This window comes from Panthera pardus, unplaced genomic scaffold, assembly GCF_024362965.1.
Source record: "Panthera pardus isolate Hobbes unplaced genomic scaffold, ASM2436296v1 HiC_scaffold_8, whole genome shotgun sequence".
Taxonomy (NCBI): domain Eukaryota; kingdom Metazoa; phylum Chordata; class Mammalia; order Carnivora; family Felidae; genus Panthera; species Panthera pardus.
In genome coordinates, this window is record NW_026527013.1 from 153,306,279 (window position 1) to 153,547,518 (window position 241,240).

Below are 241,240 nucleotides of genomic sequence, written 5' to 3' on the forward strand. Positions count from 1 at the left end.
CAACAGTTTAGACTTTGTGGACGAGCCCAGAACTGTTCATTTACCCAACTGCAAAACGTTACTGCTCATTTTACGACCGTGCCACACACAACCCCCACCGTGGCCGGGCGACAGCAGTCGGTCGAGGAGAGGTAGGCCTGTGGGAGTCAGTGTTGCGCTCTGCGGAGGGAAGCCGCAGGGCGAGTCCGGCTGGAGTTAGCCATTTCCTTTCTTCCCTCGGTATTTCGGGCAGCGGGGCGCCGGGCAGGCAGGCACCGCAGCTGGTCCTCGCGTCCCTCAACCCTTTCTCCGTCTCCGCCTCGAGTAAGCAGCTTGACAACCCCAGCTCATTAGAGCCGAGTGCCGGAGGAATGGGCCGGACGGGACCCAGCGCCATGATTAGGTCAGTCCCAAGCGCATCCCGACGCTGGCTCTTTGCTGAGCCCCACGCGCGCCTCCGGTTTCCGGGTGCAAACGGGAAGCTGGGGAAACCCCAGACCCCTCCCTTTTAGGAAGGGCGCAGACGGCGTCTCCGTTTCCAAGGAAACCGGCCCTGCCACTACGTCACTTCCGCTGACCTGTCTGGACTCCAGACTGTTGGGAGGAAAAGAGGAAAACTGAGCCGCAGCCACGACGGTGGACGCGAGCGTCTCCTATCTGCGCATGCGCCCGCTCAGCGGCCTGCTTCTATTTATGTGGGGTATCCAACATGGCGGCTGCGGCGACCCTGGCGATGGCGGTGGAGCCCATCAGAACATAGTGGCTGGGAAGGGGGCACGGTCCGCACTCACGGTGGCGTCGGCAGAGACGACTGAGGGTGGTGGAGGGAAGAAAAGCGACGGAAAGCAAAAGGAAGGGCGGGCAGGCAAACAACTCGGCGTAGAACCGAGCGCCGGCTCGAGCGAAGGCACAGGGCCAGAACAGTGGGGATGGCGGAGCCACGCAGAGTAGCGTTTATTAGCCTGTCACCGGTGAGGCGGCGCGAGGCCGACTACCCGGGGGCCGAACGCGAGCCCGAGTACCCTCGCGAGCCCCCCCGGCTGGAGCCGCAGCCATACCGCGAGCCGGCCCGGGCGGAGCAGCCGACCCCGCGGGAGGCTGCCCCCCGGTCGGACGTGCAGCCCCCGCCGCGGGAGAAGCCGCTCCCCCAGCGCGAGGTCAGCCGCGCCGAGCCGCCCATGTCGCTGCAGCGCGAGCCCCCGCGGCCCGAGCCGCCGCCGCCGCCGCTCCCTCAGCTGCACTTGCAGCCGCCCCCGCCGCGGGAGACGGCTTCCCGGGCCGAGCCGCAGCAGAGGCCGCCGAGGGAGACGGTGCGCCTGGAGCTGGTGCTCAAGGATCCCACCGACGAGAGCTGCGTGGAGTTCAGTTACCCGGAGCTGCTGCTGTGCGGAGAACAACGGGTACAGAAGATTCCTCTCTCACCCCCCAGACCCTGGGAGTCTCAGGACGCGTCCGCCTCTCCCAGTGGTTGGCACCTTCCGACGCCCACTTTGCGCGTCTCGGGTCGCCTGGGAGGGTGGGCTGGCGGGGGCAGGGGCCGAGAGGGTGGACGAGTGGTCGGTGCTGCTTTCCCCTGCTCCCCAGGGTTGGCCAAGGCTCCCACCCGGCTCCGCCGACCCCCCCCTCGCTCGCCTGCTCCGAATGCCGCTCGGAGCCGGTTTTCCTCTGCAGCTTTCGGGACCTCAGAATTTATGTTCCTTTCTGCTCCCCATACAAAATCTGGGAGCTCTGCAAGTTACGTGGTTGGGTTTTCCTTGTGGAGCTCCAGCAGTCATTCCGGTAGAAAGGAAGAGAAAACCTTGGGGGACACGCCCCCCGGTCGGAAGCCCAGAGATAGTGTAACCCCTCGACATCGTCCTCTTCACTCTTATGTTTGGCTCTGAGGTGTGCTTGCGAACGTTGGGTATTTCTCTTAATTGAAGGGGATTTGAAAGTAATCTGAAAAATTTCAGACTAAGGATTCCGCTCTAGGAATGAAGAAGTGGGTTATTTGGTTACTTATTTTCCTCTCTCATGTTGCTATTGGTAAACCTATTTAGCTTTGTTTTCTGTATAGTTTGTTCTTAGTGTAATTGAATGGGAAGGTGTCTTTGGCGCCTACCATCATACTTTTATTTCAGTGTTTATCGTTAGTTTATAGGTCCGCGTTGGAGGATGGTGTATTGGCCGTGGTGATTTTTGGAGAACAATGAAAAACATCTTAGCTTTGAATTTTTAGAAACTGTTGAAAATCCATAGGTATGCCTTTGATGGAACTGGTGAACAACGAAGATAGGAGAGAGGTTTGTTGCTAATTGTAATCTTTATTGTAGGTTTTGGTGGTCTTTAGAAGTAAACTAGAAAGGGAAATGATAGAGTAAAAGCAGTAAGAACAATTTCCTCTGTCATTTAGAGGTTATGCTCTTTATTAGGTTTGTTTCAGTACAGATCTAATGGACTCAAGAAGTCATTTGTTTTGTTTTTGTTCTCAACTATCTTTATAGTTGAGATGAATGACTCTTTAAAAATATATTAATGTCACTTGATTTTGTTTATTTTAAGGCCAATGAATCTTTTGATCATTATTTGTAAATATTGTTGTGTGGTCAAATCACTTTATTATTATTATTTTCATGTTTATTTTTGAGAGAGAAAGAGAAACAGAGCATGAGCAGGGGGAGAAGGGGCAGAGAGAGGGAGACACAGAATCTGAAGCAGGCTCCAGGCTCTGAGCTGTCAGCACAGAGCCCAACACGGGGCTTGAACTCATGAGCCACGAGATCATGACCTGAGCTGAAGTCAGACGCTTAACTGACTGAGCCACACAGGTGCCCCTAGGTCAAATCATTTTAAATGTTTGCAACCTAAATGAATTGGCAAGGGTAGAGATTATATTGGCCATGTCCACATAACATTTTATCCTTCAGACTCACTTTAGTACCCCTCCTTTTTATAAATTTGGTGTTTCTTTTTTCCAAAATAATTTTGAAAATACTGGATTGGAGCATTTTTCAAGTAAATTGTATTTGATCTTCTCATCTAAGTAAGTTTGCTGTTTGACTCCCTAATCTACTTCATACATTACAGATGAAAAGCATCATATTTGGGTAAAAATACATTATGGTAGCTAATATTTACTGAATTCTTCCTATGTGCGTGCTAGACACAGGTCTGAGTAAGGTGTATGGCTTATGGAATCAGTCCAGCAGAGCTCCTTGAGGTAGGAACCATTGTCCCCACTTTGCAAATGAGGACGCAAATGCAAAGTGCTTGTATGTAATTTTATTAGTATTTCTTTCCATACTAGTACCACTTGTTAATAAAACAAAACTTCTTAAAATTGTATAGTTTAAAAAAATTTAGAGGATCCTGCCAAAATGAACTAAAACGAGAGTTATAGTAGAAATAGGGATTTGTTCTGATCCTCTTAATGCTATGATATTCATTCCATGACAAAGTAATAGTAGATATTTATCTTTTAATTACGACCAAAAAAAGTTAATTTTGACCCCCTACCTTGTTTGTTAACCTGATAATATCAGAACTACTAGTTTCATGTAATAGGAGAAAGATGAATAATTCAGATTAGTTTTTCTGTTTATGCTCTCAATTTTGGGATACATTGGTCACTTTTTCTTGTATATTCAGCCAAGTATCATTTGTTGTATTCTGAACAAAAAAACCCCCATGGTTTATACAATGCACCTTTGCAACCAAGATTTGCCAGATTTACCTATGATAACTCCCAATGAACATATTTTTAAAGGAATTGTAGGAAACATTTCTTTAAATGAGGTTGTCATATTTCCATGAAAGGAAATCCTAGCAATAGAAACCAACAAAAAAAGCAAAATGAAACCAACAGAATTGATCTGCAAAGCAGTGATTCCCAAACTTGGTTTTTCTTCCCTCAGGGAGAGTCCAGTTATTTTTAAGGATGTTATAATCTTTTCAAAATAGTTTTAATGTTGAGTTTTTGTAATTGAAAAACTTACTGTGTAGCAGAGTTTGAGTAGAAAGGCAAGGAAAAGACATTGTGTAAAATTAAAAGAAAAAAGATTCTAAATTTTGAAATAGCCATCTATCACTGAATAAGATTTTAGTTAATAGGTGTAGGTATAAATCTGTGTCGCATGTGAATACCATCTTTATCGGGATACATTTAAATCATTCCCCTTCTGGGGCGCCTGGGTGGCTCAGTCGGTTAAGCGTCCGACTTCAACTCAGGTCACGATCTTGCGGTCCGTGAGTTCGAGCCCCGCCTCGGGCTCTGGGCTGATGGCTCAGAGCCCGGAGCCTGCTTCCGATTCTGTGTCTCCCTCTCTCTCTGCCCCTCCCCCGTTCATGCTCTGTCTCTCTCTGCCTCAAAAATAAATAAACGTTAAAAAATAAATAAATAAATAAATCATTCCCCTTCATAGATACAAAATGAATAGTAAAACCCTGATTAACCGAATGCAAACAGAATTTTTGCATATTATTTTTTATTAATGAGGCAAAGCGCAGTTAAATGAGTGTATGTTGGCAAAATATGAAAAACAAAATCCCTTCTTGTTAGGTTATAAGGACGCAGGTTAGCTAAACCCTTACCTTGTTATCTCTGTGGACTGCTAAGCCCTGATTGAGGTGGTTCGGGATGATGACTGAGGCATGGCAATTGTCTCTATCCTCAGAGATGAATGTGTTCACCATTTCTGGCTAAAGGGAAATAGTACAGTTTAGATATAAGTTCTGGCAGTAATTGCTATGCAAGTAATTTTTGTTTAACTTTTAGTAAACGAGGGAATCAGTTAACTAGAGCATCCATTTGTGAATGTGATTAATTGAACACATAGTATAAAAAGAAAAAGGGGTGCCTGGGTGGCTAGTTGGTCAAGCGTCCGACTCTTGATTTCTGGTTGGGTCATGATCTCACGGTTGGTGGGGTTTGAGCCCCCACATTGGGTCAGTTCTGACAGGTGGAGCCTGCTTAGGTGTCTCTCTCTCTCTCCCTCTCCCTCCTTCCCCCTCTGGCTCCCTCCCTCCCCCTCCCTCCCTCCCTCTCTCCCCCCCCTTCTGCCCCACCCCCCACCCCATGCTCTCTCTCTCTCTCTCTCTCTCCCTCCCTCCCTCCCTCCCTCTCTCCCTCTCTCCCTCTCTCCCTCTCTCCCTCTCTCCCTCTCTCCCTCTCTCCCCCTCCCTCTCTCTCTCCCTCTCTCAAAATGATAAACTTAAAAAAGGAAAAAAATGATTATGGTGTTAATATGGTTATACTTTTACAGAATTCTATGGTATCCCATTGTCATAGTGCATATTTTCGGTAACGTGAAAGATCCGAAAATGGTGTTAATGAGTTAACGTCAAAGGACAAAATTATTATAATGTTCATGCCTGTGGGTAGCTCATAATTTTGATATTTACTGATTTTCAAATCTTTTTTTCCATCGGAAAACCATAAAGCTTACTTAGAGCCTTGATTGTGGGTAGGGGTTGATTTCTTAACTGTGAAAGGAGAGTGAGTCAGTTTTCTTAAATTTATTTTTACAGACTGTCAAGAGTAAGAGATTTATTTTTGATGTCTCTATGAAGTCTACACAAAATCTTATAAAATGGCACATAAGGTGATTCTTATTAAAAATATATGTCCGTGTGTTTATATTTCACATATAAAATGGGTCAGACCAACACGAAGACCTAGTGTTTAGACTTCACAGTGACTTGAAGCATAAGTTCATAATGGCAGTCATGGTGGTTGCTCTCTGTCCTTAGGCTCAGGTTAGGGCTATATCCTGGACATGCTTCGTATTTCTTATTTCATTATCAGTCTCTTCCTGCTGGTTTAATTATTCCTTTCAGCTCATATGTATTTTTTGCACAGGTAGCTCCTACTGGGATAAAGGATTCTGTAAATATATTACTTCATTACAGTAGATAATTTTACAAGTTGATTCTAAGATTACTTCTTTAAGCTTTAAGAGCATCCTTTTGTTCTTATACCCTAGGTCTGATGAATTGTTTTGTATGAATTCTGTTCATATTTTTCGGTCATGTTTTTAGACTGACCAAACCTCAGCCTTTATACCCAGGATGAAATATCTCTGTTCCAAAGTGTGCAAACCTTTGTCCCTTCTGAATTTTTTTCTTCAGATTCAGCTGAATCTGTATCCAATATTTCACTTGTAATATACTTTATCTTTAATTCCTGAAAATACTACCTCAGTAAAAATACCTAGCCTTCCTTTTTTAAAAAATTAACTTTCTAGTCAGTTGTTCATAATTGGGTACAAGTAGAATTTTGATGCATATGCAGCTCCTTGTTTCCCCTTTTTTGTGCTGAAAAACTATATATATGAAATGTGCCTGCTAAAATAGTAAACCTGAGTAAAGGATGTGATTTATGTTTTTGTTTGTTTCGGTAAATGGATGGCAAATGTGGGATCCGAGCTGTTTGTGTGGTTTTTTAAAAACCATGTATTATAATAAACTTTGATTCTCCCCTGCTAGAAGGAAGCCATGGTAATGTAATCTATTCGCAGCTACTTCACTTTTCTAGCTTTGTTTGAAGGTAGTATGTATTCCCTGAATGACTACCCATTGATAACAAGTAGGTGATGTTGGGGCACCTGGGTGGCTCAGTTGGTGGAGCGTCGGACTTCGGCTCAGGTCATGATCTCGCGGTTCGTGGGTTCGAGCCCCACGTCGGGCTCTGTGCTGACAGCTCAGAGCCTGGAGCCTGCTTTGGATTCTGTGTCTCCCCCTCTCTCTGCCCCTCCCCATGCTCCCGCTCTGTCTGTCTCTCTCAAAAATAAATAAACGTTAAAAAAAATTAAACCAACAAAAGTAGGTGATGTAGGTAGAGTGTTGATGCCCGGCCTCAGCAGAAGGCTGTAGCAGCTACAGATACTCTAGTGACAGCTCAGGGCAGATAAATCAGCGGGGACACTGATGAATAACCAGGTGATCCTTTGAGAAGCATTTCCTGACCAAAGCAGTTATCTTTGTCGGGAAGATCTCAAACTAGAGTTATAAGTGGGATTTTTGTTTTTATCTAATTTTCTTGGGGGATTTTTGGCCTTTTTATTTTGGACATGGTGGCCATAGATCATTCTGTAGGAGGAGACAAGTTGAATTGTTGAGCTGTTCACCGAAAAACTTGAGAATGTGTAAGAATCCATTAAAACTGAAGTGTTATTTTGCTACAGATGAACATTTCTTTCTGGTTACTTTTTTAGCATTTTTTTTTTTAAACATTTATTTATTTTTGAGACAGAGAGAGACAGAGCATGAACAGGGGAGGGGCAGAGAGAGAGGGAGACACAGAATCTGAAACAGGCTCTAGGCTCTGAGCGGTCAGCACAGAGCCGGTCTCGGGGCTCGAACTCACGGACGGTGAGATCATGACCTGAGCCGAAGTCGGACGCTTAACCGACCGAGCCACCCAGGCGCCCCTCTTTCTGGTTACTTTTAATGCTTCTAACTCATTTGTTAATATTTGGAAATTTTGACTCTCATTATTAAATTTAAGGATGTATTTGCCTCTGGTTGAAGCAGTACTAATACTTTTATTTCTTTTCCCATTTTCTTTGAATCAGAAGAAGCCCATTCACACAGAAGACCCATTTAATGACGAGCAGCAAGAGAGGCAAGAAGTGGAAATGTTGGCTAAGAAGTTTGAAATGAAATATGTGAGTACAATATACTCTTCACTAGGTCATTTTACCCTGTTGGCCTTTTTTCCACCTGTGACTGGTTGGGAGGGCTTATAATACCCACTGCAAACCTTATTTTGCTCTTATAAATTGCACTCCTTATAGAGTCCAGGTACCTTGCTTAACTTATATTTTCTCCCATCCTTATAATAACACCACATACTAAGTAATACTGAGTGCGTTTTACACATGAAGAAACTGAGGCTCTGAGCTCAAGATCACACAGTGGCAGGAACTAAGCTACATATCCATGTGTGTCCAGCTCTGATCCTTTGTCTTTCCACTGCCATTGAAAAGACCACTTTAATTCCCTTGGTGTAGTATGTCTCCAGTTTTCATGCCTCTTTAGACTTTAAGAGAATGAATGTGTGTACTTCTAGGCCCTGGGGATCAGAATCAATCAGAAGCAGCATGAAATTTCTTTGAAAGTCTCTTGTTTACCTTAAACATTCATGTACATTTTAAATTCTGTGCCATGAATAGATTGGTATTGGTTTTAATGTAAAAATAAATTCTAATGACCTGATTGTGAAGTTGCTTAACATTTTCCTCAAGTTTTCTAGTAACTGGGTTTGTAGGAAAGCCCTCTCCCCTCCTCACTCCTGATGTTTATCCTATGACTTGACTTCATGGCACTTTGCTAAAACATAACCCATGAAAAGCAAGACCCCTTTCGGGTTCCCCTGTAAGCACTGAAAACTGTCTCACAGAGATAGGAGGTCAGGTGGTGCTAGCCCTGTCATTCATGTTATCCAGATTCAATTAGGATCTTGGTTGACACTAGTTGGCTCCTTGTGCTAATGAAGAATATATTTGGGGTGAGGGAAATGTATGAGAATGCTTTGGGATGTGGATCAGGTTGTAGGCCCTACTTTGCCACCTACAAATTGTCCTTTGGTGAGATTATTTAACCTTTGTGGGCCACAGTTTTCTTTTTTTGAAGACTCTTTGAAACTCCTTCTGGCTTTATATTCTGTAATTATATAATAATTTGGGGATGGACTGGCGGGCGTTTTGATGGAAAGAATAGCAAAAGTCGTTATGTAAACTGTAGTGTTTAATTAAAATATGGTGTTCTCGTTATATATTCTGACGTACTATGGCTTGATTTTTTAAGTAATCTCTGTACCCAAAGTGGGACTTGAATTCATGACCCTGAGATCAAGAGTCCCATGGTTTACTGACTGAGCCAGCCGGGTGCCCCAACGATTTTTTTTTTTTTTTTTGTGAGAGAGCGTGCTAGCACAGGAGAGGGGCATAGGGGGAGAGAGAGACAGAGAGAGAGAATGGGAGAATGAATGAATCCTAAGCAGGCTCCCTGCTGGGCTTGATCCCACCTTCCTGGGATCATGACCTGAACCAAAATCAGGAGTCAGATGCTCTACTGATGAGCCACCCAGGCGCCCCCTATGGCTTTTTTATGCAAGTTGATACATTGGTTAAATTTAATGTTTTAACCAGACAATATATTTACATGGTTCAGAACTCAAAAAGTGTAGAGTGAAAAATCTTTCATTCTTTTGTTCACCCACATAATCTCACCTCCCAGAGGCGCATAATGCTTTTGGGGGTCCTTCTGTTCTTTGTTTTTTTCATTTACTCTAACTTGGAGATTTATTCATATCAATACAAAGAGAACTTTCTTCTCTCTCTCTCTCTCTCCCTCCCCCTCCCTCCCTCTCTCTCTCTCTCTCCCCCTCCCTCCCCCTCCCTCTCTCTCTCTCCCCCCCTCCCTCCCCCTCCCCCCCCCCCTCTCTCTCTCTCTCTCTCCCCCCCTCTCTCCCTCCCCCTCCCTCTCTCTCCCTCTCTCTCCCTCCCTCCCTCCCTCCCTCTCTCTCTTTCAGGGTTGCATGGTATTCCATTGTATGGACATATCACAGTTTATTTAACCAGTCCCCAAATGATTTAAATTGTTTCCAAAAGTTTGCTGTTGTAAATAGTGCTACAGTAAATTACTTAGTCGCGTGGTATTTCACAGAGTTGCAAGTTTATCTGTTGGGCAGATTCCTAGAAGTGGAATTTTTAGGTCAAAAGATATATGCATTTATTTATTTAGTTTGGGTATATATTAACCAAATTACCAGTTTCTAAGTTGCCAGTTTCCATTCCTCTAATACTACATTGGAGTGCCTATTTTTTCCATAGGTTATAGAACTAAGAATTAGAATTGCCCTTTGCAAATGGAAGAATTCCTAGCATATGATCCTATAAGTATTGTGACTCAGTGTATGATGTACTGCCTCAGAGTTAGCATTAAATCTTATTGGGGAGCTCTTGGATAGTACTTGCCATGGAAAAACCAATATTCTGAAGAAGGTGGTTGATGTGTAAAATCGAGTTCCAAATAACTGGGTTGTATCCAGGTGCTGTAATTATGCAGGGATAAAATATTACTCTTGTTATAATTCAAATTAATGGGCTATATTTCTTCTCTAGATTTTTATTGTGGCTACTTACTCTCTTATTTCCTTTCTTTAAAATTTTTTTTTCTTTTTTAGTTTATTTATTTATTTTGAGAGAGAGAGAGCACAAGCAGGGGAGGGGCAGAGAGAGGGAGAGACAGAATCGCAAGCAGGATCTACACCATTAGCGCAGAGCCCAGTGCGGGGCTTGAACCCACGAACTGCGAGATCACGACCTGGGCTGAGATCAAGAGTTGGATGCTTAACCAACTGCACCACCTAGGCACCCCTCGTATTTCCTTTCTAAGTAGAGATTTAAAATGTCCTACCCTATGAGGCCTTTATGTGCCATGAGTATTACGGGTATTCAGTATGTATGTTTTAACAAATTATTTGGACCCTTTTAATTAAGAAAATCGTCAGGTTGAAAGTGATGGGAGAAGATACTTTATCCACCTCTAGGCCCCGGGCTGTCACAAAAGATCACTTCTAAACAGCAAAGATTTGGGGCACCTGGGAGGTTCAGTCAGTTAAGCGTCTGATTTTGGCTCAGGTCATTATCTCACGGCTGTGGGTTTGAGCCCTGAGTTGGACTCTGTGCTGACAGCTCAGAGCCTGGAGCCTGCTTTGGATTCCATGTCTCCCTCTTTCTCTGCTCCTGCCTTGCTCATGTTCTGTCTCTCTCAAAAATAAGATAAACATTAACAAAAAATTAAAAAAAATAAACAGCAAAGATTTTTTTGGTGTTGAGAGGTAGCAAATTGGGATGTCTGTATGTATATTTATATTTATGTATATGTTATATGTATATTTATATTTCAAGTAAAAAGCCTTAAATAGTATATGTAAAATATTGCAAAATGTTAACCCACCAAGGTTACATTTCCTTTTTTTTTTTTTTTTTAATGTCCTTAAAAAAACTTTTTTTGGTGATAAAACGAGGACTTAATTTGGAGGTTTATAAAACATGAAACTAGCTACCTTCTAACTTTTGTTTCCTTCATATAATTTAGTTGTCCTTGTCATTATTTCTGAAAATCACTTAAGGTTACTTCTAGCTCTCTGCTTTTTAGAACGAGAGATGCACTTTTTTTGTTAAATTTTGTGTATAAATGATAAAGTACTTGAGGATTTACGTTGGGCATACAAAGGGGCATGATAGTTGCTTTCTCTTGGAGAAACTTTCAGAATAATTGGGAAGACAAGACATAGACACACACATCGAGTAGCAAGCAGTGCCTGTGGAAGTGATTGACTCTGGGGATCTGAAAGTGAGTAGAAAGGCCAGTTCCGCTCTTGCAACTGGAAGGAATTTTGGAGACCTTGGTGCAGAGTCATTGAATGGATTCTTCCAGTCTCCTGTCAAACCACATTTGTCTGTAATCCCTGGAATAACTTTTCTGCCCAGCATAGGATATCGAGTGGGTAAGAAGCGGAAGGAGCACAGGATTGTGAGTTAACACAGCTGGATTCTCATCCTATCTTTACCATGTTAACTAGCCGACCTTAGTGAAGCCTCTTGGCTTTTTTATGCTTTGGTATCTGTCAGGGGAAAACAAGATCTGTGTAGCCAACTTTATATTTATAGCACAGGGGTTTTGTCAGCGTCAGATGAAAAAATAGATTTTTAATGTTGAAAATATTTAAGGTGCTATCTAAATAGGAAATACTACTTAAACATGTCAGTCTCGTGGAGAACTGCTCCGTCTCATTGTACATGTCATAAATTCTTTTTGATATAAACATGCATGGGATTTTTAACCTCTATTATTTGACTGCCCCACTGATTTTGATCTTTTAGCTCAGGCATTCTGTTCCAAATGGCCTTTATCTTTGGTCATTCTCCAAACGGTCAATCACCATTTACAGACAGTTAGTTATTACAGTCTTCGTAAAGACCGCAACAAAGTATTTGGAACCCTTTAAGAAAATCATTGGGCCAAAGCGACCTGGGAGGAGATATGTTGTACGGTGCTAGGCTCTCGCAAAAGGTCACTCTTAATCACTGAAGATCTTTATTGACTGTAGTTTACTGTCCAATAGTTCCTTTAGTATCCTGTAGCAAATTCAGATGCCCACTGATCCACCAGCGAAGCAGGCCACGTGAACAGTAAAGGTGGGGGGTTGTCTGAAATAGGGGACAGCTCCTGTCAGCTGTAGCGCTTCTTACTTTGCGGGGACTTGGGCTTAGGGTTGTCACATCTTTACATTTCTCAAAAGAAGGCTGAAGTCTGGATTTTCCTCTAATATTTCTTAAATATTGGCTTCTAGTTAAAACACCTACTAGACTAAACAATACATCTGTGGGCCGTATCCAGCTCTCAGGCCCTAGTTGGAGACTTGGTATACTTGCTTCACTCTTTCTTTTTTTCTGATTTATTTAACTTATCAGTCCATGTACTTTCACATCTGCCCCTTGTCTTCTGTGAGCTGGGTGGTTGGTGGTACAGGTGGGAGGGCCTGCCATTTCCGTTGTGGAGGAGAATGCATTTGTAGGAAGTTTCAGAGAACGGAGCAAGTTAAACTCAGTTGGGGGTTTCCATGATACGGGGGAATAATAAGATGCATTGAGTGGTGGCTGGGTCTATAAGCAACGTTAGTGACAAATTGAGTGGTGTGGTGGAGGGCTGAGGCAAGTTTATGGGCTTCTTGTGGTCTGGAGTGCGTGTGTGTGGCGGTTCCTTGTGCTGGAAAGGAGCTGTGTGAAGTGGAGCTGGCTGCCACTTGAGGGAAAAGGAGGGACAATGTGGAGTTCAGGATGTGTCCTTTGTCTTGCAGCAGTTGCTTGGGGGAAGGGATGGAGACAATTTTAGTAGTTGAAAAGCAGTAATGGAAATTATAGGACTTATGAAATTGTAAACATAGTACCCTGTATCAAATGGTTTGTTTTTTCCCTCTATTCTGTCCTCTTTTTATTGCCTGTGTCCTGTTACCTTTTAGGTAATGTAACAATGAATGTTCAGCATTAATTGCTACATGTTATCTTGGGAAAAGAGGAATGTAACTGTTCAGTGCTTAATTTTACTTAGAGCATACTAAATTGGTTGTTGTATATAAATCTTATTAAATAGCTAAGTCCAACCTTTGATACTTCTCCATAGGTTCCAAATTTTTCTTGTTGGTTACTATAGGAAGAAAGCAGGATACAATTTAAAGAGGTTTGTGTTCCTTTCCTCATTCTCAATTTTAAGGCTCCAAATGTTTAGGCTAGATGTCCTAGTTTCCTGAATATCCTGAATTTCCAACTCAGTTTTTAGATGGTTTCTAGATTGTGTATGCTTTTTCTGAGGCTGTATACACTCTACATCAGTGAATGAAGTTCGCTTTGATGGGTATAGACTTGTTCTCTGAACCTTCGAGGGCATAGGAAAACCTGTGGTGGTTGGAAGATTTCTTTTAGTGGTTTTTCTCACTCTGTTACCCTAGCCATCTTGAAAGATCATGGTATCCTAGAATCGGATATAAATTCAATAATCTAAATGGAAGTGCTTAGCATAATATCTGGTGCCTTGCAGGGGCTCAGCTGCTCAGCTCTTTGAATCTGAATGACTCTCTGAATAGGAAGACATGTATTCAGCCAAACATTTATTAGCATTTCTGAAGTCACATTATGACTTTAAAATTCACTTACTTTACCATATAGATTTTGAATGCCACATTTGATATTTAACTCTATGTGATTTTGGACTCTCGGAGCCCTGATAGCTTCATATTTATTTTAAAAGAGAGGATAAGGGTAGATTTGATGGTAGGAAAGTAGTTTTCAGCAATCTTATAAATAAAGCAATTGAAAAATAAAATCAGTTGATCAAATGGAGTTAATACTGTTTTTAATAAAAAAGTATATTTATAAAGTCTTGATTTTCTTTTTGTATACAAGCTTTTTAAAATTGATTTTGCCCTGATATGTTTTAAAGAATGGCAACATCTTTTTTTCTAAATTTTATTTTAATTCCAGTATAGTTAACTTACAGTATTATATTAGTTTTAGGTGTACAATATAGTGATTCAACAGTTACATATATTCCTCAGTGCTCATCGTGGTAAGTGTACTCTTTTTTTTTTTTTTTAAAGTTTATTTATTTTGAGAGAGAACGTGAGCAGGTGAGGGGCCGAGAGGGAGAATCCCAAGCAGGCTCTGCATGTGGTCTGTGGGCAGAGCCCGATGTGGGGCTTGATCCCATGACCCTGGGATCATGACTTGAGCCAAAATCAAGAGTCAAACGCTCAACTGACTGAGCCACCCAGGCACCCCATGATAAGTGTACTCTTAATCCCCTTCATCTATTTCACACATCCCCCTACCTATCTCCCCTTTGGTAACCATCTATTTGTTCTCTGTTGTTAAGAGGCTTGTTTGTTGGTTTGCCTCTTTTTTCCTTTGTTCATTTGTTTTGTTTCTTAAATTCGACATCTGAGTGAAATCATGTCTTTCTCTGTCTTACTTCCCTTAGCGTTATACTCTCTAGCTCCATCCATGTTGTCCCAGCTGGCAAGATTTCATTTTTTATGGCTGAGTAATATTCCATTGTGTGTGTGCGTGTGTGTGTGTGTGTGTATATATATACATATATATATATACACACACACACACACACGCACACACACACACACACACACACACACACCATATCTTCTTTATCCATGTATGTATCAGTGGACACTTAGGTTACTTCCATAACTTGGTTATTATAAATAATGCTGCAAGAAGAGAATGGCAATATTTGGAATAACTGTATAATTTCCAATGAGTGACTTCTTAGTAAATACTACTCAATTGAGTGAAAAGGAAATATGCTTTTTTTAAGCATAATTATTTAAAATAATTATGGATTGCTTAAAAAGTGGCCTCAAATATGAGACGGACACAAGTGGATGTTAGAAAACATTTATGCACTCTTTCTGGGAGGTTTAAGAATTTTATCAGTGACTCATATTATTTGATAATCATCGACACTTTATGAGGGGTTACAGCTTCCTTGGGAACTTCCTTGGCTGTTTTTCCTCTGTTTTGGCCTTCTGTTAGGTCTGGTCCCTAAAGATCAACATGGTAGGGTTGGGTAAAGCAATTTGGATAAATCTGCTGTACTACCACAAAATAAATTCTTTTTGTGAAGCACAAGTACCAGAAATTTAGGTTCTATAGACCAACAATATATGGTACTACATATGTAATAAAAACATAAAATAACAACCTTTTAAAACAGACTGAGGTTGGGAGATTCTTAAATATAGGGCAAGAAAGAATTCTTTAAAAAAATTTTTTTTATTTTTCATTTTTTAAAATTTACATCCAAATTAGTTGGCATCTGGTGCAACAATGATTCCAGGAGTAGATTCCTTAATGCCTCTTAACCCATTTAGCCCATCCCCCCTCCCACAACCCCTCCAGTAACTCTCAGTTTGTTCTCCATATCTGAGTCTCTTCTGTTTTGTCCCCTTCCCTGTTTTTATACTATTTTTGTTTCCCTTCCCTTACGTTCATCTGTTTTGTCTCTTAAAGTCCTCATATGAGTGAAATCATATGATTTTTGTCTTTCTCTGACTAATTTCACTTAGCATAATACCCTCCAGTTCCATCCACGTAGTTGCAAATGGCATAATTTCATTCTTTTGATTGCCTAGTAATACTCCATTGTATATATAAACCACATCTTCTTTATCCATTCATCCATCGATGGACATTTGGGCTCTTTCCATACTTTGGCTATTGTTGATAGTGCTGCTATAAACATGGGGGTGCACGTGTCCCTTCGAAACAGCACGCTTGTATCCCGTGGATAAATGCCTAGTAGTGCAATTGCTGGGTCGGAGGGTAGTTCTATTTTTAGTTTTTTGAGGAACTTCCATACTGTTTTCCAGAGTGGCTGCACCATCTTGCATTCCCACCAACAATGCAAAAGAGATCCTCTTTCTCTGCATCCTCGCCAACATCTGTCGTTGCCTTAGTTGTTAATGTTAGCCATTCTGACAGGTGTGAGGTAGTGTCTCATTGGGGTTCTGATTTGTATTTCCCTGATGATGAGTGATGTTGAGCATTTTTTCATGTGTCGGTTGGCCACCTGGATGTCTTCCTTGGAGAAGTGTCTATTCATGTCTTTTGCCCATTTCTTCCCTGGATTATTTGTTTTTTGGATGTTGAGTTTGATAAGTTCTTTATAGATGTTGGATACTAACGCTTTATCTGATATGTCATTTGCAAATATCTTCTGCCATTCTGTCGGTTGCCTTTTAGTTTTGCTGATTGTTTCCTTCGCTGTGCAGAAGCTTTGTATTTTGATGAGATCCCAGTAGTTCATTTTTGCTTTTGTTTCCCTTGCCTCCGGAGACGTGTTGAGGGGCAAGGAAGAATTCTTAAATAATAGTTTTCTTTATTGGAGTTACCAATTGGAATCACTTGTCATGACATGCCTTTTCAGTTCCTTGACCTCTTTGAGCTAAACAAATTCTCTTCAGCTTCCTGAAACCATTAGGAACAATTGAGAATGAGCAGTTTTAGGGTATTTGGAAGGAAGGCCCAATATCCTAAGTGCCGATTCAAGAAATCTGTGTACGTTATATCTGTGCTGTTAAGTCAGCTCTTGGGTGTCTTTCCACTGACTTACATTTCTACTCTTTTCTATGGGCGGGTTAAGGAAATCAGTGGAAGTGGAGAATGATAAGGTTGTGACCAGGCTGGGGCAAATAGAGAAGCTTGGTGATCAGGAGTTACATTCTTCTCAGTTATAAGATTGCACCTGGGTGGCTCAGTTGGTTAAGTGTCTGGCTCTTGATTTCAGCTCAGTTTCTCACAGCTCAGTGATCTCAGTTTGTAAGTTTGAGCCCCACGTCAGATTCTGCTGGCGGTACAAACTTGCTTGGGATTCTCTCTTTCTGTCTCTCTCGCTCTCTCTTTCTCTCTCTTTCCCTCTCCCCCACCCCATTTTCCTCCCCCTCCCTCCCTCTCTGCCCCTCACTCAGTGGTATATTCTCTCTCCCCTTCTCTCTCAAAATAAATAAATAAATAAACATTAAAAAAAGACTGCAGTCTTAGCATTCACTGTCATGCTTCCTCTGTCTTCCATAGGTGATCAATGAATGTTGCTTATTAGTTAGGTTTCTTATTACCTGGAGTTAATTGGCAGGGAGGTGACCGGGGTGGGATCCTGTACTAAGAACATTTTGTTTGTTTGTTTTCCAGCTTAGTGTTATAGTGTAATCAGACAGCATTGGCTTGAAATACTGATTATCAGGTTAAACAGGTACTAATGATTCAGTAAGTCATTTTCTTCTGAGTCATAGTAAACTAGTGATCTAGGGGAATAGATTCAAAGGGGATTCTTCATTTTAGATGTAGCAAAACTCAAGATTATTTTTTTTAATTTGGAAAATAAGTTTTGTGTTTTTATAGGATGCATTTATTGTGTAAACTGTGTAACATTAACAACGGCTAAGGTCTGGAAAATTTATCAAATAAGACTTTGATTCTACTGCAGGGAGGATCCTTTCTAAGGCTGCTGGAAAAGAGACCAGTTCAAAACAGGCCTATTCAGGAAGATCCTATAATATAATCCTTTGCCAATGTATCTTGATTTCCTTAGAATTAGGTGAAATTCTAATATTTGTGAATTGTCTAGTATTTGGTTCCAGTTTATACCATTTGCATATCACTGGACTTGAGCGTAACTGGGGAGCCAGAGAACTAGAGGGTGGAGAATGGAAAAGAGGAGGTGAGGCGGAGGGCAAACCAAGAGAGAATTGTTTCCAGGAAGACCAGGAGATGAGGAAAAGGGAATTGAGGCCAGAAAACTGTACTCTGGTGGCCTCTGTGATGATGGAAGGAGCTGGGATGTGCCTGACTGTAAATGCTTTGGCAGAAGGCCATTGATAGGTAGAGGAGAGACTATTAAAATCCTGGCTATCGGGGAGGGGTTTGAGAAAGAGCTACTTGGGCACCGCGGTGTCTAATACAGGTTTGTCCAAAGCTCTTTCCCTGAAGTGGGACTAGGAAGCAGAACCATGTAAGGAGTGAAAACCCAAATGGTATTGAACATTTGGTGGGCCAGATGAAGAAATTTTGAATAGGTAGTACATGTACTTGACAAAAACTCAAAAGATATGAAGGGAATATGATGTAAAGTAAATCTCCCTCCTACTCCTAACTCCTAGCTAACCAGTCCCTCCCCCCCCCCCGAGATAATCACTGTTTGAGTTTCTTGTTCTAGAGATGTGTTTATGTAAGCATTTACATATTTCAAAAGATTTTGTTCAGTGTAAAAGAATACATAAATACAGATAAAAAAGGGAAGAAAGTAAAAACCACTTAATCATCTATAATCCCACTACCAAGCATAACCACTGTTAGTAGTTGGATGTGTAGCCCTTTCAGGGCTTTTAAAAATGCTTGTCTGCTTACAGATGTACTCTCTTGCACTTAAGAAAATTATTTTTAATCGTCTAAGTAGCATATGAATACATTCCTGTTATTACGAACAAATTCACAGTGTTACAGCTCTTTGAGAATTCATCCAGCAGGTTTTCTAGTTCCTACCAAAGGGGGAAAAATTCAAACAATACATATTAAGTCAAAATCTTCCTTCACGACTGCCTCCAATTGTATCCCCTCTCCATTGTAGCAAACATGGTTATCTGCTTGTTGTGATTCTTTGAGCTTTTTACATATATTTATGGACATATATTGTTGTGTTTTTCATAAATGAGATCCTACTGTTTGTATGAGAATTAAAAAAGATCTTATTTTTAAAAAAAGCAAGAAAACAAGATCTTGTTATTTTAATGTCATCTCCACAATTACTAGTTTAGGCTGAACACTTCCTTTTTTAATTTTTTTTTTTTTTAACGTTTATTTATTTTTGAGACAGAGAGAGACAGAGCATGAACAGGGGAGGGTCAGAGAGAGGGAGACACAGAATCTGAAACAGGCTCCAGGCTCTGAGCGGTCAGCACAGAGCCCGACGCGGGGCGTGAGCTCACGGACCTCGAGATCATGACCTGAGCCGAAGTCGGCCGCTTAACCGACTGAGCCACCCAGGCACCCCTAAGCTGAACACTTTCAAATGCTTAGTGAATACTGTCTTTTCTATGACTAGCCTGAACTATACATAGCATTTGGTAAACTACTTTTATTGCCTTCCGTACTATTAAATATTCCTCTACCACATGGTTTTAAAATGGCTGTTAGTGGGGCATCTGGATGGCTCAGTCAGTTAAGTGTCCAACTTCGGCTCAGGTCACTATCTTATAGTTTGTGGGTTTGAGCCCCGCGTCGGGCTCTGTGCTGACAGCTCAGAGCCTGGAACCTGCTTCAGATTCTGTTTCTCCCTGTCTCTCTGCCCCTCCCCTGCTCCTGCTCTCTCTCTCTCAAAAATAAATAAACATTAAAAAAATTTTTTAAATGACCATTAACATTGAATGGATGTGTCACAGTATATGTAATTTATACCTTTATTATTGTTATGATGCTATGATTGATAGGATGCTTGGTGAAGAACTTATACCTGTACATCCTTTGTACAAGTTATAGCAGTTATGTCTTCCTGTGGTAACTCCTGATCAGCTTGATTAGACTAAAATGTTCCTAGATCTTTCTAGTTATGCAGAAGTTATTTGTGCTAGTTATGCAGAAGTTATGTGTAATCATGCCCATTCCAACAGAACCTATTTGTTTTTTTAGTTTTTCCCTAGGTAAATCTTAGAGGCAGTTAGCTGTCCTTAGATAAAAAATGTTAGGAGAGTAGAAAAAGATCACTTTGATTTTAATTAGAAAGCATGAAGGAGGAAGGGTTTAAAACTTATTAGCTGGGAAGGGTGGGGAAATTCAGAGAGGAGTAAGAGATTATTCCCAATAAGGGGAAGGCAGAAGAAAGATAAACTTCAGTGTGTTTAGGAGGAGAGTGGATAGATCGGTTGAATGAATCAGAGTGTTCAAGTTGGGAAATTGTAAGAAAAAGTTGGAAAGGTAGTTTAAATGCCTTTAATGCCTTATTAAGGGTTTTGGATTTATTTTATAATAGGATGCTTATGAAGCATTTTGAACAGAGGAGTGATATGAAATGGTATTTTAGAAGTATTAATTGGATGGTATAATGCAGGATAAACTAAGATGAATGAGGGAAGAGAGGCTAATTAAGGCATTCACTACATTTAGGTGAAAAATAGTGGCCGAGATTATAGCAATGGCAGGTGGAATAGAAAGGAGATTGCAGATGTGAAAAACCACATGAACAAAGGTTTGTGGGGAGAGAGTTGAAGTAGAAAGAATAATGAGGAGTTCTAAAAATCAGCACTTCTGAAAGGTAAGTACCTACAATTCATTCATTTAAATTGTTCTCCCCAGAACCCAGAAAGTTCCCTCTTACCTCTCCATAGATAATCCTCTCCCTTCGTTCCTGGTCCCTGGTATTCTCAGACCTACTTCATGTCAGTATAAGTTTTTTATTTGTTTTTATTTTGTGGTTTCTAGCGTTTCTGTGGTTTCTGGGAATCTTAAAGTCTTTTGTGTCTGGCCCCTCTGACTTAGCATGATGCTTTTGAAATTCATCCATGGGTTGCATGTTGTTAGCGGTTCCTTCCCTTGTGTTGCTGCATAGTAAGCCATAGTTCTTGGCTGCTATGAATAAAGATGTTCTGAACGTTGGCATATAGCTTTTTGGGTGGACATACGTTTCCATTTTTCTTGAGTAAATACGAAGAGTGGGATTGTTAGGTCATATGTGAAGTGTACGTTTAAGCTTATAAGAAACTGTCAACTGTTTTGCAGAATGGGTCTTCATTTCGCACCAGCCGTGTAGGAGAGTTTTAGTAGCCCCACATCCTTGTTAACATTTGGTATCATGAGTCTTTTTAATTTTAGCTCACTGAAGTTTTAAGGCAGAAAAACAGGATGAATAAAATGGGAATGTTCAAGTGGAAGGAGCTAATTTGGAGGTGGCTGACAGTGGGGACACTGGTTTCAGTTTCTGGTATTGAGTTTTAAGGGGTCTCCAAGTAGGAAAATGACCCCAGAGATTCTATAACTTCTCTTATAGAACTTTTAATGGAATGGCACTTTGGAGCCAGATAGTCATGAGTTTGAAGATTAGCTCAATTACTTTCTGTGTGGTCTTAGCCAAGTTATTTGCCCTTTACAAGCTTTAGCTTTTCCCATTTGTCAAATGTGAAATAATAGATGGTTACACTTAGAAGAGGCGCTGGTGCAAAGTTAGCACTCAGCGGGTGGTAGCCATCATCATCTTGGTCGTCGTCATCATCATGTTTGCTGCTTAAATATATATTTTATGCCCCCAGTAACTTAGGAGTTTCTTGCACATCTCTGCATTTCTTCCCTTCCTAACCCATCTCCCTATCTTTGCTCATCCCCCACCACAACAGGAGTGATTTTGTTCAGCACTAATCTTGTCTAGTCACTTCCTGTTCTGATCCTTCCACTCATGTTGTCCGGGCATAAATATCTACGGAAAGCCTTAAGACCGCGGTTAGAAAAGTCTGGTACCACCTATATTTTCTTTTCTACTGTGTATCATTACTGTAATTTGTGTAATCTTTCTCCTGTCTACAATACTATAAAATCCATGAAGGCTGGCACTTGGAAGGTACTCAGTTAATTTTTGAGTAGATTGTCTTGTTTTAAGATTGTTCAGGACAGGATTTTTACTACTTAATTTAAATTCTTTCTGAGGGTACCTGGGTGGTTCAGTTGGTTAAGCATCTGACTGTGGATTTTGGCTCAGGTAACGATCTCCTGGTTAATGAATTTGAGCCCTGGTTCTTGGATTTGAGCCCTGCATCGGGCTCTGCACCGCTGGTAACAGTATACTATGTAATTTTTTACAATTAAAAAATTTTTTTTAATTCTTTCTGACATTTACCATATTACTTTCTTTTTCAAAAAAAATATTTATTTGTTTTAAGTAGTCTGTACAACTTAAAGCATGAGGCTCGAACTCATGACCTCAAGATCAAGAGCCGTATACCCTTCCTATGGAGCAGCCAGGCACTCCAGCGTGTTACTTTCTATGGCATAAGTTCTTAACAGATATTCTTGAATCTAAGTAGTGGTTTGAAATAAGCTTACATAGAATTATCAGGTCAAATAAGGTAAAGAGTTTTAAAAATTATTTTACTGTATTTCCATTATGACATTAATACTTTATAGAAAGTTTGGAAAATAAAGAAACAAAAAGAAGAAACACAAGAGGATGGCCGAATTCTTGGCAGATGCTTTTAGATTGCTTTCCAGAAGAGTTTCATGGTATACTGTTACCAGCAGTGCTTGAGTGGTCCTGTTTCTTCTCCATTTTGCCAGTTTATAATTTGATAGATGAAATTAGTATCTTTAATTCCATTTATTTGATTTATTAATTACTCTCTGTTGAGTTGTAATGCCGCCTTTCTCATGTTAAATTCCTACCTACTAGGATAGGTTTCTGAACATTGTTGTTGATTTATGTTTATTCTTACATTCCTGGTATGTCGATTTTAACTCCCATAACTTTATTTTTAACTTAATTGTTAAATTTTAATTCCAGTATAGTTAACATATGGTGTTATATCAGTTTCTGGAGTACAATATAGTGATTCAACAATTCTGTATATTACTCAGTGCTCATCAAGATAAGTGGACTCTTAATCCCCTTCACCTATTTCACCCGTCCCCCCCACCCTCCTTCCCTCTGGTAACCATCAGTTTGTTCTGTAAAGTTAAGAGTCTGTTTTTTGGTTTGTCTCTTTTTTTCCCTTTGTTCATTTGTTTTGTTTCTTAAATTCCACATATGAGTGAAATCATATGGTATTTGTTTTTCTCTGACTTATTTTACTTAGCATTGTACTCTCTAGATTCATCCACGTGGTTGAAACTGGCAAGATTTCATTCTTTTTTACGGGTGAATAATATCCCAGCATATGTATGTATGTACACACACACACACACAAACACACACTCTACATCTTCTTTATCCATTCATCTGTCAATGGACACTTGGACTGCTTCCATAATTTCGCTATTGTAAATAGCGAAAAAAAATTTTTTTTTTAACTTCTGCTGCAGTAGGCATAGGGGTGCATAAATCTTTTTGAATTAATGTTTTCATGTTCTTCAGGTAAATACCCAGTAGTGGAATTGCTGGGTCATATGGTAATTCTACTTTTAATTTTTTGAGTAGCCCCCATACTCTTTTCCACAGTGGCTGTACCAGTTTGCATTCCCACCAATAGTGCACAAGGGTTCTTTTCTCTCCACACCCTCGCCAACACTTGTTGTTTCTTGTGTTTTTGATTTTAGCCATCCTGACAGGTGTGAGGTGATATCTCATTGTGGTTTTGATATGCATTTCCCTGATGATGAGTGATGTTGAGCATCTTTTCACGTGTCTGTTGGCCATCTTGATGTTTTCTTTGGAGAAATGTCTGTGTCATCTGCCTATTTTTTAATTGGATTATTTGTTTTATTTATTTATTGTTTTATTTATTTATTTATTTATTTATGGTGTCGAGTTGTATAATTTCATTTACCAATATCTTCTCCCATTCAGTAGGTTGTTTTTTGTTTTGTTTTGTTGATTGTTTCCTTGGCTGTGCAGAAGCTTTTAATTTTGATGTAGTCCCAGTATTTTATCTTTGCTTTTGTTGCCCTTGTCTCAGAAGACATACCTAGAAAAATGCTACTATGGAAAATGTCTGAGACCTACTGCCTGTGCTGTCTTCTAGGATTTTGAGATTTCAGCTCTCACATTTAGGTCTGTGATCCATTTAGAGTTTATTTTTGTGTATGGTGTAAGAAAGTGGTCTGGCTTTATTCTTTTCATATTGCTGTCCAGTTTTCCCAGTATCATTTGTTGAAGAGACTTTTTCCCACTGCATATTCTTGCCTCCTTTGTTGAAGATTATTGGTCACATAATTGTGAGATTTTTTCCTGGGCTTTGTATCCTGTTCCAGTGATCTATGTGTCTGTTTTTGTGCCAGTACCATACTGTTTTGATCAGTACAGCTTTGTAGTATAACTTGAAATCTGGGATTGTGATACCTCCAGCTTTTTCTTTCTCAAGATTGCTTTGGCCATTCAGAGTCTTTTGTGGTTCCATGCAAATTTTAGGATTGTTTACTGTAGTTCTGTGAAACATATTTTTGGTATTTGGAAAGGAATTGTATTAAATCTGTAGATTGCTTTGGGTAGTATGGACATTTTAACAATATTTGTTCTTCTAGTCCATGAGCAAGGCGTATCTTTTCATTTGTGTCATCTTCAGTGTCTTTCATCACTCAGTGTTTTATAGTTTCCAGAGTATGGGTCTTTTACCTCCTTGGTTAAGTTTATTCTTTGGTATTTTATTATTTTTGATGCAATTGTAAATGAGATTGTTTTCTTAATTTCTCTTTATGCTGCTTCATTATTAGTGTATAGAAATGCAGTGTATTTCTATAAGTTGATTTTGTATCCTGAGACCTTACTGAATTCGTTTATCAGGTCTAGTTGTTTTTTGGTGGAGTCTTTGGGGTTTTCTATATGTGGTGTCATACCATCTACAGATAGTGAAAGTTTTACTTCTTACTGATTTGGATGCTTTTTATTCCTTTTTCTTCTCTGATTGCTGTGGCTAGGACTTCCAGTACTATGTTGAGTAAAAGCGGTGAGCGTGAACTTCCTTGTCTTGTTCCTGACCTTAGGGTAAAGGTCTCCATATTTTCCCCCTGAATATGATGTTAACTGTAGGTTTATCATATATGGCCTTTATTATGTTGTTAACTCTCATAACTTTAAATATATTTAATATGTAACAGGGTTAATATTCATTTGTTTTTATATTTTTTATATAGTATAAAAATATACTATATTTTTATATTAGTTTTCATGTATCTGTGCGTTTTTATATTCTCTTTCGAGTTCTGTCTGGTTTTTGGGTGAAATAGTCTCTCATGCTTAATTGCATGTATGTAACTATCCTAGAAATACCTCCTTCTGTTTGTCTTTTTTTTTTTTTTTTTAACTTCTGCTTCTAACTGTAGTTCTATAAACTAGTTGTAAGGGTCCCAGTTTGCAGACCTGACAAATGGAAAAAAATAAGAACAATTTATTACATGTGTTGTATATAAGCACACACATGCTGTGTATATGTGTGTATGTGTATATGTGTGTGTGTGTGTGTGTGTGTGTGTGTGTGTGTGTGTGTTATGTATGTATATGTTTAATGTTGCCAACTAGTATTTCCTTTTTTTTTCTTTTTTTAAAAAAAATTTAAATGGTTTTATTTATTTTTGAGAGAGAGAGAGCCAGCAAGGAAGGGGCAGAGTGAGAGGGATACACAGAATCTGAAGCAGGCTCCAGGCTCTGAGGTGTCAGCACAAAACCTGATGCGGGGCTTGAACCCACAAACTGTGAGATCATGACCTGAGCCGCAGTTGGACGCTGAACTGACTGAGCCACCCAGGCGCCCCTGCGAACTAGTATTTCTTGAGAAGGATTTTTGTTGTTCTGAGATTATGCCCTTTAATGGCTCTATTTGGGGGTGGGGAGGGGGGAGAAGGGTTGCCACCTTGTGTTGGTCTCCAAAATTGTTTTTAAAATTTACCTAATTGTAAAAATCTAAAAATACGGGAACTGCTACTTTATCTCACACTATAATGACTTTCTTGGCGGTAGTGGTATAGTAACAGGGCTGTCTTGGTCACCGAAAAGCATACAATGAAGTTATGGGGGGTTAGGTTTTTTATGGGGGTTAGGTTTTTTAACATCTGGATGTAATAAAAATATAACATTGAATCAGGATTACTTTTACAAATTACTTAGAAAAGGATGTCACCACGTTGGTGACTTCTCAGCAAGTCCAGCATAACCATTTTTTCCCTGAATCACTGGAATGGATTATTTCTTTGCATGGAAATAAGATAGAGCAGTTTGCTTTTGTTTAAGGGCAGTGTTTCACAAAACTTATCCATCTTTCACTGTTAGAATCACACTTTCCATTGAGAGCTATTCACTGAGAATTGAAACCGAGTAAGAGATTTACGTCTTGCATCCCGTGCTTTCTGCTGGACTTACTCTGGCTCAGTGGTAGCATGTTAGGCAGAATCCTTACCACTTAGTGTTTTCTCTCCTCTTTCTGAGCATCTTCTCACTCACGACCCACTTCAGTAAAAAAATCAGGGGTCATGGAGGTGTTAGGATGATACTTAGAGTAGTTAAATTTGAGTGAGTATGGTTGAATATCTAAAATGAGTTTTGGAGACTAAACTAAACACTTGTTTCAGCAGTGCCACAATAGTATTAGGTTTCCTGTCCACTTAAACTCCTTAAAACGAGCTTATCTATACCATTTACCGTACATGTACCATTTATACCTGACGTAGAATGTTTTCTTTATAACTGTAATCAACCATTTAAAACCTCCTGAAAGTATGACATGAATAATGGAATGTATACTAACTGGTTCTTTTTATTTTGTTGTTGTTTTACTTTAAAAAAACATTTTTTTTCTTTTAAGAAAATTTTTTTTTGTTTTGTTTTCTTTTTTTGTTTGTTTGTTTATTTAAGTAATCTCTATACCTAACGTAGGGCTCGAACTCACAATCCAGAGATCAAGAGTCGTACGCTCTGGGCTCCTGGGTGCCTCAGCTGGTTGAGCAACCGACTTGGGCTCAGGTCATGATCTCGTGGTTCTTGAGTTAAAGCCCACATCAGGCTCACTGTTGTCAGGACAGAGCTAGCTTCAGATCTTCTGTCCCTTACTCTCTCAAATAAAACAACAACAAAAAACCCCAAACAAACAAGAGTCATTCACTCTGCTGACTGAGCCAGCCAGGTGTCCCTAAAATACTTTTTATTTGAAGAGATTGTAGACTCACATGAAGTTGCACACACAATACAGAGAGGTCCCTTGTACCAATCACCCAGTTTCTCCCAGTGGTAATATCTTACATAACTGGAGTTATCAAGACTAGAAGATTGACATTGGCACACTACAATTAACTAGCCTTCAGTCCTTATTCACACTCACCGGTTTTTGCATGCACTCGTGTTTCATTTTCTTGTATGTCTGATGTGTATAATCCTGTGGTGTTTACAAAAATAATTTTAAGAATAGTTTGGATTTACAGAAAAGTTGCAGAGATAATAGAGGCTTCCCATATACTTCTCACCCACTCTCTCCTATGACATATTATGAATGATGATATCTATACAGTAGATTTGTTACAGCTAACAAACCTACTTTGGTATATTACTATTAATTAAACTCCACATTTTATTCAGATTTTACTAGTTTTCCCCTAGTGCCCTTTTTTAGTTCCTGGATCCCATACAGGATACTACATCACATTTAGTCATTACATCTCTTTAGACTCATCTAAACTCTGACAGTTTTTCAGATTTTCCCTTGTTTTTAATTATCTTCATAGTTTGAGGAATCCTGGTTAGTTATTTGTAGAATATCCCTTAATGGGACATGGTTTAGTTTGTTTGTTGTTTTTCTCATGATGAACCTATAGCTCGGATTATAGGCTTTTGAGAGAAGACCACAAAGGTGCCATTTTTTATCATATCGTATCAAGAGTACATGCTATCAACATGACTTACCGTGTTGATGTTGAACTTGATCACCTGGCCGAGGTCATGTTGGCCAGGTTTTCACTATAATTAGTCTCCTCACTTTCATACTCTATTCTTTGGGAGCAAGTCCCTCAGCACAACTTATATTCAAAGGTGGGGGGGATTTCAATTCAACTTCTTGGAGGGGGGATTATCTACAGAAATTATTTAGAGTTCTTCTGATAGGTACTTTTAAAGTTTATGGAAACCGCATGAGTACTGATATCAGTCTAACGTATCTGTTCTTTGCAGGGTGGGAAACCCCGTAAACACCGGAAGGATCGGCTACAAGATTTAATTGATATAGGCTTTGGCTATGATGAGACAGACCCATTTATTGATAACTCAGAGGCTGTGAGTAATGTATCTTTAATATAGCAGCAATTCTTTGTTTGGGATAGAAGTCAAGGATAAAGTTACTAAAATAGTTCAGTATTTGTTTTTACTAACTAATCCCCTATTGACGTCCATCTAAATTGTTTCTACTTTTTTATGTGCTTATGAGCAGCTGAGCATCTGTGTACGTTTATCTTTGTGTACTTGAATAACTATGTAAGATAATTAGAGAGTGCAAATGTATGTACAGGATAAATTTCTAGCAGTGGGGTTTATTCATTAAGGGTATTTACATCTTGAATTTGTATTGATATTCCCAGACTTGGGCAGGTGTAATTTCAAATGGCTTCCAGATAAGACCCATATGAACTTGAAGATTGGAGCTACTGGGTTGAAGTTAATCTGGCAGACAACTTTAAAATGTGCTTCATTTTTTATTACTGCCAAGCCTTAGTACAGTGGTGGTGATTGAATGCCAGCCTTTATCAAACCCTATCTGTTTTGTTCCAAGCCCTACAGCTTTTTCCCTGGAATCTTCTTTCTTTTATAAAATGAAGAGGAATTTAGGAGAGCATTTAAGGACTATAACAATCCATTGATCACATAGCAAACAAATGCAGGCATATTGTGTTTGGGGGTAGGTAAGGTGTATGTTCTTACATTCTTCTCAGTGCACTGGAGAAATCTAAACAAACCCTGGACTTATGGCATCCTCTGCATTGTTCAGTGATTACTTACAATACACAGAAAGGGACACCAAGGTAAACATTGTAGTACTACCCACAAATTAGTATTTCTTTTTCCTGTGACTACAGTGCTTGGTTGTCTAGATGATGATAAGGCATATAGTGGTAGGAGAATCATAGAACTTCCAGCAGGAGGCATACTGGATACCCTGAGTTGTTTCAGTGTTCTGACATAAACTGGTTTACCATACCAGGCAGCCTGTTCTATAGGAGTAAAATATTGACAATGCCCTTTGGAGTAGAGAAGCCTTCTTGTTACCAGAAAGGTTGACAAACCTTTTTGTAGATTAGGGCATGGGATGTTTTTAAAAGTCTTGACCTTGATTTGAAATACAAGTCAAAATTCCTAGATTCTAGCCTCAACTCGGTTTCTAAAGATTTCTAGACAAATCTTTTAGCATTGCTCAGTTTTCTCTGCTACAGTCAGAATATTTGGATATGGTGTTTTTCATACTGACTTTTGCAACCCATAATTGAATTACATATCACTTTAGAGAGTGTGGCCAGCATTTTTAACAAAAGTGAAGTAGAATAGAATAGGAGCTATCATAGTAAATCATAGTAGATTATGTGAGTTTTTTTTATGTGTGTGTGTACACACTGGGATTTGATGTGTAACATATTTCCCACTTGGGTTGTGGTGAAAAAAATTTGAAAAGTACTGCCTTAATAAATAAGGGTAAGTTTTGTATGTAAAAGTTGTTGAACAAAAATTATTTTATTAGTTGCTGACATTTAGAGGACAAGGTAGGTTCCTGTTTAGTAAGAGGAAATTGAACTAGATTACAGGTTGTTTATTGACTCGCAAAATAATTTTGTATTGTTATTCTTACAGCTTATTGGGTTCTTATGAGATAATTCAGACATAAGACAATTATTATCCAACCAAATGATTTTCTGTTCTTTTCATTGATTGTAAGCTTTCACTGTTTGTAATTATTTGATAGTGAAAATAATCTGGTTCTAATTAATTTTCAGAATCATGTACCACTTATAAATACCTGAAAATAAATGCTTTTAAAGATTATTTTTAGTCTCACTTATGCTGCCACGTTTTGTGAAGACTGAAAGAAAATGTTTTTCTTTATTTATTAATAAATAATAATACCAGGCATGAATAACACTTTTATTTAGTTTGTCTCTTGTAAATTTCACTAGAACGTTGTGAAGTAAGTGATGTTGTCACTGTTCGACAACCCCAAGATATCCATGTTAAGTGATTTCCTCTGGCTCACAATTGCTAATCATTGGCAAAGGATCTAAATCCAGGCCTTCTGATTCTCAAGTTCAGCGTTCCATTGCCTCTTAACACATTCTACTTGGACGGCTAAATTAAATATGCATAAAGAGCTTGTTCTCCTGGAGAGTGTTCCGATAGGGAGAGCTTAGGAAACACTGCAGCAGACCGATGTTGAACACACCCATGTTGCTATGTAACGTGGTGATGAATGTGTTTCCCACTGCATGATGTAGTGGATGGTTTGGGATACAGCCAGAGCCTCTACCATAAGCTTATAAAATTACTCTGGGGGTTCTTATCCTCTCTAAATTTGGTTTTCACTTATAAAATGCCTTTTTTGCCTCACAAAGGTATCAGGAGGGCCAAGTGAAATAATTTATATGAAGAAGCATTGTAAATTATAAAGCAGTGTAAGCAAAAAGTAATGTTTGTCACAGTTACACATTTCCAAAATAATTACTACAAAGTCTTTTCACTTCTAATTCTTTCTCTTCACTCCTTTGCTTACAGATAGTACCGGACCCTTTCCGAAGGTCTTACCCATAGATCTTTATAGTAGCCCGTCAACTGCAGCAACAGGAAAGGGATTCATTCCTTTTTTTGACTCAGTATGATTAAACTGGAAATTCTTTTTCTATTTACCATTTAATTTAAAAGGATACAGGTTAAAAGCAAAAACTTTTGCATGTAGCCTCAATGTTCTTACAGTAACTAGTATATTCCCTATATTCCTTGTCCAGTGCAAAGGATCTGCTTAAAATCTGCCTTTCTTAAAAATATAAAATATGAAGAACCTATAAAGTAGAGTTCTGGGGACCTCAGGTAGCAGGTATCTTGCTTCTATTAGATAAGTAACTCGCTCCTTTTTTCTCAGCCACTATGGACTCCCAACATTTGGTTAAGATTGACCCTCATTTAATGTTTGCTTTTGTCCATTTTCATCAGGTGAGAAATGATAAACTTTAAAAATCCAAGCTTAGAGGACATCAGCTTAAGTGTTATTTTAGGTCAGACCTTCTATCTAACTTAGACAATTTGCTCTTGATCCAGGCAAAGTACCTGGCTCATTATAGTGTATGCTTACTGAACTGGGCAGTTATTTTTCTGTTGCGTTTTTAAACACGTATGTTATTTTATGTTTTAAACTTTTAAACAATTTTCTTCATTTAAAAGCTTAGAGCTAAGACATAAGAAATAACTTTGTTATTTATAATCTTATGAATAAAATTATATACTGATATGGTAGGAAATGAAATTTATTCCTTTTCTGTATGTTTAGTCATCTGTTTTAACTTGTTTCAATTTCTCATCAGAATCATTTGTCTTTGGGGCACCTGCCTGGCTCAGTCAGTAGAGCATATGACTCTTGATCTCTGGGGGCGAGTTCGAGCCCCACGATGGGCATAGAGATCACCTAAAAAATAAATAAAGGTTTGAAAAAAAAATTTGTCATTAAGAATAGTAGCAGTGATCCTTAAATTTTTCTCAGCAGATGATGGATATACTGAGGATTTGCTTCATTATTCCAGAATTTCCTTTCTTTATATATACTGAGTACTCTGGGCTCATTTTTATCCTAGATACTAACTTTTTCTAAATTTATTCCACAAACATCCTCATTGCAGTCAGTTTTATAGTTAGGATGTAAGGAAGGATGCTGACATAGTGATTGGATTTCTTTGATGTATTTGTAGAATTAATAATGGGATATATCTGAAACATTTTATTTTAAATATAGTATGACGAATTAGTTCCTGCTTCTCTAACAACAAAATATGGAGGCTTTTACATCAACACTGGCACTCTGCAGTTTCGCCAAGCTTCAGATACTGAAGAAGAAGATATTACAGACAACCAAAAGCACAAGCCCCCCAAAGTGAGTTTATCCAACACTGCAATGGTAATGAGAGTGTTCAATAAATACGGTATACTTTTTGAATTTACTTGTGGATATGAGGAAAAGTAAAATGCTAACCATTGTTTAATAAATCTGTAGTTATTTACCTGCTTTGAAGTAAAACTATGTAGATATAGGGAAAATTGATATTTACATCATAGTATAATTGTATTTTCTTTTAAGACTTCTCTCTCCATATGTGGTCAAATAATCTACTGTTTGGGGGATAAGGGTAAGTTTCTAGGGTAGGTTAAGACTTGGTGTAGACATTAGCTTTCCCGAGACAGCTTATTCTATTTAAGATATATATAGTTTGAGGAAGTGAATAGTGTGTCCTTAGGTGTTTCTTGAAGCGTGATCCAAAGACTGACTTGTGCCAGAATCACCAAAATGTTTGTTAAAAACTAGGCAGTACTCAAAAACAAAAACAGGTAGTGCTCATAGACCCCAAGAGTCTGCATTTTTAACAAGCACTTCTAATGCACACTGAACTTTGAGAAAAAACACTGCCCTAGATGCTAGATCGCTAATCTAGCGAGTAAAGCATTGATCCTCCGTTAAGCGATACTTTGTTTATCATTTGCAGATTCCCAAAATAAAAGAAGATGATATTGAGATGAAGAAGCGGAAGAGGAAAGAGGAAGGGGAAAAGGAGAAGAAACCAAGGAAAAAAGTCCCCAAACAACTGGGGTATGTAAAATTAAACATCCCAAGGGAACTAGGGTCAGAGCATGACTAGCTGCCCTTTTGGAAAGATCTATTTAGCATTCATTAACCCAGCTTAGCTGGGACTAATTTAATACTATATTTAAAAGTGTCAATGACCATTAACTTACATTTTAATAATATTAATATGTATTAAGTATAAGTTTTTATTAAAAAATAGAAGGCTTTGTCATGTTAGAGACTCATGGTGTTTTAGATCAGATTTACAAATTAGTTCATTAAGTATTTTGGTCGTTAAAATTTTTTACCGACAAGAACCAGTTTGAAAAGATGGTACAGACGTTGAGCAAGTTGTTTTCATCTTTTTGTGCTAAAACTAAACTTATTAGATGCCTGGGGATTGAGGACTGGCAGTAGTCTATGTGTGAATGATTTATAGTTGTTTTAGTATTTAAAAAGTCATTTATTTAGCTCTTCTTTAACACCTGTGACTTTAGGTAATGATATCACCTCTAAATACCAAGTAGAATTTCTCGAAAGACTGAAGTCATAAGAATGAAATGTTTGTACCATGCGTCCATAAAATTACCAGTTGGTCTTACTTTTCCATGGCCTTTTTTTGGAGAACCAAGGGACAGAAACTGTGACAGGCTGGATTTTCTTCCCTTCCTCACCAGGGGAGGTGCATCTGAACTTTGGGCTATCAGTATTCAAAAGCTTGATGTAGGGAGGTATTTATTCTCTCCTAAGCATGAGATTTTAGTGAACCTTGAATCATTAATTAAGAAAAAACATATATATATTACTAATGCATGTTTTAAATTCTCATTATTTACAAGTAAATTTCTTTAATGCCTTTTAATGGATATGTTATTTTCTGAAATCTGTAGCTTATTCATGCAACACACACTTATTAAATACCTTTTATATACTAAGCATTGTTCTGGTTTCGGAGTATATAACAGTAGATAAAACACGGGCCTGCCCTCAAGGCACAAGTGATAGTTTCGATTCTGTAGTGCACCTAGAAGCGTGTATGCCATAGAATGTAGAAAAGATTTCTAGAGAAAAGTGTTAACTACACTGAGACACTTTTCCCCCATGGTTCCTGTAGGGAGAAAGTTGTCATAGAAAATCACACATATGTGATTGCCTCACATGGCTGTTCCTAGAATGGAAGGTGAAAATGATCAGAAGGTAGTGGCAGAATAGGGTCTAGAAAGATTTTATATTTCTTTGGCAGTTTGTAGCACAAACCACCTGGGGTACCAGTTTGAAGGTGTACTGTGTGAGCTTCTCTGGTTGCTTATAAGGCAATTCTGTTTTCTCAAGTACATTTCTTTCTCTCTTTCTTTTTTCTTTCTTTCTTTCTTCTTCCTTCCTTCCTTCCTTCTTTCTTTCTTCTTTCTCTCTCTCTCTCTCTCTCTCTCTCTCTCTCTCTCTCTCTCTCGTGCATGTGCACATACACACTTGCACACAAGCAGGGAAGGAGCATAGGGAGAGGGAGAGAGAGAATCTTAAGCTTGCTCCATGCCCAGCGCAGAGCCTCACTCGGGGCTCGATCTCACGACTCTGAGATCACGACCTGAGGTGAAATCAAGAGTCAGATGCTCAACCGACTGAGCCACCCACACACCTCATAAGTGCATTTCTTTACTTGGTTAATTCTTTAGGTGACTACTTTATAGATGTGCTAAAGAATGTGAACATTCCAAAAAGAGTAGTTAGTTTGACTTCATAGACTTTAATAATCCTGAGTTACCTTCAGTTTTGTTTCTTTCTGTTGACTTTTGTCCTTTTGTTTTCTTCACTCTGGTGGCCATTTGCCTTTTGACCTTTCCCAAGTGAGTCCAGATGATGATGAAGGTGCTGTTGTAAAAGGATGATGTAAGAAGAAATTTGCTTTCCCACCCATCAAATGACCATTTTGATTATCTGTGCCTCCTTATTTACACGGGCTTTAAAGTAAAATCCTACACAGCCTAACTGATCCCTTTTTTCTTCACAGAGTTGTGGCTCTAAATTCACACAAGTCTGAAAAAAAGAAGAAACGTTATAAAGATTCTCTTTCTCTAGCTGCCATGATACGAAAATTTCAGAAAGAGAAGGATGCATTGAAGAAGGAGCCTAACCCCAAAGTCCCAATGAACTTAACGACGTCCTCTCTGAATAAGACCCCCTCCACTGCCGTAGCATTGGGAAGTGATGTCTCGGACTTAAATCTGAACACTGCTGATCCGGACCTCCCCATTTTTGTTGGCACAAATGAACACGAACTGTTTCGGGAAGCTGAAAATGCCCTAGAGATGCTAGATGATTTCGACTTTGACAGATTACTGGATGCTGCTTCTGATGGTAGCCCCCTCTCTGAGTCAGGGGGAGAGAATGGAAACACCACCCAGCCAACCTATGCCTCTCAGGTTATGCCCAAGGTGGTGCCTACACTCCCAGAGGGTCTGCCTGTCCTTCTTGAAAAACGCATCGAAGACCTCCGTGTAGTAAGTGTAATGATTCCCTTGTTTCTTATTTGCCACACAAACATAACAATAAATGCTTTTTATAAGGCAAAAATACGAACCCACAATCCCAACACCCATATAAACAATTTTTAATTTTCTGTATTTCCTTTCAGGCATTGGCTATATTTATAGGCCTTTGATTTTAAGTAGAAGTAGGTGTAGCTATAGTTCTAGCATGATATGGGTGATTGTTTTATTATTTCATTTCACCTTACAGTTTTCATAAATATAATTTTTATTGTAAAAGAAAATCATGTAAACACAACAGAGGGAAGGTAGGGGAAATAGTAACACTGCAGGAGTGTACCTGAACGTGGTCCAGACTGTATTGACATCTGGTTTTTTTATAGTTGATTTTCCAACTAGTCCTTTGTAGCTACTCAGCACCCTTAGTAAGCATGCATTGTTCCCACTAGTACTTGAGAGCTGAGGTTTTAGCATGTCCCATCAGGTACGTCTCTAGATTGGCTTGGATTCATAATCTTTAACTAGCTGCAAATCCAGATAAATGTCATCACACTTACCCAGTTAATCTCAAGCAGATAGTATTTTGACTAAAAATAACACGCCAAATCTAGCTTAAAATGCCCTTCTTGATTACTGGAGGATTTGAACCCGTGCCATATTTGAGCCCATGCCATATTTTAGTCCCCTTTTTTCCCTGACTACAAAGGTAAAACACACAATACAAAACATATTTCAGGAACACCTGACTGGCTCAGTCGGAAAAGCATGCAACTCCTGATCTCGGAGTCATGAGTTTGAGCCCCGTGTTGGGTGTAGAGATTACTAAAAAAATAAATTAAAACCCCAAAACACCAAATATGTATTTCATACATATGGAAAGATTCCCCATAATCTGACATTCATTCCCCACCCCCCAACAGAGGTAACCACTATTAACTATGTATTTTTTTGGATTTTAATCCATGCATTTGCAAACGTTATATTATTATAAAAAATAATTAATGGGATTGTAATGTATGGACTGTTCAAAACTTGCTTCTTTCTCCTAGGATTAGTGTAATCCAATTTAAGTCATGTTTTAAAATTTAAACTCTCTCTCTCTGCCCCTCCCCCATAATAATCTTTTTATTGTATTTATTTCTCTTAACTTTTCCTAAAATTTAAATATCTGATTAGGGGAATATTAGATTTATCCAATTTTTTCAGTAACTGGCCCACAGATTTTATTTAGTAATTCTGTTATTTTTTCTGTTTTATTCTTTAGCATTTCTTCTAAACTTGTGACTTAATTGTAATTCCCTGTTAATTTAGTTACCCTTATTTTATTTTAATGAACTTCATTAGTCCAAGACTTAGAGAAGTGTGTTACTTTTTTTTAACTTTTTTTTTAATGTTTTTATTTACTTTTGAGACTGAGAGAGACAGAGCATGAGCAGGGGAGGGGCAGAGAGAGAGGGAGACACAGAATTCAAAGCAGGCTCCAGGCTCTGAGCTGTCAGCACAGAGCCTGACGCGGGGTTTGAACTCATGGACTGCTAGATCATGACCTGAGCTGAAGTCAGACGCTTAACCCACTGAGCCACCCAGGCGCCCCTAGAGAAGTGTGTTAAAGTATCTCATTGCCAATATTTCTTTCTAAAAATTTTTTAAAAATGTTTATTTATTTATTTTGAGAGAGAGAGCGTGACCAGGCGAGAGAGGGAGAAAATTTCACACTTAACCAACTAAGCCACCCAGGCGCCCTTATTGCTAGTGTTTCTTAGGTTATAGCTTGTGTGTACCATAGTTTTTGCTTTGTTTATTTCTATGCTGTGTGGTTTGACCCATAAAATTCTTGATGACTAGATCTTTTTTGTGATAATTATCATTTGGAGGTGACTTTTTGTGCTATTAATGCCTTTCATCTTGAATTTAGTTTTGTCTGATTTACTGTGGACTTTTTATTTTTACATAGTATAGCTTTTCTTATCATTTACCTTCAACCTCTTTGATTTTCTTTATTTTAGCTCTTTCTCTTATAAGGCAGCGTAAAAATGGAAATCTGTTTATGGACCTCATTTGAGTCTTTTTCCTGTAACAAATGATTTTAACTTCTTCTAGTTGTTATAATTATGTAATTGATCTTTGTCATTTTCTTTTTTATTCTGTTTTATTACTTCCTCCTTTGTTTTCATTCTTTTGCTATTTTCTGTGCTTATTTTTTGAAAAGTATACAGTTTCTATAGTTTTGGTAATAAATGGGTTTTTTATTTAACCTTTTTAGCTACTCTGTGTAGGAAGTATGGGTCTTATTTCTTTTTTATGGTTCAGAAGCTTGAGGTAGGTTATAGCTTGGTCAGGTCCACACAAGTAGTAAGTGGTAGAAATTTAACTACAATCCAAAGTATGGGCTTTTTGCTCTGCCATTTTGCCCATTCCTAAAATCTTTAGTTTCTTCTAAATTTGAAAAAGTGCTTAGTGATGCGATCCACATTTTTCAAGATGTAATTAATAATAATAGCTGCTGTTCATTTAGCAAAACTTGTACTCTGTCCTGAGCACGGACGGTACTGCCGGGTGTCCCAGAGCAGTTACCAGTCAGGAGGCAGCCCTGTGAGTGCGCTCAGTGTGCTTCACCTACTGTGCAGTCTAGTCCTCCCACAGTCCAGTGACGTACGTAGTGTTCTTCCGTTTAATGGACGAGGAAACCAAGGTTCAAAAGGTTTAAATGCTTTGCTCAAGGCCACATAATTTTTAAGTGTCTGAGTCATGATTTGAAGGCAGAACCATGGAGCTCCGTAGCAGGCACTGTGCCTCTGTGTTATATGCCGTTCATTCTCACTTAAGAAACAAAACTGATTAGTAATTAAGTGTGTTACGATCTTGTAAAAGCATTGTCTTCCATACCAAAAATTATTCTCTGTCTCTGTGGTAGCCCTGCCAGGGTTAATGTATCTGTTCCATTGGTAGGAAATTATCAATAAGAAGTTTGATTTCACTTACTGGTATCTGTGACTTCTATTTTTTCTTTGAAATAGGAGATGGAGGGGTGCTTGGGTGGCTCAGTTGGTTAAAGAGCCGACTCTCGAGTTTGGCTCAGGTCATGATCTCACGGTTCGTGAGTTCAAGCCGCGTGTCTGGGCTCTGTACTGAGAGCACGGAGCCCACTTGGGATTCTCTCTCTCTCTCTCTCTCTCTCTCTCTCTCTCTATCTGCCCCTCCCCCGCTCGTGCATGCTTTCTCTCTCTAAAAGTAAATAAATAAACTTAAAAAAAAAGAAATATGAGATGGTATTTTTTCTTTAGGAGGTGAGATTTCATCCTTGGCTTATATGCTTATGTCTGTATGATAAGGAGTTGCTTCTCATGACTCTTTTCTTACTTTGTAATATTCTTCCACTGTTCACCTTCTTGACTTTTTTTGATTCTCTTTCTTGACATTTAGTTTTCCTTATAGCTTTCGTGTATTTCTGCCCGCTGCATATACGCAGTTTTCATTCTTTCTAATAAGTACTAAGGCACGTCTTAGAAATTTTCTTCTATTTATTACATGTAAAACTGTCAAATAACTTGATGGGTTGACGTGGTCAGCATATGGCTTGCTCAGATTATTAGATCAGATTTCTCGATGTTTTCCATCTCATGGATCTCAACTACATCCTTTGTGATTTTCCCAGTAAATTTTGCTTATGGTAGAGTGTCTTGGTTTGTACCCTTGGTTTCTGGGCACCTGGTTAAGGTGACAATAATGATGAAAATATTATTCTTAAGCTCATGGCATTAATATTTGCTTCTCCCTTGATAATAATCTTGGCTAAATTTTTTTGTTATTAGTAATTAGGTAGAACCTAGACTGACTGCAGTTAGCTGAGTATCTTTGTACAGCATGGTCATGTTGCACAATTGAAATCAGAGGGCTTGTGGTCTGAGTCCTGGGTCCACCACTTATTAAGCAGTGTGATTTGGGAGGGAGAAGGAGGCAGGATTAAAAAAAAAAAAAGTAGTGTGATTGGGGGCATGCCATGTAACCCTCTGACAGATTTAGGTTCCTTGTTTGTATAATGGGGGCTGTCATACCAATGTCATTGGCTGTTATGAGGATTAAACATGATAATGTGTGTAAAATAGAGGATATCAGACAGATCTTCTGTAGACAGTGTCTGTAGAAAGTGAGCCATCTGCTTTCTGTTATGTTGGAGATCATAGCAGTGATTAATAAAGCAATGGATCGTCAAAATGCACAAGATACTCAAAGCACAAAAAAATCTTGTGTTTGGGATGCCTGGGTGGCTCAGTCAGTTGAGCATCTGACTTCAGCTCAGGTCATGATCTCACGGTTCATGGGTTCGAGCCCTGCATAGGGCTCCATGCTGACAGCTCAGAGCCTGGAGCCTCCTTCGGATTCTGTGTCTGCCCCTCTTCTGCTCATGCTCTGTCTCCCTGTCTCTCTCTCTCTCAAAATTGAAACAAAAAAAAATTTTTTTTAAGTCTTGTATGTATAATTTTGTTAATTTATAAAGATTGAGAAAAATTAAGTACAGATATAATAGAAAACAGTGGTATATATGCTAAATTTGTTTCAACACTCTGTAATTGCCTACTCATGTCAGGTACTAAACTGAGTATGGATGATCCAAAGGGAAGTAAATCACAGTAGCCTCACCCTTTAGAAGCTTATTCTTTCCTAAATAGATATGGAAACAAATAATGTGTTGAAAGCGGTATTGACAATCCTATGTTTCTCTAGGCTGCCAAACTTTTTGATGAAGAAGGAAGGAAAAAATTCTTTACACAGGATATGAATAATATTCTTCTGGAGTAAGTAATTCTCTTCTTTGATTAAAAAACCTAAAAAATTATTTAAACTTTAAGAACTCATTTAAAACTATAGTTGATTACAACTTTACAGGTTGAATACTATTTTAGATTTAAATGTATTTTTTTGTCACTTTCTATGAAAGTGTCTTTCTGGAACAGCTCTGAGTGGTCATATTAATTTTGGTGTATTTTCCTTCTATTTTCATTCAGACTTGGGAAAAATAATTCCATTGGTATCTAGCAAGGTTGTAGACAAACATTTGGAGACAAATGGAAAGTATGGTTTAAAAAAGAAATTCTGGTTGTGAGGTAGGGGAGAGGCAGTGTGGAGAAGAGAAAAGAAAGAGAGGGAGGGGGAGGCTGAAGGCCGACATATGATACAGATTGTATTTAAATTAGTGACAGTTTTTACTCTCAGCTGGAGTTTGATATTAACAAAGCTGCACGTTCTAAGTTTGTGGCCAACTAAGCTGTCCTTATAAACCTAACGGCTTGTGAATTCTGACCATCGGTTATAGCATTTGAGTGTGTAATTGATTGCTGCAAGCAGAACTGGGCAAAAAAACAATCCTGGAGAAAACAGCACACGTTACTCCTCTTTCACGAAAATGATGTATGCCTGCTCTTAGTGGTTCAGTAGTGTTATATACAAAGAAACAAGGAGTGTTTCCACTACTTTGTGTGAGGCTTGTCTTTTAAATATACAATGAAGGTAGTTTCTCATATAAAAGATGATGGATTGGTTTGTTTTGATAACTGTTTTTAATTAAGTACAATCTCTCTTTTCTCTGGAATACTTAAAAGATCTTTCTGGTCCCCCATGGACCCATGAAACACCTAAACCTAGTATGCCACCAGTATGGTGACAGGAATTTCTTGTTCCTGTTCTTCATTTTAGCCAGGGATTTTCAGACTGATTCTGTCTGCCTGGAAGCAAGGCAAATGTTTCCTGTCTGTGCCAGATCCTTTTACCTGGCTCCCTTTTCACCCCAGATTCAATGAAGAGTGTAACCATTACTCATCAGAGCTGTCCCAGATTCCACAGTCAGGAATCTGACTAGCTCTTCTTTTTCTTGCCACTTGAGAGCCCTAAGTTTACTAGAGCAGGTCCTTTTCCTGTGACTGAGACCATTGTTTTTTATTTTACTCTTCTGTAAGAGGGACCCTCTTTTTCTCTCCTGAGAGAAACAAAGGACCATCCTTGGGACCTGACATCTCAAATAAGCAGAGTATCAACATTCCATTAACAGGCTTCTCTCTTTCTTGCTCTTTCTTTCTTTTTTTAAGTAATCTCTGCACCCAATGTGGGGGTCAAACTCACGACCCCAAGATCAAGAGTCGCATGCTCTACCCACTGAGCCAGCCAGATGCCCCCACCACCCCCAGCAGACTCCTTAATCTCTCCATGTCTGTCTTAAATCCTCTAATTTTTTTGGAGCCCTATTTTTATTTCACAGAGTGTGCCTCCAGTTCTACAAGCCCTAGTGCTCAGAGTTTATTTTTTTTTCCCTTTTAGTCACTTATTTATGCCCCCTGGCCTCTGTTCCCACTTTTCTAAATATCCCTGATTTCTTTGGACAGAGTTGATCTTCTAAGGGCATATGGCATGTGATTATTTTGAGTAGTAAATTCCCATGAAATGATTCACATGTATTGGCTCTGCCTCACCATTGCTTCTTTATGATGGGGAGAAAGGGAGGTAAGTTTATTGGAATAGGGAACGCTTTTTCTTTTTGCCTAATTGAGTTTGACTTGGATCAGTAAATATACAGCATGCCGACTTGATCCTCCCCATTTCCTCCTTTACCTCAAGCAGACATTGCTAACAAAATCTTAATGCTCTTTGCCTGTGATCTCAATCCAACCTGAGTTCTGTTCAACAGATGCTCTGGGAAGGCACTACCAATCCCAGTGGACACTTGCAGTGAGCCCTGTTGTCTGCCACCTCATTGTTAGACGCTCCTTTAAGGAGCTCATGAATGAGTATTGACTTTTGAATCTCAGTATGAAGAGACTTATCAGTCGGCCTGTCTGTCTCACCCTCTCTGACATAAAGGAAGGTTACCAAAGTGAGGGGGTTGATCCTCTGCCACAGCTTTCCTTAACTCTCTTGAGGGATTACTTTGCGTTTGGAAAAACGAACTTGGAACCACATCTTTAACCTATGCCACACCAGGCGTTCTTGAGGTAACACTAGAACCAGCCCATCTGAATAAAGTCATTCAGGGAAGGAGGGATCTTTTGAATTCTTGCTATAAAATAAATTTTCGATTTTGAGTTTGGGTTACTGCTCCCTAAGTCTTTCTTCAGTTACTAGTTTCAGTGGTTCTGTTATATGGATAGTATCGGTAGGGTATCTGAAATATTTGAGAAAAAATTCAAGAAATTTACTAGATTCCGGGGGCTCCTGGGTAGCTCAGTCGGTTAAGCGTCTGACTTTGGCCCAGGTCACACGATCTCATGGTTCGTGAGTTCGAGCCCCGCATTGGGCTCTGTGCTGACAGCTCAGAGCCTAGAGCCTGCTTCAGATTGTGTGTCTCCCGCTCTCTCTGTCCCTCCCCTGCTCGTGTGCTCTTTCTCTCTCTCTCAAAAATAAATGAACAGTAAAAAATTAAAAGAAAAAAAGAAATTTACTAGATTCCGAATTTATTTGGACTTAGGTTTTCTTTTACTAGTGTTTTTAAACTGATTGACTAAGATATGTATTCTGTTTTGTTGGGTTTTTTTTAATGTTTATTTTTGAGAGAGAGCATGAGCCGGGGAGGTGCAGAGACGGGGAGGAAAACAGAGGATCCAAAGCAGGCTCCATGCTGTTGCAGAGACGTCGTCATGGAGCTTGAACTCAGGAACCGCGAGATCATGACCTGAGCCAAAGTTGGACGCTTAACTGACCGAGCCACCCAGGAGCCCCTGTATTCTGTTTTTTAAAAAGAGGGAGAAGGGTGCCTGGCTGGCTCAGTTGATAGAGCATGTGACTTGGTCTTGGGGTCAAGATTCCAAGCCCCACATTGGGTGTAAAGCTTACTTAAAAAACAGTTATTAAAAAGAGGGAGTTGATGGGATGGGAAGATTTATTTATGTATCAATTATGGTGAAATGATTGTATTTCTAGAATTTTGTGTGAAAATATAGGTAAGACTAAGCATTCCTGAGCCAGAAGAATCTTTTTTATAAAGTTGGCCATTGCTTCAGCTGTGGATTCCTATGTTGTGTTTCTTTGAGCCTTCTTCAGAGGCAAATGAGAGCCTTGTACATACAGATGGGGATATAAAAGTGGGTTTCAAACTTATATACTCAGGAAATCCAGTGTTTGTCCTCCAGTGCATTATCAGCAGGTGGTCCCAGTATATTTTTATCCATTTAGAGCCTGTAGTAATCTTGTGCTTATAATTTATTATCAGAGGTTTGAGACCCAGTCATTGTAACATTCTTGCATGGATATCTGTTTTGGGGACAGACTTTACTTAAAGAAGGAAAGAAAAGACAAGAAACCTGGTAGAGAGAAGGGGTCAGACTCAGGAAAGTTCATTGCTTTGGGAGAACCTTTATTTTTCTGAAATGTGAAAATACCTGAAATTCAAACTTTGATTGGCATGTGTTTTTAGTCATCTACAGATACTTCTTAGACCTTAGAAGATTGTAATTCTTAGGAAAATAAATAAATAACTGTATGAGGGATGTGTGTTTAAAATATACTGCTGTCAGGTAGGATTTTGTATATATTTGTGATAGACCAGTATAGTCTGTAACCTTAAGGGTTAATATGCTTCTCTGATTTTTCCCTAGTATTGGCTTAGCAGCAGGGAGTCAGTTCTTCTGTTTTCGAGTTTCGCCCTCTTTGGAAACCACTTATTTTTTTAAGTATGTCACTGAGTCAATCTATTCTTAATTGAAATCTCTTACTACTTGGAGTTTCTATTTTATTTTCAGCCTCAACTATCGTTTAATAACAGGGCAGGCATAGAAAGCCTCCTACCCAGAGTCTAGACTTCTAATAAAGCTTCACGCATAATTTATTTAACCAAATGTTTATACACAGAACCATGACAGTAATGGTTGTTTCCCATATGATCCTGTGCATTTGACCTTCTGGTTCTTATAGATCCTAAACATTTTTCTATTTGTATATTGTATTTGACTTCTTTAATACCAAGCATTTTCTCTTGCCAATGCTAAGGGCATAGTTTTCCACATTTCATTGTTTCTGAACTTGCAGTGTATCTTCTAAGTGATGGATATATTTGACAGGCAGGGTTTCTTCCCCAAAAGCTGTTAACTGAATCTGTTTATGAGAATTATTTATTAAATCTATCTATACGTTGTCCTATCATAGAATGTGATGATTTGGATGTAGTTTGTTGCCAAGAGCTCCAGTTAAGTCTTGGCCTTCAAATTAGTATCTGTTCCTATCTTCCTACAATAGCAGCTGCCAGATTTAGTGTCTTCCATCTTGGGAGAAACCTCCGTTATTTCTTGGTAGACTTGTCCAGCTGGGAATATGGTGGCTGTTAAAACTCTTTTCCTTTTTTTTTTTTTTTCCCCCTTCTTTAAATAACTATTAGGCTAAATACCCATTTAACAATTTATTTTTGATCTAAAAAACTAATTTATAAATGGAAACAGGAACTGAAGAATTGGAATAAATTGAGCCAACTATTAAGTATCTAATTTGTGCAAGGCAGGCATAATAAGGGAGACAAATGGATAAAACAGTCTGTATGTGTAGCCAGAAGAGCTTTACCTCTTCTGGATCTGCAATTTTTTCAGACACCTCTAAGGAAAAAATATTCTAAGAACTCATTGAAACTATGTGACTCTCTAGCTTAGCAGTTGTGGTTGGGGGAGAGGGGATGTGAATATCTATCTCTTTGAGGAAATGGGGTTTTGGTTAATAATGGAGTTCCTATGCTTTACCCCAAAATGTAGGTTTTGTCCCTGTTCATCAAAAAATTAGTCACCAGACTACTTATGTTTATATAAATTCTCTGTATATTTTTTTCCTTGAAAAATACTGTCTAGGAAATCGTGGAAAGATAAAACGAGAGAAGAGTCATTGCTTTTACCTCCTTGCTTATGTATTAGTACCTAAAAGAAATTCTGTACTATTTATTTGTTGTTGTTTTTGTTCAGCATTGAGTTACAGCTACAGGAACTAGGCCCTGTCATTCGTAGTGGTGTCTACTCCCATCTTGAAGCTTTTGTGCCATGCAATAAAGAAACACTGGTGAAACGTCTAAAGAAGTTACATCTCAACGTCCAGGTAAGAAGAGGATCAATAATATCCGTATCTGGAGTTTTATAACCTATAAAGAGACTAGTTTCTATTTGGGACTTTTGCATATTAGTTTCTTTATACTCTTAATTGTATGTATTGAATAACCATAGGAGGTTATTAAAGGCATAGAGAATCTCTTGAAAAAAATTACTTTTCAACAGTTGAAAAGGCTAGACGAGAATGTTTCCTAAGGCGTAGATTCCTGGACTGGTAAATTAATGTCAGTTCCACAGGTGATACAACTTTGCCCTCAACAAATATCTGACAGATTTATAACTCGGTTTTCTTATTACTGAAGTGGATCTGTACAGATTTGTTCATGCCTACGTTACAAAAACTGAGAAAGAATCACAGGGTTACGTGTAAACTTGGAGATTTTTTTGTGTGTAATCATCCATATTTTGCTAGATTCTTCTCCCCTAACACACCACCAAGTAATTATCTAAGTTTGAATGCTTCCAGGGTCAGAAACTTATTTCATTATATCAGAAAGTTCTTCTGTGCACTGAGACATATCCAGGTGCTTTCCACCCTGTTGGTCCTGATTCTGCCTTTGAGTCCATTCATAAACCTAATTATTTGTCACCTTCATGGCTTTCATGTTTTTGAAAGCTTGTATTATGTCCCCTCCTTCACTTCCATATAAGGTGGTTTTCAGTACCTTCACTGCCTGATGATTTTTCCCTTATGATTTATTTGATTATTTATTTTTTAAATATTTATAACTTGCAAGTAATAGGAAATAATGCAGTTTAAGACAAGAAAGGACATTTTTTTTTTCTATTAATAAAGGTATTTGATGGAATTAAAAGTACATACAAGGGGCACGTGGGTCGCTCAGTCAGTTGAACATCTGACTTCGGCTCAGGCCACGATCTCACAGTTCGTGAGTTTGAACCCCACATCGGGCTCTCTGCTGTCAGCGCGGAGCCTGCTTTGGATCCTATGTCCTCCTCTCTCTTTCCCCCTCCTCTGCTCATGTGCACACGCACTCTCTCTTTCTCTCTCTCTCAAAAACAAAACAAAAGAAAACAAAAAAACAACCAGAAAGGGATGGGAACTGATAATTTGGATTAGCTCTTGTTTTTCTCTCCCTGTGTCTTATTTTTATCCTTTTATGTGCATCTGAAAATAAGATTACTTCATTCTCAAGGTTTTATATTATAGAAAGGCCACACACAGAGACTGACTCAACCCTCTCATCCCAATCCAAGTTTTTGGATCAGGAAATCTGATTATACTATGTTGGGTCAACCTAAACTTTTCTGGCCAGAGGTTGGGAGTCACACAGCACAACATGGCTAGCCAAGGGCCTCCATAGCTGATGGGGGAATGAACATGGTGCCCAGGACCACTAGTATTAAGAGCTGATTGGCATAGAATTCTTTATTGTAGGTATTATACTTCTGTTAATAAAATAACTCTTTTGAATTCAGAAACTGTAAGTTCTTCCTCAACGTAAAGCAGAGTAATCAACAAATGAAATTTACTCGAGGTCACAGATTTTGTGTGACCTGGCTCCTTTTTTTTTTTTGCCTGGCTCCTTCAGACATTGACTGCTAGAGCTCACTGCCATACATTCAGGTGACAGACATGGGTACCAGTAAAAAAAGGAATTAGAGGCAGGAGAACAACTTTTCATACATTATAAAATATTTTCTAAGGGGCATTTCAGATTTGATGTTTGAAGTTATTTAATATTCCTGTTCTTCCTGTGGAAGAAGACATCTATCTTAACCTTTGATTTTCTTCATGTGGTTTTATCATGTATACTTTATTTATTTATTTATTTTAATGTTAATTTTTTGAGAGAGAGAGACAGAGCATGAGTGGGGAAGGGGCAGAGAGAGAGGGAGACACAGAATCGGAAGCAGGCTCAAGGCTCCGAGCTGTCAGCGCAGAGCCCGATGCGGAGCTTGAACCCACTGTCTGTGAGATCATGACCTGAGCTGAAGTTGGACACTCACCTGACTGAGTCACCCAGGCTCCCCGTCATATATACTTTTAATCCCTAAATACTATATTATTTGATTTTGCATGTTTTTGAGCTCCGTATGAATGGAGTCATCCTGTCTCCATACTTTTCCTCTGCAGCTTGCTTTTTTACACTGAACAATTATGTACCTCAGATTTAGCTATGTCTTTACCTGTGGAGGACTCCAGTTGTACTGCTCTACAGTGTGTACACCGCTCCATTCTGTTAATACATCCCAGTTATTGTGTCTGTTTTACTGCTGATGGATAGGTGGGTTGTTCCCAGGCAGATAGTCGCAGCTACAGAATTAGGAAGTGATCACCTAGGAACCCTGATGCCGGACGTTCACATTTCTTTTAATAGGATTTTGTAGCAGGCACTGTAATGTGTGCAGTAATGTTTGTTAACTGGTATGCATGAAAACAGTAAGAGTCTTCCAGTTCCCTCTTTCTCTTTGACCTTGATCGTGTAACTTTGCTTGCAGCGTAAGTCACAATTGGTAACAATAAACGAAAGAACAGGATGCCAACATCCAGTCGGTTGTCACCCAAACCAAATTATGTGTTCTAGTGTTGCAAAGCAGTATCTCCTCTCATGGTACCCCATCAAAATGGGGATCAACCGGTAGTAGTCTGCATAGTGTAGATTTTGTTCTTTACTTAATTTTTTATGACATTTGAAGTGTCCGTATAATTTCTTGGCCAAACGTGGGGCATTTTTAAGAATGTAAAGGAATACATTATGTGTCAACTCTACTCGAATAAAACATTTTTTTAAAAGAAACAAGTGTAAGGAACACTATTAATTATGCTGGGGTAATTACCAGGCACAAACTAGGATTCTCGTTGGCTGCCTGGGAAGTATGGTCATTCTAATTTTATATCCAGTGTGCCTCCTGAAGACTGAGTGTTGTAGAAGAAATGTCCATATTTAAATATGCTTACATTTTAAATCTATAATTAGTGTCTTTTGAGAATCTGCTTGCAAAATAATTTTTTGTAAATGTATTTAAAAAAACTTGTAGTATTTTTTTTTCCCCTCAGGATGATCGTTTAAGAGAACCTCTGCAAAAACTGAAACTGGCTGTTAGCAATGTCATGCCTGAACAGCTATTTAAATACCAGGAGGACTGCCAAGCTCGCAGTCAAGCTAAGTGTGCCAAGTATGTACCTCTTCTGTTTGGACTGGCTTTTGCATTTGAGAAATATTTTTAGCTCTTAGGGATTGGTCTTATGTGGACTTTATCACCAAATAGAAATCCACATATGCCACTGAAACAGTATAATTGAATATTTTCTAAATGACACAACACTTCCCATTCAGTTGCTTTGATGTCAAAAGCAAAAGTTCTGTTGATTTAGTGGATGGGTGTGATGAAAGCAAGAGCTGGCACTGGTCAGGTATTTCCCATGTCACCCAATTTAACTGGCTGAAGTCAGTATTTTCTGAACTCAAAGATAAGTAATCATGCCCTTAAATGACACAGCTTGAAGACCTAATTTACCAAACTACTTTATGATGCTCTTCAAAATATTATGTATAAAGGTAGATTATTTACTCTGCCTTTTGAGTTAACATTCAGTTAAGCAATTTAACAGGTGTCTCTGGAGCATATCATAGGCACTGTTGGGTTAGAACTTGGCTTCATAAAATCTTTTTCATTTTTAGGTTGCAGACAGACGAAGAACGAGAGAAAAATGGATCCGAGGAAGATGATGATGAGAAACCGGGGAAGCGTGTCATAGGACCAAGAAAGAAATTCCACTGGAATGACACCATCAGGTAAAATTTAACCAAAGCCTTCACTTTTAACCAAATGGACAATGCGGAACTAAGGTTTCTAATAAAAAGAATATATAGTAAATGGAAGAGTAGATTGGCAGCAACCAAAAATTGGTGTGTAGGAAAAATTTATTCAAGAGAAGTTTGATTTGGTCCTGGTATCTTTAGAGTGCTCTCACTTTTATTTTCATATGCTACTTTCTATAAACTAATCTTCTAATTATTAAGTCAGTCATATTGGCTTCAGAAGGTGAAGTACTCTGTGTACATCTGTAATCAGTCATCTTTTTTGACCAATATTTCTGTACCCCAAATAGAGGGTTTGGTTGCAGGACTATCCCTTTCAGTCTTTGGTGCCTAGATGAAAGGTATCAAAGGAAATTGTTTCATATTGGGGATTTGGCTGTAGTGCAATGAGTGATGTGTGTTAGAAATTATTTATCTTCATGTCATCTGAATTCTTGAGATAATATTCTTTATTATTGCTGTCAGATTTATGTGCTTAAAAAAAATCTGTTTCAAACTTACTTTTCCACAATTTTGCAGTCAGATTTATATATAAATATATATTTTTAATCTGTTTAGAACTTTGTTATGTAACCTTGTTGAGATCAAATTGGGATGCTATGAGTTAGAGCCAAATAAAAGCCAGTCCGCTGAGGATTATCTTAAATCCTTTATGGAGACAGAGGTGAAACCATTGTGGCCTAAGGGCTGGATGCAGGCAAGGTAAGAAATATGACATCCTAGATTTCATTTTACTTTCTTATTGTTGCTGTGTTTAAAGATACATGTATAGAGACAGATATGTGACATTCATTTTGCTAAGAACCTAGTGTGTTTAGCGTTCTCTATAGTCCTCTCAGATGATCTCTGCTTTGAAAACTTCAGGCACTGAAAAGACAAAATGGTTAGTCACAGGGACGTAGAGATACAGAGATACACATAAAGGTGACTTTTTTGCCAACCACTTTCTCTTTTTTTGCACCTGACTTTGCTAATAGAGAAAATGGGTGGAGAGGTAGATGGCTATAAACTTTGGGAGGGGACTTCACATAGGTATCATGAAGATAAGCCTAGAGCTGAATACAAAATTGAGAGTGTAGAAATAGAGACACACAACCTTGGGTTCTGTTGTCAATAGTCAATGTAGAGTGGTGTCTCAAAAATGCATAGTCGTCCAATTTAAACCATAAAGCGTTAAGAATGTTAAGATAGGCAGCTGTCGCAACCAGTTAAATCAACAGAAAACATCTTTTGATCTGTTAAAAGATTTAAGTAAATAAATCTTCTGTAAAACTCCCTGTAAGACAGATTACTGAATTTACTCTGTGCCATTATAACTTCCATTTGATAAATAAGCAAGTAATAGACTGTTGAAAACCATGTGAGTAAAATGAGAAAGTGGTTATCATTATCTGTTACACAAAAATAATTGTGTCCTTTTAACTTTTGCAGAATGCTTTTTAAGGAAAGTCGGAGTGTACATAATCATCTTACTTCTGCTCCGTGAGTAAAACAGACTCCATAGTTCTTCATTTGTTTTTACTCACATTATGTGCTTTAGTAAACAAAAGTACTATTTATTAAATGCTAGGCAACATAGTACTTAAATGTACATTTAGACGATCTCCATTTTACTACTGCCTTTTTTTCAAAAAGAATCATTTTTCTGTTGACCTGAGACCACATTTATCTGTTTAATAGTTCTCAGGCTAGTCTCTAAACACCTGAATCTGTGCTGGCCTGAGATCTGGCGGCTAGGAGCCGTGTAGACAGGAAGCCTCTGATGGTTTCCTTTGTTCCTGGGCCTTCTTCCCTCCAGTTATTTTGTGTCTTTTTTCTTTCCCTCTTAATGATGATCAGCATAGCTAACCTGTAGCTTTGTGCCTTCGAAGACAGTTTCTTACACATACCTACCCTGCCTTGCCTTGCAGAGTGCTTCATTCTACAAAATTAATCTATTTTTCATGCCCTTCCCTTCTGTTCAAAACTGGGTATTTCCCTAGTGGTATGATTACTAAAGAAAAGTCTCTGATCCTAGTAGGCAGTAGTAAAAAGCTGGGTTTTTTGTGGTTATATTTTTGGGTGAATACTGGTTGACTCAACAAGAATTTTATATTTACCTACAACTTAGGGCTATTTCTCTGCACCATAGAAGTGTAATAGTAAGAGGTAATAAAATATACAATTAGCAAGTCACTGAGAATTTACAGACCACTGTAATTCAATATTCTAAGAGGTCTGGTTAACAACCGGGTAACATTACAAAACTCCCCATTTCCTTGTGTACAATTATAATGGAATTTTTTACAACTCTTAGGAAGGACACTTTGTTAGTATACTATCAGAGTTATGTTGGGTTGATTGTGGTTTTTGGTTCTTGCTATTCTTGTTTATGGAGTATAAATTTGGGATAAGTTTGGTTTCATACACATAGGTTTACTTTGTTACTGGTGGTTTAATTATCCTGGGGTGGGGGGTATATATATATGTGTGTGTATGTATTGGTGTCGATAATATTTCTGGCCTTTAATTTCCCTATAGTTCTAAAATCACAAATGTGTTACAATTCAGGTATAAATAATTCATCCCTTTAAATCTAAAGCATATATTTACATAGACCCTCTCTTCAGTTTTTTAGGTGGCTTTATTATTATGACTAACTTGTGTTTTGTTTTGTCTTGTTTTGCTTTGTATCAGAAAGTACAAATCTATAGGATGCGTGGGCCTGATATCTTTTGCCCCAATGGTCTTTATCAAAAAAACTTGGAAAATTACTGTCGCCTTAATGAAGTTGTAGATTGGCAGTTTTAATCAAGATATTGGTTAATTTAATGGATGACATTTCAATTTAGTGAAGTAGAAATACTCAGTGTGAGGTATTTTAGCTTGTTAACCCTTTAGTTATTCAACAGACATTTGGGTACTTTCTCCTCTTATGGAACACATGAGATTTTTGTCTTCAAACTTTTTCACACTGGTTCCCAAAGTTTCCAGGGTTGCATGGTATTTTACTTGCCTTTTGTCCTCATGTCATTTTGACATTTTTTATTTGAATTCTCATATTAAAATAATTTTCTTTAAAAGAATTTTATTTTTTTTAATAATACCTTATTTACAAGTTCTTGGCATTGGTTCTTCTCAAATTATGGTTTAATTTGAGCTTGAGGTTTCTTGAAGATCTGTTTTCTTATAAATAATTATTAATTCTTACCAGTTCTTTGAAGTGGGTCTTCTCAGGCAGCTTTGTTACCCTATCTTCAGTTATTTTTTTAATTTTATTTTGATTATTTACATTTAATTTTTAAAACCTTTTATCATCTACCGTTCATATTTTGCTAATGGTTCAGCCTTTCTTCCAGTTAATTGAAATTGGAGGAAATGTTACTGTATATTCATATATAAACTGAGTGTGTGTGTGTGTGTGTGTGTGTGTGTGTGTGTATACACATATATAAATACACACAGGGGCGCCTGGGTGGCGCAGTTGGTTAAGCGTCCGACTTCACCCAGGTTACGATCTCGCGGTCCGTGAGTTCGAGCCCCGCGTCAGGCTCTGGGCTGATGGCTCGGAGCCTGGAGCCTGTTTCCGATTCTGTGTCTCCCTCTCTCTCTGACCCTCCCCCGTTCATGCTCTGTCTCTCTCTGTCCCAAAAATAAATAAAAAACGTTGAAAAAAAAAAAAAAAACATAAATACACACATATGTATAGTTCCTTCATAGAATTTTCCAAATAGCATAAGAAATTATTTACCCATGTAATGGCAAGATTAGAATTTCATAATGAGTGACCTAATTGCTACTGAAATGACCTCCTTTTTAATCTGTTGTCTTAGGGCAAAGAAAAAGGTGATTCCTGCACCTAAACCCAAAGTGAAGGTAAGTATTGAACCAAATCTTTAATTGGTCATAATTGAGGAATGTTGAAATACATTCATAAGATGAAAAGGATATATGGTATTTATCATAGATCAATAGGTAGTGTACTCTTAAGAAGAGTGTTTTTAAACTTTGTAAAAATCCTAGAACCCCTGTATTTCCAAGAAGAGATGACTGTGTGGTAGTGGGAAATTTGCACACATTAATTAAATTGTAAGATTTAACCTCATACAAGTTAGAAACACTATCAAATATAACAAATATCCTTTAAAAGCACAGCTGAGATTGCAGATGTATAAGAGAAATCCCAAGGGCCCAACGCAAAGAAGCTACCAGCGTGTTAATATGACTTTGAAACTTTGGTTGCCTGTAGGGGTACTTGCTGATTTTCATCTAACACCTTATGATTTATTTTCAAATTTCTTCTCAGAGCACAGGAGATAGGGTTTTCTTGGGCTTATATAGATTGAGAATTAGACTCAAACTCTGCATGAACCCGGACCTTCAAAGGGTAACACCTTTGGTAAAAGCAAGAACTAGAAAAATTCACTCGCCAGCAGAAAGTAAGAAACTTGTGTGTCTTGGCCTGAGTCCTAGATTAGGGGAAGGAAGTCCTCCCTGAGAATTTAAGGAGTTCAGGAGTTTAATTTATACTACCTGCAAGATCTGGGAAATCCTCAAACTTTGAAAATAACTTAAAGGAATTAGTATTAACCCAAGGCAATTGGCAAATCAAATTTTCCTTGAAATAATGCAGTCTCATAGCAGGCTTCAAAGGCTTGCCACATATATACTGTGTCAAACATGAGCTTACAGTCTGAAAATACAGATTACACAAGGAAATGAATTACTATGAGTGAGAGTCAGCAGAAACATCTGACAGAATTAGATCCCTGAGAGGGCCAAGTGACGGACTTACTGGGTTTCGAACATAAAGGAATTTAACTTGTTTAATATTCAAAGAAGGAGAAGACAGGATAAAAAATATCACAACAGACAAAGCAGTTGAAAAAGAACCAGGTATAATCTCTAGAAGTGAAAACTGTAATCATTTGAAAAGTAAAATTATAGAGAAATCCCACACGCTTTATTTAGCTTTTGGACTTTCCCTATAGACTTCATCTCTTTGAATAGATGAGTTTCTTTGCTTATGAGGTATGGCCAGAAGGCCATCCTTCTCTGTGGCCTTCTTAACTTTTAATATTAGAGGCTTTGTAAGTACGAATAGTCTTCTTTTTCTTACATACCTCATTTGTCTTCTAATCTAAATAATGGTGAGCCAGTATTCCATCACATCTGTTGAGTTCATGCTTTGTTTTGACACATTATTTTTAAACTCCTAATGCCCTTCATAAAGTGTTTGTTAAATTTTACATCTATTCAAACATATGACTAATTTATCAGAATTCTGATGTTGACAAGGATGGTATAGGGAATTCCCTGTTTTTGCTTGTTTGTGTCTTTGTGATTAAATTATTTTTTCCTTTTCCCCAAATGGAAAAACTATATTGCCGATTTGTGTTTCTCCTACCCTTCCACCCCTCAAATACCTGTTTTAATTACAAAGGTAATACAAGGAAATGCATTAGAAAATGCAGGGGTGCCTGGCTGGCTTAGTTGGTGAAGCATGTGACTCTTGATCTCAAGGTTGTGAGTTCAAGCCCCACATTGGGCATGAAGCCTAGTTTAAAAAAAAAAAAAAGAAAGAAAGAAAATGCTAACAATACAGAAAAATAAGAAGGCAAAAAGTATAAGTATCCAGGAAAAAAAAAGCTCCTACTTTCTGGTACAAACCCACCCTCCCTTCCCTCCGTCCAAACACCTGTTCATTTATTCATATGACTTAACATTTTATAAATGGGATAGTTTGCTTTTTTGACTCAAGTGTATACCCTGAACAATTATCTCTGCCACTATAAATTTACACAGTACTCTGCTGGGTGGATTTAATGTTATTTTTATAAAGAAAAAATTAATTTGGGGGCACCTGGCTGGCTCAGAAGAGCATGCAACTCTTGATCTCAGGGCTACGTGTTCAAGCTCCACATTGGCCCTAGAGCTTACTTTCAAAATAAATAAATAGGGGCACCTGGGTGGCTCAGTCAATTAAGCCTCTGACTCTTTAATTCTGGCTCAGGTCATGATCTCATGGCTCATGAGATCAAGCCCCACTTGGGATTCTCTCTTCCTCTTCTCCTCTCTCAGCGGTGTGTGCACTCTCTCTCTCTCTCACATGTGCATGGTCTCAAAATAAATAAAAACTTAAAAGATAAATCAGTAAAAATAAAGCCAGTTTATTCATTAAAAAATAAAAAGTTACTTCAAAAAGCAGTTTTATATTGGTAACACTACCAGTATTATTCTGATACATTCTCCCGTCATCAGTTTCTATACTTTTTTATAAAATGAAATTTTCACTAACCACAATTAGAGGGATGGCATGTCACAGCAGACATGTTTTATGTGCATTACCCCTTCATATCTTAACAATTTTGACCTTAATGCAGTTATACTACAGAATTCTGAGAGGCAGTGGGGTTTTCAATCAGGGCTTTGGAGTAGCCGCTTAGAAAAATTGCTGAAGAAGTTAGAGTTTAAAGCATTTTTAACAGCTGATTTACTGTAATACAGTAGAAGGTGATAGTAGAGACACTTCCTCTCCATTCTTTCCCCATTGTGGTTAAGGTAAGTGTTGTGGTGATATAAATTGATACACAATTTAAGACTTTGGGTTTAGGTTTATTTGGGTTTGTTTTTAAGAAACCAATCAAAGAAACTTTGAAATGATTTTTATGTAATAGTTTTATTTCTTCTTAATTTTAAAAATGACATGAGTCAGATACTTTATATTTCTCTTTTAAGGGAAACAGTTACTTTTTCATTCTTTTGCTTTTTGAATATTTTAAGCTGTGCTTTATGGGGTGCTTGGGTGGCTCAGACGGTTAAGCGATGAAGTGTCTGACTCTTGATTTCGGCTCAGGTCATGATCTCACGGTTCGTGAGGTCGAGCCCCAAGTCGAACTCCGTGCTATTAGCATGGAGCCTGCTTTGGATTCTCTCTCTCCCTCTCTCTCTGCCCTTCCCCTGTATGCGCGTGCTCTCTCTCTCTCTCTCTCTCTCAAAATAAATATATAAACTTAAAAAAGAATAAACTGTGCTCTAATTCTCTTTTCTCTTACTTGAATTTTAAGAAGGTTAATTTTTTGAAGAAACAGACAATATTCTCTTAGGTATTCAGAATTTTAATTCCTAATAACCCTGTTTTCTTAGTATATGGCCTTGCTCATAGTACACATTTAGTAAATATATGTTGAATACATTACAAACGATTTCTACCATGATAAATAGAAGACATAATTTCATATGCTTGGACGAATCCCAGTTTGATGGACTATTTTCTCTACGTATGGCTCTGGGTGGCTCTAGCACAGGGTGTACAGAGGGCAGAAATACAAGGAAGCAGAAAGCAAGGGTCAGTATCCTAGCAAACCATTCTATAGAAGAAGGGTGGAGTCTTAGGATAAATGCAGAATTTCTTCTAGGTGCAAGGAGAATAAAAAGAGAATAGCCTCTGAACAGACGGATTTGGAATAGCACGTGAAGATCTGATGTAGGTGGGCAGGGTGAACGGGGTTTCACCAATATTGTAACTAGTATGTGAACGTTCCTTTGGCTTGGTTTTAATTTTAAGTCTTCTCAGAAGAGCTTACTGAGGTATGGCAGCTGTTTGCAATGTATCAGATGCTTTGGCTTATGAGCACAGTTCAGTTAGGAGCTCTGTCCTCAGAAACGTTTTGGTTTTTACAGTCTATAAAGATTTCCAGTGGAATTTGAATCATCGTGAGAATTTCTTAGTCCTTTAAAAACTGATACTTAATAATTCATTTAATTTTTTCCACTATAATGCTGTTTATGGTAGGAGTGTAGTCCAAAAAAGGACCAGAAAACTCCTGCATCCTTGGTGGCTTCAGTTGGTGGTCCTTCAACGAGCTCTAGCACATCTGCCGTGGCCTCTACCAGTTCTAGCTCTACACCAGCCCAGGAGACCATCTGCCTTGATGACTCACTAGACGAAGACCTTTCTTTCCATCCACCTGCACTGGATCTTGTTTCTGAAGCTTTAGCTGTTATCAACAATGGGAACAAGGGCCCTCCGGCTGGCTCAAGGATAAGCGTGCCAACTGCAAAGCCTCGTCCAGGACTGAGAGAAGAAAAGTTAGCAAGTATCATGAGTAAGCTGCCATTGGCTGCTCCTAAAAAACTAGATTCTTCTCAGACTGCACATTCATCAAGTCTTATTGCTGGTCACACAGGGCCGGTACCAAAGAAACCCCAGGATTTAGCTCATACTGGCATCTCTTCAGGCCTTATTGCTGGTTCTTCAATTCAGAACCCTAAAGTTTCCTTGGAACCTTTGCCAGCCAGGCTGCTTCAACAAGGACTACAGAGGTCGAGTCAGATTCATGCTTCTTCCTCTTCACAGACCCATGTTTCCTCTTCTTCCCAAGCCCAAGTTGCTGCCTCCTCTCACGCTCTGGGAACATCAGAGGCCCAAGACGCTTCTTCGTTAACACAAGTAACAAAGGTGCACCAGCATTCAGCTGTCCAACAAAACTATGTGTCTCCATTACAAGCAACCATTAGTAAATCACAGACCAACCCAGTGGTGAAATTAAGTAATAATCCCCAACTTTCCTGTTCATCCCCGCTTATTAAGACTTCGGATAAGCCACTTATGTACCGCCTTCCCTTATCTACTCCCTCACCCGGAAATGGTTCTCAAGGGTCCCACCCCCTGGTTTCTAGGACAGTACCTAGCACCACTACCTCCAGTAACTATTTAGCCAAGGCTATGGTGTCACAGATGTCCACGCAGGGTTTCAAATCTCCCTTCTCAATGGCTGCATCCCCCAAACTTGCCGCATCTCCAAAACCTGCCACATCTCCTAAACCCTTGCCCTCACCTAAGCCTTCTGCCTCACCCAAGCCCTCTGTGTCCACTAAGCCTTCAGTATCAACTAAACTTATTTCTAAATCCAACCCAACTCCCAAGCCTCCTGTACCCCCAAGCTCTTCCAGTCCAAATGCACTAGTAGCCCAGAGCAGCCACTCCAGCAGTAACAACCCAGTCCATAAACAGCCCAGTGGGATAAACCTCAGCAGACAGTCTCCCACCTTGAATTTGCTGCCCTCCAGTCGTACTTCGGGCCTTCCATCCACAAAAAATCTTCAGGCCCCTTCAAAGCTAACAAATTCCTCACCCACTGGAACTGTTGGGAAGAATAGCTTGAGTGGAATTGCAGTGAATGTACCTGCCAGCAGAGGTAGCAACCTTAACTCAAGCGGAGCCAATAGGACTAGTCTCTCTGGGGGAACAGGAAGTGGAACACAGGGTGCTACTAAACCGTTGTCTACTCCACATAGACCATCCTCTGCCTCAGGGTCTTCAGTGGTAACCGCCAGTGTGCAGGTATGTATGTTCTGTGTGTTCGCGTGATAAAACGTAAGCTCGTTTGATTGTTCTCTTCAGTCAGTTTAATAACCATATACATACAGAAGTTGTTTGTAATAGTTTCTTACAGCTTATGGCCAAGGCATGTTCCTGATGTTGACATCACAGTAATGGGGATACTTGGTGGATGAGGTTTCTGTTGGGATGTGGATTCCCCCCTCCCCCCCCGCCCCCCCCTCCTCCCGCAAAGTAGCACATACATACTTTCACAGTTGTTGAAAAACACATAGAATGAATATTTAAAACTGTATGTTGTCAAAGTCCAGAACAAAGCCGTAACTTAGGAGTTTAATATACTCTCACTTGTCTCCTTTCTCCCCTGTTCTAGTTCCTCCTCTCCTGCTAACTTTGATTTTTTTATTTAGACAGATTTATACATTTGTCAGGGTCTTTTCCTTTAACCATTTGTCTTTTCAAGTAAAATTTTTATTTTGCTTTAAACTTACAGTTATTCATACATAATTCTCTCTGTCAAATTACTGTCAATAACCCTTTTATATACCAGTTTCCCCTTTTGTGAGTTTTTACTTTACATTTATCTTGCAGTTAGCAGAGTGCCTCACTCAAGAAAGGAGTCTTTTCAAGAAGGCTAACATAAAACCTAGTTTCCCTTAGCTCTGGCGTACCTGATAATTTCTGTGCCATCACGCTTGAGTATGTATAGACTTCTTGGGTCACTGTCTCCCTCTTAGTGTTATAAATACTGTTCCACTGACCTTTGCTTAGTATTTAGGATTATGGAGAAGTCAGAGGCCATTCTGATTTTTTGTTCCCTTATGTGTGTTTTCTCTGCCTAAATGCTAGTAAGATTTTGTCTTTTTACTTGAAATTCAGGTATTCTCGGATTATGACTAGATTTATGTATAAGGTTTTGTTAACTGTACCTAAAACATGGTGACCTCTTTCAGTCTTATACCTGGTGGCTTTTTCAGCTCAGGAATATTTTGTTCTATGCGTTTCATTGTCTTTTCTGATCCATTTGGCCTAGGTTTTGTGAGAACTCTTTATCACTCATATATTTCATCTCTCTCCTTTCCATGTCATCTTCTCTGTCATTGTTTTCGTCTTGCTGCCACTCCTTGTATTCTGAGACTTTGTCAGATTTGTCCTTCATGTGACCAGTTTGATTTCTTTAATATTCTTTCTCCCTGTTCCCTGTCCCCAGAAGTAATACATATTCACTGTAGGCAAATTCAGAAAAAAGAAAAATCACCATCCTCCCACCGCTGTTTATATTTTCTGGGTACTGTTTGAGATTCTTGTCAAGAAAATGGGTTTTACATAATCTGTTTCATAACAAGCTTTTAAAAAATACATAACATTTTATGATGTGTTCTTCAGTTCTTAAATGTTTTTTGAAAACAAGACTTTTATTGATTTGTAGAATTCTGTTGTCTAAAAAAGTACTGCTTCCTGTTTATGTGGAATAGGAACATCTAATGAAAGAATGTTTACCTTAGTGTTTGTAAATATTTCTGCTATTCAGTACAAGTTAGCATCGGTATGCATAAACAAATGAAACCCAGATCATCACTCTGCCATCCCTGTAGGCCTAGGAATGAATTCATTGTAGAATTCTAATGAAAATAAAATTCAGTTAACTGATACTTCATTAGTTGAAATCTTGAACTCTCTGATGTTTTATCTATTAATTTTATTTTTATCAGAAATAAACTAGCAAACACTGATTAGGGATGGCATGTTAAAATTCAAGTTATAAACTAAGGTCTGAAGAGTTAGTTCACATTCTTATTACTTTTTGATGTTAATCTTTAATTTGAGTAAAGGAGAGATTTATAACAGAAATACCAGTTCCCTGCCAAATGGGTCCTCCTTCCTAGTGTCAGTTACTTTTAATTCCCCTAGGTTTTTGTGTGTTTTTAAGTATGAAAAATGGATGAAGACAATTTATTCATTTTAGTATTAACTTTTAACTTCTTGTCATGATAAGGCTTTTAGCTCGCTTTATACCTTTGCCATTCTCCTGAAAGTAAAATTACAGCCTTTGACCATGTAAACTATTGTCTCTGTTGAGCCTACTCATAAACTATGGTTTCATTTGCTTTCTTATTACAAGTTTTTGGCTTTTTTTCTGAAGTTAAAAATTCGCTTTTTCCCCCCTTCACTTAGGAATTTAAAGCTAAATCTTTCTCCATTCTTTGTCATCTCCAGTGTCTATCAGTTCTCTTTCCCACCCCCACCCCCATCCTTCTTGTATTTGATCATTTATCCCGAGAGAAGCTAGATACTTGGCATACTGGTTTGTCATCAGGGAACCTATATGGCAGAATTTGTGTTTCCAAAAAAGAACTGCTTCCTTCTGGTTTTCTTCCTTTCTGAAATGACTTTATGATGTGAAGGCCTTAGCGTTCCTGCCTTCAGACTGACCCTTTTTGTTCTGTCTTACTGGTTTGACTGAAGAAAAGGTCAATAATTGAACAAGGTTGTTGGTAAGTTGGGGAGAACCGATGGCTTTTTGTTTTTAATGTAGCCTCTCATTGAAACCTGGCGGCCTCTAGATAACCTGTTTCTCTAGCGCTCTGATACTAAAAAGAGACTCCCTATCCGTGCTTGCAAAACATTCAGTTCCTGTCTGAAAGACATCTCCAGCTATCTGTTCGTTTGCAGAGTGAAAAGGGCAGGTCCTGAGTTTAACAGAAGTTAAAATCTTTCTGGGTTCAGATTATCACCGCTACCTTCTTTCTATTTAATAACTTTCTGCTCAAGTCTTTCCTCTTCTTTCTTACCTTTCAGCCTGTCGATTTTCTATGAATTCTGTCTTTGCCACTTTATAATTCCCAAAATAATTCACTCCTTAAGCAAATGTTTATGAGATGTTTAATATGTGCCAGGCACTCTTCTAGGTGCTGGGGAAATAGAGTGAACATCATACTCAAGATTTCTCTTCTCATGGAACATATATTCCAGGTAGAGAGAGAAACAAAACACAAATTTTTAAAAAATATTTTAAGTGTTCTGAAAAATTAAAACAGTAATATGATAAAGTGTGATTGCTGCTAACATAGATAAGGGAGTTGGGAAAAGCCTCTTTCAGGAGGCAACATTTGAGTGGGGAATTGAATAAGCAGGCCAGTCATTTGGAGATAGGGGGGAATGAACAGTCCAAACTAGAGTGAAGACACTGAGATAGGAAAGAGCCTGACATGTAGGCGTGCACATCTAGACTAGGGAGAGATGGAGAGGTGATGAGATCTGAGATCAAGCAGAACCATGTGATGGAGGACCTTGTAGGCCATGATGAGAACTTGGGGTGTTAATGTGTTCAGTGGGAAGCTTTTAGAGGGTCTTCAACAGGGGAGTGGTATGGTTTGATTTATATTCCAAAAGATTACACTGGGTGTCGTGGAGAATGGGGGTGGGGGGGGGGCACTGGTGCACTCACCAAAATAAAACATACGGTTAAAAAATTATATATATATATATATATATATATATATTTTCCCACCACGGGAAGAGCAAGGTTTTCTTTTATATTTTCTCCTGGAAATAAAATGTGGAGGTCATGGAAGTATTTTTGATTATGGAGCATCATCCTGAACTTTGCCTATTTACATTTGCCTATTTTATGTTGACAACTTCTCCTATATCCTTCCGAATCATAACGATAGGATACCCAACTTTTGAAAGGTCTCCATCTCATAAGAGAGAGAAATTTATAAATGCCATGTAACATTCAGATAATCTGATGTTTCATTTTAATTTTAGAAACAAAAGTGGATATCAAAGTTTTTTGAAAGCACAAAATGTTAGTTATGGCATGGTATCATTTTCAATTGCTCACTTAATTTTGGAAGTTGCTCTAATTTACACTTTCCAGCTATTTTAATACTTCAGTTAGCCTCCTCTAGAAAAGCTTGAGTTCTCCTTATTAGCAGTATCTAATGTTCCTTAGTACGGGGTTTACTTGGGGCAAACGGTATTGGAGTGTGTGCACCATATTATCCTGGGATTACAATAGAATTATGATTAAAAAAGAACTCTTATTCTTAAATTGATGCAGGATCCCTTCAATCCAAATTGCTTCCAAGCGTTATTTCTAACTTAGTAATTCTTTCAAATTGTATCTGTTTTGTATATCATGGTTGGCTCAGTAAGGGAAAGACCTGAAAATAAGAAAAATAGCCAAGTCCAAGCAAACGTGATGGAGATTTGTACTTAAGTGTTGGAGGAACTGGTGGTTTAAAAAAAAAGTTTTTTTAAGAAAAAGAATGAGTATGTTGACAATGAATTCATCTTGTCTTGTTATTTTATGATGCCTAAAAACTAAGGTTTCAAGCCTGAGTGTTGAGAAAGAATGAGACTATTAATGATAGCCGTTGACAAATAGGGCGGGGTTGCATGATTGCAGGAGCTGATGAGTTCAGTTGTGGTTGATGAGTGTTCCATATCCAAGTGACATTCCTCACTGAGCTTTTAGACTTACAAGATTGAAACTGTGACGAAGTCAGAACTATGGATGTAAATTTGAGAGCTAACAAAGAAGAGAAGGGAAGGCTGTTGGAGAAAGAGTTGTAGAACTAGAATTGAAGCCTTCTTGAGGATATCCTTCATTTTTTGTTTAGCACTGGCATGGAACATTTGGTGTATCAATATATGTTATTGGCATATAAGTATGGGGAGATCATTTACATGGATTTTTCATGGATTAACTAAAAAATAGATCAGCCCCTTTATTAATTAGTAATGTTTACTGCAAGAGTAGTTAACACAGAGATAGACCTGATAATAGTTGACATTGATTACTGACTAAAAAATATTCAAAGAATTCAGTTTTGTTGACTAAATTTAGAACCGTAAAATTTTTGGCCAGGGAAACTTAGAATCGGTAAAGATAAGACTACAAAAGAAAATTCACAGTTGCAGAAACTATAATAATATCTGATACTGAAAAAATTTTACTGTAATTTTTGTTAATAAGTACATATAGAAAAGAAAGTCAAAATGGGGACAGATTATTGCTGAATAGAAAATTGTTCAAAGAATTAAATTAGCTTAATGAAGTATATTTAAGTAATTTCTCAGTGAAAGCTAATTACTGCTTGCATATTTCAGATTTAAATGTGTTTTTCATAAACATGGCATCAAAGCCCAGGCAGAGGAGTATTAAAACACCTTTTTACCTTAAGGAGTCTTAAGTTGAGAAAAGTAGTGAAAATGGAAACCAGCTTTCAGGGGTTAAGGAGAAACTAAATAATATGGAAATGGAGGGTATCATTTAGTAAATTTGATAACAAAAGGAGTACAAATAAGTCAGGTTGTTTCTAGGGGTTGAGGAAGAGCCAGGGATAGCTGTTGTTATAAACAAAACAGAACAAAAACAAAAAAACAAAAACATGAGGACTCTGTATGTGACAAAGCAGAGGAAACATGGGGAAAGGCGTAATACTAGATATTTGTACCAGAAAGTTCTGCATAGGTGGGATTCATGGCATGGTCAGATGGTTAGTCTTGGAGAAGAGACAGGTAAGGCTAATGATGAGGAAGAACATCTGGGATGGCCTCATTTCTTTAAGGCTTTATGATGAAAGCAGAGGGTATTGCATTAGGGGCTCTGAGAGAATGCTAGTCTGGAACAATAACCATGGGGATTGTGTCAGGAAGGTGGTAAAACAATGAAATTACATTTTGAAATTACATTATGATCATTTTCAAAGATCATATTGAAATTAAATGAAATTAATGGCTAGTGAGTGGCTCAGATCTAGGGTTTAGAAGCAAAAGTAGAAGTCTGAGGTGAGAAAGACGTGTTAATATAGACATTAAAATAAGTCAAGGAGTCTAAACTGGTGATGAAGAGCTGAGTAGAGAATTAGTTCCAAAACCAATATGGTAGCTCTTAGAAATACACTTTTCGCCTCGGTCTTTATTTTCTGTCTCATGAAGTTTCTGTTAGAGTAGAGTTAGGACACAGTCTTGCGCCCATGAGGATATTAAATACAATAAATCAATTCAGGTTAAAGATTTGATTTCTTATGTATTTTGACCCCTGGTTTCTGCAGTCCACAGCAGGAGCATCATTATTGGCTAATGCCTCACCTCTGACTCTCATGACATCACCTTTGTCTGTAACAAATCAAAATGTGACTCCTTTTGGGATGCTGGGTGGCCTTGTTCCAGTGACCATGCCCTTCCAGTTTCCCTTGGAGCTACTTGGCTTTGGAACGGACACAGCTGGAGTGACAACCACCTCGGGATCTACCTCAGCCGCTTTCCACCATAGCCTAACTCAGAGTAAGTGGGGCTCTTTTAGTTACTTGCCTACCTAGTTTGACAGAACGGGAAAACTCATGAATTTATACTGATTGAGAGTAGTCCATTTGGAGTTAGTGAAGATTACAGAATTTTCTTTAAGAAATGCAGTTTAATTTCATTTATATAGAATAAATCAAATTGGTGGATTCAGAATTTATTTACAGTCCTTAAATGAACCATCTATACCACATTGCTATCTTAATGAAATTTATAATAAGAGGCAGTCAAATTTGCTGGGTTATTTGCATATATGTATTTATATATGTACATTTTTTCAATGTATGTACTCTAAGGAGGACTTTGAAATCAGGGGCTGTGCTTAACATTATATAAATTAAACTATTTCCATTTTTTATCTAAGAGCAATTAAGTGTTAGATTGAAGAAGATCACTGACAATTCTGTTTTTCTCTCAGATTTACTAAAGGGTTTACAGCCAGGAGCTCAGCATGCAGCAACACTTTCCCACTCACCTCTGCCTACACATTTACAGCAAACATTCAATGGTAAGAAAGCCACCTATTTTTTTCATCTCATAATATTTATATAGATTTATAGATTGGATTAAACATCTCTGGAAACTAAATGGGATGACAAAAGTTGGAAAAAACAGATTTTCACATGACTGAATCCTCATTAGCAACAAACTCCTTGTAAGGAGAGGAAATAGGTAAAGAGACCTTTTGTTACATGTGGAGAAAAAAAAATTTTTTTTGAGAGCAGAATAGCACGAGTGGAAGAGGGGCAGAGAGAGGGGAACAGAGAGAATCTTAAGCAAGGTCCACACCCAGCACGGTGCCCAGCATGGGGCTTGATCTCAGGAACGTGAGATCATGACCTGAGCCTAAACCAAGAGTAGGACATTGAACCCACCGAGCCACCCATACGCCCCTGAAGAAAACATTTTGAAGGTATTTGTTATATTGAAACGATAACGAAGAAGAGGACTCGTAAAACAGTGTACAAAAGTCATGTCCAGTAGTTGCAATGGTTCACATTTTGAAGGTTTACTAAGTGCCAGTTAGTCTTGTGACTACTGACGTGTATTAGCTAATTGAATCCTTACAACACCTGTGAGTGTGCTGATAACAATCCCCATTGTTATAGATCAGGAAACTGAATTAGAGATAAGCAACTTGCCCAAGATGATACAGTAGTAAGTGATCTGAGATACAAATCTGGGAAGTCTGACTTGGTACCTTTTCTGCCTTTTAGCAGTAATTCAGTTAATACCCTCCAAACTGTATGGGTTACACACTTGCAGCCCAGCTAGATCACTCTGAAATTAGATAGTGGACATTGGACATAACATATTGACCTCTAGGTTATTGCTTTCAACAGCAGTCGACCTCAGTAGACTGCTGATACTATTCTTGAAGGCCATTTTCAGGATCTTTTGAACAGAAATAAGTGTTCAACTGGCCTCTTAACTTTGCAGGTTGACTGGGATCTCACTATTCTTTTTGGCCACTGCATTTAAAATGATCTTTGAAGGGGCACCTGGGTGGTTCAGTCAGTTAAGCATCCGACTTCAGCTCAGGTCGTGATCTCACAGTTTGTGAGTTTGAGCCCTGTGTTGGGGTGTCTGCTGTCAGCACAGAGCCTGCTTCAGATCCTCTCTCCCCATCTCTTTCTGCCCCTTCCCTGCTCATTTTTTCTGTCCCTCTCTTTCTTCCTCTCTCTCTCTCTCTCTCTCAATAAATAAATAAATAAATAAACTTAAAAAAATAAATAAAATGATCTTTGAGGGACACCTGCGTGGCTCAGTTGGTTAAGTGTCTAGCTCTTGGTTTCAGCTCAGGTCATGATCTCATGCTTCATAAGATCAAGCTCCTTGAGAGAATGAATATAACTTCTCTATATTCATTTTATATATAATACAAACTTTTTCTGTAAAGGCCTCAACAGTAAATATCTTCAGCTTTGCAGGCCATATAGTATCTATCACAACTACTCAACTCTGCCATTCTATTGCGAAAACAGCCATAGATAAATATGTAGCATGAGTGTGGCTGGGTTCCTATACAACTTTTTAAAGTAGTGGTGGGCCACATTTGGCCCTTGGGCCAAACCTTGGTCTAGACAATCTCACAGTCCAGTTAATATGAGTATTTTATTTTGTAGTTTCCCAAACCTGCTTTGAGCACAATCCTTCCTTGCCATTTTATGAATTTAATCATACCTTAGGTCACATCATTCTCCCTGCAAACACAAGTACATAAGATCTCATTATGAATGGAAAAACCAATTCCTTAGATGTTGTCGCCAAAGTTATTTTAATAGTGTCCTATTTATACAGCTTTTGAAACAATCATCCTCTCTCATTGATACAACAGAGGCAGTTTCTTCAATAGAGGCAGTTTTTTGTTTTATGTTTTACCAGAGTAATTTAGATACCACATGAATGAACCTAGCAGTGTGACACGTGGTCTCCTCCAGCCTTGAGGTTGATCTTGTAATACGGCAGTTTGTTCCTTTTCACCTGTGTGTCTCTACCATTCATGCCTCCCCCTGCCTTTTTCTCTCAGGCTTAGGAGTGGGAGGCTTCATTGTCCTTGCTAAGGCAGTACCTTGTTAAACTTTCTCTATATTTTGTTGGCTCTTAAGGTCACTGGGTTCTAGTCTTGCCCATTTTAAATAGAGTAATCAACTAACTAAAATTTAAGAAATAAGTCAGCATATAAATAAATACATACAATAATCAACATTTTCCCAATTAAAAGCTAAAAACCATATGTAAGGAGCACCTGGGTGGCTCAGTCGGTTGAGCGTCCGACTTTGACTCAGGTCATGATCTCATGGTCTTGAGTTCGAGCCCCGCCTCAGGTTCTGTGCTGACAGCTCAGAGCCTACAGCCTGCTTCGGATTCTGTATCTCCCTCTCTCTCTGCCCTTCCCCTGCTCACACGCTCTCTCTCTCCCTCTCTCTCTGAAAAATAAATGAACATTAAAAAAAAAACAACACACATGTAAAACTAGAAACCGTTGTTCCCAGTTAGCAGACTTTCCTATCACTTACAACTTTTGCCAGGTTAGGACCAAAACAAAGACTCAGCTGGAATTTTCACTACCAGTGTATCCCATTTATTTACATAAATAATCGAGAATTAATTATCAAATGCTATGTCATGGCAAGGAATTTAATTTCACTTGCAAGAAAATGAAATTGACTTTGTCTTCTAAAGGGATCAAAAGATGTGGTAGGTTCCTTGAAGGTGGGGATTATGTCTTTTTTATGTTCCTTTGTGATCCTCATAGCATTTGACACACTGGGTTCTGAGATGGATAATAATAGTATTTCAACTGAAAACCAATTGAACCACAGCCATTTGACTTAAGAGGATCTTTTTTGTTGAGTTCTCTTATGTTTCTCAACCTCTGTAATGCCATACATAGCATGTAAATTATTAAAGGTTATCTTTTTTAGCAGTGTCATTTCACGTGGAAATTAAACGTTAATTGTTCTCATTGCTCTGTTTGCTTTTAATATGTATTTTTATAACACACCGACACAGCCCAATTAAACATCTCTTTTCTCAGATGGAGGCCAAAGTAAAGGGGACACTAAATTACCACGGAAATCTCAGTGACTTCCCAGCGAGCAATGGAGATGAGACACTCAGCTGGCTGATGGAATCTACCTGATGGGAAAGTACTCATGTGGTCATAGGGCTGCTGTTCTGTCGATGTTTACATTCTCTCGTCCCAAGCACTGTGGTGAGGAGGAAAAAAGAAAAGAGAACATTACTTGAGTCAAGCCAGGTGCAGGAGGAAGAAATGCTTTCGTGCAAAGTTAGTGACCTGTGGTCTCCTCTAAAGAAAGACAAAGTGACCATATTAACTGACTTGAAAGAGACTCAGTTGTCAAACCCACAGAAGTACAAATTTGATTTTTTTCCCCGGGGGAGAAAGAAGGAATCTGAGGATTTGGGTAAACTCCATCCATCCTGGGGGTTGGATCTGAACACTTGTAGACATAATCGCATAATAAAAGGCAGTCTATCTGGAATTAGGCCAGTTTGTCAGGAGTAACAATCATGTTTATCTGAGTGGACTATGCAGCAGATTTGCCACACAACAAAATTAACGACCCTGTGTTTGATCCAGACAGTAGCTGAGGAAATCCTGTACTCTCACAAGTCCTGAACAAACTTGAATCTTCTCCAGTGTGTAGCAACCCCCCATGTAAATCAGTGGACTAAAGATGTTTCAGGAAAGTTATTTTAGCACAGTGATACATATTATTAAATCATCAAGATTTTTAAAAGTGAAGAAATTGAGCCTGTTGCTCTTAACAGACAAACTTAGATGTCCCCTTTTTGTAAAAGGGTCAATTTCATCTTCCATTCAGAAGCAGGTACTTAACTCTCCTTCAGGTGATTTGTGCATCTGGTATTGACTGGTTAATTCTTACTTCCATTCTTGATGTTAAAATGTGACTCTTCAGAAATGGGGATCTTTGACGTAGGGCTGCGACTTCGGTGCTCCTAGCCCCTGCAGGCCCAACACCCTGAACTGTAAACTTCCCCAGCCGCACCTCGGTTCACAACTTCTCCTGGTCTTGTAGCTAGTGGTACTTCAGGTGATTCTTAATTGTTGATAGAGACAGGCGTGAGTGTGTACTACACATGCCTCTTCGTTGGTCATTCAAATGGCATATATCTATTTTTGGAATTTTTAAGATAGTATTTTAAAGGGAGGAATTACATTAGGATCATTATGTGTATAAGGGATTATTTTTTATAACAATCACAGTGTATTTTTACTCCCTGTATCCAGTGTAGTGAAATTGATTTGGAGCATTTGGGATCTTCAAGCTTTATTAATATTTACTGAGAATATTGATATGTGAGTAAAGCTGCAGATAACGGGATAACAAAACTGCTCAGTTCTTATAGCTTCCTTATGCAAATACATACTCAACAAAGGATGTTAAGGGAGAAATTTATGGTTCTTTTTGAATATATTGGATTTGATTTTTTTTTTTACCCTCACCTTTGGTCTTGTCTCCTTTTCTCCCTATTTAGGCTTCTGAATGTTTTCAAACTATACCCATGATTGGTGTAAGCTTGATCCATTTATAACAATAGACTAACCTAAAAAACAGCATGAAATTGATAGTAGCAAGATTTGCATCTTTTTTCATTACAAGTCACCCTATACCCTTACATTTCTTCAAATAAGTGTATTAACCTGGCCCTTTTTTCCTTTTACAAGCACAAGTCCCAAATAGCCTATAGGACTGTGAATAAATTACCACAGATCTGTTCAGATCTGTATACCTATATTTTGACTTCAAAGTCACATTGGCTTGCTTCATAGCAACAAGTTAATAAGTAACTGAAAGCTTTAGTTCCAAGAACTTTTTACAGTAAGGGGAAAGGATTATTTCAAAGGAATCACTGATATAATTACTTGCCCCTAAGAATTTAGTTTACCAGTAAAACATAAGAATGTTGTATCAACCCCAGTTGGAAGGATATTGGGATGTTGCAGCGAGGCTTGACTTGAATCGAATATGTTTAATTAAAGGTTGTTTGGTTTTTTAAATTAGGGAAGCTTACCCAATTCTTGAGTTATTCGAGTGTAGTATACTTGTTGCTTTTATCTAATTTGGAAAAAGAAGTCTTTGCTAATACTCTATGGGAGTTTTCCTTTGGGAAGCAATAGCCTTTGTTTTACTTCCCACACCAGGAGAGAAGTCACAGTGCATACTAATCTGTCTTCCTGCTGATAATTGTGTATGTGTTCATCTGTGTGCATATGAAGATTTATTTATATATAAATTCATTACTAATGTAAGTCAGGGAATAATTTCGGTTTCTTAAATCCATCAGTTCTGAATCATGCTACGTGAAGATCCCTGACAATTCTTGGTTGTCATTAGAGAAGAACAGGATTATCAATTCTTCCCCCAAGTATTATTTTATAACTAACCATTAAAATTATCTGAAGGCTCTTGGCTCTGAAAAGTCCATATATATGGAGATGATATTCTATTCTCTTCACTCTTGATTCCTTGAGGACTGCTACCTGGTCCCCCCCCTCAGCCCCCCACCACATTTTCACTAACTTTCGTCCATTTCAATCAAGACGACCCTTTTATGTTGTACAAATGAAACAAACATCTTTATATTTCTTAATAGATAAGTATGACCAGAGAGCTCCTAGATGTAAATACAGAACTGTTTCTTTTCTAGATCATAACATTGAAAATGGTGTCCATACTTTATGGGTGCCTGTCTTTACAGTTTTTCTTACTAAATACAACCATATAAATTGGTTATTTTTTAGCACAGAGACTTGTGACTCATACTGTATTTTTGCACTTAAAAGTCAAATCGTGTTATTTTTTAAAACGGTGAGTAATTGGAAAGGATATAGAGCAATGTGTATTTCTGAAGAGCATTAGCAACATCCCAATGCAAAAATAATCAGCACACTTAATTATGTCCCAGTCAGCGGGATTCTTGATTCAGGAAAATTAAGCTGTTTTGTTTTCAACTGTCGTGTATTTTAAATTGCCTTCACTGATGTATAAGCTGTTACTGTACATACAAGTTAATCCTCAGTATTCACAAGCAATAACGGTCAGCAGAGTTGTCTTCAGAGATAGCAGTGCTGAGCCTCAGTTGGAGACTGTTTGGGAGCAAAGTGTCAAGCTCATTCAGAGCCTCCAAAGTCAATGCAAGCAATAATTCCACTATAACTCAATTCTAATTCTTTCTCACATGCTTCTCAAATCCAAGTGTAAAAGAAATCATGGTTTTAAAACAGCCTGAAGAAAAACGTTTTGGAAAAAGAAGTGAAGTTAATCTGAAGTCACAAAATCCCGATATTCTGAGGAAATCAGAGGATTGTGTTAGTACATTCTGTCATGCCTGCCACCCCTTTGATGGATGTTGTTACCCCAAATTACATTTTTTTTATATCCTAGAAGTTGAATAGGGTGTATTGATTGCATCACCGAGGTAGGAGGAAGAACCGGGCACATACATGTTTGGATACTGTGGGTTTGACACCTGTTTGAAAACAACGTATTGGGAAAGATTTTTAACCCAGGATCCCCAACCACCCACCCCACCCCACCCCACCTCACCCCACCCCCTCCAAAGCAGATCTAAATTGTTTACTACCCAGGGTTGGAAAGGGCAGACACGTCTAGTCTGTTCCGGTTGCCCTTACCACTCCCCTTTCCACCTCTACTTGGTTCAAGACGTTTTCTGAAATGGAAATTCTGCTGTTAATCAAACTGCCATTGATTGTGAGAACTCTATGTCCCTTGGGATCATCTCTTAGAACTCCAGTTATCTATCATATTTGCTGCTACATTTGTAACATGAACTTTGCCTGTATTGGTCGATTTTAATCTAATTTACAGTTCTTCATTTCTAGGAGGTTTTGTCATATAACTTGACCCATGTATAGAGTTAGGATACTTTATTTTAGGAGTGTACCGTAAAAGCACACTGGTTGGTCCCTGTATTCTTTTTATTATCACTTAGGTTTTGAATTTATGTTTGCCTTTTTGGTTCGTTGATGTTTTGTTTTGCTTTGTTTTAAATTAGAAATAGAAGAGTGAGAAAAATCTATAATCAGGCCAAACTTGAGAACTTTCCCTTGTGCTTCAGCACTATAGTTTCTGCTGACCATATGTTCTCAAAAGGGGCACTTTTACTTTCTCTTGTGCATGTATGATTGTTTTGTTATGTTTTTTGCTTTTGTAATAAGCAGAAGAAAAATGCAGTAGTAGGTAAATGATTACAAACATGTTCTGCAATTTTATTTTATAAAATTTAAGGGGAAAAGTTTAACTCTCTGTAAATCACTTCTTAGCTCTGGTAAAATGCTTATTCCTCTAAAACATGCTCAATTCAGGCCTTTGTCTTCGTTAAGTGCCTTTTTTTTCTTTCTTTTTCCCCCTCTTGAAAGTGTTCTCAGATATCCTAAAGTACAGGCTAATAAGTCAGGGGATTCAGGAGGAAGAATCTCATACTTGCCAACATCATGTCATGCTGTAATATTATTCTTCCTTTTTTTGTTTTATAAGTATAAGGATATATGTATAAGATACATACATACATATATATGTATACATATGTAATATACATATCCATATATATACATATATATACATATACATATATATACATATACATATGTGTGTGTGTGTGTGTGTGTGTGTGTGTGTGTGTATAACTAGTAGCTGCTGTACCATCGCATCCTTTCCAAACACACTCCTTTCAGTGTTTGCAAAACTTCTGGCTTGTTTATTCCATTGTTTTAGTCAATTCAAATGGGTAGATTGGGAAACTGTCTTTATACAAGATGCTATCTTCCCCCTTTGAGTATCTGTTTGTAGAAGTTAACAAAAATACCTAAATATAATAAGTCATTTATTTCAAGTAAAATAAATTTAGTGGACTCATTGACCATCCTGGATGTAACCCACTGCTCTGTGCCCTTCAAACTTGGCATGAGTACTATTGGAGAAAGCATTGGAATAACAGTCTTTTGTGGGTCAAGTTGATAAGGAGCACTTATCAAGTTATGGCAGGCAAGACTAAAGACATGGGCAGCTAGAGTCAGAAGCTCGGTGTTGTATCTGAATAAGTTTTGAACAAAGATGGCAACTTTGTCAACATTAAACGTTCATCAGATTTTTCTCTGGGAAATTATTTTTGAAGAATTCATATAGCTGCATATCTGTGAAAAGGTTGATAAACTCAGAAAGACTTCAGATACTCATGTAAACACTCATATAACCTATAGCATTCTTGAGAGATCTTCAGTTTTCTTTTTATTTGCCAGATAATTACATCTGGCTTACTCTGATTTTATGGTTATTTAGATTTCTCCCTTGAACAAACTGGCCTAATTTTCGGTATCTAAGATTCATCTGTTTCTTGTTAAAAACAGGTATGATACATTAAGGGAGACTAAGTTGAACCAATCCTCAAAGCCCAGTACAAATATATCTAATAAGTGCCCCCTTTTAAAGACATTTTAATTGGGAAGAGGAGACGGGTGGCGAACAAGAAAGCAGCGGCTCCTGGTAGCGCTACCTGAGAGCACAGCGCTTATCTGGCAGCCTCAGTTCGGGCGAGTCATTCTTGAATTACTATATTTAACAGGGGGAATATCGTTTAACCTTCGTGCCTCAGACTACCCATTCGAAAATTGGGTATAATAATATTCACCTACCTCCCAGGGATATCAGAGACTTTACTATTTCAAAAATACTTTGAGTTTTTCTAAATGTCCTATAGATTTAAAAAGTATCACCATCTTCCCGCAGAGGCTAAAAAAATGTGTCCCCATGATGGGTATAAAAAGCACCATATGATTTTTAAGTTTAAAGAAGAATCACTGGAATTCTAATTCAGATGCATATTATTTAAACATATTTGTGGTGGGATGAAAATGGTTAGTTTCAGGTTAACAAGTGGGGAGGGGGAATAACACTAAGTTGCTTAATTGTAAGTAGATTTTCTTTTTTAGCCTTTTATGGTGTTAATACATGTGTGATTTTTGCCAAGGCCGTGGAGCTGCAGCTAGGTAAAGGTTGGGTGATTGGCTACTGAAGTTGATAAATGATCCTGAAAGTTTTTTCCGTCTCACTTTTCCATCTTCTCAGTCTGCTTTCCTTAGAGCACTTGTTTGGTGATGGAAAGCTAAGCTTTTAGCTTCTAAGCAGGAATGGACAACTCCTCATTCTTGTAAATCAGAGACTGTGTACTATTCATGTCACTACTGGCTTCTCTGGCTTTGCCCTGAAGGAGCAGGCGCTACACGCCGTCAGCCGGGTGTACCGTTAGCCCGGCGACCTCTGTGTAATTCAGGCTCCTTCCACCCACAACGGAGGCGGAGTCATCTGCCACTCAGGTTACAGAAGAATGGGGAGAGGGGAGGCAGGATTCACTTCTTAGCTGGGACACGGGTGGGAAGGGTGGGGGTAGAAGGAAACCGGTTTTTGCTCATCTCTAAGGAAGAAACGAAGATCATTTTATCCCACTTTCCATCCTGGCATATTAAGTAGTGATGCTTACAATTTTCCTTTATCGTTTCAAACAACAGCAACAGTGGGAAAAAATGGATGCTGCATTTTTAGTTAGGGCTAAATGCTAAGCAACAATTATTAGAGAGTGTGTGCAGAATTAAATTACAGCACAGATTCAGGGTCAGGAAAGAGAATGTAGACCGTAAGGAAGAAATTATCCAGCTCAAGTGAGTCAAGAGAAAGCACCATGCCCAAGCAGACCGAGCATCTGGGTTAATTCCCACAACTGGCCAAGGCCCATTTAATATCTAGTGATAGGATGTTTTTCCTTAAAAATCACTTTTTGGTTGTTTACTGCTTTTTCCAGATAAGGCCTTAGTTAGTAACCTCTAAATATCAGCTATGCAGATAAACGTACTCTTTATTTTCCACATTTCCCTCTTTTTCCATGCTTCAGATAATAGATGTTAAATGACTTCTACCCAAAGAAATAAGGCATAAGGGTTTTGTTGAATGTGTGTTTGTTCCTCTAGGGAAAATTAACAGAAGCATAACACAGAGATATTTTGTGTGTTCCTCTATCCTAAAATGTGAACTTTATATTCAAAAACTTAAGTACAGATCCTTTTACTGGTGCAAAACTGTAGTTAGAATCATGGAGTGTCTTTGGGTTGTTAAGATAAAATAGTCCCAGTGTTCAGTTCTGAGAACGTTTTAGATTCTGTGGCACAGTGTTCAGGTTTATAGAGCTGAACAGTTGGTCAGACTCTAATTAAAAATAGCTTTGAATGTTTAATGTTGAATTCCTTCTTTCCTCATTCTTCTTACCTCTAGTTTGAGCTCTTAAGTTAACCATTTCATCAGCTAGTTGCTACACTAGAATATCACTTGCATGTTGTCAAGAGTCTGGGGCAAAAAGGTTAGACTTTCACCTCCTTTTCTCACTCACCTGGCCCATCTTTCCTGTGTCTCCACTGAATTCAGAAGGGAAGACTACGGTACAGGCATCGTCCAGGAGACTGTTTATATCCTAGCACAGACTCAGACAGGAACTCAGAGGAGTTTAATGAGACTGTCTTTGAACAACTTGACAGTAAATGACATTTTTCTCAGATACTCCCAAAGTACTGTTTGCTTGAAAGTAGCTATTTGTGACCTTTATTTAATTTCCTCATACTGTAATTCTTGAACTTCTCAGTCTTTCTTACCTATTTCTATTTAGAATAGGTTAGCAGTTTTCTGAACTGTTTCCCAAACAGGTCAAGAATACTTCCAGAAATCTCAGTAGTATAGTTAAGGGGGTCTGTATTTCCAGGATTTGGAATCATCACTGGTGACTGGAATTTTTTTTTCTCTTCTCCCTTGTATTAAAAACTAGATTACTCTCCTGCTACACAGTGTGGTAGCTGTAATTCATGGCCTCCTCTTGATACTTTTCAAGGCTATTCAAAAAAGATGCAGACTTTTATCAAGGGCTCTTATTTCTCCTAATACTCTTCCTTGCTTATTTTCATACCGCCCCTGGAATAAACCTACTTTTGCAAAGGCCTGAGTCACACAGGCCATATAAATTCTTGCCAGTTTTAATGTTCCTCAGAAGACTCTGCCCATTATTTTCTCCCATTTTGCTAAGAATAATATAATTCTATTTTACCTTAAATCTAGTTTTAAGATATTTTGTAATAGAGCACTAATGGAAACCTAATTGAAATACAAAAAAGATAACTATTCCTCAAGATAACTTGGAAATACTTTTGTTTTTGAAGTTAACAGCTCCACCTACCCCCAAGCACATTTCAGAGTCAGCAGTAACGAAGACCAGCCACTTGGCATCTTTTTCTGTGTGACAACCTGCCTTTAATTTGTCAGATCTTACCTATCTTGTATTTTCTGTCCTCGCAACCATAAACTTTTCTCATTTTTGGCTGTCGTGTGCTGTTTGCAGGGTTGACGTGCCCTGTGGCAGCACATAGGATTTTTCTTTCCCAAACCTGCAAATTTACCAAGGATGACCCCGGTTTGGGCAAGGGGCATTAAAAGACAAAGAAGTTATTCTCAGCTGATAAAAGTATTGCTGTTTTTATATAGTGAGTTTAGAAAATTGGCCAAAGATGGCCAACTTTTTAAATCCTGGCTATGCCTACATAATTAATTACATATCCCGTCTGAGACCTTCTGATAAGTAAGGGGCCCTTCCACCAGTAGAGGCAGGTTTGCAACCTACAGATAATTTCCTCTGGCCAGCCATAGAAAAGATTCAAACTTTGTACTGTCCTTTTGTTGGCTGTCGTTGAAAAATTATATTATAGAAAGTATCAAAAATATCAAACTGTTCTTAAGAAGAGTATATAATGTGGGGCTTGCCTTTGTGTTTTGCTCACTAAACGTTGTCAAGCTTAAAAGAAAAGGAAATGAAATCTCTGGCTGGTGAAAATTTTGTGCCCCAAACAATACGTTAATCAAAGTCTACCAAGGTAACTAAGTGATGGGTGTTTTCTCTCTTTCATTACAAGCAAGAAAGTTTATTCGCAGTTGTAAAATTATAGTGGAACTGCAGACCTATTTGCTATAACTGATTGGAAATAAAGATTCTGATTTTTAGTCTGGGTAAGCACATATTTCCAACACTTGTGGTATGCATTTTGATAAGGGAGAGACTTTTGTTTGGTAACAGAAGGAAAAAACAGGACTTATTTATACAGTGAACGTTCACTCTGTAGAGGAACTTCCCTCCAGGTACACATCTTCCTCTTACCTTAGCCGCCTCCGCACTTGGTAGAGATGCCAACATGTTTCACAACCGATCTTGAAGGAAGGAGCCTAAAGAATTGCTGCTCCTCTGGGTGAAAGGCACTGATTACTGTATCGCGTTTGTAGGGAGGTGCGTTTTTGCTCACTTGAAGGGATATACTGTATTTTAAATAAGTGTGTGACTTAATATTTGGGGATTTTTTTTTTCCTCCTTTAAAACTGGACCTGAACACAGCTTTGAGTTGATATTTGTAATAATCTCAGGACCTGAAAGATTGTAGCATTTAGTGTGTCTTAAAAATTATGTACTGTACCAGCCATGGATTTTTGTAAATATACCTGTCTCCCTTTTTTGTATTATTTTAGTAAAAAAAATAATAAATTTAAATAAAAGGGGGTGGTGATGACATGTGAATGGGTGTGGGTATGTATGTGTGTGTGTTTGTATAAGGCTCTTTTGAGACGAACTGGTGCTTGTTTAATTTCCGGCTCTGAGGAGAGCAGGAATATGGCCAAACTGCTGCTACCGACCCTGCACTGAGCCCAGGTGTTTCCATTTTGTCTTTCCCAGTGCTTGATTGGACGCGGGCCACCAGGAAATGACTCAGAAGCTAAACTCTTCTTCCCACTGCCACCTTGCCTTTGCATTCTCGGTTCTGCACACCCTTTGAACTTCCGTGGCAAAGCTTTCCAAACTCTGGGTGGCTTGTCGGTCTGTAGTTTTCAGAGAGCTCTTGTCACTATTTTCTAAGAAGAAAGAAGGACAGGTAAATTTCGTAACCAAAAAATGATCACACATTTCAGAAAACCCTGATGAATTCTGGACATGTGAGAGGGCTTAAACATTCCTAAATGTGGATCTGTGAATTGAGAAAATCAGCCCCGTGGATATACGCCTTCAGTGCAGGGAAAAAAAAATTTTTTTTTTTTTTTTTTTTTTTTTTTTTTTTTTGTTGCAACAGCCTTGCTCATATTCCAGGTATAGTTAGCAAATCCCTGTTTTAAAGCAGGAGCCTTATTTGATTCCGTGTAGATGTTTCCTGTCTATCCTTTGTGACAGGACCTTTTACATGAGTGTTTTTTCTTTTTGTATGTGTTATGTGTTGTATTAAATAAAGAGGAATGTACATATTACTCTTGTGTCTGTTGTATTATTGGGCTAACTTGGATTTTAATACCTCATTCTTTTAGTAGTGGTTGAGTATATGTTGTCTGTATTGTACTGTGCTGAGCGCTATCGGATACAGAAGTAAAGGGCGGGGGCCCCACCTTCAGGGTATTGACAAACACTTTGCAGTCTCATGACAAGTTAAAAGGTAACAATTCGAAATTTGTCACAAGGGTGTGGTCCATTGCTGCCTGACATGTGAGTTCAGAACAGGGAAGAAATTGGACTGGAGCGATCTGGGAAGATTTTGTCAATTGGATGGCACTGAGCTGGGTCTCAGGAAACTGGGATTTGGCTAGGAAGAAGGAAAGGGGAATGTCCCGAGCAGAGTCAGGAAATAGACGAGGCTGGTGTGAGGTGTATACTGGGATTGGTAGAAGCCAGACTGTGGAAGTCCTGGAATGTAGGCTTGCTAGGTTCTTCCTCCGGGTTATAGGGGGTGTGTGTGTGTGTGTGTGTGTGTGTGTGTGTGTGTGTGTGTGAGACAGAAAGCAAGGAATACTACTACTAGGGTCAAAGTTTGAAATGTAGATATGGGAATTCGGCAGAACTGATCATCTTTGGGGTGTCTGGCTGGCTCAGTTGCTGGTAGAATGTGCAACTTGATCTCAGGGTCATGGGCTCAAGGCTCATGTTGGGGATAGAGATTACTTAAAAAAAAGAAAAAAAAAGACCCCCAAACAAGAAGTGATCACCTTTTCAATCCTTACTTGTAGAAGACCTCTGGAGAAAATATTATTAAGATAAAGAGTAGAAAAAGAATTCAATCTTAGAACTCTGGTGAAAGAGTGGGGAAAAGATGACATAGAAAGCAACATGTGAGAGAAATTGAACAGTTTGTCATTTATAAACGAATATGTATATATGCATAGAAAATACAGAAAAGACATATACCCCAAAGTATAGAGTGATTATATGAGTGTTTTTTTCCTTTTACTTATGCATATTTTTGGCGCGTTATCATTAAGAGGAAGAATTTTTAAAAGGGATGGTCCTCATGCATGGGGGAGAGCGTAGGCTGCAAATGCCCTCACTAAAAAACAATATTTAAAGACAGATACGCCAAAGCAGATTCTTGGTAGTAATAGCCCCTAAAGGTATCTATCGTTATTCAACTACATTCACCTATGTTGTCACCATCTTGTATATTAACATATTTAAAGGTGTTATCGTAAGCAAGATGTTTTTAAATCTGTAATTTCCCCGAGTTTCTTTGACCATGGAATTTTTTCCGTGTAACTCCAATTAACATTAGGCATGTAAAGCACTTATTATCACGGTGACGCGTAGTAAGTACTAGGTAAATGTTAGCTTTTATCATCATTCAACCTAGTTCTGTTTTATTATTATTTCTGTAGTTTGGAAAAGTTTCTAAGAAGATACTTGGCCCAAGGAGTTAAGGATTTCAGAATAACCTTTAGAGAGCCAACAAGTAATCCAGAAATGCTCCCAGCCTTCCAGAGTTGAACGAGGGCCAGGTGTCCAGAAGGGGTTCTTCAAAGGAGTATAGTGGAATATATGCAGCAGGAAGTACTTCTGACACTGTCCATGGAGGCAAGAAATTGTCTCAGGCCTGAGCTTTGCCACAGGAGAGTGGTTGGTTAGGAAACGGGTGCATGGAACAGTTCCTAGTGATGGAGTTCAAAGGCAAAGTGAACCAATTGGTGCTGGAGTTAGTTACTTTGCTTTTATAAGTTTATTCAAAGGGAGAAATGGATGGTACAAGGATTTCTGTACAGTGGTAAACGATTGAAACAGCCTAATGCCATGTTAGGATTTGGTTAAGTAAACAAAAATAATACTAAGTAAAAAAAAATTTTTAATAAGAAATGACCAAGATATCCAGGCATTAAGAAAGAGCAGACATAAATATAAATGCACACTGGCGTAGAAAAATAGAAAAACCAACACTCCCAAGTCCAGAGGCGTGGTGTGAGTGCTTGTTCTGTATCCTTTTACTTAAATGTATTTTCAACAAACGTGGATGATGTGAGAAAGGGCTTTTGTTGGTTTGTTTTTAAGAAACAGGTGGGCTTGGTGGAAGAAAGAAAAATGGGAAAGAGGCTCTTCCCTGTCTCATCACTGGGAAAAGGGAAAAGACCTTATTTCTTCTACTCAGATCCTGCTAGAGCCCCAAATTGGCTCTGTTTTGGAGGGAAGGCACAATGAACTGCTTGATTTAAAATAAAAATTTTCTTTGGAAAAGATTATCCTTGTACTTGGTTAAAAAAAAAAAAAAAGTACCAAGTACATGGGCATACAGAGTGCAAAGCGTGTCTTTCCTGGCTATAGTCCCTGTTTTCTTTGCTCAGAGCAACCACTGCTACGAATTTCTCCAGCTATAAGTATAAATATGTACCTGACTCTTTAACATAAATTCAGCATACGCACTTTGCTGCACAGTACCTAGCATTTTTTCCAGTTGTCTCGGAGATCATTCCACATCAGTACATAGGGGTCTGTTCTGTTCTTTTTGACAGCTCACAGTCTTCCATACTTACGGTATCATCACGGTTTATTGTATTTATTTTTATTGATGAGCACTTAGATTACTATCACAAGGCAAACTGTAACATCCCGTGTATGTACATCACACGGAAGTTCGTTTTGGCGTGGGTAGTAATGACCTAACACCCTAGATTTCAAAGTCAGGGTCTGGAATCTCTGACGTTGCTTCTCATCCAAGTAAAGTTTTGAGAAATGCCTGGGAAAATCAATCTCTTGTTTAAAGGAATTTGGAAAATTGGAAATAAAAGCAGAAGAGGTGACTCTGGGTACACCAAGGGTGGAGTCACACGCGAGGGAGACCATGAGTTTCTTCAAAGGAATGCCCCCTCTGATGTGTCGTGCGTGTCCTTGCCTCAAAAACGATGGCCCTTCCTCGTCAGTGTGTGCCTTGACATGGCTTGTTTTTTTCTGTCTGTATATTTACCTCTTCTGTGCCCTGTGTCTGTCCCTTTACCATTTCCCCACTATCTTTTTTCTAGTAGGTGGCATAGCATGAAGGAAAACAGGCTGACATTAGATGGGTTCACGAGTCCCTGCTCTGAAGCTGTGACACTAATTTAGACAAGATGCTTACCTTTTAGCCTGTTAACTTATTTCTACAGTGATGATAGCAACGAGGGGTGTGTGGTTGAATTAAGAGACTGGATATGGAAAGCACCTAGCATCGTGCCTAGCACATAAGAGCTAATTAATGGTGGCTACATTATTCTCTCTCTCTCTTCTGCCTTTTTTCTTCTTAAATTCATACTTCCTCTTGCTCTCCTAACTTCCCAAACTATAGAGGTGAAACCATAGTGGTTTTTTTTTTTTTTTTAATCTTTCTTAAAAAAAAAAAAAAAGCTTACAGTACAGGAGTGGATAAATATCAGAATTCTTTCATTGCAGATGTCAAACCCCTGGCTTAAAAAGTAACCAGAACCTTGTCTAAAAAGTAAAGTCTGTTAAACACAACAGTAAAGAGAATCTTTTGGTTCGTAGAACTGAGTAGTGTAGAGTGAGCCTCGAGTAGGGGAAGCTTTATCCAGTGACTCGGTGTCCTCACCGTCTAGCCGTGTCTCTGCCCTGGCATTCGAAGTGCCAAGATTTCACAGATAGCCCTCTGACAGCCTCAGGCTCTCCCTTCGTGGCCAAGTGGCCGCTGCACTTCCAAACTCCATGTGTGTGTCGTGTGTCAGTTTCTTTTTGCCTTATTGTACCTCACGTGCAAAGCAGTGCGTTAATCACGTGCCTCCATTCATAGTACGTGGTTCACCATCACTCAGTACAGCAACTCATTCCCTCATTTTATTATACATTCAGCTCCTCCTTCCTTCCTTAGTCCCCAGCGCCCTGTCTCATAGGTGCCCTCTTGATATGTGCCCCTTGTTATGCATGTTCACGTCTAAAATAGTGCTATTTAGTGCGTGTACAAATTTCATTTGTACGAACGGTCTGGGCCTATAAATTTTGCTCTTTCCTACTTCTCTCACTTTTCTTAAATTTGTCCATGTTGCTATGTGTACATCCTGTGTGTTGCTGCTTATCACCGTGTAGTATTCCATACTATGTATCCACCACGTTCTAGATACCCGTTTCTCTGGAGGTGGATACCTAGGTTGCCTCTAATTCCCTGTTATTGCAAGAAAGGCTATAGGCCGTCTTCTGCCGATTGCCTGTTCATCTCCGCTTATTATTCGATCGCGTTGTATCCTTTTGTTATAGATAATACTCTCTTACCAGTTGTAGGTGTGCTTGATATTTTAGTCTGTAACCCCCCTTTCAACTTTGTGGAGGACATCCTGAATTGAACAGAAAATGTTAACTTTTAATAGTCAAATTGATCTATTTGTCTACACGTATGTTGAGGCGCTTGTTAGGAGATATGTCCCTATCCCTGTGCCACAAATATATCTTCCTGCTCTTTCTTCTATTAACTTTATAGTTTTAAATTTTCTCCGTAAAGGTATTGTTCGTGTATTGATTTCTAGGTACTTTATAGTTGTCGCTTTTATGGGTGGTATATTCTTCTCCATTCGATACTCTCATGGTTTTTGTGGGTAACGAGGAACGCTGTTGATTTCTGAAAGTTGAGTTTGTGTCCAGCAACTTTGCTGAACTCTCCTATTCCAGTAACTCATCTGATTATTTTATTAGCTTTTCAATGAAGATGATCATATCATCTACAAAAAAATGACAGGGCGCCTGGCTGGTTCACTTGAAGAGCATGCGACTCTTGATCTTGGGGTTGTGAATTCAAGCCCATGTCGGGTGTCAAAATTACTGAAATCAATACATAACCTTTTCAAAATGACAGTTTAATCTCCCTTCCCAATTCTTTCACTTTCGTCTTATCTTAGAGCATTAGACTGGTCCTTTAATACTATTTAAACAGTAGTGGTGAAAGTGACATCTTTGTTCCTTTGTTCCTTGTCTCAATTTTCTCAAGTGTGCTGTTTATTCTAGGTTGTTGGTATATAGATTTTTTTTTTTTTTTTAGATTTTAAGAAGTTAAGAAAGTTCTATTCCTAATTTTCTGGGAATGCTGATCAGAAGTGTGAACTGGATTATAGCAAGTACATTCCCCCTAACCCTGACACATGGTCAGCACTTCCAGAAAATTTCTGAGAAATGTATTCATAATTTTTTCATTCTTATAATCTTCATTTTCTTTGTTTTCCTCTTGCATTCTGTTTCATTTATACGCATCTTCTCCCTTGTCCTCCTTCAGTCTTGCCAGTTTTCTTCAGTCTTACTAATTTTTCAAGGAATCATGAATTTTATTGGGTGCACATATGTTCGTTATGGTGATATCTCTTTAATCTATTTTTTCCACCAATATAGAATGTCCCTCATTTTTCTTTATGATGTGTTTTGCCCTGATATTGCAGTTATCTATATTCTGAATAATATCCCATTGTATGAATATATCACATTTTTAATTTATCCATTTATCAGTTGATAGACACGTAGGCTGTTTGTACATTTTGGATATTGCGGATAATGCTGCTATGAACATTTAGGTACCATGTTCGGTGCTGATCCCCATCCCTGATCCAAGTGGCCCCCCACCCCAGCCCTGATCCAAGTGGCACACATTCCGAGACCCCCAGGGGATGCCTGAAACCGTGGATACTACTGAACCCTCTAGATCCTATGTGTTTTCCTATGCATACGTACCGATGATAACGTTTAATTTGTAAATTAGGCACAGTAAGAGATTGTCAATAATAACTAAAAACAGAACAATTATAACAATATACTGTAATGAAAGTTATGTGAAGATGCTCTCTCTCAAAATATCTTATTGCCCAGCCCTCACCCTTCTTGTGGTGACGGGAGATGACCAAATGCCTGCATGATGAGATGAAGTGAGGTGAATGACGTAGGCAGTGTAGCATAGCATTCGACTACCCCTCACCTTCTGACTCTGTGTCCGAAGGCAGATCATCTGCTTCCAGCCCATGGTTGACCGTGGGTGACTGAAATTGCGGATAAGGGGGACCACTGGACAGGTTTTTGTGTGGATGGATGTTTTCACTTCTCTCAGGTGTGTACCTAAGAGGCCATATGGTAACTCTGCGTAACTTCTTGAGGAACCACAAAACTGTTTCCCACAGTAGCTGAAACATTTTGCACCCTACTAGCAATATGTGAGAGCTTAAATTTCTCTGCATCCTTGCCAGCACTTGATATTTTCCGTTTGTTTGATGATAGCCATCCTGGTAGGTATGAAGTGGTACCTCATTCTTTTGATTTGCATCTCCCTAATGACTCACGGTGTTGAGTATCTTTTCATGTGCTTATTAAGTGGTTAGTATATTAGTATAATTAATAGTATGTAGCTTAGTACATTAAGTATAAAAGTACTTTTTCGAGGCGAGTTCCCAAAGAGACCGTGTGCTGTAAACTCTCTGAGGCCTTGCGTGTCTGAACATATTATCTTTGCATTCTCACATTTCAATAAGAGTTTAGCTGGATATAATATTCCAGGTTATTTTCCTTCATCACTTAGACAACATAACTTGATTGCGTTTTGTCTCCAGTGTTTGTTAGAAACATCGATGTCAATCTAATTCTTACCTTTTTGTGGACTAGCTGCTCCTTCTCTCTAGCTTTTAGAATTTCATTTTTGTCTTTAATGGTCTTAAATTTCACTAGAACGTGTCAAAGTTTTAGTTTTTCCATATTTACCCTGTGTGGTGCACCATGAGATCTTTGTATTGGAATCTTTTTTATCTTTAATTTTTGAAAGTTCTGGGGCGCCTGGGTGGCTCAGTCGGTTGAGTGACCAACTCTTGATTTCAGCTCAGGTCGTGATCTCATGGTTTGTGAGTTTGAGCCCTACATCGGGCTCTGTGCTGACAGTGTGGAGCCTGCTTGGGATTCTCTCTCTCCCCCCCCTCCCCGTCTCTGTTCCTCCCCCACTTGTGATCTGTGCTCTCTCTCTCTCTCAAAATAAATAGACTTTAAAATTTTTTTAAAGAAGTTCTTAGGATTTCTGTAAATATTCCCTTTCCTAAATCTATTTCCTCTCTTCCTGGGACACATATCATACATATATTTACATCATATCACCATCATCATCATCATCATCATCATCATCTCTTTAATGTTCTCTCATATTTTCCATCTCCTTCCAGTACCTTCTGAGAAAATTCCTTGAGCTGATCTGGATCATTATTCATTTTCCAGCTATGTAGTCATTCTTGTTTTTATCCAATCTTTTGGCTTTATTCACCTATCACGTATTTCATACCCACTATTTCCATTTGGTTCTTATAGCTGCTTGTTTGTTATTATTGTTCTCCTATCTTAGTAAGGATCTTTCCCGTGCTTCTTTTAAGTTCTTGTTTTGTCTTGTTCCATTCTGGCTTGTCTAGCACGATTCGTCCCAGTTATCGTCTCTTTTGTTGTGACTCTACTCCTCAAATATCTGATGATTTTCACTTGGGAGCTTGTTTTGTCCTGGGCTTATAAACAGCTTTTTTAGCTGGTGATGTATATACCAAGGGGAGAGGCCAAGCACCCTAGCATGTGCTTTTAAGAAGTGGGTTGGGAGCCTCAGGAGCATTTCCCAGAGCAAAGTCCCAGGTACCAGAGTCAGATTTTGACCCACTGTGGGTCCAGTCACATGGGTCATTATTTTCTGCAAACTTGCTCACAGTGGCTTATTTCTGTATATTTGGTGATTTTTTAGTATATATCCCTGCACTTTATAACTTCAGCTATGGGCATTCTTCAAGGCCTAGATTTTTATAAAGTATGTTCCTCTAAAGGGCATTTGAGTTTGCTTCTTCCCAGCTCCTAGGAACATTACCAACCCAGGACCACTTCAAACTAAATGTTAGCTTAGGGATTTCAGGGCCTCAGAGATAGGATGAATTTCAGCCACAAATGCATGTGAATGGTTATTGCTAGTAGTTAGGAACTTTAGAAGAAGGCTCTCCACCCTGCTACCCTACCCTGAGCTGAGATTAAAACCAAAGGGTCTCAGGGCTCCTGGCTGGCTCAGTCAGTAGAGCATGCTACTCTCTGACTTAGGGTTGTGAGTTTGAGTCCCACATTGGATGTAGAGATTATTTAAACAATAAAATCTTAAACACACACACACACACACACACGCAGAAAAGTCTCTTCTTGGTGAAGTCAGGGATATTTTTTTCATTCCCACCAACGAGGCCAATGTTAGGGGTTCCATCATTTTGTAAGACTTTTTGATCTGACTCCCACCATGCTAGTCTGAGGCTTTTTTTCCCTTCTGACTGTCTACAGTAAATTGAAATCCCGACTGTAGGCCACCAGGGATCAACAGATAGATATCTTCAGGGCAAATCAGTGCTCATTTTCCTATTCCTCCTCCTTCCTCACCTCTGGCTACTCTGGCTCCCTTGGCTGTCAGCTCTGTCATGCTCTGAAAAAGTGTTTTTATGTGTTTGTTAAAATTTCACTCAGTGCTTAAGGCGTTTTATATTGAGAGATTTCTCTGCACGTCTAATCTTTCATAATGTCAAAAACAAAAGTCCTGTATGTATTTTGTGTAAGCTCATTATCTCTCTATGTAAATATATAATATGCAAACATTAGTATTGAATATGAAATTATAATATATATGCTACTTAGTATTTAATTCTATATGAACTGTACATTCACATAAGCTAATTATCTCTCTATGTAAATATATAGTATGCAAACATTAATATTGAATATGAAATTATAATATATATGCTACTTAGTACTTAATTCTATATGAACTGTACATTCACAGTCCATTTCATAAGTCAGACTCTTGCAGATCACCTACAGCGCATCAGGTGTCCTGATGTAAGAACAGGAGTTCCATAAGGAGGAGGGGTTGACAGTGGTGACTTCATTTACTAAAACGGGACTCTTTCTGTGTCAGTTTCACCAGAAACCCCAAAGGCTGAGAACAAAACCATAGGCGCCAATCTGTCCACATTCTAAAGGGAGGAGGAGCCAGATCACCTATGCACCCACCCTAAGAGGTTGTGAAATGGACCCCGGGAAGCACTAGCTCAATACTGGGAAGGATTAGCTCGGCACCCACCTCAGGCTATGGAAGAGAATGTGAGAGGATTTCTTTGGAAGTAGCTGTCTGTATGCTGGACGTTTCCCCTTCTCCCCAAGCAGGGGAGGGTGGGGGGTGCTCCCTCTTTGCTTCATGCCAAATGAGGGGGCGCTTCAAGAGGACCACCTGGGGAGTTTGGTACAGCTTGCGGAGTTTCAGGGACAAAGGGACTGGTGTCTGACTTCTTCCTAAAGTCTGAAGACAAACTGTCGGTGGCTAGGTCCTTGAGAAGACAGAAGAGGAGAGAAGACTGCGCTCCAAATGGCTTGCACGCCCCAAGTTCCTGGGTTCCCGAAGGCTTGCTGTGCTTCTTGAGAGAGGGAGGCAGGTTTGGCCATTTCAAGAAGGAGTCCAGCCAAAGGGAACACCTGGAGGGAGGAGATGACATCAGTGGCAGGGAGGCTGCTGGAGACCGAGGGGCCGGGGCAGGCACCCTAAGGAACTAGAGACGGCATGGCCCACAGGGGGACGACAGGTGCGAGATCCCCAGTGATGGACGGAGACTCGAGAACCCGTGACGAAGCGCCTGTGGGACAAGCAGCCATGGCTTCTCCTACTCCCAGGGGACACCGGCGCCAGCTTACAACTCAGCCACTCACGTGAGACTTACCCCTTCTCCTTCCCTTGCGGCCACACGAGAGCAGGCCCGGAACAGCCACGAGTGGGAAGAGGTCCTGTGTGAGAAATCAAAATGACGCTGACCGTGACCCCCGTTCTCCCTCAGATTTCCGGGCCGGGGAAGGGAAGAAGTTTTAAAATTAACTGACATTTGAAGTTTTGATCGATCACTCGATGAGACCTGTTGATAGCCAGAACAAGAGACTATTTCTGAAATGATGATGACAACTCTTCAGCCTGTTTGTTACTTTGCAGAGACTGGAAAAGCTGTAAATTTCATCCAGGCTCACGGGAGACCAAACCATGACCTCAGGTTTGTCCGGGCATTCACGAGAAAGCAAAGTTACTTTCTTTTTCTACAAGTCTGGCTTGTTCCAGGAACAGGTTGCCTTTGAAGAGGTGACCAGCCGATCGGGGGATGGAGAGGTTGGCCAGGTCCTCCAGCCCTCGCGGCTCATTTTCCAGCCGACGGCAGTCTCACCTTGTCAGTGAGGAGTCTTATTGGGTAAAGTCTGGGGTTTTAATGTTTTACAGACTGGACTTTTTTTTTTTTTTTTTTTCCAAACCAAAGAAAAACCGCCAATTGTCCTGTTTTTCTCTTGGAAGAGCTGCGTGAACTGCCGCCGATCTCATGCTGGAAAGGAAGCCTTCGGCCAGGAGGTCCGCAAGCAGCAGGGGTTGAGAGGGATACATCGAGGTTCTCTCTGCCTGCATCTACGGGTCAGCTCACCTGTTAACAGCCACATTTGCTCCTGAGTATTATAACGTACTGAGCTGATATGCTACAGGATGTCATCAGTTAGGTTAATTTGATGAAAAGTGATACCTTTACATGGAAGAAACTACTACATAATGCAAAGTAGTCATGAAAATCCCATACACCACAAAGAGACCGAGTGATTCGCTTGCTGCAAAGTATCTACCAGAGTGGCCAAACTTAAAAATGGCTATTTTTCGTTTACAGAAGTGTTTCTCAATTGCTCTCCTTTTCTGTGACGATAGAAGGCTATCAGGAGTGTGCTGCCCGTGAGGTCTGCAGTCTGTTTTTTTTTTTTTTTTTTCAACGTTTTTTAATTTATTTTTGGGACAGAGAGAGACATAGCATGAACGGGGGAGGGGCAGAGAGAGAGGGAGACACGGAATCGGAAACAGGCTCCAGGCTCCGAGCCATCAGCCCAGAGCCTGACGCGGGGCTCGAACTCACAGACCGCGAGATCGTGACCTGGCTGAAGTCGGACGCTTAACCGACTGCGCCACCCAGGCGCCCCTGCAGTCTGTTTTTTGACAGCCCGCACTCATTCCCATATCCCTCTGTGTCATGCTCTCTCTGTGTCACAGGGACTGGACTTACGGGAACTACATCTCCCAAACTCCTTTGCCTTCCAGGTTCTGGATGTCATTTCTTTCTGCCAGGGTATTCATGTGAGATTTTTGTAGGTGGGAGGAGAAAGTGGTGTTATTTTTTTTCTCTGGCAGCACCTTGCAAAGTGGGTAGGTCCCGGGAGACCCGAAGCTCCGCCCCAGCCTCTAGGTGACCTGTCAGCCGGCGCGTCAGTACTCGGCTCGGCTCTGATGAGCAAAGGGGGCGCCCTGCATTCTTCTGACCTGGGTGACGGCAGCGACCTTCTAGTGACTGCTTAGAACTGCTGAACATTAGTGGCAACTTCCCCAAACTCCGGCAGTCCTTCCCATAGTGCCGCAAGCATCCCAGTGCCCTGCACTCAGTTCCTGTTTGCTTGAACAGCCTGCAGTGGGTTCTCTCTTGGTGACTGACCCCTGATGGTCACAGCGCCTACCTAGCTGATATTGTGAAAGAAACGAACATGCCTAATGGGTCTCGTTGAGTTAAAAGTAAGTTTTTAAAGTGATGAACGAGGCCCTGGCTGCCTCTTTAAAAGAAATTCATGCTATGAAGAGAGAAATTTAAGAATCGATCTTGAGAAATATTTATCACTATGTGATTCTGTGGCCCCAAATAATGTGTTAAACCAACATTTTCAAAATATTGAAACGTATTGAATTGCATTGTTTTCAATAAAGGAAACAATAATCTTTCTTTACTGAGAGAAGTTAGGACTTTTTTTACTGTTAATAAATAAAATAAAAATATTTTCCAAATATTGTATATTTCATTTTTTAAAAACATCCTTTTAATTCTGTTTTGTGCATAGTTTTAATGTACGTGCTACATTCATGCAGTAGTGCATGTGTATGGTTTAAAAGTAAATACAAAGACTTACGGGGGAGGCACAAGATTTTTACCACTATGGATACACCATCAAAAAAGTTTAGAGGGGTTGCCTGGCTGGCTCAGTCAGTAGAGCATGCGACTCTTGATCTCACAGTCGTGAGTTCAAGCCCCATGTTGGGTATAGGGTTTACTTACTTACATAAATGAATGAATGAATGAATAAATAATAAAGTACTATCATTAAAAAATTAGAAATCAGTGCTTGGGACACACATCTAAAGTATCACAACTGATGGAAGCCAGCAGCTACACATATATATTCTCTCAGATATACCCTCTTTCATTGGTCCTGGCTCTTTCCCACCAATAATTTCCCCGGATTCCCGTGTGGCTGACTGGCTTGGCTACCCAGCTACAGTTGCAAAGTTAAGACTGAACGCTCTGGGTCTGTTCCCACAGTTTCACTGGCCACAGAAAACATCCTAGAATCCCTTCCTCCTTCACAGAGCTTGAAGGACCAGAATGGTATCCTCACAATGGTTGGGGAATGGAGGTTGGGTCTCTACTTAAAAGCATGGGCACTAGGGTGCCTGCGCGGCCCAGTTGGTTAAGTGGCTGACTCTTGATTTCACCTCAGGTCCCCATCTTGGGGTCATGAGTTCAAGCCCCATGTTGGGCTCCATGCTTAGCATGGAGCCGACTTTAAAAAAAGTATGGGCACTGTCCCACCCCAACACATGCACACACACAAGCTGACTATGCTTACACCATTTGTGTTTCTGCTCAAATGTCACCAAGTCAGTCAAGACATCCCTGAACACATTATAAAGCAGCAGGTCCCAATCCTCTGCCCCAGTTTTACTTTTCTCCATAGCACTCATCACCATTTGGTAAGTTTTGCTTTACCGGATTATTGTCTGTCTTCCCCTTTCTAGAACAGAAACTTCACTGAGTATCAAAGCTTTACCTACTCCGCTTGCTTTTGCTTCCTCAGCATTTGGAAGAGTGACTGACTCATGGCAGATGCTCACTAAAAATTCAAAGAATGATAAAATACTCGCTTTTCCCAGCCACCCTTGACCAAAACAGGGGGACATGACCCAGGCCATGCTCATCAGAAGTACTCACCCCAGAATGGGACTCTTAGGAAAATACTTCATCCATTCCGGCACAAGTGAGAGCAGAGAAACCAGCCAAAACCAGTGTCCCGGAGCAGCGGCTTTGGTGCTGGCGCCCAGTCCCTGTCCATGGTCATTGTGTCTGCATTGTGAAGCTGTGGCAATTATGCCTGCTGGTGTTTTCACTGGATCAGATCTGGGGCAGGATAGTGGGTGAGGTTTCTGAGCCTGGTCTCTGGCCTTACTAGGAAATTCTGAAAATTATCCAGCATCTTTTTTTTTTGTTTGTTTATTTATTGCTGAGACAGAGAGAGACAGAGCATGAGAGGGGGAGCGGCAGAGAGAGAGAGAGGGAAACACAAAATCAGAAGCAGGTTCCGGGCTCTGAGCTCTCAGCACAGAGCCCGACGCAGGGCTCAAACTCGCAAACCGTGAGATCATGACCTGAGCCGAAGTCGGTCACTCAACCGACTGAGCCACCCAGGCGCCCCACCCAGCATCTTTTTAATAAAAATCCTTTTTCTGCTGTAACTTTAAAAATGATTTAATATGCTTTGGAGTCAGATTGCCCGAGGCCGAATACTGGTTTTCCACAGACCAGTTAATAATGTTGACTAACCCATGGAGCTATTCTGAGATTATTCCCACATTTCTAAGTGGGAAAAATCAGTACTACCTCATAGGATTGTGGCGAAGGTCAAATGGGACATTGCCCGCGAAGTCCTCCGGGAGGCAGTTCATACATTCGCAACCCTAAGCTGTGTAAGGCCAACGGAAGTGTTCTGTTTGGTAATTTATTGTTTTTAACTTGATTGCTAACGTTGAAGAGTCAGGGCACTGCATAAAAATGCTGGATTTACAACTATTGAAAAATCAGAAGCTCTGGCAACACTGGGTCCACGTGCCGACTTCACACCAATGAGACCGAGCTGAAAGCGTCCAGCCCCTTTGCGGGAAGTAGCCGCCCACCTGGCCTGATTTATTCTTGTGTTACCTGCCTGGTCTCTGCTGTAGGGTTTCGGGGTTGTAGCCCTGTAACTAGGAATAGAAAGATTTTCTAAAGCTGCAAAACTGAGAAATTTGGCTAAATCGGCTCTACAAACTTTTCCAGAGTGATTCGGTGTTTTGTTGCTGCACAGTAATCCCAAAACTTGGTGGAATTATTCCCACACAACAGCCATCTTATCATCTTCAATGATTCTTCGGGTTGACTGGGTTTAGCAGGGCAAATCTCTGCTTCAGCTGACACTGGCAGAAACTGTGGACATCTGGACATTCGAGATGGTTTATTCACATAGTCGGCAATCGGTGCCGTCAGATGAGAGCTCACCTGGGTCTATCCCAGTACCCCTCCTTGTGCCATGGGGTTTTCATAGCACGGTAGCTAGACAAGAAGCAGGAAGTGAAAGTTGCCGGTTTTAAGACCTGGTGTTCTACAGAAGTTCCAGAATGTCACTTCTGCTACATTCTATTGGTCCAAGGTAGTCACAAAGCCAGCTCAGATTCAAGAGAGCGAAGGGTACATGGGACAGGAAATAAGCTTCACCTCTTGATGTAGGGAGCAACATATGTATAAAAAGAGAAGAGAAGACTGCTGGAGGGCCATCTTTGGAGACTAATGGCTACATATACATATACATAAACATTTCATGAGTATTCACCCTTTCCTAGTGTAAGAATGGCCTGGAGAAGAAGAGTCTCCTGGCCATGCAGTAAAAAGGAATTCACAATTAGTTATTGCCCGTATCACAACATATCAAGTTATTGAAGACCTACTTCCAAAACATTCTCCCAATTCCTCAGAGCTGGTTTAAATTCGCTACATTTTAGAAAGCTGGTTAAACAAATTTATATTGGTAAATAACAAAAATTCAGCCGAGTAAATTTGAAAGATCTAATCAACTTAGGAATCAGGCAGCATCCCCTCTAGCAAGTATAGGGGAGTTCCAAAGGGCTACAGAAAAGGAAAGGTTTTTAAAGGTAGAGTTGAAAAAAGGAAATTATTAGCTAAGAATCCATTGTTTTAGGCAAGGTTGCCCTCCTAAGGGGAACGGATGGGGTCTATCAGTAAATGTCTCAATGCTGACCAGGAAATTTCTGCATTGACTGGCTATAGGTTCCATTTGGGGGGGGGGGGGAGGGGCTAGGTGTTAATTCTTGGTTTACTGACTTGCGGGCTTAACTAAACGACACCATTTTTGGCCTGTGGTTTTTCTCTTTAACAATGTTCAGAGAAGAATAACTGATAGCATTCTCCCCAGCCCCTACTGCAGATGAGATGTGCCTTTTTTATTTATTTATTTATTTATTTATTTATTTATTTATTTAAATGAAATTTATTGTCAAATTGGTTTCCATACAACACCCAGTGCTCATCCCAAAAAATGCCCTCTTCAATACCCATAACCCACCCTACCCTTTCTCCCATCCCCCATCAGATGTGCCTTTTAAAATCAGATACTTGTGAATTATAGGTTGATAAATATTTTATGAATGCCACAGGGAGAAATTAATTCACTCATATGAAGTCATTCTAGTCTGGTTTCCTCTAAGGTCGATTCTGGAGGTGTCAGGATTCCAGCCAGAGTATGAACCTTAAAGTTACCTTAAAGTTGGCCACTGTTCTCCAGACAGGGACCTAGGAGGAGGGACCTATTAAGAGTGGGAAGTTGGAGTCTGCGCGGTTGCATACTGATTCACGGGAAAGATAATGAAACGGAGACACAGGTAATCCACACGTAAAAGGAAAGATTAACATGTCATCTAGAGAATCTAGAGGAATGCAGAGGTGAAATAAATCATTTTCGCTTTACCATACTGACCACAAAGGCCACAGTGTCTGACCTAGACTTCTCAAGGAAACTGGAAGCCCGAAAGGTAAATATTAATACAAATGGCTAAACTTCAGGCGGAGAAAATAAGACAAAGGGAGGCGAGGAAGACAGAGAAGTTGAGATACCTGGCGCAGAAAGAGTGTGAGGAAACGACTAGTGAGAGATGACAGTTACGATACAGGCAAGTCTCCGGGGTAATGGAGAGCCACTGCGACATTTTAAGGAATTAAAATCTTAATTTTAAGGAATTAAGAGGAATTTAAGAGGAATTAAGGTCGCTGATAACTCAAGAAACCCAAGTTATACAATTAGAAACAGAATCAGAAAAAGAACTACTAATTAATTCTAATTAACTAATTCCTAGCGAATTAAATAATAAATTCCCGCTGTCCTACATTTATCTCTGACGGGGCAATTCAGAAGGTAAGCTACACATTCACAACTCGCCAATGCCTCTGCGGAAACGGCCTCACCCCTACAACCGGAAACAGAAAGTGACCGCTGCGGACGCCACCTAACGGCGTGTTGGAGCCAAGCTAAGTGGGAAAGACGCACCACCGGAAGGGGCCGGCTGTTTCCGGTAAAAATCCGACCCAGCCGCAACTCAGAGGGCGAGTCTCCGAGATTCGGCCAACGTGCCCCGAGCGCTCGGCTCCGCGACATCGTATGCCCGCTTTTGCGCAGGCGCGGGGTTACCGGGCAGGCAAACGCGTACGCAAAACCGTGCGCGCGCCCGTCCTCCGTCCGGCGCATCGGTGCTGATTCGAGGGTAAAGCCTTTGGAGCTGGAACGCGGACTCTTGTTCTCTGAACTACAACTCCCAGCATGCCTCACAACTCATAGTGGTACTAGGTGTGGTTTCTCAGGATAGGTTAAAAGGAGACCTAAGTGACGATGACGTACCAAAGAGGAAAAAAAATTGAATACGTTGCTGCAGCGCCTCGCTCACAGAAGCCCCAGTGGCCTAATGGATAAGGCATTGGCCTCCTAAGCCAGGGATTGTGGGTTCGAGTCCCATCTGGGGTGGTGAGACTTTTGTCTTGAAAAGGATTTTTGCTATTCTTAAAGAACTATACCGAAATATGCTAACTTAATTTTACCTTTTAAAAATGGGAAGTATACGTGTCGTTTTCCTAAGTGTTGGGCTACTGCGTGAGAGAATAAGCATATTCCATTTCCTTCTTCTGAGCCACCACAGTGCCGTAAGATTTCTGGAAAGTCAGTGCTCTGAATTCTGATATCCCCTCTGGGTATCTTTCGTGTTGTATTTCAAATCAACATCCATTCCCACCAGGCCCACTTATTCTCGAGACTCCGCGGTCAGTTAATGACGTCTTAAATGACGCAGTCACCAAAGACCCTCCTTTCCCCTAGCCCGGCCTTTCTCGGTGTTTCTTAAGGACCTGCGAGTCAGTTACACTCGGCTTTCGTTTGCTTCTGTCTTAACTCCTGAGGGCGCCTCTCGGCGTTTGATTAGTAAAGCTGTGCGGAGAAGGGAAGTGAGACATTCCACTACTCGGCGATCGAAGGGGGGACCCGGCAGTGTGGGTCCGACCGTACCATTAAGCAGCTGGGCGGGGTGAGGGAGTTAGAGGGGCGTAGGGCGCCATTGGGCACCACGCTCCGAGGACATGAAAATGGCGGCCTTAGGGTCGCCGGCACGCACTTTACGAGGCCTTCTACGGGAGTTGCGCTACATGAACGCGGCCACTGGCCGACCCTATCGCGACACTGCAGCCTATAGGTACCTCGTGAAGGCTTTCCGTGCGCATCGGGTACGGAAGCCCGTGTCCGGGTGCTCCAGCGGCCGTTCCCTGAGGAAGGAAGGGGGAAGGGGGGGAGATCTAGCTGGGGGGTAGGGAGCGTCTGGCCTCAGCCCCTGCGTTTCTGAAACCGGCCCTCCCATCCAGCCCTGTTTCTGGCCAAGCTTACCCAGGCCCTAGTCCTTGGTCTATGGCCTAAGCCCGGGGACTAACCAAGGAGCGGGGATTTCATTGGCTGGTCTTTTGCAGGTGCAGAGGGCAAAGTCAGAGCCGTGGGAAGTGGAGGGGATGGGGCGGGGGTTGGTAAAGGAGAGATGCACTTGATGGAGAGTGTAGGGTCACTAGCTGCAGCATCTATCAACCACTCTCCTCATCCTTCCCATGGTAGTTATTCTAAAAACCATTTTTTGAGGCGGAAAATAACTGTAATAAGATGAGGAATATTAAGAATTTGGCGGGAACCGTGTTTCACTTATGTTGTATTTCATTCCCCATTTAAAGGAAATGGTGCCTGTGGAGCTGAACTAGAGATCTGTAATGACATTGCGCTATCACAACATTAATGTGATATCTGACCAGATATATTTTTTCCTTCTGTAGCAGATAAATATGAACATATGGGAAGCCATCCTTGGGAAATTCCTTTGTGAACTCCACACTCCATATTCCCGTTAGGCAAGATCGGGTGGAAGATGTTTTATTTTTCAAATGGGGCAACTGAGGCTCAGGGACCCGGTGCAAGGACTTGTATAGAACTAGAAGCTAGGTTCCCAAATAATCGGTCTTCCATTTAATAGCTGTCTTTAGAGTTACGGATTGGGCTTTGAAGGAAGTTGCAAGCTATCTCCAAAATGGTACGTTGGAGAGTCATCTTGGGCTTTAGGGCAGGAAACTGTCTTTTGAGCAATGTGGGAAAAAGGAGAACCAGGATCCTGTTGAATCTTTAAGCTATGGAAGTTAGAATGCATTATGTTAGAACTAAAATTCAAACATTTTTATCTTTTTATCGATATATATATATATATATATCAAGAGATATATATATATATATCAAGAGATATATATCGAGATATATATATATATCAAGAGATATATATATATATATCAAGAGATATATATATCAAGAGATATATATATACCAAGAGATATATATTAAGAGATATATATATCAAGATATATATATAATTTTATCAAGTAAGCTCTATACCCAACGTGGGGCTAAAATTCAAAAACTTTTTAAAGGCCACAGTGTTAGGGACTTCTGGGAACTTGGCTAAAATGATGAATCAGATGCACACGGGTCCTGCCTTTTAAGAAGTTTACGAAGAACCCTACAACAAAGCACTTGGAATAAGAAAGTGCTAAGAGCATAAACAGGAGGTCCTTGTATAAAGAAGGATTTCAGGAGGAAATTAAGCAGGATTTCAGGAGGAAACTAAGCAGGGACCTGATGTGTGTAAATTGGAGTTTGCAAGCAAATGGGGGTTGGGGAAGATGAGGTCCAGGTCGAGAAGCTGCACAACTGAAAAGCCCAGAGGTGAGAACAGACATTTGACACTGGTTGAAGCTTAAGGTGTGGTAGGTGAAGTAGAAGTTGTGGTAGGCAGGAACTTATTAAACTTCATTGTAAATGTAATGGAAGGTCATTCTAAGATTTTTAAGATGACATGATTATAGCTGTACCACCTTATGGGGGCATTATTGCTCTTAAGAGAGGCTCTCAAATTTTGTGTAAATTCATGTTACAAGTTTCAGAAACACAGCAAGGATATGAGGAATGGTTTGTTTCCTGCTGGCTCAGAGCTAGCTCAATAACCATCTATGCCCATTTTCTTAACTGAAGGGGTTCAGTTAGGGAGGAACCTCTGCCTTCCCCTTAGAGAAAAAAAAAATTTTTTTTTCATTTGATTTCATTCGGTCTCTTGTGATTCATATACTGTTTATATATTGCTGACCCTTCTGTCCTGACTCATGATTCAGGCTTAGCTGAATCATGGCCTACACTAACAGAATTCTTGTTTCCAATCTTTATCAGTTTTGGTGTTTATTATAGAAATGGATGTTAACCTTTTTTAAAAGTTTGACATTGGTGTTGGTCATTCACAAATTTTTACTTATAAAAAGTTAACTGATTAAAGCAGATAGTTCTTTTTTTGAGCAGCTTATGAGTGTTATTTTCACATATGTGATCTGCAGATCTTTTTTTGTATGTGTGATGTGCAGATCTTAAACCACACTTTCTAGGTTTCAGATTCCAACTCTACATATTCAAGTAAAGAAAGGTCAAAGGGGTTGACATAGGCAGTGGTACACAGAGGTTAATCTACATTTAGAGAAACACGGGGCTCCTTAAGTATTTTAAGCTATGTACACATCTCTGTCTCACCTTTTCTTCCTTTTCTCACAACTTCAGAACGCAAAGTTAGTCAAATAAAGGACAGTGTACTAAATCTGGGAATTAATTGTGATGAAGAAAAAACAAGTTTGGAATTATTGGCGACTTGTGAATGGATATCATTTCTAGCTACTTAACAGTTATCAGAATATGGGTTTTTCAGATGGATAAGTAAATTATAATGAATAGATGCATATTAATTTTATATATAAAGGCTTCATTTTGTTACGTTGAGGACAAAGCTATTATTTTTCAGACAAAATGGTTTTACTTTTCACTGAAATGATAATCATATACCACCTTGACCAAAGTCAGAAATATAAAAATCAGACTCATTTGTTTGAAGGGGAGAAAGTTCTATACACCTTAGGCGACATTAATGATTATAGTTTCCTATCTCTGCCAGTAACCAACTATTGAGCCTCTCTGGGCTTTAGTTTCCTCATTTGTAAAACAAGAGTGTTGAAATGACTTTTTCAGTTATTAAAATATGAGGACACTCAATGAAACTCCTCTGTGAAACTCCTTGTAAACTTCCTCTTCAGTTAATTAGAGGTCAGGTTCCCTAATCAACAATTAGAGTGTCTCTACATATGTAATTAGTATACACATACGCATGTTTATATTTCCTCTGTGCAGTTTACTTCCATTCTAGAGAATGCTTATTAGATCTCTCTGGCTCTGTATCTGTAGCTGGGCTGTTAATAAAGTATGTGACCTTGCTGCTTCTCCAGGTTACCAGTGAGAAGTTGTGCAGAGCCCAACATGAGCTTCATTTCCAAGCTGCCACCTATCTCTGCCTCCTACGCAGCATTCGAGAACATGTGACCCTTCATCAGGAATTTCATGGCAAGGGTGAGCGCTCAGTGGAGGAGTCTGCTGGCTTGGTGGGTCTCAAGTTGCCCCAGCAACCTGGAGGGAAGGGCTGGGAGCCATGAGAATGGAGAGATTCCTTGGATGCTGCCTTCATACAAGAACTTAATCATTTCTATGTATTTATCATTAAATTTGTTTCTAAGTGTAGGGTTTTTCTCTGTAATTTTGTCAACTGAGTGTTTCTTAGGTTTTATTCTTACTCAGTGAATTTACTGAACTTCTTACATTAGGCTGATTGATGCTCTTCATTTTTTTAAAACTTTATTATTTTTATTTTTAAAGTATACAAACCTATTGTGTTAAGTAATTCAAATGGTATAGAATATAAAATAAAAGCCTCCTTTTCTTTTCCCTTGTCCCTCCCCTCTCCCATCCCTGTTAACTGGTGAGAAATGTTGCTAACAGTTTGGTGTGTGTCTTTCCAGCTATTTCCTGTCCTTATACAAGCATACAGTTATATTTATGCATGCCCGCACACGCGCACACACACGCATACTTTAGTACAAAACACAAAAATATGATGTGTTTTAAGTTCCTGACAGGAAACAGGTGGCATACTCAATTAAATAGGGTTGCTGAGGAGAGTTAATGAAGGGGTAGATAAAGATGCGCTGCTCCTAGAGGCTAGCAACATAGGCTGAGTTGACCCTTAGGTGTAGGAATATGACCACCACTCAACTGCAGGCTGCAGAGAGGAAGTCCAGGGAGAGGGAGATGGAATGAGCATAGTGACTTATGCCTTCTAATCTGTCAAATTGTTACTCATCTTGAATTCTCTATCAGGGTAAAGGGCTCCCAACCACACACTTGGCTGACCGAGTAAACTACTTGGGCTTCATTCAGTATTCCCGACTCTTCTTAAGTCTCCATATCTAGTCAATCAGCAGTTTTTGCTTCTGCAATGGCTCTGACATCCCACCACCACCCCCCCCCCCGGCCGCCCCCGTCTCTTCATTGCCTCTCTTCTTGTTCAAGCACTAACAGTCTTTTGCCTGAACTACTAAACTAGTCTCCTAAATGGTCTTTTTGCTTCTAACATTCTTGAATAGAAATTACTCTTTCTGTGAACTACCAGTGGTTATCTGTGACCACTTTGTGGCCTAGGTTGGTTTCTTGTAGGCACGTCTTACAGCTTCTTTTTCCCTGGACTCAAGCTCCTGAAGAGTAAGGGCCAGTCTCATGCATCTTTGTAGGCTCCAAAGCACCATCCATGGTGACTTACACGTAGCATTATTCCATATTCTGAATACATAGCTCAGGACTACTCGCTAGGAGTACAATCTGAACAGAACTATTCATAAAGCATTCCAAACACCATCTCTTCTAAGAGATCAACATAAAAACAATAGTATTAAGAGGTCAAACAAGCATTTATTCAATTAACAGATCAAAAAACTGGAAAAATTTAACACACTTTGTTTCCCATTTTATTTCATGAGCATGAGTGTATTATTATTTTAATGTTCATTTTTGAGATAGAAAGTATGAGTGGGGGAGGGGCAGAGAGAGAGAGAGGGAGGGAGAGAATCTGCAGCAGGCTCCATGCTGTTAGCCCAGTGTCCGGTGCGGGGCTTAAACCCACAAACCGCAAGATCATGACCAGAGCTGAAGTCAGAGTCTCAACTACTGAACCGCCCAGGCACACCAGGTATGAGTACATTATCTGAAGATGTCTTACTTTTATAAAATAAAGAAAGCAAAAGGACTAGGGTATGTTGATGTTTTGATTTCCTTTGTTGTTACGGTATCCTATATACAATAAAGTTTGGGGTGCCTGGGTGGCTCAGTGGAGCATCCGACTTCGGCCCAGGTCATGATATCACAGCTATTGAGTTCGAGCCCCACGTCAGGCTCTCTGCTGACAGCTCAGAGCCTGGAGTCTGCTTTGGATTCTGTGTCTCCCTCTTTCTCTGCCCCTCTCCTGCTTGTGTTCTCTCTAAATAAATAAACATTAAAGTTATAAAAAAAATAAAGTTTGAGGCAGAATTGCCTAACCAGGGTAAGATATTTATTATGGGTTTGAAGTGATAGAGACCTAGGTTTTAACCCACTTTTGTAATTCACCAGCTGTGTTATCTTGGGCAGATTAGTTGACCTGAGTTTGTTCCCTCTTTTGTAAAATGGGAATGCCAACAAGGTGGTTGTATGTAATAAATACATAAAATACTTGCACAGTAAATAAGGAGTACTTGACAAAAAGAAAATCTTACTATTTTAATCATTTTACTATACTTTCCTTCTTTTGTCATGAACCCTTCTCTAAACCCCATTGCCACCTATCTTCTGGATTATAGACAGGGTTTTTTTTACTTTGATTCACTCGGGCAAATCTTTTTTAAATAGATTTTTAAGATTTTATTTTTAAGTATTCTCCATGTCCAACATGGGACTCAAACTCACAACCCTGAGATCAAGAGCCGCACGTTCTTCCGACTGAGCCAGCCAGGTGCCCCTGCTCAGGCCATTTCTATCCATGTATGTTCAAACCTGTACCTTTTACTAATGGTCTTACCAAAAAGAATTAGTTGAACTCAGTTTTAGAAATAGAAGGAAATGATTTTGGACCACAAGCTATTCAACTTTCTATCTTGGGAGTTCCAAGAACTGAGGTTTTTGCACTGTGTTAATTTGCTGCTCTAGTGTATGATGTGCTACATGCTTTGTCACATTCCTTTACTTTGCTGTCTCTTTTACCCTCGCTCCTTTATTTTCAACTGCTCCCTCTCACTGAATTATATAGTAGCATTTAAATATGCTCCAGGCTCTTTCATCTAAAAACATACTCAACCTCTTACACAAATGCCTTTTCAGTTACTACCTCTTCATTTAAAATATGAAATAAGCTGTATTGAAGTATAATATAATAAATATACCCATTTTAAGTGTGCAGGCCAATGAATAATGACAAGTGAATACATCTGTGTAAGAACCACCCCATGAAATTTAAAGAACCTTTCTGTAACCCCCAAAAGTTGCCCTGTGCCCCTCTGAAGTCAATCCAGTTCCCTTTCCCCACACCTCCCAGGCAACCACTGACTTGCTTGCTGTCAGCAGAAATTAGTTTGGCCTGCTCAGGGATTTAATCCAAATGCAGTCATATAGTATACACTCTTTTGAGTAGCATACTGATTTTGAGGTTAATAATCCATGTTGCATGTGTCCATTTTCTGCATTTTTCACTGCCCAATTATCCTCAATCCACTGTAGTCTGGTTTCTGCCCCTCTACCAGAACTGCCTTGCAAGCTTCCAAATGACCTTCAGGTCACTAAACTCAGTGGATCATTCCTTATCTTGTTTGATCTCTAGGGAGCATATTTTTTCTTAAGTAAACTCTCAACATGGGTCATGAATTCATGACCCTGAGAAGAAGATTCCCATGTTCTACTGAGCCAGCCATGTGCCCCTCTAGGAAGCACTTGACACTATTCACCATTATTTTCTCATGGCTTCGAGGACCTCACATTCTTGTTTTCTTCTCTTGCTCTAGCCATTTGTCTTCAGTTTCGTCTTCTGCATATCCCTTATATATGTTGATGTTCCTCAGGTTCAAATCTAGGTTGTTACCTCAAACTTGGTATGTTTTCCCTGGCTTCAATTATCATCAACAGGCTAACTCCAGCCAAGCCCTGCTGTAAACCTGTATGTCCAGCTGCTTCACAGACAACACTACTTAGATGATTCAAAGGCATCTCAAATTCAATGCATTCAAAATAGAACTTCATCATCTTCCCCTATAAATCTCTCTGCCACTGCCACTTGTGCCAGTTGCTCAAGCCAGAAAATGGGAGTCATTCTTGATTGCTTCTGCTCCTTCATACCCTCAGTTAAATCACCACTGAGTTAGATTCTACCTCCTAAGAATCTCTTGAATCTCTAATACTCTAGGTCCAGGCTTCGTACCTCTTGCATCTCTTTCCAGAACCACTTTTGTCCCTTATAAATGTAGCACATAAAGACACATATTTGGCTTCAGGGCATTTGCCAGTTTTGTAGTAACAGCTTCAGTATTAAAACTGAGCTGTAGTTTTGGTGGGTTTGTAGGGTTAGGGATGCAAAAGGCAAAGTCTAGGGCCCTTCAAGGTAGGCACTCTAAAAATCCACATCCACTTGCATCTAGAATCCTCAAGTTCACCCTAAAGGATGAACTGTAAGCAAAAAGTCCTTGCCAGGTTTTCAGCCCAGATTTTTGTCATTTTGGTGGTCAAGAGGAATTGAGACCTTGAGCTTGTATTATGGTGGTCCTTGACCGGTAAGGTCTTCAGTGACCGACAGAGAAAAATAAAAATCTTCTCTGGAGGAAGATATTAGATCTTAGGCAAGGGGCCCCTGGGTGGCTCAGTCGGTTAAGTGTCCGACTTCGGCTCGGGTCATGATCTCACAGTCTGTGAGTTCGAGCCCTGCGTCAGGCTCTGTGCTGACAGCTCAGAGCCTGGAGCCTGCTTAGGATTCTATGTCTCCCTGTCTCAAGAAAATAAACATTAAAATTTTTTTTTTTTTAGATCTTACTTAGGCTTATACTATTCCCATACATATTTTTTCAGATACGTGTTCAGCACATAAAGATAACCAGACACACAAGAAAACAAGACTCCAAAAGTGAAAAACAGCAGAAATAATAGACAACAGAAACAAAACTACAAAAAACTTCAGATAATTAGATTTAGTAAACTCAGATTACAAAACAATTATGTTCACTAAGTTCAAAGAATAGCCAGGCTTGAAAATTTTATCAAACAACCAGAAACTATTTAAAAAAAAAAAAAGACACAGAAGACTTGAGAAAGAACTCAATAAAAACTATAGAACTGAAAAAAATAATTCAATTTATGGATTTAGCAGCAGGCTAGATTCAGCTGAAAGGAGACTAGTGAACTATAAAATTTGTCAGAAAACAAAAGTACCAGAAGGCAGCTTGTCAAGACAAGGTAGAAAATGCAGAGTAAAGAAATCTAGACGATACAGTGAAAATTGTCTAATAAACACTTATTTGGAGGTCTACAAATTGATGAGTGAGAAACAGTATTTAAGAACAGCTAAACACTTCTTGGAATTGACAAAAGACAAGTTTACAGATTCTAAAAGCTCAATGAATCCTAAAAGCAGAAAAAAAAAAAAATACATATATATATATATATATATATATATATATAAATCTCCACACCCAGAGACATTATAGTAAAATTGCAGAAAACCAAGAGCAAAAAGAACAAAATTTTAAAGCAGCCAACTATCTGCAAAGGAGTAAGAGGCTGAAAACTGACTTCACAGGAGCAAAGTTAAGCAGGAAGATGGTGTGCACATGTTGAAGAAACTTCAAACCTAGAATTCTATACCCAATAAAAATACCCATCTAGAATTAAGAAAAGCAAAAGAGCAAGCTTTTAAGGTAAAAAATGGGACAGTTCCCCACTAGCAGACCAACACAAAAGCAAACTCTGAAGAGGTTAGGCAAACTCCAGTAAAATGCTAGATAGTAAATATTTCAGTCTTGCTGGCCATACAGTATGTTCTCTGTCACAACTACTCAAACAATGCTGTCGTAGTGCAACAGCAACCATAGACAATAGTAAATGAATGAGCCTGGCAGCATTCCAATGAACTATTCAGAAAAATGGGCAGTGGGCTGGATTTGGCCTGTGGGCTGTAGATTGCTGACTCCTGTCCTAAAGTTTAAACTTCAGACAAAAGGGAAATGATTCCAGACGGAAAGGCAGAGATTCCAGAAGGAATGAAGAAAAAAGAAAGTGCTAAATAGATGAGCATTACGTGAAGTTTAGCTTCAAAAAACACAGAACTAAAACACATATGATAACGGGCATAAGACTTCAGGAGAGGTTAAAAGGAGTCTTCTTTGTGTTATCTGGAGGAAGTGAAAAGGTATTAAGAATGCCTATTTTAACTTTTAGGGTAACTACTAAAAGAATAAAAATAAAATGAAACTTCCAAATTACTAGAATGGATGATTAGAAAGCAGGCAAGAAAGGAGAGAAAATTAAATAGATGAGACAAATAGGCAAAATAGAAGAGCTTTAAGACCAAACGAGTAATTACACAAATATAAATGAATAATTGCTTCAATGAAAAGAAATAAATATGATTATTAAATTAAAAAAAGCCAACTATATGATGTTTATGATACATTTAAAATGTAAACAACCACTGAATGCTGGGACACTGGATAGTTCCTCCAGTTGTGTCTCAGGTCCTCATCTTGTAATATAAAGAAGTTGAACTGTAAAAAAATAAATAAATAAATAAATAAAATGTAAGCAACCAGAAAAGTAGAAGGTAAAAACTAAATTCTCATTAACACATAGATATTTCAACATGTTAGTTTACTTCCCTCCTAAGTTTTTCAGATTATAGATATATATATATAGATATATCTATCTATCTATCTATCTATCTATATATATATGCCTCCCACTAAGACATGATAATTTGTACACTTTTATTGCGAATTGTGTTCAGTGATATTCTTAGTATTTGGAGTTGCTGGAATTTTGAATTCTTTGAATAATTGGAGGGAAACTATTTTGTCAGTTACAAAAGACAGCATAATTTAAAATTTTTTATTGGCCCAATATAGATTCAAAGTGATATTGGGCCTAGGGCTACTATTTTATGTTTTTTACTAATCTTGCGAATAAATTATAAGTTCCAGGCTGATGCATATAAATTTTTAATGAAAAAATTTTAGTTATTTCTTTCCCAAGTATCTAGGAAGTACCTAGGTCTCGTTTTAAAGAATTAGATTTTACAAAAAAAGTTAAAATGCCAGGCTAAGTATTTTCTGCTAGCTCATTTAACCCTCACAACAATGCTGTATGTATTTATATCCACAAACATGAGATTACGAAATAAACTGCTGAAGTTAGCAATTAGTCGACTAAGATTTTGAATCCAAGGTGATGGCAAGCTATGAACGCACAGGCTTTCTTTCCCGTTGGCAATGCTGCTGATACACTGAAAAGGCCTAATTCTTCAAATTTACCTCTTAAGCAGGAAAAAAAAGAAATTCTCTTAAAAAAAAAAAAAGATCACCTCCTTTCCTTTCTGAAGATACTGCTCAATTTTTATAGTTCCAAATTTAGACTAACAGCTTCCTGTTATAACTGATGATAATCTGAATGGGTTAGATCATCTGTTTCCTAGTGTATTAAGTTCAGGTGTTATTTCATGAAGGGAAACTACCCAGACGTCAGTTCTCCAGGGCTCCTTTTATAGAAGGTCAAGGCAGCAGTGGGGAAAAGGTTGAGTGTACGAGATTCTGGGCGGGCCCCTGAAAGCGAGTTAATCGGTCAGTGAATAGTCGTTAGAAACACGCCTGCATTAACTATTAAGATTGCTAACCTCAGTAGAACCGATCCGCATGGTCTCCACTTACTTTCGACTCGGGGTAACCCTCTGGCACATTTGCTAATTTGAGTCCGGTTCGCCAGCACAGCGTGCCGCGCGGCCCTAGCCCACTTGCAGAAGGGTGCGTGCAGTTTGGCGCCTCGGGCGGATCTAGCTCGAGGGTCGTTTGATAAGCACTCTCGCGAGATCTGGGGGAAAGGGGCGGGCAGAGCCCGCGTGCACGCGCCCGAAAGCCGTTAGGGCGGAACCTCTCCCGGGCGGGGCGGGTGGAGCAAATACAGTTGGACGCCAGTTGGTGGAGCCCCCGCGGGAAACAACTAAGCGCGAGGAGCGTGCGCGCTCACGTCCCGGCGACGGTGGCGGCGAGCGGCGTCAGAGCTTGAAGGGGGGGCTGACGGCTTCTGGCGGGTGGCGGTGTTGGAGGCGAGAGCTTGCTTAGCCCGTAACGCTTCTGTCCCAGGACCAGACGGAGAGTGAGGGAACGAGGGTTGCTTTCGGGGGCTGCTGCTTTCCACTTACGCATCGTCGTGAGGAGCGCAGCCCGGACTCTCCTGCTACAAGCCCTCCAGCTCCCTTTCCACACGCCTCGAGGCGGCGGCGGCGGCAACTGAGACAGCGTCTCACCTTCCCCCACCCCTTCCCCTGTCCCCCCCGCCCGAAAGGGCCCGGTCTGCGCCCCACCCCCGCCCGCCCGCCCGCTTGCTACGCCGCCGCCATGTCGGCGCAGGCCCAGATGCGCGCGATGCTGGACCAGTTGATGGGCACCTCCCGGGACGGTAAGTGTCTGCCAGTGCCCTGGGGGTGGGGGAGGGGAAGGGAAAGCGAGGGGAAGGGGCTCCGCGGGCGTACCTGGGCTTGCGTGTGTGGCTGAGTAAGGGGCTCCCAGATTGGTAACACGAGGTCCCGGCTCCCGTCCCATCCAATCAGGGTTGGGCAGGCGGGCTTGGGGGGCGGTGACCGAGCGGATTGGCGGGAACTGCTGCCAATGGGGTCAGACGGGGCCTGGAGGCAGAAAGGAGAGTTTGAGATTCAATGTTGACTTGTCTGGGATGGGGGAGCCCACGTCTCTGTTGGCGTAGTGGGGCATCCCGTCTTGTGGCTGATGAGGTACCGGTGGACCGCTAAAGCCTCCGCCCCTGAGCTAATTCCTTCACCCAGAGCTTTGGGATCATCCCTCGCCGCCGCCCTCCCGAGCATCCAGAGACAACTGGCCGCCCCCTCCCCCAACCCCCCCCCCCCCCCCGCCCCTTACCTGGGTCCGGAGAAAACCTTCACAGTGATTCCAGCCCCAGAAGTGCACTCTCGATCCCCACAGAAACAACCATTCTTATGGAAAAAATCTGACCCAAACCATGGTTTCTTGAAGTGGGTGTGTTTGGCCCCATTTTGTGAAAAGAAAAAATGTTATGGCCTGTTTTTTCCGAGAGACCTCCATCTTGTTAGAGAATTTAATAGAAGCTTTGTTCAGTAAATATTGACAAATCTTGCATGTGCCCCAAATAGAGCCATTTTGAAAATGTGGTGCCCAGTGAAATAGAATTGAGGGAAACAATCCTTTTAAGCACTTAGGTTAGAGTTTGTGTAGAAAATCACTAATTGCTGGATATCTTGTCATAAAGAATTTCTAATAAAGATGAAATGCTGTTGCTTTTTTGGTGATGATAATAACAGTGTATTCTCAAATTGAGCTCAAATCCATGCTATTTAGGAGGAAAGATCTAGTTTAGTACTTTCTCTTATAACAGCAAAACACTTGCTCATTTTTATATGTTGCTTGTTTAGGTAGATTGTTTCTTAGCATTAAAGAAATGCTTTTTTCTTGAAAAGTTATTTAAATTGCTTGACGTAAGAGAAAAGGCACACTTATATTTTTAACAGTTGCTCTTCTGATTTTCTTGAGTACTTTGCAGCAAAATATGTGAGTAGATTAAAAAATATGTTCTGAATTCATATACTTTTCGCAATGCATATTAAGAGTGGCTTTTCAGTGTTCACATTTGAATTTTAATAGAAACCCACATTGGGAACTTGTCTTCATAGGACATATAAACAAATAGGTGGAGGTGGCAGACCTATTTGTGGTTGTGTAGAGAGGAGGGGAAGATTGGGAAGGAAATGAATTTTGTGTAGTAAACCCTTGAAAGTTAACATTAATTCAAAATGCCCCTGGAGAGACTGTTAACCTGTTCATTTTCCACTTTAGATAAGAATGGCTATTTTATAACTGCAGCATGTCTTGACATTGCTCCTTTTCCATAATGAAGACGGTATTGGGAAGAGACCTAATTCAGGATTTTAGTTGATAGAATAACTGATTTTTGTAATAGCAATTCGGAAATCATTTAAGATTTTACATGAAACTTTTAATCCTAGATGGATACCATTTTTGGTACCTTCTGCATGGATTGAATTTTCTAATTTTACTGGGAGGGTAGTTGGAGCAAAGTAACTGTTAATCAGTTGCCTGATAAATTTCCAAACTAGGTAGCCAATCTAGCATTGCAAAGCTACGTAAAAAATACCTTTCTTTCTATTCCTGTGTGTGTAGACAGCAGAAACATGGGTTTCTTAAAATCCATTCTGCTTTGTATACAAATTTACATTTTTATGTGTCTGTTACTGGATTTTTTTTGCCTCCAGACTAAGAGGATTTACCAATGAACTCATGTAAACAAGTCCACGATATTATTTAGCTGAAATGACTGGATTTTCACTGCTGTGTTGGGCCAGAAGTAAGAAACCTACGACTTTCAAGGAAAAGAATTGAATGTTTTTTTAGATATCCAGATTAATTCTTTTATGTATACAAGATAAGAATCAGAACATTCTTTTCCTTCTTACTAGATAATGAGTTTACATATTTCATCTTATGATTCAGGACCTTTAAATAATTAGGATTGTTCTTTTTTAGCATACAGTCAACTTCAAGTTATCCAGGGGTAGGGGGACATGGATACGTTTCTGAATAACACCATATAATTTGAAACCACATAATGGAAAGCTTTGTATTGGACAAAGGAACAGCTTACAGGGAATGCTGTTGGGTGTCTTTGGCACTAAGAGGTGGAAATGGGGATCCAAGAGGTGGGAGAGAGATGGAAAAGGTAGGTAGGGGAAGGTATTTAAGGCAGCTTTGTCTCTCTCTCTCTCTTTCTCTCTCTCTCTCTTTTTTTAAATCACCCCAGAGACTATAAGACAACTACAGTCTTCTGGGATAGTGGGACTCAAAGTTGCAATAATGCCCCTCAACCCCTAGTGTCCTGTCTCAGGGAATCTGAAGTGGCACAAGAGGCCTAGGGCGCTGGGAAAACCTTTCCCTCTCACCTCCCCATCTCCTCCACCAATAAAAATATTTCTTCCTTCTTCCCCTGCCCCCAAATCAGTGTTTAATTCTTTTTAAAACTCATTGGAGATGTAAATGTATTAAAAGTAGACCTTACTCTGAGTTACTTAAATCAGTTAATCATTTAGATTACCTAAACTTCATTGAAATTCTTAGAAATAGGAATTTTAGTGTCAGGGAAATGGAGAGGTAATTTTGGAACACTGGGCACTCCCAGGAAGGTCAGTCCTGGGTGAGTGGTGGAAGTGGGGGGCTTTGGACAACCAGAGGGCAGCATGATGGTGCTGGGAGGCTGGGCAGGGGGATGACCAGGAGGTGGGAGAGGAATGCATAAGGGTGGTGGGAGGGCCAAAGACAAACTTTGCCTTCTTTGCAATTTTGCCTAGGGCCCTGGTGGTGGCAACCGCCTGTGTGCCACTGAAAATCGTGCCGATGCCTGGCATACTGCATAAATGGAAGCAGGGTACCGCGTGAGTTGAAACATTGGTCACACTATATAAAGTTTGTATATGTGAATCAGTGTAACTCATACCCATGTAACTGGGGGTCTGACTGTATTTGGATTTTTCTGATAAGGCATCATGGGCTAAGGAAAAGAGCCCTGGGCTGAGACTCAGGAGACCTGGTTTCTAGCCCCAGCTGTACCTCTAATTATAACCTTGGGTAAGTCGCTTAACCTTTTTTGCCTCAAGTTAAATCAATAATTTGTTAAATGGGAAACCAAACAATTTCCTATGTTACACTCAGAAAGTATTGAAAAATAAGTATATTGTAAGCTTTTTAGAAGAGAGGAACCATAAGTAGATATAAATTAGTATATTATTTTATCTGAAGTTTGAGATACATTAAACTTTATAAATACTTTTCTGTTTCAGTTGTTAGCGTTAATAGAAGGGAGAGGGATAATTTATTTTCCCTGAACGTAGTCCATTTGAAAGTAGGGAGGAGTAGCAAAGGAAAATTCGAGCAGCAGTTTGAGAACTCTTTGTGACAGTTGGAGGAACTCTTGTGTCCTTTCACAGACTGTAGTCATTTCTTCGGAGTTAGGTTAATTGCAGGGATGTCCCTTAGCTAAAGCCCTATTGCCAACACATACAATTTGGTTATAAGTCTCTGCTCCCGACCCCAAAAAGGCCTGGCAAGGTGCAAGGGATAGGAATTAAACAAAATTGAGGATATGAATTTAGATTACATCCTAAGTTTGGAAACTAGGGAATTTACAGTAAGCAGTTTTGAGGACTCTGTACATTTTAATTACTTAACAACCTTTAAATAGAGATCATCTCTGAAAGGTTAAAACAGGCCAGGAATGGCATCACCCCTCTCCCCACCCCCACATCCCCTACCCCAAACAACCAGTAGACTAATAGAATATAGAATACGGAATAGAATTTTATAGCATCGTTAGTTGCCCATTATGGCTGGGAAATGTTGAGGGCAAGTTAAAGCTCTCAGATAATTTTACCTGTTTTTCAGGGTAATCTTTCTAACCATACAATGATGTACTTTCTCAGTTAATAGAGTACATTTCATCATAATTTAATATTTCTGCTCATCAGTTATATTATTCAATAGTTTTCTGGAATCTAAAATTAAAAGGATACTACTCATCCTAGGAGATAGCCAGGAAAATGGAGTTCAGAAAATAATTTACTTGTTCCTAATGTAAGTTTAATGGTACGTAAGTGTTGAACCTGTGGGACAGTATGACATTGCTGCCTTTCTGCGAAATGAATAATTGAATCCAAGATTGAAGTAGTGTTTTCTTCAGTGGATTTTCTTCATAAAATCATCTTTACTGTAATCTGTGTTCCTTGACTTGTCATCAACATTGAGAGCATTTTTTTTAATTTTTCTCATTAGCATAATGAACCATATTTATTTCTTGGTCAGTTGTAAGCCATTCTTCTATTCTACTTGGATTGTTCATTTTAAGTGAAGGAGGCATAGCCTTTGATGTACAAGCACACATTTTAAAAAATAATGGGGTGTATCTTACTCCAGAGCTTGTAAGTTCTTTTAACGTAAGAAATTTTAGCAAAAAACAAAGGCTAAACAGTAGTTAAACATAAGCCTAGTAAGATTTTAGTAAATATTTGACTTCCATCAGAGGTCCAGGCATATCAAAACATTGAAAGCTCTGCTAACATCCATATAGTAAATCTGTTGTAAACAAACTTTAACTCATTTTGAACTCTGAATATTTCTGTCTGCAAGACGGTCCAGAAAATAAGAATAGTATCATTTCATATAATCTTGTATTGTCCTTGGGTTGTCTGTAGCTGTTTAGCTGTCTTCAGGGAAGCCTATGCAAGAGAGCCTATGCTCTCTTTTACTTAGGTAAATAAGTTGGAACCAAAGAAAAATCATTTTGTCTATCACTGCATAAGCTCTGTAAGCAGTAAGTAAATGATTTGGTTTGGATAAGATGTCCTACAAGGAGAAATGGTGAGCTGCATGTTCAAGATAGGTAGCAGGAACTCAAGGGCAAATTGAAGTCCTGGATCATGGTCATTCAGTGAGTCAGATAGTGTTCATTACCAGGTGATTTCATACCTTAAAGCTTGAAGTTGCTGAGTTCAGGCAAGTGGTGGGGTTACAAAGATAGATGGCTTTGAACTGAAGGTCACTAAGTGTAGGCAAAACTGTGATAAATGAGGCAGATGCTCCTCAAGAATGAAATTCTAGAAATGAAATAGGTTGAATCCTAAGAGCCTAGGGCTGTTATGTTAGTATAATCTATCAGAAAGTATAAGTGATTGTACTTGTCCACCTTAATCATCCTTAATAAGAAGTCGACTAAGAAGGTGAAGAAAGTTGGAACATTTTGCTGGAGAAAGAATGAGGGAGTGAGAGAGGGTACATTTCTGATGGGACTCTTACAAATTCAGCACCTACAGAAAAGTCATTCTGTTGCTTTTGATTTAAATTCTCATACACTAGTAGCTGCGAGGGTAGAAATTGGAAGGCAAGGCCAAAATACATCAGTTAATCAATTTTTGTAAGGTTATTGAGGTAATAGAGAAAAGTAGTTTGTAAACACTGAATAAATGTCATATTTTGCTGTTTAACATGGACTAGAGAAAGGAGTCTTCAGAATTTTTTTCTAAAAAAAACTCTCACTAGATATTGATCCATATGTTCTAATTTAGTTGTGAACCATGTGCAGTGATGTTTGACCTGTGTGATTCAACATGAAAAGAATTTAACAAGCTGCCTTTGCTGAGTGTTTTGTCATGTCTCCTGAATGCATGGTAAATTGTTTTGTTTTATCTTCTTGAGACCTCAGTTTTCTCTTTCAGAGTTAAACTTTCCAAAGTTTTGCCCTTCAGTTAGATAGGTTGGATACTTATTGGATAGTATCTTCATTATACTTAATTGCTCACTGCTTCTTTATTCTGTCCTATTAGATTACACAGTAGACCATTTTCAGTTATGTTTTAGGTCAGGATTGGCACTGTGGCCCACTTGGCTTTTTGTAAATAAAGTTTTATAGGAGCACAGCCATGCCTATTTGTGTACATACTGTCTATGGCCGTTTTGCCTTAAAACAGAGTTGAGTAGCAAGAGACATATGGCTGCAAGCTTAAAATGTTTGCTATCTGGCCCTGTAAGAAAAAGCTTATTGGTCACTATTCTAGATGAGTGATTCTCCAAGTGTGATCCCTAGACCAGCAACTTTAGTAATACCTGGGAACTTGTTAGAAATGCAGATTCTTGGGTCCACCCCAGGTCAACTGACTCCAGAAAGTCTGGGGATTGGGAGCAGTAATGTGTGATTTAAGAAGCCTTCTACATGACCCTGATGCACATTAAAGTTTGGGAAACCCTGTTCTCTAGGTAAATGTTTCCTGAATATTAGTCACACTACCACGTCGACTATTTTTTACTCTGTTTTCTGTTTTTTAATATTTTATTTCAACTCACTTTCTAAAATTTAATTTTAAAATGAAAATTTATGTCAGCAGAAAAATACAGTGAGAACAACATGGTATTTTAAGAGGTAACTTAGACTCACAAAAAAAAAAAGAGAGATAACCTAGACTGTGTTGTCACTTTGTGCTAAACATTAGAACTTGTTAGGTGTTAAGCACTAGATGGACTTCGTGTACTTTTAAACTTAATCATGATAAAGAATCACCACTAAATGAGTAGTGCTTAAAATGTTGGTGAAATCCTGTTGGTAAAATCATACAACACCTAAAATCATCTTTTGTACAAATCTCATACTCTGGAATGAAAGTTGTAGTTCATATGAACGAAAAAGCTGCTTGAACTGTACGTACCCAAGACCGGAAGTAGAAATAACTGACCAGAAGAAATATATACCTGTGAGATGGAGCGTTCTAGGAGTCCCTAGAGAGGTTCATCTAGACTTCTAGGGTGACATTACCTCATTTAGCTTTAATTCTCACCTCTCCAATAGTGTTTTGGTCTACAGTGACCAGTGGTTTTGCAGGATTTCACCAACCTGTGGGAATGTGAAAAGGTGCCTGGATGTGGGAAAAGTTGCTTATCAAAGATAACCCCTGGACTAGAAACTGGGGCGGGGTGGGGGGGAATGGCTGTGGTTTTACATTGTGGACAGGAGAGCAGCGGGACATGCTTGTTAAGAAAATAGTGGATTCATCTCAGGTTCTAGAAACCATGCGTTCGTAATTTGAGAAATTCCCATGTTATTTAATTTGCCTCTTAGTATTTAGAGGGATACTTCCCCTAGGCATGGTGTTCTGTATACTTATTGGCTGATGTGCTTTAGGGTATAGTAATTGTTGATAAGAATAGAATCTTTCTTTCCTGAATATCTCCAAGTTGCTGAGTTGATTTAGCTTTTCCTTTCCTTAGAGATTATGGACATATTTGTTTTCTTATCTTTTGTCTCTGCAGTAAAGAGTGATACAAGACTAACCTTAGAGGGACTGAAAGTCTAGTAGGGAATGAAGATTTACTCATGAGCAGTTACGTTTAATTTTAAGTGATGAGTTCTGTGATGCTGATTATAGGGGCCTAATTTTGCAAATACTGTTTAAAAATACAAAAGACTTTCAAACACCTATAGGAGTAAACAGATGTTATTTTGTATGTTTTCTTCAAATTAAAAAAAAAACAACAACAAAGCATTACAAATGAAGTTCCTTCTCTTCGCTTCAGAGTCACAGTCCTTTCCCCAGAGGCAATCCTTGTGAATTTAGCATGTATCCAATGTGACACAGTATTTCTCCTGTGTCGTTTCAGTAGTTAGAAGGCTCAGTCTCCTTCATGGTAATCTCTGTTTTTCATTTTAACTTCCTTTATCATTGAGATGTTTGTCACTTCTGTCCTTTGATATTCTCATTTCTTTTCCTTTTTTATTTCTTCATTATTTTTTGATTTGGGGAGGCTCCTACTTAGCTTTCATAGCTATAGCCAACCAGTGAGAACTTGTCTTTTTGGTAAATTAGCCAATCACTTTTTCTTTGGTTCTTTTCAGCTATTTCTTCATAGCCAGAGATAGCTTTCGTTACTTCTAATTTTGTGTATAGAAAGTTGTGGATGATAGAAGGCACCAGATACCCAGAGTACAAGTGTTACTGTATCAGAATTGCAGCTCTGCAAGTAATTATCAAAATACAAAATTTAGCAGGCTGCAACCTTTTAATGACTAATTTTCCTTTATGACATGTATCACAATAACAAATTCTGTATAATCTAGAACTTAATTTTTAGGTAACAATTTATTAATAAGGCTTTTCTGATGTGTTTCTTAAGTCTAAAAGGAGAAATCTATTGACAGATTTCGTGAAGTATGTATTCCACCACTACCCCTGCCAGTGGCCAAGACTCTGCTTGTGTAATGAGAGAAGATATAGTTGTGGCAAGGGGTGGAATAGAGCCTTTGGAATGTAGCTACTTTAGTATTTCTGTTCTCACATTTCCATCACCATTCTGTTAGCTCTTAAATATCATGCAAGCTTTTTCACCTAATACAAAGGTTATTTCCCTGTCTCATTCTTTATAATTTGTTACAGGGATTTTTATAGACAAGTAGGCTGGTAGATTTAAAAAGTTATTTTAGCATTATTGATCTTTGATCATACTTGGTAAGAACAAACTTGTTCTAGAAATTTATTCTACAATGGGCATTGCATTTTTTAAATGTTGGGGTTGTCTTGGGGCTTCTGGTGGGGGTAACAGTAGTACCTATTTGTAATTATAAACCTATAGGATCATATGCAAAGATTCGGAGGGATAGCCTTTCTTTACCATATAGTACCCTTACTTTTGCATTTTCTGGGGTAAAGGAAATTTTCTCCTATTCACTCAGTATGATTTTATAAGTTCTGTTACATAGAAGTGACTTGATATTACATTTGGGAGGGAGAATACCATAATTGGTTTTTCCCACTGCCACCTTCGGCTGAGTACATTTTCTTTCCTTATGTAGTAAATATATTCTTGAAAAGTTTGACGTCTATCAAGTCACATTAACTGTTTTCAAAGCATCTGTAATCATAATATGCTAAGACATGGTAGTGAGTCCTTTTATAAAACAAATTCTATACTTTGAAGTATGTAAACATGCGGTGAATTAAACTGAGTGTATTTATTAACAATTACATGGAGTAATAGATTTTTTAAAAGAATAATTACAAAAGAGTTCTTACAGATGAGTTTTAAGGCTGAATTCTAAAGGAACAGCAAAGGTAGGTGGGAGAAGTTAGTAGTTGATGAGAAACTTCAAGGAGGGTGTAAAAGTAAATCGGTTCTTCAGTGTAGTAGGCACTGTGCAGCAGTAATCACCTGCTTTTACCTCTGAACACAAGGGTTTACTGAGGCCGGGCAAGTTTCTCCCTGCCCTAGACTAGAAATTGGCTATGGGTCTTTATATAGTTTCCTTGTTACTATATGGACTCAGTAGCTAATACAAGAAATGGTGGTAAGAAGGTGAAGCATTTCTCTGTGTTTGATGGTTTGAGGGCACAGGGAAATGAGAAGCTTTAAGTGTTTGGTTAGATGCCTGTCTTTCTTGCTCTGCTTTCCTCTCACTGAAGGGGTATGCATTTTATTTCAGGGGGAATGTGCCTACTCTGTCCTAAGCCATTGGTGACACTTGGCCCATAATAAGTGTACCTGCGGGGAGGGCTTTTCTTTTTCTGGCCCCATTTATAAGCCAGGGGTTGCTTCCATTTGCTTTGTGTGCTGTTGAGTTTTATTCTCTCTGGTTTCCCTAAGCTAAGCTCTAAGCTAATTCTATACAAAAGAAATATTAATTAGTTGTTTTTATAAGTTGCTTGCCATTAATGCCTGATAATATGCAGTAAAATAAGGATTCTGCATACCATTATATATGTCAAATATTACAGACTTTAAGGTTCTTTTAATTACAATACTAAACTCAGTTCACTTTTGCTTAGCCTTCACAGTTGTTGATCACATAGCATGGTCATCCACTCACAGCTTAAAAAAATACAGGGAGCATCGGAGAGAATGGGTAAAGTAAAATTTTGATGTTTTTAAAATAGCACCTAAATCTATGAAAGTTTATTTGATTTATTGTTTGTATGGGAGGGAGAGGGTGGGTGGTACTGGAGGGAGGGTGGGGGGTGGGCATTGGTAAAATAGCATGCACCATGTAAAACGATGTCAGATACGATATAGGCTGGTTTTCATTGTTACTAGTACCATTTAGGTCTTAAGTCTGTTTCAGAAAAGGTAGGACCATAAAATAGTGGTGTTGGCATTTTGCAGTGGGCTTATTTTCCCCTCCCAACAGATTGGAGGGGATTTTGAGAATAGCAGTATTTGAGTACAGTTTGGACAGGAGCCTTCTTTTTAGAGCGGCCTATTGGCATTCCCCAAGTGAAACTGCTTCACTGCCATGTTAGGCCCTGTTAACTTGCTGAAAAACTTTTGAGAGGAATATTAGGCATTCCAGTTTTTATTGTACCCCTGCAATCAGGTATTCCCAAATACAAATTACAATTTGTGAAGCTCATGAAGGGGTTGAATCAAAGAGAGAGGTAAAATAAGTTGTTACTCTGAAGTTAGTTGCTTGGTAGGAAATATTGACAGAAATTTTGATGCTTGCATTCAGATGAAAGGCACTTTGCCCAGCAAAGTTCTCAGTCAAGTTTCTTATTCTACAAACTTGGCATTGTAGGTATGTACAAAGCCTAATTAATGTAGAGGTTATAGGGCAGAGCAACCTCCATACTTTTATGGTTAGGACATTGTGTTGCTATTAAATCACTTGATCTAATCTCTGCCCCATAATTTTTAAACTTTTTTTTTTTTTTTACTCTGTTTATATACTAAAAATCTGGATTGAAGAAAAAAATGAAAAAAATTAAGAAATCAGATATTACCCACACAATATTCTGACCCCAACTTTGCTCTTCCCTTACATTGAAGTCATTTGCCAAAGTAAAATAAGACTTGCCGTGTTTACCATTTCCTAAGCCTTTCTGCCTCTATAAACTTTGTCAAAGATAATACTCCAGTTTGGAATGTTCTTCTTCTTTCCTGTGGTTTAAGTCCTATCTTTTCTTTAAAATTGGGCTTCTACTTTTTGCATGAAGCCTTTTTTCTAACCTCTCCATCCTTGGTGGCCATTCTATAGCGTCTCAGAAGTATTGAAGTACTACTGTTAATGAAACCCATTTGGCACTCGGGTCATGCTACCTTTATTACTTGTTAAATGTCCTATTTCTCTCTCAGAATCATGGACTCCTTGAGGGTAGAGAGCTTCTAATTATATGCCTATTTGTAGCCCCATTGACTAGCCCAGAGGAGATACTTTCACTAATAGGTTTGATTCTGTGATTTGGATCCAATGTTAGTGTAAGAAGGTAATTGTTTTTTCATAACTCAGGTAATTTTTATATGAATATAGGCCCAGAAGACCCAAAGATAAAGTATATTGAGTTCATAAAGTAATTCTTTGTATTCAAAGATTTGATTCATAATTGTTTTTTATTAATTGTAGTCTCCCTCCCACCCCCCCCCCCCCCCCCCCCATGGGCACTGTTTTACCTAGTTTCTTTTGAAAAACATGGTTTGGGCCAGATACCTTGACAGAAACCAAAATTACCAGTATTTTTATTTTAAAAATTCTTTGTTGATTTAGCCAAATTATACTTCGATGGTATATGCCCAAATAAATTAATGAAATACTGCTTGGTAGTGTAAACAAATTATTTTAAAATGTTAACCTTAAGACTCTTAAGTAAAGCTTTAAAAATACAAATAAACAGATACTTAGTTGCTAGTCCCTCAGGATATTTCTGTATCTTCAATTATTAGGGGTTTTATTATTTCATTGTCTTAAAGGTTTCTGTAATGCATAGGCTGATATTTGATAGCTGTATTTATTGTGTTTGCAGTTATCAAATGTTTTTAGAGCAAGCATTCTGAGGCACTGAGAAGTTACTTTAAAACACTTTTTGGCATTTATAGAAGTAGATTCTTTTTGTAAAAACTCATCAGAGATAGTCTTTGCTAAATTCATATTTGGAATTGTTTATATTTCACCTGATAGCTGTGTCTTCAGGGCACATATATCTTAATATTAGATTTAATGTTGTGATTTCTGAAGCAAAAACAGTCGCCCTACTTCACAAATGTTTGATTAGTAAGATTCCTGAGAACCTTGATTTTATTCTAAAGCCTGGTTTATGATAATCTTGAGCCATTAGTTTGGCATAGCATTGAAACAGTACTCTTGTTACATACTAAAAAGCTTAGATATTGTAGCAGGGAGAGTCCTAGATATGAAAGGTTTTTTTTTTTCCTACTTAAAACCTACATGATCTTTAAGTTTCTTAATATAATTTGGGTAGAGATTTTAAATAAGACAGTTTTTCTTACATGCCAGTAAGCAAAAAATGTCTAGTATATAGCATTGCCTTTCTGGTGCGAGCTTAACTTATTCTAATGTGAACTTAGGCCCTCCCCAAAGTCTGAAATGAGGTAAAATTTTTTAAAAACCATTTTTTAAAAACCCCAGTTGGCCCACAGAGCATTTCCTAGAGTTCCAGCATTGGACTTTTTCCTGTGGTCAATCATATTCTTTTGTAGGGTTACACTTGTTAAGTCAATATTTTGAAAAATAAAACACCCTGATTTTGTTCACTTTTGTTTTCATATACAAGAATCTTTACAGTCAACATGTACTTCTAGATGCTGTATTGAAATTGCTGGCAGAGTCTATTCTATACAAACTGAACAATCTGGCCCCTTGTTTTATTTGTAAAGGTTCAATGTATCTATGCCTGCCTACTTCAATCTGCAAGGGAGTGTCAGAAAGGCCCCGCATTCGCCGAGCCGTGAGTTATCACTAACTTTTCAGATGTGTTAATGAATGTGGAACAAAAGCAGTTGTGTTTAAAAGGAAAAAAGGACCATCAAAATAACCTTTATTATAGTAGCAGGCGTGAACACTAAATGATTTATTCCAAATTGTGGTGTCAAAAATAACCTACTTTAACTAGAGACTAGCCTCTAGAAAACCTATTGTTGAACTGCTCTGAAGCTATCATTTTAGCTATAAATTATTTTTCTTAAATATAATAAACCCTGATTGCAAATTAGAGTGTTAAGTCTTTTTAACGGAGTTAAAACAATTTGAACAAAATCTTACCCCACCTGAAAATGACATATTTAGTTGACTGCATTAAGCTCTTCAAAAAAGACCATGTGAAAGGGGTAAAGGCTTAACCTTTTTGTTGCTCACATGTAAAAAACAAATTAAATAATTGGATCACTTCCTAGATGAGTTTTTGGAGTGCCCCAGGCATCACATGAAGTACAGAGGTTTCTATAATCTCTTTTGGTACCAACAGTTCTCGCTTCAGTAATTCATCAGTAGGTTTTCATTCATCAATGATGGTATCAATTTAAGGCTAAAATAAAACACATTTCTTAGGGTTGATCATTCTACATAGAGGAAACATCCTTAAGAGTTTTTCCCCCCCCAAAGAGATTCTAAGCAAAAAAATTGTAACTAACATCTATACTTTGTTATTAGAGCTAGTTACCTTTATTTTTCTTAGACTCTTTAAAATTTGAGTTAGATAGGCCTATTTGATTAGCAGGTTGGATGCTTCTGTTGCTTAGGAGGTATATTGTGTTATATGAAGACAGTAAATTTAAATGTACCCAGTTTGGCCATATATAGCACAGACCACCTAAAACGTGAAGGTATGGTACCTTTGGAGGCATTAAAGTTAACGTTTCATTTAGGCAATGTGCCTTTGTTTGACTGGTGTGTAAGTCCTTCTTCCAGGTTTGTACACTCTTAAACACGCTATTCTACCCTCTCTAACTCATCCCAGCAGCAAATGGGAGACACTTCAGCTGGAACAAAATAGTGGAAGAAATGGCGTCTGGGGTTCAGTGGGGATTCGCAGTGTGTATGCAATGTTTGCAAGATTACTTTTTATGTTTTTCAATTAATGTAAATAATTACAAAATAAATCTATGCTTAGCGTCAAGTAGGGAACATTGTATACCAGTAGAAACTCTCCTAGTGGGTCTGCTGCAAGTCGCTTAACCTCTTGGGGCCTCAATTTCCTCATCTGCAGTTTGAAGGAGTTGGACTCCATAATCTTTAAAGTCCATTCCTGCTCTGTATCCTATGCTTTTCTGAAGTACTCTGTTAACAATGCATTGCTTTCCCACTTTGACTATTTGAATTATATTTGCAGTACACATACTGCAGCTGCATGTCTAAAATAGTTTTTTCATGGGATATTATATAAAAAAACTAATCCCTCTTGAGCTGATTTATAAATATATGTGTGTATAGCCACACAGAAAAAGCTAGTGATAGTAGGGCTCTCAGAAAGTAAGTATTTTCCAGTTGTCTAACCTTGAATGTTATTAACTTTCCTATATTACAGGAGATACTACTCGCCAACGAATCAAATTCAGTGATGACCGAGTGTGCAAGAGTCACCTTCTCAACTGTTGCCCCCATGATGTCCTCTCTGGAACTGTACGTATTTATTAAATCTATTGTTTGATTATTGGTATCCTTCGAAAATGAACTACTTGATAAAGACTTAATTCCTTGTCAAGTTATTATGTGGTGATTTTTTAAAACACTGTTAGAGGAGGTATTTGCATCCCTTATATTGTTTGAGTTTCCCATCTGCAAAAATGGGATTTCTCCCAAAAGTAGTTTCTGTGCTTTATCATTTTTTCCTTCTTCAGAGCAGTTTTTGGAAAAGCCTTTCTTATTTGGAATATAGAGGCAATTACTGCACTATAGTTGCACTTTTGCTTCCAAAATAATATAAATGATTTTTAAATTTTTTTTTTTTTTCAACGTTTTTTTATTTATTTTTGGGACAGAGAGAGACAGAGCATGAACGGGGGAGGGGCAGAGAGAGAGGGAGACACAGAATCGGAAACAGGCTCCAGGCTCCAAGCCATCAGCCCAGAGCCTGACGCGGGGCTCGAACTCACGGACCGCGAGATCGTGACCTGGCTGAAGTCAGACGCTTAACCGACTGCGCCACCCAGGCGCCCTTTTTTTTTTTAAATTTTTTTTTTTTCAACGTTTTTTTTATTTATTTTTGGGACAGAGAGTCAAAATAATATAAATGATTTTTAAAGTAGTTTTTTTTTTACCGTTGGGCAGAGTAGACTTTTATCCAAAGCATTATATATTAAGATTTGTGCACGTTATATTGTGGAAATCATAGTGGAGAAAACATATTAGTAAATACTTAAATTCACAGAGGTTAATTTGCTAGTAATGTTGTCACTTAAATTCATTTTATATTGCTGACTTCTAATGTAAAAGCTCGTTTAATTTAGATGCTATATCTAGTCTTGTTGGTTGACCTTGGAGTATCATCATTTTTTTATTTTTCATCATTTTAATTTGAAAGATAAACCACATGATGATGGACCTGTTTAAATGGAACAAAGGATCTGATTTCCTGACTTGATGTGGTTGAAATGGTTACTCACTGTAAGAGCTTCCCTTCTCTGGGTAGCTGTGATGGCAGCTAAACATTTAGTTGGCTTTATTTCTCATTTGCCTGAAATGATGAAAAGCTTTCTGATTTCCATTTTCAGAAGTGACGAGTTCCTGTAGTTAAATTAGTCTAAATGAATGGTTTCTTCTTAATAGGAAGAATTAAATACCTCTAACAGATAGATACCAAGGCATATGCAGTAGGAAACACTTTTGTCTTATTCCAGTAGGAAAGACTGTGGAAACTGTATTATGTTAAAAGGAAAAAGGGAGCCTACATTTAAAAACACGTAATACTTGAATTTTTTTTTTTTTTTAAGAATAACATAAGGTAAGAAATTAGATTCTGAGCATTTGAATTAGAACTATGACAGATAAGTTAGCCCTTGTATCTACTGGGTAATGTATTTTCTACTGTGATATAAAACATTTGAAATGTGAAAAATCGACAATTATCTGTAGTATCCTTTGATTCTTCTTATTTACTATTGTAGTAAATTTAACAAAGTCATTTTATTTAATGGCTAAGTTAATCACTTCAAATAGATTTTGAGAACGGGATTAATTACCAAAATGACAAATTTAGTTTTATTTTTTTTTTAAGACTTAAAACCAGCCATAGCAAGACTTGGACACAGTGTTATATTCTTCAGATATGGCATTATTAGTAAGAATCACAGTTGTGCTTTACATTTTATAATGTACATAGGCAATTACGCTCATTTCTTAAAACTATTTTGTGAGGTAAATGATTCACAGTTAGCCTTAATGTTCGTAGGTGAGTTGCTCAAAATCACATAGTTCTGTTGATTTAAAGTAAAACTGGGACCAAAACTGAATTTTATTCAGCATGTTTTCTACTCTAGGGAGTACTTAATTTTTCATTATGTTAAATAAAAAAAGATGAATGGTTGGTCTTGGACTTTCCTTCTTGTAAAGTTCTTGTCTGGTAGATTTATAAGATGCACATTTTCTCAAATGTTAACATCTCTGAAATGCACGTTAAAAAATTTTTTTTTAATGTTTATTTTCATTTTTGAGAGAGAGACAGTGCAAGCAGGGGAGGGGCAGAGAGAGAGAGAGGGAGACACAGAATTCAAAGCAGACTCCAGGCTCTGTGCTATCAGTACAGAGCCTGACACGGGGCTCAAACCCATGAACCCTGAGATCATGACCTGAGCCGAAGTTGGACGCTTAACCAACTGAGCAACCCAGGTGCTCCAGAAATACACATTTTAAATTGATGATAGAAAAAGTATGAATTGGTTACTTTTTCTTATGGTACAGAATTGAATGCTGAGGCTTAAAATTGATGGTGCTTGGATTATATTAAAAACAGTTAACAAAAGCCCTTCTACATGTACTTGTCAGGGAAACTGTGGATGAAAATAGCTCATTTTGTCAGTGTAATAGGCAAGAGATTGTCGTATGTAAGGATGAGATTAAGTAGTTGTGAACCTCTTTGAGAAGTTAATCAGAACTTTATAGATTCGCTATAGGACTTTGTGAGAATCCAGGGTTATAGAGTGGTCTCCTTGAGAACTCAAAACTATCCATAGTGTGACTTTCTCATGACCCTTATTAGGAAAAAGAGCTATTTATAACAGTTCATCCTGTGTACAGATGGTTTGTAATTACAGAGTTATGACTTCTTTAGCAACCAATCTCTGTAGAACAACTCCTTTTCTGGCATAGTCTAACTATTCATACATTGTTAGCCTGTTTTCATTTGCCTTTACATTGAAATGCCTGCTTCTCTTTTGTTGTTGTTGTTTTAACAAATTAGATGAAAAGAACTGGATTGTAACAATTTTATAATGCTTTTTCTTTGTTGCATAACGAAAGTTTACCCTTTGCTCAGATTTGTCACTTCCAACAGAATATGACTCACTAATACTCTAGATTATTTAGCAGAATACACAGAAATGTATTCTCTCTCATTTTTGGAGATGGAGAGTGTGATTTCTAAAAACGTACTCACAGCTATTAGTATGGAATATTTTTGGAATTTAGTTTGGTGAAAATGCTCTGTAATATTTTACCTTTCAGTAGTCTGATACTCTGGTATAACTAATTCATAAACTAATAAGAGGAGGTCAGGTGTACAACAGAGAGGCAAATAATTGTGTATATGTTTATTTGGCTTATGATTTTTAAAGAAGTGTGACTGTTTCTTTATAACTGAGGAAGCTGCTTTATTTTAAAGGCTTGGGTTATTTTCATATTCCTCTATAATAGTGTCTTGTTTTAGTCTCATTCATCGCCTTCTTTAGACACGCTTGGTTTCTTCCTGTTCTAGTCACTATGCAAACAGTAGGCAGCATCTGCTTTCAGGTCAGGCAAAACAAAAACCTAAACAAAATTGTCCTTTTTTCTCCTAAATACATTATTTCTGGTACATACCTTCCCTGAAGAAAAATAAGTATAATGAAGTGCTCAAAAACATATCTTTCAGTCTGGTTCCTTGTGATCTAGGAAAAAGATGTGTAGTAGTAATAATTTATAGAAGCATTAAATCTAAAGCAGAGGTGGTAACAGAAGCTTGAAATTAAGATCTACAGAGATGAAAATGTGCACTCTCATGATGTGCCTGTCCTAAAATCAGAAATGGCCACTACTAATTTTATTATAGCCATCATAGTACAGTTGTAGGATTGACAGGCATCATGATTATAGTAGAAGGTCGTTATTTCATAGATGGGAAAAATTAAGGCTCAGAGAAGCTGTGCTTGTCAGATGTCTGACAGAATTATAGAAATACACAGGAATCTTAAGAGTTATTTAAATCTCCTTTAAAAAAAAATGTTTCTGTTAATTTTTTAGATAGCACATTTACTTAAGGCAGTGACTTGTAGATGCTTCTGAAATGTCCTTGGAGGCATTTCATGCACTAAGAACATGGGGACAGGCCAGTCTTTACTGTTTCAACTAGAATTTTACACATTTTAAGTATAGAGCTTTTCCATGAAAGTTTGTTTAAGTAAAGAGATTCTACTGCTGAGAAATAGAATTTAAAGTTTAAAGTTGAGAAATATTAAGGGACAGGGATAAAGTAAAAATTTTCTCTGTGCTTTTTGAAGTGATTAGGTAGGATTATTAGTTTCAAAAATTCTGAGTTGATTTTATAGTGCCCCAATAGGTTCTGAGATCATGACGTGAGTCGAAGTCAGGAGTTGGACGCTTAACCACCTGAGCCACCCAGGCGCCCCTATCTAAAGTGTAGTTTTTACTAATTGAAACTCCTTTATTGTTTCTCTAAACTATTCTGTTTAAGGGCTGGTCTAAAATCAGTTACTTGGATACATACAAACCTGAACTTTAAAACTGCTGCAGTCTTGGTAGTACCTCTGTAAGAGACCCATGAAAGTATGGAGAAGAAGAATAGGTGGTAAGAAAGAAAAACCACAAAATTTTCTCAACCAGCCACTAGAATGTAAGTTTCACAGTAAGAACAGGGATGTTTTGTTGAGCGCGGTGTCCCCAGCATCTAGAACACTGTCCCTCCGTTGTGTTGAATGAATGATTGATTTACCCAAAGTAGAACACTAAATAAATCTGTTACAGAACTAACTTGAGTTTCAAGAATTAATGATTGTTAGTGGGAAATGTGTTATCTTGCAACTTCTGAGGAGCTGGGCAGTATCTTGGGTTCTTTGAGCTGCTGCTTAGAATATGACAGCAGTAGTTTCACATGCAGATGTGAAAAATTGGTTTGTAGATAAGCAAATCAACAAATGGTTTGTTTAGGGCTGCTTTGTTTTTTTTTTTTTTTTTTTTTAATTTTTTTTAACGTTTATTTATTTTTGAGACAGAGAGAGACAGAGCATGAACAGGGGAGGGGCAGAGAGAGAAGGAGACATAGAATCTGAAACAGGCCCCAGGCTCTGAGCTGTCAGCACAGAGCCCGACGCGGGGCTCGAACTCACGGACCGGACCGTGAGATCATGACCTGAGCCGAAGTCAGATGCTTAACCGACCAAGCCACCCAGGCGCCCCTGGTATTTTTTTTTAATTTCTTTTTTTAATGTTTATTTTTGAGAGAGAGAGTGCATGCGGGGACAGGGGCGGGGGGGGGGGGGACACACAGAATCTGAAGCAGGCTCCAGGCTCTGAGCTGTCAGCACAGAGCCCGACGTGGGACCCAAACCCACAAACTGAGATCATGACCTGAGCCGAAGTCAGACGCCTAACCCACGGCCACTCAGGCGCCCCTGCTTTGGTATTTTTTTAAACAATTGTTTTTAACATTAGCCCACATTACTGACTTGATTTTTTTTTTTTTTTTAATTTACATAACATTTCTAGAGCCTTCCCACTTTGTGAAAATTCTGGTTTTTGCAACCTAGGTTTTACCAGTTTTGGCTTTTGAAGTATATTATATATAATGTCTTCATATCAAGCAGGTTTGCTGTTTGTATTTTCTTCTCAGTCTGTTAAAAAAAATTATGCGTTTCTTTTTTCTCATAGTATTATAAAAATATGCATTCCTTTAACAAGCACTTGCAGAAACTGCCTAAACCAAAAACACCTTTGGTGTCCAGGAAGTCAGAGGCACGTTAAAAGCTTCCCACTGAGTAATTAAAACTTTAAAAACCAAGCCCTCAATATTGTTTATAGCTTTATTGGCAAAGTAGCACATGAATATCCTAAACTATTCAACTTGGGGTACATATAACCTTGGGAAGTAACCTTTTTTTTTCATACTGAATAATATTGCAGTCATTCATTCTGTATACTTAAAATAATACACTTGAGGCTTGTGGGAGTGATTTTTTTTTAAATTTTTTTTAACATGTTTTATTTATTTTTACGAGACAGAGCATGAGCAGGAGATGGGCAGAGAGAGGGAGACACAGAATCCGAAGCAGGCTCCAGGTTCTGAGCTATCAGCACAGAGCCCAATGTGGGGCTCGAACTCACAAACCATGAGATCATGACCTGAGCTGAGGTCAGATACTTAACTGACTGAGCCACCCAGGCACCCCTGAAGTGATTTTTTTTTTTTAAAGGTGATCCAGAGACCATGTATTCTAGAATCTTGTTATAGTTTTAGTATGACTTTAGTTGAGGTTGCTCAGCAAATTTGTTACTTAGATTAATGGCTAAATACAAATACAGGGACACCTGGGTGGCTCAGTTGGTTGAGCGTCTGACTTTGGCTCAGGTCATGATCTTGCAGTCTGCGAGTTCTAGCCCCGTATCAGGCTCTGTGCTGACAGCTCAGAGCCTGGAGCCTGCTTCAGATTCTGTGTCTCCCTCTCTCTGCCCCTCCCCCACTCATATGCGCGCGCACGCGCGTTCTCTCTCTCTCTCTGTCTCTCTCTCTCTCTCTCTCAAAAATAAATAAACATTAAAAAAAATTAAAAAAAATACAAATACACAGTTGACTGCTGACCAGCACAGGTCTAAGGGTGCTGAGCCCTGCACAGGCATAAATCCCTGTGTAACTTTTGACTTCCCCAAAACTGAACTGATACCCTGTTATTGACTGGAAACCTTACCAATAACATTAACAGTCCATTGGCAATATTTTGCATGTATTGTATATATGTATTATATACTGTATTCTTACAGTCAACCAGAAAAAATATTAATAAAGTCATGAAGATATATTTACAGTATGGTACTATAAAAAAATCTACGTATAAGTGGATCCATAGCAGTTCATTAAAAAAAATTTTTTTAATGTTTATTTTTGAAGAGAGAGACATTTTGTGAGCAGGGGAGGGACAGAATCCGAAGCAGGCTTCAGCCTCTGAGCTGTCAGCTTGAACAGTTGTGGGGCTTGAACCCACAAACCGTGAGATCATGACCTGAGCCAAGGTCAGCGCTCAATCGACTGAGCCACCCAGGCGCCCTTTTTTTAACTTCTATAATAGAAAATTTCAACTATAAATAAAAATGTGTAATGAATTTCATGTACCTACCCATATAGCAACTTCAATAAATCTTTTACCACATAGCTGCCTTATTTATAATCACTTATGTCCTTTGGTTTGTTTTTTTGAAACAAACTTTAAATCTTGGACTTAACCTGATAGGATGAGTCTTGAAACAGTATAAAGTAGTAAAGATCAATTTTTTGGGGGGCGCCTAGGTGGCTCAGTTAAGCGTCAGACTTTGGCTCAGGTCATGATCTCACAGTTTGTGGGTTCAAGCCCTGTGTTGGGCTCTGTGCTGACAGCTCAAAACCTGGAGCCTGCTATGGATTCTGTGTCTCCCTCCTCTGGCCCTCCCTCACTCATGCTCTCTCTGTCTCTCTCTCAAAATAAATAAACATAAATTTTTTTTAAGCAGATTGTTTTTCATAGTTTGGTACATGATTAAGATATTTCAGTGTCACATTTACTTTTCTGTACAATGATTCACAATAAATGCTTATTACCTGAGAACCTCAAATCATCCTCCAGGTATTCCTTGAATTCTTCAGATCTGTTTTAGAGATAGGTACAGTTTTGTAAACTGTGTTTTAACAAGTCTGAGGAAACTAGTGTGTCTCTGAAGCTATTTAATGAAAAAGAGAGGATGGAGTTATAAATGCATCATTTGGAGGATGAAGACAGTGAACACAGAATGGAACAAGCCCATAATAATAAATGAAAACTTGAAACAAATATTTGTTGTACGGGGATTAAACTACAAACATCAAACAAACTCACAGATTCTCTCACTGGAAATACTTTTTTTTTTTAGTTTATTTTGAGAGAGAGCCCATGCACATGTGAGGAAGGGGCAGAGAGAGGGAGAGAGAATGGCAAGCGGGCTCTGTGCTGTCAGCATGAAACCCAACATGCGTCTTGATTTCACTGAGCTGTGTGATCATGACCTGAGCCCAAATCATGCGTTGGACGCTTAACTAACTGAGCCACCCAGGTGCCCCTGGAAATATTTTTTAAATTGATGAATTCTACCTTGATGTGCAAAGACAGATGTCTTAAGAAAAATCCTTTTTAGTTTGACGATTCTCATTAAGGGAACTTGTAAAAGCATTTTTGTTTGTTTTTTGACCTGTATAGAGTTAAATATCTTGAATGTATTTTGTCCCATAGACATAACTGGTCTACAGGATCAAAAAATATAGGCATAAATATTAATTTATTTGGATAATTTTATTTGTAAAATTTCCAAATTTAGGTTTTTCTGTTTTTTCCCTTTTATGATATTTATTACAGTGTTTGGAGTAATGGCATTTAAGTAATATTGAAATTAAGAGGAGGAAGAAATAGAAAAAAGTGAGCAAGAGATACTAGGCTAGTGAGGGCTGAATGGAGAAGGTAAAGGATTTACAGTAAAGATTAACAAAAAAATTTTCTCCAAAAGGTGATTTATTTTCTTCATCTCTTTGGGAGTGGTACTGATTGCTGTGAACAACATTCATTCATTCGCCTAACAAGTACTTATTGAGGACATACTATGTGCGGTGTTGGGGATACAGAAGTGAACATGGGTTTCTCCTTTAGTGGTAGGAGCTTGCATTCTGATGTTGGAGACACACACTAAGTGAAAAGAAATAATGTGATTTCAGGTAGTGATTTAAGTTGCCAGAGGAAAAAACGCATGGTTAGGTAATTTAGACAGTCTGAGACAGTGGTCCAGAAGCTACTCAGGGTGGTTAGAGAAAACTTTTTTGATGAAATGACATTTAAAGAGATCTAAATGTTAAGAAATTTAAGCCAGTCATTTCTAAGTGGAAATAAACTTAGCATATGTTGCTTCCCCACAGAAACTTTGGGTGTTTTCCTGTTATATATATGGCCCCCAATGTAAAATCCTTAGACCAATCTACCTCTTCCTTGAATGGATAAATCAGTTTGGTCCTCTCTTTTTCCCAGACTGATTTAAAAAAAAATTTTTTTTTTAATATTTATTTTTGAGAGAGAGAGCGAGACAGAGTGTGACGGGGGAGGGGCAGAGAGAGAGGGGGAGACAGAATCCGAAGCAGGCTCTTGGCTCTGAGCTGTCAGCACAGAGCCCGATGCAGGGCTTGAAGTCACAAACTGTGATCATGACCTGAGCCAACGTCAGATGCTCAACCAACTAAGCCACCCACGCGCCCCATTTACCAGACTGATTTATTCATTGTTGTCTATTTTCCTTCCCCAGTATGCTTCTTATTTTTGCATCTCTTTCTTTTCCTGGGATAACTTTTCTCCTTTACACATTTGAATCCTGCTTGGCTTAGTACGTGTGATTGCCTAAGCCTGTAGCTGTTTAGCCTCTGACCCCTTCATATAGCACCTGCTCTCCATACTGCTGAATAGGCACTTGTTAGTTCATCTTGTTTATATATGTGTTCTCTCTCTGTCTTGTCTCCGATGGTATAGTCTTTGTAAAGCAAGGATTTTTGTCTTAATGTTACCTAGATATCTTTGCATATGTTGGTTTGAAATGCATAAGAAAGTATTCTCTGCTATGTTCATCAAAAAACATCATCAAGGGGCTTCTGGGTGGCTCGGTTAAACGGCTAACTCTTGATTTGGGCTTAGGTCATGATCTCACAGTTTGTGATTTGAGTGCTGTGTTCAAGTTCATTGTGCTGAAAGTGCAGAGCCTGCTTGGGGTTCAGTCTCCTCTCTGCCCCTTCCCCGCGGGCACACGCAGATTCTCTCTCTGAAAAAAAAATTAAATAAATAAATCCAGCAACCACCAATATTAAAAGCTAGAAGAGGAGCTTTATTTTTCTTTATCCACTCAGGGAAAAATGGACTTGGAAGTGGAACATACAAGTGGGAACAGGTAGTTACTAAATGGGAAGTGGTAAAAAGCAGGAACTACTCTGCATGCACAGTGTGCCCCTTCCCTCTTCACCCAATAGTCATGTTGGACTTGTTAGTTTGAATGCTGCCAGGATTGGAATTAGGAAAGAAGAAGCTTAATTTATTTATGTGTTTATTTATTTTAAATCTTTACTTTTGAGAGAGAGAGTGTGAGCAGGGGAGGGGCAGAGAGAGAGGCAGACACAGAATCTGAAGCAGTCTCCAGGCTCTGAGCTATCAGCACAGACCTGACGCAGGGCTTGAACCCACGAACTGGGAAATCATGACCTGAGCCGAAGTCTGAGGCTTAACTGGCTGAGTCACCCAGGCGCCCTACTTAATTTTTATTTTTTAAGATAATATGGCATAACTTAAACTCATACCCAAGTTTTGTTCTTTCAAGGGTTTGCCATATTAGACGACTTTCTCTTGTTCTTGAGCTGGGGCTTAACTCAAACATTGAACATGTATGGAAGAGAGATTTTACAAATGTGAAGAGAGAAAGTGAAGGTGCAAGAAGAATCAAAATGTAGGCAATTTGTTTTAGAAAATAGCATTGGCATTGGAAGGTATATGGAAGGGTTCAAATGGCCACAGGTTTGTATTTCCTGTGCTCTCTGTCCTGCTGTCATGTCACTGTTTCACTTGTTCTCTAGCTGGTGTGTATTCTTTTTAGCACTTTACCATTGTTGCTATCTATTCTTTGATTCCTTGCTATTTTTCTACTGTGAATTATTTATCATATTTCTATGTCTTTCACTCTTGAGACTCTTAACATAGTGTAAGACAACATCATAAAAAGACAAGTGGGAAGAATTATTATTTTAAACACTAAGCAGTATAAATAAATGAATGAATTAAAACCAGGTTAAATAACAGTGAAACTATTGCTCTAATGAACACAGGTTTTTGGAAAGTTAAGTAAAAATTACCAAGCAGTGGGGGAGAAAATTACCAAGCAGTGGGGTTTGTTTTTAAATTTTAAGTATGATAATAGAAATTTATACTGTTCTTCCCAAGCATTCTTCCTCACCTTCCTTAAATTTTCCTGTGGCAGTATACTATTATCTTGCAGGTGGTACTGTTCTTTAGAAATAGTTTTCAGAGTTTTGTTAATAAATTGACTTAGGTCAGATGTGGGGTTTCTATATAATTTTTTAAAGAGGGTCTCCTAGAAGAATACTTGAGATGTAATTCTAAGGAGAAATATGTCAAGCTGTCTGTTTGGAAAACTTAATTGGATAAAGAAAGCCTTTAGTATCATATCTATCCCATACTGGACACTGCTACTTAGGTATCCTATTATATCACATTACACATGTCCAGACAAACGTTTTCCATCACAGACCAGCTCTCCCAATTTATTTAGTTTCTTTCTTTTGGTGGCGTCATTGTTTGCTCATGTTTGAAATACTTGAAGCCTTGGTAAGATTCCTGACTTTCTCCTCTCCACACTTCATTTCCAGTTAGTTAATTGATTAGGTGGTAGTTCCATTTAATTAGTTGTTTGAGAATCATTGTGTTATTGAAAGAATATTGAGTGATATTAAGGACTGGACTTAAATTTTTACTCCTGCTAAGCTTATAATCTTAGCCTTATGATCTTAAGATTTCTCTGAGCCTTGATTTCCATTTTTATAGGAAGGTAGTCATGCAATAGATTTCAGAGCTCCTTCCCATCTTTAAAATGGTTTTGCTCCTCTTTAGCCCCTTATTTTACCTCCATTACCTGCCTTCTCTTTTCTTTTCTGCTTTGATACTAAGGATTTATTTCTGGCTTATATTAGCCTTTCCCACCCTTGATCTCTTTCTTCTGGTCAGTCCATCTAGTAGTGTGGTGTTAATGCTTTTAAAATACAGATTTTATCACGTCATATTTCTGTCCAAGTAGTCAAGCATTCCTGTTTGCCTAATAGAGCAAATTCCACATGTTGATTTGTATTCAGAATTTCCCATGATCTAGTCAGAGTTCGTAATTGGATTGATAAAGCAATCCTGAAGTGTTTGAGAAAAGACAAGTTTGGACAGACTTAGGGAATTTGCCAGTGTTAAATGGATACTGACATGTAAAGGGAGGTCTTGTGTGTTGCTGAGTACCCATTGTATCTTATTTTGTTAATTACTTAGACAATATAGTCTTCGAGTATAAGTGAAAACATAAAATATGAATATTTACTATTAGATGTCATCCCCCATCCCAAACCTAAACCTTTTTCACTCTCTTTTCTGTACATTTACAAGTATGTGTGAGTGTGTTTTAACAAATGGCATTATATTGTTTGATTTTTTTCTTTTTTAACTTGGAGAAGTTTCAAATTACTGGTCTATGTTTTATTTATTTAAAAATTTTTTTTAATGTTTTTATTTATTTTTGAGACAGAGAGCATGAACAGGGGAGGGGCGGAGAGAGAGGGAGACCCAGAATCTGAAGCAGGCTCCAGGTTCTGAGCTGTCAGCACAGAGCCCGACGCAGGGCTCAAACTCACGGACCGTGAGATCATGACCTGAGCCGAAGTCGGACACTCAACCAACTGAGCCACCCAGGCGCCCAGTGGTCTATATTTTTAAAATATGTCTCTATATTTCATAATATGGCTGTTTCCTAAAGTATTTATTCAGTGATTATTAATATGTTAATAGTTTTTGGTTTTGGTGCACAGTGTTGCAATGAAATCTTTGTACTTCTTTTTGTATCTTTGCAACTGTTGCTTTAGTTTGATGTCTAGAGAGTGTAAATTCCTTGATAGAAGGAATGATATACTGTTTTATAATTCCCCTTAGGATCTAGCTCATGGGCCTGAGCACATGTACTAAATACAACAAAGCAAGAATATTGCAATTCTTGAAGTACTGTGCCTAGTTGCTATCACAGATTTATTCATTAACCTATTACTGCCGTTCATTTACACCTGGCAGCACACTAAAATGTATATAATATAATATATACATATAACTATAATACCATGTTTGTTGATTTTGATGTATAATTTCCACATGCCTCTGTTCCTATTATGTAGATTTTTTTGGTCCAAAATTAAAGTGACTTCATTGATTTTTTTTTTTTCTGACTTTAAGAATAATACTAGTTCATTGCATTTAATTCAGCCAATATCAAACAGCAGTGCTTCCATGAATTTACAAAAATGGCATTTTTATTGCATTTTTCTTTGCCATCTCTTTACTCCACTTAGTATCAAGATCATCATTTCTCTTGGCTATATAATGTATTATATGGCTGTTCCATAATTCAGTTAATCAAACTTCTGTTCCTAGGCTCTTAAAATGTTTCTAATTTTTTACATCAAAAACATCATTGTTAAACTTCTGTCTGTTTAACCTCTGTGTACTTATTTCATTGTTTTTCCAAGTTCTTAGAATTCCTTATGTTAAATCGTCAAGTTTATTTAGTAGTCATGGGTTTTGTAAAACCTGGTCTTTTATGTAGGAAGGGAAAAATAAGAGAAGCCATTTTCCTCATGAAGCTTAAAGTCCACTTAAGGAGATAACCTTCATTTTTGGAATTTCAAAACAACACTTAAAAAAGCACTTAACAGGGGTGCCTGGATGGCTCAGTCAGTTAAACATCTGACTTCGGCTTAGGTCATGATCTTGTGGTTCGTGAGTAGTGAGTATAAGCCTCGCATTGGGCTCTGTGCTGACAGCTCAGAGCCTGGAGCCTGCTTCCGATTCCGTGTCTCCCTTTCTCTCTGCCTCTCCCCACTGCGCGCATTCTCTATCTCAAAAATAAATGAACATTAAAGAATATATGTATACATTAAAAAAAAAAAAAACAAAGCACTTAACAGAATCAAGTTTGTTAAACAGTGAAAGGTAGTACAAAGTGTTGAGAGGTTGTAAGAGAAGTTGCCAGAATCATATATAGTTATTTGGTCAAGACTTCATGGAGGAAGTAGATTTAAGATGTAGGAGACAAAATGCAGAACTGAATTTATTCAATTAAAAGTTTAAGTATTTTGGGGTACCTGAGTGGCGTAGTTGAGTGTCCGACTTTTGATTTCTCCTCAAGTCATGATATCAAAGTTGTGGGATTGAGCCCCGCATCAGTCTCTGCTGAGTGTGGAGCCTGTTTAGGATTTGCTCTCTTTTCCCCCTTCCCTCTCCACCACTCATGTGCTCTTTCTCTAAAATAAAAAAAATTAAAAAGCATTTTTCCCATTTACAATCTGAAAATTTAGATGCCTTTTAATTAAAACACCAAGAATAATAAACTTGTGGGAAGAATTTAATTATGAAGTAAATTACTTGTTAAATTTAAAACTCAAATCTCTTCCTATGGCTTTCATCACAAATAGAGCCATTATAACTTAAAATAAATAACCAAACATTTTATTTTGTTCACTTTGAAGCTTAATTATGTCAGAAGAGAAGCAGGGGCAAATATCTGTGCACTTCGTGTTCAGAGTACTCTTGAACCATCAGTGAAGAAGTCAGGATTGATTTGGCTTTTATTTATCTTGCCCTTTTTTTTTAATGTTTTATTCTTGAGAGAGAGACACAGAGACAGAGAGACAGAGCATGAGTGGGGGAGGGGTAGAGACAGAGAGGGAGACACAGAATCTGAAGTAGGCTCTAGGCTCTGAGCTGTTAGCCCAGAGCCCCATTCGGGGCTTGAACTTGGGAACGGTGAGATCATGGCCTGAGCCAAAGTTGGATGATTAACCAACTGAGCCACCCAGGCGCCCTGGGATTGATTTGGCTTTTGAGGATTGGTTCATAGGTGGTCATAGTGTGGTTCTACCATGGTTCCCTTTGTAGTGGCTTTTTAATTTGATGACTGGTGTCCTGGAGAGCATTAACATGGGCATACTTGCCCCTCACTCTCTTTTACAGTAGCAAGTACTTGTGTTTATTTTGCCTTGCTTGTTTTTCATTTTAAATACTCTGTGCATGCATGTACATGCTCAGTCATGATGATCTGGACAGGAAGACAGATGACTAGTATCTAGAATTCTGAAAATTCTGCCTATACCTACTGTCCTGCTAGATCCCTGAGGGATAAGCACTGAGGCCATATACATACATACATACAGATAAATAAATAAACAAACAGCTACCGCATTTCCTAATGTTTTGGCCCCCAAATCTGCTGTTGTAAGCAAGCCTAGTTGTAGGGCTCATGGTCGAGGATAGCATCAAGCCCAGGTGGTCTGCTTCCTGGAGGACAGGAAGAGCTTTAACTACTTATACTTAGAAAGGAAAGGAGTCTCAGCCAAGTTGTTAATCCATGGACAGGCAAAGACCTTCCCCTTGAGAGCTCAGACCCGGAGCTTTTGTCCTGGGTTGCATCTTTTTTTAAAAAAAAATTTTTTGGGGGGCGCCTGGGTGGCTCAGTCGGTTAAGCGTCCGACTTCGGCTCAGGTCACGATCTCATGGTCCGTGAGTTCGAGCCCCGTGTCGGGCTCTGTGCTGACGGCTCAGAGCCTGGAGCCTATGTCAGATTCTGTGTCTCCCTCTCTCTCTGACCCTCCCCCGTTCATGCTCTGTCTCTCTCTGTCTCAAAAATAAATAAACATTAAAAAAAAATTTTTTTTTTTGACGTTTATTTACTTATAAGAGAGCCATGAGCTGGGAAGGGGATGCGGGGGGGGGGGGGGGGGGTGTCACAGATTCTGAAGCAGGCTCCAGGCTCCGAGCTGTCAGCACAGAGCCTGACGCGGGGCTCAAACCCATGAAGCATGAGATCATGACCTGAACCAAAGTCGGCCGCCTAACTAAGTCACCCAGGTGCCCCCTCCCTTTTTTTAAATGTTTGTTTATTTTTGAGAGACAGAATGCAAGTGGGGGAGGGGCAGAGAGCAGGAGACACAGAATCCAAAGCAGGCTCCAGGCTCCAAGGTAACAGCAGAGAACCCAGTGCCAGGCTCGAACTCATGAACCATGAGATCATGACCTGATGTTGAAGTTGTATGCTTAATTGACTCAACCACCCAGGAGGAGCCCCACGTCCTGGGTTGCATCTTGACCACCCTTGCTTGTTAAGCTCAGGGCTCCCTGTGCCAAATGTTGTTCTTTGTCCTCTTTTACCAGTTTGATTCATTCAAAAGATATTAAACATTCCTATATACCAGGCACAGGTACATAGTATATAAAACAGATAAAAAAAAAAATCCTTGTCTTTGTGAAGCTCACATTCTAGTAAGGTATTAAAAAATTTCCCCCTTCCACAAATCCTCCTCCAAGGCATCCAACTCTCCTCCTCTTACCAAAATTCCACCCTTACTACAGTGGTATAATTGTGTCCTTTTTGTGTTCATTTTGTCTTGATCCACATAGTTGGGGTTTTTCCTTTTGTTGGTTATATGAAATGTAAATTTAAAGATAAGAGTGGGGGAATTCCTGCCAATGTTTAGTATGGGTGGGTAACAGATGTTTAAGTAAAACACAGTGAGACAAGATTTATACACTACTTTTAGATCTTTGTGAGAACAGATTGGAAATATAGTTAAGCAGAGGATAAAGATAGGAAGATAACTAGAGGAAAGGCAGTGTAGATAACTGCTTTGAGTATCTACAGTATGTAGAGGTTGTAGGGAGTGATTGTTACCTAGAAATATTAAAAGGTAAGTTAGTACTGATTTAATTGGAACTGGCATGGTTTTAGACTAGAAATCAGTTTAACCAGATTTATTCCAGTAAGTACCTGGAATAAAGCCATCTTTCTAGGCCTTAATTCTTTGTCTGGAGAATGGGAGTAAAACTAGATCAGTGAGTGGTTCCCAACACTGTACATTAAAAACACTGGAGAGGCTTTTATAATTCTCTCTTTGGACGGTGGGGCTTGGACCTGTTTTCAGATTCTTGCATCTGTATTACCCTGGGTCTAGGTTAAGAACCGCTGCATTGGATCATTGGCATTTCCAATGTGACATCATAACATTTTAGGAAGTAAGTATAGCATCCCATTAACCACTATAGCTATAGAAATACACATATAAAAGGAGTTGTTGGAGTGATTAATGTTAAGATATCGATTAAGCAACACACTGGTGTAGCAAAGATGGTAACAACCTTTTGCAGTTAACTTCTTTCATTTCTGTCTTACTTTCCTACAATTTTAAGAGTGTTAAACTTTTTTCTGTAGGTTTTTAAAAATGCCACTTGATAAGCAGCTTTGAATTTCCACACATCAACAAGTTTCAGTTGGCTGTTTATTGTCATTAGAAGACTTCTTAGCTAACCCATAGACTTATGAATGAGAGTAACGAGTGGACCTTGGAGAAATCTCAGCATCCTCGGCAGTGCAGTGATGCGTGCTAGTCTTCAAGTGTGATAAGGACTTTTATTATACTAGTGAATATTCCTTATTTCTCAAAGGATCGCTTTGAAGATATTGTCTGTATTTTCCCATTCTTTTATGTAATTAAAAATTGAGGTAATAGTTTTACAGAGGAACTTGTTATTTTCGTCATAAAGTCTCACTTGGAAAGAGGAAGCTACCTGATAGTACCTGATATTCTTTTCCTCAGTATCCTAGATAATTGGTTGTCTAAACCATATTCGAATCTTTCCATTATCGGGGAACTCACTAACTCTTGAGGAAGATTTTTCTTTTTAATGTTTGAGAGAGAGAGAGTACGTGCATGAGCAGGAGAGGGGCAGAGAGAGAGAGAGAAAAATCCCAAGTAGGCTCCGTGCTCCATCCATCACTTGAACCAAAATCAAGAGTGAGATGCTTAACCAACTGAGCCACCCAAGTGCCTCTTGAGGAAGAGAGGGAGGATTCCAGGCCGGCTCCGTGCTGTCAGCTTGGAGCCCTTCAAGGGCCTGGAACCCACAAACCATGAGATTATGACTTGAGCTGAAATCAGGAAGTCAGACACTTAACAGACTGAGCCACTCAGGCACCCTGACTAGTATGTTTTTAAATTTGTCTTAATTTTCTGTTCATAGCTAATTATTTGTAAATTTGTCTTCTTAGATATGACTATAGGACTTCATATTTATTTTAAATTTTATCTGGTCTATTCTTTTGAATATTACTTTTCTTAAGTTTATTTTTAATTTTTTATTAATGTTTTTGAGAGAGAGAGCACGCGAGCAGGGGAGGGGCAGAGAGAGAAACACATAATTCACAGCAGGCTCCAGGCTCTGAGCTGTCTGCACAGAGCCAGACATTGGGCTCTAACAGACCGCAAGAGAGCGAGCAGGCACGCAAGCGAGCAGGGGAGGGGGAGAGAGAGAATCCCGAGCAGTCTCCATGCTGTCAACAATAGAGCCTGATATGGAGCTCAGACCCACAAACTGAGATCATGACCTGAGCCAAAACCAGGAGTCAGATACTTAACCAATTGAGCCACCCCGGCGCCCCTACATATGCTTGTTAATAGGGTTAGGTACTGATTCTTTGTGAACTTCTGTTGAGTCTTAATAAATTTCTTTTTACTAGTTCACCTACAGTCTTGTCTGAAATCCAGATTGAGTTTACTGGTCTCATGTTTTGAGGACTCCATCTTTGTTTGAAAATCAGAATGTTCTCCAAAGAATACTGACTATAATTCGGCAGTCTGATTTACATATTCATTTAGTTTGATTTTAAATTAATGTTATCTTTTCTGTGTTAATGGGCTGCTAGAAGCTTGTTTTAGATTCTGGCTGTTTTCCTTGTTCGTGTGTTCTTAGGTACAAAAGTGATCACTCCTTCCATCTGCTGGTAGTCAGAATTGACGTTATTTTTTTCTGGCACCAAGTTTTATACTTGTCTATGAAATTTTGTAATTTGGAAGTCCGTAAATAAAGAAGCATCTGTGAGACTTAATATGTAATTTGAAGAGAATTGTGATTGTTAATGAATTTTTGCAAAATGTGTTTGCTCTTTCAATAATGTCTTTTTTTTCCCCTAGAGAATGGATCTTGGAGAGTGTCTCAAAGTCCATGACCTGGCTTTAAGAGCAGATTATGAAATTGCATCCAAAGAACAAGATTTTTTCTTTGAACTTGATGTATGTGATTTTTGCTTTAATGGGTTAGATTATTTTTTGCAGTAAAACATTTTGAATATGGATTAATATCTCTACAGGCAAAGTCTCTTAGCGAATTATCTTTTTAGTTATATGAAGGACAGTACTAAATTAAGATGCTTTGTTGACTAGCAACATTTTTTTTAAGACTTTTTATTTTATTTTTTTTTTTAAACTTTATTATTTTGGAAGAGAGACAGCACAGGTAGGGGAGGGACAGAGAGAGAAAGGGAGAGAGAGAATCCCAAGCAGGCTCTGTGCTGCTAGTGCAGGCCCGACGTGGGGCTCAAACTCACAAAACCATGAGATAATGACCTGAGCTGAAACCAAGAGTCAGATGCTTAAATGAAAGAGCCACCCAGATGTCCCAATGAGCAACATTTTTAAAAAATATAAGGTTAAACTGGGTATTTTAAGAAAATGTGTAAAACTCATTTCAATGCATATATTCTTTTGAAAAGTATCTTCCCAGTAAATCCATAATGATTACAGAAACATCAGTTTAAGCACATGAAAACCAACACATTTTTGATGTATATGAGGCCCTTTAATAATCTATAGAATTTTTATATTTGTTTTTTGTGTCTGTAAATACGTTTATATAGAAAGAGAGAGGGAGGATATTAAATGCAATGTGGATTTTTTTAAGTTTACTTATTTTGAAGGAGAAAGGGGCAGAGACAAGGAGAGAGAATCCCAAGCAGGCTCCATGCAGTCAGCATGGAGCCCGACACTGGGACTCAATCTCACTAACCAGAGATCATGTCCTGAGCCAAAATCAGGGGCTTTACCTTTCCTGGGAATTATTTATGTTTATTCCTTGCCAGTTTGATAGATGATGAGTAGTATTTTTATTATTGAATCTGCTTTTGTTACTTTTTTACCTTTATTTTAGCATTTAAAAAATACAGTTTTTAGTAAAGATATTTCTTAAGAAATATCTAATTGTCTTTTAATTAAACTTTGCAGGCTATGGATCATCTGCAGTCATTCATTGCAGATTGTGATCGAAGAACAGAAGTGGCCAAGAAAAGATTAGCAGAAACTCAAGAAGAGATTAGTGCTGAAGTGGCCGCAAAGGTAAGAATGCCAATAATTTCATTAGTACAAAGTATAGTTTCATCTCACTAATTTTAGCTTTTTATTTTGAAATTACTTGCACAGATTACAGAGACATACATAGGGAATTCTCTGAACTCTTCCTCTAGCCTCCCCTTATATGTTTACATCTTATACAACTGTAGTACACCATGAAAGCCAAGATACTCATACCACTCCAATCAAAACATTTTATTCAGATTTTACCAGTTATGTGTGCACTTGTGTGTGTGTGTGTGTGTGTGTGTGTGTATGTACGTGTGTATAGCTCTGTGCAGTTTTATCACATGTGTAAGTAACTTGGGTAACTACCATCATAATTATGTTACTTCCCTGTAACATCAACCTTGAGACTCCCTCATATTACCTCTTTGTAACCATACCTGTTCCTCCTTTTCCCCTGTCTTCTGGAGACCTCCATCTCAATAATTGTTATTTTACTGAATATTATATAAATGGAATCATGTATCCTTCTGAGAATGGTTCTTTTCACTCAGCACAGCTTCCTTGATTCATACAAGTTGTTGCGTGTATCAGTAGTTTATTCCTTTTTTTTTCTGAGTAGTATTCTATGGTATGGATATATTACAGTTCAACCACACATTGAAAGATGTTTGGGTTGTTTCCATTTACTGGGTTAACACCAATCAAACGGCAATAAGCATTTCATTTCTCTGGGATAAATGCCCAAGAATGCAATTTCTGGGTCATATGGTAAGTCCATTTTTAGTGCAACTCTTGATCTTGGGGTCATGAGTTCAAGCCCCACATTGAGTGTAGAGATTACACAAATAAATAAACTTTAAAAGTGCAAATAAGAAAAATGTAGAAAGAAAAGTACAGTAAATCCCAGTGGATTTGTAGTCATCAGTTTTTTGCTCATTTCATTATTTTAAAAGCAAATTCAGTATGTCACATGATACCACCTCTAAAACATAACCATAAAATCATATCCATAAAGCTATAAAGCTAGCAATAATTTTTTAATATTCCCTAATAACTAGAATGTGTTAATTTTTCCTATATAGAGTTGGTTTGTTCTAATGAGAATCCAAAAGAATTCCCTGTATTACAGTTTGATTTGATGACTTACTACTTAGTAACATTTTGTGCCATTCAAGATAGTTGGTACGTTTTATGAAAATGTAGAATGGAGGCAGAGTTACCCAGATAGTTTGGATGACAGCATTAAATCCACTTCTCAAGAAATGTATGTACAAAGGGAAATGGATTCTCCTCGTTGAGGAAAGGTCTTTTGTTTTAAGTAATCTCTGCACCCAACTTGGGGCTCAAATTCATGACCTTGAGATCAAGCGTTGCATGCTCTGCTGACTAAGCCAGCCAGGCACCCTGAGAACTTCTGAAAATTCTCTAAAGATGGGATCCTAAAGTGCAAGGATCTGATATCTCATGGTTGAAAAACACCCATCAGTGCTATCTTGGTTTATATGGCCTTGTATTGATTATTGATCACCACAAAAATGCTGCTTAACAAATTATCTCAAAACTCAGTGACTTGAAACAGTAGCATTTAGCCTTTGAGTCTTCAGTCAATGATTCAGGCTGGGGGTGCCTGGGTGGTTCAGTCAGTTAAGCATCTGACTCTTGATTTCTGTTCACATCATGATTCATGAGATCGAGCCCCGCGTTGAGCTTTCCACTGATAGCATGGAGCCTGCTTGGGATTCTGTCTCTCCCTCTCTCTCTGCTCCTCCCTGCTCACACTCTTTCTTCCTCTCAAAATAAATAAATTTTGAAAAAGTGATTTAGGCTGAACTTGACTGGGAGGATCTTCATATCTCAGCTATAGGCTTACTCACATGTCTTACAGTCGTCCAGAGGGTACTGAACCCAGAAGGCTAGCCTGGCCATGTTCTCATGGTAGTGGTAGAGGTGTAAAAAAAATGTCATAGCTCTGTCATACAAGTGCTTTTCATGCCTTTCCTTCTGTCATGTTTGCTACTGTCCCGTTAGCTAAAGCCAGTTACGAGGCCAAATTCAGAATTAGAATGTGTATGATATTACTAGTTGTATAACAAAGAAATGGATACAAGGAAAGGTAAAGAGTTTGGGGCATAATCCAATTATTCTATGATGGATATTGAAAGAAAAATACCACTTTTGTTAAAGAGGTAAGAAAATGATAACAGCATTGAGAATTTCTTTGAGGGATGAATATTTTGGATTGAAAGACATTTGAGAAGTAAAGATTATTGGCACACTAGTTTGTTGGGACTGGATGTCCACATCAAATTAAAATCTTAGCTAATATAATTGGCCACGTAGCCTGAATACTTAACTTTGTGGCCAAAATAAAGATGGTGTATGTATCATATACCATTAAAACAGTAGGAATGAACTAACTACACTCTCAGGATGATGGTGAGGAGGAGGAGGACAGAATCCCAAGGCAGGAATTAATCCCAGTGAAAAAACATTCGCTAAGGCTAAGGGAGAAGGAGTGCTGTGGTCGTATGGTGACAAATCAGTAATGTGCTGTGTAGTGTATGTGCAACGCACATTTTCTCATTTCTCACAACTTTGTGAGATACTAGTATTCCTGCTTCTCAGATGAGGAAGTTGATTCAGGTTAAGTAATATGGTCAAAATTACACATCTGGTAATTGGTTGGGCAATAAGCTAAAACTGTTGGGACTCTAAAGTCATATCTTTGACTTAAAGCATGTGCACCAGTTCATTCCTGTAACTCCTTTTTTTTTTTGAGTCTATGCTGTTTCTTGGGCATTGGAAATACAAAGATGGGAAATATAAATAGCTATTTTAAAAGTGGTGTGATAATGTGTATAAAAGTAGGTGTTACAAAAGATACAAAGATGGTACACAGGCGGCTTTGGCTCTCTCTGCTTAGGATTAAGTAGGGTGCAATGTGTTGATTGATCAAGAATGCTTCATGGAGGGGCACCTGGGTGGCTCAGTTGGTTAAGCGACCGACTCTTGATTTCAGCTCAGGTCATTCATGATCTTACGGTTCATGATTTGGAGCTCCACATCGGGCTCTGTGCTGACAGTGTGGAGCCTTCTTAGGATTCTCTCCCTCCCTCTCTTTCTGCCCCTCCCCGGTTGCGTTTTCTCTGTCTCTTAAAATAAATAAATAAATAGACATAAACAAGAAATAAAAAGGAGTGCTTCACAGAATAATTGGATCTTGTTGAGTGAATAGACATACGTGAATTCAGGCAAGGGGAGATAAGGGATGATATCCCAGGAAGAGGGATGACATCCCTCTGCAGTCACAGAGGTAGAAATTGAGAGTAAATTTGAGAATCTGGGTGTAACTACTATATTGTGTTGTGAAGTGGGGGAACAGCAAGAGATGCTTTGGAAAGGTACATAGGGCCAGATTGTGTGAAAAAAGTTATTTTATACTTGGAATATACTGCCAAAGCAGAGGTTGGGAAGTAATAGTTTTAAGTTGAGATTATTTGTATTCCTGACCTCACTGTAGTGAGGGCAAGCAGGCTCAAAACATCCTCATATCCCACCTGTTCATGTATTATATGCTCAGAAAGCATTATTTGTACTCCTCTTGCTTTGGAGAACTTGTCTTTTCTGAGCATTTGTGAAATATTTTGAACTTTGATAATTGTGCTTTTTACTCATGATTTTCTTTTCTGTTTCTTTCTAGGCAGAACGTGTTCATGAATTAAATGAAGAAATTGGTAAGTTGTTGGCCAAGGTGGAACAACTAGGAGCTGAGGGAAATGTGGAAGAATCCCAAAAAGTAATGGATGAAGTAGAGAAAGCACGGGCAAAGAAAAGAGAAGCAGAGGTAATGAAATTCTTTATAGAATTATCTAGAGCCTTACTGTCTGTACTTAACATATATTTAATTGGAAATTACTGAAAAGTTAAAGCCAATTAAAAATTATTTTAATTAGCTGGTATCATACTAATGGATTATGTATCAAAAGTTGTGGGTTTGTTTTACTTTAGAGCCGTTGACCTGTTGAAATTTGTAACTAGTAAATGAAATGAACTAAACTAGGTAGTCATACAGAACAGTCACACACACATAACACACAGAGTGCGTAAATGTCATAGTGATACCTTCCCCTCCCCCAGCTTAACACCATGGCAACCATTGCATTTCTTCTCTTCCTACCTCAGTACAAATATAGTACTTTGGCAGCCTCCTCTTATGCTTTCTTCACAGCACAGGTCAAAATCTAATGTCTGAAGACAAAGTTCTATTTTGTTTTGCCCACCTGATGTTTTTTAGAAAACTGGATACCTTCAGATGAGGTTGTATTCTCCCATTTTACCATAGTGTCCATTGCTCTTAACTGTATCACACCATGGTTTAATTTTTTCTTATTCTGTCCTCTTTTAGATAACTGATTTTAGCCCATTTACTGCTGTAAATTTTCTTCTACACACGATTGTAGCTGTATCCCACAGATTCATATGTTGTATTTTTATTTTTATTCAATGCAAATATTTGCTAATATTGCTTGTGATTTCTTCCTTGATCTATGGGTTATACAGGAGTGTGTTTTTATATATTTGTTTTTTCTAAATATTTTTCTTTTCTCATTTTAATTTAGTTCTCTTGCAGTCAGGGAACATTGGTGTGATTTTAGGTCTCTTAGATATGTCAGTACTTGTTTTGTGCCCTGAATTTAGTCTTGGTAAATGTTCCATCTGCATTTTAAAAGAATGATATTCTCCCTTGTTAAATGAAGTGTTCTGTAAATGTCAGTTGAGTCAGGATGGTTGATTAATTGTTCAAATCTTTACACATCCTATTGATTTTCTGTTTATTTACTGAGAGGAATATTCAAGTCTCTACCTCTAATTGTGGATTTATCTATGCTTTTCAGTTTTGTCAGTTTTTGCTTCATGTATTTTGAAACTATTATTAGGCTAATACACCTTTAGGTTTGTTGTGTCTTTTTGAATAATTGAGCCCTTTATTATTTTGAACTGTCCTAGTAATGTCTTTTGCTTTCAAATCTTGATCTGATATTAATAAGGTCTTTTTAGCTTTTTTTAGATGTTAAAGTTGTATACTGTAAACTCCAGAGAAACCACTGGAGGGGAAAAAAGTATAACTAATAGTAGAAATAAAATGGAGTCCTAAATAATACTTAATCCAAAAGAAGGCAGGAGGAAAGGAACAAACAACAGATTGGACATAGAGAAAATAAATAGCATGGTGGTGTACCGATAATTATGTTAAATGTAACCCAGTGTACCAATAATTACATTAAATGTAAATGGTCTAAATATTCCAACTAAAAGGCAAAGATTGTGAGACTGGATTTTTTTTTTTAAAAGCAAGAGCTAGCTATAATAAATCTACTCTAGGGGCAGTAGGTGGCTCAGTTACACGTCCGAGTTTGTCTCAAGGTCATGATCTCACGGCTTGTGAGTTCAGGTCCCACTTTGGGCTCTCTGCTGACAGCTCAGAGCCTGGAGCCTGCTTCAGATTCTGTCTCCCTCTCTCTCTGCCCCTCCCCTGCTCGCACTCTCTCAAAAATAAATAAACTTAAAAAAAAAAAAGTGTTTATTTTGAGAGAGAGAATGCATATGAGCAGGGGTGGGGCAAAGAGGGAGAGAGAAAATCCCAAGCAGGGTCTGTGCTGTCAGCACAAAGCCCAGCGTGGGGCTTGGTCTCATGAAGCATGAGATCATGACCTGCACCAAATGCACCAAAATCAAGAGTCGGACGCTTCACTGACTGAGCCACCTAGTCTCCCCTGGAATCTACTTTAAATATAAATATATATTAAAGGTAATAGGATGGAAAAGAATATGCTGTGTAACCTTCTTAGTATTTTTAAAGTCTTAATATTGAGGATTTCTTTATTATTTTTTTTAACTTAGATTTTATATTTTTATTACCTGTTTTTTTTTTAAATAGAATTGATTGTCAAGTTAGGTAACATACAGTGTATACAGTGTGCTCTTGGCTTTGGGAGTAGATTCCCATGATTTATCACTTACAAACAACACCCAGTGCTCAGCCCCAACAAGTGCCCTCCTCAATGCCCATCACCTATTTTCCCCTCTCCTCCGCACCCCCCCCCCCCCAACCCTCTGTTCTCTGTATTTAAGAGTCTCCTATGGTTTGTCTCCCTCTCTGTTTGAAACTGTTTTTTCCCCTTCCCTTCCCCCATGGTCTTCTGTTAAGTTTCTCAAATTAGCATTTCTTGAAATTTAATTAATACCAATCCAGAAAATAAACACTGAATTTTTATATTTTAAATGTTTATTTTGAGAGGGAGTACACGCACGAGCAAAAGAGCAGAAAGAGAGGGAGAGAGAGAAAATCCCAAGCAGACTTCTCATTGCTAGCACAGAACCAGATGTAGGGCTTGATCTCATGAACCATGAGATCATGACCTGAGCCAAAATCAAGAGTCAGATGCTTAACTGACTGGGCCACCCAGTTGCCCCAATTTTTAAATGCAGAGTATTTTATAGCTCATTTCCCCCAAAGACTCTGGTAGCAAACATAGTGATGTTATTACTTGCATGTTTTGTTTTCATGAAATTTCATGCATATGTATTTGAAGATTTTCTAGTATCACACAGTGGCTTAACGTCTTTAATCTGTTATATTTTGTCTGCATTTGATTTTTACTAAAGACAGTACTTTAAAAAATGTGCTTGCCCATTTTAGATTGTGTTCAACTGCACATAAAAGAAAACTTACAGTGGGTTAACCAAAAAAGGATTTTGTTGTTCTCCTTTAGTAAATACTCGTGGTTAGGGAGTCTAGGGCTGATATGGCAGCTCCATGATTCCATCTAGTACACAAGTTACTTACACACCTTTATGTTCAGCCATCTTTATTATATGGATTCATCTTTATGTTTATCATTTTTTGGTGGTAATATGGCCACTATGCCTAAAGCCTTTCTTCTGCATAGCTAGAAAGAGGAATAATAAGGCACAAAAATTGAGTTGACTTGCCTCTGTGTATCATGTGTTTGTGTTTATCTTTTTTAAAAACTTTTATTTTGAAATATTTCCAGAGATACAAAAGAAATAGTGTAAGGAATGCCCCTATATCCTTCACGTGGACTCCAAATATTAACATTTTTACCACATTTCCTTTTTTTCCTCCTGTTGTATGTGTATTGTATGTGTAATGTTTGACATTAAGTTATAGATGTGAAGCCTCTTTATCCCCAAATACTCCAATGTGTATTTACTAAAAACAAGGATATTTTATTACATAAATGCAGTATAGTGATTTGAATCAGAAATTAAGATTAATACAATACTATTAATTGGAAGACTTTATTCAGATTCTTCTGAATTGTCCCAATAATGTTCTCTTTTATTAAATTTTTTTTCTTTGGGACCCCTAGGTGTCTTAGTCTGTTAAGTGTCTGACTCCTGATTCTGGCTCAGGTCATGATCTCACGGTTTGTGGGTTCCTGCCCTGCATTGGGCTCTGTGCTGATGGTGCGGATCTTGCTTGGATTCTCTCTTTCTCTCTCTCTCTCTCTCTCTCTCTCTCTCTCTCTCTCTCTCTCTCTCAAAATCAGTGAATAAACATAAAATTTTTTTTTCTTTGTTTAAGGTCCAGTTAAAGATCATATGCTGCATTTATTTGTTCATGTTCCTCTAGGCCTCTTTAATGTGGAACTTTAGTCTTTGGCATGATCTTCACAGTTTTGAAAAGTACAGGCTAATTATTTTGTAAAATGTGTTTTTCAGTTTGGGTTTGTCTGATTTTCTTCTTGGTTAGAATTTTGACAGGAGTACCATTTAAGTAATGTTACATGCATCAGAAGGCACATGCTAGTAATTTGTGGAACTTTAATCTTTGGCATGATCTTCACAGTTTTGAAAAGTACAGGCTAATTATTTTGTAAAATGTTTTTCAGTTTGGGTTTGTCTGATTTTCTTCTTGGTTAGAATTTTGACAGGAGTACCATTTAAGTAATGTTACATGCATCAGAAGGCACATGCTAGTAATTTGTCCCATTTCTGGTGATATTGCCTCTTTTTCGACTGTGAAGTTACAGTGCTTTCCTTTGTGTAATAAGTGTCTTGGTATTGACACTTTTTTCTTTTTTTTAATGTTTATTTTTGAGAGAGAGACAGCATGCAAACAGGGAAGGGGAAGAGAGAGAGGGAGACACAGAATCTGAAGCCAGCTCCAGGCTCAGAGCCTGATACAGGGCTCAAACTCAAATGGTGAGATCATGACCTGAGCTGAAGTTGGATGCTTAACCAACTGATCCACCCAGGTGTCCCTTGGTATTGACATTTTTAAAACTGTAAATATTGTTTCCCATCACTTCTGATCCACAGGTGATAACAGCCATTAGTGATTTTTTTCTCAGCTTACTGACTCCCTTTGAAAGAACTTTTCTATATATTCCCTCCAGCAATGTCCACTTAAATATCTCTAAAGGCAAAGCTGCATGAAGGCTTGGAAATAGAATTTTTTTGTTTTTAAGTTTTTTTTATTTATTTTGAGAGAGAGTGTGCATGCACATGCTCAAGCAGAGGTGGAGGGCAGAGAGAGGGAGAAAGAGAGAATCCTAAGTAGGCTCCACACCATCATTGCAGAGCCTGATGTGGGGCTCTGTCTCACGAATCAAGAGTTGGACGCTTAACCAACTGAGCCACCTAGGTGCCCCAGGAAATGTAGTGTTTTTTAGGTAGAGAGGTGGCTGTGTCAGACGATAACCAGAATATTTTCAGTAAGGAAAAATGATTGAGTGTAAGACATCTTACTCTTGTTAAGGTACTTCCTCTCATTGCTTATAGAACTATTGCTTTTGGTGGAAAGTTATCATTTGTATGCCCTGTCCACATTTCCAAAGGGAAAAGAAATGACCTGTGGGTAAGAAGGCAGTGGAAGCAGTGGAAGGAAACTGTAATAATACCAAAGACATTCATTCCCTCTCTGCCAGCGTGGGTGACTTTTTTCTTGATCCTTCACTGATGTATATAGTTTTGGGGTTGCTTCGTTTCATTTTTAACAAAAATTGCAGAAAAGAAAACCCAGAACACTGAGAAGGCCTTTCCGAAAGTCGTGTTCTATGTCATGGTAGAATTCTTACAGTAGTTCTTGGCAAAATACAGTTTACTTCCATTGGATAGGTCCCGAGGACAGAGGATGAGGGCAATGGAAAACCCATGATTTTCATAACAAAATAGCCATACTTTTGCGTATTCGTCAGAAAACTTTTCTTTATATGTACATAGTGTATTTTGTGTAGTGGTATGACTCAGTGAGGTTTATATGAATATTGTTTTTCTCACTTTTGTTCAGGAAGTTTACAGGAATTCTATGCCGGCTTCCAGTTTCCAACAACAGAAACTTCGAGTCTGTGAAGTCTGCTCTGCCTATTTAGGTCTTCATGATAATGATAGACGACTGGCTGATCATTTTGGGGGTAAACTGCACCTGGGATTTATTGAAATAAGAGAGAAACTTGAAGAATTAAAGGTACATTGGTAAATTAATATCCTTCACTTTATCTAATTTAATCACTCGTTGTTTTGATATGCATTAGTTATCTTTTTGTGTAATATCTTGGCTGAAATTCTGCTAATAATTCATACCAAATAGAGTAGGATTATAAATGGAGATAACAGCTGGTTTAATGGATGATGTCTGAAAAACAGACTTTAAATACTGTCCCCTTATTTTGGGGGATAGTGTTTTGTGTTGGATAGGACATTGAATTAGGAATCTTGCAAACTGAGTTCTGAACTAATTGTTTCATGCAAATTCCCCCCAAATTTTTATTCTATTTTCTATAAAATAAACAGTATAATATTTACTTTAATTTTTTTTAATGTTTATTTTTGAGACAGAGACCGAGCGTGAACAGGGGAGGGGCAGCGAGAAAGGGAGACACAGAATCTGAAACAGGCTTCAGGCTCTGAGCTATCAGCACAGAGCCCGATGCAGGGCTCGAACCCACGAACTGTGAGATCATGACTGAGCCGAAGTCAGACGCTTAACCAACTGAGTCACCCAGGCGCCCCGTTATAATATTTACTTTAAAGGAAGATTGAGAAAATGAGTCTAGTATTTTTTTGAAATATTTTGCAGTTCTTCATAACTAAAGCTTGTAGGACCTCTAGTTTTATTTTATGCTCCTACTCCTGTTTCAGAAAGGAATTAGAATGAAACCTGTCTTTAAAAAAAGGACAGTTATTATCACTTAACAGATATATACCACTATTGTGAGAAAGGCAGTACAGTTCCTACTCGTGCTGAATTCTTTTGAGAAGACAGGAAAACAACAAACGGTATTTCTAAAGAGGTTAAAGATCAGAATAAATGGATATAGTCAATTTACTTTTCAACAATCTGATGTGGCTAGTTTTATTTGTTGTTTTTTTCTTTTTTTTACATTTATTCAGTTTTGAGAGAGACAAGCATGCGAGTGGGGGAGGGGCAAGAGAGAGAGGGAGACACAGAATCTGAATCAGGCTGCAGGCTCTGAGCTGTCAGCACAGAATCTGATGCAGGGCTTGAACTCACAAACTGTGAGATCATGACCTGAGCCAAAGTCAGACAGTTAACTGACTGAGCCACTCAGGTGCCCCTGATGCAGCTATTTTTTAAAAATTTTGGCACTGTAGCATTTTGTTATGAGTAGGAGACTGGCTTAAAGGTGGCAATCACTGGATAGTGACTTTTATTACTGAAATTAACCCAAGATCTATAGTTTCACATTTAAAATAATGTGGAGTCAGAAACACTTAGGGACGTCTCTGTATTTGTAATTAACAGTGAGCTCTTCTAAGTATTCTGAGTAACTGGGATGATTTTGGGTAAGTTTTTTTAAATGACTAAGTTTCACTATTTCACATGGTTACTGGGGTCTAAGTTAAAACTCAAAAATAGTACTGTTTGGGAATCTTTGCAGATACAGAGCTAGCAACAGGACTATTTAGCTTTTTACTGGTACTTTTTGAAGCAGTAGAATTGAGGTGGTAATTGGAAGTGACAGAAGACATTTTTATTTTGGAAATCATAGAGAATGGGAGCTTATAGTGATTTATAGTGCTTAATGTTCTTTAAAAAATACAAAATAGGTGTACCTCGCTGGCTCAGTTGGCATGGCATATTTCAGGGTCGTGGGTGTAGAGATTACTGGAAAAAGAAAACTTGAAATAAACAAAGTAATGCTTGAAAATATTCAAAGGAGAAAAGTCTTGTAGAAATGATTTTGAAATATTAAGTCATGAAGAAACATGAAATTTTACAAATGTTCCCCAGAAGGGGGGAAGAAACATTTTGGAAACTAGACTTGCATAATGATTTTACCCAGTAAAACTTTTAATTGAACTGTTATTAAACAGATTTTGATGTTACCTGTGCTATATTGGGAACCACATGTCATAGAGTGTAGGATAATTCTTATTAAGAATAGACTCAGTAACTAATGCTTCTCATTTTTTATTATTTGAATTGTCATTGTCTTTTAAGAGAGTTGTAGCTGAGAAACAGGAGAAAAGAAATCAGGAACGCCTGAAACGAAGAGAAGAAAGAGAGAGAGAAGAAAGGGAGAAGCTGAGGAGGTATGGAGTGATGAACTGAATAGTCCAACTATCTGATGTTGAATGTCCCTGGCTCTAAAAAGAGATGTGATTAATACAGGAATTTCGGTGTTACTAAATCTGCATGTGGGAAATTTCTGTTTACTCTTAAAAGTATTACTATGTGAAACAGTGTTTATAAAAATGTTAACTTACAGCCATTTAAATCAGGGTGATTTCCTTCAACGTGTATGGAAGAGTGAGTAAAGAGTCACATCCTTATTTTTTGTAAGATTTACTACAAAGCTCTTTCTAGCCCTCTGGTTTTCATAATGGCTGCGTTTGTACCAGATTGGTATAAAACTATTTTTATTTTTGTGATCTGCTTTATTCTTAGTTTGGGTTTTGTTTGTTTCATTGATTATCTTACATTGTGCTTTGATTCTATATTTCTTCAGTTCTAGGAGCTATAAACTTTTAAGATTGTATTAATTTAATAATAGCTAAATGTATGCAATTTTTATATTGGTATTCATTAGTTGATAAAGTCATATTCTTCATGTTTAGTAAACATTTAAACATTAATGTTCTGAGCCACTTTTACCCATTGGCAGCAAATTGTGTGGCATCATGGTGGGAACCTTCTTTGAACTCACGTACATAACTTCTTTAACAACTTCAGGATGGACAGATAATGCCACAAAAGAATTATGTGTAGTTCTCATTTATAGTGTTTCCTTAATTGTATTACACATCCCTGAAAGTTAAATACTTTCCAGCAGATTTTGTGCCTAATTAAAACCCTTTATGATATGTGACTTGGTCATGGCAGCTTCCCCCAGGCTTTGAGCATGTTTTACCGTAGTCTCTTTCGAGATGTTTAAACTGACTTTGTGTTACATGACTTGTAGCAGGTAAAATTTTTGCACTGCAGTGAAGAAATGAAACAAAACTACACTTCCCTTTTTAAGGGGAGTGCTGTCGTATATCCATTGATATATATGTTCTTCATTTACCATAAATTTTACCTCATAGCTCTATCACTGTTCTCTTTTGTGTACACTGATTTTCTGTGGGAATATTGCTTAGCTTGATAAGACTGTATAAATGGCATTAGAAATCTCATTTTAAAATTCTGAATATAGTGCCACTAATTTATATAATTCAACTGAAATGATAGTTGGATGAGAACAAAAATTCTTTGCCATGACTACATTTTCACATCTGTGGCTGACAGGAAAGTGTACCACATCTTACTCCTTTGTTGCCAACTGGCAAATTTCTTTTAATATCGATGGTAAAATGTGACGCTATTTCAGAAATGTGTTTGAAGTTTTCTTTTTTTTAACCTGTGAACTTGAGGAAGTATCAGAACTAAGAATGAAAGATGAAGAAATTACAAGCAAGTACGGAGTTATACAAGATGGGATTCCAGCTATGGTATTGAAAAGGATAATGATAAAAACTACTGTTGCTTACTGAGTGCCTGTTATGTACCAGGCCTGTGCTACGAATTGGCCTATATTCGTTCATTTAATCCTTATAATTGCCTGTGAAATTTACATTGCTGTGCTGCTTTTGCAAATGGCAAACAAAGCTGAGGGAAGATATATATTATCTGTCTGGGTCACAGATAGTGATGCAGCTGAGTTAAAACTTAAATCAGGATGAGTCCAAAGCTCATCCTTCAGTTGTGCTGTATCTTCCCCACAAGACACCCATGGTTTCCTAGTAACCACAGTACTAGCCATTACTATTTATCGAGTGTTAATTATATGCCAAGAAATGTGAAGAGTGCTTTAATAAGGGTATCATGTGTCATGTTAAGAAAGATATTGTAAGATTGAGTTGGGTGTTGTAGCGATTACACTATGAGGTTATAGTTCAAAAGTGAATATATCTCAGATAATAGAAATTTTACCCTGTTCCCACAGGGAAAGAACAGATGACAGAGATATAAATAACGAATTTTTTCCAGGTTGGGAAGTATTTCCTGGGGAATTAGTGAATGGTTATTTATTGTGGTTTTTACTCCTAGGATCATGTTTTTTTCTTTTTTTTGTAATTAAAAAAAAAATTTTTTTTTTAATGTTTATTTTTGAGAGAGACAAAGCATGGGTCGGGGAGGGGCAGAGAGAGGAAGACACAGAATCCGAAGCAGACTCCAGGCTCTGAGCTGTCAGCACAGATCCTGACATAGGGCTTGAATCACAAACCATGAGATCATGACCTCAGCTGAAGTTGGATGCTTCACTGACTAAGCCACTGAGGTGCCCCTCCTAGGAGTGTATTCTCTTAGAGAGCTAGGTATCCTAGATAGGGGATCTCATATGCCAAGGTGGGGAAGTCTGTACGGTTTGTGGTGTATTTTGGAAAAATTTGCACACGTTCATATGTGCTTCATATTTATAGAATGAAAAGATTAGAAATCAGGGGGTGCCTTGGGGGCTCCTTCGGTTGAGCATCTGACTTTTGGTTTTGTTTGACTCAGGTCATGATCTCTCGATTTGTGGGATCAAGCCCCGCATCAGGCTCTGCACTGACATTATGGAGCCTGCTTGGGATTCTCCCATCTCTTCATCTGTCTCTGCCCCTCCTGCACTCTCTTTCCCTCAAAATAAATACACATTTAAAAAGATTAGAAATCAGGAAGAATGTAATTTTAACAGTGCATTGTACTTTTTCTTAGTCTTTTTTAATAAAAATAGATACTCTTTTTCCAGGTCTCGATCACACAGCAAGAATCCCAAAAGGTAAGTTTTACACAAAATGTACATAAGTATTGAAGTTGGGTTTTTTCCAGATGTTGTTTTCATAGATTAAATATTTTTTAAAAATGAATGAGAATTAATAGAGTAGTACTCTTAATTTCTTTTGTAGTTCAAGTATGGGCATTTTGTTTTAAGATGAAACTGGTCAGAAGGTACTCATGAACTACAGCCTAATTTTATCGGAGTAATATATACAGTGCCCTGGAGTTAAAGGGAAAACTAAAAACATTGGGGCGCCTGGCTGACTCAGTTGGTAGAACATGCAACTATTGATCTCAGGTTGTAAGTTCAAGACCCACGTTGGGCATAGAGCCTATTGGACAACAAAAAAAGGGAAAGCTAAAAATATTTTAGAATATTTAAAATCTTTAGAAGTGCAGGCTAAATATGCGACAATATATTTTTAAAATAATTTTCGTGGTGCATGTAAGAAACAGATCAAAGTAAGGAGGGAGGGTGTAGGGTGTACCTGTTGAAAATATAAGCAGGTTGAATAGTGAATGCCTTTTTGAAAGAGGGATCCATAGCGAGATATTGAAGGGAAACTGAAATGTTTATTAGTTTATACCCTGGTCTTCACTTTATATGTTTATTACTTATAACTTTGTACCGAGATCACAAAAAACTTCAGAGGGGCACTTACATCTTTAAAGAGGACAAGAGAACACTTTCTTTTTAAAGCTTTGACATTAATATTTGACGTCTTTTTGAAGACATTCTTTAAAAGTTTTAGTAGTTGGTAATTTTTTTCTGAGAAAGCTGGGGAAGCATGGTGTATGTCGTCATTTTTTAAATTTTTTGTGTGCAGTTTTCATTCCTATCCTTGAGTCGTTCTTGTGAGTCCATCCCCACTTAGAATGCCCTTTGTCATTCTTTGTCAAATCTTACAATTTTTCTTGTTCAGATAACTACTTTCTGAAACCTTTGGAGTACTCTTAACTCTAAAGTTAATTATTTCTCAAGAACTTTCCCCTGTGTACTAGAGCATTTGCTGTTATGAAAGAAAAACCTGCATTTCTTTTAGATGCCCCATAGTACTTTTTAGGATCTTTCAGTTGATGTGTTTCTGCTCCAAACACTAAAAAACTAATAAAAAGGACCAGTTGTGTCAGCCAGTTTATATTGTTGTTTCTGAAATCTAGGATGAATAAATAGAAACATTAAATGTTGATAGTGTTCTTGTTTACCGGTTGATTAATGCAAATCAGTCCCTTTGTTGAAAAGATATTTAAACTGTTAGTACATAGAAAGTCTTCAGATATTGAGGCCAGAACGTTAATTTCTACCATTGTACTCCAAGGCACTTTTCTATACTTGGCCAATCCCCTTCTCTACCTCAATCTGTTTTTCATACGTCAATCAGAATATGCCCTTTAAAAAGTGAAATAAATTACGTCAGCCAAAAGGTATTCCATTTCACTTAATGAGAAGTGGAAATCCTTGCCATAGCTTTTAAGTAATCGATCTGAGATTGGGGTAAGTAGGTACCAGTTTATGTCTTGTGTCAGCATATTTATTAATAGCTCGCCCTTGCTTTTTATATAATTAACCATTGAAAGCATCCTAGTTTGAATGATACGGTACTTGGTCATTCTGCCCTTAAAACCCTGAATTATTCCCCTTGCTGAATTCATTCCAGCCGAACAGATCTTTTAGTCCTTCAATATGCTGAACTTTCTCCTACCTCCGAGCTTTTGCCCCTGTGTTCCCTCTACCTGAAGCAACCTTCTTTGAGATGGCGGATTACCTTATTTTGTCTTTGCTTAAATGCTATTTTACCAGAAAAGCCTTTCCTGCCTATTCTGTAAAAAGATTACAATCTTATTTCTCTGTCCATCTTTACCTTTTTAATATAACCTTTTTTTACTAGCCGACTTACAGTATTTACTGCTTACATATCGTGTGGAATAGAACCTCCATGAGGTTAAGGACTTTGCTTTATTTACTGCTCAGTCTTCCTAGTACTTAGTGCCAGATGCACCCAGTAAATACTTTTTAAATGAATGACTAATTATCTAGAATTTTGTAAAAGAGGAATGAATTTATGCATTGAAAGACATAAATTCATTATAGCTCAAAATGAGTGACTAAATCCCATTTAATTAAACTTGCATTGAATGAATTTTATGTTCTTTTCCCTATGCTGCTTGTCAGATTTTATTCAGTTGTGCAAATATTCGTTCAACTGTAGTTAATGCTGGGTTCACTCTATATGCCTTCTTTTGAATATAAATGTTGACATAAGCTGAATGCTTTTAAACTTGATTTAATAAAATAATCACTTGAAAATGAGCTCAGTTTGTAAATTGTATCACCTGAATAATATGCTTTTGAATTTATTAAATTATGAGAAAACATTACATTTTTAAAGTGACTTGAACAATTTTTTAACCGCTTTATTAAGGTATAATTTACATGCCGTAGGTTCAGCCATTTTAAGTGTATAAGTCCATTAGTTACAGTTATGCAATGTCAATGTCAAGTTTAGATCATTGCTATCACTCTAAAAAGGGACAGTTAGAACAAAGTTTCATATCTTTCTTCCTGCTTGCTTTCCGTCACTTACCACACACACATGTTGTGAGTTTTGTGACCCAGTGGAGGCTTCAGAAGTGTTTTTCCTTCTAGCTACTTCAAAACGTTTTTCCTTGACTATAGTCCTATGTACTCACACTTTTTTTTTTTTATGATTAAAGTTCTCTAAAATGATTTATACATGTTTTTTACCTTCCCAAGCTCAGTACTGCTTACAAGAGAACAGCCTTACTGTGTTGATTACACTGTGACTAGGCATATTGTGGACATTAAAACTTATTTTGATGGTCATAAGATACAACCTTTTAAATTCAGAGTTACATTATCCTAAACACTGATCTCTTATGCCTCTCCTCCCTTTTTTATTCATGTCCATCAGATACATACTTTAGAAACAAAGTATACCAAAAAAATTTTAGGAATTTATTTAAATGAACTACAAATCTCTAATCATCTAGATAGTACAATCCCTGGCATATAGTAGTGTTATACATTTAATTTTTATGATATTCTTGATATAAATTTATACGATATTTATTGACCTTTAAGAACTAATATTTCATTTTGAAATTGCAGTATGTAGTTATTTAACATACCAGCATTTTACTTTGGTGTAGATTTAGCTGACTTGAAACAGAACTAGCATCAAGCTTACTGAGCGATTGTTTCTCTTTAAAGAAGAGGCTTTAGCAAATGAGAAGTGCGTTGCTGAGAAAGCTAAAAACTAAAGCAAATGGGTTTTGTAGGTCCAGGTCCAGAGAGCATCGCAGACACCGGTCTCGCTCCATGTCACGGGAACGGAAGAGGAGAACTCGCTCCAAATCTCGGGAGAAACGCCATCGCCATAGATCCCGCTCTAGCAGCCGAAGCCGCAGCCGTAGCCACCAGCGAAGTGGGCACAGTTCTAGAGACAGGAGCAGAGAGCGATCCAGGAGGAGGTACTGAGGTGTCCATAAGAGGATATGGAACTACCTTTATTAAAGGTTTACACTTGGAATACTATTGGTTTGAGACTTGCATCTGGTAACATGTACACATTTGTGTGTGAGTTTGTAACATTTTTTCCCCTGATTATATGGGTAGTTAAATAATACACTTAGGAGCCAGAGTAAAGAAATTGGAACCGGTATGGGCAGAGGTTATTGCTTTTTCTCTGCTTAGTGTGTCTTGGGGAAAAAAAAGTACTTTGTGGACAATTTTAGGTACCAGTACCAATTTTTTCAGTATGTATTGGCGCATTAGGGGCTTTAAGAAGTCCTTTCATTTAAAGAGTTTATCTTTGTTTGACTTCTGTTTTCCAAACTTCTTTTGAGCTGGTGCACTTTTTCAGAGCAGACACATTCTGGTATATTGTTTAATCTGCACTCTAGGTATGCGTTGCTATATACAGTTCGCTTGGTGGGGCAGACTTAGACTCTTAAGGAGGGTAGACTTTCTTGGCATGGAAATTTAAAGGTTGCAAGGATGTGGTGTGTTTAAGGACCTGAAACTATATTCAGGATAGAGGATTAGTATGTGGTGGTGGAGCCTTAAGTACACACGGGCTACATCGACCAAGCTCCCAAAACTTCTCAGGTCACAAGATGGTCTTTAAAAGCCAGGTCATTTCTATGGCACATAACCCATGCTTAAAATTGCTTTTTTCATGAGAACTCTTAACTATGTATGTGATAAATCTTTTTTGAGTGCCTAGCACCTACTAGTCTTAAATTTTCTATCAATTACTCTGCATAAAGCCCATGAGAGAATCCACATAAAGGTGGTAAAAATTTTTTGTTTGGGTGTGGGGTGGATGGGAGGGAGGGAAGCCTTTGTTTGAAATCACTCACAAGCAGAGTTAATAGGTTAATACGATTTCACTAAATATTTTCTTATTTTCTTACCTTGTTCCAAGTAGGTCTCTCCCCCCACCCCCAGCTTCATTGAGTTAGAATCGACAAAATTATAAGATATTTAAGGTGAACATTGTGGTGATTAGATATAGATATATAGATATATAGATATATCTATATATATATACACACATTATAAAAGAGGTCCCACCATGGGTTAATTAACCTATCCTTCACCTCAGCTGTTTTTCCCTTTTTTTTTTTCTCCAGTGAAAAGATTTAAGTTCTCTTATTAGGACATTAAGTAGTTCTTCAGTTAACTTTTAATCAGTAAGAGTCGTATACTTGCTTCTATACTAGGCCTACTAAAAAAAGAAGTGTAACAGTTGAGCAATTTTTTCAAGTTAGAACACAAGACTAACATCTTTGACAATAAACAGACTGATCTCATACTTAACGTATAAAGTGCTAAAGTATACATCAAAATAATACAGGAGTTTAGATGAGGGAAATACCAGAGAAGTAAAAAAATGGGTTCAGATAGTAGGTAAAACCAGGTAGGAGAAAGATATTCCGGATGGATTATCATAGACACTTGCAGAGAATGAGGAGGGACTTTATAAGGGACATAGTTCCTAAAGTGATTTGCTTGCTGGCCATTCATCTCATACTCTTAAAACTGTAGACCCACAGTGCAGTGCCCAATAAATGCATTAAAAAAAGGAATCACCCTACTGGTTGTTGGAAGGTCTAGAGAGTTTGTCTTGTGAACCTGCCCACCTGTCATTGTTTCTGGTATCTGTGAACTCTGATGTCTGTTGGTGGTGGGGATGGAAGGGAGGGGCATGTCTCCTCCCCTGGGATTGTGTTATCCTAGTCCTGAATGGTTCCTGCATTTATGAAGTTGTATAGGACATTTTTCCACTATCCTACATGCCACCCCTGGTGTTTTCAGCATGTTCATAAACAGGTTTATTTTTGTAAAACTATTAAAAGTTTTTGCTTTTCTCAAGAGCACTTCTAATCTCGACAACTTATTCTCTTTCAAAGCAGCATTGTGTTTTTACCAAAAATTAGCAGCCAATTGCTATTCAAACCTACATGTTAGTACATAAAACGTCAAGTTACTGCTATATATTTCAGTTTAAATTTCAAGGTAAAAGTCCTAATTCAAAGTCTTAATGATTTGCTGTTTCCCCACCCCAACTGTGAAATACTGGTCTGAATTCTGTTAGTGACATTTCCCTGGCAACAGTTACCTTAATAAATGAGGACTTGGCTTGCATTTTTCTACATCCTGGTCTTTTCAAACACGTGGTGCAGACTTCACAGTCAGATTAGTTGGGTTCGGTGGCTGTGGCCAAATAATCTAATTATCCTGTCATCTCCCATCTTTTAAGTACTTGGGTTATTAGTATTGGTAATTTGAATGAATTGTTGAGTGTAAATAAAATGCTTATGGAAGGGACATTGTAATCTCTCACAAGATCCTAGTTGATGCTCATCTCGTGGTTATTTTCCAGTTATTACTGACCTTTGAGACTTACCTGCCGTTGTATCTAATGCTTAGGCATCTTCTCTCCATGTTACATTCTTAGATTCTGGAGAGGAACAGTGTAACCAGACATGCACTGTGATTTTTTTTTTCCTACATCTTTTAAAAATTAAGCTTATTCTAACGTTAAGTAGAATGCTCAAAGTTGACATTTTAATCTTTCAACCTTTTTTGGTTCAGTCCTACCTTTTTTTTTTTTCCCTGCAGTAGAAGCTCAAAGTATTAGCTAACCCATGTTCACACTTAGAATCTGAAGCCTGGTTAAGAGAGATGATTATGTAAAAGTACCATGTCACCTGTAAAGAACCAAATATATGTAATATATAGTATTAATTCATTCTAGAGATTGAAAGTATAGATTTCATATTCTGATCCCATCATATCCTTTGGTTTTCCTTCTGATTGAATCTCTGATAAGAGTTTGTTATCACTTACCTTTCTCATTGAAATTGGGTGTGGGAATGGAGAGATGGTGTAAAGAAGCCGTTATGGTTAATCAAGATGTAGTGTGATCATCTTTCTGTCTTCCATTCTTATTTTTTTCTGTTGGTTGAATGAGCTCACTCAGGAGGAGTAAAGATTTTAAAAATAATAAATGGTTATTTGAAGCCATATCATTAATTGAGTACTTCCTTATCTAAGTTGAGTGTTGGCAAACTATTGCCTGCAGGCCAAATCTGGCCCCATAGCCGGTTTTTGAATAGCCAGTGAGCTGTGGGTGGTTTTTAAATTGTTGAAGGGTTGATAAAAAGAAAAGGAAGAAGAATATCTACCTAAAATATTTACTCTCTGGCCCAACAGCAAAGAAAATAAGATTTGCTGAGCTCAGTTGTAAGTCTTAAATTTCCATCCAGTTTGGAACCTGTATTCTGTTTATAGGCTTTTTAAAAATCGGTTTAACACTTTCCTTTTTAAAGATACTGTCTATGTACTATTTTCATATTAAATACATTTGCCATGAATTAGAAACATTTTATGATTGCCTCTGAAATAATGAGAATATCCTAGAAGTCATTATTTTAGCTTACGGTTTTCGACCCTTACCTACTTGTTTTCACCCATCTCCCTTGTCACCTTGGGTAGTGCTCTTTTCAGCCCGAAAACTGGCTCCTCTGTCTTTCTTGGATGTAGTCTGTATATCTTCAGCTATCAGTACCTTAATATTTATCCGATTCTTTGGATATTGGGTTTCCCAACACATTTTGCTCCTCAAATTAATATTTTTCAGATCCTCAAAAGAAAGATTCAGAGACCAAGACTTAGCATCACGTGACAGAGACAGGAATTCAAGAGACAGATCACCTCGTGACAGAGACCGAAAAGATAAGAAGCGGTCCTATGAGAGCGCTAATGGCAGATCAGAAGACAGGAGGAGCTCTGAAGAGCGCGAAGCAGGGGAGATATAATTAGCTGTGTACATATCCTCAATCCTTAAGCTTCCTATGGAGTTACATACTATTGTTTAGTTTACAGCTATTGGGGGTTACAGTGAGCAGTTCCAGACTCCAATCCAAATAGGCTAGATGCACAGTATCTAACTCGATCTGAACTGAACTTGTTTTCCCTGATGAAGCCTAAAACTACATCCATAGTTTCTGGTGAACCTGTAATGCGATTCTGAAAGTACAGTTTTATATAATAAGATGCCGATATCTTTATTCTTTCTAGTAGGAGTGATAGTGAACGAATTGTGTTGCTTGCCTTGGGAATTTTTGAACATTTGTAAAATGCTGTCTTCCTTTCTAGTCCACAAACAACAGCTTTCAGAATTTTTCTTTTTAATTCTTCTTCCTCTGACTTTTGTATCCCCTAATACCTCTACCCTCTAATTATAGGAGAAAGGGGGAGCAGGGAAGCAATATGACTTCTGTTCTAAGGTTCTGTTCCCATTATTATGAGCTGATTACAGAGCATTTATACTGGAAAGTGTGCTGGAGAAATTTCAATACCCGGAGTTTTTGTTTTGTTTTACAGTGCCTATTTAGAGTTGGAAGTTGAACAGCCTGTTGCATCACATACTTTGCTTTTTTATTGAAATTTTGAAATCCAACATGTCTTGATTTTTCTGTTCTATTGAATTGCTATGTTCAGGATGTTTTGAAAAGGGGGGTGGGGCAGGGACTCTTTCATAAGCACTTGTTTTATTTTGTGTGTGTGTGTGTGTGGAGTATAAAGGCTACAACCTTATTGTAAAAAATAATAAAATGAAACAATCACCACCACCATCATTAAACTGTAACTTGTCTAGTAAATTGTCACTAGAACTATTTGATGTGGGCATTTCTTCTGTTCTATCATCATTAGTGCCTTACTGTGCAAGGCACCAAAGGAAATAAACACATACTTGCCAAGATGAACTGTTGCTCTCCCTGGTCCAGCCCGGGCCCCTGCTGACTGTATTCCAGCTGTTTTAGGGCTGTCTGCAACAAATGCTATAGAGAGGGACTAGACCTGCAAAAGAAATTGGGTTTTTCTGGTTTTGTTTTTTTCATTCAGCCAACCAAAATAAAAACATGGTGTAATCAATGTAATGAGCATAACAATTTCTGCACTGAAGAGCTATGTACCTACCAGTGATTTTAAACAGTAGTGGGCAGGTGTCACTTGTGATTCTAGAAAATCAAGGAACAAAAATACTTCAGTGAAGTTAGTGTCTGTGTTACAGTTAACAAACATCACCTTCCAATAACTGTCTTGGGTCCCATAAGTGTGTGGGCCATAGAGGGGAAGGGAACCTAATTTTAAGTGGCAAATTTGCATCTAAAAGGGACACTCACCAGGTTTACCAGGCTGTGCATCTTTACCTGAAAGTTTTCTACCATATTTGGTTCCATGTATTCCAGTTTATTCAGAGTTTAACTATCTGAGACCCATCTTCCATCAGTGGCCCATTCTCTTTTATTCTTGATTTCTGAGAAACTGTTTTGTATCTACTTTGTTCCTAGTGGTCTGCTCTATTCTCAATCCTTACAAGTACTGTGGATTTAATACCACAGTTGATCTGTAATAAGATCAAACAGGTTAAGCTGGTAGGTGCAAGAAGATTGTGACCAAACTCCCAACAAAACATTGGAAAATAGGTTTTACTTACCAGTGTTTGTGTAGCTAGAATTTACTACCTGCTGTCTAGTTGTATACCTGCTGTATAATTATTAGTTGTTAATACAGTTGTCATTTGTAGGCAATACAGGCTACACAACCATCAACAGGTCAGTGGTAGTCCATAAAGAATATCCTCATCCTCATGGTGGGTCACTTCAGTTGCAGGATTCTCTAAATGATCAATCCCATTTAAAAAATCCTTTTTAGAACAATTCTGTTGCTTAGGTACTTCTAGCATTTGGACTTTAAGAAATGTAGATTTTTTTTTTTTAATCCCAGTCATCACCCTTAAGCCAGGGTGGCCACTCTGAATTAGAATAACCATAAATCTCTGTATCTTTCAGAAAACGGTTTGCTCCATACTGAAAAGGACTTAAGACCGATAAAGCAAACCTGTCTTTACTATTTATACAGTTTTATTCAGGGCAGCTTACAGACAAGAGGCAATTGGGTGGGTGCATGGATGATCCAGGTTACTGTGCAGATGTCCTCCACCCCTAGTTCTAAGCCATATGATTCACAGCTGCACAGACCTTAATCCCCACATTTTTTAAAACAAGGAACATGATGGTAAGGTCACAGTGTTATCCTAAGTGGCACCACCTGGTGGTGGTAGATGGCAGCAGAATACTAGGACCCTGGGCTTGCCTCGTCCCACAATACAAGTAGGTAACTAGCAAGTCATCTTAAATACCCCCAGAAATCGACTTTGAGAGTGGCAAAAGAAACACCACAGCTAAAGGTAAGGAAGATACCAAATCGAAGGTAGGAGGCACAGAGATCTAGTTTGGGGAGAAATGGATCCTGGCTGCTGTGGAGAGGAGCACTAGGGGAACACAGAAGGAGAACGTTTCCTCATAGCCATTGGTTTGGAAAGTGAGAAGGGATTAATTTCTTGAGTTGTTGCACTGCTTTGGGGTTTAAAGCCTGAAGTTTTTGAGTGTTAGCAGGTTGGGCTCCTGGAGAGACCAGTCCATAGGCATCAGGGCTGCCCTTGGAGAAGGTAGGCAAACAATCTGGGGACATAGAGCTTGGAAACAGCAGAGCGCCAGTGGAACCCAGTGGGGAGATTATTTGCTCTTCTCAGAGTGTGCCCAAAGGCAGTGTTCACAGAGACGCCTCTCCAATAACGAAGGAACTGGCTGGTGCTGTTACCCTCCCGTGCCCCTCAGCATACACACAAGAGCCACCTGCAGGAACCAGTGAAGTATAGTCACTGGCTACCTAACTTGCTCACAGCCCTACCCCCCCTTATGCTCCAATAGAACTGCTCCTCCCAGGCTTGCTTCACTCCTAGGCTGGTGGGCCCCCTTATCCAGAAGACCAGCACAAAGCCCTGCCCCTGCATGTCTCCCAACTACAGTTTTGCAGGGCCTCAGTTTCACTGGAGGTGGTAACAGGTTTCATCTCACAAGCAGACCAAAATACACAACTGAAACTGGCCGGCTAGAACATTCAGGCCAGGGACCAAACACTGCTCACAGGAGGCAAGGAGAGCTGCTGCAGATGACAGGCCTGAAGGACAGAGCAGCCAGAACAGCAGCAGAACACTTAAAGCACCTATGGGAGACACACCCTGAAACACCAGTCCCTGGACACCACATGACCTCTTCGTAACGCCAATACTTTCAGCAGCCAGAGACCTAACTGGCTAACCCACAGAAGCAGGCAGTGACTTAGACAAAATGAGCAAATTTATCCCAAATGAACAAGTTAAGGCTATGGCCAGAGATTTAAGCCACATAGATAAAAGTAATATACGTGTTCAAGAATTGGAAGCAATGATCATTCGGATACTGGGCTTGAGAAAAGCATGAAAGATCAGTGAGACCCTTATGACAGAGATAAAAATTTAAAAAGAACATGAGGGTAATAAAGGAGATTACAAACATGCTTGATGCAGTCAACAGCAGGCTGAAACAATCAGCAACAAGTTAATGACTTAGACTAATGGAAAGTAATCAAGCTGAACAAAAGAGGAAAAAATTCTGCCAAACAAGAACAGACTTAAGGAATTAAGTGACTCCAAACAAAATAGCATTTGTATTACAGGAGTCCCAGAAGGGGCAGAGAGAGAGAAAAGGGGGCAAAAAATTTCTCTCAAGAAGTTGTAGCTGAAAACTTCCCTAATCTGAGGAAGTAAAAAGACATCTAGATCCAGGAGTCATAGAGAACTCCCATTAAAAAAAAAAAAAAAAAAAAAAATCAAAAGCAAGCCAACACTAAGACATACTGTAATTAAATTTTCAACATATAGTGATAAAATATCTTAAAAGCAGCAAGACAAAAGACTCTTACTTATATGGGAAAACCCTTAGGGCTGTCAGATTTTTTCATCAGAAACTGCAAGCCAGAAGGGACTGGCATGGTATATTCCAAATAGTGGTAAAAATCTGCAGCCAACAATGCTCTATCCAGCAAGGCTAACATTGAAAGTAAGAGAAAGAATTTCACAGACAAAAACTAACATTCATGACCACTAAACCACGGTTGCAAGAAATACTAAAGGGGACTCTGCATAGAAAAGACACAAAGTGACAGTATGAAGGTAGGAAATATAAATCCAGTAAAAATGATTTTCAATTAAAAAAAAAAAAGTCAGGACCCTGGGTGGCTCAATTGGTTGAACATCTGACTTGATTTCAACTCAGGTCATGATTTCAGTTTGTGGGATCAAGCCCCGTGTCAGGCTCCACACTGACAGCACAGAGCCTGCTTGGGATTCTGTCTGCCCTTCCCTCCACTTGTGCTCTTGCTCTCAAAATAAATAAAAATAGGGGTGCCTGTGTGGCTCAGTCAGTTGAGCATCCAGTTCTTGATTTTGTCTCAGGTCATGAGCCCACTGCACCAATGGTGTGGAGTCTGCTAGGCTCGCTCTCTCTCTCTGACCCTCCCACACTTGCTCTCTCTCAAAATAAATAAACTTTAATAATTAGAAATTTTAAAAAACTTTTGAGAAAAATCAGTCGAGGAATTCACAAAACAACAGGATAAAAGGATGCAAAATATGACAGCATATACCTGAACTGTGTGAGGACAGGAGTCAAGAATGGGTCGAACTTAAGCAGCTATCAAGTTAATATAGACTACAATATGCAGAAGGTGTTACATGCAAACCTAATGGTAACCACAAAAACTAATAAAGATGGGAAGAATAAAGAGATAGAAATCGCAGTCACTGAAGAAAACCAGAGACCATGAAATGAAGACGAAGGATCAGAAAAATCCTCTACAACCTGAGAACAAGTTATGAAATGGCAATAAATTTTTACCAATAATTACTTTCAGTGTAAATGGAGTAAATGCTCTATAATCAAAAAAGACATAGGGTGACAGTAGATTTAAAAAAAAAGACCCATCTGTATGAGCCTACAAGAGACTCAATCTAAAAAATATTTTTAAATGTTCCCAAAAAACAATCCAGTGAAGAAAGGGGCAGAAGACATGAATAGACACTTTTCCAAAGAAGACATCCAGATGGCCAACCGACATGAAAAAATGCTCAACATCACTCATCATCAGGGAAATACAAATCAAAACCACAATACCACCTCACACCTGTCAGAATGGCTAACATTAATAACTCGTGGCAGCAACAGATGTTGGTGAGGAGGCAGAGAAAGAGGATCTCTTTTGCACTGCTGGTGGGAATGCAAACTGGTACAGCCACACTGGAAAACAGTATGGAGGTTCCTCAAAAAATTAAAAGTAGAACTACCCTATGACCCAACAATTGCACTGTTAGGTATATACCCAGGGGATACAGGTATGCTGTTTCCAAGGGGCACATGCACCCCATTGTTTATACCAGCAGTATCAATAATAGCCAAAGTATGGAAAGAGCCCAAGTGTCCATCAATGAATGAATGGATAAAGATGTGATATACACACACACACACACACACACACACACACACAAAATGGAGTATTACTCAGCAATCAAAAAGAATGAAATCTTGCCATTTGCAACTACGTGGATGGAACTAGAGAGTATTATGCTAAGTGAAATTAGAGAATGACAAGTATCATAGGACTTCACTCATGTGACTTTAACACACAGATAGATGAACACAAGGGAAGGTAAGCAAAAATATAAAAACAGGGAGGACAAAACATAAACTCTTAAATATGGAGAACAAACGGTTACTGAAGGGTTGTGGGGGGGGTGTGAGCTAAATGGGTAAGGGGCATTAAGGAATCTACTCCTGAAATCATTGTTGCACTTTATGCTAACTAACTTGGATGTATATTAAAAAAATAAATTTTTAAATGTTTATCTTTTGAGAGAGAGCACAAGCAGGGGAGGGGCAGAGAGAGAGGGAGACAGAATCTGAAGCAGGCTCCAGGCTCCAAACATCAGCACAGAGACTGACGTGGGGCTCAAACTCACAAACTGACTGAGCCACCCAGGCACCCAACGTTTTTGTTATTTTTTAATTAAAAAAACATTTTTTTTAAGTAATCACTACCAGCATTTGGTTCAAACAACCCAAGCAAGATCGAGTTTCATGCTTCACTGACTGAGCCAGCCAGGTGCCCCAAGAGACTCTAGAGTTAAAGACACTTGCACATTTCAAAGTGAGGGTGTGGAGAAACATTAATAATTCAAGTGAATACCAAAGGAAAGCTGAAGTAGCAGTACTTACATCAGACAAACTAGACTTTACAAGAAAGACCGTAGAGGCACCTAACTCAGATGGTTGAGTGTCCAACTCTTGATTTCAGCTCAGGCCATGATCTCACAATTCATAAGATTGAGCCTTATGTCAGGCTCCACGTTGTCAGCACATGCCTGTTTGGGATTCATTCTCTCTGTCTCTCCCTCCCTCCCTCCCTCCCTCAATAAACTTAAAAAGAAAAACAAACAAACAAACAAAAAAAAACAATTGTAAATCTTTCTGCACCCAAATGGGAGCACCCAGATACATAAAACAAGAATATAAAAACTAATTGATAACCATACCATGTTAGTAGTTAACACTGCACTTAAATCAATGGACAGATCATCTAAGCAGAAAATCAACAAGGAAACAATGGATTTGAATGACACACTGGACCAGATGGACCTAACAGATATATTTAGAACATTCCATCCTAAAACAGAATACACATTCAAGTGCACATGGAACATTCTCCAGAACAGATAACCTATTAGTCCACAAAACAAGCCTCAACAAATTTAAGATCAAAGTCCTACCATGTACCTTTTTTGACCACCACACTATGAAACTACGAGTCAACCACAAGAAAAAATCTGGTAAGACCACAAACACATGAAGGTTAAATAAATAGCATGCTACTAAACAATGAAATGGGGGTGGCAAAAACAATGAATGGGTCAGCCAGGAAATGGAAGAAAATAAATCTATGGTAACATGAAAATGAAAACAATGGTCTAAAACCTTTGGGATGCAGCACAAGTGGTCCTGAGAGGGAAGTATGTAGAAATCCAGGTCTGCCTCAAGAAGCAAGAAAAATCTCACAATGTAACCTTACACTTAAAGGAGCTAAAAAAAGATCAAAGTTTAAAGCCAGTAGAAGGAAGGAAAGAAGATTAGAGCAGAAATAAATGATAAAGAAATTGGAAAAAAAAAAAAAAACCTTAATAAAACCATGAGCTGGTTCTTTGAAAAAATTAATAAAATTGGCCAACCTCTAGCCAGACTTAAGAGAAAGGACCCCAAATAAATATCACAAATGAAAGAGAAGTAACAACCAACACCACAGAAATACAAACAATTTAAAAAGATTATGAAAATTACACGCCAACAAATTGGACAAACTGAAGAAACGGATCAATTCCTATAAATTACCTATAGGTAACCTATAAATTACCAACACTCAAGAAGGAATAGAAAATTTAAACAGATTGATGACCAGTAAAGAAATTCAATCAATAATCAAAAATCTCCCAATAAACAGAAATCCAGGGCCAGATGGCTTTACAGGCAAATTATACCAAATTAATTTAAAAGAATTAAAGGAATAATTTAAAAGAATACCTATTCTCAAACTACTCCAGCAAAGCAAATAGACAAGGAAGGAAAACTTCCACATTCATTCTATGAGGCCAGCATTATCCTGATCCCAAAGCCAGATAAAGACACAGCTAACAAAAAAACAAAACAACAAAAAAACGAACTACAGGCCGGTATCCCTGATGAACAAGGATACAAAAATCCTCAACAAAATACTAGCAAACTGGAGCCAACAGTGTATTAAAAAAATCATTCACCACAATCAAGTGTGATTTATTCTTGGGTTGTAAGAGTGGTTCCATATTCACAAATCCATCAACGTGATACACTCTATTAATAAAAGATTAAGGACCATACAGTCATTTTGATAGATGCAGAAGCAGCATTTGACAAAGTACAATACCCATTCAGGATAATGGGTACAAAGTAGGTTTAGAGGGGACATAACTCAATGTAATAAAGGCCATATATGAAAAACCCACAGCTAATATCATCCTAAACAGGGAAAAAGCAACAACTTTTTCTCTGCTGTCAGCAACAAGACAGGGATGTCAGCTCACCACTTTTATTCAGCATACTACTGGAAGTCCTAGCCACAGACAACAAAAAGAAAAACATCAAAATCCGTAAGGGAGAAATCAAGCTCACTGTTTGCAGATAATATGATACTATAGGTAGAAAACCTGAAAGACTCCACCCCAAAACTGCTAGGATTTATAAATTCAGTGAAGTCGCAGGACACAAAAATCAGCATAGAGAAATCTGTTGCATTTCTATATACCAATGACGAAGCAGCAGAAAGAGAAACTAAGGAATTAGTCCTGTTTACAGTTGCACCAAAAATAATAAGATACCTAGGAATAATTCTAACCAAGGAGGTGAAAGACCTGTACTCTGAAAACTAAAACACCGATGAAAGAAATTGACAATGACACAAGGGAAATGGAAAGACATTCCATGCTTGTGGGTTTCAAGAACAAATAGCATTAAAGTGTCTATACTACACAAAGCAATTTACAGATTTAATGCAATTCCTGTCGTTTTCACAGAACTAGAACGAGCAATGCGTAAATGTGTATGGAACTATACAAGACCCTGAATAGCCAAAGCAATCTTGAAAACTAAAAGCAAAGCTGGAGGCATCACAATTCCAGACTTCAAGTTATATTACAAAGCTGTAGTAATCACAACAGTATGGTGTTGGCATAAAAATAGATACAGAGATCAATGGATCAGAACAGAAAGCCCAGAAATAAGCCCACCCTTATATGGTCAATTAATCTTCAATAAAGGAGGCAAGAATATGCAACAGGAAAAAGACCATCTCTTCAACAAATTTTGGAAAAACTGGACCTCTTTCTTACAGCACACACAAAAGTAAACTTAAAGTGGATCAAACACCTAAATGTGAAATCCTTGAAGAAAACACAAGCAGTAATATCTCTGACATCAGTTGTACCAACTTCTTTCTAGATAGGTCTCCTGAGGCAAAGGCAACCAAAGCCAAAATAAACTATTGGGGCTATATCAAAATTAAAAGCTTTTGCACAGCAAAGAAAACAATCAACCAAACTAAAAGGGAACATACTAAATGGGAAAAGGTATTACAAATGGTATATCCCATAAGGGGTTAGTGTCCAAAATCTATAAAGAACGTATTCAACTCAACACCCAAAATGTTAATAATCCAATTAAAACTGGGCAGAAAACATGAATAGACATTTCTCCAAAGAAGACATCCAGATGGACAGCAAACACATGAAAAGATGCTTAGCATCACTCATCATCAGGGAAATGCAAATCAAAACTACAACAAGCTATCACCTCACACCTGTCAGAATGAGTAAACTCAGAAATCCAAAAAACAAGTGTTGGCAAGAATGTGGACAAAAAGAAACCCTCTTGCATGGCTGGTGAGAATGCATGCTGGTGCACTGTGGAAAACGGTACGGAGGTCCCTTACCCTACCATCCAGCAATCACACTACTGGGTATTTAACCAAAGAATACAAACACACTAATTCCAGTGCATGTGGAATGAATACATGCATCTGATGTTTATAAGAACATTATTTACAATGGCCAAATTATGGACACAGCCCAACTGTCCATTGATTGATGGATGGATAAAGAATATGAGATATAGATATAGATATAGATAATAGATATAGATAACAGATATAGATAATAGATATAGATGTAAGACTTAGCCATAAGAATGAAATCTTGCCATTGCCAACAACATGGATGGAGCTAAAAATGATTATGCTAAGAGAAATGAGAGGAACACATACCATATTATTTCACCCATGTGGAATTTAAGAAACAAAACAAAGGGAAGAGAGAGAGGGGCAGACCAAGAAACAGACTTTTAAGGTATAGAGAACAAACTGATGGTTACCAGAGGAGAAGTGGGTGGGGGGATGGGTCACATAGGTGAGGGGGATTAAGGAGGACACCTGTGATGAGCACTGGGTGATATATGGAAGTGTTGAATCACTATATTGTACACCTGAAACCATTATACTGTATGTTAACTGGAATTTAAATAAAAACTTCAAGTGTCACCACCTGTGCACCAGAGGGTAGAACAAGATGGAAGGCCAAAGATGGAGTTGGTGTTGCCAACACTCCTACACTTTACTCCTGACATCTTTATGGCCCATATAACACTTGTGTGCCATTCTTCCTCTATGACCCTGGAGCTAGATATTGGGAAATCCGTTGCAGCCCCAAGCTACAGCAACTATATAAACAGCCAACAGGAGATTCCTAGCCACCTGGTCAAGAGGTCCTTTCCTCACCCAACAGTTGGAGGGATTGTGAACTTTAGCTTACGTAATGGTCCAGGACAGGAAGACATTTCCTGATGCAAGAGGAAGGTACATTAGTGCAAGACTAGGGGCGATCAGACTCATGGTTTTACAGACCATAGACATGGCAAATTTTTCTTGAGCAGTAACGCAGTAGCTGTTTGGTCCTCATGAGCTAATAGCTCTGGCTTTTCAACATTTTTCATTTTTGAGGAATAGGGGCTATGAACAGTCTAGCTACTTGCTGCTGAAAAGGGACGTAGATAGCTTTGACAAATGAAATTGCCTTGCATCTAACTGCAGACATTCCCTAGTACTAAGTTGAATCCCCATCCTTCATGGAGCCATTATTTTGGAACTCTGGTGTAATAGACCTAAGCTCTTATTCTGCATTTTGTAATGAGGTCAGTTAAGTTAGTTCATTGAAACAGTGGTGTCTTTTCAGGAGGCTGTCCTGACAGTGAGCTTTCAAAGTCAAGCCTAGCACATGCAGTCAAGTAGAAAATTAGCCAGATATGCAAGGAAACCAGAATAATTCAGGATCCAGCCTCGTTTTATAGGTAAACAATCATTCAAGGATAATGAGAACTAGAATGTAACTCACATATGAAAACAATTTCCATTTTTCCTCTCTAAAAATCACTCTGTCAAAGGTAGCCAAATTAAGAGTCAGTTGTTTGTAAAGCAAATCCAGTTTTAACAAACTTGGCCAAATTATTTACCCAATTGCAGCAAGAATAGTGATTGATTAGGTCCTTTTATATCTGCTTTGCTAGAGCTTCTCATAAGGAATTTCAGATTGAGCCTGCAACAGCTTTTCAAGGCTAAGAGCCAAACCAAATACTTGCCACCAGATTTGCCTACAATTACCTGTAGGTTTGGGTTACTTCTTTCACAAGGTCCTCAAGATACCCTGAACTTCTTGAGCCTTCCAGGAAGTGACCCTCCTTACTCACCTGGTAGGGTTCCTGGGAACACTCACAAGCAAGGTACCAGGCCAGTTATTTCCAAGGGGCTTCATAGGCTCCATAAAATCAACCTTAGTGCCTTAATGCTGTCTGGTCGTATCTGAGCCAATGCAGACCTCTCTCAAATAGGACATTGCAGTCAAAGCCTTGACAATATGACCAGTGTTTCCAGTGGGGTCCTGTTACAAGGAGAACAGATTCTTACTGGATTTACTCGGGTAACTTTAATTGATTTCCCATTTTGTCATTGCTGCAAGCCCCAGCCAAACCCTTCTGGATATGAAATTCCCTCAAATTCACAACACATCCAGCATTAAGACCCCTAGGTCCTGTACTTGTTTTACTATCATTTTTCCTTTAAGAAAGCTTCTTATTGGTTAGCAACTCAATCCAGTCCGCTTCCCTTCTTAGCCAAGGCATATAAAGGGTGTTCAAGATTTTTTATTTTTAAGATCTCAACACCCAACGTGAAGCTCAAACCCACTACCCCAAGATCAAGAGTCACATGCTGTACTGACTAAGCCAGCCAGGCATCCCTTAAAGGTCTTGATATCTGGATTAGATGGGAAATAAAAGGTCTCCAGTAACTCAGTAAAAAACCAACAAGCCTGTAATCCCTTTCCCGTTTTAGAGATTGGGAAGGTTTGTTTTTTTATCAGTAACCACCTTTTGTCTTACACAACCAGATGATGCCCAGGAACTTGACTGATTAACCTGGCCCTTGCATCTTGTAGCTATTTCCCTCCCATCTTCAGGACTAAGTACACAGCTGCTTGAGTCGGAGGATAAATCATCACAGGTTAACATCATCTCCATAATGAGAGAGCACCACAGCCTCAGGCAATCGTCCTATTTATTGCTCTCCAGGGACCAGCAGCTGTATTGTATAGGTTCCCATTTGGCGTGACCCACGAGGATAGGTTTTGCAACTCAGCTACACAACCTGAATTCACCTGTTGTAGTTAGATCCAGATCCTGTAGATCTCTATACCCAAAATATACTCCAGAAAAGGGGGGGGGGGGGGGACTATGCACTAGAAAACATCAGGGAGGAAGCCTGCTGATCTGTAGATAGAGACTAGTTGGTCTAACCTTGATAATTTGTCCCTCATGGCCATCAGTAGCCTTTATTTCTCCCCCAAATTTTGAGGGGTTTCCACAGATCAGTGTACATTCAGCCCCATTGTCTGTTGGAGCTAGTACAGTCTGTTAGTGGGACACCAACAAATAGTGAATTCAACCTGGATCCTCTGGTGGCCACCTATTGCAGGAAATAGAGAGCAAAGCACTAGAGGACAACGTTGGCCTAACCCCCCAGTTCTCAGAGGGGCAGTTGGTGACAGTAGGGCAGTGGCTTCAAGGCAATAAGCTACTTTCCCTTAGGTGATGCCTTCAGTAGGTCCAGCAAGTCTGAACTGGGCTGTGTGTATTTTCTCTTGGGGTCCCAGATAATATTAGATCTTGCCACAGTTGTTCATAAGCAACCTTGATGGGCCCCCCTCTCTGCCATTTTGTCGTGGTCAGGGTCCTTTGATTTTCAACCTACTTCCCTTCTGAGGGATCCTTTCAGTTTCACTTATGTCAGTCAACATGAAGCTATTGGAGAAAGGGGCTGATTTACCACAGGGTCCAAGACAGATGCCGAAGTCCTATACCACACCCCTGGGGCTGACTGTAGGCCACAGTTCTTCATACCAGAGCAAAAGAATTCTTCATCTGGGCCTCTCATTTACGCTGCATGTAAATGGCATGTTTCATTCCCAGTTCACGTATAATTTCTTGTAGTCCTTCCATAGAGGCCAGGTTATCTTAATGCTCTAAGTTAACCAGCCAACCAACCGAACTAAGTGCCTGCATTTCTCACCCATGCTTGAGGCACGTAACCTTTGTTGCAGTGACTGAGGCTATTTTTTATATCGCACTTAACCCATTTAACCCACCACCATCTCTCCCAGTATCCCACAGTTGTAACACCCAAGCTGCCACTCCTTCTCAGCCCTTTTGCTTCCCCGCCACGTCAGGCAGAAAACCTAACAACTCTTGGGGCCGCTTTGAGGCGTCCCCATACTCACGCACTGGTCTGAAACGCTCCAAAGAGCCAAGTCTCCCCCCGCGGCCAGGGCTGGTCAGCTTGGGCTTGAACCCCGGCATCTGGCTCCTCCCCCCACCCCCCTGTGTTTCCCCCCCTCCTCCAGACAACCCATTCTCCCCCCTCCCGGCATGGACCCCTTACCCAAGCTCGTTTTGTCTTGGGCATCCTGTTGACTACACCGACTGTTAAAAGGTAGAGGAGGGTCACTATCCTCTAGCCTTAGACGGCCTTTTTAGGGCGAAAACCGAAACAGGCCACTCCACTGTCTTCCTCACGGCCACTTACTGACACGGGCGGTGGTCCAGGGCGCCGTGCAGGGATCCTCCACTGCTGCTCTCTGAGCCATATCCCCCGAAGCCACGCAGACCTTAATCCCTAGCTTTTACGGAACGAGAAGCGAGCTGGCCAGGTCCCAGGGTAGTTACCTCGAGTGGTGTCACCTGTGCGCCAGGGGCTCTAACGTGGTCCCACCTGTGTGGCAGAGCGGAGAACAAGGTGGGAGGGCCCAAGGCGGAGTCAGGCTGTCCGCACTCCTACACGACCTTTCTCCCGCACAGTTCTCAGCCCTGTTGTGTTATCTGGGGACCGTAGCAGAGAGAAGTTTAGTCACAGCTGCAAAAACATTTATTTGGTCCTCCAGGGACATCATGCTTCGCGTTTCCTTCATGGGGGCCTGGGTTTTGCTGTAACCAGGCATTTCCCCCAAAGCTGAAACTCAAGGGAAAAAAACCTCCATTTCTAAGTAGACTTGTTTTTATTTTCAAGAAAGACTTTCTCGCTCCTCCGATAACCCTAAAGCTAAGGTGGACTTTTCTTGATCATTTCCAACTTCCTGTTTTTTCCCCTGCCAAGTCTCATTTTAAGAGTCTGCTTTTATAGAAACTATTTAACAGTAGCTTTCTGCATGATCCTATTATCCCATCGAGTCACAGCCGAGCCTGCGACGAGGTGTGAATACTTCTGACAATTAGTGTGATAGTTTGTCATTCCGTGTGGTACCTAGTAAAATGATAGTTTTAGGCAATGGCCCATTTCATAAGCTACTTACTTTTCAAAAGTTACTTTTTCATAAGTTGTTATAAATGTTGGTGACAGTTTTAAAAATCAAAAACTTTTACAGGATTTTCTACATTAAAAATCCAAGTAAGGGGGCGCCTGGGAGCCTCAGTCGGTTAAGTGTCCGACTTCGGCTCAGGTCATGATCTACCAGTTCGTGGGTTCGAGCCCCACATCGGGCTCTGTGCTGACCGCTCAGAGCCTGGAGCCTGCTTCGGATTCTGTGTCTCCCTCTCTCTCTGCCCTCCCCACTTCACGCTCTGCCTCTCTCTCAAAAATAAACATTAAAAAAAATCCAAGTAAATGTTATAGAGTTTAACAAATGTATACATATCCAAGGTGGATACTCAGCTGGAATTTACTGATAAGGACTGTTAAACCACTCAAATGTGCCCTTCCAACCGGTAATCAGCTGCTGCCCTGGCCTTGAACTCCTCCTTCCCCAATGCCTACCCCCACCCAAGTCCATGCCACATCTCTCAAGGTTGATGTCTGGCATACCGGTCCACTACAACATGCTATATCCTGACTCAAGTATTTTGAAAAACATTCTTGTCTGTTTTTCCCATCTAGAAAAAAAACAAAAACAAAAACAACACAAAGCTGCTTACATCATGATTTTATTACACCTTGACTGTGGAGATTTAAATTTTCCCAGAGTGTAAGTAAGGCAATACAGAATTGCCCCCTGTTTTATTTTCCATTGCTTTTTCTAATTTGGAAAAAAAATTTTTTTCAATAAAAAAATCCCAGCTTCAGGGGAGTTAAGAAAGGCAGGAGAGAGCCGAGGGAACAGGGTTTTCACAGCAGAGGCCCCCCTGGGGGAAACAACCAGACGGGGTCTACCAGTAGGGTGGTGCAGCAGGGCTTGGGGGCGGGGGGTACTGGCACCCACAAAACCCAGGAAGTCAGATGTTCTTGGTGTGCAAGTACTTACGGAGACCAGACCAAACTCATGACCAGTGTAACAGGGGTCAGGCTGAAAGCAAGGCCCTCAGCCTCACAGAACTGGGCTCGCAGTCAAGGACCCAGCCAGACAAGGCCACATAGGAGGAGACAAAAGCTGGCACCGGCCCCAGAATCTGCTCGAATGCTGTTTTGGAAGAGTGGCCCCCAGGTGCCAAATGTGTGTACCCCCAAATCTGGAAGCTATTGACTGCCTGTAACAGAAGATTAAACTCAAATGGGCTTAAACAGGGGTCTTATTGGCTCACGTGATTGAGTTCCACGTTAACAGCTCCGTCTGTAGGTTTGACACTTGAGCTTTCTATCCACATGACGAGAACACATTCCAGTTTTGTGTCCCAAAGACCAAGGCATCTTTTCCCAGAAGCCTTTGGAAAACCTCCTCCTATCTCTGGGGCCCAGATCGGGTTGTGTTCCCCTCTGGGAACTAACCAAAGTGAGCAGAATAATGACATCTCCGGCCGGCTTAGGCCTGGGCTCTTGAGCCAAACGTTAGCCGGGGGGCTGGGATTGCGAGGTTGGCAGGATTGACTCAGGTGTATCAAGTGCCTCCCAAACTATCCCCGCCCCCCCCCCAACTCCCAAACTGGGGTCACTGCCAGACCACACGGGCGCTCCACAGTGGAGGGGGTGGAAGGGTGGAGCCGAAGAGGCAGAGAAAACGCCAACGTTCCCGGTGATTCCTTCGCTTGAACACACGGCGTGGTGTTGGCAGTCAGACCAAGTGCTGGGGCACAGAAGGGACCTTGTTTTCTGCATCCTCTCGTGAGTCTGGTACAGACTCGTGAGTCTGGTACAGCCAGTGTTCACATAAATGTGGAATGAATGGAATGTCTCATTACCAACATGATCTCAATGGATCCATAGGTCACTGTATCGTATCACCACACTCACTTTACAGGGTAGGAAACTCAGCCATGCCAAGCGACCAAAGTCACAACAAAGCGGACACCTTTTTGTCGGTGACCCCAAGGCACTTCCCATCCTAACATTAAGACAGGTATGTCCTGGGCTGGGAAAAGCAAGAAGGGACCAAGTAACAGCCCAAGAGGGAACAAAAAAGGCCCAAACAAATGAAGGTGGAATAAAACCTATGTATAGTACAGTATTATTTCTAAAACCCTTTAGTCTCGTTTTACTTTGACACTGACCCTAAAGCTGAGAATAACAGGTGAAAAGCCTGTATGTATCCAAACTGGGATATATGAATTGTTTTAGTCCCCTGAATTTTTTGAGAAGGTTTTGGTACAAATTACTTGAAATCAGTGTTAAAAATCTATCAATTTTTTTTTATATATCACTCGATATATATATATATCCAGTGATAAATCATGAAGTACCCTGTGTTGCAATGTATTCCTGTCAAAAATGTTTATAACCGAATCTCAGCCTAACTCCCACAGTCAACGGGAAACAAGTCAAACCCAGAATATTTGTCACTTTACAAGACAGCTGGCCTTGTCTATTCAAAGAGTCAGTGTTGGGGCATCTGGGTGGCTCAATCAGTTAGACATCTGACTTTTGATCTCAGCTCAGGTCTTGATCTCAGGGTTGTGAGTTCAAACTCCACACTGGCTGTGAAGCCTACAAGAAAGAAAGAAAGAAAGAAAAAGAAAGAAGAAAGAAAGAAAGAAAGAAAGAAAGAAAGAAAGAAAGAAAAGAAAGAAGCCTACTAAAAAAGAAAAAAAAAAAAGTTCTAGGTTTAAAGAGATTAAAGGGACCAATAATGGTGCTTAGACCCTAATTGGATCTTTGTTTAAAATACATTAAAAAAGTAATAATAATGAAATAAAATAAAACACATTAGTGGAAGAACCAGAAATATTGGAACACGGATTGAATGTGAACTTAACGTTAATTTTATTAAGTGTAGTAATGGTGGAATTGCAATTACACAAAAAAATATGCTTATTTTTAGCGGATGCATGCCAACATATTTAGGGGTGAAGTGTCAAAGCGTCGAAGTCTACAATTTATTTTTAGATGGTTCAACCAATTTATATACAAACACATACACACACATAAATAGAGAGTAAATGTGGCAAAATGTTAAGTTATCAGATCTAGGGAGAGGGCATACGGGTGTTTATCATATCTTTTTTCCCCAACTCTCCATTTTGAAATATTTCACAAAGTGGAGGGATATCCTACATTTTCCATTTAGGGGTGCTTGGGTGGCTCAGTTGGTTAAGGGTCTGACTCTTGCTTTTGGCTCAGTCATGATCTCACAGTTTGTAAGATAGAGCCCTGCGTCGGGCTCTGTGCTGACAGCGCGTGCTCTCTCTCAAAATAAATAAATACACTTAAAAAAAAAATCATCACTTTCAAAATGCTCTGTCCTGGCAGGCACGTAGGTCTTTCAGGTAGGGTTTCTCCAAGTATGGTCTCTCACCATCAGTACGAGAACCACAAGAGAAAATACAGGAACGGTCAACGAGCACATGAAAAGAAACTGCATCAGTCGTCAAGAAAATGCAAATGCAATTATAGTGCCATACGCCTGAAACTAATGTAACATTGTGTGTCGACTATATGTCAATGGGAAAAAAATGCGCAGGGAAACCACGCTGAGATAGCACCACACGCCCACCAGAATGGCTGAACAGAGAAAGGCCGGCAACATCAGTGTCGGTGAAGATACGGAGTGTCAGGAACGCCTGTATTGTGTGGTATGGGGGACTGTAAAATGGTACAGCTACTCGGGAGAACGATGTGGCAGTTTCTTACAATTCAGCATATCCTTGGTTAAACATCCGACTCGATTTCGGCTCAGGTCAGGAGCTCACGGTTCATGGGTTCGGGCCCCACGTGGGGCTGTGCGCTGGCAGCACGGAGCCTGCTTGGGATTCTCTCTCTGCCTCTCTCCCGCTCACGTGCACGCTCTCTCTTTCTGTCTCTCTCAAAATTAATGGATATTAAAAAAATAAATAAATTCAGCGTATCCTGCCCACACAACCTTCCTCTCAGGTCCCCAGAGGAATGAAAACCTACGTCCAAAGACTCGTATCCCAGTGTTCACGGCAGCTGTATGGACAACGGGCAGACCCTGGAGACAGCCGTGCAGGGTGTCACCAACCCGAGTGCAGATAAACCCTGAGACAGCCCCTCGTGGACACGTGCAGGAACGCAAGTGTTTGAAAGCAACCACGAGAGGACGCGCTACACGCTTCTCTTTTCATATGAATTCCTAGAACCAGCTGGACCTACCTATAGAGACGGAACAGATGTGCCTGGGACTGGAGGTCAGGAAGGATTGGCGGCAAAGGGACACGAGAGAACTTTCTGGGGCCTGTGGAACAAATTCCGCATCTTGTCTGGCAGTGGTCACGTGGGAGCCTGCGTTTGTCCGAAAGCACTCTCGAGACAGGTGCATTTTCTTTCGGGCAAATTCTGTCTCCATAAAGCTGACTTAAAACACATTTACACATCTTTTTTTCCCCCGCTCCGGTGGTGAGATGGGCTCTTTCAGACAGGGTTTCCCAAAATATGATTTCTGGGCTTTGTGCATCAGCCTCACCAGGAAATCTGACCCACTGAGTCAGAATCTCAGGACTGGGCGGGGAGGAGTCACGGGCACCCCAGAGGCTGCCGGAGCCACCCGTGCCAGAGGCTGGTGTCACGGCTCGGGGGACAAGCCACGTCTGGATTTCACACAATAGCAGCTGGTGGTGCGTGGTGGGGAAAGCGACTAGAGAAATGACTCGAGAGGAATCCCAGGCCGACCAACCTGCCGCCTAACTTGCCAGCTTTTGTTCTGTACAAAGGGAAAGACAGGCTCTGAAGGCCAGGCTGGAACTTGTGAGAAGGGCCCCCGGCGAAAGAAGGAATTATGGGCTGTGAGAAAGCGGGGTCACGGGGCTCCCTTCCAAAGCCCGCCGCTCTCCAGCCAGGCTGTGCCTCGGAATCTTGGGGACATTTTCAAAAAGTCTAATTCCTCTTTTTTTTTTTTTTTTTTTTTTTTTTAAATTTATTGAGAGAAAGAGACTGCAGGGGAGGGGCAGAGAGATGGGGAGAGAGAGAATCCCAAGAAGGCTCCACGTGGTCAGCCCAGAGTCTGACGTGGGGCCCGAACCCACGAACCATGAGATCGTGACCCGCTTAACCGACTGAGCCACCCGGGTGCCCCGTCCAACTCCTCTTTTAATCATAGTGGTACATAAATACAGGGTCTTAAAAAAACAAACATGTGAATATGGCTTTAGTAACACTAAAAATCAAAAGAGATTGGTCCCTCTGTGACCTTATTTCTGCTCCTTGGAGACACTGAGAAGCTTTTTACTCTTAAGGGTACAGCTTGATGAATATTTACATGTGTGCCCCCCTGAGCCCGCCTAGACGAAGACCCAGACCGTTTCCAGCACCCTAGAATGTTTGCTAGGTGCCCCTTCTCGGTTCATATTTCCCCAGACAACCACTATTCTGACTTCTGTCACCACTGGTAAGTTTCAAGGCAACCACTCTAAATTATTTTTGTCATGGGGCGCCTGCGTGGCTCAGTCAGTTAAGCGTCAGGCTTCAGCTCAGGTCACCATCTCACGGTTCATGGGTCTGAGCCCCACATCCGGCTCTGTGCTGTCAGCACTGAGCCTGCTTTGGATCCTCTGTCCCCGTCTCTCTCTGCCCGCCTTCCCCGCTGGTTCTGTAAGTGAACGAACTTTAGAAAAATTGTTTTTGTCATTTCTTCTAGCATTTGTTTCCGTATTTCTAAATGATATACTAACACTGCTATTTCTGGGTCTGCCTGCTTTGGGCAGGAACTAGCAGCTTCTTAGGACGCTAGATCCCACGTTCACTCTTCTTGCCCTGCCTCACCAAGGGAAGCTACAACACTTGCCAATTTCCAGGCCCCGCCACCAAACCGCCACGCCCTGGGCACCTGTGCCCCCGAAGCCGCAGGCCCGAGGTAGCTGCAAGCCGGGCCCTCCGCCTTAAGCCGGCCCGACATGCCGGACTCAGGACGTCTGTGGAGAAGGACTTCGTGGTGTGAAAGCGGAACCTGTTACCAGGCTGCGGGGTTCAACTGGAGTTGGAATAAGCAAGCCAAGAGAAACCCCAGTGTTTCTAAGGACCCCCCCACTTTCCGCCGGTCGGCCCATCCGTGCCGCGCAAACCTCTGGTCTGAACGGACCCCTCAAGGCTTCTGTCTGACAGGAACCCGAATGCATGGCCTACCTCCAGAGAGGAAGGCCGGTCCGCACGGGACAGTCGCGTCGGATGTTCAGCGCCAAGATGCGACGCAGGTACAGCCTCCTGTCACTTGGAGAGAGGTCTATGCAGGCTGGAGACACTGAACCAGTCCTTCCGGCTCACCCTGTGGCCACTCCCTCGGCCCAAAGGCCCCTCACTGAACCCCAACACAGACCTCTTCAGGCCGGTGTCTCCACAATTCTAATTTCCTTTCTCACTGGGACCCCACTCTCTGTGGCTCGCATGGCATCTCCGGCCCCGGGCGGGAGAGCTGCACCCTCCCTGCCTCGGGAGCCCCGCCAGCCCTGCGCCCACCCTCGCCAGCCCGGGAGGAAACCCTCTTCCCGCCTCCGGGGCGGGGCGGGGGGTGGGGTGCAGTTCGCATGTCCTGTCCTGCAGACACTGCTGGTGGGTGGTGTGCCCCCAAGTGCCCGGGGATGGCGCTTCCGGCGGCTGCCAAGTCCCCGGGCTCTGCGGGCCCGGGCGAGAACCGACGGGCAGCACCTGTGATCGTGAAGTCCTCCTGGTCCTTAAGACCGAAAGGGTGTGCACGTGTGACCAAACAGGTACAGGGGTAGGATGGGAAATGGCCATTTTAATGAGGGAGAAACCCAGGCTCCAAGACGCTAAGAAGCCATCCCAAGGTCACCAAACAAGTCCGCTTCGGGAGCCGGAGACTAAAATACACTCTGCCCGGGGCCACAGGAAACCTCCTTTCCCTTGGACGTGACCTGCTTGCACCAGAAGTCCAGTCCCGGGTTCGCTCAGGGAGGGCCCCTTGAGCACAGGGCAGGGACACCTGGAAGCCTGGGTCCAGGGGAGCGGCTACCCCAGCCGGCACCCTGGCCTCCACTGAGGGGCCACAGGCCCTGATGTCTCTGGATGGGCAGAACCCAAATCACTTGGTCCCCTTGGCACAGACCCAGGATCTTGGAGAGGCACAGTCCCAAGCCACAATCTTGCCTTCCTCCAGGCCCCCGCACTTGAGATCCTGCTGGTCCTCATCTTCCTCCGGGAGTCTGGGGAGGGTGAGAAGAGGGGCCGGGCTCAGGATGACGGGCTCTGCCGGCCGGTGCGCCTGATGCCAGGGCTGGCGTGGGGACTGCGTGACCACTGCACAGAGCCAGGAGAGTCTGCAAAGGGCTCTGGGGTTGGAATGAGGGTGCCCCATAGCTTGAGAGAACCACCCACCGCCTCCGTGCAGTGCCCCTTATCTACCGAACAGGGTGACGCTCCTGCTCGGGTGGGTGCGCTAGGGGGCCCAATAAGGGATGGGGTGACTGGGGCTAAATGAAACCAGGCCCTGAGTGGGGCAGTGGGGGAGGGGTATCTCCCAAGAGCTGCCCCAGGCTGGTGGTGGAGCAGGGGGCTGAAACTGGGAACGGAAGGAGGATCCAGATCAACAGTGGGGGAGGTGTCAGCGGAAAGGAAGGCCTCGACCCCTCTTCGGTGCCTGCCGTGATGTCATTCTGGTCACACTGGGGACAGAGAGGCCACCCACCCAGGCCCACGGTCACTTACAAATGGGGTGGTAGTGGAGCCCCATCAATCCAGTGCCAGCCCTGGGGGCCTCGCTGGGCCCCCACCCAGGAGTACTTGGTGACTGGGTATCTGCTCAGGAAGTCCTGAAGGAGAAAAGCAGCTGGTCACCCTTCTCCGACACTAGTAAGGCTCCTTCCCGGGAATTCTGCGCCCCACCCTGCCCCACCCCTGCCCCACCTCCTGCAGATTCCCAACTTACTGAGCCAGAGAAGTGACTCGGCTCAACCCGGCTCTCCCAGAACACCAGGAAGTGGAAAGCTGTATTGGATGCTCGAGGGTTGGCAGACACTGTGCTCAGGACTGGGGACCGGAAATGGGGGTGATCCCATCTCCGCTTCACGGGGAGAGAGGATGCGAATGCCAGTCCCCACCCAGCAACGCGAGATGGATAGTGAGCGGCCAGAGAGGCGGGGAGAAAGCTGGGAGACTCCAGAGTACATCCGGGGAGCAAACAGCCTGACTGTGCAGGAGGCGATGACAGGGCTGAGGCGGCCGCGGAGGGGGCCTGGGAGCAGATGGCCAGCAAGAGCGCACCTGTCAGCGAGAGCGTAATGTACCCTGCACCAGTTGGGTGCGATGTCATGACCATTTACAAAAAGAAGACAAGTACGAAGGCCACGGAGCGGTATGAGGAAAGTCAGCAGACAGGGTTACAGTGAATCAGACGTCAATCAGCTGCGCCATGATCACCGTCATGACAAAACACGTACGCACACAAACACAGACACGCAAGGAACGATAAAAGCCGGGAGTGCGTTGGAGAGCTATTAGAGACCGTCTTTCTTTTTCTTTTAAAGTATTTGTCCTTGAGGTCACGTTGTTTTTGGCAACAGAGTGAACGAAAACATTGCATTAAAAATTTTTTAACTTGGAAAAAGATGTTTCAGTGCTGTAAGTCCCGGTGTGGGGCAGCGATGCTGGTGCATCTTCCAGAACATACTTCGGTGCCACCTTAACAGGAGCAGTGACATCCTTCCGACCACTTGGGTGAGTGATTCCACTTTGGAGGAAAACTCCAAGAACATAAAGGGGGAGGAAATGAACTTCTCCAAAGATAACACAGTGTTATTTGTAAAGAAAAAATGGAAACCACCCAATTGCTTAGTAATAAGGAAATAACTAGGCACGTTATGGGACATCAACACGATGGAAAATTACAATGCTGGTAACAATGACAAGTACGTAGAAAATGTAATGCCAGAAAATGTAAATATGAAAACACGCAAAGCAAAGAAGAGCAGAAGAGCAAAAATATGGCCTGGGGAAAGCATCATCCATAGATTAAGTTCCAGAAACTTCTGAGTCACTTATGGTTCCAAAGAATTGCTGTGTATGAGGCCGCCGAAATCCCAGGGCCTCCACGGCCTTCAGCTGGTGCTTCTCCAACTTTGCCACCAATGTGGGAACATGGGGGAATATGACCCTCAGCAGAATTTCCTTGAAATCCCATATTTTCCATCTTAAAAGTGAGCTAAATTATCTGCTAAATTAGCCTTCAAACATCTTTTTTAAAAATTGTGAATAAAATACATACCAAGAAATTTAGCATTTTAACTATTTTTAAGTGTACAAGCTGCTGGCATTATGTCCATTCACACTGTTGTGCAACCACCGTCCATCCCCAGAACCTTCTCATCTTCCTCCACGGAAACTGAAGGCCCATTAAACACCTTCCTATCCCCCCACCTGCTTGAGTAGAGCACCACTCTACTTCCTGCCTTCATACATTTCAGCTTTCATATTCAAATGCTCCAATTAGTTAATCTTCGTAATCTTACAATGGAGATTTTTTCATGGTTTTTTTTTCACGTTTCTGTAGTCAACTGTGGCTTCTTCCTCCCTCCACCCCACAAACACAGCCGTTCTTAAACCAATGGCGAGTGAGTCTGCTGACTGATGACACTTAAACTTTCTCCTTTTCCCTAACTGCAAGCAAAATCAGCTCTTGGGGAGGCTGAGACCCGCTGATCCAAGGGCTGTGTGTGTCACTGGCACCTTGGAATGTCCCCGGGTGTGTGTGTCCCAGCTCCTGGAGTCTGGCCTTTGCCAGCTCCCTCTGCCTGCCAACCCTCAGCTGCTCCTCCTCGCCCGGTGCCTCCTGAAGCTTCTGTCCTCGTGGAGAGCTCCACAGTCATCACATTCCAGATTTGAACAGCCCGGGACCCAAATCTTCACCCTTGTCTTCTTGCAAGGAGCTTATCCAGACTTCATGATATGTTTCCTATATACTTATGTTTCAAATAATTGATCTTTAAAAGAATTCTTGGGGTGCCTGGGTGGTGCATTCAGTTGAGTGTCCAACTTCATCTCAGGTCATGATCTCGTGGTCCATGAGTTTGAGCCCCGTGTCGGGCTCTGTGCTGGCAGCTCAGAGCCTGGAGCCTGCTTCGGATTCTGTGTCTCCCTCTCTCTCTGCCCCTCCCCCACTCATGCTCTGTCTCTCTCTGTCTCAGAAATAAACATTAAAAAAAATAATTAAAAAAATTAAAAAAAAATAAATGTTAAAAAAAGTTAAAAGAATTCTTTATCTGAAGCTTGCAATTTGGTGAAGTTCATCTCCCCCTTGGAGGACCCAGAAGCCACAGGGAAGTTTTTGCTCAGGGGGCTGAGGTCATTCTGAACTCAACCTGTCTGCTTAGAGGCTGGAGGGCAGGGACAGGCTTTCTGAGGACACTTGCTGTGCTCAGTGGGTCACTGCCCAGCTGGGTCCCCTCCCCAGCTCCAGCCACTCTCTAGGGACCCACCTCCATTCCCACCGGCCTCCATTTTGCAGACGCAACCAGGGGCCTGAGAATATTCTTATCTGACAAATATAAGAACTCAGGTCTGACGCAGGCCCCCAACAAAAACGCTTAAATACTGACCTCCTGCTTACAGGGCTACTGTCCCTCTAGCATTTCCTCCTAATTACGTAGCACACATTATTCACAGAACATTTAGAAGATTAGAAAAAATTAAAACTTTAAAGAAGAAAAAAAAATCACTCGTAATCTTGCCCCCAGCGGTAACCACAATTAGGATATTACTATACGTATTTCCTTTCTGTTTTTCCTTTGTATATTTATTTTTACCATATTGAGATTTGATGGTTTTCAATCTACATTGTATCTTTCTCATTTCTCCATGTTTTCTGAAACGTCAGTGCTATTCCTGGTAATGAAATAACTCATGTTCACTGTAAAACATTTTCTCCAGCATGGTTTTCTGTCCATCTCCAGGGAACTCTCTGAGAGAAAGAAGGCAGGAACCACCTCCCCTGTTGTGCAGCACAGAACAGCTTTGTGTCAAGACTGGGCAGGAACAGTCCAAGAAAACAGAATGTTATGTATGTGGAACCTTAAGTAAAATATTAACAAGTCAAATCCAGAAGTATTTGAGGAAGAAAACATCACGGCTAAGTCAACTAGCACAAGAGGCCTGTACTGAAGTGAAGAGCCTGCTTGGGATTCTCTCTAAATAAATAATAAAATAAAAAATAAAAAACAAAAAGTAAAATAAATAAATAAAAACAGACGAACGTGATTCACCACAGAGATTAAAGAGGAAACAACGGTATCATCTCGATACACACACAAAGAAGCATCCCATGAAATGAAACTCATTCATGTTTAGAACTCATCAAAAAATGGGACTAGAAAGGAACTTCCTTAAATGCTAACATTTAAGGAATGGGCTGTTCTGGCTCATCATTGACTCCCCAGGGCCAAACACAGCGTAGGTGGTCAATAGATACTTATTAAATCACTGACCGAAGGAACCCTCACGGTGAAGGGCTTGGCACAGGCTGGACGGGAGCACGCCTGCGCCCGTGTTCCCGGCTCCACCTCTGCGTCTTAGAATGAAGAGTAGGTTGACGACCTTGGGAGCCCTGATGTCTGGTCCTCCCGCATGTAACTTTATTTCCCCAGGCCTAGGTGACTTTTTCTGCAATGCAGAGTTGGACTAGATCTTTGAGATTCCTTCCAGCGCTAGGAATGGGTGATCCGTAATGATACGTCCATCTTTCCTCCGCCCGCCTCCTTCTCACCTGGATGTGGCCCAGCAGGGGGAGGGTGGCATGGTGAGACGAGCAGAAGGCCTGGCTGGCCTCCCAGGCCCGAGCCTCGGCAGAGACGTAGTAGCAATGCTTCTCACACCACATCCAGCCCGGGGGGCACGGCTGGCAAGTGGCCCCTGCAAGCACAGAGACAGACCACTGTAAAGAGCTGAACGGATGCGCGGTAAAAAAAAAATCAAAGTCTGGCCATGGCCTTGGCTGATGGGACAGATCCGGAGCATGGAAGTGGTAAGCCTTGGGAAGGGCAAGTGGGATGGGCAAGGACCCGGGCAGGCTGTAGAGTTTGTGCAATGGCCAAAGCCGCCCGAGGCGGGGGCTGTCAACCCACTACTCGTCAGAGCACAGGCTGTGTCCAGTGGGAGGAAGGAGCTCCTTTCCCTCTCTGTGCTCAACAAGCCCCATGTCTTCATGCTGCACCTGCCCGGGGCAGGGGTATGTGTGTGTGTGTGTGTGTGTGTGTGTGTGTGTGTGTGTGTGTGTGTGTGTTTCTAATTCTCAGAAAGCTGCTGTCAGGACTACACACCCTGGTGGTGGCCAGAGGAGGAGAGGGGACCAGGAGGAGGCACCATACCTACTCTAGAAGCCAGGGCCACAATGGTGACCGCGGACACTGCCAGAAACACAGCCATGACCACTAGGGCCCAGCGCAGGGACTTCATGTACAGAGGCAGCCCTGGGGGAGGGGACAACCAGGAGAGACAGGTTAGAACCCAAGACTCGTACACGAGCATCACGCCTGCCTTAGCACCCCCCTCACCCTGGCCCAAGACACCACAGAAACCCACTCAGTTTAGGTTAGAAAATTATTATTGGGGAGAAAAACACTAGAAGATGTTCTGCTTCTTTAAAAAATAGAAGACGTAAGAATCCATTCAAGGAGAACAACGATTGGCTGACAACCATCTGCTGAGCACAAACCGTGCATTGGACACAGGGCACGAATACCACCAGGGACAGGGCAAGACCCCTGCACTCATGGGGCTCAAGGTACCAGGAGATAAAGCTCCAAACGGGAGGGATGGGGGTTCAGCTTAAACATTGGCAGACCTGGCTTCCAGTCTTGGCTCTGTGGGACCCCCAAGTGTTTTTGGTATGTTTTCCCACCTGCCTCTCCTATCTCTCCAGGCCACTGGAGGCCACTGGTGAGGCATCGTGCAGAGCGTGCTTTGCAGGCCATAGAGCAGGAGACAGATGTGAGTTGTCAGCAGCTCCCGTGAGCTGGACCCAGGGGACCAGATAACTAGAACGAGGCTGCAGAGGGGAAAGGAACTCCAGAGATAGGCAGGCAGAAGAGAGAGAACATATCTGAATCATCCCGCCCCGGTGATGGAGTAACCTGGGAGGCCAGGGGGGAAACGTGGGGAATAAAACACAGTAAATGGTTAATCGCGGCCTCAGACAGCTCACGGCAGCTTTCTACCCAGAAACATCTAAAGTAACTGAGCACTCCTGGGGCACCTGGGTGGCTCAGTTGGTTAAGTGTCTGACTTCGGCTCAGGTCATGATCTCAAGGTTCGTGAGTTCAAGCCCCGCGTTGGGTTCTGTGCTGACAGTGTGGCCTGCTTGGGATTCTCTCTCTCTCCCTCTCTCTCTCTGCCCCTCCCCCACCAAAATAAACAAATAAACTTTAAAATAAATAAATAAATGAGTAACGGAGTACTCCTGATTTTGAATTTGACCTCTGCCAGGACACAGAAGCATGAAATCAATTAATGTAAGAAGAGGCCTCTCCTCTCCCAGGCACTTGGCCGCAAGGGGCCATGGGACCCAGCCACATCTCGGGGATGAGGGTTGGGAAAGCTACATATTCAGTGTAAGGGTCCCAAGAATGCAAGTCATCGTATTTGTCAAAGCCTGAAACAGCAGAGGTAATTCTCCAGCAAATATTTTACTATTTTGAAACGACTAATGCCATTTTTAAAACCATATGCACAGGATACACGCCCCATATGAATGCACACGTGTGTATGGTACACACAACTTATACACAAAGAAAGTTGGGACACACTTCCAAGGTTTTTAAGAAAACATGTTTGCAATCATAATTCAACTTTAAAAGCAAAGGCACTTTTGAAATCTTTGACTTCCCTTTTCCATTAGGAAAAACACTTGCTTCAAAGACTGGAAAGGGAAGTATGTTACGGTGATCTGTGAAGAGTCACATTCCATCTATGACCTTTTAGGAATTTGTTCTTTTTTTTTTTTTAAACACATAATCCGCTTCTTAAAGGGATTTGACCCAAATTTTCATCAACTGATAAGTGGATAAACAAAATGCGGTATATCCATACAGCGCAATATTCAGCCATGAAAAGGTAGGAAATGCTGATGCAGGCTGCAACGTGGCTGAGCACTGAAAAGTTTATGCTCAGTGAAAGAAGCTTGTCGCATAAGGGCACATATTATGAGTCCATTTATGAAATGTCCAGAACAGGCAAAACCCACAGGGACAGAAAGTAGATCAGTGGTTGCTGGGGAGAGGCTGGGGGTGATGGCTAAAAGATAGAGCATTTCCTTTTAGGGTATTGAAAAAATACATTTTTTAAGGTTATTTATTTATTTTGAGAGACAGAGAGAACAAGTGAGCGGGGGAGGGGCAGAGAGAGAGAGAGAGAGAGAGAGAGAGAGAATCCCAAGCAGGCTCTGCACTGCCAGTGTGGAGCCAGATGTGGGGCTCGAACTCACAAACAGCGAGATATGACCTAAGCCAAAATCAAGAGTCGGACGCTTACCTGACGGAGTCACCCAGGCATCCCGAAAATATTCTAAAACCAACTGTAATGGTTGTGCACCTCTGTGAATATACTGAAGACCACTGGATTGTACACTTTACATGGATGGGTTTTATGGTATATGAATTATGACTCAATGAAGCTGTTACCAAAAAAAGTGATTTGAAAATGCTTGGAATAAAAAATACATACACATTGATAGTCTTAAAAGCAGAAAAGCCTGCAGAAGAAAAGGAGAACAAATCTACCAATCACCTCCGTCAATGTAACTCTTGTGACTGAACTCTGAATTCAGCTCTGACCTTTCAGAAAAGAAATACAGCAGGTTACATAGTCTCACACACCTTCCACTCTGGGCTGCAGTGCTGACCTTGGGGATGGCCTCCCACAGAGCCAGGGTCCTCGCCAAATTTCCAGGCAGGAGTCCCACCTACCCCCTTTCAAAAACAATTCTTTGGGGTGCCTGGGTGGCTCAGTCAGTTAAGCGTGCGACTTCGGCTCAGGTCGTGATCTCGCGGTCCGTGGGTTCGAGCCCCGCGTCGGGCTCTGTGCTGACAGCTCAGAACCTGGAACCTGCTTCTGATTCTGTGTCTCCCTTTCTCTCTGACCCTCCCCCCATTCATGCTCTGTCTCTCTCTGTCTCAAAAATAAATAAATGTTAAAAACAAAAACAATTATTATTATTTTTTAATTTATTTATTTTGAGAGAGAGAGAGAGAGAGATGGAGGGAGGAAGGGGCAGAGAAACAGTGAGAGAGAATCCCAAAGGTTCCACACCATCAGCACTCAGCCAAACTAGAGCTCCAGGCGGGGCTCAAACTCATGAACCAAGAGATCATGACCTAAGCTGAAATCAAGAGCCTGACACTTAACAGACTGAGCCACCCAGGCAGCCTGCTAAAGTCCCCTCTAAACTCGTCTTCTCCCTATTTCCAATTCTGGACCTGCTTAAATGGAATTCGCTCAGGGTCTGCAAACCTACCCAGTCCCACATGGCAATTATACACAGTCCTTCCCTCTGGCCCCATTCTCTAGCTTCCACCCAATTCTGTTTCCAAATCTTGGACTGACCATCTCTGATGTTACACCCTCTGTTTACTCTCTCACTTCGAACTCCATCTTAACTTGCCATATTTCCTACCGGCAACTGAAACAGTCTGCTTCCTCCCTCCTAGCCAAATCTGGGTATCAGGGGGTGGAACCAGGTTTTGTGGGGCTTCAAGTTTATTCAATTTGCTCTCCCCTGCTTGCACACTGTTTCTCTCTCTCTCAACTGTAAATAAACATTAAAAAAAAATTTTTTTTTAGAGGGGCACCTGGGTGCTTCAGTTGGTTAGCGTCGACTTCAGCTCAGGTCATGATCTTGCAGTTCATGGGTTCCAGCCCCATGTCAGGCTCTGTGCTGACAGCTCAGAGCTTGGAGCCTGCTTCGGATTCTGTCTCCGTCTCTCTCTGCCCCTCCCCTGCTCCCACACTGTCTCTCTCTCTCTCTCTCTCTCTCTCTCCCTCTCAAATATAAACATTAAAAAAATTTATTCAATTTGGTGGGTGAGGGAAGGGGTCTTAAAAAATATAATAAAAGCCTCCAAACACAAAGTTTGGCATAGGACTCAGAGGGTTCCTGCCAGTGAGGCTCTGCTTTTGTGTCATCGCCTTCAGGTAAAATCTATCACAATTGCCCTGCTCCTCCCGCTGGGCAGGACCATGCTGGGGCATCACCCTCTCTGGGCCCCATTTCCTCCATGCCCCCAGCACTGGTGAGTACATTCTTCCTGCCCGTCCCACCAAAATTATAACCACCTCTGGAGTTCCTAGGCTGCCCCACCATCTCCAAAAGACACCTTCTACCCCAGCCTCTGCTCCCATTCTCCGTTCCAGAAGGCTCCTGCCCAGACCCCTCCTGGCTCCGTCCCAGGCTGACCTGCAATTAAACTTTAGTCCTAGACTCTTATTAATCTGATCAAAAGCTACTGACTTTAAAAGACTCATTGTGGTAGACAGAATAATATTCCCCCCCAAAGATGCCCACTTCTTAATCCCTAGAACCTGTGAATATGTTAGGTTACATGGCAAAGGGGAATTAAGGTTTTAGACGGCATTAAGGCTGATCATCCGTTGACTTTAAGATGAGGAGACTCTCCTGGATTTTCTTGGTAGGCCCAACGTAATCACAAGGGTCCTTAGAAACAGAAGAGGGAGGCAGAAGGGCAGGAGAGTCCGAGAGGGCGGCAGCAGAAGGAATCAGCCACACATTGCTGGCTTTGAATATTCTGAGGGGTATGAACTAAGGAATGCAGAGTCTTCTAGCTACAAAAAGGCAAGGAAATGGAATCTCCCCCAGAGTCTCCAGGAAGGAACGCGGTGCTGCTGACACCTTGGCTTTAGACCAGTGAGCCCACATCAGACTTCTGACCTACAGAACTGTAAGATAATAAATTTGTGTTGTTTCAAACTACTAAGTTTGTGGCAATTTGTTACAGCAGCGATAGAAAGCACATCATCAGGCAGACAATGTGCTCACACCGAACTGCAAAAGCCAGGAACGATGTGCGTCCCTGAAGTCTACCCACAACTGAGACATGGCAGAGACGGGCTTTGCGGCCTGTCTAGCTGGCCTGGTCTTCCTCTCACCTGGCTAAGGTTTTGGCATTTTGCCTGCTGGGCAGGTGGCTAGCCCTCCTGGCCTCTGTTCCTGAGCTTTCCAGCTAGAAGGTTGCCTCTGCCACCCCCAAACCTACTCACCTTTCAACGCTTAGTTCCAGGAAGCTTTCCCATGCCCCCAGGGTTCACCAACCACTCCCTCCCAGTTCCCAGTCCAGGGTTGTTTATATCTTTTCCAGGCTCCTTCTGGTTCCCTGACAAGAGAAGGGAGGCTGGGCCTGAGAGAGGAGCCAGAAGTCGGGAGTCCGGGGACCTGTGTTCCCATCCGGGTTGCCACCCCCGTCACGTGATCCTGGAAGACCTCCCCTGTCCCGGAATTCCTCCCTCCTCTACTTCTCCACACTAAGAGGGAGTGAGAAAGTTCTTGCGGTGGGACGGCGGAGTGGTGGTGGAAATAGTGGTTTTACTCTTTCATCGCAGACAGCTCAAGTACAACCACTAGCCCCGAACGTTATCGATCCCAGCTCGGCGGGGCAGGCCAGGCGGGGCCGGGGCAGCGGGGTGGTCGGCGGGGCGCCGGGAAAGGGGAGCGCTCCGGCTGCGTCGCCCCCTCCCCGGCCGCGCGCTTACCCATGATCTTTATGGCCCGGGGCAGCTTCTCGTCGCTGTCCGTCTCGGCGCGGGGCAGCAGCGCGTCCTCCTTCTCCAGCCCCAGCTCCCTGCAGCGGCCGCCGCACGTGGTGGGGGAGCCCGCGGGCTCCGCGCGCCCGTCGGCGGGGCTGGCCCGGCCCTCGGCGTCGAGGCCGCGCTCCGGCCGCGCTGGGGTCCGCGGCAGGAGCGGGTGGGTGGGGAAGGCGTGGCGGGAGGAGGCCGGGGACTCGGGCACCGGCACGGTGAGGAAGCGCGTGGAGGGCGCCGGCGAGGGCGCGCGGCTGCTCCCGGCCGCGCCCACGGACTTCACGCGCACGTCCACCTGCAGTTCCACCGGGGCCCAGGCGCCAGGCAGCTGCTCCCCCGACACCAGCTCGGCCTCCGGCGCCTCGCCGGCCCGGGGCCGCTCGGCCACGGAAGGGCCGGGCGACGGCGGCTCGGAGTCCGCGGACGTCTGGCGGCGGAAGGCGCCGTAGCCCAGGCTGGATGGCGGCAGCCGCGTGAGCGCCGGGCGGGCCGGGGGCTGCTGCTTCCCGCCGGCGAGGTCCTGGCCCGCGCCCGCCGCCTTCTTTACGGCTCGGACCAGATTCGGGCTGCTCTCGAGACTCTCAAGCCGTAGTTCGTCGGCGGGGACCTGCAGCTGCTCCGGCTCCGCGACCTGGCTCCCCAGGGGCTCCATTGGGAACTCGGTCTGGTCTCCTTCCGATGCCACCTGGGCCCGCTTCATCACCGACAGACATAGAGCGGAGCGCACCTGGGCCCAGGTAGGCACCTCCCCGGTTTGGATTGGTCCAGCCTGGACAATTGTTTTCAGGCCACGCCCCTCACCCGTGCCCCCGCCCACCCCAAGGGCCCCGCCGGGATTGGCTGTGGCTAGGATTCTATTGGCCACGCCCCTTAGGCTACCAGAGCCTCCTTCACCTGGCACCAGGAATGGAGAGGGGCAGTGGACCTAGCGGAGGGGTAACCCGGAAGGCAGAGCTGGGAACAGAGACATAAGGAAGAACCCAGAGCCACGCCTGACTCCTCCCTCTTCTTTGCACCCAGTCCCACGGCCCTCTGCCATTGCGCTGATTTTGAGGGTTACAGCTTTGGGCTGAGAGCGGTTGGCCAAGCCTGTGAGAGAGCCTGGGACTCAGATTAGCAGGTACAAAGGAAATTGGGCGGCCTGAGGAAAAGGAGCAGAGCTGGTTGTCCTGACCGTGTAGTGGGGGAAGGGGCACCACACCTGAGAGGACTCCGCCACAGCAAAAGTCCCCGGGACAGCTACTCTGAAGGCCTGACTCCTATTAGCTTAACTCGTTGAAAACTGAGGGGTGTATAAGCATGAATGTGTATTTTCCACGGGGAGAGAATCCTGGTCCCCAGTCAGCCTGGTGTGGTACAATATGGGGTGCCCAAACCTGGCTAGTGATCTGAATACCATTTAAAAATACACATATTCCGGTCTGGGCTCCACCCACACTTACTGAATCTCCTAAGGTGATGAGGCCACTTTTAACAAGTGCCCCAAGGTAGCAATGACAAGTAAAATAGAAGCCACTCTGTTAAATCTGAATTTCAGAAAAATAAGAGTTAGGTTTTTAGTATAAGTGCACCCCAAGCACGGTGTGTCCTTCTATTTAAAAATTATTCATTATCTGAAATTAAAATTTAATCTGCCTCCCATATTTTTATTTGTTAAATCCGGCAACCTTACCCCAAGGGCTTCTACTGGATTGGTTTTAGGAGCAACATTTGGAAAGACCAGATACTTGTTACTCCTAGGGGAGAGGGGAGGAAGGAGAATGTGGAAGAGGGATTCTAGGAACAGATGTCCACCCCACCCCCCACCCCAGAAGACAAGTAATGGAGAGAAAAAGTCCAGTGGAAAGAAAGTGCTAGATGAAAAAGTTACGTTTAGGGGCTCCTGGGTGGCTCAGAAGGTTAAGTGTCTAACTTTTGATGTTAGCTCAGGTCATGATTTCATGGTTCATGAGATTTGGCCCAGCACAGAGCCTGCTTGGGATTCTCTCTCTCTCTCTCTCTCTCTCTCTCTCTCTTTCTCTTTCTGTCTCTCTCTCTGCCTCTCCCCCACTCATGACCTCAATCTCTCAAAATAAATTAACTTTAAAAAAAAAAGAATACATGTTATGTTTAATCCCTTCAAAAATCCAGACCATATATGTAATGTGGGGACATATCCATGCATGAAAATACATTTTAAAAGACGTGAAATGATACGCCCCAAAGTGATAATAGTAGATGCTGCTGTAGATAGTTTGGGGAGACAGTCTAAGAGACTTTAATCTTATCTGTAATGTTTCTACTTTCTAGAAAGAGAATGTATGCATATTCTTAAATAAAAATCCATTTTTACAAAGGTGGCATATTGTAAGGTTCTTTTAGAGCTGATGGAGATTACTATAAAAATTAAAATAATGCAGATGTATGTAAAATATTATTTTATTTTTGTAAATGTTTTTTATTTATTTTTGAGAGGAAGACAGACAGACAGAGTACTAGCAGGGGACAGACGGAGAGAGAGGGAGACACAGAATCTGAAGAAGGCTCCAGGCTCAGCTGTCAGCACAGAGCTCGGAGCCCGATGCGGGGCTCGAACTCGTGAACTGCGAGATCATGACCTGAGCCGAAGTCAGTGTTCAACTGACTGAGCCACCCAGGCACCCCAGAAGTATATAAAATATAAAGGAAAGGTCTCTCCCCTCTTTTTCCCCTCTCAGAGGTAGCCACTGTGCCTGCTGACATTAGTTGCTTATCCATTTTTGGAGTGACCTGGGGTAAGAGAGGAGCAACCTGACTTTGCTTTCCTGTTTACATATCTTTTCCTGGGATGATGATTATCAAATAGTTTATAACATCAAGCATCTCTAATGTCCCAGGTGTTTGGGCTCAGAGTCAGTGTCAGTGAGGAAAACACAATGTGCTTACCATTTAGCCATGTTCCCGTGACCTTGTCGGGGATACCCCAAGGCCTGGCTCCTCTGGCCACAGCCCACTAAGCTGGGCTAGGCTCCTGACTCAGAGGCACCCAGGGGCATCTAAATTCCATCTTGAATTTGAACCGGGGTTGGCACTGGCATCAACAGTGCCACAGGTGGAGCCACCACCGGCCGCAGGAAGTATGAGCAGGAAGCTGCAGGGACTGAAGATGTGGCCGTGGCCAGTCCCTCCCACCTGTTTTCTGGATTCTGTCTGCAGTCACACTTTCATTTCAGAAACACTCGCCGAGCAGGGTCCCTAGCCTGCGGGTATACGGCTTTGGTGCATTCAGGGGAGCTGGTGCGAGATGATCTCTTCCCCTTTAATCTCTTCCTTTCTACTGGTTCCTTCCCTCATCGGTAAACATGAGCAGGTTGTAAATGCCTCCTAGGACCCCGTCTCTTCCTCCAGCGAACACTCTTTATTTCCTCCTTGCACGACCAACTTTCCTTATCACTCACTTTCTCATTCCATCACACCCCAAGCCCTCCCTAAGCCACTGCAGTGTTTCTTCTCCCACGAGTCTGCCAAATTTTTCCTTGCCAAGGGCACCATACATCACCAACTCCTGCAGGTTTCTTCAGTGCTCGCTTTATCTCTCAGAAGCCGTCTGTGGCTTTCCTAACACTGCACTCTGCTGGTTTTCCATCTGCTTCCAGAGACTCCTCACATTCCATTAGGTCACTGACTCTCCAGCTCTCCCTCCAGCCCAGATCTTTCTCCGGACCTTGACCACACAGGTAAGCTATGGGTTGAATTTGGTCTCTCCAGCGTGTCCCGCCCCAAATTCATTTGTTAAAGTCTTAGTCCCCAGAGCCCCATAACGTGACCTCATTTGGGATTAGGGTGGTTACTGTGATGAGGTCATTCTGGATTAGGCTGGTTCCCTAATCCCATATGACTGGTATCCTTCTATAAAAAAGGGGAGATTTGGACACAAACACACACACAGGGAGAACAGCGTGTGAACATGAAGCAGGGATCAGGGTGTCTACCAGCCAGGGAAGGCCAAAGATTGTTGGCAAACCACCAAAGCTAGAAGATTGGCCTAGAACAGATTCTCTTCCCACAGACCTCAGAAGGAACCAGCCCTGCCAAAGCCTCGACCTTGAACTTCTTGCCTCCACGACTATGAGAGAATACGTTTCTGTCCTTCTGGGAGAGAATACATTTCTGTCCTTCGAGCTTCTCAGTTTATTACTTTCTTACCGCAGGCAGCCACTGCAAACAAGTCACCGTCCAGGAGGCTGCCCGCCCTGTGGCAATGGCTCTCCAGGATGCAGGTGGTCTCTGTGCCCCACCCTTCGTCACAGCTAACAGTTGGGCCAATCGGATTCTCGGCAATTTCTCGGAATTTGGCACGGATCTGAGAGAGCCAGGGCTGGGAGGTGTCAGAGCTCCAGGAGGGCAGCTCCTGGAGGGAAGACCCACAAACTCCTCTTCAGGTCCCTGGAATTTCTCTGGTCCCGGCCCTTCCTAAAGCTTGCTTGTCTGTATCTGTGGATGTCATATGACCCTGGAGTATCTTTCCCTTACCTCCCTTTTTTAAATCTCGAGTTAGCATGTAGCGTTCACCACTCTAACTGTAAGTAGCAGAAAACCCCAATTTAGCCACCAGCTGTGTTAGGCCCTGTGGGCTCCCTTAGGGTGAGGCCCAGGCTTTGGAGCAGTCTCCGTTGTGCCTTCAATGTAGAGCCATGGGGGCTTTGTCATCAGGAGGCCATTTACGGGCCGCCTGGGTGACCCATGGGTTAAACGTCGTCCAACTCTTGATTTCAACTCAGGTCATGATCTCACGGTTCACGAGATTGAGCCCTGTGTCAGGTTCTGCGCTGACAGAGAGAAGCCTGCTTGGGATTCTCTCTCTCCCTCTCTCTTGGCCTCTCCTCACGCTCTCTCTCTCAAAATAAATGAACATTAAAAAATAAATAGAATCTTTTTCTGCTTATAACAGCAATACATGCTTGTGATTTAAATTTAAATTTTACAGAAATTTAAATATTACAGAAATACATGCTATAGAAAGAAATTTCATGCCCCCCAGACATCTCGGTTATTAACATTTCAATATCTTGTCTTCTGGATTTTTTTCCATGCCTGTCTTACCTACGTTGTTATTATATGTGCATATATTTTATTTCCAAGACATTGCTATTAAATACATACCCATACATAATTCATTTAAGGAGTCTCCTGCTGGTGGACATTCGAGTTGTTTCCATGTGGACAGGCAGTCCTGTTTGAGCAAAATCAATGCAAAAGCTACAGTTATAATTCAGTGACATCCTCGTGCACTGTTTTTAAAAATCAAACCGATGTTATCTTCAGATAGCTTCGTTAAAATGAAACTGCTGAGCCAAAGGGTGGTCACAGTTTTGTATTTGATGGACAGTGTCGAAAGTCCCCAAATTCTTCATAAGAAGCTGAACAAACAGTGGATGAGGGGTTGTTCCCCACAGCCTCCCCAGCACTTGATATGATCAATTTTCTTAGTCTTTATCAATCTGATGGGCAAAAATGTGAAACTTGAACTTGCATTTCTTTAGTTATGGGTGAACTTGACCATCTCTTCGTTTGTTAACTGCGTTACTGAGCAGTGTCCTTACCAGTCTCAGGGGCTGGGCACAGGGCCTCTAAGTCCAGTTCCAGGTCAGGGGCTGGTTCCAGGAAGTGGCTCAGCAGGCACCCTTGTCACTCCTTCCTGCCCCCACACCATGGCGTTCACTGGCCCGGGAAGAGTGATGGTATCTGACCCACGTGAACAGGCCCAAGAGTTATAAAAGCATAAACCAAAGCACGGCTGGCTTCTCCTGGGGAGGAAGCAAACATGGCCACGCCAGGTTCTTGGCTGATGTCCTCTCCTCTGGCTTCCTGAGCCCTTCCAGGGTGTGTGGACACCCAGATGAGAGCAGGAGGGGTGGTTTCTGCACAGCCGGCTCCCTGGCACAGTCCCCCTTCAGCCTACATTCCACCTGCTCAGAGGCTCAGCGGCACCCAAGCCAGTGAGTAGCACTCCTGTCCCTCACTTGGGAACTGTCCTCCCAGCACTTCGGGGCTATCTCTGGTTAACAAGTTCACGTGTTTGTTTTGTCGTTCGATGTTTGTCTCTGGCCTTCTAGAAATCATTGCCATGTCCCCAGAAGAGTATCTGGTATGTTCGTCTCTGGTTCTTGGCTGATGTCACCCCCAGTGGCTTAGGGTATATTATAAATTTGTTTGAATGTTTTATTTATTTTTGAGAGAGAGAGAGAGAGAGAGAGAGAGCATGAGCGAGGGAGGGGCGGACAGAGAGGGAGACACAGAATCTGAAGCAGGCAAGCTCCTCCAGCCACACGCTCACTCTGCACCCCTGGCTTTGTCTCTGTTCCTGAGACCTTAGCTGTCATCTGGGAGTGACAGGCAGTCCTGTTTCTGCCTCATTTAGTGGAGGATCCACCTGCAGCTAACCTGGGCCGAGGAGAGACAAACCCGGCTCTGGGGGGAGGGAGGGGCGGGGGACATAAGGTGGCTTCCAGTCAGGCGTGTGGGTACAGCTGCAACAGGGATGAGAAAACAGTCCACCTGGGTGCATGCAAGCTCATCGAAGGAGACTCACAGGAGAGCAGGAAAACATCTCCCTGAGTCATCAGCTGCTTGCTCTCTGCAAGTCCAAACAGAGGCCCTCTCTTGCTGGGAGCTCCACCCCTGGAATCTGTTCCTGTAGACAGCAGCACATGCATGCTGGATGGTGAGCAGCTAGTGTGTGTGTGTGTGTGTGTGTGCACGCACGTGTGTGTGTAAACAGCCCTGACGTTAGTCACATCTGGGGCAGACCTAGCTCTCTTGTGGATAACGGCCCCCACCTTAGCTGATCTGTGTCAGGGGCTCAGCACTTGAAACAATCTGGATGGAGCAGGTGTGAGCCCCAGGAGACAGAATGGACAAGGCAGGGGGACATGAGACACCTCACCTCACGTGTGTGTAAAAGACTCCACCAGGCTGGGAGAGAGCAGCAAATGCCCTTGAGCACCTTGGTGAGCAGGCCCCAAATTTGGCCTAGTGGGTCTCCGGCCTTCCAACTATGGAGCTTGGGATTTCTTAGCCTCTATAATTGGGTGAGTTACCTCCTTATAATATTGCATAACATATGTATTTCCTTATCATATATGGAAGGAACTGGCTCACCCTATTATAGAGGCTGAGAAATCCCAGGAGAGGCCCTGCTGGTTCTGTTTCTCTAAAGAACCCTGACTAACACGACCCTTGTGTGAGTGTCACAGACTCCTCTTCCTGGCTGTCCTTACACAACCGCACCGCCCAGAGCTGGCCTCCACACACAACCATCCCCTCCCCGCCCTTTGGGAGCAGGTCTCTGGCACTGTGGGAACACCTGTCTCCACCCCGTATCCTCCAGCCCTGGGCTGTTCTTTGGACTCAATCCAGAGTCCTCTATCCCAAATCTCCCGTGTTATGATTATTTTATAAGTCTAAGCTTTTAAAAATAAAACACTCAGCTCTCCCCTGGGGCTAGGAACACATCCATTTTCAGGACAAAAAGTCCAATTGCCCTGTGAAGAGGAAGAAGCAGAAAATCCCTCTGTTTTTTGGTAACGAGTCAGGAAGAAAATAAGATGGCTAACTCTGAATCAGGCTCTTCCTACCCATCGGCTTTGTTTCCTTTCTGCCGTCAGGAGCAGACGGGACGAGGTGCTCCGCTCCAGGGGGCTCGGTCCTCACTCACGTTAGAGTCTAGGTGAGCGGCAACCCTGGGCTAAAGCGGTTCACAGCCTGTGCTGCTGGTGTACAGCTGCTCAAGAGTCCCTCTTCTGGACCCTGTGCCCAGGGCCCCAGGGGGTGACTCACTACAGAGAAAATGGGGGGCAGGGTCTTCCTGCAAGATCCCACTTCCCACTCCAGGCTGGACTGTGCAGAGCTCAGTGAGGACAGAGAACCAGAGTTCATTTCAATCCTACATGATTCTGTTTCCAGCTGGATCTAAACGAAGGGTCCCAGGGAAGTTGGGCTGCTCCAGCGTGGCTGGATGCCAGACTAGACAGCGGGTGGGCGCCAACAGGCAGCTCTGGGCTGCTCAGGATAAAAGATCAGACACCAGCCCTCAGCAACCCCATAGCCAGCTTGGGGGTCGGTCTCCCCTGACTGCCTTGGGCTCTGAAATTGGGTCTTTTGGGAACTGACCCGGCTGCCCCTGCCTGTGCAAGACACGAGGTCGCCTGTCCAAGGTATGCGCTTGCCTGTCCGAGGCATGGGGTCACCTGTCTGAGGCGTGGGTTGCCTATCTGAAGCTTGGAGTTCCCTGCCCTCCTAGGCCCCGGCCCTTCTCAATCCTGTCCTGCTTCTGTGATGGCTCCCTCTCACCTGCCTCCAACTGTCCCCTTGGTCCCCTCTGCTTACCTCAAGGTAGGTGGGCCTGCTTCCTGAAACCAAACCCCACGTCCCTTCTCTCTAGAGGCTTAGGGGTCTGATCCCCCACTCTCACCCACAGATCCAGCCATACCTCAGTGTCCCCAGTGACCCAACACTTGAGTGGCAGGGGAGGCCCAGACCCTGGACGTTGCTTGACCACAGACATTTGTGCCAACCTCTCCCGCACCTGTTGGGACCACCCTCAAGGTAGAGACTCTCCACGTCTGACCAAGTATGGCTCAGAAAGAGCCCGAAATCCCCTTCCTGCCCCCAAAGTGGGAGTTTTAGGGACCTTCTATGGCCCAGGTTAACAACGCAGGTAATTCCCATGTCCTTTAATGGAGACCAGGAGCACTCGACCAATATGACACATCGATGCTAACACTGCTGCCTAAGGTTTGGCTGGGGAAGGGGATGTCACTAGGCCATACTCTTGGCGGACGGTGCAAATGCTTTCCGAAAAGCAAGACTATGTGGGCAGACACTGTTCGGTCCTGCCCGGTTATGAGCATAAGATGATTGCCAGCCTGTCAAATACAAGGAGAGGGAAGGCCAGAGAGAGATAGTCATGGCACACAGCAAGGTAGAGGTCTTCCTGGGGTGCCGGACATGTGTGTCAAAGTGACCCAAGCTTTCTAGATGACACTGCAGTGAAAATGCAAGCAGGTAGAGGAAACGAAGCTTCTCTCCCCAAACTAAAGGCCAAATTCATCAGTTATGAAGAAGTGATGTCTGACGGGGAGGTTACTGAAGATCTCCGGCTGTGAAGGAACTCTATTAAAGAAAAAAAAACGGTTTGCTAAAATTTCCTATTTTATTTCTGTAAAACTGGATATCTGGTCGTCCTTTTTATAATGCAGGCAGAACTTTCCCTACTGTGTACCGTGAATATAATCCATTACATATATATAATACATATCAAATCTCTATATATGTAATAGGGTAGAGTGGTGGAGGAGGGTCAGACAAATGGGAGTATGATTGAGAAACAGAGAGAGTATTGGACCAGTTTCTGTCCTAATTCTAAACATGTGAATCCTTTGGCCAAGTAGAAGTTGTCTGCCACTCAACTCCAGCTGATATGAACAAAAACCCTCCACAGAAGCAAACTTCTGGGGGAAGGGCCTTACATCCCTAACGATATTGAAGCCAAGTCCACGGGCCCCATCAAGGTCCCCTCCTTAGTGGGGACCCATCAGAGACCCCAGGCCACAGGGGACCACATCATATGCCAATTTATGGCCACAGGAACCGACCCTGCACATTCCAAATTATAAATTCATATATATAATCCTAACAGGACGTTCAAGGCCCAAACTGGGAGATCGACCATCGTCAAGTTTAAAGGTCTTGCTCCCTTTGCTAACAATTCTACATTTCATGATGAACTTCTACACTTTAGAAGAAAATTGAATTTACTATTTTACCATAAAGATGTGCGAGGTTTACTTGGTTTGTATGTAGATTCCTTTGAGAGTCTAACGAAAGCTGGGAACCTTCTCCCCTATGTAGTAAAATACACACATTTTGCAGTTTTCAGTTTTAGGAGGGTCACAGATTCCCTGAAGGCCACCCATGAGCAGCAATGCTCTACAGGATGAAGCTCTAACCAGTGGCTTATTGATTCCACCACATCTTTGCCCTTGAAGTTTTCACAGGCCACTGGGGGTGCTGTTCTCCACCCGCCTCATCAGAGCCCCAAACTGGGATTATGGATGACTTCAGATGCCAACAGATTTAAATAACTCAAGTACCATGACTCAGATAACATGGGAGCCACTCTGGCCACAGGGCTTGAGAATTAAACACTGATTGTCAACCAGAATTACGACATTTCTGCAAGCAAAACACATCAGCTAAAACAGGCATTTAAGTTACTGTGAACCTTAAGGAGACCTTCACAACGATGATTAAGAGAAGTTATGAGGGTCGCCTGGTGGGTCAGTAGGTTAAGCATCCAACTTCGGCTCAGGTCATGATCTCGAGGTTCATGAGCTTGAGCCCCGCTTCAGGCTCTGCGCTCTCTCTCCCTCTCTCTCTGCCCCTCACTCACTTGTGCTCTCTCTCAAAGATAAATAAATAAATAAATAGAAAAGAGAAGAGAAGAAAAGAAAAGAAAACTTATGCTTTGGGGCACCTGGGTGGCTCAGTCGGTTAAGTGTCCAACTTTGGCTCAGGTCACGATCTCACGGTTTATGAGTTTGAGCCCCACGTCAGGCTCTCTACTGTCAGCCTAAAGCCCCCTTTGGATCCTCTGCCTCCCTCTTTCTCTCTCTCCAAAGTAAATAAAAACATTTAAAAAGGAGGGGGGCAAGTCCTGCAAGGTCTGTGACACTCACACAGACCAGGTCTGCCAGGCCTTGTACAGGCCCACGTTTTTCTGGCTACTGAGGCAGCTCATGGTCTGTTCCGGCTACTGAAACCTCCCTCTCCTTTGTGGTCTGGGAACACATAAGAGACCCTCTGGCTCGTCTGTCTGTCTTAGAGATTTCATTGGTTACCTGGGGATAAGATACAATCCTGATACAAACCTGATGCATAAAGAAAAACTTTCTTGTGGCTTTTTAAAAATTTTTTAAAAAATATTTATTTATTTTTGAGAGAGAGAGAGAGAGCGCAAGCAGGGAAGGGGCAGAGAGAAAGGGAGACACAGAATCGGAAGCAGGCTCCAGGCTCTGAGCTGTCAGCACAGAGCCCAACATGGGGCTTGAACTCACGAGCCGTGAATCATGACCTAAGCTGAAGTCAGACGCTGAACTGACTGAGCCACCCAGGCGCCCCTTTCTTGTAACTTTTATGAGGTGAGTCTCCTCTTCCCTCCAACATCTCGTTTCCTGTCACCGTGGCACTGGGTAGAAGATGAGGGTTTTAGTGCCATCTTGTTTGCGGTTCTTAATGTTATCAGTTGAATAGTGTCCTCCCAAGTTCCTATGTTGAAATCCCAACCCCCAGCACCTCAGAACGTGACCTTATTTGGAGACAGGGTCACCGCAGATGTAGTTACCTAAGATAAGGTCATTAGGGTGGCCCTAACATAGTATAACTGTGTAATTTCACAAGAGGAGATCTGGACACAGACATGCATCCAGGGAGAAAACCGTGTGAACACACAGACTGCGGTGATGTGTCCACAAGCCAAAACCCACCGAAGATCACCGGCGAACCCATAGAAGCTGTGAGATGGGAGCAGGTTCTCCCTGATGGCCTCGGAAGGGGTCAATCCTGCTGACTCACTGTTCTTGGATTTTTCAACTCTGAACTCCGTTGTCTACCCCACATATTTTGTAGTACTTTCTTACAGCAAATGAATACATTTACCTGCTTCTCCGGTAGGCTATGAGGAAACAGCTCACCCATTTCAAACATCAAAAAGTGCTTAACTGCACAGATTTTATAGACCAGATGGATGAAACATAAATCTGTCTTTGGACTCACCTTAATCTTTGTCCACTGGGACTGTAATGACCTTTCAGTCTGGAGTTGTGTCTTTGCACATGAAGTATTCTGGGAACAAGAGAGAGGAAGCCTGGGCTTAAGAAACCAGAATGAACAGAAGAGGGCAAATACATGTCTTCTGCCTGAAAAACCTTATCAAACACCAGGCACGGGCGTTATTCCCCAGCAGTGCCCCCGTGGAGACCACAAACACCAGAAGAGGTTTGCCCCTCTGGCTAGTACACTGTGCGCCTCCAGGGGAGTTTCTACTTGTGGGAGAATAGAGTGGAGTTGTGGCCCACACAAACCAAAGAATCCCGGGCTGGGGCTTCATGCAGGAGCCTTTTCTCCAAAGACAGTCACCTAAATCCCTAAGGGCTACAGCCTGCTCCTATCTGTGCCTGAGAAGGAAAAGGGGGCCCCTGTGGGCAGGCTCATGGAGAGCAGGTAAATTTGAAGACTGTTCCCCTTCCTCTTGGCAGACACAGCCCTCGCCAGGTTGCATGGCTTTGTGCTCAAGCAAGGGCTGAATTCCAGATCCCAGGGTCCCACCCTCAACCAGGTGCCCTTGTGCAGTGAGCTACCTGCACAAACATACGTGGCAGTTCTGATGGCTCTCTCCGTCCCCAGTCTGCATCTGCTTCTATTAATGACCGCATCCCATATGGGTGAGGCTTTTGTCCTGTTGCCCAAGAATGGCAGCGAAGGTCCAAAGTTGTAGATAAGAGGTACTAAATACCCTATATTCTAAATCCAAGGAACCCTTGCAGTCAGACTAAGCCTATCTGCAGGGTTATTGAGTGGTGTCCTGAGAACTTTCTTTCCTTCCCAATATAAGATCACAGAGGGAAAGAGGTCATCAACCGTGGGGAGTATAGTGCCTATAGAGAGAAACTATTCCCTTGAAGGGGGTGGTGCTTTTGTGACAGCTTTTGTAACCGGTCTTAAGAGTTGCCTTGCTTCAAGCTTATGCACTCCTCGCTAGCTGACCTAAGTCTCTTCGTCTGTAGCAGAACTAACTTTGAGATTTGCAGACCCCTGGCCTTGAGGAGTGAAGGGCCAGACTTTTCCAGGAGATAAGGCCTGACTACATTTAAAAACAGGGGCCTCAGACGCCAGCAAGTCTGTTCAGGATCATGCCGACAACATAGGACTAACCACCTGGGCACCTGCTTCTCCTGCACCCAGTGCCCCCTTCTCTCCCCTCCTCTCCTTTCCTCTCTAAAACCCTTGGGCTTCGCCAGGACGGAGAAGATGGTCTTTGACACATTAGTCCATCATCATCCCAGTTGCGGGCTTGCTGAAAAAAGCAACCTTTCCTTTCCCAGCATCGCTTGTCTCTGAGTACTGATCTTTTGTCCGAGGAGTGATTTTTCCAGCAATGAGAAGCCCAACCCCAACTAGGAACCGGTTCTCTGTCCAGTAACACGTTCCCCCCATGAAGCCAAGCTGGGGGATGCAAGAAAACCCCCAGTAAAGTTTAGTGTGTGTGTGTGTCTAAAAATACGAGACTGGAGTCCTGTCCCCACCTGAATGTGTGCTGCGGAAGGCTCTTGTTCCCTGGGTGGGTCTGTGCCTGCAGACCCAAGGAGTGGGGTTGGGGGTGGGGCTGAGGTGGCTATCCCAGAGGCTGTTTCAGGAACCCGAGAGTTCTGTCTTCCCCTGCCCTCTCTTCCGGAGGTGGCACTCAGGGAGGACAGGCCTGTTCTGAGCTCTTAGTCACTGGTGGAGCTCTCTCCGGGACCCCTGTCTCCCGGAACGCCTTTCCCCGCTCCCTCCCCCCCACCCCGACAAAGAATGGGCTTTCCTAAGCCAGACACCCTTGCAGACAGGTGTTCTGCAGAATGCTCTCAGAGCCAACCTCACTGGGGCCACGGGCCTGCCCTTTCAAAGACCAGGGCACTGTTAACACGAGGCCTTACTCATATGTGGCCAAGGCCCACCTTCCTCTAGGAGGTGGGCCCGGGCCGCGGGGTGCAGGTGAGCGAAGGGCCACCAATCTGCGCACCCCAGTCCCCCAACGGGGCCTAGGATTGGGTCTACTCCCCACCCTAAAGCGTTCTCGTACTAACCAGAAACGTTCCCAACTTGTAGCGTCCGCCGGCTTCGCGGCCGAACGCAGCAGTATATCCTGCCGTCACTAGATGGCGACCCTACGTAAAGGTACCGCAGAAAGTCGCTACTTCGCGCACCCCGCCCCGCTGCCCGAGGCGGAAGGGGGAACGCGGGGCGCCTTCCCGGACGCGGGGTCCGCGGTGGGACTGAGCCCGCGCGAGGCTGCAGAAGAGTGCGCGGGCGTGGCCGGCACCCCCTGCCCCGTGCTCGGAGGCGGGGCTCTGGAGCGCTGCTCCGCCTCCTGCCCCGCAGCGCCCCCTATGTGCTCCGCCCCCTGCCCCTGCCCCTCCCCTCCCGTTCAGCGATCCCTGCGGGATTTTGGTGAGGCAGTGGCTCTGGGGCTGGGACGTGAGCCCTGGAGGGGGAGAGAGCCTCTCCCGGCCGAGCAGGGGCCCCTGAGGCGTCGACCCCGGACTCAAGACCACCCAGGGTGGGAGCTGAGCGTCAACTGCAAGAACAGTTTCCTCGAAAAACCAGAGTGGCTCCCCGCCTTGATAGCTTATTGTCTTCTCTCCCTCTCCCGCCGCTGTAGCATGCACTCCAGGAGCAGGTGCACTTGGGCAGTGCATGACGTTGCCTGCAGTTCTCCAAACTAGCCCCCTCACCTGGGGTTTCTCCCTTAATCTCTCTCCTGGCAGGACAGCCCCAGAGTTACCAGTTTTCTGGAAGGGTTCCCTGAAACCACAACCTTCTGCTCCAGAAACCAAGTTATAGGTTTACTTGTTTGCGGGGCTGCTGGTCCTCTGAGGACCTCTGGTCCGCTTCCCTTCCATATTAACCACTCACTCTGCCCCATGGTAGCTGAATTCAGGCTGCCGGTCTGGATGAGAGAAAACAACAAATAATAACCACCAAAAGTCCCAATTAATTGGTTCCTGTGACTGGGGTCAGAGCCCATGGCGGCTGCTTGGTCTTCAAGAGAGATACTTCCCAAGACCTTTTTGAATCTCCCAAAGTTCAAAAATGGCAATAGTTCGGGGCGCCTGCGTGGCTCAGTCTGTTAAGTGCCCGACTTCGGCTCAGGTCATGATCTCACAGTCTGTGGGTTCGAGCCCCGCGTCGGGCTCTGTGCTGACAGCTCAGAGCCTGGAGCCTGATTCAGATTCTGTGTCTCCCTCTCTCTCCACCCCTCCCCCACTCGCACTCTGTCTCTGTCTCTCAAAAATAAATAAAGGTTAAATTTTTTTTTTAAAAAAAAATGGCAATAGTTCAAGAGACATTAACGATGGTCATAACTGCGTGGGGTTGCTCGTGACATCTAGTGGATAGACACCAGGGATGGTGCTGAACATCCTACAATGCACAGGACAGCCCGCCAGGACAAAGAATCATCCAGACCAAAAGGTCAACAGTGCAGAAGTTGAGAAACCCTGGAATATGGGAATGTTTATTTAGCTTCTGTGTTGCCCCTTAAAAAAAAAAAAAATCTTAGTCCAGGAACACAGAGTTTGGTCCTGTGCTTATTCTCATTCTATAAGTTAACTACCTTTTCCTTGTCTGTTTTTAAATTTTTTTTTTAATGTTTATTTATTTTCGAAGGAGAGAGAGACAGAGCATGGGCAGAGAATCTGAGGCAGGCTCCAGGTTCTGAGCTGTCAGCACAGAGCCCAACATGGGGCTCGAACCCAAGAACCATGAGATCATGACCTGAGCTGAAGTCAGACACTCAACCGACTGAGCCACCCACGCGCCCCTCCTTGTCTGCTCTTCCCTTTCAAACAGTTGTGCTCTTTCCTTTCCTATCACTTCTGGAACTTTGCTGAATATTCAGCGATGTAGGGACAAGAGCAAAATGCAGTGATAGCTGGCTAGCTGGCCAGGCCTGCTCACTAGATTGAATATTCTTCCACACCATTGTTTGAAAAACTGCACATGACTGGTTACCGTGGGCCTTTGGTTATTCACAAAATGCAAACACGAAGACTTGCTCAGACTCACTAAGACTTACCCAGAGTCTTACTGTGTTAGATTGTATTACATTTATTTAAGAAGAAGTTTAGACAGCAAATATTTACTGGGTGAGTTTAAGAATAAGTGAGGAACTGACCCCCAGCTTATTGTCTAAACAGGCAGGGGATCGGTCCCCGTTGTGTGAACACAGGGGCTGATACCCAAACTCGTTTTGGGGGCGCTAGTTTATCTCGCTCTGTGTGATCCAGCCTCACGTGGGATCTACCGATGTGTGCAGTTCATGACTAATCCTGATGCTGACACTGAAATTTTTCTCACCTTCAGGTCAGTGGCATCAGGGAGACACCGACTCAGGAACCGTGCCCTGCTCATTTCTTGTCCTAATGAGGAAACTGGAACATTTCCTTTTTAATATCTTTTTTTTAATGTTTATTTATTTATTTATTTATTTATTTTTTAACGTTTATTTATTTTTGAGAAAGAAAGAGACAGAGCATGAACGGGGGAGGGTCAGAGAGAGGGAGACACAGAATCTGAAACAGGCTCCAGGCTCTGAGCCGTCAGCACAGAGCCCGACATGGGGCTCGAACTCACGGACCGCGAGATCATGACCTGAGCTGAAGTCGGCCGCTTAACCGACTGAGCCACCCAGGCGCCCCAAATGTTTGTTTATTTTTAATATTTATTTATTTTTGAGAGAGAGAGAGAGAGACAGAGTGTGAGCGGGGGAGGGCCAGAGAGAGGGACACAGAATCCCAAGCAGGCTCCAGGCTCTGAGCTGTCAGCAGTGTGGGGCTTGAACTCACCAATGGTGAGATCATGACCTGAGCCCAAAGTTGGATGCTTAACCGACTGAGCGCCCTTTATTTATTTATTTAAAAAAGGTGGGGGGGGGGGATACGTGTGTGCATGTGGGGGAGGGGCAGAGAGATAGGGAGAGAGAAAATCCCAAGCAGGCTCCGTGCTGTCAGTGCAGAGCCTGACTCAAGGCTCAAACTCAGGAATGGTGAGATCACGACCTGAGCTGAAATTGAGAGTCGGATGTTCAACTGACTGAGCCACCCAGGTGCCCCCTGGGAGAAAAGTTATTTTAAAAATGTATATGTTGGGGCGCCTGGGTGGCACAGTAGGTTAAGCGTCCGACTTCAGCCAGGTCACGATCTCGCGGTCCGTGAGTTCGAGCCCCGCGTCAGGCTCTGGGCTGATGGCTCGGAGCCTGGAGCCTGTTTCCGATTCTGTGTCTCCCTCTCTCTCTGCCCCTCCCCTGTTCATGCTGTCTCTCTCTGTCCCCCCCCCCCAAAAAAAAAAAATGTATATGTTTGCATGAGAACAGCCTAGGTCGTACTTTGGTAGTAAAATATGCATTTATTTTTGTCCTTACAGAAAACAAAAACAAAAACAAAATCAGAGTTGATTTTTTTCCCCAGTCTGTACAAGTTGAGTTTTCTGTCACTTACTGGTTCCTGTCACCCTCTAGGGAGAGGGCTAATGCATGAGGCAGTGGTTTTGGCAGGATTATTATTGAAGACATCATTCTCATCCAAAAGTCAATGTTTTGGCCAGGACCAGCTTTTCTTGACTGCAGATTTCGGTTCCATCAGGAAATGCTAAACATAGCTGTCTCCATGCCGTCAGGGCGGGTACCCGGGGCACTCCCCCTTGTGGTGCATGAGGCCGGGTGGTCTCTCACTCAGAAACTTCTAAAGAGAAAGGGAGACCGTGGAGAGGCTCGGCTTCCACCCACTGGTGCAGGACTGGGTATGCTGTCCACCGGATACACCGTCAACTTCCGTATTCCCAGCACCCGGCATGGAACCCGGCACGTAGTTGGTGCTCGATAATTGTTGAATGAATTTGTTAAAGGGGGAATTTTTTGATTCTTGTCGACTTGATTTTCATGTATCATGGGAAAAGGAGTGTCTGTGAAATGGCCAGCAGTTCCTGGCTGGTGAGTCAGCGTTGTCTCTTAGATCCCTCATTTGGCACAGTTGTGAGCAGGGGGGCCTGACCGCCCGTGTGGCACCTGAAGAAGATTTAACCCAGGAGCAGACACTGTCCCTGGACTCAGAAACAATACCACGGAGTTGATCTGACATGTCTTGGTGATTTGCAGAATGTTTCTAGTATTAGCTACATATAAACGTTCATCACCCTAATACTGGTGAGTGGTGTACATGGCCACAGCAAAATCAAGCACTTCTGGGCATCCTTGGGGGCAGGGTACCAAAAAAGGGCCCCAATAGGCCTCAGATCCCCCCAAAGACCCTTTGAACCCCAAATGCAGGCCCACTCTGTTTCTGAAAAGGAGTTAAGTCCCCAGCCTTGAGCCAAGGCTCAAGGCCCCAGAGAGCCAAGCCCTCTGCCCCCCTCTCCTGAAGGTCTCCCCAGCCTCTGCTCCTGACCAAGGCACATGACAGCTCTGTTTTGCCCAGTTCCTGGTCTGTGGCCTTGAGGATTGCTATCCCAGGCCAATTGCCTCGCAACCAAAATCTCAGCCACGTCACCAATTAAGTGCCCCCAGTAATCTTCCCCAGTAGCTATGAGGCAAAAATTCTAACATAGATGCTCTGAATACAACTTAAAGGTGATGCTTAAGGAAAATGCGCAGGTACTCAGTTAAACATTCAGAAGGATAGAAAACAAACAAAAAGAGTCTTACTTCTGCCCTCCATATCCAGTTCCGCTATGTGGAGATCAACACCCATGAACTGTTTCTTGGGTATTCATGCAAAAATCGTCATAGAAGCACACACACACATCTTAGTAGACACACATGAGTTCACACCATGCACACCCTTCTGCATATTGCTTTCTTCTAACTTTTTTTAAAAGCTTATTTATTTTGAGAGAGAGAGAGAAAGAGCATGAGTTTGCAAGCAGGGGAGGGGCAGAGAGAGAGAGGAAGAGAGAGAATCCCAAGCAGGCTCCGCACTGTCAGCTCAGAGCCCAACTGGCGGCTCCGTCCCACAAACCGTGAGACTATGACCTGAGCTGAAATCAACAGCTGGACGCTTGACTGAGCCATCCAGGTGCCCCTGCTTTCTTCTAGCTTGATTTATCTTGGAGATTGTTCCAAATCAGTATATGCTGATTTACCTTGTTCTTTTTAAACAGCTGCATATTATTCCAAATATATGGCATATATTTGTTGTCTTTTCTTGCCAGCAGCCTTTCCTCTTTCTTCTGGGAATAGTAACCTGCATTTGCTTTGGGGAATCATTTCTTCCTCACGGTCAATCCTGCGATGGGTGGTGGTGAGGGGTGGGGTGGGGGGGATGACCCTGACCCCATCTCCGGGCTTGGACATATGTCCTGGACCCTACTGCAAGGATTGATTCAGCGATGGACATGTGACTCTGGCAATACCACTTGTCACATGTCACATCGGGGCAATGCCAGTCATGGCCAGGACTTTATTCAAACCGTTAAGGAAAGAGAAGTCAGTAAGGGACAGGGAAAGGACTGTGACTTGGGCAGTAGATGGCTTTGTGACCCTTCCCGTGCACTGGGAAGCAAACAGCCTACAAGCCCCTGAAATCCTAAGGGAATTGTGTTATCAGAGACACTGGCGTGTGACTCACGAAGGCTGGTGTTGGCTAACCCACACGGACATCTCCAGCCCTGCCGCACCAATGACAAGCAGGCTGTGCCTTGATCCCGGGTGCAGAAATGGTAATGTGGGGATTTACAAGCTACCGCCATGCCCACCCTTATCGTCACTGTCACATTCTTTCACTCTTATGGACTCTCTCCCTTCCTGAGGACAATCTTTGGAGCAGCTTAGGGAACCCCCTGGCTGTGCAAAATTATTTGTTCCTTCAAAGATTCCTTCACCACGATCATCTTTTGAAGTGCATGGGCCGGGGAACTAACCAAGCTCATGCTCATTTCCTGGGCCACGGTATCATTGACAGCGTGTCTCACACCTGGCTCTGGGGCTGGAAAATCTCTTGGCCAAAGACGTTTGATGATCCCCTCTATGTCCACTCCGAACGTTCTATTTGTGTGCTCTAGTTGGGTGTGCAAACATGGGCTGCATATTCGGGCTAGGCTGAGGATGGAAAAGATTCCGGGTTGTCACCTTGCCTGAGAAGGGGCTGATAGAAGAAGATGAATCACACACATCACTGGGAACCTGTTGGTAGAAAAGGGCAGGACGAAGGAGTGGTCCTTTCCTCCTGGGAAGACTTGTTCCAGCAAGATGAGCCATGGTCCAGAGAGAAACACGACCCAGGGGAGGCTCTGCCCCAGCAGAGAAGCATTTCTTTAACAGAAAGATGCCTGGCCCCGCCCCCATCCCTCTCGCTTTCCTGAACCCAAGGAAGAAGGACCTTGCAGACCCTTGGCTGCAATCGGAGTTGTGAATCATACAGCAACACTCACATGCACTTGGCAATGAGAATTTGATTGTTGACAGCCAAGAATAGACTCTGTGAAGGGGATTCTGCCAAAATGCAACCATGAAATAAAATATGTTCTGCTACCAATACTTAGTTTTTCTTCTATTTGGGTGGTTTTACAATTTTTCACTTTATTCACTTGTGTAAAGTGAAATGATTGTAAGTGACGTGTTCCTAGCCTTCTTTCTGCCGAGAGGGAAGACCTCCCTGGTGTCTCATGGTAATGTGCATTCTGATTGCTGATCTTAGGTGATTTGGTTGACTTCTGGGTGTAGTGTGGTGGGAAGGCAATCTGATTCCTCAAGTCCAATCCAAAAGAATAAGCCGAGAAACCTACAAACTTATATGTAGGGTAAGCCCTCATCCCCATGGAAATACAGGAGGAAATGAGAGTGAGGGACCATTAATGAGAGGAAACAGATGCGGGACTGGGATTGGAGAGGGAGGTTCAGAGCTAGAGGCTCAGGTGACCCTGGGGCAGCCAGGTAGGGGGTACAGGCTGAGTGAAGGCCATGGAGGAAGGCCCGGCCTGGGAGTCAGAGAACCCACCAAGCCCGCGCTCGCAGGGTGCAGCCTTGGGAAATGCTGTTGACTTGGGATTTGCAACCGAAGCCGAGGATGTTGTCAGCGCACATATGTAAGAGTCCCCAGCGCTTCGTGGAGGTTCACCAATGCGACCTGAATCTGAAATGTTCCTCCACTTGTCCCCTCAGACCGTGGTCCTCCCGTCTCTCTCTCCAGTGTCAAGAGTCCGGGCCGAGTGGCGGCCTCACCCCTCTGCCCTGACTCCACGACAGCCCAGAGGAAGGCCCCTCATCTTCCTGGAATCTCACCGCGTCATCCCTGTAAACTTTATTCCCATTTTACAGAGGACAGGCGGGAGGCTGGGAGGTGCATGCCCCGGATTAGAGGACAGGTCTCCCGGCTCCAGGATCCGCGCTCCTCTCTCTGCAGCATCTGGCATCCTGCCAAGGGAGCGGGTGGCCGGCGGGGCCCGGGGCTGTGGGGCTGTCCCTGCTCCTCGGCGCCTCCTCCCTCCCCGTCCCCACCCCCACCCCCCCAGGCGCCACCCCGCCAGCCCCGCTACCGCCTGCCTCCACCCGCTCCTCCCCGTGCCCCGGCTGTGCGCGGAGGCTGCGGCTCGGCCAGGGCAGGCGCGGCGCGCACGGCTGGCGGAGGCGGCGGCGATCGGGCACGGGGGTCCGGCGCGGGGAGCCGGGCTCAGCCCCGGCCTGCGCGAACCGCGGCCCTCGTCCACCCGAGGCCGGCCTGGGGGGCCCGCAAGGCGCGCGGAGCGCCGAGTGCGCGTCGGGCTGGGCCCCGCACCCCGGCGCAGGAGCGCGGGCGCGGCGCGGCGGAGCGCCGGGCATGGAGCCGGCCCGGGAGCCCCCCGCGCGGACCCGGCCGCCGCCGCCCCCCGCCGCCCGCCCCGCGCCCGCCCCCGCAGCGCCCAGGCCGCGCTCGCCGGCGGAGGCGGAGGGCCGCGGACCCGAGGGGCTGCTGCGGCGATCGGGGTCGGGCTATGAGGGCAGCACCAGCTGGAAGGCGGCTTTGGAGGGTAAGCGCCGAGCGGCCCTCCGTCCCCCGGCCCGGGACCCGGGACCCGGGAGGCGGGTCAGAGTCACCTTGGCCGAGCTCCCGGAGGGAGGGCGGGAGCGCCGGGAGGATTGATTTCAGGGCAGTCAGATGCCACATGGCGGAGTTGGGGAGGACCGTAGCTAAGGACCACTACAGTTACAGCCTTGACCCTACCTAGGCAGCTGACCCACTCTTTGACCTTGGGAGCGGGTTTCATGCTCTGAGCCCCAATCTCCTCCAGAATGAAGGGGGACGGTTCCTGACCGGCCCTCACCTGATGTGCACGTTGAGAGGGTGGCTTCCATCTGTAGTGGTGGAAATGTTTTGGGCAAAGTGACAAAAGCTGGAGACGCCGGAGAAGGTGCCCCTGCGCTGTGGGAAGGGGAGGGGGCGCTGGCGGTGACGGGGCCACATAGGGAGGAGAGAGGCGGAGAATATGCCTCAGGCTCTTCCTGGCAAGGTCATGCGTGCCACCTTCCTCTTCCAGTCAGATGGGCCCAGGGAGTGACCCTGGTCAGCCAAGGGGGCAGGAACCAAGTGGAAAATAGAATTCAAGTTCATGAGCTCATTGGGGAAACTTTGTGGCCCCAGGGGGTGTGTGGTGTGGGAGATGCTAGACTTGTCAAGGGAGAGGGCTGGCCCTCTGGACTTCTGGATATTCCCGATGCCCCCAGTCCAAAGGCTGAGAATCTGGGCAGCATTAACTAGGGAAGCCCAGAGCCTGGGTCACCTAACCCTTGGGGGCAGAGTATTAGAAAAGGAAGACTTACGGGGCACCTGGGTGGCTCTTGTCAGGGACTCAGATCATGATCTCACAGTTGGTGGGTTCGAGCCCAGCATCAAGCTCTGCAGTGACAGCACGGAGCCTGCTTGGGATTCTGTCTCTCTCTCTCTCTCTCTCTCTCTCAAAAATTAATAAATAAGCATAAAAATGAAAAGGAAAGAAAAGAAAAGGAAGCCTTCTTGGAGTGGAGAGAAGGCAGGGTGCCCCAGGCTCGAGGAATGACATGTTCAGGGGCCAGGTGGCCAGAACCAGCTTGTCCCCGTGGCAAACTGAACTCCAGAGTAACAGAATGGAGGGGAAGGGATGGGAAGAGAGGGATCTGGAGGGTCCAGACTGTGAATGGTCACCCAGGCATTGGACTTTGTTCTGAAGAAACTGTTGAGAGTTAAGCATAGAATGAGACAGTGGATTTGCCCTTGGAAAAGTGGTGGCGATCAAGAGGGGTCAGGCCAAGACCAGGTCAGTGAGGAAGGCGGGGTGGTGGTCGGGGGCGAGACCTGGCCAGCGCTTGCCAGGGCAGGTACCTTGCCGAGAAGGTGGGGGGGGGGGGGCTGTGATATCAGCTCTTGGCCCAGAGGCCGGTGGGCTGGGGGTCTGGGCTGCCTGTGTGGGGGAGGGGCTGTGCAAACTCTGGAGGGAGGGGCGGTCAGATGCCTGGGTGGTGATTTGGGACAAAGAAAGCAAGGAAGTTGGGTCACAGAATAGAAGAGCCATTGCAGGCGGGGAAGAGTAGAGTTGAAAAAAGGTGGGCAAACCGCTTTCTCTGTCGGGCATTGTCAGATTTGCCTGTGATCCCCGCATCCCTCCCGCCCAAGTTATGTCTGGAAGTTGCTCACTCCTTTTGCCTGTGAGTCTTCATTCATTCATTCATAGGCATTCCTGCAGGGTCTGCCCTAGCCTAAGTCCAGCCCCCTGATGGTCAGGGCCGCTTCAGGGGTGGCGTGGCCGCATTCAATGCCTCTGGCTTGCTGGTTCCTATTTTACCCCCGGCCCTGACTTTGACCATCCTGCTTTCTGCTCCCAACCGGGGCTGGGCTGACCATCTGCGGTTAGGCTGAATAAGGCCCAGGCCCGGTTGCTCTCTTGGGACACGGACTCTTCTACCCGCGAAGAAGCTCGCTGATCTGTACTTAGTGTCTCTTGCAGTCCAGCCTTGTCTTGCCGGTCCTTGCCTGGCTCTGCGTCTCATCTCATGCCACCTCTGGTTCTCCCCCTGGTCGCCCCAGAAGCAGCCCCACCCTTGATGTCCTTGGTCCTTGGAGGCCCAGCATCTGTGGCCTATGGACTTTTTCTGCAGGAATTGTAGTATCTGGGGTCCGAGTCCAGGGCCCCCCGGTGCTCTGAGAGTCTGCTGGGTGCTCCCTTGGCACCCCCATCTCCTGTCAGAAGAGGGGAACTCAGGGACCAGGCCTGGTCTCTCCAGGGTGTTGCTGTGTGGGCAGAAATCACAGGACGGGGGCTGAGGCAGCTTGGTGAGGTACAAAGAACTCAAAGTCAGGTAAACCCAAGCCAGATCCTTCCCCCACCATGGGCTGGCCGTTTTCAAACTTGTTTGACTCAGTTTCCTTATCTACTAAGCTAGATAACTCTTTCTGCCTCTCAGGGCCACACAAAGGCGCAGGGGTGTGGGCTGTGCAGGTGACTCCTGTCACCAGCTCTCTGGACTTGGCATCCTGCGCCCATGACGGGGGAGTGCAATTGCCTACCTTGAGTCTGCTCCCTGCCCCCGCTGAAGTCCATGGAATGAGCCGTCAGCTGACACTGAGAAAACACCTGTGATGGGATGAGGGGTCTGCCCGCCCAGTACCTGTCTTGAGACAAGTGAGAGACTTTTTGACTTGACCAAGCTGAACGGTCGGGGCGGGGCTGTGCTCCTTTGGTACCAAGTGCCAGGCATTTCTCAAGCACCTACTGTGTGCCCCACCCCGGGCCAGAGGCTTTCATGACACTGTCCCATTTAATACCCCCCCACACACCCTTCAGGGGCTGGTGAGTATTGTTACCTATTTTGCAGATGAGCAAGCCCACTGGGACAGGCTAAGCGTCTTGCCCAAGAACACAAGTTGTTTGCTAATTGTTTGCTAACGTGTGCTTGCCAGGAGGGCCTCTGACCTGAGAGTTCTCGGGCTTCATGAGGCTAATCGGGAAGAACTGAGTTGTGTTTGTGATGCGTGTAGCTCTCTGGCCCAGGCTCTCCAGACAACGCTGCTACCTCCCGCCCGGACCTTTTTTTCCTCCTCACAGGTTAAGTGAAATTGAGGACTTCTTAAATTTAAACCAGAATTAGAGCTCACGACTTCTCGACTTTCCTTAGATGAACAATTAGCTTTATAAATAGAAAGCCAGACGGAAGTTCTCCTGAGCAAGCCTTCTCTCCCTGTGGCTAACCTTTCTTTCCATGCCCTGGCCCCGGGGAGCGGCCAGGAAAGGTGACCCGGCGCGCTGCCGAGGCCTGGGTTCTAGAAAGACTGGGGGTGACAGGAGATGGGGATATTTCTGGCCGCGGGGGTGGGATTGGGGAAGAGCGAGTAGCCTGGGGGTACGGGAGGGGACGATTCTGCACATCACAGGCTATAGATTTTTCAGAGCTCACCGATTCTGAATTTTTAATGTTGAAAGTTTCTTGATTAGACATAAACCCACAACTTCCTGGTCAAAACCACACACATGCATTTAGCCAAGCCTTTTAAAATTTTAAAAATTACCAAACTCTGCATTTGATAGTTTTGAACAGTCAAGACTATGCTTGCCAGACTGTGGCCCTGACAACTGAGAGAGAGGTCAGTGGTGAGTCTCTTTTGGGCTGTGGGTGTGAGGGTGATGGGGCATCTTCTGGGTTGGAGCCAGATTTTCAGCGGTTCCTTCTAACATGAGGCTAATTCATATATATTTATAAACGCAAATAAACGGCACCCTCAAACTCCATCTGTTGTGGAGTATTGCATAGAAGGAATGATTGAGTTAGACATTTGTTATGGCTTGAATTGTTTTTCTTTTTTTACTGTATTTTTTAAAGAGTTTTTTCAACGTCTATTTATTTTTGATAGACAGAGAGATGGTGTGAGCAGAGGAGGGGCAGAGAGAGAGCACAAGCAGGGGAGGGGCAGAGAGAGAGGGAGACGCAGAATCCGAAGCAGGCTCTAGGCTCCGAGCTGTCAGCACAGAGCCCAATGCGGGGCTTGAACCCACAAATGTGAGATCATGACCTGAGCTGAAGTTCGACGCTCATTTGACTAAGCCACCCAGGCTGCCCGTTCTGGAGTGGGTGGGTTTCTAACCCAATATGACTGGTGTTCTTATAAGACCACGGTCACAGGAAGACAGAGACACACAGGGAGAAGGTTCATGTGATGAAGAAGGCAGAGCCTGGAATGAAGGGCTGCAAACCCGGGGGTGAGGAAGGTCACCAGCAAACCCTCAGAAGCCAGGCGAAGAGAGCAAGGACTCCCCTAGCTTTCGGAGCAAGTGTGTCCCTGCTGGCACCTTGATCGTGGACTTCTCGTCCGCAGAAGCGAGACAAATAAATTTGCGGAGTTTTAAGCCATGTGGTTTGTGGTGTTTTGTCACCCCAACCCTAGGAAACGAATACAGCATTGTTTTGGATTGTCCAGCCCCACAGCCGTCCTCTGTGAGAGCAGTAGTGGGCAAGGAGTCGGGACTCCCTAGAGGGTCTTTTCTGTCCACAGTGCAACGTCCAGAGCAGTTATCCCTGTGAAAGTCCCAAGAGGCTCCCTGGTTCTGTGATATTGGAGATGCACGTGCACATCCCCACCCCCAGAGAGCAGCTGTACACCCACGTGGCTTTTCCTACAAACTCAGCAGAGTTTAAGGCTGACTAAGGACATTGTCACTCAGTGTAGCTAAGTACCCCCCCAGGTTTTTGAGTACTGGCGGGTGCTCTGTACCCTATGTAGGGAGTCCAAAGGTGAGTAAAGCACGGGCTTTTCCCTAAAGGAGCCTGTGGGCTCATCATCATCATCATCGTCATCACCATGGTGATTGCTAACATTGAAGTAGAGCTTTCTAAGCCAGACACCTGCTAAGCACTGAATAATGATTTCTCACAAAATTTTAGGGGGCAGATACTACTATGACCTCATTTTATTTATTTATTTATTTTAATTTTTTTTTTCAACGTTTTTTATTTATTTTTGGGACAGAGAGAGACAGAGCATGAACGGGGGAGGGGCAGAGAGAGAGGGAGACACAGAATCGGAAACAGGCTCCAGGCTCCGAGCCATCAGCCCAGAGCCTGACGCAGGGCTTGAACTCGTGACCTGGCTGAAGTCGGACGCTTAACCGACTGCGCCACCCAGGCACCCCTATGACCTCATTTTAAAGGCGGAGAAAATGAAGTAAAAATAGAAGCTAAGTAACTTTGCCGCGAAGTTACTAAATCATCTAGAAAGCGGCAGAGCTGGGATTTGAACCTACCAACGTGGTTTAAGATGCTATGCTCTTATCTTCAGTGCACAAAGCGTTATGGTGCCAGCGTGTATCGGCCGAGACGGGCGAGTAGAGAAGGGAGAGGAAGGATACATACAGGGCACTTGCCACAGGCAGTTACCAGGCAGCTCAGGGGGGATCAGCCCTACGACAAGCTGCCGTTGAGGACAACAGAGAAGGTGCAGAAAGAGCCCAGTCCCGGAGGGCACACGTGAGTCTCTGCTCTCACCTGCAGCCGCTTGCCCCTAGGCTCCTGGCCACTTGCCAGCAGAGAACTTGCTCATAGGGAGGATTCCAGAATGCCGGCTGCACCCGTAGGTAAGGATGGCAAACTGAATGCACACATTTATCCTCTTTCCTTCCAGAAGCCCACTAACACATTGGTAAAGGGATTTTTAAAAGGCCAGAAGGACGATGAGAGAAGGAGAGAAGACAATAGCAACACAACTGGGAGCTAGGGGTCAATGATGAATGCCAGCTGATTCCACCGGCTGGACAAGCAGAGGAATGGCCTGAGTCACATGCAGGAACCCCAGAGTATGGAGATGGGGACACCGGTCATCACGGCAGCGAGGGAAGATGGAGCTGAAACGGGAGAGCCAGTCGAACATTTTAGAAATGATTTAGTTCCCCAGAGCCTCTTTGCCAGCTGTCCAGCATCTTCCCAGCGCTGGCAGGAGTCTGAGGCTGTCTTAGGGAGGGTCTTGAGACAGCAGTACATTTGGGAGCAAGCAGGTAAGCGGACATTTACATACTGAATACTTAGCATGGTCTCCCGGCCTCTCTGCCTGGGAGGGAAACAGAAGAGACTTCTCTGGGAATTCTGGCCCACCCAAGAGGAAAAACCTGGGGCATTCAGAGAGCCCCACCTGGTCACTCCGCTGGGACCCCACAGTTAATAAGCCTTTTCCCAGCTTCAGAGGCCCCAGTGGACTCTTTCCTCCTGCATTAATCAGGAACAAATAACCAAGGAATTCCAGACATCCGAGGAAACTCTGACTTGGAAACTAGAGACCAAAGCAAATGAACAGGAAAAAAAAGCAATTTGGAAGAAACCCAGACAATCCAAGGAGAACTAAGCTTTCTGTCCACCTCTCCTCTTTTTCTCCCCCTCCAAAAAACTATTAGCAATATCCTCAAAGAGATCAGAGCAAATATGGCACCATTAAAAACAGGATGCTTTGAGAATGGGTCTTCAGAGAACAGGAGCAGACCATAGCAAAACAAAAAAACCACCCTGAAAATTAAAAATACTTAAAGAAATGGAAAAGTCAGGAGAGCAGGAAGATAAAGTTGAGAAAAATCTCCTAGGAAATAGAGCAAAAAAGGCAAAAAGATAGTTGATAAGGGGGGAAAAAAGAAAAAAACTCAGAGGACCAATTCAGGTGGTCCAACATCTGAAGAATAGGACTTCCAGAAAGAGGACAGAGAAAATGGACAAGAGGAAACCATTGATGATATAATTAATTTCCTGAAACCAAAGGACACGAGCTTCCAGATGGAAAGGGCCCATTGATTGCCTACTTTAGTGGACGCAAATGGACCCAAACTAGGACATGGCATGCATGATGAAATTTTAGAAGACCGAGGGATAAAGAAAAGATCCTAAAAGCTTCCGGCAGGGGGCGGATAGCAATTGATACTATTCTTTTTTTAAGTATATTTATTTATTGAAGTGATCTCGACACCCAACGTAGGGCTCCGGCTCACGAGCCCAAGATCAAGAGGGGCATGCTCTTCCAACTGAGCCAGCCAGCACCCGTGGAAAGCAATTGATATGAAAAGGACCATGGGTGAGAATGGCTCTAGACTCTTCGAGGGCAACACTGGAGCTAGAAGACAGTTAATTAACGCCTTCAACATTCTGCAGGAGAATTCTGTCCAACCTGCAGCACTCAGGCCTCTGACTTCACAGCTCCGGGGGGGGAGCATTCACCATAGGACACGGTGCGATGGTTTACCGCTGGTGGTTGTGTGGTGTGGTGGTCCTGCTCTGTCCTTTCTCTATTGGAAGATGTGCTCCACCCAAACAAGGGAGTAAACCAAGAAAAAAGAAGGCGTGGGACAGAAAGTGCTGGAGAGCCAGTACCTGAGGGAGGCAGAGAGATCCTCAGGCTGCTGGTAAAGGGAGATTCCAGGGTGGCAGGGGGGCTTAGAAGGCAAAATTAGATTAGAGAAGCTCAGAAGGGTTTGGGGGGATGCTTCTTCAAGAACATTGTTATGGGTTGGATGTTCATGTCCCCCCCCACCAAGTGTCGATCAACAGATGAATGGGTAAATAACAACAACCGTATATACACATATAACATATATATGTATTTGCACAACGGGATATTACGCAGCCATAAAAAGGAATGACATTCTGGCACATGCTGCAACGTGGATGGACCTTGAAGTGAAATAAGTCAGACACAAGAAGACAAATATTGTATGATTCCACTTATATGAAATATCTAGACTAGGCAAATTTGTGGAGACAGAAAGTAGATTTCGAGATTATCAGGGGCTGGCAGGGGGAGGTGGGAGCAGGGAATGAATGCTTAATCAGAATGGAGTTTCTGTTTGGGTGACGAGAAAGTTTATTTGTAAAACTAAAAAGACAGTGGGGGTAGTTGCCCAACATCATGGATGTAATTAACGCCATTCATTGTACACTTTGTGGTTAAAATGGCAACTTTTATGTGATGTCTATGTTCTGACAGTAAGAAGAACTTTAATAGGCTGTCTAAAGTCTCAAAGGGTTCTTCCCTTAAAGATAAAATAAAAATTTTCAGTGATAGAAAAAATAATTAACAGGGGAGAAGGCAGAGGTATTGTGAAGAGGATGCCAGGTATAGACATGGGCAGGATTTCCAGAGGCAGCAGTGGAGGAGGAGAGCTCTGAGGGCAGAGACCCAGCCCCAGGGCTGTGAGGACGGGTTGGGTTGTTTCAAGGAGACCATGTGGCCAAAACCGGGGACCAGGCAGAGAAGCAGCAGGAGGTGAGGACTGGAAAGCCTAACAACCACAGAAGACGGTCAAGTGCAGAGCCTTGGAAGGAGGGCTTTTAAGCCGGGAGAGGGCAGTGTCACAGATTCAGAACTGTGTTCCAGCACACAGGCTCTCAGACTTCAGCATGCATCTGAATCACGCGGAGGGCTTGCTAAAACAGATTGACAGGGCGCCTGGGTGGCTCAGTCAGTCAAGCATCAGCCTCTTGATGTCAGCTCAGGTCATGATCTCATTGGTTCATGAGTGCGAACCCTGCATTGGGCTCCATGCTGAGCCTGCTTTGGATTCTCTCTCTCCCTCTCCCTCTGCCCCTCCCTCTCTCATGCTCTCTCTCTCTCTCAAAAACAAAAACAAAAAAACACAAAAAACACAGATTGCCGGGCTCAGGTCAGATTTTCTCACTATGAGGACTTGGGGCTGGCGATGGGGATTGGCAGTGGGGTGGGTGGCCGGATATTGAACCGCTTTCTTTTCTTCTCAGACACCACCACACGTCTCCTGCTGGGGGCCATCGCAGTCCTTCTGTTCGCTATCCTGGTGGTGATGAGCATCTTGGGTGAGCATGCATGTCAGAGCATTTATGCAAGTGTATACAGAGACGCCTATATCCATATACACCCCTTGTCAAATTAGGTAAAGTCTAATTAGGTAAAGAAAGGTTCCAGACATACTACGTATTCTGTGGGGAACAAAGCACAGAAAACAGAGTGCTGTTTCCAGATGAGAGTGTAGCCAAAAATAATATAGTCACACATTGACTCCACATGTCCCCTTTACTAAGCCATGCAGGGAAGGAGCGATGTTACTTAGGGACTGTTCTGTAGGTGCTTCAAGAACACAAACCAGCTTGGGGTGAGTTAGGCAGACCCTGCTTCTTGAAGGAGATGGCTGGGGGATGAGGGCCTTTAAAGATCACGTTCATTCATTTAGTGAACATTTATTGAGCCCTGCTGTGTGTCAGTCCCCCTAAATGCTGAGGACAAAAAGAAAGAAGGAAGGGAGGAAGGAAGAAAGGAATAAAAAGGAGGAAACTGCAACTAAGAACAGGTGAGGCTATATGACCAGGAGATCTGGCTGCTTTGAATGGATTCAAGTCTAAGTATGTCGTGGGTTCTGAAGAGTCTGCAAAGTGATTTCAGTGCCTCTGGCTTTAATCTTTGAGAAGCACCCTAAGACCGGAGGCGGGCACCTTAAAATGGGAGAAAAGTCCAATGACAACATCGGCTCCTGCTAAATCCTCACCTTCGGGCATGCGTGATAATCAGGGGATTTGTGAGTGTTTAGAAAAGAATATGGTGACCACTGGTGCCAGCCTAACCTAGAATAATCACTACAAATTAAATTGGTTTCCTGGTACTGGGTGTCCCAGTGCTGGGTTGGGGAGGTCAGAGCCATGCAAAGACATAGCACGTTGTGATTTTACTAAAGCACAACAGAGTCTCTTTGGAGATCCTTGTGGAAAGGCAGTTGAAAGTGGCCTCACCATGGTCAATACTCCCAAGTGATCGCAGTGCACTGAGCAGATAAGCCAGAGTGTCGATTATTTAATTGGTGTCGGTGTGGCTATAGATCCTTAGGGGCTGGAGAACCACAGGCCTGTTCTTGGCTTTGTCCTGGTCTACATTTTAATCAATCGCTCGTACGAACACAAACAAAAATATGCTTATGGAATTTGTAGGTGTTACAAGGATGTTTAGGATGACAGAGGAAGGATGCTTAGAAGACAGATGGAAAAAAAAAATCAAGATTAAAGTGTGTCTTTCAAAACTCAGATGAGCCCATGTGAATGAGATAAAGGTGGAAGAAATGAAAATAAGATATCCATATGGACTTACAAAGTGATTTATACGAGTTCAGGACACAGGGGAGACCTGGCTTGGAAACAGATCATATGAAAACGATCCAAGCGTATGTTCTGCCGGCCTAGGAAAGCGCACGTATGCACATACCCACTGATTCTTTTCATTGAAGCTGTCTGCAGGCAGGAAAGCCCATAGCAACTGGAAGGCAGTATGGCACTGTTGCTGGGGGTGGGGCCGCCTCTGTCTGTCCTGGTGGCAGCCTTTTGGTGACCATGCGGACACACCACAGTGAGCCAGACGGGATGGAGAAGGGTGCGGAGAGCATCTTTCGCAAGGAATTATGGAAACCTGGATGAGCGGAGTCTGGCATCCTTCTTCAAGTAGGCGGCAGAAGACGGGCTGGGCTTGCTCTGGGTCACTCCAGGGGCAGAACCTAGACCTGGAGGTCTAGGTCTTAGGAAGGCAGGTTGGGGCTCAACACTGAAAAAGAACCTGGCAGCAGTTCAGCAGTGAAACAGGTTGAATTGTTAGCTACCGAGGGCACAGCCAATGAGATGGGGTTGATGGTTCCCGCCCTGGCCGGGGAGAGAGCGCATGTGGCCTCTAGGTCTTTCCTAATTCTGCTTCTGGGGTTCCGAGCCTCCAGGAGTTGAGAGAGAGAGATGAGATCTTAACCCAGGGGCTAATCTGCTGTCACCTCCCCTGGCGGTTGTGGCCTTGCCAGCCTCCCAGATCTCCCTTACCGTTTATTTAGTCACCAACCTATTACCTGCCAGGCACTGCGAGAGCCGCTCACGTGGGAAGACAGCCACCTGAGTCCTCACTGGAGGGCACCCAAGTCAGGCGGGGGGATGGGGGGGGGTGGGATTTGGGGATCCTTCAGGCCCAGGCAGGGGCCAGGCGTGCTGGCGGACACTGAGTCCTCTCCGTCTTCCCGGCAGCTTCCAAGGGCTGTATCAAGTGCGAAGCGCCCTGCCCAGAGGACTGGCTGCTCTACGGAAGGAAATGCTACTTCTTTTCTGAGGAGCCGAGAGACTGGAACACGGGCAGGCAGCACTGCCATACTCACGATGCTGTGCTGGCTGTGATTCAGAGCCAGAAGGAGCTGGTGAGCCCTGGGCCAGGGGGGGACCTTCGGGGAGGACCACACTCCTGGGAGGTGGTGTCCCCCATGGCATGTTTCCAGAAAGCACCCAGCCTGGGGTGTGCTGGTGGGCCCCACGGGGCGGGAGCCCGAGTGGCTCCCGTTTCTGGGGCTGTCGCGAAGGCCGATGGTTTCAATCCAAGGCCGGTTTGCCGAGCTCAACTCAGTTTTGCCAAGTGTGAGAATTACAAGTTACCAGGGCACTTGTGGATGAAGAACACGCTGGCATCTTCTACGAGTCCACATCAGGGCATGAGCTCTCACTTAACGCCCACAACAGTTTTATCAGTATAAATGTGACAGAAATGCAATTAGTGAGTCTGTGGTCCGTTTTGCATTTTGAGGGTAACAGTGGCGTGGCAATCCAAAATAGCGGATAATCTAACAATCACTTCTTTTTTAAAAAATATATATTTTTTAATGTTTATTTTTGAGAGACAGAGAAAGGGAGAGAGGGAGCACAGGCAGGGGAGGGGCAGAGACAGAGAGAGAGACAGAATCTGAAGCAGCCTCCAGGCTCTGAGCTGTCAGCACAGAGCCTGAAGCAGGGCTCGAACTCACAAACCGCAAAATTATGACCTGAGCTAAAGTTGACACTTAACCAACCGAGCCACCCAGGTGCCCCGAAGAATCTGACCTCAGAAGATGAACTTTGTTCCAGGCTTCCTGGTTCAGCAGACACGCTCCGGGCCCCAAGGCTAGTGCGGGCCAGTGCTGGGACGGAGGTCAGTGGGAGCGCAGGGCACTCTGTGACCCCAGCTCCTTACTTTCGGGATGCAGTGAGGGACCCCCTTTCAGTGTCTGTACGTCCTGGGAGCCGGCCTTCTCAGCCGAGATTAGTCTTGGCATGTCTGAACAGTCAGGAGACCTCATATGACTCAGGTTTCCCTCTTTCCTTGGTACAGGAGTTTATGTTCAAGTTCACGCGGAGGGAGCCCTGGATTGGCCTGCGCAGAGTGGGAGACGAATTCCACTGGGTCAACGGGGACCCGTTTGACCCGGACACGTGAGCTGAGGCTTCATCTTCTGGCCCCTGAGCTTAGACTGGGGAAGGCCTAGCTCCCTGGACACAACCCCCCAGAGAGAGCCCCCCGGGTCTGGGCCAGCTAGAGCTACTAACCTCCGGGTTCAGCGGCGTGTGACAGAGAAAACGATAACGGCTTTACTTCCCTGTCCTCTCCCGTGCAGCCTGCTTTGGCGGCTCTGCTGTAATGTAGCCATCGGGGCTTTCCGCCGCCAGGCTTTTTCCATCTTGGGGCTCCCCGTCCTTGTAGCGGCCGGTCCGCGTGGCTCAGGGTGGCTCCGAGGAAGGGGAAGACAGGCCCCAGATGTTCCTCTGCATTGGCCAGAACTTAGCCACGTGACCACAGCTGCCGGAGATGGGGCCTCCGTTCCGGGCAGCTGTATGCTGCTTAAACATTGTTATCGTGGAAGAGGGGGGCTCCGAGCCCTGCGCGCTGTGCGCATGGTCTTAGAGAAAACATCTCCTGAGGGTGCTGGGGGCGTGTGCAGTGGTGGTGTCCCTCGTGCGACCCAAGTGGTGTGGATGGGAGTGTGTGATGGGGTGGCAGGTGTGCCTTCTCAGGGACTGGTTTGTGGGGTGCCGGTGGCAGTGGTCGTGGGCGGTGGGGGGTGTATGTCTGTGGCAGTGGGGGGCGGTGATGATAGTGGTGGGGGGCAGTCCAGGCTTGGGGAAACACAGGGGAGTGCGTACAGGGGAATAAGAACCTTAGCTTCTAGTCCAGACCCGAGAGACCAGGTGGGGGCAAGCTGCTCACCTGATGATGGTGATGATGATGCAGGAGGGACCCCAAGGCAGGAGAGGCGGGAGGACTGGCCCCCAGCGCTCCACCATGGCCTTCCCATTCGAAACTGGCTGGGGGCTGCATCAGTCGCTGGTAGCCTCTAGGGGGCGAGCAGCTCATCAGCTCCTTCCCTCCGTTCCCATGGGCTCCCTTGCCCTTCATTCTGCACCCCTCTTTGTCCTCATTGTCTCTTCCTTTTTCTCTCTGTTTCCTGCCTTCACCCCAGGCCTATCCTTAGAGCTGCTGAGAAGTCTTGCATTTTCTGCCCCTTTCTCCCCTCATCTGGAAGCTTCCTGTTCTCAGAAGCTGGGAGAGCCCTGGAGGCTGGGGTTCCCAGTGTGCTGACCACCTGTCAACCAAAGGGCCTTTAGGCCACGTTTCTCTGGCACCGAGGTGGTCCTGCCTGGCACTCTCACTTGAGGTCATTCCGGTGTCCTCTCTTGTGAGACCCTGGCTCCAGCCTTGGCAGGGAACTCAGATCAGGGTGACCAATGAGGTTAAGAAGCAATACTGAAATTCACAGGACTGATTTTAGGTAGAAAGGACCCCCAACCCCCACGTCCACCGATGATGTCAGTGAATTTGTGGGCAACACAGCCTGGGTATCAAACGCTGGGGTTAATCAGGTCCACCCCTGTGAGCTAGTTTAATTCAGCTCATCTCTGCTGGGCTCTTCTTGTGCTGGACACCGTGTGCTGTAGGGGAGCCGAGATGAGGGAGGCATGGAGCCCGCTCTTCAGGAGCTGACTGCCTGGGGGGCTGGCGGGGACAGACACAGTCCCCACGAGCTGTGACAGGCGGTGCCCATGGTGTAGGCAGGTGCTTTGGGGAGCAGGGAGCAGAGGGTGGTCCTGAACTGGATACTGGCTCACGGGACGGACGAGTGAGCTAACTCTGGAAGGACAGGAAAGTGCAGTTGTGTTTAGGAGATGTCTGCGGACATCCCCAGTGTGCCTGGAGCCGTGGTGGACACAGTAGGGAAACAATGAGAGGCTGCACGAGAAAGTTCTTTTGGGGCCCAAAGCACTAGAAGGTGGCTCCGGAGGGAAGGGACAGGTCACAGGGCCTCCGGGGCCATGCAGCGACAGGCTGTGCGTGCCAGGTTCTAATTGCCTGCTCTCTTGTCTTCTGGCCCCAGATTCCCGATCTCGGGCCTGGGAGAGTGCGTCTTCGTGGAGCCCACCAGGCTGGTGTCGACGGAGTGTCTTATGACCCGGCCCTGGGTGTGCAGCAAGATGGCCTACACATGAGGTGGGTCAGGCCAGAGGCAGCTCTCCAGCCAGGCGCCGAGACCTGCCCGCCCCAGGCTGCTCTCCAAGGCGAAGCAGTGAGGAGGGTGGCCTGCGCTCCGGCCCCCATTCAGGTCCCACAGCCCTGGTTCCTGGCTTCCTTGGCCCCAGGCAGGTCCTGTGGTTCAGCCGTCAAATCCCACATGCTCAGTAGTGTAGGCGTTCCCCAAACACACACACACACATGCACACGCACGCATGCACGCACACGTCTGCACACGGTCCCTTCTCAAGTTCAGAGTCCACCCTTAGCCACCCCAACAAATCCCTCCCTGGCCCAGGCCTGGAATACTTCCTCCGACACCGTCACAGAGTGCATTACAGTCATTTCTCCGGGGTGCTGGGGAGGCAGGGAGGGAGGCCTTCCCCTTACCGGGCCCCCTCCATCCGCCCTGTTTGCCTCGCCCGGGGCTCTCAGGCAGGCCCCTGCCGCGTCTGTGGTGCTGTGGTGTTGGTCGCTGATGGAATAAAGAGATGACTGGCATCCAGAGAAATCTGCCGCTGTTTGTTCCAGGGTCACGGCTTGGGGGAGGAGCAGAGGGACATGTTTCTGGGTTCCTGTCTGCGGGAAGGCACCACCAAGATGCACTTGATCTGGTGTGGCAGGTGGCAGCGTGTGGGAACCGAGGACGAAAAGCACATTCTGTGGCCTCAGGGCACCCTTTAATTTTGCTAAGCTACCGAGTTATTCTTAGCTGTCGGAGGGGGGTATCCATCTGGCTCCTTCATTACTATTCCACTCAGTATGACAAACTTCTATTCACATCACACCTACCGCGTGCCGGACACCACGCCGGGCATGGGGAGCAACAGCTTTATCCCCCAAGGAGCACGCAGAGAGCAGAGGCAACAGCTTGGGAAGCACCAGAACATTCTGGAACACAGTTGAGGGATGGCTTATCCTGCCTTAGCGGAGGAGGGGGGTGACATGAGCGGGAGGATTAGCCGTGCAGAAAAGATGACGTTCATGTTGGGCGGGTAAGAGTTTGGGAAGGTCCTGAGGCCCCTTCCTGTCCCCCTTGGTCTGCCTGGGGAGGAAGCAGGGGCCTGGCAGTTCCCCTGGGCCTGCAGGGGCTCCAAGGGCGCCCGGCCCCCAGCACACACAGTGGAGCCCGGCCTCCCCGGCCTCCTCTCAGGGCCCCGGGCTGGCTGAGAGGGGTGGCCTGCCAGGGAGTGGCCCATGTGAATGTGGGTCCTGGCCCATTTTCAAAAAATAGCTCAGAGCGAAACCAGGTCCTGCTGTGTTCTGCTCAGCCCTTTTACTGTCCATTTTCAGACAAATCTGTCAACTTGGTGATGTTGAACTTTCTGCGTGCTTTCCAGGTATCTAGTAAAATATGGGCATTTTGAGAGTTCACATTTTGTTTTTAGTGGGAAGCCAGTGAGGAACCCAAGCGTACTATTAAGAGGTGATAGGGATTCAGGGCAGTGGTGGCGCCTGGGCGGGGTGGCAGGAAGCCCGGCACCTTCTCAGCCCCGGTGGGGAAACGTGTTGCGGGGCCGAGCACCCAGGCAACGGTCGGCTGCCGCGAGGACTACTTTGGGGGACGGAGGGGGGAGTCTCACTTCCCCCTATTCTCAGTCATGCACAATCTCTTCCCCTCAAAGACGTGGGGCTCAAAAGCCTTGCCGGTGGTACGTCATTTAATTCTCACAGAAATGCCCAAGGCAGGAAAGGAGGAAAGGCTGACGCATGTGGCCAGACTGCGTGTGGCAGGATCCCGGGGTCCCGAGGCGTGGTAGCGCCTGGCCGGGGCTTCCGGGCTGTGCTCTCACCTGCAGACAACCAGGCACTGAAGAGGGCTGGGAAGGGGGCACGGCCAAACTTCAGAAACGTAGGCAATCCTTCCAAAGCGTATACCCAGGCGAAGCACCTCGGTCTCCCATGTGGCTGAGCGGACCCGGTTGCCGGGCTGCAGGGCAGGGTGCTGTGCTCTTGGCGGCCACAGGGGGCAGCACCGAGGGCGGACACCCCGCCGGTGCTGGATTCCCCACCCCAACCCCCACCGTCGCTGGAGCAGGGACCACCTTACTTAGCCCCTTGCGAAGGTTTTTCCTTGCCAAGGCGACCCCCCCTGGAGTTGAGAGAGTGCTTAGCTTGGAGCCTGGGCTGCTGTGCCCTGAGCGGATTTGAGCCCAAACCCCAGTCCCATCCTCGGTGAGCCCCTGGAGCGGGCAGCGCCCCCGCAGAAGGCTGAGCCTACACACCGGACCCTCCTCAGATGTCCTCTGCGACGCTGGAGGACGACAGGGAGCCCATTTTAAGCGTGTGGCGTTGTGCTGCCAGGTCATCTGGTGTCTGCTTGGTCGTCCCTGCAAGGCCTGCATTATCATCTGCCCATGCTTACAGATGAAGAACAGAGAGGTTAAGGGGCTGGCTCCACATCACACAGCTAGGAGGCGGTGCAGGCAGGATTCGAACCCAGCCCCACTCGACAGGGCCCTGGGCAGGCCACCTATGTGGCAGGCATGTCCCCTGGAGGCGGCAGACAGCTGTGGAAGGCTGAAGATTGTAGACTGGCTGTACGCTCGTACACACTGAGATTCTCGATTCTGCAAGTTGATGTCTCGGAATCAGTTTTGGAGAATTCTTCACCTTTACCTCTTTAAATATTTCTCTTGCCCCACCCTTCTTTTCTCCTTCCAGGACTCCAAGTAAGGCTGTTTGATGTTATCACGTGGGTCTCTAATGCTCTAGTTTGTTGTTGCTGTTGTTTTATTTTTGTTAATTGTTAACAATTGTTAATTGTTTCGTAATTAACAATTGTTAATTGCATTGAATCTGTAAATCAATTTGAAGGGCTGTGCCATTTCAATAATTTGACTATTCTAATCAGCAGTGTAGCTCTCTCAATTTTTAAAAGTTTTTTGTCAAATCTTGGCAACCTGTTACAAATTTTAAGGGTAGAGTTTTTGCACAAATTAAAAAAAACTTATCCTCAAGTATTTTTATTTTTCATGCTACTATAATTTTTTTTTAAAAAATTGTCACATTCCAACGGTTTGTTGCTAGTATACAGAAGCAGAATCGATTCTTGTACATTGACCTTTTATCCTATAATCTGGCCAGGTTGACCTGTTAGCTCCGGTCGATTTTTTTGTAGAATTTCTACATGATTTTGTAGAATTTCTACTACTTAGAATTTCTGCATGATTATCCACTGTTTTATGAAAGCATAGCATGGGCTGCCACTTTTCCAGATCCTGAAATCAATTTCCTTCTTTCTCTGTCCAGCTGCTAAGCCAATGCCATGTATTCTTGTTAAAAAAAATTTTGTTTTTAGATGTTTATTCATTTTGGGAGAGGGAGACACACACACAGAGTGGGAGCGGGGGAAGGTCTGAGAGAGAGGGAGACACAGAATCCGAAGCAGGCTCCATGCTCCGAGCTGTCAGCACAGAGCCCGACACGGCGCTTGAACTCAGACTGTGAGATCACTGCCCGAGCCGAAGTTGGACGCTTAACCGACTGAGCCACCTGGGTGCCCCATGTATTGTTGTTTAGATGTTTTAGGAGTACCTCACTTCCAGGAACCAATGTCTGAATTAGATGGGATAGGTTAATTGCTATAATAAAAACAACCCTAATTTCAGAGTCTTAAATATAAGAGAAACACTTATTTCTTGCTCTTTTGTGATTTTGTCCGGTGTGGTTGTATTAGGAGGTCACCCAGTCATTCAGCACCCTGGGCTTCCTCCACCTGGTGGCCCCACCGTTCCCCAGGCCCTCAGAGTCCTTCACTGGATCTTCCATATCTAGCCAGAAATTGAGGGAAGAGAGTGTGGATAAACGTGTGACAGTTTTTAAGGGTCCAGCTTTGGTCATATATATCTGAAAAGCGTGCTAGGAGATACAATCTAGCTGTGTGCTCAGTAAGAAGAAGAAACAGCTTTGGGGAATATCGAGCCAGTCTTGTCACATGTAGTATTATCCCCATTTTTCAGATAAGAAAACCGAGGCTCGAGAGATTAAGCGATTTCCCAGCTTTCACAGTCATGAACAACAGTGGCTGGAGGTGGCTGTCCTCACATCCTTGCTCCGAATCACTATGCTGTCAATACTGCCTTCTCTCCTATTGCCCTACTGCCTCCCTCCCTGGCCGCCGCTATCCTTTTTCTTTTTTTCGTTTTTAAATGTTCTTTATTTAAAAAAAATTTTTTTTTCTCAAGTTTTTCTTTAAATTCCAGTTAGTTAAGGGGCGCCTGGGTAGCTCAGTCGGTTGGGCGTCCGACTTCGGCTCGGGTCATGATCTCACAGTCCGCGAGTTCGAGCCCCTCGTCGGGCTCTGTGCTGACAGCTCAGAGCCTGGAGCCTGCTTCGGATTCTGTGTCTCCCTCTCTCTCTCTGTCCCTCCCCTGCTCATGCTCTGTCTCTCTCTGTCTCAAAAATAAATAAAAACATTAAAAAAGAAATAAATTCGTTAGCTAACATACCCTGTGGTGTTAGTGTCAGGCGTAGATTTTGGTGATTCGTCACTTTCACACAATGCCTGGTGCTCCAGGCCTGTGCTATCTTAAGACCTGTGATTTTTTTTTTCCCCCAGCAGGGGCTGCCTCTGAACATCCACTTTCTCTTTCCGGCTCTGGCCTTTTATCTATCAGTGGGTACTTGGTTCTCTCACAAGCAGCCTGGTCCACAGGCTTAGTCTGCAACTGCTAAGGGCCCTGAGAGCCACTGCAATAAACAGAAGGCATTTATACAGCACATGAAAAGACATAAAAGTACACGCCAAGTGGCTTCTCCGCAAGAGTACCTATACTCTAGCGTTGTTTCCGAAGCACTTCAAAGGGCAAGTGTCGCAGTAGAAAGGACTGTATGCCTCCCGCAGATGGGCATGGGTAAAACAACAGGAAAAACGGGAATTAGATGGGCTCCCCTACAGACTGTCTAGCTCCTAGCCCTGTTTCTTCCCTGAGGAGTGAGGATTGGGGGTGTCGCTGAGCCGGGGGTTTCTTCCATCTTCAAGCAGTGCCAGACGGTGTAACGGAATTAGATCTTCTGAGGGAGATCTCCTGGACGAAACAGATCTCCTAAGAAGAGCTTTGGGTGGCCCAAGTGGGACACAGTGTGCAAGGTGGGGGAGGGGGCCCAAGCGGCCTGCTTCAAAGCTTCGTACTGGCAGACAGGAGGGACGAAACAGGTAAGTTCAGAGATCACGAGGTCATGAGGACACCGTCCCATCAGTGTTATGTTTACAGTCTGTTCTTAGGGTATTCTCTGCTTGTATACGTATTTGATATTTGCTTAGGCTTAGCTATCCTAGGGCATAGTTACAAAACATGTAAGTCAGACTCACCCAAAATGGACACCTGGTGGTTTGGAACAGGCTCCGGGGCGTGTCCTCCATGGGCTGTGATCCCTGGTGGTGCATTTAGAATTCAAAAATATGATATATCCTGGAAGAGTTCTGAAGTTCTGTCGGAATCTTTTTTTAATCGGTTTTTATGTAACTTGAAGTTTGGCTGAATTGTATTTAACCAAGTTCACGTGTTGGCAGCATTTAGGTTCCGTTGGTATTATCTGAATTCTGGGAGACCCAGAATTCAAAGGAAAAGGTGGGTTGATAGGGCAAGAGAAATGGGCTGAGTAGTTTGCTGATTTAGCCAAATCAGCTGTGCCTGGCATTGTACTAGATGCCGTAGCAAGAGGTGAAAGACAAAGTCTGGCGGTTCCTTACCTGCAAGGGTCTCGTGGTTTTTGCGGAGAAGAGAAATCAGGAAATGTTGACGGTGTGGCATAATGAGAACCAGGCACAGGGGTTGGGGACCAGGACGGGGTGGGGGGGGGGTCACCGACCTCGTCAGGAGCGCGAGGGCAGGCTTCCGGAAGAGGACGCAGGCAGCTTCTCGCGGGGCACCGCGCGAGAAAAGCTGGAAGGTCCAAAGCAGGGACGCTTGGCAAGAAAGAGCCTGCGCAGTGAGAAAGCATGGAGGTTGAGGCCGATGCGTCTGTGGGAGGCGGTGGGGGTTGAGGGGCTCTGTGGCCCGGGTTTCTCTGGGTTACTCTGCAGACTAAGGGTTCCGTAGTCAAGGGCATGGGCACCGTGGGAGGCTTCCAGTTACCCACAGCGGGGGTGCTGATGAGCACCGAAGGCGGGCGGAGGTCCACAGGCTTGGGGGGTTCTTCTCCAGTAGGAGCAGTGAAGCGGCTGGTTGGATCACAGCAGGCGCGCGTGGCAGAAGCAGAGGTGGCAGGAAGCGGGGGGTACAGGTGGGAAGGTGGGTGCAGTTTTGATTGGCTGGGAAGCCTGTGAAGCCTCGAGGAACTGATAATGGGGGTGGGGGAGGGGGCCAGGAGCCTGGCGGTCCCAAGGCCTGAGAACGCTGGCGACGGAGGGCAGGACGAGAGCGCGGGTGAGGCAGCTGGATCCCTGTGTGTGGCTGGTGGGAATGTAGAGTGGTGTAGTCACCGCGGATAAGTCTGGCGGTTTCTCAAAAAGTTCGGCGTTTCCATTTAATCCAGCAATCCCACTCCGAAGATCCAAAAGAACCGAAAGCAGGGATTCATTTTTACACACCGATGTCCTCGGCAGCATCATTCACAAAACCGCAAAGGTGGAAACAGCTGACTTACCCATCCACAGATGAATGGATTATCCAAATGGGGTATATACATACAGTGCGATGTTATTCCGTCTTTAAAAGGAAGGAAATTCTGATATGTGCCTTGAAAACAGGGTCAAGTGAAATAGGCCAGGGCAAATAGATAAAGGGCAAATACTGTATGATGCCACTTACACAAGGTACCCGGAGACAGAAAACAGAAGGGTAGGTGCCAAGGGCTAAGGGCAGGGGGAATGGGGTTTTACTGTTTAATAGGTACAGAGCTTCTGTTTGGCTTGATGAAAGTTCTAGAAATAGCTAGTGGTGATGACTGCCCAACAGATGAGGTTGAAATGGACTCAAGGCCCTCCCTCTAAAGCCATCCCCAGGCATCCTGGCAAACCGTAGGTGCAGTGGTGGGTTATGAACGCGTTCAGGGGTATGAAGTAGTTTCTGAAGGGCTAAATAACTTCCAAAAGATGTTGCCTGTGACAGTGACCTCTTTAGTCTTGTAGTTCTAGAATAAATAAGCAAGGCAGGCCAAGTGTACAGTGATTCCAAACAGTTTAATGTAATTCCAAGACAAAGTGTGATTACATTTCTACACATATACAATATGCATATGTGAGTTTACAAATTTTAATTAATAACTCGTTTCACCTCAGAGACCGAAAAAATGATCAAAAAGAAACTGTGAGTAACAAGCTATAACATAGTTCACCACAACGGGACCCCCCTTTCTCACCCTACAGTTAGTAATATTACAATTAAAATAACTATATTCTTCTATAATTTTTTTCTGTTAAAATCATCTCATAAATTTACAATGCTATTATTAGTTTCCAAGACTAATATAAATTCACTCCATTTTTCTACAACGAAAATGATTATTAATTTAGAAGCACACGACATCATGATGAAAAACACAAGCATTTTTAGTAGCAAGGACTTGATCAGTTAAGAATTATTTTTCTTGTAAAACATTCTAAAGCCAAGTAAAATATCCATTCTTATAACATACCTATAATATGAGACTAAGGAATAGGTTACATATAGGTCTACAACACATTGGTTTGTTTTTTTTTTAAAAAAAGTAGACATTTATAAATAAAAAAAGAAAAGAGGGACAATTCACATAGGAAAAAGAGGTACACGAGAAAATACTGTTGCACGCAATAATTTTCACAAAGATTAACATGGATTAACACTTTTCATTACAGAAACCGTACAGTGAAGGAACACAACAGACCGGGGCTTTCGTAGGGCTATTGAGCTGAGATGACCTGGTGGAGGAAGGTGGAGGCAAGGTGACCTTGGGGAGGGAGCCATGTTCCTTGGACTGGTGACCAATCATCACCGGGTCTCCTCTTCCCGGCTCTCATTCTGGGGAGTGAGTCTTTCTATCCAGTGTCCGGAATTCATGGGCAGTTGGAAGGTAAACGTGTCTACAGATCTGTTCTCTTTCCACCCTAATGGATCCCACTTTCGGAAACGTGATATAGTATCAGAGGCTGCAGCTCAATATGTGTGGTCAAAGCAAAATGGGATGGAAAATTCCAGTCATTCTGATTTGCTGCCCCCCCACCCCCTCACTCATCCATCTATGCCCTGGAGGCTGGGGACCCAGACAGAGCAGTAGCACCCTGCAGGGCCGCCTGCCTCCACTGCGGCGAGGCGGGTGACAGGCACCCGGCGCCATGCCTCGGGCCCACTCAGGGAAGGTGCGGCCTGGGGCCGGCCCCGGCTCGTCTACGCTGCCGATGCTGCCTGACTTCTGACAGCTCCTTTTCCCCCTCATCGGTAAAGCTATACTTCTCCTATCAGAAATTTGGTTTGATATATATATACACTAACATATATATCAACATCTATATCTATACAGTGATTCTACTAAACTAGAAAGCCTGCCGCCCCAAAGTAGGACTTCCTGGGCTACTTCATTTGGTTAAAAAACGCACACAAACAAGATGGAGATGCTTTGGGGGCCAGAAATGATCGTGCCCTGGAAAAGCCACGGAAGACAGCTTTAAACGAGCAGTAACACAAAAGCCAGAGGGAGGGTGACAGGGCGGCGAGAAACCCCGAGACGGAGGGGGCGCCCACTGGGTGGGGGTGGGGGTGGGGGGGTGTCTGCTTGGAAGTAAGGAGAGGCGAGGGGGGCGGGGGACGCTTCATGTTCCACTCAGAAGTCACGGAAAAGCTACAAAAGATGGGCATGGTCAAGTCACTTTCCACTTCCCAAGTTCTTCCTTATAACCTGAGCCGAAAACTATTAAAATCATCATAATAATATTACTAATAACGAGCAATCCATTGCCCCTTCAACCAAGCGGGTGAACATCTGACAGGGAGGCAAGACCACCGCTCGCGAGGCCAAGGGGGTGCTTCTCCCCGGCTCTTGAGAGCGTCCTGGGGGTCCGGGGTGCCCGGGTGTGGGGCTGAGGTGGCCACGGAGACACCGACCCCACGCAAGAAGTGAGGAGGCAGTTCCAGGAGAGATTTGTGTGGACAGGGGTTGAAAGGAAACTAGAGAGAGCAATAGTTTTTGTTTTTTTTCAGATTACAGCATATTCGCTTGTTTTTCTTTTTTAAAGCTAAATTCTATGCTTCTAGTTTTTAAACACATGGCTAAGCCCCAGAGACAATGACGTAAAGTCAGTTTGGTTGGTTAAAGCAAAGGCAGAAACCAAACAGAGGAAAAGCAGAAGGATAAGTAGGAAGGGCGAGATAAAGAGTATTTTACCCTAACATTTGTAACGAGAACATACTGTCCACAGAGTTCACAGGGAAAACACACACCAACGGTTCCCTGGTCCCGGGTGTTTTGCAGTTTTTCAAGGTCTTCTCTGCTAACGGAATGCCCTTTGTCACAGCGGGTCCTCTGCGCTTCGGTTGTGGTACGAGGAAACAA

At 42.0% G+C, this 241,240-nt stretch overlaps 5 protein-coding genes, 3 long non-coding RNA genes, 1 other non-coding gene and 1 pseudogene across 18 annotated transcripts; 6 read left to right on the forward strand and 4 right to left on the reverse strand.

Moving 5' to 3' along the window:
- Window positions 1-674: 674 nt before the first annotated feature.
- Window positions 675-87,463, forward strand: UBN2 (ubinuclein 2). 6 transcript variants are annotated; one of them, XM_019452909.2, is made up of 18 exons: window positions 676-1,379; window positions 7,533-7,622; window positions 27,880-27,981; window positions 31,688-31,825; window positions 32,433-32,536; window positions 34,521-35,010; window positions 39,724-39,794; window positions 44,925-45,054; window positions 48,088-48,206; window positions 48,713-48,826; window positions 49,412-49,555; window positions 50,285-50,335; window positions 52,666-52,708; window positions 56,628-58,178; window positions 64,241-64,472; window positions 64,909-64,998; window positions 68,032-68,208; window positions 77,814-78,376. In XM_019452909.2, exons 1-17 carry the CDS (start codon window positions 909-911, stop codon window positions 68,079-68,081), a joined length of 3,990 nt encoding a protein of 1,329 aa, XP_019308454.1. In that variant the 5' UTR covers window positions 676-908; the 3' UTR covers window positions 68,082-68,208; window positions 77,814-78,376. The 6 variants fall into 6 exon arrangements, with proteins under 6 accessions (XP_019308458.2, XP_019308454.1, XP_019308455.1 ...); XM_019452908.2 differs by having other exon boundaries at window positions 677-1,379; window positions 7,530-7,622; XM_019452910.2 differs by lacking the exon at window positions 27,880-27,981 and having other exon boundaries at window positions 7,530-7,622.
- LOC128775778 (U7 small nuclear RNA) lies at window positions 18,529-18,597 on the forward strand (annotated as a pseudogene).
- LOC109269085 (uncharacterized) lies at window positions 87,076-89,133 on the reverse strand. The gene is made up of 2 exons (XR_002080936.2): window positions 88,094-89,133; window positions 87,076-87,851 (listed from the first exon to the last, which is right to left on the reverse strand). It is a non-coding gene; the product is annotated as an uncharacterized LOC109269085 (long non-coding RNA).
- A 6,064-nt stretch (window positions 89,134-95,197) lies between these two features.
- TRNAR-CCU (transfer RNA arginine (anticodon CCU)) lies at window positions 95,198-95,270 on the forward strand. The gene has a single exon. It is a non-coding gene; the product is annotated as a tRNA-Arg (tRNA).
- A 504-nt stretch (window positions 95,271-95,774) lies between these two features.
- Window positions 95,775-99,425, forward strand: FMC1 (formation of mitochondrial complex V assembly factor 1 homolog). The gene is made up of 2 exons (XM_019452915.2): window positions 95,775-96,019; window positions 99,137-99,425. The coding sequence occupies exons 1-2, from the start codon at window positions 95,876-95,878 to the stop codon at window positions 99,338-99,340; spliced, it is 348 nt and encodes a 115-aa protein (XP_019308460.1). The 5' UTR covers window positions 95,775-95,875; the 3' UTR covers window positions 99,341-99,425.
- A 5,978-nt stretch (window positions 99,426-105,403) lies between these two features.
- Window positions 105,404-106,848, reverse strand: LOC109269088 (uncharacterized). Its single transcript, XR_002080938.2, has 2 exons — window positions 106,667-106,848; window positions 105,404-105,511 (listed from the first exon to the last, which is right to left on the reverse strand). It is a non-coding gene; the product is annotated as an uncharacterized LOC109269088 (long non-coding RNA).
- Window positions 106,849-107,018: 170 nt separating this feature from the next.
- On the forward strand, window positions 107,019-164,314 carry LUC7L2 (LUC7 like 2, pre-mRNA splicing factor). 5 transcript variants are annotated; one of them, XM_019452914.2, is made up of 12 exons: window positions 107,282-107,414; window positions 110,368-110,451; window positions 120,215-120,285; window positions 121,861-121,955; window positions 140,563-140,661; window positions 141,649-141,759; window positions 145,424-145,567; window positions 151,040-151,216; window positions 153,215-153,306; window positions 155,988-156,017; window positions 159,317-159,508; window positions 163,186-164,314. In XM_019452914.2, exons 2-12 carry the CDS (start codon window positions 110,414-110,416, stop codon window positions 163,361-163,363), a joined length of 1,227 nt encoding a protein of 408 aa, XP_019308459.2. In that variant the 5' UTR covers window positions 107,282-107,414; window positions 110,368-110,413; the 3' UTR covers window positions 163,364-164,314. The 5 variants fall into 5 exon arrangements, with proteins under 5 accessions (XP_053754103.1, XP_019308459.2, XP_053754104.1 ...); XM_053898129.1 differs by lacking the exon at window positions 110,368-110,451; XM_053898128.1 differs by lacking the exons at window positions 110,368-110,451; window positions 120,215-120,285 and having other exon boundaries at window positions 107,019-107,414.
- A 20,379-nt stretch (window positions 164,315-184,693) lies between these two features.
- Window positions 184,694-196,483, reverse strand: KLRG2 (killer cell lectin like receptor G2). Its single transcript, XM_019452916.2, has 5 exons — window positions 195,681-196,483; window positions 190,289-190,390; window positions 189,688-189,833; window positions 185,640-185,743; window positions 184,694-185,137 (listed from the first exon to the last, which is right to left on the reverse strand). Exons 1-5 carry the CDS (start codon window positions 196,426-196,428, stop codon window positions 185,017-185,019), a joined length of 1,221 nt encoding a protein of 406 aa, XP_019308461.2. The 5' UTR covers window positions 196,429-196,483; the 3' UTR covers window positions 184,694-185,016.
- Window positions 196,484-212,892: 16,409 nt separating this feature from the next.
- Window positions 212,893-223,127, reverse strand: LOC128775551 (uncharacterized). The gene is made up of 2 exons (XR_008420315.1): window positions 222,985-223,127; window positions 212,893-215,682 (listed from the first exon to the last, which is right to left on the reverse strand). It is a non-coding gene; the product is annotated as an uncharacterized LOC128775551 (long non-coding RNA).
- On the forward strand, window positions 217,020-232,280 carry CLEC2L (C-type lectin domain family 2 member L). The gene is made up of 5 exons (XM_019452527.2): window positions 217,020-217,505; window positions 226,228-226,302; window positions 228,490-228,656; window positions 229,598-229,698; window positions 231,636-232,280. Exons 1-5 carry the CDS (start codon window positions 217,316-217,318, stop codon window positions 231,745-231,747), a joined length of 645 nt encoding a protein of 214 aa, XP_019308072.2. The 5' UTR covers window positions 217,020-217,315; the 3' UTR covers window positions 231,748-232,280.
- Window positions 232,281-241,240: the final 8,960 nt, after the last annotated feature.

Excerpts from the sequence above, each read along its gene's own strand:
- LUC7L2 (XM_019452914.2), top strand. The coding sequence starts at position 110,414 with ATGCCTGGCATACTGCATAAATGGAAGCAGGGTACCGC. Across the intron at positions 156,018-159,316 it reads CACAGCAAGAATCCCAAAAG|GTCCAGGTCCAGAGAGCATC; the intron begins GTAAGTTTTACA and ends TGGGTTTTGTAG. Across the intron at positions 159,509-163,185 it reads AGAGAGCGATCCAGGAGGAG|ATCCTCAAAAGAAAGATTCA; the intron begins GTACTGAGGTGT and ends AATATTTTTCAG.
- FMC1 (XM_019452915.2), top strand. The coding sequence starts at position 95,876 with ATGAAAATGGCGGCCTTAGGGTCGCCGGCACGCACTTTACGAGGCCTT. Across the intron at positions 96,020-99,136 it reads AGGCTTTCCGTGCGCATCGG|GTTACCAGTGAGAAGTTGTG; the intron begins GTACGGAAGCCC and ends CTGCTTCTCCAG.
- KLRG2 (XM_019452916.2), bottom strand. The coding sequence starts at position 196,428 with ATGAAGCGGGCCCAGGTGGCATCGGAAGGAGACCAGACCGAGTTCCCA. Across the intron at positions 185,744-189,687 it reads CCCTGCTGGGCCACATCCAG|GACTTCCTGAGCAGATACCC; the intron begins GTGAGAAGGAGG and ends TTTCTCCTTCAG. Across the intron at positions 185,138-185,639 it reads GCTCCACTACCACCCCATTT|ACTCCCGGAGGAAGATGAGG; the intron begins GTAAGTGACCGT and ends CACCCTCCCCAG.
- CLEC2L (XM_019452527.2), top strand. The coding sequence starts at position 217,316 with ATGGAGCCGGCCCGGGAGCCCCCCGCGCGGACCCGGCCGCCGCCGCCC. Across the intron at positions 228,657-229,597 it reads TTCAGAGCCAGAAGGAGCTG|GAGTTTATGTTCAAGTTCAC; the intron begins GTGAGCCCTGGG and ends TCCTTGGTACAG. Across the intron at positions 229,699-231,635 it reads GACCCGTTTGACCCGGACAC|ATTCCCGATCTCGGGCCTGG; the intron begins GTGAGCTGAGGC and ends TTCTGGCCCCAG.
- UBN2 (XM_019452908.2), top strand. The coding sequence starts at position 909 with ATGGCGGAGCCACGCAGAGTAGCGTTTATTAGCCTGTCACCGGTGAGG. Across the intron at positions 50,336-52,665 it reads AATCATCTTACTTCTGCTCC|GGCAAAGAAAAAGGTGATTC; the intron begins GTGAGTAAAACA and ends CTGTTGTCTTAG. Across the intron at positions 64,473-64,908 it reads CCACCATAGCCTAACTCAGA|ATTTACTAAAGGGTTTACAG; the intron begins GTAAGTGGGGCT and ends TTTTTCTCTCAG.